Here is a 288358-nt window from a genome sequence, read left to right as displayed (position 1 = left end):
AAGGAATAAAGACACAGACCTACTAGAGAATGGACTTCAGCATATGGGGAGGGGGAAGGGTAAGCTGTTAGAAAGTGAGAGAGTGGCATGGAAATATATACACTACCAAACGTAAAATAGATAGTTAATGGGAAGCAGCCACATAGCACAGGGAGATGAGCTCAGTGCTTTGTGACCACCTAGAGGTGTGGGATAGGGAGGGTGGGAGGGAGGGAGACTCAAGAGGGAAGAGATATGGGAACATATGTATATGTATAACTGATTCACTTTGTTACAGAGCAGAAACTAACACACCATTGTAAAGCAATTATACTCCAATAAAGATGTAAAAAAATTTTTTTAAAAAAATAAATAAAAATAAATAAAAGACAAAAAATATTTTTTTTTCTAAAATCCAAAAAAAAAAAAAAAAACCTATTGAGAGTTGTCCTCTCATGGTAGTACACATGAAAGATTTAGTGTTGGGTTAAATCAACTCCTGGGGTTCTAAGGGAGCTAATCCGTTGCAAAGAATGATAGCCCAAGCCAAGGGCACCAGAGGAGTCACCTATACTGATACGGAAGAGAAACAGAATTAGAAAGGGAAGAATATTGAGCTTTAACTTTGTTGAACTTAAGTTTACCAACTGAAGGAGACTTTAACTTTGGATTTTAATTTCTTTCTGGAAATTTAATAATGGAAGCAGTACTTTCATTTTCAAAATTGGAGCTGAGGATATTCTAGTTCATAATGAATTTCTGGTATTTGAAGACTAGTAGTTGAGCATATTTTGACCTAGGAAATAGAAAAGAAAATGAATTTTTTGCTTAGGATATACTATGCTTGTAGAGTTAAATAATTAATATTTCATTCTGACCAATTTCAGAGATCACTGGGGCCCATTGCTGAATTCCCCAGTTCACTGGTCCAGGGAGACACAAAGGAAAGTCTTTGGAGAAGTTTTATCCTCTCTTATCCCATCGGGCAAAAGCTTTTTTCCTCCACTTGAGGGAGAGTTGAAAATAAGGAACACTTACAGACCTTCTTTCCAACCCATTTCTTATTCCTCCCTGTGTTAGTTTGTTAATGCTGCCATACAAAGTACCACACACTGAGTGGCTTACAACAAAAGGAAGTTATTCTCTCTCAGTTCTGGAGGCTAGAATTCTGAAATCAAGGAGTTGGTAGGGTCATGCTCCCTTCTGAAGTCTGTAGAGAAGCATCCTTTCATTCTTCTTCCTAGCTTCTGGTGGCTGCTGGCAAACCTTGCTCTCTTGACTTGCAGCTGCACAGCTCTAGTCTCGACCTCCGCCTCCATCTTCACATGACCTTCTCTCTATGTATGTGTGTGTGTGTGTGTGTGTGTGTGTGTGTGTGTGTGTCTGTTACCAAATTTCGCTCTTCTTATAAGGACACTAGTCATTGGATTAGGGCATACCCTAAACCAGTATGACTTCATCTTAAATTGATCACATCTGCAAAACCCCTATTTCCAAATAAGATCACATTCACAGGAACTGGGGAGTGGTGGGAGGGTTAAGAATTGAATGTATCTTTTTCTTGCGGGGGAGGCACAATTCAACCCACAACACTTCCAAAGCAAGGAGATGGTAATTGTGCTTCCTTAGATCTTGCCATTCGTTGATGAACATTTAATAGTGGACAGGTTCTTTTTGCCTTAAGGTTGGGGCTTAAAAATATACCATGCTCATTTATTTTCTGCATCCAGGTGTATATGGCTTTGTTTGGCTGAGAGGTATTTATACCTAATAGGCCTACCCACACAAGAGGGGGAATCTCTCTTCTCTGACTCAGTTACAACCTTTCCTGCAACTGGGTAGGTTATTCAGGTGGGGCCTACACTGTAGAATCAGCTGCTTTCGATTCCGAGCGAAGAGAATAGGAAGCATCACTTTAGCTTCAGATCTAAACTGCATTGTCCAACACAGATTACCAGAAACACCAAATTTAGAGGGATTAAAGCATGCATATCCAGTTTAATCAAGTTATACTTCATTCCCCGTTTAGGTTGTGATCCTGTGTATATTCTAGTACTCAATATGTAGTTGGTTTCTGCCTTATTTCTCTGGCATCTCTTCTCTAGAAACTCTAAGATAACAGGATGACCACCTGAAAATCTATTTCATGTGTACTTGATCAGCCCTACATACACAGGGATTAAGACTTCTAGAGAGGAAAGACAAGAGTTATGTTTGGAGAGTGTCTCATGTGGGTAGAGAGCTCACTTGAGTAAAGAGAACAAAATGAAACACACATATGTAAAATTAGATATAATATATATAATACACAGGTCTATTGTTTGTTATATACACAATACATATATATTACAAATACATTTATGTATACACATGACTAGGTAACACCAGGTAGTGATAAATGCTATGAAGAACAATAAATCAGAGAAAGACTATAGAGAATGCTTAAGGAGTACCATTCAGAAAAAGTGAACAAGGAATGATTCATGGAGAAAGCGACATTTGAGCAGAGAGCTGAATACAATGAATTAACAGCCATGGTAAGATATTGAGGAAGACCATTCCAAACAGAGGAAATAACAAGCAAAAATGGCTGCAAGTGAGAACATACATAGATGCCTTATATGAAGGTCAGAGCAACCTGGGAGACATGAACAACGGGAAGAAGGGTTAGAAATGAGACCAGAGAGGGAATCAGGGTCTGGAGCATTTGGCCTTGTACAATCTGACGAGGACTTTCTACTCCATTCTAAATGTGATGATTCCTGACATAGTTTGAAGAAAGAGGTGATATTCCATGTTTGAGGTTTTGAAGGCTTACCCTGGCACGATGTGGAGAAGAAAATGTAGGGAGGCAAGGGCAGAAGCAGGAAACCAAGTAGGTGACTGCTGCAATAGTCCAGATGGAGAGATGATCCTGAGAAGTCAGATTTAGAAGATATTTAAACATGCTTGCTGATGATCACATGTGGGATGAGAGACAGAGACAAGTCTCAGTTGACTCCAAGTACTGGATTTACCATTAAGTAAAAATCCTTGTGCATTATACTGGGTTGAATAGTGTCCCCCAACAATTCATGCCATCTGGAACTTCAGAAGATGCCCTTATTTGGAAATAGGGTCTTTGTAGACGCAACCAAGTTATGATGAGGTCACACTGGATTAGGATGGGCCCTAATCCAATGACATGTCCTTATAGAAGAGGGAATTTGGACACAGAGACATATACACAGAGAGGAGAAGGCAATGTGGAGATGAAGGCAGAGATTAGAGTGATGCAGCTGCAAGTCAAGAATTGCTGGCTACCATCAGAAGCTAGGAAGAAGCAAGGCAGGAGACTTCAGAGAGAGCATGACTCTGTTGACACCTTAATTTCATATTTCTAGCCTCCAGAACTGAGAGACAATAACTTTCTGTTGTTTTAAACTATTCAGTTTATGGTAACTTGTTAAGGCAGTCCTAGAAAACTAGTATACTAATTAAGGTGAATACTGGTATTTTGTTTTAATTTGCATTCTTTGAGTGCTAAGAACATATTCCCATAAGACTGCTGAGCAGTAGTTCCTCTGTTTAGTTTTCTTTTCATATCCTTAGCCTTCTTACTGTTGGGTGTCTTTGTGTTTTCTTATCGATTTGTCTTAGATCTTTTAGAAGAGTTTTAACTCATTTACGTTTTCTACTAATAAGGTAGAGTAGGTATGGTAATCTTTTGCAATCTTTTCAGACATTCTCTTCTTTATTTAAGCACAGATTTACAAAAAAAAAAAAAGTGTGGCTATTTTGAAAAGGAATTTTAAAGAAATTTTAAATTTTTAAAAGAATTTTAAAGAAATTTTTTCCAAAACCAGAATTGCTCATTTTACCTGCATGTTATTACAGTATTGGAATGTATATTTGCAAAGGTATTGCTTTCAGTAGAATAAACAAAAAATAAAAGATCACTATGAAATATGTATTCTTTAATACACTATACTTGCATATGAATTTTACCTCTTCATAGAAAAGCCAGGCTTTTCTGGTGCTTTTGTTCTATAGGAGGAAGAGGCAGAAAAGAAGAGGGAATGTAAAAATTACTGGCTTAGTATAATTACTGAATTTAAATTGAGAAAAATTTTTGAATAAACTCTGAATTTAATAAAATAAATATGAAGTTTTTAATGTGTAGTACATGGTATGCATTTTGAAGCTATCTCTTTTAAAAGTTGGTGTTTAGGGCTTCCCTGGTGGCACAGTGGTTGAGAGTCTGCCTGCCGATATAGGGGACACGGGTTCGTGCCCCGGTCCGGGAAGATCCCACATGCTGCAGAGCGGCTAGGCCCGTGAGCCATAGGCCCACGTACCGCAAAAAAAAAAAAAAAAGTTGGTGTTTAATGTTTTAAGTGTAAAGATCATATTTCTTGTTTTTTTTCTGATTCCCTACATTAAACTAGAACTGATTCCAACTACTTATTCATTCATCAAGTTTAACTTTTAAATATATCTTTGTAAATATCCTTTGGTTTTTTTCTGCATGTGTATACTGTTTTTTCCAAATTAAGTATAATTTATACATGGATTGTTATAAAAGGCTACTTAAAAATGCATAATGTTGAGAAAGATTATCCAAAACTTAAAAATAAGGCATAAGTGTGCTTTCACCGTCATACCAAAGTATGGTCTAATCAGCCTGCTTAAGGGCATTTTAGAGATTGCAATTGTTTGTCTTACTTTTTACTGTTAATTGGACCCAGACTTTGCAAATTTAGATGCTATTTTGTCAAAGACTGTTAAGTTGCAATTTATTTTTGTCTGGCAGTGAATCAAATGATGTCTTTCTAGTAGAAAAGATAACCTTAAATGTTATGGTTTTATTATCCTGAGGAGTATTAATCAGTTTCTTAGTCCTTTGGGGCTGCTATAACAAAATACCACATCTGGGTACCTTATAAAGCAACAGAATTAATTTCTCGCAGTTCTGGAGGCTGAAATTCTGAGATCATGGTTGGGTGAGGATTCTCTTCTAGGTCATATGGCAGAAGGAGCTAGGGATCCGTCAGAAGTCCCTTTTTATAAAGCACTAATCCTACACATGAGGGTTCCACCTTCATGATCTAAGCACAGCCCAAAGCCACATACCATCACCTTTGGGAGTTGAGATTTCAACGTACAAATTTTGGGGGGGACACAAACATTCAGATGATAGCATTTAGTATTTAAAAATCTAACCTCACAATCTTTTTTTTTTCCAGTATTCTTTCTTCCATTGACCATATCTACTAGTCACTCCTTCCTTCTTTGGAACCAGATTTACCATTCTACTTGTTCCCTGATTAAGTAGTTAAATATCTTTAACATATGCTCACTCTTTATTTTTATGAGAGTTTTGTTTTTAACTCTTTGAGATTAATACTTTGACAAAAATGAGAACCCATAATAGTATATACCGTGGTTAAGCCCCAACTGCCCCCTCCATATAAATTTAGTACATACATGATGTATCTGGTATAATATATAATTAAATTTTAGAAAATTAGACTGTTGTAATGGCAGTAATTTGAAAATATTGTTAAAGAATTTTTATCTTAATTGACTCTTTGAAGACAGGTAGGGTAATTAGAGAATGAGAATAAAGTAGGTAGCAAGGGGGAGGCATTTAGACTTATCTATTCTTATAGGACATTTTACATGTTCTCAATACTTGTAGGGGAGAAAAACTTGCCACCCCAAAATGACGCTTTGGCATGCAGATTATTTTGAGCTGAAAACAATCAAGGCTCAAAGGACTCATAAAAAACTTTGATCTTCTCCCTAATGGCCTAAAAGAATGTCAACAGAGGACATATTCCAGGAAGGGAGCTATCACCGTAGATAACTATAGTATGAACTAAGTGTGTAGACAGGAAGAAACCTAACAAAGTTTGCTTGTTAAAACTCTTTTCTGTGCCCAATTGTCTCTTTGTAACCCAACAAACATTTGTTTAACAAACATTTGCTTACCAAACATTTGCTTTTCCATTTTCATGTGAATTTCCCTCCTCCCCTTTGAAGTCCAAATCACTACCCCCAACATCCTCTTTTGTCTTTAGCTGAAGATGGTATTTAAGGTGAAGGTTTCAGTCATTTTGGTGAGTTACACAGTTTTCCCGGGTCTCTCCTATGTATACATGTTATGAAAATTTTGTTTGATTTTCTCCTATTAATCTGTCTCATGTCAATTTAATTATTAGACCAGCTAGAAGAACCAGAAGGGTAGAGGAAAATTTCTCCTTCCCCAACAGTTGGCAATGAGGATGGGCTACAACTTTACTGACTGAATACTACTCTTGCCAAGACTGCTGCAGTTAAGAGCTTAGGGGAGTTTGTCATAAGGGTAAGAGGGTCGTAAAAAATATTTAAAAAGGGACTTCCCTGGCAGTCCGGTCCAGTGGTTGGGACTCCGCTGTAGGGAGCCTGGGTTCAATCCCTGGTCAGGGAACTAAGATCCCACATGCCACAGTGTGGCCAAAAAAAAAAAAGGTAAGTGATCTTGGTCCATAAGGGGTCTTTGTTTTCCCAAATGCTATTGTTTTACTAGTGATGTAACAAAAAGTTTTTACCCTCTTTGACAATTTTGGGGAGTAAACTTTCTGGATCTTGTGAAGGCTGTACCCTTTGCACTCTCCTGTGGGGACACCTTTTTTTTCTTACTGGTTTCAGTCACTGTTAAGACTCTATTCATCAATGGCCAGACAATGGATCCTTCAAATTGGAAAATCTTCTTAATTGGTAAATTTTCTAGAGAGCTCTCATCATAAACAGCTGTTTTATTGGTACGTACAGAAGGATCAAATTATAAGGTGGATACAAAGAAATATAACCTGTGGTGCTCCAAGGACAAAGGTGCTGCAAGGACAAAGAACGATGCTGCCTGAAAAAGTTTCAGCGTTACACCCCCTACCAGACCCTTAATCGCCCTCCCCACCATGTTGCAATGGTTACGAAATTCCTGAGCCCACCTGGACGACGCCCACCTGGGTGACGGGATCTGTCCCAAATACGGAAAGGCATATGCCCTGTCCCACTCCCACCCTATAGAAGGAAGGTATATGTGCCTCAACAAATCAGTAAACGAAATTTTCACCTCGGACCATTCCTTTGTTTTCTGGCTATAAAAACTGATCAATAGCACATGTTCGGGCTCGACTCTCCCAGACTACTAGGAAGTCGGCCAGCTGTTCGGGCAGCGACACTTCCCTCTAATAAATTCTATCTTCTTTACATTCTGCCTTGTGTCTGGAAATTCTTTTCCAACCTGCGTTCGGACCACAGCATAACCCTTAACCTTAAACCCTTAGTTAAAAAAAAAAATGGTTTGGGAAGCTTTATTAAATTTGTGACCTCAGCTTCCCCTTATGCTAATAAAAAGAGATGCTAATAGAAAACATTGTGTTAATTAACAAAAGAATGGAAAGAAGCCAAGGGAAAACTCAAGGGACTGTTCCAAACAAGGTAAAACTTTTAAAAGTGTTAATAAGAAATAAGGTAAATAAAACAAATATTGAAAGTGTTGCAGGAAGGGGAACCCCTTCCAGGGCCCAAGAATGGACTCCTGTCTAATCTCAGAAATGAATTGTGCAAGGTGATACATATGCTGAAAAAGCAAGAGACTTTATTGGGAAGGGGTGCTGGGGTGGAGAGCAGTAGGGTAAGGGAACCCAGGAGAACTGCAATGCCACATGGCTTGCAGTCTCAGATTCTATGGTAATGAGGTTAGTTTCTGGGTTGTCTCTGGCCAGCCATTCTGACTCAGGGTCCTTCCTGGTGGTGCACGCATCGCTCAGCCAAGATAGATTCCGGCAAGAAGGAGTCAGGGAGGTTGGTAGGATGTATGCACTGGCGTCTCCTCTCTCCTTTTGACCTTTCCCGAATTCTTCTGTTTGGTAGTAAGCTTGTCAGTTCTGAGTTCCTTACCGGGACCTTCTGTTGTAAGATAACTCATGCAAGTGGTTTCTATCATGCCTGGTTGGCACAGGCGGTTTCAGTCAGTGGTTCCCCTAACAAAAATGGTGAAGTAAAGAGAAATCAGATAGGGAAGAATCATGGGACTCAACCCAGTAGGATGGAATCATCTTTAGATGGTTATTAAGAAATGGGATAAATAAAATAGAAAGTGATGTGATTAAAACAAAGATTTTAATTCAGCACCACCTAAGGTTGGATGGGCCAAAGGGACCCGTTATTGGTCCCCCCCAGTATTAAAGGGCTCCAAATAAGTCTGTTTTATTTATCCCAGTTTGGAGAAATTTAAAAGACTGGAAGAAAAAAAATCACACTGAGAAACCTGACTAGCAATTTCTTGGGCCAACAGTTAGGCTAATTAATCAAGTTAAAGGTTAATGAAAGGGTCTGGGTTCCCTGGCTTATCCCCTCAGTTGGGACCCAAAGACTTTTATATAGAAATGGATTAAATGGCTGGGAAGTAGAAAGAAAAAGTTTCTGGGACTCTCTGTAAGAGTGAGACTTATGGGTCTTAATGGACGCTATGGTTAAAGGTATAAGAGTTAATAAAATTGAGATGAAAATTTATAAGAAAATTGTTGTACTTGAATGGGTTATAGATAAGATGGTTGCATGTCCTTTTGCCTGATTGTAATGTGGGGATGGACATTGTGTCTCACTGGGGAATGCTTCTCCCGCCTGGTATTGTAAGACAGTAGTATAAATCCATCCTTCAGGCAATGTTAATTGAACATGCTTATAGGAAACCAATAGGATTGCCTGAGACCACACCGTGTGAGATGAACACTGGGCACTGATGTTCTGGGTCTAATAGAAGCAATAATAGAGGATTTTTGCCCCTAGAGTGAATTGGTATGGGTTGAATTGTGTACTCTGAAAGAGTACACAATTTATTAAATACCGCGTACAGACTTTTTTTTTTAAACATCTTTATTGGAGTATAATTGCTTTACAATGGTGTGTTAGTTTCTGCTTTATAACAAAGTGAATCAGCTATACATATACATATATCCCTATATCTCTTCCCTCTTGCATCTCCCTCCCACCCTCCCTATCCCACTCCTCTAGGTGGTCAGAAAGCACCAAGCACCGAGCTGCTCTCCCTGTGCTATACGGTTGCTTCCCACTAGCTATCTATTTTACATTTGGTAGTATATATAAGTCCATGCCACTCTCTCAGACTTTTTAAAGCTGATTCATTGAACCCTGAAGTTCTAGAACATAGAAATTTTTTGATTTCCATTTTAGTTAGAAATCTTCTCCCTAAGAAGGCACATTAAAAAATATATATAGTTTGGATGGGCAGATCAGCCTTTTGATATCATTTAGGTGGCAGCCCAGTTCTCTGGGAAATTGAAAGCAACTGTCTTTGTCTTGCAAATCTCTACAAAATCAGTACTGTAAATACAGCCCACAATGGCCTGAGAGTAAGCCTGGTTTACTCAACAGGGCAAAACCTGAAATCAAAAGAAAGAAAAAGAGAGAAAGAGGTCTTTTAAAAGTACAAACTGCTGGAAAGGCTCCCTTGCCCAAAATCTAATTCACAGCCTTCTTAAGGATTTATCAAGGAAAAATACAAATCTTAAAAATCTTTTTCACAAATAGTAAAAATGGCTTAGCCATCTGAGCAAATAAACTTTGCTTACTCCAATAGTTATTTACAAACTAGTGAGTTTTGTATTATACCTGGTTCATGACTAAAGTTTTAAAATGAAAGCTGTGAGATCTCTGGCTGTGTCTATCTCTATGTCTATGTGTGTACATTATAGATATGGTATTTTTCTACCTCCAAATAATATTATCAAAATTAATTTGTAAAGGAGCTCTATTTAATTGGCTTAATAGAACGTACTTATGAATTAAATATTGGTAAATGTAGTAGAAACTAACCCAAATGTTTTTCAAGTTCATATGATCTAGAATTAACCTTTAGTAAATAAAAGTAAAATTAAGTTATTGGTTTAATTAAAATAGGCATGTCTTTAGAGTTATCATCATTAAATGTAAAACTTATATTCTACCCAGTTTGACCACAAGTCAAATAAGTTCATGTTATCTCTGCTACAAAACTTGTCAGCCAAAAAAAAAAACTTGTTATGATGAAATTTCCGTAAGTAATTATATAAATGTAAATGGGAAAAGGGATTTTAGGTTAACTCTCTAAGAATAATTATGCTTTATGGTATGTCACCTTAAAAATAGTTTCCCCAAATCTTTTTGGTAACTTGAAATTTAGAGTTTTGCTAGGTTAATTTAAATGATGAGAATTTATTAAATGTCTAGATTATTTCCAAATAAGATAAAATACTGAAACATTAATTGCTAAACAATTCTAAGTTCACCTATTTTTGTCTTATTACAGAAAAACTAAAGATATGTAGGTTTATTAGTAAATGTGTCTTGTACCACATTGAAAAAACATAGTTATGCTATGAGAAAATGTACACGTCTAGAAATTATGAAATGTATTCATGTTTGCCAGTCATAAAAAATACTGGTATAACAAACAGTTAACAATTGCAAAGTTTTAGATTTCACTAAAAACTAAGGTTTCTAAAGGTTAAAAATTCTAATTAATACAAGTCATTGAAACTACTAAAACTAACAAGGAAATGTCTTTGTATGCAAGGAATTTTTTTTAAACTGTATAAGGAATCAAAATGCATTTTGTTAAGGAAAAGAAAGTTTGTTCTAAAGAGAGAGAGAGAAAGGGAAAGCATAGGATAAATCTGAATGTAAAAAGGAAGTCATAGAAGGTTTGTGGAAAATAAACCCTGAGAAAAAGAGTTTTGTGCATGGTCAGGACTGGCTAAGATTAGAATAAATTTAATTGAGTAAATGAATTTTAATGTTAAAAGTATACTGGTGCAAAACTAGAATTTTATTTTCTCTATCTGTCAAGAGGACAAAGTTTTCTTGGAATATTGATTTGCTTTTGATAACAGATTGTAAAACTTTCTTTACCTTTTAAGTAACCTGCTGTATAATAACTTTCTGCATTTGCCTTTGAAATCTTCTATTGTCACTTTGGTTAAGTGAATGAGTATTGTCACAGTGAACTGTGGTTCTATTTGACAAAGTATTTTAAAACCTTCTGATATCATTGACAAACCCCCAAATCAAATTCTAAATGAAGTGTTTTTTAGCTCTTGCTAACTTTGGGATGTTCAGAGGGCCCCTTAAACATCTCAAACATCTTAAACATCTCAAAGCCTAAACTAATTAGGCTTACTTGGTATGTAAAATTACACGGGAAACATTGTCAAATGAGAGATGATAAAACTTCTTAGGTTTTATTGGGTGTGTAAATATTATTTATATCAATGTTCTAGAAATTATATGAAATTCCTAAAATCTGGATATGTTCCTGGTATAATTTTATCAGTCATAAATCTAGTTATTATCTTAAAGTGTTGTGTGTCACAGAATTAACCAAATTTCTTTGTCAATTTAATTGTAATCAGACCTTTAACCATGCCATTTTAAGTCTTTTGTCATTTTAGACAGTTATTCTTTGACCCTTTGGAAAAAATGCTTCTTCTTGAAGAAGATTCATAGAAAGGATTTTATGACATCAAGCTTTCTGATAACATTTAGTTTATACTACTGAACTGGGTTAGAAATTAGAACTCAAATGGAAAACCTGATGGTTTCATAAAACTCCTAACAGAAGATCAAGCTCAACAACAATTAATTACATGGAACTGAATGAACTGATAAATATGATTATATTTTTTACGACTTTTTGTCTGAAATGTTACCAGCTTTTTATTTTATTTTCCAGATATAAGGAAACTTTTCCTCTTATGCCAACTGTGACTTCAGTCATTTGGTAAATTTTATCTTTGTAAGAAGAATTGAAATATTTATCTTTTTCTCCCTACCTGATTCCTCCAGGATTTCGAAACTTGGTGAGTATTCTTATTTTCATGGCAATATCATTATTTACATAAGTTCACTAAGCATCTGTTCTCCTTATAACAGGACATACTTGGAAATATTGATTATATTACCATGGCTTTGACTGGAATGCCATATTTGAGAATATGCATAGAATCAGATATGACCGGACAACTTTAAGAAACTAATATTGACTCTACGGAGCCCTAAAGCCCTTTGAGAAAGCGGCCTGGTGGTGCCTTGCTTACAGATTACTCAGAAACCTTACCAGGTGAATAAGGGAGGTAACTTCCTGGCAAATGCAGGGACTTCAGCATATTTTGGGGACCCCAAGAAGAGGAATTCACCCAAATCTATAGGTATTACAAATGAGTCTGATGGCAAGTTATTGGTGTGGCTTCCTGGCCTCAAGAGGCATTTAAAAGTTCAATTTGAGATTATTTATGAAAAGTACCCACAAAGCAGATTTAAGAAAATATATGGTCAATTGCTATTCTTGCTGGACTAATGGAAATAGACCACATTTAATGAAACTAAACTTATTTTGGAAATAAATTAGTCTTAATTTGGCTATCTTTGATAACATTGATAGTCAAATTGAAGGTAATTTTTAAAAAGAAAGAATATTTTTTTGCATCAGCAGAAACTATAGTACACAGTTGTGGATACTAGGTTCTTATTCTGTTAATCATCTTTGAAGTTTTGTTTTTCCACCTGTAAATTGGACTGGATACTGAATTCTTCTAGTTTCCTCAAATATTTGGCTACAGCTCTCCAAACTAATGTTTCCAATTTTCTCTCACTTTTCACTTGGAATTACTGAGGATCAAAGCTGCTGTTTTCCTGAAGATCTGCAAAATTAAGCTAAACACCTTCATATAAACTTAAGAGAGATCACCAAAATAGCCCATGTTTAGACAATTCTCATGCCTGTTGCTGTGTAAGTCACTCAGAAAGTTTGACTGAATAGTCAATGACATCATCAGAGACATTTTGTTGCCGAGATATCGGCTTTCCTGTGCACCCATGCCAAACAAATATGGAGACAGAGGTTTTGGAGGAAGAGAGAGATGGCTCTATTTTTCTGCCAGGCAGAAGGGAAGACACAGCAGGCTAGCGCCTCAAGAACTGTGTCCCCCACCTCCTTCGGTAATCGGAGAAGATTTTATATGTGGGGTTCACAGTCCGGGGTATATGATAAGAATCAAAGTAGTGAAGGTCTTGCATTCTTCTTCTTCCTGCATTATTTCAAAATAGTCACAGCTGGCGTCAGACAGCCCAGCAATTGGGTCCTTTTGTCTCTGGGTATCGGCCTGGGACCTTTTTTCTGAAATGCAAATGTTTCGGGGGGTGATTTGCTACAGGGAGTGCAGGATGTAATTCACATAGTTTTAAAGAGTAATAGGTTAGCTTTGTGAAGTACAAATCTAGTTACAGACACTACAGATTAGTAACAGTTAAAAAAAGAAACTAGGAGTGATTAACTCTTTCAGGCCAGGTTATGTTTCTTCTCTAGCCTGTTTGTTCACTGTTCCTTTTATTTTCCTTGTTCTCAGGAGAGGGAAGACTTTATTTCTATTTTTGCTGCAACAATTCCAAAGTGCAAAAGATGCTTTGACCTTGACATCTAGAAATCTTCTTGACTGACTGGCCCCTAGGCTCAGAAACTGGTTTGTAATTTGCTCCAATCACTAACCTTTCTTTTTCTTTTGTATCCATTAGAAATGTCTCTTACAAAATACATAACTGCTTGCACCTTATAGGCCTAACTTTGAGAGCCCACCTGCATCACCACCTACTGAAATAAGTAACTGAACTGATCTATTGTTAGTACTAAGAGACTGGTTTAATGAGATGGAACAGTCTATCAACTCATCTTCTGGACTGTGAAACTTCTTAAAAGAAGTTTCAAAGGCAAGACTGTAGGGGAACAAACCTTGACATCCCAAAATGTCTCTTTGGCATGCAGATTATTTTGAGCCAAAACCAATCAAAGCCCCAAACCTCAGGAAGATACTTTGACCTTCCCTGTAACTGCCTAAAAGAATATAAATAGAGGACCTTTTCCAGGAAGGAAGCTATTACCATAATAGTTAATATGAACTAGGTATGTATGTGGAAGAACCTAGCAAAGTCTGTCAATATTCCACTGTGACCCACTGTCTCTGCATAACAAAGCAAACAGCTGTTTATCAAACATTTGCTTTTCCATTTCCATGTGAATTGCCCTCCTGCAATTTGAGGTCCAAATCATTAACCCCAACATCCCTTTTTTGTCCTTAGCTGAAGATGATATTGAGGGTGAAGGTTTCTGTCATTTTGGTAAGTTACTTAGATTTCCTGGGTCACTCCTAAGTATACATGTTATTAGATTTTTGTTTGATTTTCTCCTGTTAGTCTATCTCATGTCATTTAATTCTTAGACCATCCAGGCAAACCTAGAAGGGTAGAGAGAAATTTCTTCCTCCCTGACTATACTTTCAGAGATTTGATCCCACTAGCTCTTTTCTCTACATAGTTATCTCAGAGCTTCTGGTGTTTGTTTCCTTGATGTGAATGTATTCCAAGCATAACTCTTACCTTTTTCGCTCATAGACACTATCGATGGTTACAAATATTAACTCCAAATTATGAGGTAAGTACTCTTTTTAACATACTTGTTTTACAAATAGATATGAAAAGTTAAGTAACTCACTGCAGCCATCAAACTAGTAATTGAGAAGCAGAGATTTGAACGCAGGCTGGTTGAGACCAGAATTTCACCTACTCAATCTCACTCAAGCCTAGCTGACTCTCCATTGTGGCTTTGGAAATAGCACTTACTCACTTGGCTGCCAGGAGGGACAATTGAGGTCCAGGAGTTTCAAGCATTTTGCCCAAAGGTAACTAGCCAACTAGTAGTAATTGGGATTATTTTGTTACTTCACAATAAAAAAAAAAAGTCAAGGAAAAAAGAAAAGTCAAGGAAAAAAGAAAAGCTAGGATATACAAAGGGAGTAAGGTATTGTGAAAATTGAGCAAAAACAGGAAGAGAGGAAATTAGAGGGAAAATGTTAACAAAGGTGAGTTTGCATATTGAAACTTGCCTGAGGTAGAATTGACTGAATTGTGCATAAATAAAGGTAGAGGAAAAGACTAAATACAGAGATAAGGCTGAGGGGAAAAAGCAAAATTGTGTAAGCACCTTTCTCTTAGTTCTCTGGGGTGGATGGATATTGTGTGACAAACTTAACCCAGCACAGCTGAGTTATTGTCTACAGAAGCTGCAGAGCAAAGACTAGAGAAAAGTCAGCAGTGAGTGTCAGTGATAAAATGTTGCCTGCTATATCAGTAGACAGAAGATGTTGCAGCCATCAAGCCATTACATTGTAGTGCTGCCCACCACCCACATGGTGAGCCCTGAGGAAACTCAGGATGGGAACAGGATGACTGCCATCAAGTAGTCAGGCACTGCAGCCACCCCCAAAGATGCACCCTGAGGAGACTTAGGATGGGAAAACACAGGATACTGACCCCAGATAACTGAGGTGTATATCAAAGGAATGATTTCAGTGAGCCCAGACTCTTGCATCTTCCCATATACATAAAAGTGCTTGATTCCTTAACTTGAGATGTCTGGTTTTCTTTAATTAACAGTAATCTTTTGATGTTCTGACTACCTGGTCTTCATTACAAAAACTCCTAAATACCCTGGCTCCCACCTTACCTCTTCAGAACAGTCTCTCAGAGGTAAGAGAGAGCTTAAAAAACCGCCTTTCTTTTTACCTCTCCCTTAGCTGCCTGAAGAATTTAGATAAAGGTCCTGTTCCCAGAATAGAGATAGCACCAGAGGTAACTGCAATTAATATGGGCTAAGTGTGGTGGGAGGGAAACTTCACAGGGTCTAGAGCTTTATCACAGTGCACTCTGAATCCTATTATCTCTGGATGATCCAGTAAACATTTGTTTACCAAACATTTGCTTTTCTATCTTCTTGTAAATTGCCTTCCTCCCCTTTGAGGTCCAAACCACTATCCCCAACACCCTCTTTTTTCTTTAGCTGAAGATGGTATTCAAGGTGAGGATTTCGGCCATTTTCGCAAGTTTCTCAGTTTTCCTGGGTCTCTCCAATGTATACATGTTATTAAACTTCTGTTTGATATTCTCCTGTTAACCTGTCTCAAGTCAATTTAATTCTTAGACCAGTCAGAAGAACCTAGAAGGATAGAGGAAAATTTCTTCCCCTGCAACAGTTGAAACTAGGTAAAGGGTATGCAGGCATTCAATGTATTATTCTTCAACTTTTCTGTAAGCTTGACTTTTTTTAATACAAATAGAAAAATAAAAAACAGTATATTGAGTAGGAAATACTACTTTAAGTTCTGCATTATGCTCTATATCCAGAATTATAGTCTTGAATGTTATTGTTTTTAGATCAGTGATTATTCCATAATATTATCTTATTTATAAACAGTTCCTCATGTTGAAATATTCTTTATAATTTTGATAATAGCTATTTTTAATGTAACATATATATTATATGTTAGGAATTTTACATTTATTATCATTATCCCCATAACAATCCTGAAAGGTAAATGTTATTTTTTCAATTTTTCAGATAAGGAAAGAAAGGCTCAAACATGTTATTATTGCCATTGGTCACATACAACTATAAATGTTGGTGCTGTGATTTATGCCCAAGTGTGTCAGAATTCAAACTCTATGCTCTTTCATTCTATCACCTGCTTCCAGTGCTAAGAGATTTGTTCGTTGATGGGTGGGCAGTGGTCCTTTGGGGGAGAGCCATTTATGCCAATTAAAACTTATTAAAATGATACTCATGCAAAATGAGGAAACTAAATGAATTCTGTTGCTTTATCAGTTTCTCAAAGTTGTCAAAGTATGCATCCCTCTCCAAAAATCTTCAAAATGCGGGTTCATTGTCTTATTCAGGTGGTTTATCATAAGCAAGAGTTAATCGGGACTTCCCTGGTGGTCCAGTGGTAAAGAATCCACCTTACAAAGTAGGGGACTCAGGCTTGATCCCTGGTCAGGGAACTAAGATCCCACATGCCGTGGGGCAACTAAGCCCATGTACCACAACTACTGAACTCTGCACCTCAATGAGATAGGCTGAGTGTCACAAATTACAGATACCACATGCCCTGGAGCCTGCACGGCACAACTAGAGAGACAAAACTTACACACCACAACTAGAGAGAAGCCTGTGCACCACGACAAAGATACCATGTGCCACAACTAAGACCCGATGCAGCCAAAAATAAATAATAAACCTTAAAAAATAAAAAAAAATTAAAAAGCCAGTGCTTTCTAAAAAAAAAAAGGAGTTAATGTATCAACTGCATGTTTGACAGCACTATTTTAAAACGTACTGGCATTTGGCTGTTACTTCAAGTTCCCAAATTTTTCCATTTTAAAGTATTCATATTCTTATCAATAAGTGGCACTTTCTTCCTGTAAGGCAAAGCATCAGTCATTCATGCAACAAATATTTATTGAGTACTTCATGAGTGCTTAGCATACCATGTATGCATTTTACTGGAAACCCTATTGCAAACTTAACCACATTTTGCTTCTGTTGAACATAGTAACATTACATGATTTTTTTCCCACATGATTTTAAAGTTTTTTGACATTAGCAAAACTATTATAGAATATTTAGTGGACTATATTTTTCTTTTTTAAAATTGAAGTATAGTTGATTTACAATATTATATTAGCTTCAGGTATAAAACATAGTGATTCAATATTTTTATACAATATATTCCATTTAAAGTTATTATAAAATTTTGGTTATATTCCCTGTTCTGTGCATTACACCTTTGTATTTTATTTATTTTGTATCTAATAGTTTGTACCTCTTAATCCTCTTCCCTTATCTTGCCCCTCCCCCCAAGCCTTCCTTCTACTGGTAACCAATAGTTTGTTCTCTGTATCTGTGAGTTTGTTTCTGTTTTGTTATACTCATTTGTTTTATTTTTTAGATTCTAAAAATTAGTGAAAATATACAGTATTTGTCTTTCTCTGTCTGACTTACTTCATTAAGCACAATACCCTCAAGTCCATCCATGTTGTTATAAATGGCAAAATTTCACTCTTTTTTTATGGCTGAGCAATACACACAGATATATATATACCACCTCTTCTTTATCCATTCATCTGTTGATGGACACTTAGGTTGGTTTCACATTTTGGCTATTGTAAGTAATGCTGCTGTGAACATTAGGGTGTATATATCTTTAGGAATTAGTGAGTTTTTGTTGTTGTTGTTGTTTTTCAGACATATACCCAGTAGTAGAATTGCTGAATCATATGGTAGTTCTATTTTTAAGTTTTGAGGAACCTTTATAATGTTTTCCATAGTGGCCATACCAATTTACATTCCCACCAAGAGTGAACTAGGGTTCCCTTTTCTCCAAATCCTAGTCAACATTTGTTATTGTGGTCTTTTCTATGATAGCCATTCTGACAGATATGAAGTAATATGTAATTGTAGTTTTGATTTGAAGTTCCCTGATGATTAGCGACACGGAGCATCTTCTCCTGTGCCTGTTTGCCATCTGTATGTCTCTTTGGAAAAATGTCTATTCCCATCTTGTGCCCATTTTATAATCAGGTTGCTTGTTTTCCATATTGAGACATAATAAATCCTTTATCAGACATATCATTTGCAAATATCTTCTTTCATTCAGTAAGTTGTCTTTTTGTTTTGTTAATAGTTTCCTTTACTGTGCAAAAGCTTTTAATTTAATTAGGTCACATTTGTTTATTTTGGCTTTTGTTTCTCTTGCCTGAGGAGACACATTCCCCCAAAACTATTGCCAGGAATTATGCCAACGAGTGTATTGCCTAGGTTTTCTTCTAGGAGTTTTATGGTTTCCAGCCTTACATTTAGGTCTTTAATTCATTTTTAGTTTTTTTATTTTAATATGGTATGAAAAAACGTTTTACCTTTTTACATGTAGTTGTCCAGTTTTCCCAATGCCACTTACTGAAGAGACTGTCTTGCCCTCTTTATATATTTTTGCCTCCTTTTTCATAGATTAATTGACCATATGTGTTTATTTCTTGTCTCTCTATTTTGTGCCACTGATTTATGTGTCTGTTTTGTGCCAGTACCATACTGTTTTAATTACTGTAGCTTTGTATTACAGTCTGAAGTCAGGGAGCATGATATCTCTAGCTTTCCTCTTTGTTCTCAAGATTAATTTGGCTATTTGGGGACTTTTGAAATTCCATACAAATTTTAGGATGATTTGTTCTAGTTCTGTGAAAAATATCATGGGTATTTTGATAGCGATTGCATTACATCTGTAGATTGTGTTGGATTGTATGCATTTTTAAACAATATTAATTCTTCCAATTCAGGAACATGGGATAACTTTCCATTTATTTGTATCATCTTCAATTTCCTTCATCAGTGTCTTATAGTTTTAATATAGGTCTTTCACCTCCTTGGTTAAGTTTATTCTTATGTATCTTATTCTTTTTGATAAAATTGCATATGGGATTGTTTTCTTAATTTCCCTTTCTGATGGTTCATTGTTACTATATGAAAACACAACAGATTTCTGTATATTAATTTTGTATCCTGCAACTTCACTGAATTCACTTATTAGTTCTAATCATTTTTTTGTGGAGACTTTAGTGTTTTCTATATATAGTATTATGGCACCTGCAAATAGTGACAGTTTTATTTCTTCCCTTCCAATTTGGATGACTTTTGTTTCTTTTTCTTGTCTGACTGCTGTGGATAGGACTTCCAATACTGTGTTAAATAGAAATGGTGAGAGCAGGCATCCTTGACTTGTTTCTGATTTTAGAGGAAAAGCTTTTAGTTTTTCACCATTGAGTATAATATTAGCTGTGGGTTTGTCATAAATGACCTTTATTATGTTGAGATATGTTCCCTCTATACCGACTTTGTTGAGAGTTTTTACCATGAATGAGTGTCGAATTTTGCCAAATGCTTTTTCTACCTCTACTGAGGTGATCATGTGATTTTTATCCCTCAATTTTTTTTTTTTTTTTTTTTTTTTGGTTCACGGGCCTCTCACTGCTGTGGGCTCTCCTATTGTGGAGCACAGGCTCCAGACATGCAGGGTCAGCGGCCATGGCTCACGGGCGCAGCCGCTCCATGGCATGTGGGATCCTCCCGGACCGGAACATGAACCCGTGTCCCCTGCATCGGCAGGCGGACTATCAACCACTGCGCCACCAGGGAAGCCCTTATCCCTCATTTTGTTAGTGTGGTGTAACACATCAATTTGTGGATATTGAACCATCCTTTCATCCTTGGAATAAACCAAGTTTGATTATGGTGTATGATCCTTTTAATATACTGTTGGATTCCGTCTGCTAATATTTGTTTGAGGATTTTTCTGCATCTATATTCGTGACAGATATTAGCCTGTAATTATCTTTCTTTGTAGTGTCTTTGCCTGATTTTGATATCAGGATAATGGTGGTCATGTAGAATGAATTTGGGGATGCACCTTCCTCTTCAATTTTTGGGAATAGTTTAAGAAAGACAGATAGTAACTCTTCTTTATATGTTTGGAAGAATTCCCCTGTAAAGTCATCCAGTCCTAGGCTTTTGTTGCTGGGAGTTTTTTTTTTTTTAAGTTCAATTTCAGTACTACTGATCATTCTGTTCAGATTGTTTGTTTCTGCCTTGTTCACTCTTGGAAGGTATATGTTTCTAGATATTTGTCTGTTTCTTCTATATTGTCCAATTTGCTGACACATAACTGCCCGTAGTATACTCTTATGATATTTTGTATCTCTGTGAATCAGTTGTTTTTTTTCTCCTCTTTCATTTCTTATTTTTTTTTTTATTTGGGCTCTCTCTCTTTTCTTGATGAGCTTGGCTAAAGGTTTATCAATTTTGTGTCATCTTTTTAAAAAAACAGCTCTTTGTTTTATTCATTTTTTATAGTGTTTTTAGAATCTATTTTATTTATTTTCTCTCTGATCGTTATCATGTTCTCTTTCTGCTGACATTGGGCTTTGCTTTTTCTTCTTTTGATAATTCATTTAGATGGTATGTTAGGTTGTTTGAGATTTTCTTGTTTTTTGAGGTATGCCTTTATCTCTATAAACTGCCCACTTAGAACTGTTTTTGCTGGGTCCTAAATATTTTGGAAAGTTTTAAAAATTTTTCTGAAATTTTTTTTTCATTTTAACATCTTTATTGGAGTATAATTGCTTTACAATGGTATGTTAGCTTCAGCTTCACAACAAAATGAATCAGTTATATATATACATATGTTCCCATATCTCTTCCCGCTTGCGTCTCCCTCCCTCCCACCCTCCCTATCTCACCCCTCCAGGCAGTCACAAAGCACCGAGCTGATCTCTCTGTGCTATGCGGCTGCTTCCCACTAGCTATCTACCTTATGTTTGGTAGTGTATATATGTCCATGCCTCTCTCTCGCTTTGTCACAGTTTACCCTTCCCCCTCCCCTTAGCCTCAAGTCCATTCTCTAGTAAGTCTGTGTCTTTATTCCTGTTTCACCCCTAGGTTTTTCATGACATTTTTTTCTCTTAAATTCCATATATATGTGTTAGCATACGGTATTTGTATCTCTCTTTCTGACTTACTTCACTCTGTATGACAGACTCTAGTTCTATCCACCTCATTACAAATAGCTCAATTTCGTTTCTTTTTATGCCTGAGTAATATTCCATTGTATATATGTGCCGCATCTTCTTTATCCATTCATCCGATGACAGACACTTAGGTTGTTTCCATCTCTGGGCTATTGTAAATAGAGCTGCAATGAACATTTTGGTACATGACTCTTTTTGAATTATGGTTTTCTTAGGGTATATGCCCAGTAGTGGGATTGCGGGGTCATATGGTAGTTCTATTTGTACTTTCTTAAGGAACCTCCATACTGTTCTCCACAGTGGCTGTATCAATTTACATTCCCACCAACAGTGTAAGAGGGTTCCCTTTTCTCCACACCCTCTCCAGCATTTATTGTTTCTAGATTTTTTGATGATGGCCATTCTGACTGGTGTGAGATGATATCTCATTGTAGTTTTGATTTGCATTTCTCTAATGATTAGTGATGTTGAGCATTCTCTCATGTGTTTGTTTGCAGTCTGTATATCTTCTTTGGAGAAATGTCTATTTAGGTCTTCTGCCCATTTTTGGATTGGGTTGTTTGTTTTTTTGTTATTGAGATGCATGAGCTGCTTAAAACGTTTGGAGATTAATCCTTTGTCAGTTGCTTCATTTGCAAATATTTTCTCCCATTCTGAGGGTTGTCTTTTGGTATTGTTTATGGTTTCCTTTGCTGCACAAAAGCTTTTAAGATTCATTAGGTCCCATTTGTTTATTTTTGTTTTTATTTCCATTTCTCTAGGAGGTTGGTGAAAAAGGACCTTGCTGTGATTTATGTCATAGAGTGTCCTGCCTATGTTTTCCTCTAAGAGTTTGATACTTTCTGGCCTTACATTAAGGTCTTTAATGCATTTTGAGCTTTTTTTTGTGTATGTTGTTAGGGAGTGATCTGATCTCATACTTTTACATGTAGCTGTCCAGTTTTCCCAGCACCATTTATTGAAGAGGCTGTCCTTTCTCCACTGTATATTCCTGCCTCCTTTATCAAAGATAAGGTGACCGTATGTACGTGGGTTTATCTCTGGGCTTTCTATCCTGTTAAATTGATCTATACTTCTGTTTTTGTGCCAGTACCATACTGTCTTGATTACTATAGCTTTGTAGTATAATCTGAAGTCAGGAAGCCGTTTCTCGTTCTCAAGATTGCTTTGGCTATTCAGGGTCTTTTGTGTTTACATACAAATTGTGAAATTTTTTGTTCTAGTTCTGTGAAAAATGCCAGTGGTAGTTTGATAGGGATTGCATTGAATCTATAGATTGCTTTGGGTAGTAGAGTCATTTTCACAATGTTGATTCTTCCAATCCAAGAACATGGTATACCTCTCCATCTATTTGTATCATCTTTAATTTCTTTCATCAGTGTCTTATAATTTTCTGCATACAGGTCTTTTGTCTCCTTAGGTAGGTTTATTCCTAGATATTTTATTCTTTTTGTTGCAATGGTAAATGGGAGTGTTTTCTTGATTTCACTTTCAGATATTTCATCCTTAGTGTATAGGAATGCCAGAGATTTCTGTGCATTAATTTTGTATCCTGCTACGTTACCAAATTCATTGATTAGCTCTAGTAGTTTTCTGGTAGCATCTTTAGGATTCTCTATGTATAGTATCATGTCATCTGCAAACAGTGACAGCTTTACTTCTTTTCCGATTTGGATTCCTTTTATTTCCTTTTCTTCTCTGAATGCTGTGGCTAAAACTTCCAAAACTATGTTGAATAAGAGTGGTGAGAGTGGGCAACCTTGTCTTGTTCCTGATCTTAGTGGAAATGCTTTCAGTTTTTCACCATTGAGGACAATGTTGGCTGTGGGTTTGTCATATATGGCCTTTATTATCTTGAGGAAAGTTCCCTCTATGCTTACTTTCTGCAGGGTTTTTATCATAAATGGGTGTTGAATTTTGTCAAAAGCTTTCTCTGCCTCTATTGAGATGATCATATGGTTTTTCTCCTTCAATTTGTTAATATGGTGTATCACATTGATTGATTTGCGTATATTGAAGAATCCTTGTATTCCTGGAATAAACACCACCTGATCATCGTGTATGATCCGTTTAATGTGCTGTTGGATTCTGTTTGCTAGTATTTTGTTGAGGATTTTTGCATCTATGTTCATCAGTGATATTGGCCTGTAGTTTTCTTTCTTTGTGACATCCTTGTCTGGTTTTGGTATCAGGTGATGGTGGCCTCGTAGAATGAGTTGGGGAGTGTTCCTCCCTCTGCTATATTTTGGAAGAGTATGAGAAGGATAGGTGATAGCTCTTCTCTAAATGTTTGATAGAATTCGCCTGTGAAGCCATCTGGTCCGGGGCTTTTGCTTGTTGGAAGATTTTTAATCACAGCTTCAATTTCAGTGCTTATGATTGGTCTGTTCATATTTTCTATTTTTTCCTGATTCAGTCTTGGCAGGTTGTGCATTTCTAAGAATTTGTCCATTTCTTCCAGGTTTCCATTTTATTGGCATAGAGTTGCTTGTAGTAATCTCTCATGATCTTTTGTATTTCTGCAGTGTCAGTTGTTACTTCTCCTTTTTCATTTCTAATTCTATTGATTTGAGTCTTCTCCCTTTTTTTCTTGATGAGTCTGGCTAATGGTTTATCAATTTTGTTTACCTTCTCAAAGAAACAGCTTTTAGTTTTATTGATCTTTGCTATCATTTCCTTCATTTCTTTTTCATTTATTTCTTATCTGATTTTTATGATTTCTTTCCTTCTGCTAACTTTGGGGTTTTTTTGTTCTTTCTCTAATTGCTTTAGGTGCAAGGTTAGGTTGTTTATTCGAGATGTTTCCTGTTTCTTAAGGTAGGATTGTATTGCTATAAACTTCCCTCTTAGAACTGCTTTTGCTGCATCCCATAGATTTTGAGTCGTCGTGTCTCCATTGTCATTTGTTTCTAGATATTTTTTTATTTCCTCTTTGATTTCTTCAGTGTTCACTTCATTATTAAGTAGTGTATTGTTTAGCCTCCATGTGTTGGTATTTTTTACAGATCTTTTCCTGTAATTGATATCTACTCTCATAGCGTTGTGGTCGGAAAAGATACTTGATACAATTTCAATTTTCTTAAATTTACCAAGGCTTGATTTGTAACCCAAGTTATGATGTATCCTGGAGAATGTTCCATGAGCACTTGAGAAAAATGTGTATTCTGTTGTTTTTGGATGGAATGTCCTATAAATATCAATTAAGTCCATCTTGTTTAATGTATCATTTAAAGCTTGTGTTTCCTTATTTATTTTCATTTTGGGTGATCTGTCCATTGGTGAAAGTGGGGTGTAAAAGTCCTGTACTATGAATGTGTTACTGTTGATTTCCCCTCTTATGGCTGTTAGTATTTGCCTTATGTATTGAGGTGCTCCTATGTTGGGTGCATAAATATTTACAATTGTTATATCTTCTTGGATTGATCCCTTGATCATTATGTAGTGTCCTTCTTTGTCTCTTCTAATAGTCTTTATTTTAAAGTCTATTTTGTCTGATATGAGAATTGCTATTCCAGCTTTCTTTTGGTTTCCATTTGCATGAAACACCTTTTTCCAGCCCCTTACTTTCAGTCTGTATGTGTCTCTAGGTCTGAAGTGGGTCTCTTGTACACAGCATATATATGGGTCTTGTTTTTGTATCCATTCAGCCAACCTGTGTCTTTTGGTGGGAGCATTTAGTCCATTTACATTTAAGGTAATTATCGATATGTATGTTCTCATTCCCATTTTCTTAATTGTTTTGGGTTCGTTATTGTAGGTCTTTCCCTTCTTTTGTGTTTCTTGCCTAGAGAAGTTCCTTTAGCTGTTGTTGTAGAGTTGGTTTGGTGGTGCTGAACTCTCTCAGCTTTTGCTTGTCTGTAAAGGTTTTAATTTCTCCATCAAATCTGAATGAGATCCTTGCTGGGTACAGTAATCTTGGTTGCAGGTGTTTCTCCTTCAACACTTTCAATATGTCCTGCCACTCCCTTCTGGCTTGCAGAGTTTCTGCTGGAAGATTAGCTGTTAACCTTATGGGGATTCCCTTGTGTGTTATTTGTTGGTTTTCCCTTGCTGCTTTTAATATTCTTTCTTTGTATTTAATTTTTGACAGTTTGATTAATATGTGTCTTGGCGTATTTCTCCTTGGATTTATCCTATATGGGACTCTCTGTGCTTCCTGGACTTGATTAACTATTTCCTTTCCCATATTAGGGAAGTTTTCAACTATAATCTCTTCAAATATTTTCTCAGTCCCTTTCTTTTTCTCTTCTTTTTCTGGAACCCCTATAATTCGAATGTTGGTGTGTTTAATGTTGTCCCAGAGGTCTCTGAGACTGTCCTCAGTTCTTTTCATTCTTTTTTCTTTATTCTGCTCTGCATTAGTTATTTCCACTATTTTATCTTCCATGTCACTTATCCGTTCTTCTGCCTCAGTTATTCGGCTATTGATCCCATCTAGAGTATTTTTCATTTAATTTATTGTGTTGTTCATCATTGTTTGTTTCATCTTTAGTTCTTCTAGGTCCTTGTTAACTGTTTCTTGCATTTTGTCTATTCTATTTCCAAGATTTTGGATCATGTTTACTATCATTATTCTGAATTCTTTTTCAGGTAGACTGCCTATTTCCTGTTCATTTGTTAGGTCTGGTGGGTTTTTATCTTGCTCCTTCATCTGCTGTGTGTTTTTCTGTCTTTTCATTTTGCTTATCTTACTGTGTTTGGGGTCTCCTTTTTGCAGGCTGAAGGTTCGTAGTTCCCGTTGTTTTTGGTGATTGTCCCCAGCGGCTAAGGTTGGTTCAGTGGGATGTGTAGGCTTCCTTGTGGAGGGGAGTAGTGCCTGTGTTCTGTTGGATGAGGCTGGATCTTGTCTTTCTGGTGGGCAGGTCCACGTCTGGTGGTGTGTTTTGGGGTGTCTGTAGACTTATTATGATTTTGGGCAGCCTCTCTGCTAATGCGTGGGGTTGTGCTCCTGTCTTGCTAGTTGTTTGGCATAGGATGTCCAGCACTGTAGCTTGCTGGTCGTTGCGTGAAGCTGGGTGCTGGCGTTGAGATGGAGATCTCTGGGAGATTTTTGCCGTTTGATATTATATGCAGCTGGGAGGCCTCTTGTGGACCAGTGTCCTGAAGTTGGCTCTCCCACCTCAGAGACACAGTACTAACTCCTGGCTGCAGCACCAAGAGCCTTTCATCCACACGGCTCCTTAATTTGGGATGATTCGTTGTCTATTCATGTATTCCACAGATGCAGGGTACATGAAGTTGATTGTGGAGCTTTAATCCACTGCTTCTGAGGCTGCTGGGAGAGATTTTCCTTTCTCTTCTTTGTTCTCACAGCTCCCAGGGGCTCAGCTTTGGATTTGGCCCTGCCTGTGCGTGTAGGTTGCCGGAGGGCGTCTCTTCTTTGCTCAGACAGGACAGGGTTAAAGGATCCGCTGATTCGGAGGCTCTGGCTCACTCAGTCCGGGGGGTAGGGAGGGTCACAGAGTGCGGGGGCGGGCCTGTGGCGGCAGAGGCCGGTGTGACATTTCCAGCCTGATGCACGCCGTGCATTCTCCCGGGGAGTTGTCCCTGGATCCCGGGACCCTGGCAGTGGCGGGCTGCACAGGCTCCCTGGAAGGGGGGTGTGGATAGTGACCTGTGTTCGCACACAGGCTTCTTGGTGGCGGCAGCAGTGGCCTTAGTGTCTCGTGTCTGTCTCTGGGGTCTGCACTTTTTGCCACGGCTCGTGACCGTCTCTGGAACTCCTTTAAGCAGCGTTCTTAATCCCCTCTCCTCGTGCACCAGGAAATAAAGAGGTAAGAAAAAGTCTCTTGCCTCTTCGGCAGGTCCAGACTTTTCCCCGGACTTCCTCCCGGCTAGCCGTGGCGCACTAACGCCCTGCAGGCTGTGTTCACGCCGCCAACCCCAGTCCTCTCCTGGCGCTCCGACTGAAGCCGGAGCCTAAGCTCCCAGCCCCGCCCACTCCGGCGGTTGAGCAGACAAGCCTCTTGGCTGGTGAGTGCAGGTTGGCCCTGATCCTCTGCACAGGAATCTCTCCGCTTTGCCCTCTGCACCCCTGTTGCTGTGCTCTCCTCCGCGGCTCCGAAGCTCCCCCTCTCCGCCACCCACAGTCTCCGCCTGCGAAGGGGCTTCCTCCTTCACAGCTCCCTCCCGCTGGAGCAGGACCTGTCCCTATCCTTTTGTCTCTGTTTATTTTTTTCTTTTGCCCTAACCAGGTACGTGGGGCGTTTCTTGTCTTTTGGGAGGTCTGAGGTCTTCTGCCAGCGTTCAGTAGGTGCTCTGTAGGAGTTGTTCCACGTGTAGATGTATTTCTGGTGTATTCTTGGGGAGGAAGGTGATCTCCGCGTCTTACTCTTCTGCCATCTTCCCAGAAGTCCACTGAAATTTTTGTCTGTAAGTATTTTCTGATTTTCTCTTTGATTTGTTGTTGTTGTTGTTTTTGACCCATTGATTTTTAGTAACATGGTGTTTAGTACTCAGGTGTTTGTGTTTTCCCCACTTTTCTTCCTGTAATTGATTTCTCATTTCATACTGTTGTGGTGAAAAAGATACTTTGAATAATTTCAATTCCCTCAAATCTTTTGAGAAGTGTTTCATGGCCCAGAACATGGTCTATCTTGGAGAATGTCCCATGTGCACTTGAAAAGAATGTGTATTCTGCTGTTTTTGGATTCAATGTCCTGTACATACCTATTAAGTCTAACTATTCTAATGTGTCCGTTAAGGTCATTGTTTCTTTATTGATTTTCTCTCTGGGTGATCTGTCCATTCATGGGTTAAAGTCCCCTACAATTATTGTATTATTGTCAGTTTCTCCCTTTATGTCGGTTTATGTTTGCTTTATATATTTAGGTGCTCCTAATTAGGTGTACGTATGTTTACAAATGTTATATCCTCTTCTTGTATTGATCCCTTTATCATTAACTAATGCCCTTCTTTTTCTTTCTTTATGGGCTTTGTTTTAAAGTCTAGTTTTTCTGACATGAGTATTGTTACCCTCACTTCCTTGTCATTTCCATTTGCATGAAATATCTTTTTCCATCCCCTCAATTTCAGCCTGTGTGTGTCTTGAGCACTGAAGTGAGTCCCTTTTAGGCAGCATATTGCAGATTCTTGGTTTTTTTGTTTTTGTTTTAATCCAATTAGCCACTCTTTGTCTTTGATTGGAGCATTTTGTCCTTTAACATTTAAAGAGCTTTTTGGACCTGAACCAAGATGGTGGAGTAGAAGGATGTGCTCTCACTCCCTCTGGCGAGGACACCAGAATCACAACTAGCTGCTGGACAGTAATTGATAGGAGGACACTGGAACTCACCAAAAAAGATACCCCACATCCAAAGTCAAAGGAGAAACCACAATGAGATGGTAGGAGGGGCGCAATCACAGTAAAATCAAATCCCATAACTGCTGGGTTGATTACTCACAGACTGGAGAACACATATACCACAGAATTCCATCCACTAGAGTAAAGGTTCTGAGCCCCACATGAGGCTTCCCAAACTGGGGTTCCAGCAATGGGAGGAGGAATTCCTAGAGAATCAGACTTTGAAGGCTAGTGGGATTTGATTGCAGGATGTCAACAGGACTGGGAGAAACAGAGACTCCACTCGTGGAGGGCACACAGAAACTAGTGTGCACATCGGGACCCAGGGGAAGGAGCAGTGATGCCAGGGGAGACTGAACCAGACCTACATGCTAGTTTTGGAGGGTCTCCTGCAGAGGTGGGGGGTGACTGTGGCTCACTGTGGGGACAAGGACACTGGCAGCAGAAGTTCTGGGAAGTACTCCTTGGCATGAGCCCTCCCAGGGTCCACCATTAGCCCCAACAAAGATCCCAGGTAGGCTCCAGTGTTGGGTTGCCTCAGGCCAAACAACCACCAGGGAGGGAACCCAGCCCCACCTATGAGCAGTCAAGTGGATTAAAGTTTTACTGAGCTCTTCCCACCAGAGCAACAGTCAACCCTACCCACCACCAGTCCCTTCCATCAGGAAACTTACACAAGCCTCTTAGATAGCCACATCCACCAGAGGGCAGAGAGCAGAAGCAAGAAGAACTACAATCCTGCAGCCTGTGGAACAAAAACCACGTTCATAGAAAGATAGACAAAATGAAAAGGCAGAGGGCTATGTACCAGATAAAGGAACAAGATAAAACCCCAGAAAAACAACTAACAGAAGTGGAGATAGGCAACCTTCCAGAAAAAGAATTCAGAATAATGATAGTGAAGATGATCCAGGACCTCGGAAAAACAATGGAGGCAAAGATGGAGAAGATGCAAGAAATGTTTAACAGAGACCTAGAAGAATTAAAGAACAAACAAACAGAGATGAATAATACAATAACTGTAATGAAAACCACACTAGAAGGGATCAATAGCAGAATAACTGAGGCAGAAGAACGGATAAGTGACCTGGAAGACAGAATGGTGGAATTCACTTCTGCAGAACAGAATAAAGAAAAAAGAATGAAAAGAAATGAATAAAGCCTAAGAGACCTCTGGGAAAACGTTAAATGCAACAACATTTGCATTATAGGGGTCCCAGAAGGAGAAGAGAGAGAGAAAGGACCAGAGAAAATATTGAAGAGATTATAGTCGAAAATTTCCCTAACATGGGAAAGGAAATAGCCATCCAAGTCCAGGAAGCACAGAGAGTCCTATACAGGATAAACCCAAGGAGAAACACACTGAGACACATAGTAATCAAATTGGCAAAAATTAAAGACAAAGAAAAATTATTGAAAGCAGCAAGGGAAAAAGGACAAATAACATACAAGGGAACTACCATAAGGTTAACAGCTGATTTCTCAGCAGAAACTCTACAAGCGAGAAGGGAGTGGCATGATATACTTAAAGTGATGAAAGGGAAGAATCTACAACCAAGATTACCCTGCAAGGATCTCATTCAGATTCAATGGAGAAATAAAAGTTTTCCAGACAAGCAAAAGCTAAGAGAATTCAGCACCACCAAACCAGCTCACAACAAACGCTAAAGGAACTTCTCTAAGTGTGAAACACAAGAGAAGAAAAGGGCCTACAAAAACAAACCCAAAACAATCAAGAAAATGGTCATAGGAACATACATATCGATAATTACTTAAACGCACATGGATTAAATGTTCCAACCAAAAGACACAGCCTTGTTGAATGGAGACAAAAACAAGACCCATATATATGCTGTCTACAAGAGACCCACTTCAGACCTCGGGACACATACAGACTGAAAGTGAGGGGATGGAAGAAGATATTCCATGCAAATGGAAATCAAAAGAAAGCTGGAGTAGCAATACTCATATCAGATAAAATAGACTTTAAAATAAAGAATGTTACAAGAGACAAGGAAGGACACTACATAATGATAAAGGGATCAATCCAAGAAGAAGATACAACAATTATAAATATATATGCACCCAACATAGGAGCACCTCGATACATAAGGCAACTGCTAACAGCTATAAAAGAGCAAATTGACAGTAACACAATAATAGTGGGGGACTTTAACACCTCACTTACACCAATGGACAGATCATCCAAAATGAAAATAAATAAGGAAACAGAAGCTTTAAATGACACAATAGACCAGATAGATTTAATTGATATTTATAGGACATTCCATCCAAAAACAGCAGATTTCCCTTTCTTCTCAAGTGAGCATGGAACATTCTCCAGGATACATCACATACTGGGTCACAAATCAAGCCTCAGTAAATTTAAGAAAATTGAAATCATATCAAGCGTCTTTTCTACCACAATGCTATGAGATTAGAAATGAATTACAGGGGAAAAAATGTAAAAATCACAAACACATGGAGGCTAAACAATGCGTTACTAAATAACCAAGAGATCACTGAAGAAATAAAAAAGGAAATTAAAAAAATACCTAGAGACAAATGACAATGAAAACACGACAATCCAAAACCTATGGGACACAGCAAAAGCAGTTCTAAGAAGGAAGTTTACAGCTATACAAGCATGCAACAAGAAACAAGAAAAATCTCAAATAAACAATTTAACCTTACACCTGAAGGAACTAGAGAAAGAAGAGCAAACAAAACCCAAAGTTAGCAGAAGGAAAGAAATCATAAAGATCAGAGCAGAAATAAATGAAATAGAAACAAAGAAAACAATAGCAAAGATCAATAAAACTAAAAGCTTGTTCTTTGAGGAGATAAACAAAATTGATAAACCATTAGCCAGACTCATCAAGAAAAAGAGGGAGGGCTTCCCTCATGGTGCAGTGGTTGAGAGTCTGCCTGCTGATGCAGGGGACACGGGTTCGTGCCCCGGTCTGGGAAGATCCCACATGCCACGGAGTGGCTAGGCCCGTGAGCCATGGCCGCTGAGCCTGTGCGTCCGGAGCCTGTGCTCTGCAATGGGAGAGGCCACAACAGTGAGAGGCCCATGTACCGCAAAAAAAAAAAAAAAAAAAAAAAGAGGGAGAGGACTCAAATCAATAATATTAGAAATGAAAAAGGAGAAGTTACAACAGACACTGAAGAAATACAAAGCATCCTAAGAGACTACTACAAGCAACTCTATGCCAATAAAATGGACAACCTAGAAGAAATGGACAAATTCTTAGAAAGGTATAACCTTCCAAGACTGAACCAGGAAGAAATAGAAAATATGAACAGACCAATCACAAGTAATGAAATTGAAACTGTGATTAAAAATCTTCCAACAAACAAAAGCCCAGGATCAGATGCCTTCACAGGTGAATTTTATCAAACATTTAGAGAAGAGGTAACACCCACCTGTCTCAAACTCTTCCAAAAAACTGCAGAGGAAGGAACACTCCCACACTCATTTTATGAGGCCATAGTCACTGTGATACCAAAACCAGACAAAGATACTACAAAAAAAGAAAATTACAGACCAATATCACTGATGAATATAGATGCAAAAATCCTCAACAAAATACTTGCAAACAGAATCCAACAACACATTAGAAGAATCATACACCATGACCAAGTGGAATTTATCCCAGGAATGCAAGGAATCTTCAATATATGCAAATAAATCAATGTGATACACCATATTAACAAATTGAAGAAGAAAAACCATATGATCATCTCAATAGATGCAGAAAAAGCTTTGGACAAAATTCAACGCCCATTTATGATAAAAACTCTCCAGAGAGTGGGTATAGAGGGAACCTACCTCAACATAATAAAGGCCATATATGATAAACCCACAGCAAACATCATTCTCAATGGTGAAAAACTGAAAGCATTTCCTCTAAGATCAGGAACAAGACAAGGATTCCACTCTCACCACTATTCAACATAGTTTTGGAAGTCCTCGCCATGGCAATCAGAGAAGAAAAAGAAATAAAAGTAATACAAATCGGAAAAGAAGAAGTAACACTGTCACTGTTTGCAGATGACATGATAGTATACATAGAGAATCCTAAAGATGTCACCAGAAAACTACTAGAGCTAATCAGTGAATTTGGTAAAATTGCAGGTTATAAAATTAGTGCACAGAAATCTCTTGCATTCCTATACATTAATAATGAAAAATCTGAAAGCGAAATTAAGGAAACACTGCCATTTACCATTGCAATAACAACAAAAAATACCTAAGAATAAACCTACCTAGGGTGACAAAAGACCTGTATGCAGGTAAGTATAAGACACTGATGAAATAAATTAAAGATGATACCACCAGGTGGAGAGATATACCATGTTCTTGGATTGGAAGAATCAGTATTGTGACAATGGCTATACTACCCAAAGCAATCTACAGATTCAATACCATCCCTATCAAATTACCAATGACATTTTTTTATGGAACTAGAAGAAAAAAATCTTAAAATTTGTATGGAAACACAAAAGACCCCGAATAGCCAAAACAGTCTTGAGGGAAAAAAATGGAGCTGGAGGATTCAGACTCCCTGACTTCAGACTATACTACAAAGCTACGGTAATCAAGACAATATGGTACTGGCACAAAAACAGAAACACAGGTCAATGTTACAAGATCGAAAGCCCAGAGATAAACCCACGCACCTATGGTCAGCTAATCTATGACAAAGTAGGCAAGGATATACAATGGAGAAAAGACAGTCTCTTCAATAAGTGATGCTGGGAAAACTGGACAGCTACATGTAAAAGAATGAAATTAGAACACTCCCTAACACCATACACAAAAATAAACCGAAAATGAATTAGAGACCTAAATGTAAGTCCAGACACTATAAAACTCTTAGAGGAAAACATAGAACACTCTATGACATAAATCACAGCAAGATCCTTTTTGACCCACCTCCTAGAGAAATGGAAATAAAAACAAAAATAAACAAATGGCACCTAATGAAACTTCAAAGCTTTTGCACAGCAAAGGAAACCATAAACATGACGAAAAGACAACCCTCAGAATGGGAGAAAATATTTGCAAACGAATCAACGGACAACGGATTAATCTTTAAAATATATAAACAGCTCATGCAGCTCAATATTAAAGAAACAAACAACCCAATCCAAAAATGGGCAAAAGACCTAAATAGACATTTCTTCAAAGAAGACATACAGATGGTCAAGAAACAAATGAAAAGCTGCTCAACATCACTAATTGTTAGAGAAATGCAAATCAAAAGTACAGTGAAGTATCACCTCACGCCTGTTACAATGGGTGTCATCAGAAAATCTACAAACAACAAATGCTGGAGAGGGTGTGGAGAAAAGGGAACCCTCTTGCACTGTTGGTGGGAATGTAAATTGATACAGCCACTATGGAGAACAGTATGCAGGTTCCTTAAAAAGCTAAAAATAAAATTATCATAGGATGCAGCAATCCCACTACTCAGCATACATGCAGAGAAAACCATAATTCAAAAAGACACATGCACCCCAATGTTCATTGCAGCACTATTTACAATAACAAGGTCATGGAAGCAACCTAAATGCCCATCGACAGATGAATGGATAAAGAAGTAGTGGTACATATATACAATGGAATATTACTCAGCCATAAATAGGAACGAAATTGGGCCATTTGTTGAGACATGGATGGATCTAGAGACTGTCATACAAAGTGAAGTAAGTCAGAAAGAGAAAAACAAATATTGTATATTAACACATATATGTGGAACCTAGAAAAATGGTACAGATGAACCGGTTTGCAGGGCAGAAACAGGCACCGATATAGAGAACAAACATATGGATACCAAGGGGGGAATGCGGCAGGGGGGTGGGGGTGGGGGTGTGATGAATTTGGCGATTGGGATTGACATATATACACTGATGTGTGTAAAATTGATGACTAGTAAGAACCTGCTGTATAAAAAAATAAATTAAATAAAATTTAAAAATTAAAAAAACATTTAAAGTGGTTAATAGGTATGTATTTTTTACCATTTTGTTTCTTGTTTTCTGGTTGTTTTTGTAGTTCTCTTTTCTTCTTCTATTAGTTTCTTGTCTTGTGGTTTGATGATTTTCTTTAGTGGTATGCTTGTGTTCCTTTCTTTAGTGGTATGCTTGTGTATCTATTGGAAGTTTTGGACTTGTGATTAACATGGAATTCATATATGTTGACTTACAACTATATCTACTTGTTTTAAACTGGTAGGCACTTAACTTCATTTAAACACATTCTAAATGAGCTACATTTTTTACTCCTCTCCTCCATGTTTTGTGTTTTCAATGTCATATTTTACATCTTTATGTTTATCCCCTTGTATTTATAGGTGATTTTATAATTTTTGTCTTTTAATCTTTTAATTAGCTTACTTAAGTGGTAGGTGCACTGCCTTTACTATATATTTGCCTTTACTAGTGGAATTTTTCCTTTCATATAAATTCTTACTTCTTGTCATAGCCTTTTCTTTTCTACTTAAAAAAGATCTTTAGCACTTCTTGTAAGGTAAGTTTAGTACTAATGCACACTTTCAGTTTTTCCTTGTCTGAGAAGTTCTTTATTTTTTCTTCAATTTTGAATGATTACCTTGCTGTGTAGAGTATCCTAGATAGCAGTTTTTTTTTTTTTTCCTTTCAACACTTTAAATATATCATGCTACTCCCTTATGGCCTACAGAGCTGTTGCTGAAAAATTAACTGATAGACTTATAGGGGTTCCTTGGTATGTGACTCTTTGTTTTTCTCTTGCTGACTTTAGAATTCTCTCTTTATATTTAACTCTTGCCATTTTAATCATGTTATGTATTGGTGTGGGACTCATTGGATTCCTCTTGTTTGGGAATCTTTGTGCTTCCTATACCTGGATATATATTTCCTTCTCCAGGTTCGGGAAGTTTTCAGCCATAATTTCACCAAATACATTTTCTACCTCTTTCTCTTTCTCTTCTCCTTCTGGAATCCCTGTTTGCAAATGTTAAGATGCTTGATGTTGTCTCTGAGGTTCCTTAAGCTATTCCCATTTTTAAAAATTTATTTTTCTTTTTGCTGTTTTGAATGGGTGATTTCCATTGTTCTATCTTCCAGATCACTTATGTGTTCTTTTGTATCACCTGGTCTGTTGTTAATTCCCTCTAGAGTAGTTTTCATTTCAGTGATTCACTTCAGCTCTGACTGGTTCTTTTTTATATTTTCTAGTTCTTTGTTAAAATTCTCACTGTGTTCATCTATTCTTTTCCTGAGTTCAGTTAGCTTTCTTATTATTATTGTTTCAAATTCTTTATCAGATAAATTATTTCCCTCTGTTTCATTAGGGGTTTTTTTCCAGAGTTTTTTCCTTTGTCTTTAATTTGAATCATATTTTTCCATCTTCTCATTTTGTTTAACTTTCTCTGTCTCTGTAAAATTAGGAGAAATGACTACCTATCCTGGTATTGAAGGTGTGTCCTTGTGCGGGAGCGTCCTTATGCATTCTTCATGTACCCAACATTCTTCACCCTGCACTTAGCCTTGTTCCTTTCTGAGTGTGTGCAGGGGCAGGTGCTCTGGTGCTGGCAGTCTCTATCCTGGAGCTAGCCTCATTCCTTTCCGAGGGTGAAAATTAATGGCCACTCTGGTGTTGGTGGTCTCTTCCCTGGACCTAGTCTTGTTCCCTCCTGAGTGTGTACATCAATGTGCATGCTGGTAATGGCTTCCTCTATGCTGATCAGAGGCAGGGCTGGGGTCAGAACTGGTTCTGTTCCCTCCACATGTGCGCACTCTCATTGACAATGGCAGCCTCTGCCTTCGTGGGAAGTAGTGCAGAAGCAAGAGGGTCTGGAGTAGGATCCTGGAATGAGCTAATGTTGGGGGGCACACTGGTGTAATCCTGGCAAGGGTCAGAGTCTCGTGCAGTTTTCAATCTGCTGCCTACACTTTGTGACTGGGAATAAGCAAGTCTGTGTGTTTGCTCATTAAGAGCAGAGTCTTGGTTTCTACACCTCTCCAGTAGGCCCCACTGGTTTTTAAACTAGCTATGGGGCTCATATTCCTAGTGTTAGACCTCAGAGCTGGGGTGCCTAATAAGCGACTTGAATTCCTTGATTCCCAGGGAAGATCCCCAAGCCTGTAATTTCCCCCTCCTTTTCTGTGTCCTCCACTAGGGGTGCAGGACTTGAACAGATGCTTCTTTCTCCTTCTTAGCAGACTCTATGTGGATCTGTCTTTACAGCCTTGGTTATAGAAAATCTCTTCTGCTAGTCCCCAGGTTGATTTCAGTGAGAGCTGGTCTATATATAGTTGTAGTTTCTATGTGTTTGTGAGGAGAGATGAGCCCAGCATCCTCCTACTCTGTCATCTTGATCTTCTTTGGTGAACTATTTTTAACATAACCATTTACTTATAAGCTCCAAACTAAACAAGTAAGAATGTTTATGTGTAAAGTTTAAGAAAATTCACAAAGTTCTTGATAAAGCCACTAGAATATTTTAAAATGTGGAATCTTCTTGACTTTGGGAAGATTTCAATATGAGAAGACAGATGAGATGAGCCCTTGGGATCACCTCTAACATGTGCACTGAGATGAATAATTGTGAGTGTAGATATTGTCAGGGAGGAAGAAGCTTTCCTTTACCCTTCTAGGTTCTTCTGGCTGGTCTAAGAATTAAATTGATGTGGGACAGATTAACAGTAGAAAATCAAACAAACTTTCAATAACATGTATACCCAGGAAGCACCCAGGGAAACTGAGTAACTCACTAAAGTGGCTGAAACCCTCACCTTAAACACAGTTTTCAGCTAAAGATAAAAAGGGGTGTTGGGGTAATGATTTGGACCTCAAGAGGAAGAAGGCAGTTTACATAACCATGGAAAAACAAGTTTGGTAAACAGATGTTTGCTTGCTTATTCAGAGACAATGAGACACAGAGTGAAATTTTAACAAACAGACATTGCTTTCTTCCTTCCTGTCTATGCACCTAGTTCATACTATAGTTATCCATGGTAATAGTTCCCATCTTGGACAAGGTCCTCTACCTACACATTCTTTTAGGCATTAAGGGGGAAGGTCCAAGTTTCTTCCTGAGTCTTTTTGGGCCTTGATTGATTTCAACTTGAAATAATTCACATGCCAAAGAGACATGTTGGGGTGGCAAATTTTGCTCCCCTACAGGGTCATTGTTTAATTTTTAGGTTATTAGAGCAAAAGGGTATTTGCTTGAAATTTTACTAATAATGCTTGGGTACATGACTAGTTAAGTAAGACACTTGTTTGTAATGGTTAATTTCCTCAAGCTCTGTTTGATGAGATGACATGCTCCCAAGATTCTCTTTAACAACAGTCCCATGGCACGAGCACAAAAACAGAAATATAGATCAATGGAACAGGATAGAAAGCCCAGAGATAAACACATGCACATATGGTCACCTTAGTTTTGATAAAGGAGGCAAGAATATACAATGGAGAAAAGACAGCCTCTTCAATAAGTGGTGCTGGGAAAACTGGACAGCTACATGTAAAAGAATGAAATTAGAACACTCCCTAACACCATACACAAAAATAAACTCAAAATGGATTAAAGACCTAAATGTAAGGCCAGACACTATAAAACTCTTAGAGGAAAACATAGGCAGAACACTCTATGACATAAATCACTACAAGATCCTTTTTGACCCACCTCCTAGAGAAATGGAAATAAAAACAAAAATAAACAAATGGCACCTACTGAAACTTCAAAGCTTTTGCACAGCAAAGGAAACCATAAACATGATGAAAAGACAACCCTCAGAATGGGAGAAAATATTTGCAAATGAAACAACTGACCAAGGATTAGTCTCCAAAATATACAAGCAGCTCATGCAGCTCAATATCAAAAAAACAAACAACCCAATCCAAAAATGGGCAGAAGACCTAAATAGGCATTTCTCCAAAGAAGACATAGAGATTGCCAACAAACACATGAAAGAATGCTTAACATCACTAATCATTAGAGAAATGCAAAATCAAAACGACAATTAGGTATCACCTCACACCAGTCAGAATGGCCATCATCAAAAAATCTACAAAAATGGGTTCCCTGGTGGTGCAGTGATTGAGAGTCTGCCTGCCGATGCCGGGGATGTGGGTTCATGCCCCGGTCTGGGAAGATCCCACATGCTGCAGAGCAGCTGGGCCCATGAGCCATGGCCGCTGGGCCTGCACATCCGGAGCCTGTGCTCCGCAACGGGAGAGGCCACAACAGTGAGAGGCCTGTGTACTGCAAAAAAAAAAAAAAAATCTACAAACAATAAAAGTGCTGGAGAGTGTGTGGAGAAAAGGGAACTCTCTTGCATTGTTGGTGGGAATGTAAATTGATACAGCCACTATGGAGAACAGTATGGAAGTTCCTTAAAAAACTAAAAATTAAACTACCATACAACCCAGCAATCCCACTACTGGGCATATACCCAGAGAAAACCATAATTCAAGAAGGGTCATGTACCACAATGTTCATTGCAGCTCTATTTACAATAGCCAGGACATGGAAGCAACCTAAGTGTCCATTGACAGATAAATGGATAAAGAAGAAGAGGCACATATATACAATGGAATATTACTCAGCCATAAAAAGAAATGAAATTGAGTTACTTGTAGTGAGGTGGATGGACCTAGAGTCTGTCATACAGAGTGAAGTAAGTCAGAAAGAGAAAAACAAATACTGTATGCTAACACATATATATGGAATCTAAAAAAAAAAAAGGTTCTGGAGAACCTAGGGGCAGAACAGGAATAAAGACCCAGTTGTAGAGAATGGACTTGAGGACATGGGGAGGGGGAAGGGTAAGCTGGGACGAAGAAAGAGAGTGGCATGGACTAATATACGCTACCAAATGTAAAATAGATAGCTAGTGGGAAGGAGCCACATAGCCCAGGGAGATCAGCTCGGTGCTTTGTGACCACCTAGAGGGGTGGGATAGGGAGGGTGGGAGGGAGATGCAAGAGGGAAGAGATATGGGGATATATGTATATGTATAGCTGATTCACTTTATTATAAAGCAGAAACTAACACACCATTGTGGAGCAATTATACTCCAATAAAGATGTTTAAAAAAACAAAAATTTATATTCTCAAAAAAACCAAAAACAAAAACAAAGAAACAATAGGCCCAGGGGTTGAGCTCATTTTGCTACAGATACTTATTCCTTTAAACATACAGTTAGTCTCAATGACTGAATATGACAATATGACTCAACCTGTCTTTGCAGTAACTTATCTTTTCCCCTTTGGGACATGAATTGCTAACTCTACTTTTTTTTTTTTTTTTTTTTGCAGTACGCGGGCCTCTCACTGTTGTGGCCTCTCCCGTTGCAGAGCACAGGCTCTGGACATGCAAGCTCAGTGGCCATGGCTCATGGGCCCAGTGGCTCCACGGCATGTGGGATCTTCCCGGACCGGGGCACGAATCCATGTCCCCTGCATCGGCAGGCGGACTCTCAACCACTGTGCCACCAGGGAAGCCCTTAACTCTACTTTTAAAGTGATGAGAGTCTTGCTTCTTCTTTCCCTCTATTCTGTACACCCCAGGAGCATTTCAGAGAGTAACATTCTCAGAGGGTAAACTTGTGAAGGGAAATTTAAAGGCAAACATTCACTCTAGGAAAAGGCAGAGCAATGACAGCTTTTGCTTCCAAGGTTACAATGGCTTTGTCAAGAGTAAGAAGTGTCACAGAGACCCAGTAAAAGTTAGGAAATATTTGTTTCTCTTGAGGCATGTCCTTGCCTACCTTTCCATGCCCTTCCTTCATGCTGTAGGAAAAAAGCTTCCAGATGAGCTTTAAAGTCTGACATAGATTCATCTTTCTTTTCCTTGCAGGTTTGAATAATAGACCAATCAGTGTGGGTAAGGAACTCTAGCAATAGCTTTTAAAATATTGTCTGCTATTTCATCATTTTTTCTGGTTCATAAGGGGACCATGTTGGAGACTGATATCAATATCACTCTTGAAGTTATGCCATTCTGCTTCCTGCACCTCTTTTTGGGCTTCACCAGGTCCTACCAGCATGTGCAGAAGGTGGTAAGGATTTGCCAGTCTGGGGTCTTAGGCCCTGATAAAGATTAAATTCTTTAGAAAAGTTTTGGGGATGCTTTCTGGGTTTAGGAAATTTTTTAACTGTGGCCCTTGGTTTGGTCTTTGTCCCAAAGGTGAAAGATACCTGAAGGTGGTTACCCAAGATGTAGCTTTATTTTAAAAGATAACTGTTTTGGGACTTCCCTGGTGGCGCAGCGGTTAAGAATCCACCTGCCAATTCAGGGGACATAGGTTCAAGCCCTAGTCCAAGAAGATCCCACATGCCTTGGAGCAACTAAGCCCGTGCACCACAACTACTGAGTCTGTGCGCTAGAGAAACAACTACTGAAGCCTGGACACCCGTGCTCTGCAACAAGAGAGGCCACTGCATTGAGAAGTCTGCGCACCGCAACGAAGAGTAGCCCCCACTCACCACAACTAGAGAAAGACTGTGTGCAGCAACGAAGAACCAATGCAGCCAAAAATTAAAAAAAAGAAAGAAATGAAAAAGATAACTGTTTAATATTCTCTGTAGAGTAGAAAGGCAACTCAGATAGAGGATTAGTAGATGTGAGTGCTCAGGTAAAGGAAGGTAGAGGCGAGTAGTAGGAGTCATATTAGTCTTATAGCCTTTTTGGGGGATATCTCATGTGTCTTAAATTTTTTAATAGCCTTGTGCAATGAATACTTCATTGAAGCTATTTTGGAATCTTGAAGACTTTTGGGGCTTTCTGCAGGCCAATTAAAATTGGTATACCATTCTCTTTGTTGATTTGGGAACCGTGGCTTTCCAGTGTACACCTTTAGTAAGATTTTGCCATTATTATTGATATCTACAGCTTCCAGGACCATATTTCTTAAAAATAAGGTGTGCTGGAAGGTGGAGCACTGAATTATTTGGATCTTGAAGATCCTAGTTCTCTAGATAAGCCTTGGGTGTCTCAGAATTAAATTAACCTAAGAGGGGTGTGCCCCTGGGTTGAGAGTTTTATGGTGTTTTACAGGGTACCAAATTATCCTAGCATGAGAGTCTTAGATTTAGGTGGTGAGTGCTCTAACAGCTTCTACATGCTTGATCTATACCCACCAGTTTTGCAACTTTGGCTTCTGAGACTCCCATTAACAATAGATCTCGGGACTTCCCTGGTGGTCCAGTGGTTAAGACTTTGCTTTCCAATGCAGTGGGTGAGGGTTCAATCCCTGGTCGGCAAGCTAAGATCCCACATGCCTTGTGGCCAAAAACCAAAACATGAAAAAACAGAAGCAATATTGTAACAAATTCAATAAAAGACTTTAAAAATTGTCCACATCGTGCTTCCCCCTTGGTGGCGCAGTGGTTGAGAGTCCGCCTGACGATGCAGGGGACACGGGTTCATGCCCCTGTCCAGGAGGATCCCACATACCACGGAGCAGCTGGGCCCGTGAGCCATGGCCGCTGAGCCTGCGCGTCTGGAGACTGTGCTCCGCAATGGGAGAGGCCACAGCAGTGAGAGGCCTGTGTACAGCAAAAAAAAAAAAAAAAAAAAAAAAACCACATCAAAAAAACCTTTAAAAATAATAGATCTATTGTTTCTTTACCTCCTGTGCACATTAACAGTAACCAACAGTAACTGAAGAAGCAGAACTATGGACACCAGCAGTAACCAAAGAAACAGTACTGTGGATTGGCCAAGGGCTAGGGACTGGAGTTCCAGGTGGACTGGTTTGCCAGCTCAAGCTGACCTGCTAAGCCCTGGACAGCAATTGTGGACTAACAAAGCTCTAAGGACTGGTACTCTGATAGAGCCTCCTGTCAGTCTGGGCTGACCTGTTAAGCTTGGACTAGAAAGTCAGTAATAGTGAAAGCATGGATGAAGATCCTAGAGGAACTTACCTATGGCTCTTAGAAACAGCGAGGAAGACAGAATCCAAAGGATTCAGTGGCTACCAACACCTGCATTTCTAGTTGTCTCTGAAACTTCGGATTCCATCGTCACCAAGAAAACTGTGAAAAAAATTCAGCTGAGTAAATTTTGAAGATTCAGGGATTCACTAATTGGGCAGCATCCAATCTAGCAGATAGAAAGGAGTCTGAAGAGCTATAAAAGGCAAGAGATTTTATAGGCAGAAGGGAGCAGGAACAAGGAAGCTTTACTAGGCTAAAAAGCAGAGTGGTTATCCAAAGTTTACTTTTCTGATAGGGGATGGCAGGGGTCTATCTGGCAGATTACCTAACCAATACTGACCAGACGGTTTCTGATTGACTGGTTTAAGATTCTGTTCCTGAGAGAACCAAAACTGTAATTATGTTAAGTCTCATTTTGGTGACACAGGCCTTCCCATAAATGACTCCATTTTGAGCCTGCAGTCTTGTTTTTAATAGGACTTAGTAAGTATCTAGGTTGTATAATTTTAGAAGGTCCAGGAGAGTGGCCCTGGCTCTCATTATCTCCCACATCAAAGAGTAATGATGTAAAACTCCTAGAAGAGAACACAGGCAAAACATTCTCTGACATAAATCGTACCAATGTTTTCTTAGGTCAGTCTACCAAGGCAATAGAAATAAAAGCAAAAAAACCCAAATGGGGCCTAATCAAACTTATAAACCTTTGCGCAGCAAAGGAAACCATAAACAAAACAAAAAGACAAGCTACACAATGGGAGAAAATATTTGAAAATAATGTGACTGAAAAGGGATTAATTTCCAAAATATACAAATAGCTTATACAACTCAATAACAAAAAAAAATCCAATAAAATAATGGGCAGAAGACCTAAATAGACATTTCTCCAAAGAAGACATACAGATGGTCAATAGACACATGAAAAGATGCTCAACATCACTAATTATTAGAGAAATGCAAATCAAAACTACAACGAGGTATCACCTCACACTGGTCAGAATGGCTGTCATTAAAATATCTACAAATGACAAATTAGCAAACAATAAATGTTGGAGAGGGTGTGGAGAAAAGGGAACCCTTCTACAGTGTTGGTGGAAATGTAAACTGGTACAGCCACTATGGAGAGCAGTATGGAGATTCCTCAAAAAACTAAAAATAGAGTTGCCATGTGATCCAGCAATCCCATTGTGGGCATATATCCAGACAAAACTATAATTCCAAAAGATACATGCACCCCTATATTCACTGCAGCACTATTTATAATAGCCAAGACGTGGAAGCAACCTAAATGTCCATCAACAAATGAATGGATAAAGAAGATGTGGTGTGTAATATTACTCAGCCATAAAAAAGAATAAAATAATGCCATTTGCAGCAGCATGGATGAACCCAGAGATTATCATATTAAGTGAAGTAAGCCAGAGAAAGACAAATATCATATGATATCGCTTATATGTGGAATCCTAAAAAAAAAAAAAAATGATATGTATGAGCTTATCTACAAAACAGAAATAGACCCAAAGACATAGAAAACAAACTTATGGTTTACCAAAGAGGAAAGTGTTGGGGGAGGGATAAATTAGGATATTGGGATTAACCTATTCACACTACCATAGATAAAATGGATAATCAACAAGGACCTACTGTATAGCACAGGGAACTATACTCAATATTTTGTAATAACCTATAAGAGTCTGATAAAGAATATATATATATATACGTGTATATATATATATATATATATACACGTATATATATATATAAACTGAATCACTTTGCTGTACACCTGAAACAAACACAACGTCGTAAATCAGCTGTGCTTCAATTAAAATATATTTATAAAATTAAAAAAGTAAATAAATCCATGGAGGAGGTAAGGCATACAGTTATTGTTCTTTTCACCTTAGAATAAATTACTTCATCTGTTTTCTAACTCAGGACTGCAAAGCAAGAATGAGTTGAACAGGCCTGAAAGGGGTTCCATTGTAGGCATCACTTACCAGTCAGGGAGCAGTATGAGAACTCTAAATGGAGTCAAAGAGAGGTGGTTGGATAGAGAAATAAGGCCTAGTGCTAGCTCTGTTATTACCAGCAGGATGTCACTTCACCTCTCAAGGTCTCAATTCCCTGATTTTTAATAAGGGGATTGGATTAGAATGACTTCTAAATTCCTATATAGTCCTGAAGTTCTATCAAGTCTGTCCCCTCCATTCTAAAACCAGTGATTGATGAAGGAGCCTCCATGTGTCCTGTATAAACCTATTATCATACTATGAACTTTGATTTCATCTTATTTCATCTTTTCAGACTAAACGGTCTTAGATATTTTCACATACAGAAGCTACTTTACCTCCTATATTACTCTAGTTATGTGTTCTCTCACTTCTCCAGATTTGTTAAGTCATCTTCAAAGTTTCTTGACCCATAACTTTTCACTGTCTTAGAGGTAAGATGCATATTAAAGTAACTAAACAAGGCAAACTTCCTGTTTCATAATTTGCTTCCTTCCTAAAAGTAACTGGTGTTTTACTTTGACCAAAGAGCACCCTAAACTGATATTTTCAAGACCTAATGAGACTCCTATCTTTGCTAAGGGATGAGTCACAGTCACATAGTCATTGTCATGTTAGTAGAGTATGGATTATTTTTATCTCAATAGGTTATGTTACTTTTGTCCCTACTGAACATTATCTTTGTTTTGTTTTGTTTTGTTTTGGTCGGTCACGACTCGTGGCTTATGGGATGGGATCTCAGCTCCCCAATCAGGGACTGAAACTGGGCCAGTTGTGAAAGCCTGGAATCCTAACCACTTGGCCACCAGGGAACTCTCTGAACCTTATCTAATACTTTAATGCCTAGCTGCATTGCACAGCTCATGGATACTCTTCTTGCTATCTTTTAGGCACTGTCATATTTTCAAGTAGAAAACAAGAGGAACAGAGCTCCTTCCTCAAATTAAATAGTGTCTTTTCATCTTTCTTCTTACTTCATGCTCAAGAATATAAATCTCAGCAGAATCTATAAGAGGGTCTGGACAACAAACAGGATTATATCTCCCAATGTGAGCTCTAGTGCTTGAACATTGATATGTACAAATGTAGTGAATGGTGTTGGTGGTTCTGGAACTGGACAAGGGACTTTATATGAGTAGCTTTGACCCTGCTACATCAAATTCATGAATCACATGTGATCCCTGCTCCTGTCCTAACGCTCTACTTCTGCAGAGGGAAAACTATCCGTACTAGAGAGTGGGAGGGACATCTATAACTTTCACCTCTGTAAGGACATTCTTGATGCCACCCTGATATGTTTTCTGTTCCAAAGCATTCTCATCATACTCTTTGTCACTGTTTACCCCTCTTTAAACATTTTTTTGTAAGGTCAGTAGAAAAATAAGATTTAGATCTGTAATCTGCATTGTATCCTTAAATATTTTTTTAAAATAAGTGGGACATGCATCTAGAGATGGGTGTGAAAGAAATACTCAAATCAATTGGCCCATTTTTATTAAAAACAATTTAGCAGGGCACCTACATTGGTCATGAGACCTTCCTTAATTCAGTAAATATTTAGTGAGTCCTTAATATATTACAAACACTTTTCTTTTTTTTTTTTCTTTTGCGGTATGCGGGCCTCTCACTGTTGTGGCCTCTCCCGTTGTGGAGCACAGGCTCCGGATGCGCAGGCTCAGCGGCCATGACTCACGGGCCCAGCTGCTCCACGGCATGTGGGATCTTCCCAGACCGGGGCACGAACCCGTGTCCCCTGCATCAGCAGGCGGACTCTCAACCACTACGCCACCAGGGAAGCCCGATATATTATTTTTAATGATAATAATGTACAAGGTGCTTTGTATGTGTTATCTCATTTGATCTCTCAAGGACTGCATGAGGTAAAATGAAAATTAGAAGAGTTAAATAACTTGCTGGGATTTAAATTCAGGTCTGTATGATTCCAAAGCCTGTCCTGTCTCCAAGCTGTTCTCAGGTTGTTGGTGGTTTTGATAGAATGTGGGGCATGGAAGGCAGAGCACTCTGATGATACTGTTGTTAATGGGAATTAAGAGAAGGTAGGCAGTGAGGACACCGAAGCTTAACTGTGACAAAAAATGAGAGAGATGGAACCAGAAAGGGGAAATAGAGTTCAGCTTATGCTTCATTTTGTTTATAAGATGCAGTTTTGTGTAGTGGTTAAGGTCACATGCTCTTCATCCAGACTGGGCTGATTGGAATCCCAGGCTGCTCATCAGCTGAGTATTGCTCAATCTCACAGGGCCTCTGCGTGCTCACCTCACAGGGCATTTGTGAGAATAAAAGGGGAGCTGATATGTGGAAAGTACTTAGGAAGTGTTATTATTTTAAAAGTTTATATGCTGAGAGAAAGGAGGAAGTGAAGAGGAAAACTCTGGTAACAATTCTGTGATTCTATGATTAGATACCTAAATAGATCTTACCTAGGAGAAAAGGCTAGATGTAGTCTAAAGATATAATTGATAAAGAAGCAGGGCTTCCCTGGTGGCGCACTGGTTGAGAGTCCGCCTGCCGATGCAGGTGACACAGGCTCGTGCCTCGGTCCGGGAAGATCCCACATGCCGCGAAGCGGCTGGGCCCATGAGCCATGGCCGCTGAGCCTGTGCGTCCGGAGCCTGTGCTCTGCAACAGGAGAGGCCACAACAGAGAGGCCCGCGTATGGCAAAAAAAAAAGAAGCAGCAATCACTCCTGTTAGCCAGTGTCTTAGTTCAGTCCGCTCTAACAGAATACCATTATTCTGAGTGGCTTAAACAACAGAAATTTACTTCTTACAGTTCTTACAGTTCTGGAGGCTGGAAGTCCAAGTGTCTGGTGAAAGCCTGTTTCCTGGTTCTCAGACAGCATCTTCTTGCTTGTCTTCACATGGCAGAGGGAGCAAAGGAGCTCTCTGGGGTCTCTTCTGTGAGGGCACTAATCCCATTCAAGAGGGCTCCACCTTCATGACCTAATCACTTTCCAAAGGCCACACCTTCTAATACCATCACATTGGGAATTAGGTTTCAACATATGAGTTCAAACAGTGTATAGCAGCTGGGACAGGGAATGTTTCATCATTTTTGTGAATTGGACAAATTTCACGTTTGGTATGTATTCAAACATGATTGCATAGTGTTCTAGTTTTTGTCTTGATCTATCACAGTCACAGAGTGGCCTTGTCTGATGTTAATGTTCTATGAAATTTTAGGCTGCATAGAACAGCAAGGCCTAGTTGTGAGAACAGGTCAGCTCTCGGCGTCACCAAGGCCTAGCTGGGTGTTATTTTTGGATTTGGCCTCTTCCCATTACGGGGTCCAAATTCTAAGTGGTTCTTGATACTCACTAATAACTTAAAGGTTGACATATTGCAGAATGTTTTAGAGGATTTAAACCTTAAAACTTTAAGACATAATTGATAGATTACTGTTTAAAAATATAAAATTTTAATCTACTAGTTAAGGTGTGCCCTCTAAAAAATTAATTTAAAAAAAAAAAAAAAATTAATTTTTAACCTCTCAATGTCGGATTTCTATTTTACCTTAAGAAAATTTCCCAGAAATTTTCATCTCTTTTACCCAGAGTAGTTACAATCAGAAAACCTTTTAGAGAAAATGTTCATCTAAAATTGAAATAGTTTGCACCAGGAACAAAATCTAGTAAGACAGGCCATGATGGATATTATAATTCAAATATGAAGTCATAATCTCTTTTACTTTAATGCTGAGTTAATATGAACTCATATAATAATGGGTAAGATGTTCAAGTTCTTTTTATATATATAAAAATTTTGCCAGAGTTAGAAATAACTACTTGATACAGTGGCTTGAGCCTTCTTTGCATATTTTTCCATAATACATCTTTAATATTGCTAAATTGCAAAGGTCACATATTTTGGATAAGTTTTTTCAGTTATATTCTACATATATATATATATTTTGAGCACTAACCATAGGAAAAACAGTATGCTAGATGCTGATGCCCAATTTCATATTTCTTATTTTAAACTGATTCAAAGTGCCCTCAGTTTTGGACTCCTTGCTTCTGTTATAGAGAAAAAAATGTGTATTCTGTTTGAAAAAATGTGTATTGAAAAACATGTGTATTTTGTTGAATACACATTGAATACTTGAAAAAAATGTGTATTCTGTTGTTTTTGGATGGAATGTCCTATAAATATCAATTAAGTCCATCTTCCTTGCTTATTTTTCTATAGATATAAACCCCTAACTTCCATTTATTTTGCCTAGAGGTTCTAAAGCTTACAACTTTGTTGGAATGAAAAATTTTTTGCCCATTGCTTATTAATGTAAGAGGTCACACAGATACATTTTCCTCAAACTCTGGCTTTAAATGTATCTCACATTAAAAGAGTCACAGGGCTTCCCTGGTGGCGCGGTGGTTGAGAGTCCACCTGCTGATGCAGGGGACACGGGTTCGTGTCCCGGTCCGGGAAGATCCCACATGCCACGGAGCGGCTGGGCCCGTGAGCCATGGCCGCTGAGCCTGCGCGTCCGGAGCCTGTGCTCCACAATGGGAGAGGCCACAACAGTGAGAGGCCCACGTACCGCAAAAAAAAAAAAAAAAAAAGAGTCACAGTAAAGTCCCGAGTAATTGTGGATTAAAGCTCTGCTTCTCCCATGTCACACAGCAATGCTGCATCATTAAAGGTTTATCTTGTCTCTTATCCTAGAAGATGACCAGAGTGTGTGATGGCTCCCACCTCACTGGTACAATTGAAATCAAAGAGTTGGTAAGTTATGTCAGTGACTCCAAGCAAACTGCAAACTTACTGGCTTTCATAGCCTAGGGACTGAAACTCTTAAGGTATCTACGGCCATGCTGGCCCTTCACACAGTCTGCCTAGTTTACTCACAGAAGACCAGATTATGTGGCAGTAGGTATTAGACACCATTGTGTAATATCAGCCTATGTCATGAGGACCTGGTGGACAGCACTACCAGATATTACAGAGCAGGGAAAATATGGCATTTTACATAAACTCTGTAGCAGCCCTTATCATGGGTCCCAAATAGAGTTCACCCAAGCTATTAAAGTTCAACTATAACAAAGTAGTAGACAAATTATCATGCTAAGTGAGCTCAAAATCATATCACCTTATAAACTAATTTTACTCTTTAGTTGGCTATGAGATTATTGTGTAGGTTGACTCTTTTCCAATTTGCTTTCCACTCAGGAGTACAATAAACAGTTTGAGATATTTTTTTGGATCCATTGTCTGCTCTCAAATGTTTGTAACTTTCATTAAATTTTAAGCTACAACTCCATTACACATAAACTCAGCTGAATAACAATGGTTTGTTCATCCAACTGCCTTGAACAGGTAGAGCATCCACTAGAATCTTTCCAGGCTTTGGAAAATAAAAAATTTAGCTATCTTTAAGGCAACACTCCTTGCATTTGAACCAGTAACTACAAAGTTAATGTTTAAGGTGTTTTAAATTTTCCAAATGCTGATGACATAGTTGAAAGAAGATTTTTAAAAATATAATCATATCAAATTTTCACTTTAGGAGGGCTCAGATAACCCTACCCTTGAGCAAACCACCCATCAGTGTCTAGCTCCACATTGCCTGGGCCTGTGTAGTTCTGGGTGAGTTGTAAGACTTCTGTCTAATCTGGTAAATCAGTTAATCTGGTTAGTTTTTGAAGGTAGGCTCATTTTCAGAACTGAAATATTAAACCTAAAATGAAAATGGAACCAAATTTCCCCTTCCTTATTTTAAACAGAAGTGGACCTGAGCTGCCACAATCGTGGGGGTGTTTGATATTGCAACAAAGGAAGTGAAACAGAGATAAAAGGGTCCTGTGCAAGGAGGGGCCATCTTCAGGTAATAGCCAGATTGGAAATGGCCTTTTTCTGGTTACAAACATTTGCAACTCAGAACTTCTCTTATTGCCTATTGCATGGCACAGCTCTTAACACAAATGGAAATACTAACAACAAATTTACACATCAGAGATGCTATTCCTGCTGAACCAGTAGTTGTAGCCAGTGTATATGCAAAGGCAATGTGAGAAAGAAAACTTTAGAGACCTGATGAAGATTTGTAGATATGAAAAGCTGGAGCAATCAATTAAACACCCAAGTCCTTTAACACTGTTTTCAGTTACTTGGACCTTGGTGGCCTCTATGGACTCATTCATTCTCGCCACTCCCCACCTTAAACTCCATGTTTATTTCACTTTCATCAGTACTCAGTGTACTCTCTCCTCTCCAGGTCTGTTGCTGGAGGAACATTCTCTTGTCTGACTCCCTAAGTCTGAGTTAAGTGGTCTCCTATATCTCTCCTATTTATCTTACCTTATCATTATTCTTAGCATACTGTATTTAATTCCACTTACTAGTTTACCCTGCTGCTAGACTGCAAACATTGGCTTATCTGTCCTGTTCACCATTTTATCCCAAATCCCTGGCACTTAGAAGTCCTTCAATAAGTGTTTGTTGAATGAATGAGTTCATTTCTTTGGTGCAGAAGCACCAAAGAAATTTTACATTTAAAATTAAAAAAGTTTTAATAGTAGGATCAAATCTCAGATGGCACACACAATTGTGCAAATATTATCATTATTTTCATTTTCTTTAAATTAGCTGAATTCTAACCCCAAGCTGCTGTTCGTCTGGATGGTAGGACATTTGATGTCTGTCATTTAGGGTCTGGATCCTTCCTTGAAGTTGCACAGAATCAGAGAGTTTTATATGTGATCCAGGAAATGGCTGAATGGGCTCCAGGGTTCTTTTGGTCCTGCTCCTAGTGCAAGACTGCAGAAGTCTCACCCATATCTGCTTTTGGTCTACACAGGGGTTCGTGGATCTGAGCTGCTTCTGGGAAGCCCCTGACCAGAGCCCAGCCTTCTGAGTACCTGGAAGGAATTTGCTTTAAAGCCTGATCACTATCCTGTCTCCCCAGCTCGCCCACCCCTCAATTTGGACATTTATTTTGGATCTTAGGGAAATCTTACCTCCCCTGCTCCTTTTCCTTTTATCCTCCAAATAACACCTTCTCACTTTTCATTGGCACTTAATCTCTTAAAAAAGAGTAGGCCTTAGGATAATAAAAAGGAGGGAAGGAATCTTCTCTCTGAGTCCCACAAATCTCGGACAAGAAACACAAAAGGCATGAATAACCAGTTAGAAATTGGAAGTGGAAGGAAAGATACTGAGAGTAAAAATCCAAAATAATTTCAAACAATGATGATAATAACAAAAGTCTGCTACCTCTTGACTCACGTAGGTGATGGTTTGCGCTATATGGTCCACGATATAAATAATGTTAGATACAGAATTAGAGATAATGCAGGTGGACAAAGAAGATCAGAACCATTTCCCTCAGGTGCAAGCTAAGGTGGGCAACAATTTCTAGAAAGCAACATGTGGAAATTAAAACCAAACACACTGTGTTTTATTTAAAGTTATTTCCTTTCTTTCCCTTTCATATATTATGATAAGTTTATATATGTGTTTATGTGTACACATGCATACATAATAAATTTTATATAACTATAATAATATATATTTATATGATATAATAATTATATAATATAAACATATATCAATATAATATGTACATTGTATGGCATATAATATGTACTATATATGATATATGTACACAATTATATATTATAATTATATATTATATAATAAACATGCAATTTGTACTATATATGTTATATGCTATATACATATGTGTATATATGCATACATATGCATCTATTTATATGATAAGCTTATATATAATAGACAAATATATAATAAGCTTAGGGATGAGTATTCTAAGAGGACAATGGAACTAGGGAGACAGGGTTATTTCAAAAACAATGGAATAAAATTCCCCATTGGGTGAGGTATTTCTGAGAACAGCACAGTACTTGTTATGTAGATTGTCCTCTAGTCTGAGGCATAGAATGAGAGGACTACAGAAATCAGGTAAATAAAATCACTATCATTAATAACATTTGTGGGGCATTCATTGCATATGGAGGGCATCAGCAGCTTTGGTTTCAGTAGAATCTGGCTACAATAGAAGGACATGGCTGCTATTTTCAGGGGACTGGAGATAGTCTCCCAGGCTCAGGCAGCAGAGGTCCATGCGCCCTCAGCATGTGGTTAGCAGTAGTCATCTTGCTTTTGCTGAGGTAGAAACAGGGGCAATCCCCCATTCACTCAATATTTATCAACTATATCCCTGAATTAAAAAAAAATGGCTAAGGGTTTTATAGTATCTAGTCTTACATTTAGGTCTTTAATCCATTTTGAGTTTATTTTTGTGTATGGTATTAAAGAATGTTCTAATTTTATTGTTTTACATGTAGCTGTCCAGTTTTCTCAGCACCATTTATTGAAGAGACTGTCTTTCCTTCATTTTATAGTCTTTTCTCCTTTGTTGTAGATTAATTGGCCATAGGTGTGTGGGTTTATTTCTGAGCTTTCTATCCTGTTCCATGGATCTATATTTCTGTTTTTGTGCCAGTACCATACTGGTTTGATGTCTTGTAGCTTTGTAATATAGTCTGAAGTCAGAGAGCCTGATTCCTCCAGCTCCATTCTTCTTTCTCAAGATTGCTTTGGAAAACATAGGCAGAACACTCTCTGACACGAATCACAGCAATATCTTTTTCAATCCATCTCCCAGAGTAATGGAAATAAAAACAAAAATAAACAAATGGGACCTAATTAAACTTAAAATGTTTTGCACAGCAAAGGAAATCATAAACAAAATGAAAAGACAACCCACAGAATGGGAGAAAATATTTGCAAATGATGAGACCAACAAGGGATTAGTCTCCAAAATTTACAAACAGCTCCTGCAGCTCAATATCAGAAAAACAAACAACCCAATTAAAAAATGGGCAGAAGACGTAAAGAGACATTTCTCCAAAGAAGATATACAGATGGCCAAGAGACACATGAAAAGATGCTCAACATTACTAATTATTAGAGAAATGCAAATCAAAACTACAGTGAGATATCACCTCACACCAGCCAGAATGGCCATCATCAAAAAATTTGCAAACAATAAATGTTGGAGAGGGTGTGGAGAAAAGGAAGCCCTCCTACAATGTTGGTGGGAATGTAAATTGGTATAGCCACTATGGAGAACAGTATGGAAGTTCCTTAAAAAACTAAAAATAGAGCTACCATATGATCCAGCAATCCCACTTTTGGGCATATATCTGGAGAAAAACTTGATTCAAAAGTATACATGCACCTCAATGTTCATTGAAGCACTGTTTACAGTAGCCAAGACATGGAAGTAACCTAAATATCCATTGAGAGATGAATGGATAAAGAAGCTGTGGTACATATGTACAGTGGAATATAGCTCAGCCATTAAAAGGGCTAGATTGGGAGTTTGGGATTAACATGTACACACTGCTAAATTCAAAATAAAATGCCTTTCCATGAAAAAAAAATTCCTTTATTGGAAAAAAAAATGGCTAAACTCTGGGGCCACAGGAGTGAGAAAAACTCATGGAGTTTATAATCTAATCGAGGAAGAGAAGAAAAAAATTAAGTTAGTTCCTACTTGGTAGTCAAAAGAATACTTTGGGGGCACATGTGATATACATCCTGGGGACTCCAGGCTTATTTGGAAGATCATGAAGGACCTGATGTTGGCACAGAGCAGGGGATGACAGCTCCAGAGAACTGCTGTTTGTCTGCTGTGACTCTCTGTGGATCCCTGGTCTCGTTTGGCCAATAAAATATAGGTTACATTTTATGATGTGTAAATTAAGTGTGTAGGAACCCAAATTTAGTTCTCAATTTTTGAAAAAGTCTTTCTCATTTTGTGGACTCTAAATCGTGAGTCAAAGTCAAAGAGACTTATCTGAGGTTTTAATATGCTTTCAGCCAAAGCAAACCGTACCAACCATTGCAATGATGATCTGGGCCGTGGGGGGTTTCTCCTTTTCTGTCTCTACATAGTGATGACTTTTCACAGCCCATTTCTTCCTGGTGAGAATCATCTCCATTTACATAGTTATGTGTTTGAATCCCAGCTCCATGTCTTACTTAGGCAATTTATAACTTCTCTAAAACTATTTCTTGAAAAATAGGAGTAATAGCTGCGTCTTAGGATTGCTGAGCTTAAACACATGACATATGCAAAATGTCCTGAATAAAGTAGGATTTATAGGTGCTCAGGAAATTTTGTGTCCCTTTATTTCCAGTGACCCATCCACCCTTTTATTTCATATGTAGTCATCTGGGATAAGAAATTTTTTCTGCCCTACATAAGCATTACTCAACGCCAAGGAAAATGGCTTTAAACTTTGCCCAGGATGTTTTCATAATATTTTTGAGCCATAAGTATGAAGAAATACCCCACACGGGAGGAGCACAGTCACTCTCTCATGGCTAGTTCTACATCTACTAGCTGTAGTTTCTCTTTCTCTTTCTTCTCTCTGCTGTTGCAAGTGCTCTGGGCATTAAGATCTTAGCTTTCTAAAGATTTTTTACTCCTCTTTGGGATCGTTTACAGACAGACTGTGTATGCGTGTGTATGTGTGAATGCATAACAATAAAAAACCTGCTTTAGGGGTTCCCTGGTGGTGCAGTGGTTGAGAGTCCGCCTGCGGATGCGGGGGGTGCCGGTTCGTGCCCCGGTCTGGGAGGATCCCACATGCCGCGGAGCCGCTGGGTCCGTGAGCCATGGCAGCTGAGCCTGCGCGTCCGGAGCCTGTGCTCCGCAACGGGAGAGGCCACAACGATGAGAGGCCCCCGTACCGCAAAAAAACAAACAAAAAAAACAAACCTGATTTAGCTTTTGCAGCCAGTAGAACTTCTGTTACCACTTTCATCTTCTCTATTTCTCTTTTTAAATTTTTTTAATTGAAGTATAGTTGATTTACAATGTTGGTTAATTTCAGGTGTACAGCAAATTGATTCAGTTTTTCCCTTATAGCTTATTACAAAATATTGAGTGTAGTTCCCTGTGCTTTACAGTAGGTCCTTGTTGGTTATCTATTTTATATATAGTAGTGTGTATATGTCAATCTCAAACTCCTAATTTATCCTCCCATCCCTGCCCCCCACCTTTCCCCTTTGGTAACTCTAAGTTTGTTTTCTATGTCTGTGGGTCTATTTCTGTTTTGTACATACGTTCATCTGTATCATTTTTTTTTAAAGATTCCACATATAGGCAATGTCATATATTTGTCTTTCTCTGTCTTACTTCACTTAGTGTGATAAACTCTAGCTCCATCCATGTTGCTGCAAGTGGCATTATTTCATTCTTTTTTATGGCTGGGTAATATTCCAACTTCTCTATGTCTCTTACCCTTGCCAGGTCACTATTACAGAATATGATGAAATGTGTATTCTATATTGTATGGATCCCCTGTGATTTGCTTTTTTAGTATTCTAAAAACCTTGTGTCTAAAGACCTTGCTCTATTCCTAAAGGACATAATACCTTTTGATGATAAAATCCTACTCTGGATGTTTATATTAACTTATTATTTTTTATCATTGAGACATCTTTCAGTTGCAATATTTGTACTAGTTGAATAGAAATGTCCTCTATCATTCTCTTCTGTTTATTCTTCAAATCAGAAAAGTAAAGGTGATAATTCCTTGATGTCTTCTCTGATTTTCTTTTCAGGCAACAGTATTTACATTTTAAAAGATTTTTTTAGTACCTTAATACTATTTTCTATGGTAAATATAGCACAAGAGTTTTTGGTTAAGCTTTGTCAATTGTTCAACAATTGGATTGAGTTGTAGAAGAAATTTGTCACAAGAGACTAACATAGCTACGTATACTTTCTATTCTGTTCTATTCTATTATTCCCTCTGCAAACTCTTCATCTTGGCAGCATTTGGCAGTAGACACTGTAGGGAAAGGAGCTAATCTCACTTGTTCATAACCATCTTCCTAGTAGGTAGTGGGTGATCAATATTTATATACTGAATGAGTAAATGAAGGAATGAATTGATGTGCCTTTAGAGAAGAAGATGACTGTCAATACATCAGAAGTTTTATTCTACTTTTTGTCAAAATTTTCCCTTTCTGATTCTTTTGGAATTGCCTTAAACTGTTTTCTGTATCTTGTTGTGATACTTCCAACTCTATTTTTCCTAGTTTAGCTCTGGCTTTGGATGTGTCCCATAATTAATACTGGAAAGTTTTAAAAGAATATATGAAATTCAAGACAGGAAAACAGGAACAGTCTGGTTGGCTGTCCTCCAAGAGGCCTTTTCCCAGAGCGCATGGCAAACCTGGCATGGTCCCCTGTGCCCCTGGACTTGATGGCCCAGATACCTGGCCTATATAGACAATACATTCACAATGAACTTGTTCAAGGGCATTCACACAAACCAAACTTACCCTTCCAAGTAGTATAAAGCAAAAATGTCAATGTACTGATTACAATAAGAAATATAACTGTCATGAGGATCAGAATACACATATCATCCTGCATAGTACATTTCTTCCCTGTAATCATAACAACAACCATAGTAATGACTCAAAATTTTTGAGAAAACTACAGGGAAGTCAACTTATAAACACTAGTTGTTTGCTGAGCATGAAATCAGAAAAGTGACTAGATGATTTAAATGTTTAGAAGCAACAGGCTACCTAGTTAAGGTATTCTTCCGTCCAATATAAATTGAAAACTTTCTTTCTTCTAATCCCCAACTCCAACATGTTCCCATCCTTCACCCTCACAGATGACCTCACACACAGCCCACCATTACAATGGGAACTCTTCTTATTTCCTGTTATTCCACCTACAAACTTACCTGTCTCCACAGTGCCCCTTCCTCCTTCCTTTAGGTTACTCTAAAACCTCCCTGAGGTTAATTCCAACCCTGTTATTTATACTCCAGGTTTTATGTGCACAGGGCTTCCACTTGGAGTTCATTCTATAAATTATCTCCTCCTGGCCTTTCCTTTTATGTTTCTATATCATAAGACAATACAGAATGCTCCACTCTTGATGCCACCCCAACACCACCTCCAGGATATATGGTTTCTTTGCTAGACTCCTGCCCCCTGTGGTCTGGCTTCCACCCACACTACTCTCCTGGTATGGCTCTTGGCAAGGGAACCCCCAGTCTCTCTGCCGGGAATGTTGAGACATGGTGGCACCCTTGCCCCTTGAGCTCATTGTCTCCTTGATTACTTACTGATCATTCTCAATGGGTTTTCCTCCTACATCTTTGGCTGTTCTTTCTTAATCACCTTTTTTGGACTCCTCCTTTCCAGTCCCAAGTGTTTTTTTTATCCTATAGGAGATTTCATTTTTCCTTCTGGATGATTTATTATTTTTAAGTTGGAGGCAAACCTAAAAAATGTGGAGGCCCACATTTTCCTCTTACCTTTTGACCTATAGATATGACCCCTTACCAATTGAATGTACCACAGACGTAATATTTATGTTTCCAAAACTGAGCTTGCCACTGGGCCCTGCTCCATCTCTGTTGGTTCTTGGCTTGATGAATGGTACTGCCATCACTTAATAGTTAAGTTTCATACTTCTTTCTTTGCACCTTCACATCAAACCAATAACCAAGTTCAGTTCATTCTGTGACTGAAATTTCTTTCAAATCCATTTCTGTTTTCCATCTTTACTGCTATGGCCTCGCCATTCAGGTCACCACCATCTCTCTCTTGGATTCCTTCAAGAGCACCCAAACACAATCTTACTTTCCTCCAATTTTGTCCTTTCAATTTCTTTTCCCACTCTAAAGAATACCCCTTCCATAGTGATCACTTGGAAGCACAAATCTTCACATGTCACTATTTTAAGCAAAACTCTGCAGTGGCCACCCTGTTTTCCTTATGTAAAAGCCAAAGCCCCTAACATGACTTACAATGCCCTTCATGACGTGATTTTGGCTTACCATCCCTGCTTTATCTCTCACCTGTCTTGCAGTCATGCTGTAATGCAGCTACCAGATCTGCCTTGAGGACTGAAGCTTTATTCTGCTAGCTCCTGGGACTACTGTTGGCAGACAGCCCTCAGCTGCCATCCCTTTTCAGAACTGCCTTAGCTAAAGAGAATTCTCTCACACAAGGTCATGCCACTCCCCATTCCCAGAAATACCTCTATCCATTGACTGGTCCACATGGAGGAATAAAGACCTGGTCCCATTATCTCAACTTGGAATCACTCTGAGGGCCATCTCAGCTCCAGAGTCCCTGGTAGGTTTGGCTGAGCCCTGTGCTGACACTATATCACAGCCCAACTTCTCTCTCTGCTCAACCTTATTTCCTTCCCTCCTTTCCATACTCCATAGTAAAGAGTGCTCTCTAATAATCCCCCCCACCCCCAACCCTAAGCTCTGTCTCAGAATCTGCTTCCTGAAAAATCCAACCTGCATCAACTCTGTTTTGCACCCCGGCTCTATTCATACTGAATATTGTTGAATTTCTAGAATGCTTGTCTTGTTCTCTGTCACCTCCAGGCCTGTGCTTTCCAGATTAGAAGAAAGTCTTCTCTCATTTTATTTTCCTATTCCAAAAATTCCTTTTTCAATGTACTCTCGTTGTAACCTACACGTACCTCATTATAGCACTTATCACTCAACACTAGTAACACCCCTGGATTGTAAACTCTGTGTTTACTTTCATATCCCCACATAACATATCCCCTCTGGCACATAACAGAGGCTCAATAAACAATTAAGTTAATTCATTCATTCATTCATAATAGGGTAGCTTCATCAGAAGGTCCAAAATCCAATGGTCAAGACGCACTCTCCAACAGTGCAGTCTACTTTTTTTTTTTTTTTTTGATGTGGACCATTTTTTAAAGTCTTTATTGAATTTGTTGCAACTTTACTTCTGTTTTATGTCTTGGTTTTTTTGGCCACGAGGCAAGTGGGATCTGAGCTCCCCCACCAGGGATTGTACCCACACCCCCTGCGTTGGAAAGCAAAGTTTTGACCACTGGACCACCAGGGAAGTCCCATTGTGCAGTCTGCTTTTGCTCCACTTCACTACTAAAGGTTGTCTTAATAAGAACCTCTCCTGGTTGGGCATTACTCAAGTTTGCCTATTATGTTCTTTATCTGTGTTTTCATGGTGGACCACCAATCCCCTTCACATAAATTTGTTTGTTCTTTAGATATGTTAACATATTTAACCAGTTAAGTATAGTGTTGCCAGCCTGGGTGCAGTTGTGTCTCTTTGGAGTGATTTTAATATATTATTTTTGGCCTCATCTGCTTTTGTTGATTTTAGGCTTCATTTTTTCCCCAAGTTCTTGTGGAGGTTGCTAACTCTCCCCCATAGTTCCCATGTTCTGGCGGCCAATAACAGCAAGGCCATTTATTAACATTTTTCTCTCTTGGATTTTTCTGGTTTGCAATAAAACAAATATGTTTTCCAACTGTTGGTAGCAACTTATGTTTTTTAGCAGGATTCTTGCTTGTCCATGGGAAGAAACACTAATTTTGGGGAAAAGGTGACACTAATGGAGAGATAATAATAGGCAAGAAGTAGATTCAGAGTGCTCTTTCAGATACTTGAAATATGAAAAGTAACACCTCATTAATATATGAAAAATACCTGTAGACTAACTGCACATGTAAAGCACTCATTCCCCTTAGAATTCCTGTTCAGTGAGCGCGGCACTCGGGCTTCAGGGCTTGTCCTGCACAGAACACTTGTCAGTAGGGTCTCTCAGTTACCCACACCAGAGTGTACTTCTCAGTCCTTCCTGCTCTTACCTCAATGGTAAACACTTCCCCTTTTACACACTTGCCTCCATTCTTCCCTTTCCTCCTCTCACCCCTCCTGGTAACTGCTGGGCCTCTTCTTTCACTTTCACTGTGTTGTTTTGCTTCATAATTTTTTGAATATCTGTCTCACTAGACTATGAACTACTTCAGGGTAGAGATTGTGTCTTCTGGGTCCCTAACACACAAGCAGAGCTCAGACACAGTAGATGCACAATAGTTATTGACTTAATAACTGAATATCCTAGAATATGTTTATTTTTATAGTCCAAATTTGCCTTCTTATTAATCTCAAAAAATCACTCTAAACTAATTAAACAATCAAATTTTTAAATAGTCTAGAAAGATATATGCTTCTTATGATAGATTTAAGTAAAATCATTCACTTATAATAGTCATCTAAATTTTTTGGAAACTCTAGTACTAGTGGTGAAAGATATGATTGATATATATCTCTTCATTTGGAACTTAAGCTTGCATGTGCTTTTATTTTATAACTACCCTTGGCAGGGATATGAAACTATGTTCTAAAGATACCATTTAATTATTGAGTTGTAAAAATAATGTTTCTCCTAAAAAGAAATTTCGTTATTTTTTTCCTATGAAGATATGTGATAAAAAAGATGCATCATTTAATTTTCTTGTTCTTAATATTATTTTATCAGTAGAGATTAAGTACTATGAATAATAATTTATATTTTTCAATTCAAGAAATATTTTTGACCACCTATAATATGCCCAGCAACATAAATGCAATGATCTATTTTTGGTGAAATAGACATTGAATTGGTTTTCTATGGCACTGCTTTTATTTTTCTATAATACTCTTAATATATATACATACTTCTAAAAATTTTAAACTAGAATATAATATTAGCATAAATTTGGAGACTGATTTCCTGAGCAAACCAAGCATGAAGACTGTGGATACTCTGCTGTTCTAATCTCAGAGTAACTTGGATTTGATTTAATGAGAGATTATTTCAGCTGATAGGGGAAGAATATCACATCACAAGCACAGCTGTAATTTTTATCTCTAGTTCAGAAACCAGAAACGAAAAGTTGCTTTCTGTATATATAAGGCATAGATGATAAAAGGTAAGTGCAGTTTCAGTGATTAGGCAGCCTTGCTCTGGTTTAATGAAACTCACATGGAACAACAAAATGATGGAAAAAGTTTGGACTGAGAGTCTGAGACTGTCATATAGTTCAGTTCTGCCTTTTAGTGATGACTTGGGAAGATTATTTTACTCCTCTGGTCTTCCATTTACATTCATTCAGTTATTCATCCAAGTGACAGATATTCATGGAATGGCTACGCTGTGCCAGAAACTGTTTTGTAGTGTGGGTATAGAACAATACTCAAGATGCTCTCATGGAATTTGTAGCCATCAATGTAGTATTTCTGAGAACAGGCTTACATTACTTGGATTATTGTTTTTGGGCTATGTAGACTTTTGAATTATAGCATATATCCAGGGAGTCTGCTACAATTCAGTTTGAATTTTCCTGTTTGGCTTGTGCCATGTAAAATATTTTATATTTATTAGTGTGGTAAGTTATATTCTCCAAATAAGTTTTCTACTTATAAACTTTGTATTTTATAAATTTCTTTGCCTTATTTCTTATTATAATACATTATTTGCTGTGAAAAATTTGAAAAATACATGAAGCATAAAAATCACTTATAATTCTATGACCTCACAAGAACGCCTGTTACACATGTGTTTATCTTATCTACTTTCAGTAGTTTATTAGGCATGTACTTTTTTGGTTATTTTGCAAAACTTGAATCAAAATTCTGTAATTTTATGTCCAACTTTTATATATTATTAATAATTTATTATTTCCTCATATACTAACTTCCAAACAAATTTCAAGGAGTTCTTTGCCAATTTGATGAATAAAAGGAATTCATCTATTTTTTATTTATTACTTTGAGCACCAGTGAAGTAGAAAATACATTTATTTTTATTATGAAATAAGTTAGGAATACAGAGCATAGATAATAATGTAACGAACATCCATGTATCCAATAATAAGTTTAAGAAAAATATTACAGATACAATTCTAGCCTTCAGTGTATTCTTCCTGGATGCATTTCTACTTTCCTCTCCCCAGAGGTTAACCACTAACTAGAATTTATTAGTCCCATGCATAATTTTTATACTTTTACTATGGAACTTTGTATGTTTAGTATTAGAGTATTGATATCCCAGTAGGATATATATACTACTGGAACTGTTAAAAAGGTATTATATTTTTTTGCTGTTTAGTCATGTTGATACATGAAGCTCTAGTTCAATAATTTTCACAGATTTATATGTCTATTATATGAATATATGAAATGTAAGTGTTGATGGATATTCAAGTGGTTTTCATTTTCATTACAAGCAAAAAATGCCGAACTGAACATTTTAATATGAATTTTCTATGTATATGTGAGACTGTCTCTAAGGAATATCCTTGGAGAGAAAGTGCTGGGTCACAGAATACTTACATCTTCAACTCTACTAGATACTTCCATATTGCTTTCCAAAGTGATTTTTCTGATTTATACTCTCACCAGTAGTGTATAAGTGTTCTAGTTCCTCCATTTCCCAGCCAATCACTGGCATTATCAAACTTTACATTCTTGGTTAATCTGAGGGGTGTGAAATCATATCTCATTATGGCTTTAATTTGCACTTTTATTTTTAGTGGGGTTGGGCATCAGGTTTAAATGACATTTTCTCTTCTGTAATTGCCTTTTATATAATTTGTTATATAAAAACTAGCCTATCTTTTATGATTTATGATAGCTCTTTTTACCTTTTCTTATTAATATTTTCTTGGTTATATGCATTGCAAAAATTTTTCAGCCTGTGGTCATCTTTTAACTTTGTTGATGGAGTCTTTGTATGAAGTTTTAAATTTTAATGTACTTTAATTTAACAATCTTTTCCTTTATAGACTGTGATGATTATATCTTGTCTTTCTGTACCTTAAGGTCTTCAAAAGGTCATTTCCCCCTCAAAACATTCAAAACATTTAGTTACATTTTTCATATAAAATTGTTCAGACCAATATGGAATTTATTTTTTAGTATGGCATGAGGTAAGGGTATGATTTGCGGTTTTTTCTACAACCAATTGTTTCAGATTCATTTATCAAATAATCTATTCTTTTCCCACTGGTACTCAATGCAACATCTCTCATATAATTTCCATATATATAAGGGTATATTTCTGGGTTCTAACTCTTTCATTGATTTTTTTTGCACAGTACCAGAAACATGCCTGTTATTATAGCATCATAATAAGACTGAACACACTGCTTCATATGTTGCAGAGGTTACGCCCTGCATTAGGACACCAGGCTGAAAGGATGGGTGGAGTCTGAAATCCAAATCTTGCTCTGTGCACCCTGGCACAGGGCTGTGTCTGCCTGGAAGGAGGTGCACATTTTTCTAATTCACAGGAAGACATTGTTAGGCACTTTTTCCTCCTCTGGAAAATTGATAAAGGCTATCAGAAGCCCTGAATCAATGTCTGATTGGGCAATTCTCCTGCTTTGTCCTTCTTCGAAGGTGTCTTGGCTCTTCTAGGCCCTTCATTCTTGCTGAAAAAAAAAAAGGTTTTTTTGCTTAGATTTTCATTAGCCTTGCACGGTTTCTTTATTACTTTGTGGGGACATTGGCATCTTTTTGATATTTAATCTTTTCATTAATTGATATGGCCTATTCACTCATTTATACGTTGTTAATAATGCCTTTTAATACAGTTTAATAATTTCTTCATAAAGGTTTTAAAAATACTTCGTTAGATCTACTCCCAAGTTCTCTCTCTCTTTCTCATTGTTATTATGCACTGATACACACAGAAAATTGAATTTTAAAACTATGTTATTGATATTTAGGAACACAATTTTTGTATAGTTATGAATATACTTTCCTTATAGTTATTGTCCATTCACAGTGAATTTCCAGTTCAAAACTTTAATCCATTTTTCTTCTGGGGTACCTGTGGCTTGTCATTTCCCATCCAGTGATTTGTAAGAACTTTTAAAAGATTAAGGCTAATTGTTTTTGTCATATGTATTGCAACTTTTCTTTTTACAGTATGCCATTTGCCTTTTAGTTTTATTTATGTTGTTTTCCTTGACTGCAGAAAATTAGAATTTTTATGGAGTTACATACATCAATCTTCTGCAGTTTTTATGTTTCCTCATACCAAGGTTAAATAACTGTTAATTTATATTTTCTTTTTGTTATTTTCATTTAACTTTTTAACTCATCTGGAATTTGTTTTGGTAATTTACTGTAATTAGCAATGTCTGTTTTTTTTTTTTTTTTTTTTTTTTAGGTACGCGGGCCTCTCACTGTTGTGGCCTCTCCCGTTGCGGAGCACAGCCTCCGGATGCGCGGGCTCAGCGGCCATGGCTCACAGGCCCAGTCGCTCCGCAGCATGTGGGATCTTCCCAGACCGGGGCACGAACCCGTGTCCCCTGCATCGGCAGGCGGACTCTCAACCACTGCGCCACCAGGGAAGCCCAAGCCTACTTCATTTTGATTAAAGTGGTAGAGTGTAAACAACCTTCAATTTAGGGTTAGGAGATCTACCTGCATTTAAGTCCTGACTCTCAAGTTCTCATCTGTGTGACACCAACAATGCTCTTCTCTTATCGACTCTAAATTCCATTTCCTCATCAGTAAAAGAAGGATAAGTAGCTGTCTTATCCATTTCAGAAGTGTCGTCAGAATTGGGTAATAGAAGTGAAATAAAACGATCTAACTTCCAGTCCAATCTTCTCCGTTGTGAATGATCCCCCCCTCCCGCCCCCATCCCAGAAGAGATCTTCTGAAGGCAATAGATTATCTTTGTCCAGCCTTGTCTTTAATTTTTCTTGCTCGGGTTTCTCTTCCTGAAAAACACATTACTGCGGTACTTTTTTTTAATCACTTTAGTAATTTTGAATACCAAGAGAACAATGTTTAGGTTTGTATCTCTCACCTCTTCATTTCATTTATCCTGTGTTTTTCTGTAGTTTTTTTTTTTAAAAAAATTAATTAATTTATTTTTGGCTACATTGGGTCCTCCTTGCTGCGAGGGCTTTCTCCAGTTGCGGTGAGTGGGGGCCCCTGTACGCCGCGGTGCGAGGGCTTCTCATTGCTGTGGCTTCTCGTTGCAGAGCACGGGCTGTCTAGGGCAGGGGGCTTCAGTAGTTGTGGCTCATGGTTTCTAGAGCTCAGGCTCAGTAGTTGTGGCCGCTCGGGCTTAGTTGCTCTGCAGCATGTGGGATCTTCCTGGACCAGGGCTCCAACCCGTGTCCTTTGCCTTGGCAGGCGGATTCCTAACCACTGCACCACCAGGGAAGCCCTCTCTTTAGTTTTAATTGCACTGAACTGAAACTCAAATTTTCAAAAGCTAATTTTAGTGGCCTTTTGGCCAGCAGAGCTTCAAGATAACTAACAGGAAAAATGTTTTTGTTTCCTTCCCTACAGCCACAGCAACCATAGAAAAGCATTTAACTGGGTACATTTTGGTTGCTTAAATCTTCGTCCATCCTTGGGGGGAAATTACTCATCTCCCTATAGTGGTAACTATAAAGAGAATGTTTTCCTAAAAGGGGCCAACTGGGCGGCTCCCTCTTTTCCCAACGCCCCGATTTCTATTCTTAGATCTGGAGATCCGCGGCAGCTTTTATTTTTCTTCTTCCTAGTTCCCAGACCTTCCGCGGGGCTGCAGGAGTCAAGGCTGGTGGGTCGGGTCGCGTGGGCCGCGGTGCCCACCGCGCGCCTCGCCGGCCGCTGCAGCGCCCGGGGACTGGGCACTTGGCGAAGTCCGCTGAGTCGGTTTCTTCCTGCGCGACTCCCGGCCGCGCCGCTGCGGAGAGTGGGATCCGGTCTCGGGAGGCTGCGCCGGCCCGGGGTCCCGTCTCGGCCGGCCCGGGGGCCACGGCCACTGTCACCAGGGCCGGGCGGGCTCTTGCTGCGTCCTGCCTGCCTGCCACGGTTCTGCGGGCAGAGCACCTCAGCTGAACCTCTCGCAGGCCCCAGAGCTGTGTTTTGGCCCTGGGTGGGGGAAGGGGAAGCAGAGGAGGAAAGGGAGCGGGCGGGGGAGGGCGGCGCCGGACGCGGAGCCGCCGCCTTCGCATAAATGGGCGGGCGTGGGTGCAGATGGGGTCAGCCGGGAGCGCTGGCTGCGGGCGGTGAGCTGGGCTCGTCTTCCGACCGGAGCGGCCGGCCTTGGTGCGGGAGGGGCGGCCGGTTTGAAGCAGGGTCGGTCATGGCCAGTGGCAGCTGCCAGGACTGCGAGGAGGAGGATGAGGAAACTCTGAAGAAGTTGATAGTCAGGCTGAACAATGTCCAGGAAGGAAAACAGATAGAGACGCTGGTCCAAATCCTGGAGGATATGCTCGTGTTCACTTACGCCGACCACGGTAATCGTTTGCCAGGGAACTGTCCCTTTACCGCCCCCCGCCCCGGCCCTCCTTCCCCCCCGGCCTTTTTTTTACAAACTTTCTCCCCCCGAACTTTGTGGCCGCACAAACCTGGATTCTTGAGGAGCCGCAAACCCTCTACTCCTTAGGGCAGAAAAGAGCTGATAATTCTAGGAAGGTCTTGAGCTCACTTCTTTTGTTTTCTCCCTCCTTTTCAGACTTAAAAGGGGTGCCATGAATCGTGACTTTGCTACTTTTCCCTAACCCCCTTCTTTTCCAGCCTCCAAGTTATTTCAAGACAAAAATGTCCACGTGCCTCTGTTGATCGTCTTGGACTCGTATATGAGAGTCGCTAGTGTGCAGCAGGTAAAGGAGTTGTTTTCATTTCTCCCATTTCCCCTTCTCATTGGAAATAGGTGTTTTTCTATTAATATTCTATACCCAGAGTTCTGGGTTATTTCTGAGATTTGTCCTGACAAACCGCTGACTGTGGTTTTAAGATGGAAGCGTTTTCAAATCATTATCAAATGTTAACGGTGTAAGAGGGCCAACTGTGTGCTCCCTAATTGTATTTAAGAAGTAACTTTATACAGTCGGCTGGCAGAATATGGTTGGTGGTGGGAGGGGAATAATAATGGATTGAGGTTTCGTTCTGACATTGGCTAGATGGCTAGATCATCAGTGCTTAAATAAAATTATTCTAAGAATCTTCCCAATGTACAGCATGTCCTGCAGATGACACAATTGTGAATAGTTTGGGAAAGAGGAATAATGAACAGTAATAGAACTAATAATAATTAACTTAATAAAATGAAGTTACTGGCAAACTCTCATAGGTTTAAGGTTTTCTTTTTTTTTTAAACCTGAAGACAGATTTCTAACCTTCTTTAGTTGTAGTACACAATGTATTATCTAAAGAGTGATGTTTTAGGATTCCCCTGTAAGTTTAAATCTATACTTCTCAACCGTTTTCATATAAAATGAATGTAAAAGTGAATCTTAGAAACTGCACTGTAGGAAACCCAGAAATTTGTTACATATCTTAGATATATTTAAAAAGGAGCCTTAAGATGATAATTAAGGATGATTTACAGTCAAAACAAAATTACTGCCTAAGGTTAACTTCCTTTGTAGATATTGAGATTTGGGGAACTGAAATTACTTTTTTCATTTGCATGTTAGATCCTGAAGGGAAAGAGAATTGAACTTTGAACTCTATCGAGGTGCAATGTTTCTTAATACCTACTTGAGAGGCTAGACAGATGTAAGAATTATCTGGATCTCTTAAGTCTGTATCTGTCTATCTTATGCTAATCTCTGTGTCTAGCTATGTCTAGTTTGGGTGAAACATATCTAGCTTCTTTTATATGAAGATGTTTATATCTCAGATAAATGGTTACTTTTATTTTTCTTCAACTGAAATATTTCCCATCTGACTATTGATTTTCAGGTTGTTAGCAAATAAGATCATGAAAAAATGGAGACATGATAAAGACACTGTTCTTTTTAACACCCAATGTCTGAATTTTGCCCATGAAACATGAGTTTCATGGCAAACTGGCCTATTGTGCTTGCTACTCTCCACCCACATCATCCTTCTTACTTGCCTCTGCTTTGGTGTTCCAAAGTGCCTTGTCTGGCAGCCTCCATTCCTTGGATTCTGTTCTTGGTAGTCTCCTCTGCCAGGTACAACTCAGAACAATTGGGCCCTGGGTGGCCTTTGGTCTGCAGGGTCCAGAGGAGGCAGTGCTAGACTTGAGAATCCAGGGAAGCCTGCAACATTCCCACCACCTAATTCTTCTTCATTTTAGAAACTGCCTGAGCCTGGACATGTTTGTTTGGAGTAGTTATGAATGTCACTCAATATCCTTGCCCAGTAGGTACCAGAGATAAATGAAAATAAGGAATTGTCTTTTGATTTGGTAATTTAATGGAATAGAATTATTAGTTTCAGCACAATATATTACTCTACAAAGGGCATTATGTATATTATATCATTTGATTCTTGCTGGACTCTCACTATCCTCTCAGAAATCACACTGAATGTTTTTTCCTCAGAATAAGTAGCTCATTTAGGATCGCAGAGCTAGTGACAGGGTCAGGACTCAAGCTTCACACACTTTCAGAATCTTTTTCCATCATATAGTAGGTGCTGATGTCATAAGATTTTTACGCAAGTAAAAAGTACAATGGTATGATACAAATGCTGTGGCCATGCTACGCACAATGACATTATCGATTTAAATTATCATTGATCTTATCAAAGGGATGTGGAGTGGGGTAGCTCTACTGATATTTTAATACTCCACTTAAAAGAAAAAAAAATTTTTTCCTTCAGCTTTCTTCATATTACTGGTGAAATTAGTCTAGATATTCTTTAAAGCTTTATATCTTGAATCAGCTGGAGGTGCTGAATTAAAATCACTTGATGAATTTAAGGAGTTAAGGTAAAGTACCCTTCAAAAGTAAATAGTAAGGTTTGTTTTCAGAATTCATTTAACATGACATTCCAGACTCTGAATTTTTATTTTCAATGTCTTTTCATATTTTATTAGTTCTCCTTAATAAATGACAATCTTTAGAGAATTGGTAGTTAGGCTGCTGTCTTATAAATTTCTTTTCCTGCCAGTCATCTGATCATTTCTCTGTTCTTCAGTTTACATTACGTCTCTTTATCCACAGTTTCCACCTTTGATGTAAGTGAGTGAAATATATGAAAGTGACTAAAATTTTCTGTAACCCCTAGACTCTTTCCCATTGTGCACTACTTAGATGCTTGAGTTTACAGAATAATTATAATAAAGTGAAACTACCAATTTAATTGTATTATAACTGTGCAGGATGGGAGCCTTCTCTTTTTGAAAGATAAGCTTTTAATTGAATACATTAATGGATCAATTGTTACCTCTGCTTTGCTGCTAGCAATTCTATTTAATCTTGGAAGCTCAGTTGCCTCAGTCTTTTTGCAAAGCAATTGCTGATGCTGCTGTTTCATCAAGCAAAACAAAACAGGTTTTCTCCTTGAGTTAGCCATGCAGGTGCAGAGATGAGTATAGTATCCTGTGTGATTTATGATTTTATATTTCCCACCAGAAACTGTTCCAAATGTTAATTTTTGAAATACTTGGGGAAAAAAGTCTTGATGATTTTATGAAAGCACAAAAATAGCCAGTTTCTATGACATCCGGATTGTCAATGTCTGTTCGGCTTACGTGGAGGAGGTTGTCTACTTAAATATAGGTAAAAATAGCTGTCAGAAATTGCTTCCTTTTCAAGGAATTTGAAATCGTGTAAGAGGAAGTGATAACAGAGTATTGCAATTCATACTTAATCCAGAAAAGATCTGGAAATAATATTGTAATGAGATCTTATGTAATCACTTTTATCTTATTAAATACCCCTTGTTTATTCCTGTAAACAAGTAGGAAACGTGGCATTATTCCTTTTTGGTTGCATAGAGATTTCTCCCCTTGTCACTCAACCGTCTGTACCACTCAGCTCCAACTCACGTATCCAGTCTCATTTAGCAATGGGCCCCTCTTTGGCAGCCTCCTCACCATTTAGCATCTTACTTTCCTTCCTCACAACTCATCAGTATTAGAAGTTTCCATTTTCCTATTTTGAGTGACCAAATTTATAATTCTTTTGAAATCTGACTCAAATTCTACCTTTTCTGTATTATATTCTTCCCTGAGTAATTCTAGCGAATCCTGCTTTCAGGATTCATATTATATTGGTATTTATCATACATCGTGCTTAGGCACTTTTTCATTAATCTCTAGATCTGCATGTATATGCATTTTCTATTTTCTTTTTCTGACCATATCAAGTTTAGTTCTGTAATATAGTAGAAAGAATTGAAGAGTCCTTAAATTTGGGGAGGAAACTATAACAGGAAAAGTGAGTTAAATTTAATCTCCAGTTTGGAGTTAAAATATCGTATGTAAAAAAATGTATTTTTTTCAGAAGTAAAGAGCAGCTTATTCAAGTTGGCATCATGTATAAATGAGCTGAACGAAGGTATATTTAAAATGCATCAGTAAGATCATACTTAATTTGGGAATGTGAGAGAGTTTAGGGACACTTGTGATGTCTAAATCTCATCAGCTCATAGTTAGGTGTACGGAAGAAATCTAGAGGGGTCCACTGAGAAATTCTACCTCCTCTCTATCTCATAATGCCTGTCTCTTTTACCTATGAAAGACATTACATTGTCATCAGACGATACTACTTCTTTTGCTATTTTTTTCTAGCTCCATTATCTGGGGAGCAGTCTTTCCAGATAACTTACACTTTGCCATCAAAATCTCCAACTTCCCCTAATCCTCCATTCCAAACTACTTCATTTCTTCTTATAATTAAAGTACTAAATATTTAGAAGAAAATCTGTCAGGTAGATATGCCTTAAAATGTACGAAGGACTGAGAATAGCCTTTCCTGTACTTCATAATTTTGGTGTGTCCTCTAAAACTCTTTTTTTTGTGTGTTTTATTTCCTTTTATGTAGACAATAGGCAGTCTATTGCCTTCATCATTCAGAAATGTTATCATATTTTTGTATGCCTTTTCAGTAGATTTTTGAAGAAAGATGTATTCTAAGTATATGAGTTGCTTTTCTCAGTAAGCATTTTTAGAGTATCATTTTGTTTTAAAATAATTATTTTAAAATAATGTAGCCACCTATTCTATTAAGAATGAAGAGATTCTTTGACTGAATATATTCTATTTGTGTGGTTTTTTAAAAAATGTGAATATTTGTCTTTCTTGTTTTTAGGTGGGTTGGTCACTTTTATGCAAATTAATAGAAATCTGTCCAAATACAATGCAAAGCTTAATGGGTCCCCAGGATATTGGACATGATTGGGAAGTCCTAGGGGTTCACCAGTAAGTATGTAAAAACAAACTGCATTGAGTATTTATCTGTACATATGACAACCCTTCCCTTGATACATTATATTTGCAATCCAAGCCAATCTAGTAAAAATCCTTTAAAATACATATAGTTTTCCCTGAATCAATGGTTTACATTTATAGAGAGCTTTTGACTCAGAAGTCTATAATCTATTTGAATTAGAAAACTAACATTTGAGGTAAGAAGTCAGGTGTTGTTATTATTTTAGTAATATAATAATAGTTATACAATTGATTAAGTTGTAGATTGTTGATGACTGTTTATGAATTCAAACCAAGGAAAGATTTTTTCTTTTCTTTTTTTTTTTTTTTTGCGGTATGCGGGCCTCTCACTGTTGTGGCCTCTCCCGTTGCGGAGCACAGGCTCTGGATGCGCAGGCTCGGCAGCCATGGCTCACGGGCCCAGCCGCTCTGCGGCATGTGGGATCTTCCCGGACCGGGACATAAACCCATGTCCCCTGCATCAGCAGGCGGACCCTCAACCACTGCGCCACCAGGGAAGCCCCTCTTTTTTTACTTTTTAATAGTAGAACTGACACAAACCACTACTTCTTCAAAACAAAAATATGGGAACTAAAATGTTAGTTCTATAAATAGTAATTTAGAAATTTATGCTTTACTGTCTTTGAAAAGTACATTTATGTATATTCATACATATATATTTAATGAGCTTAAACTACAGCTTTCAAAATGAAGAAAAAAGAGGAAATTATCTTTCAGCACATCTGCAGCCAAATCCTGATAGCTATTTACCAGCTATATTATTGCAGTTTGCAACATAATGACTTCTTAAATGAGACTACTTCTTTAGCCATAATTAGTTAAGAAAAACTTTTCTGAAAAAAAAATGTGTTTCCAGGAAAATCCTTTTTGGAAAACTTTGTTTCTTGACATTTAACAAAATATCTTCTGTCATCAACTTTAGGTGTTCTTTATACCTAATGTGACTCTTCTTTACCACAGAGAAGTGAATACTAATTGCTTCCAAAGGCATATTGCTTGTGGAAAACGTAATTAATGCAAAACTAAATTTTACATCTTTGCATTAGTTATTAGTATTAACTGTGGCTGCAGATTTTGACAAATCAGAGCTGTTTGTTCATAGGCGAGCATGTCCGTGCTTATACATTTTTCCATCTTTGATAAACTTGTGTTGCTGTTCTTCGGTTTCTAGCATCTAAAGACTGTGCTCTGAAAAGAGACTAATTACAGTTAATAGGTGTTCTCTGAAATCTCTGAAATTCTATGAGTCAGTAGTAAAGAATACTGCATTTAATGAGGAATTAGACAAAATATGCCTGCAATTAGTAGTTGTAATGTTATGTGTCCCTTGGTTTGGATGAGAATTTCCAAGATCCCCAAAGATTAGCCATCTATAACTTTAGGGAGCAATGGAAAACTCATCTAGTCATATTCTGGTATAAACCAAATGTTCAAATTAACTTACATAAACGTTTCTACAGGAAGTTTCATTCACTCATTTATTTGGTCACTCACTCATCATTCATTCATCTTCTGTTCATCAGGTATTACACTCCTTTAGGCCAGAAGTAGTGTGAACAGTGTAGACACATTCTCTCTACAGTGGAGCATATTAGATCATTACCAGCAAATATTTATTGTAAAACATATCTCCTTATATTCAAGGACTTTTATCCCCCCAAAGGCTTACAGTACTAAAGGAGAAATCTCTTGTGTGGTGTTGAAGTCAGGAATAGTGGGAGTGGTGCAGGGAGAGGTAGGGGCAGCATAGGTAGGAGGAGAATTGACAGAGTCGAAGGACAGGGTCTCTCAGTTCCTCACCTCACCACCTGGAGACCATGTGCCAAGTTTCTTGGATCTAGGTGAAGCCATGGAGGCTCTCTCTTCTTCTAACAATAGAAAGCCAAACAGCACTGGGGTAGGAATAGACTAAAGATTGCATATTTTAGAATTGATAACTCAGGGGCTCAAATTTAATGCATTTGAACTAATTGAATACTATTGATAGACTAGGTTCACTTACTGTTATAAAATATCAATTTCTCTTTCAAAAATAGTAAAAATCAATAATTTAAATATTCAAATGGTTCTTAATTTTTATATACAAGCTAACATTTTAATTACATCTCTCTATAATAATATCAATGTGTATAACATAATTTACAAGTTTGTATCACATATAAAATGATTGATCCCTTGGTGCATATAACTCAATATTATTTTGGATATAGAATTGGGTGAAATAGTTAATAGTTGAATTTGAATATTTAGAGGAAAAAGTTATAACTTTTCTATGGAGACTCATAATAATTCCCTGTTAGTCATCATAAACCTGGCTCAGGTTTACAGGGAGAAAAAATACACTAGCTTCAATATAGGGAATGAAATACAATGAGATGAATAAAAATGTAGGTGAGTAAAAAACAATATCTAAAAGAGCAAACATCTAGGTATGATCTTGATTTTTGTTTTTAATTACAGACTGATTCTTAAAATGCTAACAGTTCATAATGCCAGTGTCAACCTGTCAACAGTTGGATTGAAGGCCTTAGATCTTCTCCTAACTTCAGGTAGTATATACACACATTTTTAATGTTGACTGAAAAAAACATTTTAAACCATTTGCTAAATGTGTTTTGATGTTATTTTTTTAAAGTATAATCACATAATATAACCTCAATATTGATGATTTCCAAAATTCTGTTTCCATTTTCCATTTTTTAAAAATAAATTTATTTATTTATTTTTGGCTGCATTGGGTCTTGGTTGCTGCGTGCAGGCTTTCTCTAGTTGCGGGGAGCAGGGGCTACTTTTCATTGTATGTGTGGGCTTTTCACTGGGTGGCTTCTCTTTATTGTGGAGCATGGGCTCTAGGCACGTGGGCTTCAGTAGTTGTGGCATGTGGGCTCAGTAGTTGTGGCTCGCGGGCTCTAGAGCACAGGCTCAGTAGTTGCGGCGCACGAGCTTTGTTGCTCTGTGACATGTGGGATCTTCCTGGACCACGGCCCAAACCCGTGTCCCCTGCATTGGCAGGCAGATTCTTAACCATTGTGCCACCAGGGAAGCCCCTCCATTTTCTTTCCTTATCTCTTTTCTCTACACTTTTTCTCTCAAAAATACCACCCAACATCTTGGCCTTAAACATCACCTTATATATTACTCCCAAATCTAATGTCTGTCCCCAGCTTTGCTCCTCAGATCTGGTCCCACATCTCACATTCTCATTAGTTTGTTAGCCATACATGTCCTTGTCTTGACTGTATTGTACTTCATTATATCTCTAATATGTTTTCTATAATATATGCTCTAGAGTATGACATAATAGTAATACGTCATAATAAAAATATATAGCATTTCTTCTTGAGTGCTTGCTAAATGCTAGGCTTAACATGTAAAATACTTAATATGCTTTTAAAAGCATAATCCTCAAAACATCCCTTGAGTTTATTATTTTATCTCAGTTTTCTAGAGAACACTGAAGCATAGAGAGATTGCCTCAGCCAAAAAGTAATAGAACCAGGGTCTGATTTCACATGTCAGGTTCTTTCCCTGAGTAAACTTATACTTGGAGGATAATGGACCTGAAAATAAAGAATGTTGCTGTGGTGCAATAGTTGTGATCATTGCTGTGACAGACACTTGCTATGATGTAAGGTTCTGAGAAGAAAGGCTCCTTTCAGGGAAGCTAAGCATGAAGGATAGGGTGGATTTCCTTCAAAGCGTGAAGGGTGCTTTAGGTCAAGAAAACAGCATGTGCAGCGTTGCAGAGGCCTGGGAGGGGCTGGATGTGTGGGTGGTAAGATTTTTAAAGGCCCTCATTGGCCATGCTAAGTGATGAAGGTCCAATAGGAGAAAGAGAAAGGAAGAAAGAGGGTGAAGATCAGAGAATGAACTGAAGAGGGATAGGAAAGGCCAGAAGGTACTCACCACTTCACCAGAGCCTTTTATTAAAATATATAATGGGATGTACTAACTAGTCTTAACCATAATTTATTTAAACTCGTCCTTGGGATCTTGTTTTTTGGTGGGGGTGGGGAGGTAAAGATTTATTCTCCATTTGGCAATGGACAGGAGGTTTATGAATTTGAGAAATCTCCCAACATGAATATATCAAGGTTAGCAGCATGTAGACAAATAGTAAATTTGACATGTGTTTTAAAAAGACTAGTTAATTTCTTCCACGTAACATAAGAATTTTGAGCTTTTAGGAAAATTTGTAATGTGTTTTAGAGTTCATTTCAGGTACTTATTAGAGGCTAATTTATGAATCATTTTTTTGTTTGGCTTATTTGTTAACTGAGGTAAATAGTTATTGGCACTTACTGCTGTGCTGGCTGCTAGAGAAGTCTCAGACAGGTGAGGCAAAGTTCCTACAATGTAGAAGTTCATAGTCCAGCACCACTGTCCAATATAACTTTTTGCAATGAAGGAAATGTTGTATATGTTCAAAATCATGGCGAGTATCCACGTGTGGTGGTTGAACATTGGAAATGTGAGAAACTGAATTTTAATTTTATTTAATTTTAATTGATTTAAATTTGAGTTTAAGTAGCCTCATGTGATTGGTGGCTACGGAATTGGATAGCACTGACAAAGAGATAAAAAGCATTTAAAGAAATGATTTCAATGTAATGAGGAAAGTACTCTAACAGAGATATGAAGAAAACCACGATAGGAACAAAGAGAAGACAGCAGCTAAGCTCATTTGTAGGAGTTAAGAGCATGGTCATGACCTGCTTTAATTTTAATCCAGCTCTGCCTCTTATTTGTTCTACTTTGGGCAAAGTCACTGCATCACTTCTGTGCCTCAGTTTCCTTATCTCTATCTAACATGAGGATTGCACCTACCTCACGGGGTTGTGGTGGTTTACACGTGTTAGAGTGAACTATCAATACTTCAACCTATGTCTGACATGTTATGTGCTATAGAAGTGTTTGCTACGACTACCACTCCTACAGTTTTTATTGACAGAATAGGTACTGTTTGTGTTATTTCTTGATTTAAGGTAGGATCATATTTGGTGCAGAAAATGGCAAGGGCATTCCACGCAGCTAGTGCAAGTACAAAAAGATATCAAAAGAAATGTGTTCATGATGAGCAAGGGGTTTAGCATGTTTGGAGTCAGTGGTGCAGGGAGGGACGTGAGGCTGATGAGATACATGTAGTCTGTGAAAAGTCTTGTTTGTCAGACTGAGGAGTGCGAGAAGGCCTTAGAAGACTTCAGCAAGGGATTTACAGATCACGTTTGTGTTTTAGAAATATAATGCAGCAGGTAAACTAGTTAGGTAGGGATTTGGACCTACCAGAGCAATTATGCAATTGTGTTTGCATTCTAGGTGAGACGTGTTGGGGTCCTGAACAAGACAGAGATGGAGGGGCCTAGTTCAAAAGGAGTTTTTGAGATATTTAGAAGTTAGACTTGAAGGACTTGGTAATGAGTTGATTCTTTGGCTAGTCAGAGAATGAGAAGAGAGAGGGAGGATGAAAGAAGGAAGATGACTGTAGTTTCTCTGGTAACTATTGGATGGTGGTTATTGATGAAGAGATGGAACTGGAGTAGGCTAGGTTTGGGTGGCCATGGAGTATTCAGGTGGTGTTGTCTAAGAGGCAGGTAGAAATGTTTCAGGAATTCGGGGCAAAAGGTCTTGGCTATGGGTATTGATTGGGAATCACAGAGTTATAGGAAAGTGTACTGGGAGTTTATCTCATTTAGAAAGACCGTAAAGCTTGATAGGTCTAACAGCTGGGGCAATTACGTGGTTCATCAGAAAGAGAAGTCCACAAACCATTCATAACCCTCATGTAAAAATGAAGACATTAAATGTTAAAGCAGCTATTTACTTGGAGCATATTCTCTTTGAAATAGGTAAAATCACTTTGCTGATACTGGATGAAGAAAATGATATTTTCTTGTTAATTTTTGATGCCATGCGCACATTTTCAGCCAATGACGAAGTCCAGAAACTTGGATGCAAAGCTTTACATGTGCTGTTTGAGAGAGGTATTTAAAATGTCAAATTCTTTATTTTGATATTTATGTAAGAAGAAATGGTTTATAGTGGGATAAGTAGAATATAATTATGATAATAAGAAAATATCTGAAATTGTACTATTTATTAAAAGTTGGATTGTCAGTCAAGGATAAGTAATGGGGTTAATTCAGAAATATTGCTTGTTTTTGCAGAATGAATTTCATTCATGGATTATCAGTTATGCAATTGTAGTAAACTTTCTTCCATTGCTTAGCAAGGCATAGGTTCACTTTGCAAACTGTATGTGTAGGAGTTAAGGAAGAAAAAGCAATACTGTGAAGCCAAGCATAGGTTAAGTTTGGGTTTATAAGTCATCACCAGAGGTTTTAGAAATTGCTAAAGGCTCTGGATAAAGAGCTAAGAGGTTTACAAAGTGTCCTTTAGGAAAAAGACTAATATGTATTTTATCACATGGCACTGAGAATGATGACAGAGATAGCCATGTAATTTTATAGTTGGTTGGAACCTTTAGTCCTTCCACTGGCTTGGTGAGGAAATGGATCAGAGAAGTGAAATGAGCAACCTGCCTGAGAGTACACAGCTAGTTATCTCCATTACAATTCAATTTACCACAGTTTTTGAGAGCACCTTTTGTGTCATTATGAAAGCCAACAGTGCTAGGAGTTTAGGATAAGAATAACGTATGTGGGCCCTGTGTTCATATCAGTTTACCTACTCTAGTTTCTGGAAGCTCCAGGAATGGAAATTCTACTGTTTAATTCCCTGTCTTATTCCAGAAGGGCTTCAAATAGCTTATAGATATTTATAATACATTAGAGGAAAAGAAAAATGAATGAGGAAATGGGTGAAGGGAAAATGATATGAAGCTAGGTTAAATTTACTGCTTACTTCAGATCCTGTATCTTTGCAAAGGGATGGACCAGAAATTTGGTTCTTTGCTTCCTATCAGGCAAAGAGGTAAACATCATTGGTTACAAAGTTACTTGAGATAAAAGTAAACTCATTAATCAGAAGAAGCAATCAGTCTCATGGGAGACTTGAGAAAATACTCCCTTGGGTTTCCCTGGATAAGTTGATAAAATACATACAGTTTGCAAGGAACACAAAGTGTATTTCAGTGAAAGAGATTCTATCAAGAGTCAGAACAGCATGGACATGGGGCTCAGCTCTCTGATGGTGGAAGAGAGGAATGGAGGAACTGCATGTCTTTCAGGCTGTCTTCTCTAAATGTCATATCTTGAAACTAAGCTTTTCATAAGAATTGGGCAGAATAGAGTTTGAGGAATTACTGTCTTGAGGGCTTATAATCTTCTGTGCTGCAGTTTAAGGGGCACATTCTTATTCATGAAAGAAGGGTTAGCATCACTCACCAGCATTGTGGGATCCATCTAGGACATATGGAGAAGCGCCAGGGAATGTTAAAAAGACGATCTTATTTGATAGATCAGCGCTGACAGTGTTGTGATTGTATATGTAAAGTAGAAACATTTCTGAAGTTTTCAAGAATATGAAGTTCCCCATTACTTAGTGGCACATGTAAAGTTAATTTTCAAAATTTGAAACTATGCTCTGGAAACTGTTTCATAAAATGAGAAGGTTTGGTGATACTTCTCATTTATTAGAAGAACCAAGTCAATTTCACATTATATTATATGGACTATTGGTGTAAAGTTGAACAGCAAAAAGTAATGTTGATTATGAAGAGTGACACTAACATTTATGTCAGTGTCCTTCTCAGGCTAGATAAACCAGATTTTTATACATGTTTTTGAGGTTCCCACCCAATAAAATGACTCCAAATGAAACTCATTGGCTTGATCCCAAGACTTTAATTATGAAAATTAATGATGACAATTTTTGATCTCTGATGAAGTCAGACCATTAAGATAAAGTATTTCAAAGTCTAATTACTTGTTATTTGCTAAAGTTCATTCCTCTTGAACTCATCCACTTAGCTGAGCTGCCCTTCAACAATGTACCATTAACCACTCCTTTTTTTTTTTTTTTTTTTTTTTTTTGCGATACGTGGGCCTCTCACTGCTGTGGCCTCTCCCGTTGCTGGAGCACAGGCTCCAGACGCGCAGGCTCAGTGGCCATGGCTCACGGGCCCGGCCACTTCGCGACATGTGGGATCTTCCCGGACCGGGGCACGAACCCGTGTCCCCTGCATCCGCAGGCGGACTCTCAACCACTGCGCCACCAGGGAAGCCCAACCACTCCATTTTAAGTATTGTGATATGTTCATTTCAGTAGGCCATCTTTATTATTCATTGATTAGTTTTCTCTAGAATCTTTCAAATGAAATTGTAAATAATTTTATTTTTCTGAGAAGTTTGGTCACTACATGGTCACTACATTTCAAAACATGGAATAACTAATATGGGTCAAAACAATTATTTTAACCTCAATAGCTATTTTCCCCGTTATAAAATTCCTAGGAAGTGCTCTTTGCTAAAATATAATTTTTAATTTGTTTGTTGTATCTACTGTCTTATCTAATCATCATGAATATTATATTTTTGAGTAATTAAACTTTTATATCATGTTTGAGCTCTTTCAGTATTTTGTCTTTCATTTTTTAGTTTCAGAGGAGCAACTGACTGAATTTGTTGAGAATAAAGATTATATGATATTGCTAAGTACATTAAAACATTTTAAAGATGAAGAGGAAATTGTGTTTCATGTACTGCACTGTTTATATTCCCTAGCAATTCCTTGTAAGTAGCCTGCATACATGGTTTCATTTTTGAATCTGAAAAATTACAATATATCTTCTTTCTGAGTGTGTTTCAAAAATATTTTTATTATTTAGAAACTTGTAGATGCTAAACTCATTCATTTATTCATTTAATAAATTTTTATTTATTGATGCTGTACTGCTACCGGCTCTGGGCTTGGTGCTGGAGAAACAGTAGCAGAAAATATAAACATATTTCTTTCCTTTTCTGACCCCATAGTACCCCACAAGATACAGATAAGCATGGAAGTGATTACGAAGTATTATAGGGCAAGTGTTGGCAGAAGTACCTAGGGTTTTGAGAACAAACAGGGAGTGAGGCAAGATCTCTCAGCGGAGTCTTGAATGATGAGGAGAGCTTTGTGTGCGGAGAGGTGTGAGGTGAAGTAGAAGTGCAGGCAGTATCCCAGGCAGTGGGCATCCTAAGCGTAAAGATCCTGGAGCAAAAGATAGCATAGAGGAATCAAGAGGATAAAAGTAGCTCAGTAAACTGTATTTATAAGTGTGTGCACGCATGCGTGTGTGTAATACACATGTAGAGCCCTGAGCATCTGCTCCTGTGCCATTTCATGGAGGTAGGGGAAGGGCTCGATGAGAGTCAGTGGATGAGGCTGGAGACATAACCAGATCCCAGGGCCTGAAAAGCCACAGGAAGGAGTTGGAACTTTATTGTGATTCTTGTTTAGCATTTGGGTGATGCTATGAAATCTAGCCACTTTTATAACAAAAAAAGTACAAATAAGAAGAAATTAATTTGCTGTGTATGCTACCAGTGAATACTAATGGACAAAAATAATACATCAGATTTCTATTACTTTTGTAAGTGCACATGAGCATTTTGTATTTCATGTATTACCTGTTTGGGCTTGTACAGGATTTACACATGCATTTATCTGGTAATAATTTCATCTTCACACATGTGAAGTTGTGAGGATTAAATCAGTTAAATAATGTGAAAAATGTAGAATAGTACCTGGTAATGTAATGTAGTAAGTGTGGTTAAAACACTGACAGTATTACTACATGCTTTATATTTCATACATATGTAGCTTATTATATATAATATGCGTATATGGTTTCAGACATAGAAATCTCACAGATGTGAGACTAATCGCCTTGTGAAAGAATGCCCGTTCTTAATAATGGTTATAAAATCCATCATTTTCTTATCCATGGAAAGTTAAACTCTTAGAAGTAGATGGGGCAGAACAATAATAGGAAATGGAATTTAAACTTCTCTGAGTCATCTACTGCCAACAAACTGAATATATTCTTCATTTTACCTTTCCTTGGCTATACATTTATTTATTTATTTTGTGCTGGTTGTTTTGAAATTCATTCTTTTCCACCCACATCACCATAACTCCAGTGTAAATGTGCTCATTCATAAAGAAAGGTCAAAGAAAGCAGCAACTAAAACTTAAAAAAAAGCAAGTGTCTTAAACTTTACCTTGAATCTAGAGCAAGTTGTATCTTTGATTCTGAATAAAAGGAGGTAATTGCGTTGAGGCCATTTCCTTTCATTTCATTTCCTTCTTTTTCCATATTTAGTGTTTTTTTAAATACAAATTAAACATTAAAAATGTAGTTTTTGGAAAACAGTTGGTTAGTTTGATTGTGCCAGAAAAGAAAGAAAAATGTTTTGCAAACACCTTTTTTCTGTCTGTTTTAAGAATAGTCAACATTTCATTCAGACATATAAATTAGTTTTCTCCACATAGGTTCACATACTCTATTGATTAATTGCCTTTCTCAGTGGATTCTTTCCTTCCTTTGTGGTTCACCTATGTTTATCCCTTAGTTATACATTTTAATATTATGTCCCTCCTCTCCCCTTCATCCATTCTTTTCCCTGTCTATCTCAGAGCCTTCAGGAAGCTCGGTTTTGCTGCCTTTTACAATGGCTGCTCTTCTGCTGCCCTTCTGGAATGGACAGGAAATAGATGATAGCTGATTCTGCCTCTTCTATTTGATATAATCTTGATTTTCTTTCTGTTGGTTTGAGGAAAGGAGCAATTAAAATCCGTTATCCAATGGAATAGTGCCTCATTCGGAAACAGGCCCCAAATCCATTTATTTGAAAACTTACAGCCAAAACTTTACATATTTTGACTTATATAAAAAGCACTCTCAGTTTTCCCTTTATTTTAAGTTTTTAAACCAAAAATACAGGAATAAAGCAACTTTCCCTTAATGCTAGAGATGAGTCCTAAATTGTATTATATTAACATCGAGCAACAGTATTTTTATAGCTATTTGACAGAACAGTATATTTAAATTTGGAAATGTAGCCATTATACTGCCATATATTTAAAATCTCTGTAAGGTGTCTTTGTATGCATATTTAAAAGGGGAAATTATTACCTTATTGAAAATTATGATTTCTTTAAATTTAGGCAGTAATGTTGAAGTCCTCATGAGTGGCAATGTCAGGTGTTATAATATTGTGGTAGAAGCCATGATAGCATTCCCTATCAGTGAAAAAATCCAAGAAGTGAGTTGCTGCTTGCTCCATAGGCTTACATTAGGTAAGTTATAATTCTTGGTTAATTTATCGCAGTCTATATGATGTAAGTATATATAGCATACATATGCTTATGTTTAAGTAAATATTGACATACACTGGATGGAAATATTGTAAATTAGCAAACTGTTCTGCCATTCTTAGGTGGAATTTTAATAGGAGTGGCAAAAATAAAAGTGTGCAATATGAGAAGTCTTATCACTGTTATGCTATATTTAAAGTATTATTGTGTAAATAGTTGATACATACAAAAAAATAAGCATAACATATAGAAAATGTGAAGCACAGTGCAAAAGAACTCCTCACCCAACTTAAGTATTAGTACATTACCAGTGCTGGTAAAGCTACTCTGGGCTCTGCCCTTCTTCCACTTTCTCTACAGAGGTTAACACTCTCCAGAGTTTTGTGTTAATAAACCTTTTGCTTTCTAAATTAAATTTTACTACATTCATTTATCTCTGTAAACAAAATTGTTAACGTTTGCTTGTTTTTGCTTGATAAAAATGGCATCATGCTGAATGTTGTCTTCTGCAAGTTTTTAAAGACTATTTTGTTTATAAGACTCATGAATATTTTTGCATATAGTTGTATGTAGTATTCTATGATGTGAGTATACCACAATTTATTTATCCATTTTCCTATCCACGGACATTGGTTTATGTCTTGTTTTATGCTACTACCATCTTTCTTGCTATGAAAGTGTAAAGGAAGGTGAATATCTTTTCAAATATTTCTTTGCTATTGGTGCTTCCTCTTTTTGTGGAGTACCTGGTTTGCCTTTTTCTTTTTTTTCATGGTATAGTCTATCTTCTTAAAAATTGATTCTTAGTTCTGGCTAATAATGTTTTGGTGGTCAGTTATATGTATCGAAAATATTTTGTCTTGATTGGTGAGCTGTCTTTTTATCTTCTTTATGTGGTTTTTGTGGTATAGTTTAATTTCATGATTAGTTGCTTTGTGATTTAACCTTTTTAATGTATTTTAAGAAATCCTTCCTTTGCCTAACATAATAAATGTATTCCACATTTTATCCAAAATTTTTCTAATTTAAGCATTAAAGTGTTAAAATCTGTTTGGAATTATTTTATACAGTAGGAATTCAATTAACCCCCCTATTTATAATATGGAGAGCACAATTTATTATATGGTTCAGCCATTTCCCAGTAGTTGAATATATGTATATAATATGTATGTATTATTTATAGGTTTATAACATGTAATATATGTATTTCTGTTTTTGCTGTTCTGTTGTGTTTGTTGATTTGATTTGCCTGCCTCCATATCAAACTGTTTAAATTATTATAGCTCTATAAGTCCTGATATCTCAAAAGCTAATAGGTAAAGTCATTATATATTCTTCTTCTTTGGTTACAGCTTGGCTTTTTTCATGGGCCTTTACAATGCCATATACATTTTAGAATTAACTTGTCCAGTTCCTTGGAAAACTCTATTTGGATTTTGATTAAAATTATACAGAATATATGGATCAATTTAAGAACGGACAACTTTACATTATAATTTTTTCCATACAAGTCTTGCACATCTTATTAGTTATTTCTAGGTACCCTATTTTTGTTATTATAAATGGTATCTTTTTTAAAATTGTATTTTTGAACTGTGTATGTGTAAAGAAATGCAAATGATTTTTTGCATATTAATCTTACCTAAACTCTTATTAATTCTAAAAAGTTATTTATAAATGCTCTTAAGTTTTCTGTGTAGCAGTTATTTAATTTGATTTCCTTGTCTTCTTGCATGGCCCACAATTACTAGTACAGTGTTGACTAGAAGCTGTGATAGTAGGCATCCTTGTCGTTTTCTTGATTTTAAAGGGAATGCTTTATATTCTTCTATCCAGAATAATGCTTATTTTATGGGGTTTTGTTGTTGTTATTGTTGTTGTTAATCTTGTTTTTTTTTTTATTATTATTATTTTTTTGCGGTACATGGGCCTCTCACTGTTGTGGCCTCTTCCGTTGCGGAGCACAGGCTCCGGACGTGCAGGCTCAACGGCCATGGCTCACGGGCCCAGCCGCTTTGCGGCACATGAGATCTTCCCGGACCGGGGCACGAACCCATGTCCCCTGCATCGGCAGGCGGACTCTCAACCACTGTGCCACCAGGGAAGCCCCAATCTTGTTTGTTTTGTGACAAGTAGCTTTTATCAAGTTAAGAAGTTTCCTTCTGTTTCTTATTTGCTTTTATTTTAATATGTGGGCTTTTAAAAAAGAATTATGAATATTGAATTTTATCAAATATTTAAAAAAAATTTAAGATCATTTGTTTTCCTCTTATCTTGATAATATGGAGAATTAGAATTGCCTGTACAGGTTTTCTAACAGTAAGCCACTTTGTACTCCTATGATAAATTCAACTTGGTCATTTTATTAGATTTTTTATATATTTATAAAAAAATCTAAAATATAAAAAATTTATATATTTATTTTCAGATCTGCCAGGTAACTTTTGACTGACTCTTATTCACTCTTCTCTTCCCCTTTCTCTTTTCTTTTATTCTAATTTTATTTATTTAATCATTAATACATAGCTATCTTGTGTTCTGTATCTGATAATTCCAATATATGAAGTTCTTGAGAGTTTAAACCTACTGCTCCTGTGCTGACTGCCTGTCTGTCATGGAGTCTTGTTTTCCTGTATGTTTGTGAGTTTTTCTTTGATTGAGTTTAATCTCTGAGAATCCTGAGGACCTAAACATCTCATCCAGAGATGTTTGCCAGAAACTAGGGCACAGGACTGACCTGGGACCACTTTAGAATCTTTTTAAGATTCAAACTTGAAGTGGGAGACTCTGATTGAGCTACCCTCCTTTGGAGAGAGTACAAGGCTAGTCTGATCAAGGCTAGTTGATCACAGTGACTCATACTTTCCCACATGGCTACTCTGGCTTGACCATTTGCTTTCAGCTCACAGTTCTTGTTTCAGCTCCTTGTTGAGCCTTCCCCAACTCCCTCAATACACACCTTGGAGATTTCCTTGATGTTTTTGTGAGGAGAACAATGCATTAAAAAGTAAATGGTTGGTGAATAGTAAGGCAGGATCCCTAACTGTTGGAAATTGGTTCCGACAACCTTTTCTAAAAAGGATCACCAGAAATGTTTTGTGCAAAATCAGGATTATTATAACAGACATTTGACTTTTCATCACTATAACTCTGGGAAAAAACATCATTCATTTGAAAAAACTCATTTTTATGTTTTTATTGTAGCAACTTATATTTTTACTTACATAAATATGGCTATATCCCCTGTATTCAGAATTTGTATAATTCTGCAATTGATTTTAGCCTTAGGAATATTCCTAAGTAGTTTCAGTTAAAATGGAATTTTTATAAATTGAATTCTAATTTGCATGCACAACTTCGGTTTGTTTCTTTCCTTGATAAGCATTTATTGAATGCTTATCATTTGACCAAAACTGTGGAGATATGAAAATAATGTCTTATTTGCACATTTCTTTCATATTTTCTAAAGTAGTTTCATATACAATATATAATTTTTTGATCCTTGAAACAATCCTGGGAGATGTGATATTTTTATTATCTCCATATTTACAGATGAGGACCTATTTTAGCAAGTCTGTGTGTTTTATTCAAGATCATGTAGTCAGTAAGTGGTAAAATACAGAATTTCTGCATTCATAAGCAAAACAAAGCATTTCTTCTAAAATGTTGTAGCCATTTACTAGTTTATTTCTTTTATCAGGTGAGAATTTTACTCATATTTTCATGAAGAAGCACACAGTTGTACAAGCTAGCTGATATCTGGTAAAGTTGTAAAGTAATTCAAAAGTTGATTTCTTAAATCTAGGTAATATAGTAGCACACTAATATAGAATTCTCTATTTCATGTTCTACGATTTACCACTCAAGTTAAAACTTGCGTGACATACTAAGAATGTGAGTTTACCGTAATCCTTTAAATGAGCCAGACGAGGAAGTGGTTTTATTGTCATGTTGAGGAAATGGTACTTGAATTTCAAATAGGTCTACAATAGCACTTTAAGGGTGGTTGACATTATACTGTTGAAATTAAATAAACCATATAAACTATTATAAGTTTCATATTGTTCTGTGACATTTTTTGAAAGTAAAAAGTCATCAAATTGATCTTTTTTTGGCCGCACCTCAAGGCTTGTGGGATCTTAGTTCCTTGACCAGGGATTAAACCCAGGCCCTTGGCAGTGACAGTGCAGAGTCTTAACCACTGGACCACCAGCGAATTTCCTCAAATTGATCTTTAGTTAAAGGTACTTTCTTAGTGACTAGAGAATTTATTGTCCCTGTTACTGTTTCAAAGAAGCTGAATAAAACTTACTTCTTCCTCATAATTAAAATAAAAACCCAAAGTCAGTAAATAAATACTAAGCATTTTGTCAAATTATGAAATTCAATTATGGGGTTAATGCATTTAAAGGCCTTATATAATTTACTATATATTTTCACATAAATTAAATATAAATGAAAATAGGGTAAGGCCAGTCTCACTGATGTTTGCTCAGAGTCACACAGTTTTCAGTGGTAGAGCAGCTGTTGGCAGTGGCATGGGAATAATACTAGGGAAAAGGAGGTGAGACAGCCCAAGTTTAGATAAGCTGGTAAAAGTGGAAAAGAACACTTTTTGAAATGACCCTCCAAGACGAGAGACCACTAAGGGCTGGGGAGTATGTCAGCTTAATGGGTGAATACGGAAGAGACATGAACATAAAAAGATGTTGATAAAGAAGAGCTACCCCTAGTTAATCTGCCTTTTGATTTTGAAGCCTTGATTGATATTTAGTGTGGGCTTTAGGCTTTTCATGGTATAGAATCTTTTCCAATTCTGGCTGTGTGTCTCAGGGATCATCTAATTACACATATAGCTAACTAGGAGTTTCATTCTTACTCCTAGAAGGAAACTTGGTGACTGTTAATGAGTTACAGATAAGCTAAGTGGAAGGAGGCACATATTTTTGGACTGTCATTTACAAGTGTTTTCCTTATAAGGATTTAGATTTCTATATGACTATGAGAAGAATGAGTATAAAAACGTAAGGGATGTCTTCCTGGGTTGAGTTAGAGGTAGTAAAATATTCTCATATTTTTCTTCTAAGATTATCATAGACAAGATCAGGTAATGATAAGTGTGCCAATGGGTTTTCTGAGCACTATTCTTTAAGTGAAAGAAGGCTGTTTCAGCAAAAGCATTTAATGACAAGGAAGGTTTTTTTCCCCCCCGTCTTTTAGAAGGCAGGAAAATTAAGCTGTTTTGTACACTCAATATTGTAGTGTCATGAATAACAGATACCTCATTGTTTTAATATGATGATGACATGAGAGGGAGTCAATGAACACAAGTTAATATAACTCAAACATTTAATTTTTTTTTTGCCCAGTCAGTTCCGTTTTCTAAGCAAGATAATTGAATGAGTGCGTAAAATAAATTTTCAATACTTTATGCAATCCTCTTAAGCTATTTTAATTAAAGTAAATATATGTTTTAATGTCATTAAGAATAGTCATCACTACTCAAATTTGTTGATTTAAATCCTGTTATGTGATTAAAGGTAATTTAAGTTCCATGGATGAGAATTTCCACTAATATCTCACTTAAATTTCAGGTAATTTTTTTAATATTCTGGTATTAAACGAGGTGCATGTGTTTGTGGTGAAAGCTGTGCAGCAGTATTCAGAGAATGCAGCATTACAGATTGCAGCACTCAGCTGTTTAGCTCTCCTCAGTAAGTAACTTAACTAACAAGGAAATTCTTACAGGTGCATTTTATCTTGAATATTAACATTATAACAAGAAAGTCATATGTGGAGAAGGAGCCCTTAAATGCCTTTTCTGTCTTAATGTAACTCATTGTCCAATAGATGATACTTTCAAGGGAACTAACAGTTGTGGTAAGTACATCCTTCCCAGTTCAGATATCAGTAAATACATCCTTGATTTAGCTTTATTATTAGCAGTTAACTGCCTTAATTAATCTTCCTCTAGCCTATTAGTTTTGTTTGGTACTCTCTTGCTCATTTGGTAATTTATCTAGATGGGATAGCAGTATGATGAAGTGTGTAATATATTAAAAAGGTCTTTTAAATAACCAGGGCCACTACTAAAGAATACCTCACTCTGTTGATAATGTTTCAATATACGGACTTAGTTGGTCATTCAAACTGTAAGTAAGTTACATGTTTACATTTTTTCCAAGCTGAGACCATTTTCTTAAATCAAGACTTAGAGGAAAAGAATGAGAATCAGGAGAATGATGATGAAGAAGATAAATTGTTTTGGCTGGAAGCCTGCTACAAAGCATTAACGTGGCATAGAAAGAACAAGCATGTGCAGGTTAGACTCTTTCATAAATTTGATAGTCTTTCAAAATTGTTTGTTCAATAATTTATTTTTTGACAGTTTTCTTTTTTTCCTTCCCTAATCCAGGAGGCTGCATGTTGGGCCCTGAATAATCTCCTTATGTACCAAAACAGTTTACATGAGAAGATTGGAGATGAAGATGGCCAGTCAGTAGTTTTGATTCTATATGATAGAAAATTTCAGTCATATTTTTAATCAATCCACATGAAATACCATAACTGAAATTTTTATTGTTTGAAATATTTTTGATGTAGGCATTTATGTTTTAAGTGTTGCCACAAAATACTTGTGGGTGTATATTTTGATCCCATTGCCTTGGATAGTTAGTAAAAGGTGATTTGTTTGAGAGTTATTACTGAGAGATTTAGAATCAAGAGTCATTCGGTAAATTATGAATCATCAAGAAAGAAACTTTCAATTTTCTGGCTAATCATTTAAAATGCCATATTAATTAATCTCAAGTGATAGGAATCAGAGAGCAATCTGTGACCTTTTCTGTTGTGGTTACTAGCCAGCAGGTTGTCAATATCAGGAATTAGATGTGCTTAGAAGCCTCCTATAGTGATTCCCCACTTGGTGTAGCAGTGTTGAACTCTCTTCTTTTGAGAGGGTTATTTGTAGCTGTCAGCTCTTGAGGATGCTTTCTGTGGGAGCACCATTTAAACCTTGTAAGACCAGTCATCTCTCCCACAGATACACGAGTTCTGAGTACATCAGATTTGTTTCATGTCCATGAGCAACTGCTTAGATTTTTACTGTTGGCTCTGCATATCCTCTGGATTTTAAATTTTGAATGACTTACTTACCTTGGAAATTTAAATAGTAATATTCTGCATCTCAAATCCTGACAGCCTGTCAGCAGAGTGATCTACTGCCAATCAGAAGGGAATTAATGACACAGATGCTATTTATTTAAACATCTATTTTGAATGGAAACAGTAAATTTTGAAAAATATATGTTAAACCAGCCTTCTAATCTGCTTTGAGCAATCTTTTAAAGAAATTAGGATAAGGTTGGTTCATGTTGCAGTTTATAAATTTCAGTTCATAGACACTAATTCCTCAAAATCCATAGGAGATCATTAAAATAAATACATCATTAAAACATATTTATGCTCTACATTAAAAATTTCACTTTGCTTCATTATGACTTTTAATTTTTCATTTCTTGCTTACATCATCTTTTTCTCACTTAATCTTTTTACCCTTAGCACCTCTTTATATATCTGCTGAGTCTTTTATTTTCTCCGTCTACTGCTTATCTACTTTGAAGAAACAGAAATACTACTTTATTACTAGTTCATGGATTTGAATATAACTTTTAAATACAAAACTGTTTAACTGTAATTCACTCCTGTGAGTAGAGGTGGCATAAAATATTGTTTATCTGCCCTTATTTGTTGTTAGAGAGATTAGATAACAGTAAGTGAATGTTTGAGCTAATTATTAAAGAGATTACTATTCATATTGTGGTTGAATTTGTGAAAGGTTCCCAGCTCACAGGGAAGTGATGCTCTCGATGCTGATGCATTCTTCATCAAAAGAAGTCTTCCAGGCATCTGCAAATGCATTGTCGACTCTGTTAGAACAAAATGGTAAGAGATACACCATATTTTTTAATAAAAAGAAACACGTTTTGTGGTATTTTTTAAATTATAAAAACAATATATTGTAAAAACTTCAAATATGTAAATTATACATCTAATATATAGATATATTGATATATAGGTAAAAGGATAAAGAAGAAAATAACATTTTGATGTTCTTCTGGACTTCTATGTATGTACTTACACATGGCATATACAATATGCTTTATATTTTTTGGAGAAATGGGATCATATAATTTTTTATAAACAAATTTTACATTTCTTTTTTTGTGTTGATAAATGTAAATTCTCACATTATTGTTTTTAATGGTTGTGTAGTTTCCCAATGTATGCCTATTTCCTACTTTATAGTCCAGTTTCTTGTTGATGGACTTTTAACTTGTGTCCAGTGGTATTTTTTTTGGATACCTATAATAATCGCCAAATGGTCACTTTTTTCCCCCAGTTTCCTTTATACACTCTTCTTGTTATTTTATTAGGAATGCAATGGGTGGAGAGATATTCACCATTATAAAATCTGCTAAAATTGTCCATTATAAAAATTAAAAAAAATAGTCCTTTACATGTAAATCTTATAGCTTTGCATTATTAAGGAGAGAAAAATGGCTGTTATACCTTTGGAAGAACACTTGAGGTTTAAAACTGAGTCTCAGGCTGCTCTGATTCCTGCCCTTATAAACAGGAAATACTGCCAGAAAATCTTGGGAGAAAATTCATCATAAAGGCATTGGGACTTGGCAGCTCTTGAAGGATATTTTTGGAGGGAGAAAAATAGAGAAAAACACTGAAAGCTTGAAAATAAGACCAGTGTTAGCATCAGCTTTTAGTAGAGAACCTGGTTAGAGTGAAAAGAATAAAGAAACCTCCTCATGCATGTTTCCTTACACTATTATTTAAGTCAAATCAAGAGAAAAATCCCTTCTTTGTTTTCCTCCTTTCTCGCTCTACCTCTCTGATGGCACTGAAAAGGCCATCATAAGAGGCTTGGGCTGGCAAGAGCCCTGAGGGATAGCCAGGGGTTGCCTTCAAGGGATAATGAGTCAGAGCAGGAGTGGCAGAAAAGGAAACTGCTCTTCTTGAGTCACCCATCCTCTACTGTGCAGAGATCTGGATGGGGATCTCACTCTTGAAAATGAGCACTGGCCTTGGCTGTTTTTTGTGTGAGGCCCCTTAGAGAGGAGACAAACCCTTACCATGTACAAACCACATTGTGTTGGTGTTGTAGTTCTTAACTCCCTGGATATCTTTGATATGTCAACAAAACAACCATGATTTTGTGAGATTTAAACTGATTCTTTTTTGTTGTTGTTGTTTTTTTAAGAAAAGGATTACTTTATACATATTGACACATACATGTAAGAATCCTGGAGACATTAGCTAAAGCTACTATAGTAGTACTCATTTCTGTAATTGGTCACTAGGTCGTAGTTGGTGTGTGTGTATGTGTATATGTATATATATTTAGTTAGTATCTATAGTTTCTGTTTTCATCTCCTCATTCCATATTTCCCATGTCCTCCGCCAGAACTTCAGTTGCTCCTGGTTCTGGAGTGATCCAAACCTTCATCCATGAAAGGTCAAAGTCCTCAGTCATACTGCTTTTTTTGGTTGCTGTAGTTTTCTTTCTTTCTTTTTTTTAAATTTTTTAAAAATTTTTTTATTTTTATTGAAGTATAGTTGATTTACAATGTTGTGTTAGTTTCAGGTGTACAGCACAGTGATTCAGTTATACATACATATATTCTTTTTCAGATTATTTTCCCTTATAGGTGATTACAAAATATTGAGTATAGTTCCCTGTGCTATACAGTAGGTACTTGTTGGTTACTTATTTTATATATTATAGTAGTGTGTTGGTTGCTGTAGTTTTCAATTCACTTTTACTGTTGGGGATGCAGGTATCAAGAGGCTGCTAGAGATTACCTTGGATCTCAGATAGTCTTCCTCACCACCATTGTGTAGCAGTAACCTGTCTCCCCTTGGTAATTGGATCAGTAACATCAGCCAGGAGAGTAGCTCCTTTTTTAAACTGGTGGTTCAGTTCATAAGTAGTTTAAAGTGGCCAGGTAGATGTCACATGCTCTGATTAGGTGGAACCATTGTTGTTTCCCCTGATGAAAGCTTATCCTGCTCCATGCAAGACAGTAGTATTTAGGTTGGAAGATGTATCATTTTTACTTTTTAAAATACTTTTTCTTGTGCTTTTTTCTTCATTTTTATTGAGATATAATTGACATAAAGCATTGTATAAGTTTAAGGTGTACAGCATTATGAAATTATTAGTACAATAAGTTCAGTGAACATCCATCATCTCATATGGATACAAAATAAAAGAAGAAAGAAATGTTTTCCTTGGGATGAGAACTCTTAGGATTAACTCTCTTAACAACTTTCATATATAACACACAGCAGTGTTACTTATATTAATCATGTTGTACATTATAGCCCTAGTATTTATTTATCTTATAAATGGGAGTTTGTACCTTTTCACCACTTTCATCCAATCCGCCCTTCCACCCCTCCTCCAGCTTTTGGTAACCACAAATTCCTCTTTTTCTATGATTCTGTTTTTGAAATATAATTGACCTGCAACACTCTGTTAGTTCCAGGTGCACAACATAGTGATTTTATATTTCTATACACTACAAAATGAGCAGCATGGTAAGCCTAGTTATCATCTGTCATTATACAAAGATATTACGTTATTATAGACTATATTTCCCATGCTATACATTCCATCCCTATGACTCCTTTATTGTGTAACAGGAAGTTTGTACCGCTTAAGTTCCCTCCCCCTCTTTCACTTATCCCCCACTGTTCTCTGCTCTGGCAGCCACCATTTTGTTTGCTGTATCTATGAGTCTGTTTGTTTCATTGTTCGTTCACTTCTTTTCCTTTTTACATTCCACATATAAGTGAAATCATAGGATATTTGTCTTTCTCCTACTTATTTCACTTAGTCTAACCCCCTAGGTCCATCATGTTGCTGCAAGTGGCAAGATTTTACTTTTTTTCATGGCTCAGTAATATTCACATCTTCCATTAATGTATCTATGGGCACTTAGGTTGCTTCCATATTTTGGCTATTGTGAATAATGCTACAATGAACATAGGGGTGCATATATATATTTTCTTTTTAAAAAAATTTATTGGAATATAGTTGATTTACAATGTTGTGTTAGCTTCAGGTGTACAGCAAAGTGATTCACTTTGTAATATGTAAATATTTGTAAATATTTGTATTCTTTTTTTACATTCTCTTCTGTTATAGGTTATTAGAAGATACTGAGTATAGTTCCCTGTGCTATATAGTAGGTCCTTGTTGGTTATCTATTCTATATATAGTAGTGTGTATATTTTAATCTCAAACTCCCAATTTATCCCTTCCCCCCATTTGGTAACTATAAGTTTGTTTTCTGTGTCTGTGAATCTATTTCTTTTTTGTAAATAAGTTCATTTGTATACTTTTTTTAGATTCCTCATATATAAGTGATATCATATGATATTTGTCTTTCTTCATCTGGATCATTTTTTTAGATTCCTCATAGAAGTGATATCATATGATATTTATCTTTCTCTGTCTGGCTTACTTCACTTAGTATGAGCATATATCTTTTCGAATTAACGTTTTTGTTTTCTTTGGATAAATAGCCAGGAGTGGAATTGCTGGATCATATGGTAGTTCTACTTTTAATTTTTTGAGGTATCTCCATACTGTTTTCCATAGTGCCTGCACCAGTTTGCATTCTACCAACAGTTCATGAGGGTTCGCTTCTCTGCACATCCTCGCCAACATTTGTTATTTGTGGTCTTTTTGATGATAGCCATTCTGATAGTTGTGAGGTGATAAATCATTATGGTTTTGATTTGCATTTCCCTGATGATTAGTAATGTTGAGCATCTTTTCATGTGTGTGTTGGCCATCCCTAAGTCTTCTTTGAAAAATGTTTATTAGGGTCATCTGCCCATATTTTAGTCTTGTTATTTGTTTTTCTGATGTTGGCTTGTATAAGTTCTTTGTATATTTTGAATATGAACCCCTTATTAGATATATCATTTGCAAATATCTTCTCCCATTCAGTAGGTGGCCATTTCATTTTGTTGATAGTTTTCTTTACTGGGCAAAAGCTTTTTAGTTCGATGCAGTCCCATTTGTTCATTTTTACTTTTGATTCCCTTGCCTGAGGAGAGAGATCGAAAAACATATTGCTAAGATCATTGTCAAAGAGCATACTGCTTATGTTTTCTTTTAGGAGTTTTATGGTTTCAGGTCTTCCATTTAATTCTTTAATCTATTTTGAGTTTATTTTTGTATATCCTGTGAAAAGGAAGTCCAGCTTGATTCTTTTGTATGTAGCTGTCCAGTTTTCCTAACACCATTTATGGAAGAGGCTGTGTTTACCCCATTGTATATTCCTGCATCCTTTGTTGGAGAGTAAATGAACATATAAGTGTGGGTACATTTCTGGACTCTCTAGTCTGTTCCATTGAGCTATGTGTTTGTTTGTTTGTTTGTTTTGCCAGTATCATACTGTTTTGTTTACTATTAGTTTGAAATCAGGGAGCGTGATGCCTCCAGTTTTGTTCTTCTTTTTAAGATTGTTTTGGATATTTGGTGTATTTTGTGTTTCCATAAAAATCTTAGAATGGTTTGTTCTAGTTCTGTGAAAAATGCCATTGGTATTTTGATAGGGATTGCTTTGAACCTGTAGATTGCCTGGGGTAGTTTGGTCATTTTAACAGTATTAATTCTTCCAATCTATAAGCACAGAATAGCTTTTCATTTGTTTGTGTCATCTTCATTTTCTTTCATTAGTGTCTATAGTTTTCTGAGTATAGGTCTTTTACATCTGTAGTTAGATTTATTTCTGATGCAATTGTATATGGGATTGTTTGCTTAATTTCCCTTTCTGATAGTTTGTTCTCATTGTGTGTATAGGAACACAATGTATTTCTGTATTTTAATTTTGTACCTGCAACTTTACTAGGTTCATTTATTAGTTCTAATACTTTTTTGGTGGCATCTTTAGGATTTTCTTTATATATATCATGTCATCTGCAAACAGTGACGGTTTTACGTCTTCCTCTCCAGTTTGTATTCCCTATATTTCTTTGTGTTGTGTGGCTAGGACTTCAAATACTATATTGAATAAAATGACAAAAGTGGGCATCCTTGTCTTGTTCCTGATCTTAGAGGAAATGCTTCAGCTTTTCCCCATTGAGTATGATATTGGCTGTAGGTTTTTCATATAAGGCCATTATTATGTTGAGATATGTTCCCTCTAAACTCACTTTGTTCAGAGTTTTTATCATAAATTGATACTAAATTTTGTCAAAAGCTTTTTCTGCATCTGTTGAGGTCATCATATGCTGTTTTTTTTCTTCAGTTTGTTAATGTCTTATATCACATTGACTGATTGGTGAATACTGAGCCATCTTTGCATCCCTGGGATAAACCGTGGTGTATGATTCCTTAAATGTACTGTTGAATTCAGTTTGCTAATATTTTGTTGAGGATTTCTGCATTTATGTTCATCAGTTATATTGGCCTGTAATTTTCTTTTGTGGTATCTTTGGTTTTTGTATCAGGGTGGTGCTGGCCTTGTAGAACAGGTTCAGAAGCATTCTTTTCCCTTCAGTTTTTTAGAATAGTTTGAGAAGTAGGGGCGTTTACTCTTCTGTAAGTGTTTGGTAGAATTCATCTCTGAAGCTGTCTGGTCCTGGACTTTTGTTTGTTGGGAGTTTTTTTTGGTTTGTTTATTTGTTTTTTTTACTGATTCAATTTCATTACTGGTAATCAGTCTGTTTGTATTTTCTATTTCTTCCTGATTCAGTCTTGGGAGATTGTACATTTCTAGGAATTTGTCCTTTTCTTCTAGGTTGTCCTTTTTATAGCCATATAATTGCAGTAATCGCTTATGATTTTTTATATTTCTTTGGTTTCGATTGTAACTTCTTTTTTATTTATGATTTTATTGATTTGGGCCAGGTCCTCTCTCTCTGTCTCTTTTTTTATTCTTGATGAGTCTGGCTAACGGTTTATCAATTATGTTTATCTTTTCAGAGTACCAGCTCTAAGTTTTATTGATCTTCTCTATTGATTTTTTAGTCTCTGTTTCATTTATTTCTTCTCTGATCTTTGTGATTTCTTTCCTTCTACTAATTTTGGGTTTTGTTGGTTCTTCTTTTTGTGGTCCTTTAGATATAAGGTTAAGTTGTTTATTTGAGATTTTTCTTGTTTTGTGAGGTATGCTTGTATTGCTATATAATTCCCTTTTAGAACTACTTCTGCTTGCATCCCATAGAATTTGGGTTCTTTTCTTTGTGTTTTCATTTATTTCCAGGTATCTTTAAAATTTCTGCTTTGATTTCTTCAGTGACCCATTGGTTGTTTAGTACATATTGTTTAGCCTGCACATATTTGTGTTTTTTTGCAGTTTTTTTCTTCAAGTTTATTTCTAGTCCCATAGCATTACGGTAGGAAAAGATGCTTGATATGATTTCAGTCTTTTTAAATTTATTGAGACTTGTTTTGTGGCCTAGCCTGTGATCTGTCCTGGAAAATGTTCCATGTGCACTTGAAAGAAATATGTATTTTGCTGCTTTTGGATAGAGAGTGATATATATTCACACACACACACACACACACACACACACACACACACACACACATCTATTAAGTCCATCAGATTCATTGTGTCTTTTTTTTTGTTTTGTTTTGTTTTTTTGTGTTTTTTTTGTGGTACGTGGGCCTCTCACTGTTATGGCCTCTCCCGTTGCGGAGCACAGGCTCCAGACGCGCAGGCTCAGCGGCCATGGCTCACGGGCCCAGCCGCTCCACGGCATGTGGGATCTTCCCGGACCGGGGCACGAACCCGTGTCCCCTGCATCGGCAGGCCGACTCTCAACCACTGCGCCACCAGGGAAGCCCCATTGTGTCTTTTAAGGCCAGTGTTTTCATATTGATTTTCTGTCTGAATGAACTGTCCATTGATGTAAATTGAGTGTTAAAGTTCCCTAGTATTATTGTGTTGCTATCAATTTCTTTCTGTATGTTTGTTAATATTTGCTTTATGTATTCAGGTGTTCCTGTGTTGTGGCATATGTATTTATAATTGTTATATCTTCTTGCTGGATTGATCCCTTTATCACTATGTAATGTTCTTTCTTGTTATTTGTTACAGTCTTTGTTTAAAGTCTATTTTGTCTGATATAAGTATTGCTACCCCAGCTTTCTTTTCTTTTCCATTTGCATGGAATACCTGTTTTCATCCCCTCACTCTCAGTCTGTTTGTGTCTTTAGATCTGAAGTGAGTCTCTTGTAGGTAGCATATAGGTAGATTTCATTTTATTATCCGTTCAGATACTCTATGTCTTTTGGTTGGAACATTTAGTCCCTTTACATTTAAAGTAATTATTTATGGTGTGTGCTTATTGCTGTTTATTTATGGGTGCTTTTTTTTGTAGTTCTTTTTTGTTCCTTTTTCTTTTGTTCCTTTCTCTTATGATTTGATGACTATCCTTTAGTTTTATGTTTGGATTATTTTCTTTTTTTCAGTATGTATCTATTACAGATTTTTGGTTTGTGGTTACTGTGAGGGATGTGTGTGTGTGTGTGTATAAAATTATTTTAAGTTGATCTCTTAACTTTTTATTTCTAATTTATTGATCAAATATGGATTTATTTTGTTATTATGAGTATATATTCCTATATATATATTATAGATATATATACAGGCACACACATACACACATATAAAACATTAATCTGTTGTATTTTTCTTTTTTCCAATGTTACTTTCTTGAGAAAATGATCTCTTAACTTTGAAAGCATTTTAATATTCCTGCATTTTTACTACTCTCTCCACATTCAGTGTTTTTTACATAATATTTTGCATCTTTTTGTTTTGTAGGAATCCCTTACCTACTTACTGTGGGCATAGATGATTTTACTACTTTTTTCTTTTAACCTTCCTACTAGTTTTATAAGTGGTTGATCTACTACCTTTACTTTATTTGCCTTTACCAATGAGATTTGTCCTTTCATAAAGTTTATTTTTCTAGTTGTGGTCTTCTTTTTTCCACCAGAGACATCTCTTTAACATTTCTTGTACAGCATAGTGGTGCTGAACTCTTAGCTTTTGCTAGTCTGTAAAACTCTTATCTCTCCTTCAAATGAATGATAGCCTTGCTGGGTAGAGTATTTTTTCCTTTTATCATTTTGAATATATCCTGCTACTCCCTTCTGTTCTGCAGAATTTAAGCTGACAGTCTTATGGGAGTTCCTTTGTATATAACTAGTTGCTTCTCTTTTGCTTTAATATTCTCTCCTTATCTTCAGTTTTTTCCATTTTAATTACAATATGTCTTTTTATGGACCTCGATCTGTTGATCTTGTTTGGGACTCTCTGTGCTTTCTGGACCTGGATATCTATTCCTTTCCCAGTTTAGGGAAGTTTTCAGCTATTGTCACTTCAGATAATTTCTCTGCCATTTTCTCTATCTCTTCTCCTTCTGGGGTCTCTATATGAGAATGTTAGTATGCTTGATGTTGTCTCAGAGTTCTCTTAAATTGAACTCATATTTTACAGGTTTTCTTTTCCTTTTTTTTTTTTTTTTGTTCAGCTCATGTTATTTTTCACTACACTGTTTTCCAGTTCACTGATCTATTCCTCTGTATCATCTAATCTACTGTCGAACCCTTGTAGTGTAATTTTCATTTCAATTTTTGTATTCTTCATCTCTTTAATTCTTTATATTTTCTAACTCTTGGTTAAACTCACTGTGCTCATCCTTCTCCTGAGTTTGTTGAGCATCTTTTTTTTTTTTTTTTTTTTTTTTTTTGGGTACGCGGGCCTCTCACTGTTGTAGCCTCTCCTGTTGCGGAGCACAGGCTCCAGATGCACAGGCTCAGTGGCCATGGCTCACGGGCCCAGCCGCTCTGCGGCATGTGGGATCTTCCCGGACCGGGGTATGAACCCGTGTCCCTTGCATTGGCTGGCAGACTCTCAACCACTGTGCCACCAGGGAAGCCCTGTTGAGCATCTTTTTGATCATTACCTTGAATGCTTTATCTGGTAGATTGCATATCTCTACTTGGCTTAATTCTTCTGAGATTTTATCTTGTTCCTTCATTTGGAATATATTCCTTTGTTGTCTCATTTTGCCTAATTTTTTGTTTTTATTTGTATGTTTAGGTGGGTTGATTATGTTTCCTGATCTTGGAGAAGTGTCCTTACGTAGGAACATATTATTAGATCTAGGAGTACACTCCCCTCTGGTTAACAGAGTATATCTTCTAGGGGTGCCCCCTGTGTGGTCTGAGTGGGCTCTTCTGTTGTGGTGAGTCCAACTACTATGGGTGCTCAGGTAGGCGGGGCCAGTTTCTGGCTGGTTGGCTGCCTGAACCTCCTATGCAGAGGCTGCAGGTCCCTGGTGGCCAAGGCTGGGTCATGGCATGGCTGATTGCACAGTCTGGGGATTTCTGGGACTGGTTCTAGCCCACTGGTGGGCGGTGCTGGGTCCTGGCAGGCTGACTTCAGGCCTGGGAGGTCTTGGGGCAGTTGAGTGCAGAGCTTAGGATTTTGGAGCTGGTGCCGACCTGCTGGTTGGCAGTGCCAGGTCCCTGGGTGGCTGGCTGTGCGCCTGAGAATCCCGTGGCAGCTGACTATGGGCCTGAGGGGTTCCCAGGACTAGTGCCAACCTGCTGATAGGTGCAGCTGAATCCTAGTGCTAATTGGCTAGATGGAGAACTCCAAAATGGTACTTGTCAGCACCAATGTCCTCGTGGTAGAATATGCCACCCAAAATGGCTGTCAGCAGCATCTTTGTGCCCAGGGGGAGTCCCAGTTACCTTCTGCCTCTCTGGGAGACTCTCCAAGATGAGCAAGTGGGTCTGACCCAGGCTCTTTTCAACTTACTGTGTGCTGGGTCTCCAAGTGTGTGAAACTTCGCATGCACTCTTTAAGGGTGGAATCTCTGTTTCCTACAGCCCTCTTGCTCTCCCACTATACAAGCCCCAGTGGCTTTCAAAGCCTGATGTTCTGGGGGCTCATCTTCCCAGTGCAGTACCCCCAGGCTGGAGAGACCAATGAGGGGCTTGGACCCCTTGCTCCATGAGGAGAACGTCTGCAATTGTGATTATCCTCCTGTTTGTTGGCCCCTTATCCGGGAGTGTGGGTCTTGACTACATCACATTCTACACCCCTCCTGTCATCTCATTGTGGTTCTTCTTTTATGTCTTTAGTTGTGGAATATCTTTTCTGCTAGTCTTCAGATCATTCTCATAGATAGTTGCTCTGTAAATAGTTGTAATTTTGGTATGCCCATGGGAGGAGGGGAGCTCAGGGTCTTCCCTGGGAAGAATCTTGATCTCTGCAATTTTTTTTTTTTTTTTTTGCGATACATGTGCCTCTCACTGCCGTGGCCTTTCCCGTTGCGGAGCACAGGCTCTGGACACGCAGGCCCAGCGGCCATGGCTCACGGGCCCAGCCGCTCCGTGGCATATGGGATCTTCCCAGACCGGGGCACGAACCCATGTCCTCTGCGTCGGCAGGCGGACGCCCAACCACCGCGCCACCAGGGAAGCCCTGATCTCTGCAATTTTGATCAGTCCCTGGGCTGATTCTTATTATGGTGTCTCAGGATTAGTTACATTTGGAGTTAACCTTGGTTTCTTTGTTCAGAATCAGTTCTCTGCTCTTTCTGCTTTCTTACTTCTTTGTTCTTGGTCACTTGCCATGTTAACTTTCCTCAGATCCCTTTGTATAGTCCTTGGAGTTCTGCCTTATGAGAGTATTAAGAACTTAGGTAGCTTGTTCACCAATCTCCATGGGCAACTTGTCATTGAAACACACTTGGGAACATTGCATGTGTAGGGCTGGGTATAGTTTTCTAGAAAAAATGACTGGATTCTTGGCCAGAAAAACTGGGTTTTGTGATGGTGCTAACCAGGTGAAGGTTCAAGTATCTTGTGTAACATTTTCTTCATTTAATTAATTAATTAAATTAATATTTATTGAACCTTAGGCACTTGAGACACAGCAGATAAATAGAAATCCCAGGCTCATGAAGCTTACACTCTAGTGGGGAAGATAAATAAAAAGGCTAATTGGCATATACGATATGTGAGGTAACTAAGAAAAAATACAAAGCAAAGAAGGAGTATACATATTAGGGTTCAGAGGTGATGAAATTGTGACTTTCCTCACTTTCCTCACTGCCTAGTGAGGAAAGAAGGTGACTATTGAAGTGAAGGCCTGGAGGGAGTTTTGCATATTGTTATTGGTCTTGTAAAGCAGATAATTTATTGCTAAAATGGAGTGGAAGAAGTCATGAGTATTGTGTAGATAGCTGGTAGATGAGATAAGGTGTGTAAAGTCTTCTATAAACTCTAAAGTGACTCCGTGCTATAATTTTTTCTCCAACGTGTACTGTACGATGGAATTTCTACTCTTAATTTTCAAGTCTCAAATTGAGTTAATGTCCAAGACAGTGATCATTATAGTGTGGTCTCTGGACCAGAAACGTCATTTGGGAACTTGTTAAAAATGTAATTTCTAGGGTGCCATATAGACCCAATGAATCATAAACTCTGTAGGTGGAACCCAGCAATCTGTTTTAACAAGTCACCCAGGGGATTCTCATGTACTGTGAAGTGTGGGAACTGCTGGTCTAGAATAAGTTCTATAATTTAAAGTATTTCCTTGGTTGGAATTTAGCCATTTTAGGAAGGGCTATTAAAACTTCTGATTTGACTGAGCAAAACAACCAAATTCTTTTTTAAATTAATTAATTAAAATCATTAAAAATTTTTTATTGGGCTAAGATTGGTTTATAACATTATAAGTTTCATGTATGCAACATTATATTTCTACTTCTGTATATACTACAGTGTGCTCACCACCAAAAATGTAGTTTCCATCCATCACCATACAGTTCATCCCCTTTATACATTTCACACTCCCTGGCCCCTCTCCCCTCTGGTAACCACTAGTACTCTGTTTTTGTTTCGTTTGTTCATTTATTTACTTTTTAATATTCCACGTGTGAGTGAAATCATACAGTATTTGTCTTTCTCCATCTGACTTATTTCACTTAGCATAATACCTCCAAGGTCCATCCATGTTGGTGCAAATGACAAGATTTCATCTCTTTTATGACTGAGTAGTATTCCACCATATATGTATGTCATATCTTCTTTATGCATTCATTGGTTGATGGGCACTTAGGTTGTTTCCATATCTTGGATATTATAAATAATGCTGTGAAGAACATAGGGGTGCATGTATCTTTTCAAATCAGTGGAGTTTCACATTTTTTGGATAAATATCCAGAAGTGGGATACCTGGATCATATGATAGTTCTATTCTTAATTTTTTTGAGGAATCTCCATACTTTTTTCCATAGTGGCTCTACCATTTTACATTCCCTTTTATCCACATCCTCACCAACACTTGAATAACCAACTTCTTATTATATTTTAATGTGTGCTATTCAGGATGTCTTTAAAAGGTGTTAGTTTTCAGATTTTTGCCAGTAATTTAGAATGCATATATCACTTCCACTTATTTCTGAGTTTTGTCTGATCTTTTCTTTTTTTCCCAATTTGAGATGCATATCTTATTTTTTCAAAATAGTACTTAAAGCTTTAAAAGTTTCATTTCCTGCCACCTTCAAAGTGTTGAAATATAGTGTATAATGTTGGAATTGATATTTATATAGAGGTTTCAAGATAAGTGATATTTATATAGAAACTTTAAGACAATGTGGAAACTTTAAGACACTGGATTTGCATTTGGTGAAGAAAGTTTATTATGAAGAGGAAAATTAATTTGTAATAATTATTGCTGGGATATAATTACTTTTCCACATGTAATATGCAATCAGTTTTAAAGCAATCTATGTGTTTCTTAAGCTTTGGCATTATTCTGTGAAAGTATGTAATTATTTTTGTTCTCTATCAGTGCTTTTCATCACTTTGCATATCATGGCACACATAGAAATGATAATGTTTGTACAGTCCACTGGGGTAAATGGAGAAGGTAGCTCAAGGCTGAGGGCAACCCAGCCTGGTTTCAGCCCCACTTCCTGCATCCCCCAAGAGCCAATAGAATGCTCAGTATCTTCACACATCTATAACTTATTCCCAACTCACTAGTGAGCCTTAGCTCTATATAAGTATGGTTATTTTAGGAAGTTGTTTTAAATATTAGAATGAAATTTAACTTTCATTCTTATTTTGGAGGACATTATTTTAAAATGCATTTCTGCAAAAAATACTCTTTTCACATGGATGATGGTTACATTCCACTAGTTTACTCTGTGAATGAGACTTTAATACTAAAACCTCAACAAATGGTTAATAAATGTGTAAAAATTGGAAATGGTATATATTTTAAATTAAAAAAATTAATGATCTTTAAGTTGCCAATGAAATATAAATTAAATATGTAGTTTAAATACCTTCCTATGAATTTGGATTATTTTAATAGTATGTGTCTTTTTGCAAGATTATGAGAATGTGCTTTCGTTTATACAAGTAACATTTAAAAAATCTTGTAGTTAATTTCAGAAAGATCCTGTTATCAAAAGGAATATATCTGAATGTATTGGAGTTAATGCAGAAGCATATACATTCTCCTGAAGTGGCTGAAAGTGGCTGTAAAATGCTAAATCATCTTTTTGAAGGAAGGTAATACATATTTCTGAATTTATATAGAATATATTAATTGGACCAGGTAGAATATCAATATTTTGAGCATAATTTTAAGAATAAAAGGAAAAACAAGGCATTTGAAGAGTGAAACATTTTGCAATATAATTTCATGTCAGTGATACATAGGCTTATTTTATCTACATATTGAAAGGGGTGATAAAGTAGAAATACATTGAAGGTTTGCTTTTGTGCTTAATGCGTGGTGTTGACTATGTTTTGAAAAATGACAGTTATATAGAACATAACCTTAAACAGTTTTTCAGATTATTGTGTTATGTGAAAGGTATAAAAGATAAAATCAGGATATGGCTTCTAATTGTTATTTTTAAGTTTACCTTAAATTGTGATTTTTATGGTCCTGGCAGTGTGTGAACCTTTATATATGAGGCAAAAATGCAGTGGAATAACTGACAGTTTAAGATTTTGTACATTCTGGGCAATTAATGTTTCTGGCTGTTTTCTCATATATTAAATGTGTAAATTTCCAGTTGTGGGGATTCAAAGTTAACTATGACAATGTGCCTGCCCTTAAAAATCTCCCTGTCTAGTTGGGGAGACTAATTTATAAACAGATAATTACAATACAGTGTGATAATTCAATGGCAGGATGTGTAAAATCATAGGGTCTTGGTGAACCAAGCTAGGGCGAGCAAAGGAGAGAGGCTACAAAGAGGGGATGTGTTTAACCTGGGACTTTAAAGTGGAAAAAAGGGACTATATGTCAGTAACCACAGACCCACGCGAAGTGAGGACACAGTTATGATATGCGGAAGTTTTAGTCAGTAGGGCACTGTGTAAAGCAAGGGCTGCCTCTATTACAGTTTGTAGCACCTACTGAAATCTACATTTATTTATATGTAAAAGAAAGTATAGCTAAAATACCTTAGAGAAACCAAGACTTAATGCAAAAAATAATTAAGAATACCATATAAGAAGTCTAGTGGTGTTAATCTGGAAGAGGCAGGTAGTTATACAATAAACAGCTCTCTGGACTTGGCAGTCAGAGTTTGCATTCCAGCTCTGGCTCTGTCACATTCCAGTGATAGGACCTTGATGTCTAACCTCTGTCAGCCTAAATTCTGTACCTGGAAAATGCAAATAATAACACCTACTTTCCAGGCTTGCTGCCAGTGACCCATGTATAGATCAGAAGGAAGTTGTTAGTTCTGGGAAACTAAATCAAAGAATTCCCAGTTTACTGTAAATTTAACTTCTTGACGTCAAAGTTTAACTAAATTAGAATTTAAATTGTGTATGCTCATACTGCCGAATTCACATCAGCCTTTTCTGATAAAATAGATCTGTTTTCTCGTACTTGTTTCAAATTGGTGTTTGTATTGGAATCAGGTTGTACTCTTAATAAGCATTTCAATATTTTATCTCTAGTAACACTTCCCTGGATACAATGGCAGCAGTGGCCCGCAAAATAATAACAGTTATGAGAAGTCATGAGACGTCAGTATCAGTGCAGCTGGAGGCACTTCGAGCTATTTTACATTTTATAGTTCCAGGTAAGTTACATAATTGATTGTGGGAAGAGATGTCATTTTAAGTGGATTTTTTGACTTTTCATGAAATATCAACTTTCTAGGCAAAAATTAAAGGACCAGTTTCTGCCAACCAAATGTAATCTTTTCACTAGCCCAAAAATTAAAATAGAGGGAAAATGATGATGTGGAAGAGTCAGATAAATTTAGATTAAAATTTAATAAGAAATATCAATAATTTATTTCCAGAAAAAATAACTGCAACATAGTGTCAAGCTTTACCTCCAAGGAGAGTGTCATTTCTGCTATTTCTTTTCTATTTCTGTTGACCTTACCAAGTCCAAGTTTTTTTGTTTGTTTTTTTCCTGTCTGAATTATAATAATACCCAACTAATTTTCACACTTCCTCTTTTGCCTCTTTCCAGTCCTTCTTTTACTCTGTGGTTGAATTAATCTTTCTCAAATATAACCATGTAGCTTTTACTCATGAGCCACAATAGTGTCAATCCTCCCCACATTTACTTCCTGCTTACATCTGTTATGACCTTATTTGTCCTCCAAAGCCCATTTAAAACAACTGCTCCCCCATTCATTCAGCACGTAGTTATTAAGTGCCTCTTATGTCCTATATATTGTGATGACTGCAAAGGTCTGAAAGACAAGTAAAACAAGACATGACTGTACTATGTATAGGAGCCTAGAGGTAGACAGATAGTTAATTACCAGACAGTTGCGAGGAGCTATTATAGATATATGTATTATAAAAGGCTATGAGAGTATTGATGGAGGCACAGATAATTTATTCAAAAGAGTAGGCCAGAGATTGTGATATTTGAACCTGACGGGTGAATAAGGCTGACCTGGTAAAAAAGCCAGGAAGGACATTTGAAGCAGAAAGAGAAAGTGCTCATGGTGTGGGGTGAGTGGAGCATGGTATGTGAGGAAAGCAGTCCTGGGGATAAATGTGGAAGGACAGGCAGAGGCTGAGAGGGAAGGGCCTTGAACACAACACTGAGCAATTTGTGCTTTTTTTTAGCACAAGTCAATTCAAATTTATTTAAGGTGTTTCAAAATTGCAGTGTCATAACCAAATCTGCAATTTATAACAGTAGCACTGTGGTGTGGATAATGATTGACGGGAGGGGAAACTCCTGCAGGGAGATTAGGCTGGAGGCTGTGATAGGTGAGACATGGTGGGGGCCCAGCAAAGAAAACAGAGGAGAGGATGGATGTGGGAGATGTTTAGGAGGTACATTTGGCGTGACTTTCTGACTACTGAATATAAGGGATGTTATTATTATTTTGCTCTGTAAAAGTCCCAATTCTTTTGAAGCTCATTTTTTTTGGTCCTTTTTAAATGAAATCTTCCTAAATCTACCATTATCTGTAGTCATATTGGTATTTTATGTTTCTGAGTATAAGAGTATTCTCTGTATAAGAGTATAGATTTTTTCAAGGAGAGGGCTTTCTTTAGCCATGCCTTTTTTTTTTTTTTTAACCCCCTGGTAACTTGAACAAAAATAGCTATTCAATAAATTTTGAATTGAATCATGATGTCCCATTCATAGTTGTCACACAACTTTAGAGATATAATTTAACAGACATAGTGTTGCTTGAAAATATTATTGTGAATTTTTTTAAACTTTGTAGATTGTAAAAAACAAAACAAAATCCTTTTGATTACCCTTAAAGGTGTCAACCTTCTTCTTTTGAGAGTGGATTTGAGTTTTAAAGATAACCAAAAGACATTATGAATCATCTGTTAGTTAATAACTTTCTTTTAGTTCAAAAATAAGTTTTGAATGTAGAATTTCTTTTCTTTTATTGTTCTGAGATTGAGCCTGAAGCGACATTGATAGTCAGTAATAATTTAGATGTATGAAATGATGTATTTAAATGTTTTTTTTTATAATAATGTTTAGGTGTATTAAACAGGTGCCCTTGAAAATAATTTTATAACTTTATGGTGGTACTTTATGTATGGAAACATATTAATAGACATATTTTATAAGCATATCAACATATAAATACATTTCTCTATTAGGTAAAGGTTTAACCATCTACTTCACTTTATGCTAACCTATTATATTACCATACCATACCACATGATACCATACTCTACCATGCTGTAACTGTACCATACTATACTTTATCATTCTATATTATATCATTCTGTATGTCAGTGAGTAACTATAATATCAGTACGCCAGTAGTTTTGAGGTTTAATATGATTCTGGTTTTGACATGCTGAAGTAGGTACTTATGTTTAGATGTACATGTATTAATTTTATTAACTAGACCACATTCAGATTATTAATTGTAACAAAGATGTGCATTATAGCAAATGTGTATAATTTAATTCAGGGCCACATATTGCAGCTAGTATTATGTCTCTTAAGTTTCTTTCAATCTGGTACTGTTCACTTCCTCCTCTTTTTTATAACAATAACTTATTTAAGTGATTGAGCCTGTTGCTTTAAAAAATAATAATAAAGACCTACTTATTTTAGTAAAATATCATTTGACTTGTTCTTTCTTGATTTAGTGTCAGTTCTAGAGGAAAAAATTCTTTAGGAAAGGACATGTGCATATTAGGAAGTGTATAGAGGAAAGTGATTATGAATATAAAACCACATCCTTAAGAACAATAAGAGAAGCTGAATTTGTTTAATTTGGAGAGGAGATAATGCAGGAGGTTATGAAAGCTATTAAAATTCACTCATTTATAATTAGTAACAAATGTGTAAGGCATTATTCAAAGTACTTTATGTATATAAACTTTAAAAATTCTTGTAGCAACCCATAAGGCAGATTCTACTTTTCCACCCCATATCACAGATGATGAAACTGAGGCATAAGATATAGAGATTTTAAGGTCACAGCTTATGTAACGGAGCCAGGTTTTCACCTTGTGCAGCCTGAATCAGAGTGGGTGCTTTTTAAAGACACATTTGTGCAATAAGTGTATGTGGAACAACTGTTATACCTAAAGCACTCTGCTTGGAACTCTTGGTAACCTGGAGATGATTAGGTTATGGATCCTGCCTTCAAAAAGTTTGCAGTTCAAACAATTTAAAGGACTATTATGTGGAAAGGAAATTATATCCATTCTGGATAGTAGAACCTCAAGTGATATAACAAAGACCAGAGATGAACTTTTGGGAATATTCATTTGGTCTTAACATAAGAAAGACATTTAATAAGTCTCCTTACATATGGCATGAAGATTTTACTTCTCAACAGGACTGCTTTTAATGGTCACATCTGCTTGTGATGTAATGGGCAGCTTCAGCAATTAATGTGATCTTGGTCACTGAAAATGAGACACTGAGAGTTTAAGTAACTTATCGAAGGTCATACAGCTGTAATGAATGTCAGGACTTGTTTGAATAAATTTTAAAATGAAGACTGAAAGTTCTAGGAGGGTGAAAATCATGCCTGTCATATTCACTGTGGTATTCTCAGCATGTAGCAAAATCCCTTGCATGTAGTTGGCATTCAAATGTTTGTTAAGTAAATGAAAAGTTATATGCAGTCAACTTATAGTTTGTGTTAATACAAATTATTGAAGTGAAAGGTTAGAAGGAATTGTTTATTAATAATTATTTCTATAGTCATAGGTTTTAGAAACGTTATTTATTCATAATAATTTTACTTATATGTTCTATTGTATAACCAATATTTTTTGACTTCCTGTTTTTCCAACAGTTTTGGGTTAGTTCAGCTACAATGTAGCTGAATAAAGAATATGTTTTCTTTAAGTTACTTAATACTTTTATACAGTCTTAGAGGACTTTTAATAAAACTATATGCTCTTTACCATTATAATGCTGAAACTAAAAACTTTTTTTTTTCCACTGTTATTCCAGCTGCTCTTTTATGTCTACATTTCATATCTGACCTTTTTATGTTGTAGTCCAAGTAACTTTGATCTTTTCTCAAGTTGTCCATTGTTGCATAAAAATCTTCTAGCTTCTTGTAATGAGTACAGCTTATTCATACAAAAAAGAGATTGTTTGTTCCAGAAAATTCCTCCACCATAGTAACTTCTTGCTACTTTAAATTCAGTGAACATCCGCACACACTGTATTTATTTTACATTCAGTGATGAACTGTTTTTAGAAATTTCTTAAAGCTAAGAGTTATTTCTTTGGTAAGGAACCATGGATTAGAAAAAGGTATAGCATATATATGTATTGTTGGGTTAATTATAATCATTCCTAATAAGTGACAATCTATTCAGCCCAAATCTTTATGAGAAAAACATTTGTTTATTTGTTTATTTTTGCATTTAGGCATCCCAGAAGAATCCAGGGAAGATACTGAATATCAGCATAAGCTAAGTATGGTTAAAAAACAGTGTTTCAGGAATGATATTCACAAATTGGTCCTAGCGGCTTTGAACAGGGTACGTATAATATAGGTTTTCTGCCTGTATACTCTTAACTACAATATGAAATTGGGGAAGTAGGGGGGCTTTTATTAGCCTAAGTTTTCCATGTTCCGTTTACTATGATAGTAGGAAGTTATATGTTTAGAGACATAAGATGACAGTAGGGATGTAGGGGGTGAAGAGATGTGCCATTCCAGCTAAGAGAAGTGCACCGTCAACTACAGACTTTGACAGCCTCTTTTGATAAATCCACTCGAGTCTGTTCAATCAGAAAGAGAACTCTAGATGTGCAGCTAAGCCTCACGAGCTCTGTCAGGAGCCATGACTGCTATTTTCTCTTTCTGTCCTCCTGGCTGCTTGTCTTTATTTTCTGGTCCCAGGCTGAAAGGTTCAGTCCATGAAGACACACAGGGCACACATTAAAGTCTTTTTTGATTCCCTGTGCTTGTTTTCATTTTACTCCTTAGGGATAACCTCTGAAATGGCTCAGTGTGCATTGTTTTCTCCCAGTGTTAGGTATTTACAGATCTATGTACATTTGCAATAATATAATTAATAAATTAATAATCATACTACATCTGAAAAAGGAGAAGAGGAGCATTATGTTTATATTGTGCAGTGCAAAAGGTATTGATGGAATTAAGATGGTTTTGAAATTTAACATAAGATGAATTGGTTCTTTAGAAAAGATATCAGAGTAAAGATGTAAAAATGTGAAGATTAGGTTAATGTTTTCATGAAAGGAAGAGAGTAGTCAAAGCAATTAATGGAAATAATTCCTTGTGATTTAGTATACTTTGAAAAATGTCATGAATTAATTAGAAGAGCCTGCAGAGAGATCTTCAAAAATGCGATTTAAACTGAACTTTATAATGTAATTGTTTATGATATATTTGAGTCATTTGTACTCAGACCTTAATATGATTCTTGAGTATAGCCATGGGTTGAATTTAATTCCAGAAATATTTGGTGAAAATAAGTATATGGAAGGAACTGTGTTAGACACTGGGGAGACAGAAATGAATATGCTTTGTATCCTTCTGTAATGGATCTCATAATCTGGCTGGGCCATGCATAAAACATAAAACACATATTAGATTTTTCTGTATTAGCACTTATGAGCTGCACTAGCTTTATGAACAGTACTTTAGGAACATAGAGGAGAGAGTAGTTAATTTTGTTCATGGTGTTGGTGAGAAGCAAGAGGTACCAGAAAAGCCTTTTGGTAACTCTGATTCTGGTTATCCCATCTTTCCTAACATTACCGAATACGGGTGTGATAGAGTGGAAGGAGTGGGCGGTCAAGGGAGAAGTACTGTGCTTACTGCCATCAGTACTGTGATGCCAAGGAGATCACTCTGCTCCCAGGTCTTACTTTCTTTTGCTATATAATCCCAGGAGAAGTGGTTGAGAACCTCCCTACCCCTTCCTTTATTTTCCATGCCACACTTGAGTAATGACACACAGCATCTTACTAAACAGTGGCTGTCATTTGTGGGCAGGGAATTAAGGTCATGGGGAAACAGAAGTGACACTATTTATTTAAAAAAATCTCCCCTGTGTAATTCCCCTAATTCTTCACCATGGTTGAGAAAAAATGCTCTAAAAGATGAGTGTATCTTTTTTTTAGTTCTAAAATTCTGTGATTGCATGTCTCACTCTGAATAAATGTTACAGGAATCAGAAATTTTAGGTCCAAATACTACTGATGTAATAAAATGAATTACCATTAAAAATAGGTCTATTCTTGGAGAGCAGACTTCCAAATAAGGTAGAATTTGAGATTCAACTAAGATTTACAATGTGAAGACTATTAAAAGTATTTATTAAAGTGAATCAGTGTTTGGAGATATATATGTGTGTATGTAAATATATACACATATAATATGTATGTATAAATCCAGTAACATTCAGGCTGAAGTTAAATGTCTGAAATATTGACATTCCATTTATGCTTGATCCTTTTAGCTTTTTCTGCACATGAAACATTCAGTCACCTATTCTAGAGAGATCGATTTGCCCAGTATTGTCTGTGGAGAACACAGTAGAAAATAGGACTCTCAGCATTTTGGTCACATCTGTGCTTTGTCTGCAGTGACAATGCTGCTGTCTTCAGCCAGGGAACTTACAAAGTCAAACCAATCTTCTGATTAAATGGACGCAAGTCAAAGAGCTTGTGTGCTTCTCAAAAACCTTAAAGCAAAATGTACCCAGTTTAAATACTGAAGATATTTATTTCAACTGTAAATAATATGTAGTGAAAGAAAGAGCTTATTTGCAAAAGTAACAATAATAACAACAGCAAAAAGAAATTACATAGGAGTAAAGTAATAAAAGTGTATAAAACTACTCTAAAGAAAACTGAAACAACTGAGAGTAAATACAAAAAAAGAGTTGAACGTAGGAAAATGTATATACTCTCTGTTTTGATAAAATTACTAATTTTTTAAAAATGAAAATTGATCTGGATTTATGAACCCTTAATAAAAATAACAATAGTATTTTATGGAACTAGATAAGCTAGTATAAAATTTTGAGAAAATTAATTAAATAATATATGTGAATAACCAGTCAAATTTTGAAAAAGAGGATAATTAATATGGCCTAACTCTAGTAGATTATAAAATGTATTATAAAATTTTAGTAATTAAAATGGTGTGACATTGGCACTGGAGATGGATCAATGTCACATAATGGTGATTTAGGAAATAGACTCAAATGCAAATGTTCAATTCATATATGATATTTCCCAACCACTGGAGAGGGAAATAGATTGCTTGTGTTGGAAGAACTAATTCTCTGGCCATTTGGAGAAAGCAAAGGAAGCTGCATATTTACCTTACTCATTTAAAGATTAAATCTCATGTAGATGAGATTTAAAGGTAAAAATGAATTTGGCATATAAACATATGAAAAGGTTCTCAAGTACATACAGTCATTATTAAAGAAATGTAAATTTTAAAAAAGAAAAACCTTTTGGGGGAAATTTAGTAATATCTATCTAAATTAAAATGGACATGTTTTCTGACCAGCGGTTCCACTCTAAGAAGTTATAATATAGATATACCTGTATATGTACACAAAGTTTTTTAAAACAAGAATGTTTATTGTGGCATTATCTGTAGTAAGAAAAATGTGGTAACAAGCTAAATGTTTATGTGGTAATCATTAGTGTTGTTTGCCAAATGTTTTCAGTTCTCCACCTTCTGGTGATTCTGGGATAGTATTTATTGGCCCTTTTGTTGTTAGATTGGATCATGTGTCTGGTTTTGACCAAGCAGTTGTAAGTAGAGGTTACATCTGTCATTTCTGGACCAAACATTTAATTGCTGGTGAGGCATCTTACAGAACAGGGGTTCCCAATCCACAGGCAATGGAGCAGTACTGGTTCGTGGCCTGTTAGGAACCGGGCCACACAGCAGCAGGTGAGTGGCAGGCGAGCGAGCGAAGCTTCATCTGTATTTACAGCCCTCCCCATCGCTCACATTACTGCCTGAACTCCGTCTCCTCTCAGAAAAGTGGCGGCATTAGATTCTCATAGGAGCGCGAACCCTACTATGAACTGTGCATGCGAGGGATCTAGGTTGCACGCTCCTAATGAGAATCTAATGCCTGATGATCTGAGGTGGAGCTGAGGCAGTGATGCTAGCGCTGGGGAGTGGCTGCAAATACAGATTATCATTAGCAGAGAGGTTTGACTGCCCAGAGACCATAATAAATCAATTGCTTGCAGACTCATATCAAAACCCTATCAGTTTTTCTCTTTCTGACTAGCTGATTCACTTTGTTATAAAGCAGAAACTAACACACCATTGTAAACCAATTATACTCCAAGAAAGATGTTAAAAAATAAATAAATAAAACCCCATCAGTGAGTGGCAAGTGACAAGCTGCATCTGGTGCAGGCTTTAAGTCAGAATCTGACACTTATTTTAGTCCACACATGGCCCTCCCATTATTTTATTTACCACTTCCATCCGTGCCTCTTTCCTTCACTGCACACTTGTCTCAGTTTTGGTAAGCCCTCCACAAGCTAACCCTAGCCAAAATGAGTAAAAAACAAACATCGCTGGAGAGCTTCTTTGAAAAGGGAGAAAGACCCAATGATGAGACAGTAGAAGACTCTAAGACTGCTAACAAAAAGAAAGCTGCATATAAAAGAAAATACCGAGTCCTTAAATTAAGCGTTCATTGCAACAGGTGATTCACGTTTTCCAAGCCCACTTTGTATAATATGTGGTGACCGGCTATCCAGCGAAGCCATGAAACCTTCAAAACTGTTTTGCCACATGGAGACCAAGCACCCTGCATTAAAAGACAAGCTTTTGGAGTTTTTCAAAAGAAAAAAATGTGAACATGAAGAACAGAAGCAATTATTGAAGGCCACCACTTCATCAAATGTGTCTGCACTAAGAGCATCATTCTTAGTGGCTAACCGCATTGCTAAAGCTGAGAAGCCCTTTACTATTGGTGGAGAGTTGATCCTGCCTGCTGCTAAGGGCATTTGTCGTGAACTTTTAGGAGAGGCTACAGTTCAAAAAGTGGCATGTGTTCCTCTTTCAGCTAGCACCATAACTAGACGAATTGATGAAATAGCAGAGGATATTGAGGGACAGTTGTTAGAGAGGATTAATGAGTCACCGTGGTATGCAATGCAGGTTGATGAGTCTACCGATGTTGACAACAAGGCAGCAAAACTTGTTTCTGTGCGATATATATTTTCAGAAGGATGTGCATGAGGATATGTTATGTGCACTTTTGTTGCCAGCCAACACCACAGCTGCAGAACTATTCAAGTCTTTGAATGATTACATATCAGGAAAACTGAATTGGTCATTTTGTGACGGTATATGCACGGACAGAACGGCTGCCGTGACTGGACGGCTTTCTGGTTTTACTACTCAGGTCAAAGAGGTCACTTTTGAATGTGAGTCTACGCACTGTGTCATCCATAGAGAAATGCTGGCTAGCTGAAAAATGTCACCTGAACTTAACAGCATTTTGCAGGATGTGATTAAAATTATCAACCACATTAAAGTACATGCCCTTAACTCATGTCTGTTCTCACAGCTTTGTGAGGAGATGGACGCAGAGCACACACGTCTTCCCTCATACACAGAAGTGATATGGCTTTCTAAAGGTAGGTCACTGGCCAGCATTTCTGAGTTACGAGAGCCGCTCCAGAGATTTCTTTTAGAAAAGGTCACCACTGGCAGCACATTTCAGTGACACAGAATATGTCGAAAAACTTGCTTACTTGTGTGACATATTCAACCTGCTCAATGAACTCAATCTGTCACTTCAGGTGAGAATGACAACTGTGTTCAAGTCAGCAGATAAAGTGGCTGCATTCAAAGCCAAACTGGAATTATAGGGGTGACGAGTGAACACTGGGATTTTTGACATGTTTCAAACATTAGCAGAGGTTTTGAAAGAGACTGAGCCAGGGTCTTCTTTCTCCCAGCTGGTGCATGATCACCTATCTCAGCTTTCAAAAGAGTTTGAGCATTACTTCCCAAGCACAAAAGACCCGCAAACTGGGAAGGAATGGATGCGCGACCCATTTGTGAATAAGCCAGGTGAATTGACTTTGTCCGTGGTAGAAGAGGATCAGTTGCTTGAGATTGCAAATGGCCTTAAACATATGTTTGAGACAACTTCAAATCTCCATACGTTCTGGATTAAAGTCAAGGTGGAATATCCTGAGATTGCCACAAAAGCACTGAAAAGCCTGCTTCCAGTTCCAACGTCCTGTCTTTGTGAAGCAGGGTTTTCTGCAGTGACAGCAACCAAAGCTAGATTATGGAGTAGATTGGACATAAGAAACACACTTGGGTATCACTGTCTCCCGTCACCCCCAGATGGGACCATCTAGTTGCAGGAAAACAGGTTCAGGGCTCCCCGTGATTCTGCATGATGGTGAGTTGTATAATTATTTCATTATATATTACCATGTAATAATAATAGAAATAAAGTGCACAATAAATGTAATGTGCTTGAATCATCCCGAAACCATCCCCTCCCGCCCTGGTCCATGGAAAAATCGTCTTCCACGAAACCGGTCCCTGGTGCCAAAAAGGCTGGGGACTGCGGCTACAGAACACTGTCTCAGGCACTGTGACTTGTAATGTCTGAGATGGTGATTGCTCCATTAGCAGGGCTCCCAGAGGGATTGTGCTGGACAGAGACCCCTCCTGACCGGTAACACAAATGAAGCATGAATAAGAATTGAACCTTTTCTTTTTCCAGCCTATGAAATTTTGAGGTTGTTACTACAGCTTAATTTAGTCTGTCCTGACAATACAATTCTTATCAATAGGTCCTAATTAAATAAATTATATTATTTCCAAGTTATGTAGTTCTACATAGAGATTAAAAACAACTAGATGAGATTCCCAATGTGTTGCCATGGAATTATCTACAGTTTTCCATGAATATGAATGTATCACCCAGGTACTCATTTTTTTTTCCTTCATATATGTTAGCACATTATGCACACTTTTGATGAAATTAGCATATTTTCACATCTTTATGTCTTCCTCCCCTCTATCACTCAATTAAAGCAGATTATATGGTGTTTACTCTTATAGCTTTAACTCTACAACATATTCTAATAGTTAAGTGTGTGGGTCCTGGAATCAGGATATCTGGGTTTGAATCTGGCTTTACCACCTACAGACAAATGTATTCTGGACAAGTTATTTACAGTCTCATTATCTATAAAATGGAGACAATAAATGGCTTTTCACTTGGGGTTATTATGAAGAATTTTATGAGATAATTCATGCCATGTACTTGGTACAATGCCTGGCACATAGTATTCGGTCAATAAATGTTAGTTAATGTTATTACTATTAGATTTAAAAGTATCTTTTGACCATTGGCTATAAAAGATGAGAAAATTGAAGTATTCACACTATCTTCCACTATTTCTACCTATCTTATCACCAGCTTTTGTTAAATAAATTAATTCTACATTTGATGAGGTTTAAAATATTTACATTCAGCTCTATAACCATACTTAATAACTTTGTTTTCATCTTGTGCCTACAGTCATGTGGATTCAGTGTTCACTGCAAGTTCTTTTGTTATAGTTTTTCCATTTATCGTTTAATGGTCTGTTTTTTTTTTAAAGTTCCATTTCCTGAACATTTTGTTGTTGTTTCTATATTTGGACTCTTGAAAAAACAGTTTGGTTGGTTGCAAAGTATTGGTGTTTTATTTTCTTTCTTTGAAAACTCTGTAGGCATTTCACTGTCTTCTAGTACTGAATGTTTTAGTGGAGAAGTCTGAGACCAACTTGATTCTTTTCCCATTTTTAAAGGATTTGATATTTTTATCTGGGACCCCAAAGGATTCTTTTTCTTGAAATCTACTTTAGTGTCTATCTTAGTGTTAGTCATGTACTATGGTGTCTTCTTTCTAGCTGTACATTCAATTAATTTTTTTTCTGGAAAGTTTTTCTGAGTTGCAATTGACTTAGCTGACAGGAAAGAGAATGGTGTGGGCATTTTCCCCTTGAGCTGGCTAGCTCACTCATTAGCGAAACCATTTGTATTCTTTGAAAAAATCTGGAAAATTGTGAAGCATAGGTAATAGGATGTTTCTAATCAATGTTTGTAGCTGTCCACCATTGGTACTTTCAAAAATTTCATGTGGACAACACTTGCTAGTAAATTAATTTCAATCCCCATTTGAACAACAATGCAATAAATCATTATTTTCAAGATAGACCATTTGATAAGTGAAAGAAAGTCCATTGTAAGCTTGTAAATAACATATATATGTGTATATATATATTTTTTTTTCTAATTTATGAAACTGTCAAAAATCAGACACCACTATTTAAAATCATCAAATAGTTTATTTGAGCTCCATCACATGTAATAATGTGATACTCTGCATTCTCTTTCTGCATAGACAAATCACAGATTTCCTGTTGCTAGTCATTTGTCATCATCTAACTGCACCTGAAATAGAGATTAGGGGAGCTCAGGGTAGCAGAACCAATAGTTGAGTAGAAACTTGTTAGAGGTGATGGTATTAAGACAAGAACAGGTACTTTATAAATATCAATTTGACTTAACTTTAGCATAAAAATAAGCCTATGGATGCATTTTGAGCTTAAGAGCAGGACCAGCTACATAACTTGTGGGGCCCAGTAACAGATGAAAATGCAGGACCTCTTGTTTAAAAATTATTAAGTATTTCGGGCTTCCCTGGTGGCGCAGTGGTTGAGAGTCCGCCTGCCGATGCAGGGGTTGCGGGTTCGTGCCTCGGTCCGGGAAGATCCCACATGCCGCGGAGCGGCTGGGCCCGTGAGCCATGGCCGCTGGCCTGCGCGTCTGGAGCCTGTGCTCCGCAATGGGAGAGGCCAGCGTACCGCAAAAAAAAAAAAAAAAAAAAAAAATTATTAAGTATTTCAAGGTGGTAGCTGCAGAGCATTAAACCAGGTGTGGGGCCCTTCTGAGCACAGAGACTGTGCTACTGCACATGTGTGCACCCCGGAAGCTGGCCCTGCTTAGGAGGCAGAAATGATGGTACTATTAATTAAAACAGAAAGTTCAGAATGACAGTCTGAGTTTTCTTTTTTCTTTTTCTTTGAGAAGGTGATAAACTTTTAACTTTGAACATCTGAGTTTAAGATACTGGTGTCAAGCAAAGAGAAACATGGGCTTAGAGCTTAAGAGAGTTCAAACTTGTGCTTTGAGTTATCTGCTCAAATGTTTCTGTGTCAGGTTTTTTTTCATCAGTAACATAGGGAGAATAATTGTGTGTCTACATCATAGGGTTGTTGTGAGGATTAAATGAGTTAATATATATGAAGTGCTTAAAAGAAAGTCTGGCACATAGCAAACGCTGCTTAGGTTTTGGCATTATCCTTATGGTTGTTGCTATTGTTGTTATGGTGACTTGAAGCCATGATAGTGTATGAAATTCCATCCATGAATAGAAGAGTTTTAAGAAAAGTTCTTTGGATAAATTCTGGAGTTGAAAGAAGTGATTGTTAAGGAGATGGGTAAATGAATGGTTTTAAAGTTTGAGAATAATTGCCGGGGAGGGGGGGGGGGTCGGGTGGGGGGGTGGATTACTGTGTCATGGAAATCAAGGGAGGAAAAAGCAGCAATTCAGTTGTTAAAGGACTTGTTTCTTTGAATGGTTTTAATTTGGAGTGGTTAGGACAGAAGTCTGATTATGTGAAATTAAGAGGTGGGAAGAATGTGGGGGTCGTGGGTGTAGACTTTTCTATTAATAAGTTTAGAAATGAAGGAAAAGTGGTAGCTCGATGGAATGGAAGCCCAAGTTAGGGATACTCTCTCCCAGTGAGAAGGCTTTCACTTTTGAGAAGAGTGTTCAGCCCAAGGCCTGAACTGTGCCATCACTCAATGTTTATTGCATGGATGATGAGTTATCTCATTTCACACTCCTAACAACTGCATCATTAGGATCATTTCAGAGGTGAAGAAGTCGAGACAGACACTGAACCATCCCTCCAGCTTCACTTTGCACCACTTTGAATTTCTTTATATTTCTTGAATAATACCTTCTGAGTAAATACTACTTCTCAGGAAATGTTATTTCATTCATTTTTAATGGTCCTCAGATTCATGGAACTATTGAGTGATGAGACAATTTAAACTCAAATTTAATTGGCTCCAAAGCTGATATATTATTACTGCTCAAGGAGTTGGTAAGACGGAAATAATGATGGGAAAAAATGCCAAGGGAGGCAAGGATATGAGTGTCTTGTTGAAATGATAGATGAAGTGATGTCCAAGGTGAGCAGTTACGGGGTGGAGGAGAAGGACACAGGATGAGAAAATGATGCTTCTCCCCATAACCAATACAAAGAAAGATGCTGAGTAAGGACACTTTAGAGGTATTGAGGGACTAGATTGGGAAATGAATGAAAATCTGTTCATTGACAGTATGGAAGTGAGACAGGCTGGAAGGTAGGAGGTTTTGGTTGAAGAGACTACATCGGAATTTGAGGTCTGGCTGGAAGCTATTTCAGCCTTATAGTTGAACATGTGGTGGGGTCAGTCAGAGATTTGGAGTGAAGATAACCATGAAACTAGTGTCTATGAAAGCAGAAGTCCTCAGAAAGATAGCGTTGTAATTTTTGAAAGGAAAACTGTTAGGTAGGCATTCATATCATAGTTGAAGTTTAAAGAGCACCATGGAAAAGCAGACTGTAAGAGTTAGGTATATGTCACAGACATCAAAAGAGGGGAAGTGTGATTGTGATTGTCACATGGTTGGAAAGTGTGTTGTTGCCTGTTTTCTTCTCAGTCAATGAGAAGGATGGCCTGGGAAAAGAAGTGGACTCTATTGGAATACCTGTCAAATAACGTCAAATTCTGGAGGAATTGAGATGAAAAGTTTGGAAGAGATAGTGATTAAGATTCTGTACTTTTAAAGCAGACACACTTATATTCAAGTACTAGGCCTGACACGTGTTAGCTGTGTGACTTAAGCTCTTGTCCCAGCATCTTTTTTTTTTACATGTTTATTGGAGTATAATTGCTTTACAATGGTGTGCTAGTTTCTGCTTTATAACAAAGTGAATCAGTTATACATATACTTATGTTCCCATATCTCTTCCCTCTTGCGTCTCCCTGCCTCCCACCCTCCCTATCGCACCCCTCCAGGCGGTCACAAAGCACCGAGCTGATCTCCCTGTGCTCTGCGGCTGCTTCCCACTAGCTATCTACCTTACGTTTGGTAGCGTATATATGTCCATGCCTCTCTCTCGCTTTGTCACAGCTTACCCTTCCCCCTCCCCATATCCTCAAGTCCATTCTCTAGTAGGTCTGTGTCTTTGTTCCTGTCTTACCCCTAGGTTCTTCATGACATTTTTTTTTGTTTTCTTAAATTCCATATATATGTGTTAGCATATGGTATTTGTCTTTCTCTTTCTGACTTACTTCACTCTGTATGACAGACTCTAGGTCTATCCATCTCATTACAAACAGCTCAATTTCATTTCTTTTTATGACTGAGTAATATTCCATTGTATATATTTGCCATATCTTTATCCATTCATCCGATGATGGACACTTAGGTTGTTTCTATCTCCGGGCTATTGTAAATAGAGCTGCAATGAACATTTTGGTACATGACTCTTTTTGAATTATGGTTTTCTCAGGGTATATGCCCAGTAGTGGGATTGCGGGGTCATATGGTAGTTCTATTTGTAGTTTTTTAAGGAACCTCCATACTGTTCTCCATAGTGGCTCTACCAATTCACATTCCCACCAGCAGTGCAAGATTGTTCCCTTTTCTCCACACCCTCTCCAGCATTTATTGTTTCTAGATTTTTTGAAACTACCACTGGCATTTTTCACAGAACTAGAACAAAAAATTTCACAATTTGTATAGAAACACAAAAGACCCCGAATAGCCAAAGCAATCTTGAGAACGAAAAACGGAGCTGGAGGAATCAGGCTCCCTGACTTCAGACTGTACTACAAAGCTACAGTAATCAAGACAGTATGGTACTGGCACAAAAACAGAAAAATAGATCAATGGAACAGGATAGAAAGCCCAGAGATAAACCCACGCACATATGGCCACCTTGTCCCTGCATCTTTAAAGTCTGGTGAACCTATTGGATGAGGCTGTTGCGGGGGAACAGATGAGATATGGCATGTAAAGCACGTAAAGAGTAAATTTTCAATTAGTATTTTCTATGGTGAGAGACAGCACTGATTTTTCTGGTTAAGAATTTAGGCTGTGGGAGCAAATGTCCTTGATTTGGTATCTTCCCAGTAGTGTACAGTCTGTGAGAATTTAGGAATAGCTACTCCACCCCGCTAACCCTCTGTAAACTCATCTTTTAATGGGAATCATATTAGTATGTGTTTAATAAGAATGCCCTGCAAAGAGGAGCATGTAAAAGTATTTAGTATAGTGCCTGGCACAGAAAAGATACTTAATAAGCATTAAAATGTTAGCTCTTATTCTTTTTTTTTTTTTTTTTTTTTTTTTTGTGGTGCGCAGGCCTCTCACTGTTGTGGCCTCTCCCGTTGCGGAGCACAGGCTCCGGACGCGCAGGCTCAGTGGCCATGGCTCACGGGCCCAGCTGCTCCACGGCATATGGGATCTTCCCAGACCGGGGCACGAACCCGTGACCCCTGCATCCGCAGGCAGACTCTCAACCACTGCACCACCAGGGAAGCCCTTAGCTCTTATTCTTAATAATAAATAAAAGTAATTCATGATATAAGGCAGAATCAAGGATAGTAATTTTATTTAGACTACTTAGTTTATATTTTATCAGTGTATAGCTGGCTTTAACTAAGGTAAGTATTAGAATTCATTTTTTAACAGCAAATATTCTTAATTTTCTTATTGACTTTAGTTCATTGGAAATCCTGGGATTCAGAAATGTGGATTAAAAGTAATTTCTTCTATAGCACATTTTCCTGATGCATTAGAGGTGTTATCCCTGGAAGATGCTATTGATTCGGTGCTTCACACACTGCAGATGTATCCAGATGACCAAGGTTGGTACAATTGAACTCAGGATTTAGATTTTTATAGGCCTTTAGCTGTTGGTTGGACATGTTTGAATTTTTTCTTCAGTTTTGAGATTTAAAACAATAAATTTTGTTTCTTTTTTTCTTTTTTAGAAATTCAGTGTCTGGGTTTAAGTCTTATAGGATGTTTGATTACAAAGAAGAATTTATGCATAGGCACTGGGCATCTGCTGGCAAAAGTTCTGATTTCCAGCCTACAACGATTTAAGGATATTGGTGAAATACAGATGAAAGTATGTGCATTATCTTGAAGGGAATTGCGATCTTGCACAGATTTCTCTTTCAGAGCAGCTGGTGTAACTCCCACTTTGCGTTAATGGGTATATTCTAGTTAACTGAAAACCTTTTTTTATCATTTTGTAGTATTTTAATTATAGTAGATGAAGATAATTGGATTGAATCTCAAAATATCCTGTTTCATTACTAAATCTCTAAAATTAGTATATTTATTTGTCATTTATCTTTTCCATGAAAGAGCACAGAATGTGCTAAAGAAATTTCAGCTAGCTGAGCTTTATTTGCTTAGATTTTAGATAAGTAAAAGTTATAATTATTCTGAAGTTTGTCATTCTCTGTGTTTTATTGTTAGCTGCTTACCTAGTAATTTTGCCCCTTGATTTTTTTTCTTGCAGTGAAACAATATTTTAAACATTCTTCATCAAGCAAAATTTAAAATGGGATCTATATTAACTGTCTATAAGGAATCCAAGATACTGGTTTAAGGTTAATTTAGGGGAGATTAAGAAGTAAATTGTTTCAGAGTGTTTTTCTTTTAATGTTAGCAAAACAAATAGTTTCCTTAAGAGTTTCTGCCTTGGTTGTGGTTTTTTAGTAATGGAGTTAACAATTTTCATAAACCAAATATTTTCATAAATGGCAGCCTTCACCAGGAGTGAAAATGTCTAAGCTCTAATCTTTGCACAGACATTATTAGTAAATGTGATAATGCATGTAAGATTTTAAATTTTAAAGTGCTGAACACACAAGCAAAAATGTGTTTTAGAGCCAAAATGTCTTTTATAAATCTGCTTTTTTTTTTTTAAATCTGCTTTTTTAATGTGCCTCAACCTAGGCTGATTAAAGCCAAGGCAGAATTGATTATAAGTAATCCTAGGGAAAGGAAATTATTTTGTGCAGGTATGAAGGTGTCAGTCAGTATTTATTCATCTAAGCATAAATTTTAGGATTTTTATAGTAGAGGTTGTAAACTGTTGACCAGTGGGCTAAATTTGGCTTGTCAACATATTTTATTTGGCCAGTTCAGTGTTTATAAGTTTTTAACTTGAATTATATGCCTTCTATGCATTTGCATTACCTGCTTTGCTATTGCATTCATTTGAGTTTGCAAGGACCTCTGCTCTAGAGGTTAGTGGACCACATGCCGCTCAGACCTGCATAGATTAATACTATTTCTCCTGTCAAATGTTAGGAAGCATTTGTAGAAACTCAGCCTCTTATGAGCTCAAAATAATAATTTTAACATTTAGATGATTTCATTAATATATACTAGAAAGATAAAAATTTTAAAAGTTAAGTGGATCTTTGGTGAGTTTACCCAAGCTATATAATAGTCAAGTCAGAAGTTCACAACTCTTGGGGTGGTTCTAAAAAGTAATGATGTACTGATCAGTTCTTTATAAATGATTTGCTATAAGGATGTAAATCTCAGAGTGTCTTTAGAGCTTCTCTCAGATGCACTCAATGTGAATAAAATCTAGGAACTCGCATTTGTCTGAGGTTAAAATTTAAGAAGATAGCACAAAAATTTTGGGGGAAATGCTAAGCTATCTAGAGAACCTGATCTGCAATCTTGTAATAAACAATTCATATCACTGGTCTATTTGGATTTGTGGCACTGCTGACTCTGCTGTTCTAATCCTGATTAGTATCTGGCTTTCAACCTGTAGGTATGGCTTCAGGCAGGGAATCTTTAAAAGGCAAATTTTGGTGTATTAGGTATTTTTCCTGCTTTGCTAGATGCTAGTTTGTTAACTAGCATCTTATTCTCTGTGCACCTGCTTATTTCTTAGTAATGAGAGAGCAAGGTGTATTTGTTTCATTGTCTCAAGGTTTATAGCTTTAAAGTACAAACCTAATAAATACATCTACTTAGCTAAGTGAACATCCAAGGTTTTAAGTACCATATACAGTCTCTCTTTTACATTATTTATTTATTTATTGTCCACAATTGCTTTGTTATTATTATTTTTGATCACACTTTCAGGGATTTCAGACAATCTTGACGGTACTGGAATTGTCAGTGTCTTTTTCCAAGCTGCTGGTGCATCATTCCTTTGATTCAGTAATATTCCATCAGTTGTCCTCCAACATCATGGAGCAAAAGGATCAACAGGTACAATGTTTTTCACCTGTATTCTAACTGTTACACATTTAGCTGACTCTAATCCTCACTTCCGTTCTCTTTAGTTTCTAAATCTTTGTTGCAAGTGCTTTGCAAAATTGGCCATGGATGATGAGTTAAAAAGTGTGATGCTAGAGAGAGCATGTGATCAGAATAACAGCATCATGGTCGAATGCTTGCTTCTGTTGGGAGCGGATGCCAATCGAGCAAAAGAAGCAGCTTCTTTAATTTGTCAGGTAAATATTCAAGGACTCACTTTTGTTTTTTTCTGTTATTTGACTCTGCCATTGTATAGCTCTTATCTACATCCTATTATTCTACACTACAGAATTTATCAGTTTATTGAACAAATGCTTGTGATTTGTAGGAGTTTAGATTCACAGAATTTCAGAGGTAATAGGTCCCTTAGGTGTTATTATCTAATCATTCATTTTATTTTTCTACCTAGCTTGTTAAGTTGATAAATAACTTTTCAAATGTGTCTCCTACTATGCATCTCTGTGCAAATCGTTCTCCAGCCACACACCATACAACACATGGTTTATCTTGTTTTGATCATCTTTCAGCTATTTTCTCTGTTTTCAGTTTCTCTCTCTAGAAAATTCTCCCCTCAGGGCTACCACATGTGGCCCTGTAGGCTGTGTACTGCACACTTTGGGGTGCTGTACCCATTGACAACCCTGCTGTGGGCCACCCTGCAGTTGTGTGGCACTGGGCCTGCTTCCCTTCTCTCCCTTCCCTCATGCACTGTGCAAACACATATATCAAATTCTGCTTTGCCTTCAAAATCTAACCTAAATTCCTTCTCCTCAATAAAGCCCTCCCCACACTCCCAGACCTCCATACAAAATAAAGATTTACTTCTTGTGTAAGTCCGTGACAGTTTATGTACACTCTTTATATTTTGTGAGTTATGTGAAAGTAGAGATGTACAAGGTTCATCTATGTATCATTCAGAATATCTAACTCACTGCTTTACATACAGTATGAATTCGGTACGTATTTATCAGAGTGTATTACATGTTATTTCAAGTTTGTCTTCATTCTATAAATTTTAGCATTTATAATAGCATTCGGGAAGCACTACATATATTTTCTGGTTACTTAATATTTCCAACAAAGCAATTATGTAGTGATTTAATATACATTATTAAATAACCAGCAGAGTGCTGTGTTTTCCAATAATTTACTTTTAAAGCCTTACTTTATTTAATTTCCCAGTCACCTATGGATTCAAATCAATTTGTCAACTGTAAGATTAAGTTAGCACCTATTAGCAATCTACCTAAAAAGAAACTGAACCTGTAACTCATTTTCATGCAGAATTAATTTATGCCAAATACATAATCAAATTATTTAAATTAGTCATATTTTCATTTAAGCAAGCAACATTAAAAATAGTTGCTTCTCTGTTATTAAAGATAATTAAATTATTTTCCTCAATAATTTAATATGTTTTTATTGTGTACCTTTTGTGTGATCTTGAGATCATTGAGTTAATGTTACTTGGATTGAAAAGAAACTTCCCCTTCAGATTTTTCCTAGGGAAACAACATAGCTAAAATCACTTGAGTGCAATTACTCTACATTCACCACAGGGAGTGCTTTCTACTTTTCTCTCAATTTATCCAAATATTTCTATACAAAAGGCTTTTTACCTTATTCTTCTTCCCAAGTTCTTTTGGACTTAATGTACTTATTTATATCTTTTCTTCTTAAAGTCAGATCTTTACATCCATGGGTATATTAAATGTAAAGAATTTATCCTAGTTGTCAGAGATTATTTGTATCTAACATGATAAATGTTGATTAAATATTGTGGGTAGATTGATTGAACATACCTTATTTTGTACCACTGTAAAGTGACATAATCAAGACTATTCATGCACCAATGCTGCATAATTAAGAACTATTCAGAGCAAGGACAGATTTAATCTTGTTAGGTTTTCTGAGGTGAATATAATAATAATGTAATGTACATGACTGGTAGAGAAGAATATGGAGGATTAATATCGGGTGTGAAAATGCATGAATGGAGACCTGAAGATGACTCATCAAGTCATGGTGGGAAGAGCAAGGATAATGAATTGTGAATAAATATAATAGCAGACACTTCTGTGGTGTTCATTATCACCTGGGCCCTGCTCTGAGCCCTTTACTTAATAAACTCCTCACAACAACCTTAGGAATAAGTCCTAGTACTATCCTATTATGCAGGAGAGGAATTGAGGCACAGAAAGGTTAAGTAACTTGCCTGAGGACACTCTACAGGTAAGTAGTGGAAAATCGGCCTGCTTTAATCTTTTGTTTACATAACAGATTCATGATAGTGGTGGTGGGGGGAGGGGGTTATACATTCATTCCTGAATGCTGGTTTGAAATATTAGGATTTGATTGTGTGCTGAATTATTTATAAATTAGAATATGAGAGACAAGATGGCAAAGGATAGTAAATTACAGTTTGATTATATTTGAATTATCCTCATTATTAAAATACAAAACTGTGTATCTGAGCAGTATTTTTTTTCCTTCTCATGAAGTTGAAATTACTTTCATAATTTTATTTCTTTTGTCTGATACTGTTTCTTATATATTTATCTCTTCATGGCACCATATCCCTGAAATCAGCTGGGATAGCTTGGGTCCCCTGAGGAAAATTCTGCTATAAAATGTATTGAGCATATTCTCTGTGGAAAGCACAGTGCTAGATATTCAGTAAAGAATAGAAAAGGAGTTTCCTGTTTCAAGATGGTTTCAAAGTGTCTATTGGGAGATGGGGGAGGATAAAACATAAATCACCTTAATACAAGGTAGGCAGTAAATGCCATAATTTAGAGATAAAAGATTTCTGGGCTCCAAGAGAAGAAATGAGTTTTTTTTGCCCCTCCCTTCCTCCCTTCCTCCCTTCCTCCCTTCCTCCCTTCCTCCCTCCCTCCCTCCTTCCCTTCCTTCCATCCTTTCTTCCTTCCTTCCTTCCTTTAAAATTTCCTGTGGACCCTTAAAGGATTTTAATAATTTGCTAAATTAAATATATTCCTTAGGCATTGTGCTAGGGTACAGAGGTACAAATTGAATTGCAGTAGCATCCATGCCTTTCATTCTAGTTATAAAACAGATAAGCATGTCTAGTTCAGTGTGCTAAGTGCTATGTTAAACAAAATGGGATGGGCATCGGAGGAAGAAGGGTGTGTGTAGCCTGGAAAGCTGATAGCAAGGACTTAATGTGCAAGAGAGTTTAAAACTATTCCTTCAAGAATGAACATCTTTTTACTGGCTGAAGAACAGAATTAGATATTTGAGGCAAGAGAAATAGCATAAATGAAGGTAATAAGGTTTGAAAAATTGCATGTCGTATTTAGGGGAATGTCCTGGAGCAGAAAGGTTTTAGAAGATTTTAAAATAGGTTAATGACCTGATCATATCCAGACTAGAAAAGTACTATAGTGGCTCTGGGGAGAATGGGTTGAAGGTGGGTGATCCTGGAGACCTATGGGCACTGTTGGTGCCATCACACCACAGGACTGTCCCCTCAAACCTCTTGGACACACTTTAATTCTGAAGAATTCAGGAATTTTCCCCAACCATCTTGTTCCACTGACCTGGTACCCTGAATCTTAGGGTCTTCTTTCCTTTTATTTTTTAATCCTTAATATTGGGTCATGAAAGGAGCACAGGCTTTGGAGCCAGCAGATTTGATTTCAAATCCAAGTCTTTTATTGACTAGCTCTAAGGGTTTGGACAAATCACATATTTTTCCTAAATATTCATCTATAAAATGGGGGTAATAATTTTTACGGCATAGGTTTTTTAAAAATAAGGATTGGAGGTCATGTGTTTACAGAAGTTAGCACAGTACCTGGCATATAATATTTATATTATCTATGACTTTGTTCTTCTAGTTGATAACATCACATTCCATAGCCTTTCAGAAGCTGTTGCTGGGTTGGGCCAGTGTGCTATGCTGCAGGTTGCTAAGGCTTCTCTCTGCTTACTATGGTCACTCTAGTTTTTGTAGCAGCTAGCATGCTAACCCACCTTGAGGACCTGCTCTGAAAACGTAACATTCAGGGGAAGGTAGAAAACTGAGAGACAAGATATGTTTTTGTGGAAATTAAAATTCTTGTCCTGGAAAACCAGAAGTAAATGATGACTGTCCTTTGCATATGGCATTAGCAAATTTTATGATATTTATACTCACACTTAGTTATTCTGTGTCACGAATGAAGGCAGGGCAGTAGCATTTACTGTGTTAAGGTACTAGTTTCCCAGATGTCTTCCAGTGAGCAAACAGAAGTCCAGAAAGTATGAGAAACGTGTAAATTGTTGGAGCCTCAGGTATTCTGACTTCAAGCCTATGAGTTTTATTTCATACCATGTTGCCTTTTTCATGGTAACTGACTCTCATGTGGCAGATTTATTTGATTTATGCTGCTCTGATATTTGTGGTGCTAATCTTATTTTATTTTCCTAATCTATTTCAAGGATGAGTTTTGCCTTATTTTGTTTCATTCTGAATTTACGGATGTAGCGAAAAATCACACCAAGTTTGATTATCAGTCTCTTAAAAGGAAAAATGACAGGTTGTTAATGTGCTTACCTTCTCTTTTTCTTTAATAGGTATGTGAGAAAGCGAGCAGTCCCAAAGTGGTAGAACTGTTACTGAATAGTGGATCCCGTGAGCAGGATGTACGGAAAGCTCTAACAATCAGCATTGGGAAAGGCGACAGCCAAATCATCAGCTTACTCTTAAAGAGGCTTGCCCTGGATCTGGCCAATAATAGCATCTGCCTTGGAGGATTTTGTATGGGAAAAATTGAACCTTCTTGGCTTGGTCCTCTATTTCCAGATAAGACATCTAATTTAAGAAAAGAGACAAGTAAGTATTAACAGGAAAGTCTGTACAAGTTTTAATTTTAGTAGTATTTTTAAAAATCACTAATCTTTTAGTTAGTTTTCATTCCAGTTTGGTTCAACTTAAGCCAAAAATATTGTAAAGGCTTGGATATCTTTTTTTTTTGTCAAGAAATGCTTGAAACTGACATTATATTTAAGTTCTTTATGAGCCAGCAAATACATATTTTATAAAGATAGAGCAAAACAGTGGAATCTTTCTGTCAGGTTTCTTTTCTTTGTTACATATTTTATTTTTTATTATAAAAATAATCTATGTGCATTTACAAATAGAAAAACATAAGAATCCTAAGGAAGAAAATAACAACTTATTTTTTCACTTATAGATAATCAATGTAGATTTTTTCCCTAGACTTTTTGTATGCTTACATATGAATTAAAATGTGTGCATGGAAACATAAACACATATATACTTTGCATTTTCAAGTTAGTATACTTCGCATTTCACTTAAGGATGTAATTTCAAGTTAATATAGATCTTGTATACATTAAGTACATTGATGACAGTTACCACTAGCATCTATACTAGTGCTTTTCACATAGTAAGTGCTCATTAAATATAGTATAGGCAAATAGAAAATTCGGTAAGAAATTATGTTGTTAAGCATATGTGGAAACAGGCACTTCACACATTATAGATATGAATTAAAATCTTCCTCTTTTGAGGAAAATTTGGCAATATCCATTAATACTTTAAATGTACACCCATACTTTTTTGACCCAGGAATATGCTGATAGGGGTCCATAATACAGGCATTCTTTTTTTTTTTTAATTTTATTTATTTATTCATTTATTTATTTTTTTGGCTGTGTTGGGTCTTCATTTCTGTGCGCAGGCTTTCTCTAGTTGAGGCGAGCGGGGGCCATTCTTCATCGTGGTGCGCGGGCCTCTCACTGTCGCGGCCTCTCTTGTTGTGGAGCACAAGCTCCAGACGCGTAGGCTCAGTAGTTGCGGCTCACGGGCCTAGTTGCTCCGCGGCATGTGGGATCTTCCCGGACTGGGGCACGAACCCGTGTCCCCTGCATCGGCAGGTGGACTCTCAACCACTGCGCCACCAGGGAAGCCCTTAGAATGCATTCTTAAGGGAAAAAACAGTTAGAGAACAGTGTTTTTAGTATACTAATATTGGTGAAAAGACAATTGGGATATGGTAGTCATAAGTGTTCGAATGTGAAAAGACCATGTTGAGAAAATAATCCAGAAATGGGTGCCCTGGTTGCCTTTGGGGACCTTGGAAACTAATGAAATATGATTAGAGTCTATGTTTTATCACTTCAATTGGTCTCATGCGAACAACCTGCTTACTTTAATCTTTGATCTCTGATGGAGAGGAATTGTGGGCCTTTGGAGAGGTACAAAGGGAGATATACATTCAGGGTATTCTTTTGTTTCTGTACGAAGTTTTTTACAAGTATTGACAAGTCTTACCTAATTTAAAAAATATAATGTCATTTGAGAGATTGGAGGGCATAGCCATAATTTTTTGACAACTGGTCTGAGTAAAGAACATTTTGAATTCAAAGCTTTAAAACATTTTCCAGGTACTATTTGAGTTACGCACACATGTTGTAATGTGAGTTATGAGAGTAATATTTGAAGAAATTTTCCAGGATATATGTAGGTCAATGAGAACTCTGCCAACTTATTTCGTCAAAATAGAGCATAATATGAAATGCAGTAAAATAGCAAGAAGGATGTTAAGAAGAATTTTGAAATTTCATCAAATTTCCTAATAGAATGAATCACTCAGCAAATAGTTTATAAAAATAAGAATATCATTTATTATCTTCTGTGTCCTAAGTGTTCTGCTAAAAACTTCACATGCCTCATATTCTTTAATTTTTTCCATAATCCTGTGCTGTGTATATTGTTGTCTTCACTTCCCGAGTGAGGACACTGACACTCAGGGAGCTTGTATAACTTGCAGGTGACTTGAGCACAGGCCTGTCTGGCTTCAAGGCCCAGACCTTTTCCTGGATCAAGTTAGTTTCATAAAGGTTCAGTTTTGTCACCAACACCAAAGCTTTGTGTAAATTTAAAAAAAAATTTAAGTTCATTGCCTGCTACTTTATACAGTATCATGATTGTAAAGTGACTTTGAAGTAAGAATAAAAAATCTTAGAAGTAGGAGACTATATAAGGAACTTTGGTATGATATATGTTTATGCTTGTATAATTATTGATTTCTAAAAATAGAACTACCATACGACCCAGCAATCCCACTACTGGGCATATACCCAGAGAGCACCATAATTCAAAAAGAGTCATGTACCACAATGTTCATTGCAGCTCTATTTACAATAGCCAGGATATGGAAGCAACCTAAGTGTCCATTGACAGGTGAATGGATAAAGAAGATGTGGCACATATATACAATGGAATATTACTCAGCCATAAAAAGAAACGAAATTGAGTTATTTGTAGTGAGGTGGATGGACCTAGAGTCTGTCATACAGAGTGAAATAAGTCAGAAAGAGAAAAACAAATACAATATGCTAACACATATATATATGGAATCTAAAAAAAAAAAAGGTTCTGAAGAACCTAGGGGCAGGACAGGAATAAAGATGGAGATGTAGAGAATGGACTTGAGGACACGGGGAGGGTAAGCTGGGACGAAGTGAGAGAATGGCATGGCTTGTGGGAAGCAGCCACATAGCACAGGGAGATCAGCTCAGTGCTTTGTGACCACTTAGAAGGGTGGGATAGGGAGGGTGGGAGGGAAACGCAAGAGGGAGGAGATATGGGGATGTACGTATATGTATAGCAGATTCACTTTGTTATAAAGCAGAGACTAACACAACATTGTAGCGCAATTATACTCCAATAAAGATGTTGAAAAATAAAAAGTTGTTGCTGGTATATCGTTTTATTTTTAGATATAGGATCCACCCTAGCGAGAATGGTGCTCGGATATCAGATGAAAAGTGCTGTGGAAGAAGGAACAGCCTCAGGCAGCAGTGGGACTTTTTCTGAAGAAATACTTGATAAATTTGATGAATGGACCTTCATTCCTGAGTCTTATGTTGACAGTGTATTTGCTCAAAGTGATGACCTGGATAGTGAAGGTAATTATTACTAAACAATAGAGTCAGTTATGTTTTAAAACACTTACCCTCTGGCATTGAACAGTAGAAATTGAGACAAAAATCTGATTTACTTCATTTGGAAAATCTTGAGGAAAACTGTATTCATTAGTGGAAATAGTTAATGCTTACTATTACTTTACTACTACTTAAGGCAATGAAGAAAATGTATGTCTACACTTTTAAGTGTTATCATACTGCCCATAATCAGTGAGTGGTGGCTATTGCAGTGAAAACACTGACTCAGACTGGAATTGGATTCCATATTCCATCATCGACTAGATACTTCTGTGGTTTGTGTAAGCCCCTTATCCTTATTAAAGGCAGTGTTGCTAAACTTCCAGGATTATTTATAGGAATTTGGAAAAATGTATGTAAAGTGTCTGGGAGAGTGTTTGCAAATAGAAAGTGCTTAATAAAAAATATTTTTATCTTTATTAGAGTTAAAAATAATATTTTAATAACTCCTGAAATAACAAAAATTTAACATGGCAAGATATTAATGGCAGTGATTAAGGCTGACATTTAACATAATACAGTTTGGTAAAAATAGAGTGAGGTGCTTTTTTATTAAAATAGTATGATTGAAACCTTTGGGTGATAGAATAAAGACATTTGAGAGGGCAGAAATAAGAGTTATTCCAAAATCTCATGTCTCAAGTCCAAACATTCTTTAAAACCAACTTTATTGGGACTTCCCTGGTGGTGCAGTGGTTGAGAATCTGCCTGCCAATGCAGGGGACATGGGTTCGAGCCCTGGTCCAGGAAGATCCCACATGCTGCAGAGCAGCCAAGCCTGCGCGCCACAACTACTGAGCCTGCGCTCTAGAGCCCGCAAGCCATAACTACTGGTCCCATGTGCTACAACTACTGAAGCCCACGCACCTAGAGCCTGTGCTCTGCAATAATAGAAGCCACCACAATGAGAAGCCTGCGCACCACAACCAAGAGTAGCCCCCATTCGCTGCAACTAGAGAAAGCCCACACCCAGCAATGAAGACCCAATGCAGCCAAAAATAAATAAATAAACAAAACCCCCCACAACTTTACTGAGATATACTAATTTACCCATTTTAAGTATATGTTTTCATTTATACATCCATGTAATCATCACCACTATTAAGTTATGCAACGTTTCTATCATCCAAAAAAGTTCCTTTATATGTCTCTTTACAAAAAACGTCCCCCCCTACCTTGTCCCTTGGCAACCGCTGATTTGCTTTCTGTCACAATAGATTAAAATAGTATTTTCTCAAGTTTCATATAAATAGGATACAGTATGTCCTTTTTTATGTCTGGCTGTTTTCTGAAGTGGTTATACCATATTATACTCCCACCAGCAATGTATGAAAATTCTAGTTGCTCTGAATCCTCATTACACTATAACACTTAGTATCGTAAGTCAGTTTAATTTTAGCCATTCTAGTGAGGCTGTAGTCCTAGCTTATTTGGGTTTAATTTTCATTTCCCTGAAAACTATTGATATTGAGAATATTTTCATGTTCTTATTGGCCATTCATATATTGATATTTTCTTTGCAAAGTGTCTGTTCAAATTTTTGCTAACTTTTAATTGTCTTGTTGTCTTATGTTATTTTAAGAGTTCTTTTTATATTCTAAGTAGAAGTCATTTGACAGATATATGAATTACAAATATTTTCTTTTGTTTATAGCTTGTTTTTTCATTTATTAATGTTATTTTTCAAAGAGCAGAGGTCTTAAATTTTGAAAAGTGCAGTGTTTCAGTTTTTTCTTTTCTAGTTTGTGCTTTTTCTATCCCATTTAAGAAATCTTTTCCTATCTCAAATTTGTGAATATTTTCTCTTATGTTTTCTTATAGAAGTGTTAAATTCTTAGCTTTTACATTTAGGTCTATAATCCATTTTAATTTTGGTATATAGTGTCAGTGAAGAATTGACATTTATTTTTTTCCACATAGATATCCAGTTGTTTTAACATTACTTGTTGAATATACTATATTTCCTCATTGAATTAATGGCATGTTTGTCCAATTTAACTGACCATATAGGTGTGGTTCTATTTCTGCATTCTTTTTTTAAAAAAATAAAAAATTTTTTTTATTGGAGTATAGTTGACTTACAATGTTGTGTTAGTTTCACATGTACAGCAAGGTGAATCAGTTATACATATATCCACTCTTTTTATAGGTTCTTTTCCCATTATAGGCCATTACAGAGTATGAAGTAGACATACCTGTGCTATACAGTAGGTTCTTATTAGCTGTCTATTTTATATATAGTATTGTGTATATGTCAATCCCAGTCTCCCAATTTATCCCTCCCCTCCTTATCCCCTGGTAACCATAAGTTTGTTTTCTACATCTGTGACTCTACTTCTGTTTTGTAAATAAGTTCATTTGTACCCTTTTTTTAGATTCCACATATAAGTTATATCATCATATGATATTTGTCTTTCTGTGTCTGACTTATTTTACTCAGTACAACAATCTCTAGGTTTGTCCATGTTGCTGCAAATGGCATTATTTTGTTCTTTATTTTAAGGCTGAGTAATATTCTATTGTATATGTGTACCACATCTTCTATATCCATTCCTCTGTTGATGGGCATTTAGGTTGCTTCCATGTCCTGGCTATTGTAAATAGTGCTGCAGTGAACATTGGGGTGCATGTATCTTTTCAAATTATGGTTTTCTCCAGGTATATGCCTAGGAGTGGGATTTTATTCTGTGCCATTGATTTATATCTTTATCCTTATGCCAATGCCATACTGTCTTGATTACTTTAGCTTAATGAAATCTGATAGTATAAGTTCTCTGGTGGTGTTCTTTTTCAAAATTTTTCTTATTATACTAGATTATTTGCATTTCCATATATATTTTGAATCAACTAATTAATTTTATGCTGGGATTTTTTATTAGAATTAAATCTATGTATACATTTAATATAGAATTAATGTATAAATAATATATTATTGTTATATAATATAGAATTAACATATAAATAAAAATTTCTTTAGATTAAATCTAGAAATAAATTTGAGGGAACTGGTGTCTTAATAATGAGTCTTCTGACATATAAATGTAGTATTTATTTCCGTTTATTTGTCATTTAAATTTCTCCCACCACTGTTTTGTATTGCATGTTTTTTGATGCTATTGTAAATAGTATTGTTTTTGAATTCCAATTTCCAGTAGTTCATTCACTGCTGGTTTATAGAAATGCAGTTGATTTCTTTGTATGTTAATGTATCCTGTGGGCTTGCAAAACTCATGAGTTCTGACAGCTTTTTGTTGACTCCACAGATTTTTCTATGTTCACAATAATGCCATTTGCCAATACAGACAGATTTACTTCTTCCTTTTAACCTGTATATCTTTTTCTCTTCTTCTTCTTTTTCATGTCTTATTACACTGGCTAGGACCTCCAGTACTATGCTGAATAGAAGTGGTAAGAGTAGGCATTGTTCCCTGGCTTCCAAACTTAGGGGGAAAACATTCAGTCTCTCATCATTAAGTATGATGTTACATGTAGTTTTTTTTTTTTTTTTAATAGCTATCCTTCATCAGGTTTAGGAAACTTGTTTCTAGTAATTATTTGCTGTGACTTTTTATCATAATGGGTGTTGGAAAATGCTTTTCTGCATCTGTTGAAATGGGCATATTTTCTCCCTTTATTCTGTTATTTAGTTAATTACATTGATTGATTTCCTAATGTTAAACCAAACTTTTCTGGGGGAAATCTTACTGGGTTATGATGTATTATCCTTTTAATATATTATTTGATTTGATTTTCTAAAATTTTGTTAAGGATATTGCATCTATGACGGATATTGGTCTGTAGTTTTGTTTTGTTGTAACTGTGAGAGTATGCTAGCCTCTTGAAATGAATTGGAAAGTGCTCCTAACTCCACTGTTTTCTGAAAGAATTTGTGTAGGAGAGGTCTTAAATGTTTAATAGGATTCATGAGTAAAGCCTTGTAGCTTAGGAATACTTTTTGGTGGTGGGGGGGAGGCTTTTTAATTATAAATATAATAACTTTAATAAATTTATGGTTCTTTTGATTTTTCTGTTACTTCTTTTGTCAGTTTTTGTAATTTGAAATGTTCAAGGAATTTGTCCACTTTACATAAGTTGCCAAATTTATTTATTGTTATTTATAATCTCTTATTGTCCTGTTAATGTTTATAAGATCATTAGTGATATCTGATCTTTAATTCTTGACATTGATATTTTTTGTCTTTCCTTTTTTTCTTTCTTCAGTCTAGCTCAAGATTTATCAATTTTATTGATCTTTTCAAAGAATCAGGTTTTTGTTTCATTGACTTTCTGTATTGATTGTCCATTTTATTTTTCATTGATTTTTGCTTTTTCTTTTCTTTCTTTTTCTTTTTTTTTTACTTATTTAGATTTTATTTGACTCTTATTTTATAGATTCTTAACATGGAAGCTTAGAACACTGATTTTTAGAGCTTTCTAATTTTATAATATAAACATTTAAGACCATGCAGATCCTTCTGAGCACCATTTTAGCTGCATCCCACAACTTTTATATATTCTGTTTACATTCACTTTTGAAATTTTCTAATTTCCTTTGTGATTTTTTGACTCATGAGTTATTTAGAAGAGTGTTGTTTATTTTCCAAATACTTGGACATTTTTCCACATAGCTTTCTCTTATTGGTTTCAAATTTCATTTTGTTGTGGTTAAAGAACCTACTCTGATGATTTCTGTCCTTTTACATTTATTGAGACATGCTTTGTGGACTACTGTGTGGTCTATCTTGGTGAATGTTTCATGTGCAATTAAAAAAATGTGTATTTGGTTGTTGTTGGGTGAAATTGGGTCAACTTGTTTGATAGTGTTTTTCAGGTCCGCTATATCTTTACTGATTTTTTCTCTACTTGTTATATTTAAGAACAAAATGTTGAGATTGTAATTTGTTAATTTTCCTTTTCATTTTATCAGTTTATGCTTTGTGTATTTTGAAGCTCTGTTACTGGGTGAACATACATTAAATACTATAATTTTTTTGATGACTTAACCTCCTTATATTGATCTAAGTTTGCATCTAGTATCATTTCCTTCCTCCTGAAGAGCTCCCTTTTACATTTCTTCTAGTGCACAGCTATAGGAAATCCCTATGCAGATTACTGGAGCTCTTTTTCCATGACTCTCTCCTGGAACTCCCAGCTAAGTTAGTCTCCATGAACACTGATCTCCATTTCCTCATCTCAAGAAAGCCATTGTGCTTTGTTTAAATTCCTTCTCATTGTGCCTATGGCCCTTAAATTGCCTCCAGGCAGAAAGCCAGGGTGATCATAAGGTTCACATAGTTTGTTTCCCTTCTTTCAGGGATTACACAGTCCTGTACTCTCTGCAGCCCAATGTCTGAAACCAGTTGTTTAAAAAAATTTGTCCAATTTTCTAGTTGTTCGTTGTGGGGAGGTTAAGTTCAGTGTTTGTTACACCATCATAGATGAAAGAAGAATTCTCTTTAAATATTTTTAAATAAAGGAAAACATCAGAAATGCTAACGTAAAAATAATTGATTTTTGGATTTGTAAATTTTATAATGTTTTGACACAATTAATTCTTTATGCTTCTAAGATAAAAAGTGATAGAATTTAAAATCTCATGAGTTCTTAAAAATGGCTCTACATTATTTATCCTTAAAATATGACTAATATTGATCCTTATTTTCTTGAAAATCCATAATTTTAAAAGTAATTCTTTTCTCTCTCAAAACAATATTGCCAACTAAACTCATTGTGTTTATTTTAATGTAATTTCATAAATGAAACTATAAAATATGTAATTCAAACAGAGATGTACTCAAAATTACTGAATGTTAAATAATTTAGTGTGATTCCAATATTTAAAACAAGATTCGAAAATTTTCTAAGCAAAATTCAGAGAAACAGAAAGGAATAACATTGATCAGATTTATGTATAAACTTTCTCTGTTTCCTGAACATGCATGTATTTATTGTAGCACTTGTAACTATTTTTTTACTTGGCTCTTTCCTGCTGTACTATGAGCTCATATGAGGCCTGGATTATTTTTCCTGCTTATCTTTATCCTGCACTTACTCAGTGTCTAGTCTGTGACAGCCATTCAATAAATATTTGTGGATGAAGAATAATGTAGTTGAATTTGAAAATGACAAGCTGACATAGTTTATCATTTCTATTTTAAAGATGTTACAAAAGGAATTGGGTAATTTCCATTCATGGAAATGTGTTTAATGTTTTGTGATTGAACTACTATGCTAGCATCTTATGATTAGGTCAGCTTTTCTTACTTGCCTTTATGTTATTGTTTAAAAATAGGAAGTGAAGGCTCATTTCTTGTGAAAAAGAAATCAAATTCAATTAGCGTAGGAGAATTTTACCGAGATCCTGCCTTGCAGCGTTGCTCACCAAATTTGCAAAGACATTCCAATTCATTGGTAAGTTATACTGTAAAAATTGCAGTTAAATATTGTATATCTTTTGACATTCTTTCAATAACTGAAATTGTGTGCCAAAGCTAGGAGCTATTGGTGCAGAAATTCCCTAATGTGAGAAAACTCTCTCTCTCTCTCTATACACACGTGTGTGTGTGCGTGCACGTATGCGATTTTAAATTCACATTTGTAGACTTTTGAGCATGTTTGGGGCATATAGGTGCTCTGTACACTTTAAAATGGTTTTACTCTTTTTTCTTTTTAGAGCTTCATGTCTATGGAGCCCAGACTAGGTCTGTGTCTTATGGTATGGCTTGGTCCCATGAATATTTTAGCTAGTAATCTTATAGTGACTCCTAAAGAAACCATTTAGGAAAATGTTCTCTTTGCTCCAAAAAATGATGGTAATTTTATTATAAATATTTAATAGGGACCCATGTTTGATCATGAAGATTTACTGAAGAGAAAAAGAAAAATATTGACTTCAGATGATTCACTCAGTAAGTATTTGAAAGTAATCACAAGTAAATAGATATTTTGAGCAGAATACAGCACTTTGATAAATTTCCTCTGATTATGCAAATTTTCTTGATGCCAATTTCACATAACCTTCAAATTATATTTACCTAATGATTCCATAGACTGTAGAAAAATGAAATATAATTATAGATTTAAAAATTTAGCCTTTATGATGTTATACATCATACACTTTTTATCCTTTCTACTGTGTTCCTTAAATGTAAATAATACCCTCACCAATGCCACTTTTGATGTTCTTCTTCTTCAGGTCTGTTGTTTTTTTACACTACTTATACCACCTGATTAAATATTTATTATTTACTGTTTATCTCTGCCACTGTAATGTAAGTTCCATAGTTTGGTTTTCTGTTGAATTTCCAGTGCCTTGAAGAGAGCCTGACAGTAGTAGGTGATCCATAAACGTTTACCATATGAACTTAAATTACTTGCTTATATTTCCATTGTTTGTTTGTTTTTGACAAAAGGAGCATCAAAATTCCAATCACATATGAGGCATTCAGAGAGCATTTCTTCCCTGTCTTCTGAGAGAGAATATATTACATCTTTAGACCTTTCAGCAAATGAACTAAGAGATATTGATGCCCTGAGCCAGAAATCCTGTATAAGTGGTCATTTGGAGCATCTTGAAAAGCTGGAACTTCACCAGAATGCACTCACGAGCTTTCCACAACAACTATGTGAAGTAAGTTTAATTTATCCTTATAATTCTCAGGATATTTGAAGAGCTTTTACATTTATATCTAACTTGCATGCTTAAATCTTTAAAAGGAACGTTCTGTTTTTGTGTCATTGGATAATAATTCCCCCATTCTTCTGGTTGTCATACAAGTATCTTAGTCTGTGTGGTATTCCAGAAGCATCTTTGGGGGCAGGTAATGGAAATGGAAATGTGATTAAAAAGGAATTCGAGGTTCTGTCCTGATGCTACATGGTAAGTATTAAAGTCTAGCAAGGCTATGTGTTGATTATGCCTTCAATTATTTAATTCTAGTAGGACAACTTAAACTGTTTAAATTAGGTTAGACCTAGTTTGGTGGTCCTGGCTCTGCTCAGCTACCAACTGTGTGACAATAAGAACATATTACTCTGACTGCTGTAGACCCTAATTTTCTTATCTGCAAAATACAGAGGCTCAACTAAACTATCCATAAGGCATCAATTGAGTTTTGAAATTATATGCAGCTTAAAAATTGATTTTTATGCTCAAAGTTCCTATTTCATAAAAATTAAAGTATAAAATAGTCTGCTGATAGGGTAGTCCTCTGACTATTGACTTTGTTCATCCTTTTTTTATGTACTATAGATCAGAAGTCAAAGAAAATATACGGACAAAACGATCTTAATACAAATGTTTAAATTTTTAAACAAATTCTTGAACTGAACTGCAAAGTTTGAAAAAGAATTATACCTGTTTTTATAAACTAGTGTTGTTGCCAGTACATTTCCCTTTTTCTAATTTTTAAAATTTACCATAATTTTGACATATTTTCAGAGCAACATTGCATGATTTTTAAATATATTTAAGTGGTATCTTTCCCCTAAAGTTTGTATATCTAGGGAAAGAGAAGAAAAAAAGGTGATCCCTAACACTACCCCAGTGTCTAAAGTATATCCCCACTCTATTCTCCTCTTTACCTGCATAAATCCCCCAAGTTACAAGGGCCTCATTTTTTTTTTAAACATCTTTATTGGAGTATAATGGCTTTAAAGTGGTGTGTTAGTTTCTGCTTTATAACAAAGTGAATCAGCTATACATATACATATATCCCCATATCTCCTCCATCTTGTGTCTCCCTCCCAAGCTCCCTACCCCACCCCTCTAGGTGTTCACAAAGCTCCGAGCTGATCTCCCTCTGCTATGTGGCTGCTTCCCACTTGCTATCTGTTTTACATTTGATAGTGTATATATGTCCATGCCACTATCTCACTTCGTCCCAGCTTACCCTTCCCCCTCCCCATGTCCTCAAGTCCATTCTCTATGTCTGTGTCTTTATTCCTGTCCTGCCCCTATGTTCTTCAGAAACATGTTCTTTTCTCTTCTTTTCTTTTTAGATTCCGTATATATGTGTTAGAATACGGTATTTGTTTTTCTCTTTCTAACTTACTTCACTCTGCATGACAGACTCTAAGTCCATCCACCTCACTACAAATAACTCAATTTTGTTTCTTTTTATGGCTGAGTAATATTCCATTGTATATATGTGACACATCTACTTTATACATTTATCTTCTTTATCAGTGGACACTTAGGTTGGTTCCATGTCCTGGCTATTGTAAATAGAGCTGCAATGAACATTGTGATACATGACTCTTTTTGAATTATGGTTTTCTCAGGGTATATGCCCAGTAATGGGATTGCTGGGTCGTATGGTAGTTCTATTTTCATTTTTTTAAGGAACCTCCATAGTGGCTGTATCAATTAACATTCCCACCAACAGTGCAAGAGGGTTCCCTTCTCTCCACACCCTCTCCAGCATTTATTGTTTGTAGATTTTTAGATGATGGCCATTCTGACTGGTGTGAGGTGATACCTCATTGTAGTTTTGATTTGCATTTCTTTAATGATTAGTGATGTTGAGCATCCTTTCATGTATTTGTTGGCAATATGTATATCTTCTTTGGAGAAATGTCTGTACTTATTCAGTCCATTTTTGGATTGGGCTGTTTCTTTTTTTGATATTGAGCTACATGAGCTGCTTGTATATTTTGGAGATTAATGCCTTGTCAGTTGCTTCATTTGCAAATATTTTCTCCCATTCTGAGGGTTGTCTTTTCTTTTGGTTTATGGTTTCCTTTGCTGTGCAAAAGCTTTTAAATTTCATTATGTCCCATTTGTTTATTTTTGTTTTTATTTCCATTTCTCTAGGAGGTGGGTCAAAAAGGATCTTGTAGTGATTTATGTCATAGAGTGTTCTGCCTATGTTTTCCTCAAAGAGTTTGATAGTGTCTGGCCTTACATTTCGGTCTTTAATCCATTTTGAGCTTATTTTTGTGTATGGTGTTAGGGAGTGTTCTAATTTCATTCTTTTACATGTAGCAGTCCAGTTTTCCCAGCACCACTTATTGAAGAGGCTGTCTTTTCTCCATTGTATATTCTTGCCTTCTTTATAAAAAATAAGGTGACCATATTGCGTGGGTTTATCTCTGGTATTTCTGTCCTGTTCCATTGATCTGTATTTCTGTCTTTATGCCAGTACCATACTGTCTTGATTACTGTAGCTTTGTAGTATAGTCTGAAGTAAGGGAGCCTGACTCCTTCAGCTCGTTTTTCTTTCTCAAGATTGCTTTGGCTATTTGGGGTCTTTTGTGTTTGCATACAAATCGTGAAATTTTTTGTTTTAGTTCTGTGAAAAATGCCATTGCTAGTTTGATAGGGATTGCATTGAATCTGTAGGTTTTTTTGGGTAGTATAGTCATTTTCACTATGTTGATTCTTCCAATCCAAGAACATGGTATATCTCTCCATCTGTTTGTATCATCTTTACTTTCTTTCATCCGTGTCTTATAGTTTCTGCATACAGGTCTTTTGTCTCCTTAGGTAGGTTTATTCCTAGGTATTTTATTCTTTTTGTTTCAGTGGTAAATGGGAGTGTTTCCTTAATTTCTGTTTCAGATTTTTCATCATTACTGTATAGGAATGCAAGAGATTTCTGTGCATTAATATTGTATCCTGCTACTTTACCAAATCCACTGATTAGCTCTAGTAGTTTTCTGGTAGCATCTTTAGGATTCTCTATGTATAGTATCATGTCATCTGCAAAGAGTGACAGTGTTACTTCTTCTTTTCTGATTTGGATTCCCTTTATTTCTTTTTCTTTTCTAATTGCTGTGGCTAAAACTTCCAAAACTATGTTGAATAATAGTGGTGAGAGTAAATAACCTTGTGTTGTTCTGATCTGAGAGGAAATGGTTTCAGTTTTTCACCATTGAGAACAATGTTGGCTGTGGGTTTGTCATATATGACCTTTATTATGTTGAGGAAAGTTTCCTCTATGCCTACTTTCTGGAGGGTTTTTATCATAAATGGGTGTTGAATTTTGTCAAAAGCTTTTTCTGCATCTTTTGAGATGATCATATGGTTTTTATTCTTCAATTTGTTAATATTGTGTATCACATTGATTGATTTGCAGATATTGAAGAATCCTTGCATTCCTGGGGTAAACCTCACTTGATCGTGGTGTATGATCCTTTAAATGTGCTGTTGGGTTCTGTTTGCTAATATTTTGTTGAGGATTTTTACATCTATGTTCAACAGTGATATTGGCCTGTAGTTTTCTTTCTTTGTGACATCTTTCTCTGGTTTTGGTATCAGGGTGATGGTGACCTTGTAGAATGAGTTTGGGAGTGTTCCTCCCTCTGCTATATTTTGGAAGAGTTTGAGAAGGCTAGGTGTTAGCTGTTCTCTAAATGTTTGATAGAATTTGCCTGTGAAGCCAACTGGTCCTGGATTTTTGTTTGTTGGAAGATTTTTAATCACAGTCTCAATTTCAGAGCTTGTGGTTGGTCTGTTTATATTTTGTATTTCCTCCTGGTTCAGTCTCGGTAGGTTTTGCTTTTCTAAGAATTTGTCCATTTCTTCCAGGTTGTCCATTTTATTGGCATAGAGTTGCTTGTAGTAATCTCTCCTGATCCTTTGTATTTCTGCAGTGTCAGTTGTTACTTCTCCTTTTTCCTTTCTCATTCTATTGATTTGAGTCTTCTCCCTTTTTTTGTCAATGAGTCTGGCTAATGGTTTTTCAATTTTGTTTATCTTCTCAAAGAACCAGCTTTTAGTTTTATTGATCTTTTTTGGCTATCATTTCCTTCATTTCTTTTTCATTTCTTTGTGATCTGATCTTTATGATTTCTTTCCTTCTGCTAATTTTGTTTTTTTTTTTTGTTCTTCTTTCTCTAATTGCTTTAGGTGTAAGGTTAGGTTGTTTATTTGAGATTTTTCTTGTTTCTTGAGGTAGGATTGTGTTGCTGTAAACTTCCCTCTTAGAACTGCTTTTGCAGCATCACATAGGTTTTGGGTCGTCATGTTTTCATTGTCATTTGTTTCTAGGTATTTTTTGATTTCCTCTTTGAGTTCTTCAGTGATCTCTTGGTTATTAAGTGGTGTATTGTTTAGCCTCCATGTGTTTGCATTTTTTACAGATTTTTTCCTGTAAGTGAAATCTAGTTTCATAGTGTTGTGGTCAGAGAAGATACTTGATATGATTTCAGAGTTCTTAAATTTACCATGGCTTGATTTGTCACCCAAGATATGATCTCTCCTGGAGAATGTTCCATGAGCAGTTGAGAAGAAAGTGTATTCTGTTGTTTTTGGATGGAATGTCCTATAAATATCAATTAAGTCCATCTTGTTTAATGTATCATTTAAGTCTTGTGTTTCCTTATTTATTTTCATTTTGGATGGTCTGTCTATTGGTGAAAGTGGGGTGTTAAAGTCTCCTACTATGGTTGTGTTACTGTTGATTTCCCCTTTTATGGCTGTTAGCCTTTGCCTTATGTATTGAGGTGCTCCTATGTTGGGTACATAAATATTTACAATTGTTATATCTTCTTCTTGGATTGACCCCTTGATCATTATGTAGTGTCCTTCTTTGTCTCTTGTAATAGTCTTTATTTTAAAGTCTATTTTGTCTGATATGAGAATTGCTACTCCAGCTTTCTTTTGATTTTCATTTGCATGGACTATCTTTTTCCATGCCCTCACTTCCAGTCTGTATGTGTTCCTAGGTCTGAAGTGGGTCTCTTGTAGACAGCATATATAGGGGTCTTGTTTTTGTATCCATTCAGCCAGTCTGTGTCTTTTGGTTGAAGCATTCAGTCCATGTACATTTAAGTGTGAATATCGATATATATGTTCCTATTCCCATTTTCTTAATTGTTTTGTGTTTTTTATTGTAGGTCTTTTCCTTCTCTTGTGTTTCCTGCCTAGGGAAGTTCCTTTAGCATTTGTTGTAAAGCTGGTTTGGTAGTGCTGAATTTTTTTAGCTTTTGCTTGTCTGTAAAGGTTTTTAATTTCTCCATCAAATCTGAATGAGATCCTTGCTGGGTAGAGTAATCTTGGTTGTAGATTTTTCCCTTTCATCACTTTAAATATGTCCTGCCATTCCCTTCTGCCTTGCAGAGTTTCTGCTGAAAGATCAGCTGTTAACCTTATGAGGATTTCCTTGTATGTTATTGGTATTTTTCCCTTGCTGCTTTTAATATGTTTTCTTTGTATTTAATTTTTGATAGTTTGATTAATATGTGTCTTGGTGTGCTTCTTCTTGGATTTATCCTGTATGGGACTCTCTGTGCTTCCTGCACTTCATTGACTATTTCCTTTCCCATGTTAGGGAAGTTTTCAAAGGACCTCATTTTAAATGTCACTTCCTTACCATCTTCTTCCTTTCTTCTCTTGTCTTCCCTCCAGGCTAGGTTGGCTACCATCTGGTTTACCTTTCCCTGGCACCCACTCTTTTTCTTCCAGTGCTCATTACTATAAATTTTGATCTAAAGTATATTGTCCTCACAAAATTGTAATCTCCTTTAGAACAGGAACTGTTTTAGACTTGTTCACATGTATCCCCAGTGCCTACTAAGGTATGACATATAGTAGACGTTTGATAGATGATTACTGAACTAATTTGTGAAGGAATTAATGACTGACCCTTGGTAGACCATCAATATTTGCTAAATATTAAGTAAAAGAAAACTAGAATTTAGCCTAGTGGAAACAAAGAGAATGAAGAGAGCATGGCAAGGTGAGATACATTAGGGCATTCAAAGACTGGGCCAGCTCATAACTTTCTCCAAGGAAATTTCAAGTCAGCACCACTAGATGGGACTTTTTGTTACTGCTTTTGACTGTCTCTTTACAAGAAAATTTGGTGATTAAACCTTGGGAATAAATAATGTAAAAACCTTTCCTTCTGAATAATCTTGTAGTATCTGAAACAATGATAGAAATTTTGAAACCGATTTTTTTGGGCAGTGATCCATTAATAAGACTTTATAATCATGTTAAACTGTTTAGAATTCCATATGAGAATAAGTACATATATTGATATATAAGGAGGAGAATAAGGAAGTGATTGTTTTTTGGTAGTTTAGCCCTTTGACAATAATTCATACGAAACATTTTAAAAATTGATATGATACATAAATGGAAGTTTTGCTATTATCATAGTAAAATTAGAAATTGATTAAAAATAGAAAATAGAGATTTGAAACAAAACGTTTCATTTAAAAAAAGAGGTTAGGGCTTCCCTGGTGGCGCAGTGGTTAAGAATCTGCCTGTGAATGCAGGGGACACAGGTTTAAGCCCTGGTCTGGGAAGATCTCACATGCCGCGGAGCAACTAAGCCTGTGCACCACAACTAGTGAGCCTGTGCTCTAGAGCCCACGAGCCACAACTACTGAGCCTGCGTGCCACAACTACTGAAGCCTTTGTGCCTAGAGCCTGTGCTCCACAACAAGAGAAGCCACCGCAATGAGAAGCCCGCAAGCTGCAACAAAGAGTAGCTCCTGCTTACTGCAACTACAGAAAGTCTGTGCACAGCAACAAAGACCCAATGAAGCCAAAAATAAATAAATTAAATAAATTAAAAAATAAAAAAATAGAAAATAAAAAGGAGGTTATAAAATAAAATGTGTATTATATACATGACTAGTTTATGGTAAATCTTATTTATATTAAAATGTGTAACAATTTCTAAAAGCTAATGTTAAAAACTATATTCCCAGGATTATGTTATACTGCTTATTCATTAAATCATTAGTTCAAAAGTATTCTTCCATTTTACTCATTGCAGGAATAGTTTACGAGAAAAACTGAATTAGACTCTAAACCTTATTTCTATGAGCGTGCTTTTGACCTTCTACCTGTTATATTTTTCCTGGCTTTACCCATTTTATTAGCAGAGCAGGTAGTACCAGTCAGTATACTGAAGTTCTCTTGTAGATTGTGTTTTCAATTTTTTGGAAAATTCTTAATGGTTCTAGTTACCAGAAGTATGGAAGGCAGAAATATTAGCTAAACTTAAGTTGTTCAGGTGGTTCATTAAAAAATTTTAAAATATTGTCTTCCAGACTCTGAAGTGTTTGACACATTTGGACCTGCAAAGTAATAAATTTACATCATTTCCCCCTTACTTGTTGAAAATGAATTGTATTGCCAACCTTGACGTCTCTCGAAACGACATTGGACCCTCAGTAGTTTTGGATCGGGCTGTGAGGTGCTCAACCTTGAAACAGTTTAACCTGTCCTACAATCAGCTATCTTTTCTTCCTGAGAATCTCAGTGATGTGGTAGAGAAACTTGAACAGCTCATTTTAGAAGGGTAAGAAAGGGGTTCATTGAAGAAAAAAGGGTCACCTCACATTGAAGTTTCATAAGGTTGACATACAATGACATTGTTTCCATAGTAATGACTTTTACATGGTAATGTGATAAAAGACTGAGGAAATTCATAATACAGCTTCTTTCAATTGACTTAAATTTTTAAAACTAATTTTAAAATTAATAAATGTGCTTTAATGCTATTTTTGAAGATATTTTGACTATTTTTCTTCAAAGCATGTGAATTTATGCAATTTAATCCTCATTTTGTCTCTTACGACTAGAAATAAAATATCAGGAATATATTCCCCTTTGAGCCTGAAGGAACTGAAGATTTTAAACCTTAGTAAAAACCACATTTCATCTCTATCAGAGGACTTTCTTGAGACTTGTCCTAAAGTAGAGAGTTTAAGTGCCAGAATGAATTTTCTTGGTAAGTGTTTTATATGAGTCTTCTCCTTCCAGTCCTTTTGAGTGTTGTATGGGTCGAATGCAACAAATAAATGTAATTGCATGAGCCATATATGGACATTTTAGGTGGGGATTTAAAGGTGGCATTCCAGTTAAATATTATGCCGGAGTTTTAAATATCAAGTTAGCAGGTTGGTGATAAAAAGAAATGAGCTGTCAAGCTGTGAAATGTGGAGGGAACTTAAATGCATATTGCTAAGTGAAAGAAGCCAGTCTGACAAGGCTACACACTGTATAATTTCAGCTATATGACATTTTGGGAAAGGCAAAACTAAGGGGTTAGTAAAATAATCAGTGATTTCCAAGATTTTGGAGGGAGGGAGTGATGACTAGGTGGAGAAGAGGGGATTTTTAGGGCAGTGGAATTCGTTTGTGTGATACTGTAATGTGGATACATGTCATTATACATTTGTCAAGACCCACAGAATATAGTACAGAAAGAGTGAACTCTATTGTAAACTGTGGACTTTAGTTAATAATTTATTAATATAGGCTCATCAATTATACATACAAGTATACCAAACTATTCTAGTTGTTCATAATGGGGAAAAGATGCATGTGTCTGGGGTGGTGATGGTGAGGGGAAAAGATAGATGTGGGAGCTCTCTATATTTTCTGCTCAATTTTTCTATAAACCTAAAGCTGCTCTAAAAAAAGTCGTTTTTAATATTTTAAAATTTTAATATTAAAAATTGTATTACAGTATTTAACATGTTGTTATTGTCATAGGCTAAAATGTCAATATCTTGGACTGCAGATAGTCATTAAACTGTGGTTCCTTTTACACGATTATACTAAAAATGCTTATAAGTTGCCTGAGCTGCTTGAAGCAGAAATACTGAGTTTCCTACTGAAGTTTCTTCAGCAGATTTTTGGAGTATAAGTACTATTATTATTATTATTTTTTGCGGTACGCGGGCCTCTCACTGTTGTGGCCTCTCCTATTGCGGAGCACAGGCTCCGGATGCGCAGGCTCAGCGGCCATGGCTCACGGGCCCAGCCGCTCTGCAGCATGTGGGATCCTCCCGGACTGGGGCAGGAACCCCGTGTCCCCTACATCGGCAGGCGGACTCTCAACCACTGTGCCACCAGGGAAGCCCACTATTATTATTTTTTAGAAATAAAATTAATTATTTAAAAGTTTTTAAATTAGTTAGGTTAATGTGTATTCATTGAGCTCTTGCTCTGTGCAAAATATTATAATAATACACAATATGATCATCACTTTTGTTAAAAATCCTGGAATACTCTATGTTCTCGTAGCATGTGAGACAACAGGGAATTATGTTCATTTGTAGCCTGTCTGAAAGTTCTAATATTGAGGAACAGAATACTTCTATGGAAATAAGTGGGAACTTTCCCTGTTTTATCTTCCTTAATGGAGGCCATGCATACCTTGCCACCCACGTACCTATACCTGACTTGGTAAAATAATTTTTAATACTGTTTAATAGCAGAAAATAGTTTGACAACTTACTTTAAAATATTTTATTTTCCCAGAACTTTGAGAAACTACTAACAATAAAATCCATATTAATTTGCATAGAATTATTTTCCTTCTTTTTCCCTTCCTTCCACCCTCTTTGGATATTGACCATGTTCTTACCATGAGAGTGAAACTGGGGAATAGAGTGATTCACTCACTAGTGAGTAAAGCAACCCAGTCTCTGTCCTTAAGGAACGTGTAGTTAAGTTCAGAAGACTGACATTGAATAATGATGGAATAAATAAATGTAATTGTATATCGTACTAAGTGCTGTGAGGAGAAGTTTCAAGATGCTATGAGGGTACCTCAAGGGGATCTGATCCAGACTGTGGAGGCAGGGAAGTGTGTCTGTGTCTGTGACGTTTAATTAAGTTAAGTCTGGAAAGAAGAGCATCTGAGGGACCCTAAGGCTAGCTTATGGTCAATATGTTATCTCAGCTGAATCTCACAAAAATCCTATAGGGTAGGACAGGTATGATCTCTGCTTGACTAATTGAGGAAATTGAAGCACTGAAATTTTTGTGTGGCATGTTCAGGGGCATAGAATTAATTAATTAGTTGTGAAAGCTTGAACATACCTATGTTCAAAAAATGTTTGCGCTGCACAACTTTGTAATAATTTTAGAAGTGGTTTTATATTTGGAAAGACGCATTATGGAGGTCATACCTGAGTGGGACCACAACCATTAAAAATTCCCATGTGGGGGCTTCCCTGGTTGCGCAGTGGTTGAGAGCCCGCCTGCCGATGCAGGGGACACGGGTTCGTGCCCCGGTCCGGGAAGATCCCACATGCCGCGGAGCGGCTGGGCTCGTGAACCATGGCCGCTGGGCCTGCGCGTCCGGAGCCTGTGCTCCGCAGCGGGAGAGCCCACAACAGTGAGAGGCCCGCGTACCACACAAAAAAAATAAATTCCCATGTGTAATGAAGTTTTAGTTCTTTGATTTTATCAGTCTTCCATATAGAATCTGAACCTTAAGACTTTTAATTCCTAAGTGGAGAATCATTTCTACTAATTTATTTTGCTACAAATACTTTTTGGAAATAGGTGAAGTATAGCATGTACCTTTCTGCTTCTCAGGAAAATAGCTTCTAGTAATGTCCTGGAACATTTTGACCCTCGAAGATTTTCTGGATAAAACATAACCCATATTTTTAACCTTGAAAATGCTAAGAAATAATTTCTCAAGCCACTTTCATAGAACCACAGATTTTCAGATCTCTGAAGAATCTCAGAGTTCATCTGATTTAGCTTCACTATTTTACAGATGAGAAAACAGTCTGTATGATTTGCTCAGTTTCCAAAATTATGTTCCATAGAATTTTATTCCTTGGAGGTACCTCGTACTGTATTTCCCTTTTGGAAATTCATAAAATATACCAGAATATTGACAGCTCTGAAATATTAAATTTTATTTTGCATAATGTTTCCCTAATCCCTTTTTTTTTGTAAAGTATATATTTTTAGTCTCAAAAGATATAAAATACCTTAGGAATAACTGACAAAATTGGCATATCTGTCTTAAAGGGAAATTTGGCATTTCTAATGAAATTGTAGATGCCCTACTGTTCAGGAATTCTACTAGTGGTTATATACAATAGAGGCATCCTCTCACTGTTCACAGAAGACCCTTTTGCTTTTTGGTTTTTTTTGACAATTTGCTAAACATTGTCATAGGCACTGAGTATTCAGCAAGTAAGCATAAGCATAGGAATATTTATTATGGCATTTTTCATAGTAGCCAAACATTGGAAAGAATGTAAATGTCTATCAACAGGAGAGTGAATAAATTGGCTATATTCATACAATGGAAATGCTATGTAGCAGTTAAAATAAATGAATAAGATGTATTTATCAACATGAAGAATAAATCTAAAAAAATTGTTACATGAAAAAGCAAATTGAATATAGACATGTACGATATGATAATATTTATGTAATGCAAAACAATAATATGTATTACCTGTGGATGCATACATCATAAAAGTACAAAAGCATGTATTGAAATAACACCAAATTCAAGGTAGAAATCTCTGTGGAGAGGTCCCTAATCTCTTAAGATCATATGATCAAAGAATACTTTTATTAAGTAACATCCATAATTATTCCATAGAATACTCTTTACAAGATGGTATTATAGAAAATTTTTATTTTTATATTATATTGTGGATTAGTAAAATATTCCAAAATGTTTTGTTAGACTTAATTCAGAGTAATTTGAATTAATCTATAATGTATGTCCCATAATATCACACATAATTTGAAATGAATATTCTAATGATTTCTACTTTGTACAGATGTTGGACAGATGAATTTATACTTAGACACTTTTGTGGCTTTCAGGTTAAAAGAGTCTTATAATTATGGTGTATTGTTTTAATGTTTTGTGGTAGTATTAATTTATTTTAAAAGTAGAATTATTTTATTGTCAGTGTGAGAATGGAAATTAAATTATGTGACAGATCATTGGTAGCTGCTCTTATTGTAGAATCTAATGGAAATCTAGTTAAAGTTATTAAAATGTCCATTATCTCACTTTCATTTTCTCTTAGCTGCTATGCCTTTTTTGCCTTCTTCCATGACAAGCCTAAAATTATCTCAAAACAGATTTACATGTGTTCCAGAAGCAATTTTAAATCTTCCACAGTAAGTTTATTATTTTAACTTTAAAAACCACACGAGGTGGAACAGAACCTTCAGAAATATGGTTTTAACTTAGACATATAAATGTAATTGATTTCTAAACCTACTAAACTTAATGTTTTAAAATCTATGAATGTTTGACTTTTAATATTAGACAAAAGATGTGAATTGTTATTTGGACTTTTCAACTTTTATATTAATTTAATGTGCTGTTGTGTAGAAACAATTTAAGAGTAATTAATTGTTGCATTATTATAATCAAATGAGATTGTACTGGCTATCACTTTAACTTTTAAAATTTCACTTGCTTTGGGGATTATGTTGCTAAAACACTATTAACTTTGAAATTATACTTGTTATGTTCGAGTGACATTTTTGGTGAAGAATAGGATAATTTATGTCGTTCCAAGTATTTGGGGATATTTTTGGTTAATTTCATTAAAAATAAAAGCTTCCTATTAAAATCCAGGCATTAATTAGATTTCAAATGTGTTGTAATCTTAAATAACTATTCTAGTAGTGTTATTTATTATAAATAAAATCCATCAAGGTACATGTGCAAATATATACATATACAGGCAAATAATACTTAGTTATAATTTAGCCATGGAAGGTGTGAGACAGATGAATAATAGTTAATTTAAGTCTAGGTTTAGAATGTGTCAGACACTGTAGTTTACTGCTTAACAGTGGATCATCTTTTTAATCTTCCTAATAATCCTATGAAATACTTACTGTTATCATCTCCACTTTATAATGAGAACTCTATTTCATAAGAGAGAGAAAGTAACTTGCCCGAAGTCACAGTTCTCAAACACTGATGGTTTGATTTCAGACTCTTAATAATTCTGACATACAGGCATCTATAGAATACAGGTGGGCGGTCCTATATTTTAAACATAATTTATTCTTGAAAATGTGTTTGGAAGCCACCTATTTATAAAAGCTCATTAGAGGCCTTCCCTGGTGGCGCAGTGGTTGAGAGTCCGCCTGCCGATGCAGGGTTCGTGCCCCGGTCTGGGAAGATCCCACATGCCGCGGAGCCTGCGCGTTCGTAGCCTGTGCTCCGCAACGGGAGAGACCACAACAGTGAGAGGCCCGCGTACCGCAAAAAAAAAAAAAAAAAGCTTATTAGAAGATGCATGTCATAAGAAAGCTTTCTTCCCAGAGAACTAAAAATATTATGCAGTCCCTAATTACACTATACCTTTAGACACCATCTTCAGGTATACATTTTAGTGTTTTATATGTATTTTTTAAATTTATTCTTTTGTTTCACAAATGAGCGTGTGGTTGGCCAGCTTCAGTCTCCAAGCTTAGTCTAAAAGCTAAGAGACACTGCCTTTGAACAACCTGACGATTCTCAACTTTGTCTCAGTTGCACTGTTTGTTAGACATACATGTCTTATCTTTAATATAGTCAAATTAATTTTCTTGTTTTCAACATTTTTATAAGGTAACTAGGGCAAAATCTAGATCATTTAAAAATTAGAGCAATAATGTTGCTCTGCAGATCTGAATCTTGGTCTAGCAGGCAGTACAGCTATTTGAGCTTAGAATTAATTCATAATACTTCAAATATGCTGGATGAAAGGGATCAGTATACAGTAGTAAAAGTCCAGGCAACCTTTTACATAGTCAAATATACCACAATTGTTGACTATCTTTATTCTTCCTACACATGTACATTTACATGTGACATGTGTTTTTCTGCTATTTCCTGCAAATTTTGGGTAGCTATTCCTGCCTGAAAGCAACAAATTTACATTGAGGGCCTACTGTATACAAGACATCATGCTCAATGTTATGATATTTTTCACACTGAGGCTGGCTGCTAAAAATGATAGTAAACTTAAGGACCCAACCTCTGAAGAATCCCTCCAGGTATGAGTGAAATTGAACAGAGAAATGGAGGCTACATATTTGTAAATCTTGTATAGAAGGCAGGAATCTTAATGACTGGTTTTGCCTTTGTTAATTATGATTTCTCATGCATCATAAGTGTTTGTAAAACACTTGGTCTTTCCTTATGGTTCACATTTTTATGTTTCTCAAGTAGGGAAATTAGGCCTCAATTTTGTTTTTATTGGTCCTTTTTAAAATGTTCCTGTTGAGACATGCCTTTTTTTTCTAGCCTGTATATACCTTTACGTACACAAAAAAACATGTATGTACTCATATATAAATAATGTTAGTTTTAAAGTTATACCTTATTCTCACTCTGGTGAAAATTACTTGTGATGTTATTTCATGTATTTTGGAAACACTCATTTGATTTTTATCTGGACATTGTATTGTTTCAGCCTGCGGTCCTTAGATATGAGCAACAATGATATTCAATATCTACCAGGTCCTGTGCACTGGAGATCTTTGAACTTAAGGGAACTCTTGTTTAGTCATAATCAGATCAGTATCTTGGACCTGAGTGAAAAAGCATGTGCATGGTCTAGAGTAGAGAAACTACATCTTTCTCATAATAAACTGAAAGAGGTAAGAGGTCATCTTTATTTGTTTAGAATTATTTCCAGTTTGAAAATATGCTTTTATAATTTGCATTATCACAAATGATCATTTCAAAATCTGTTATTTGATATTGCTTACTTTTTGAATAAGATCTAATCCTACCCTGAGGTAAATGGGTATATTAACAATGCTTAATTTCCTTAAAAAATCACTTTTTCTGCTCTATTTTATTTTGAATATTTATATATATATATTTAATTATGAATGTGTGTAATGCTTTAAGTGTGACAATTTATCACAAAATCGCTAATCTGTTAACAGACTCTCAGACACGCTGTATTTGTCAAGTTGTCTCCGGGCCATATATAGCCTGTGTTTTTCAGCTGACATTCTTTTCCACATTCTTAAATTTCTGCATTCACCCAAATGGACAGGTCTCTGTTATAAATCTGAAATTGATTATCCATTCGTCCCAGAAAATTTTTTTTTTTTTTGCCAGGTTCAAGTCTGTTGCCTATAAAAGCCAAAAAAACAGTAAAGTGTCTGAAGCCATGAGGTTCAGAATAACTCTGAATATTTTGGAATACCTGACTTTTTTTGCAGCAAATTAATGTTTGCTATTATAGAAGTAATGACTATTGCTTAAAAATTTGGAACAGAAAGAAATTCCAATATTTATGCCACTTAAGGTATAAACATTTAGTTGTATTTTAAGAACAGTAAGTTGTACATAAGTCTGTGATGATTAGATGTTTAGTTTTACTGAAAAACGCAGTGTGAGGGAATAGACTGAAGCCACAGATGATTGGTTTTGGATACATAAAAAGAACTTCTTTACTTTCAGTGTTGTGAACTGATGAAATATGTTAAGGAGGCAGAATGGGTTTTTAAAGATTATAAATAAATGACATAGATTGGAGTAAGTCCTTTATATGTATGTTTTCAAACATTTATAATGAAAACTATGACAAACCTTTGGAAAGTTTTAGAACTCTGTTGAGAGGCTGTGCAAGGTGCTGATGGGATCTCTGAGCCTCTCTTGTTTCATATTAGCATCTTGTGTTTTGGCAGCACACATTTCTTTCTTCCCACCAACAGGATTTGCCCTTTTTTATTTCATTAAGATTCCTCCTGAGATTGGCTGTCTTGAAAATCTGACATCTCTTGATGTTAGTTACAACTTGGAGCTGAGATCCTTTCCCAATGAAATGGGGAAATTAAGCAAAATATGGGATCTTCCTTTGGATGAACTGCATCTTAATTTTGATTTTAAACACATAGGATGTAAAGCCAAAGACATCATAAGGTTAGATAATTTTATTTTCATTTGTTTTTATTAAATTTGTTTCAGATATCCTTTCTTTGTGACTTTGATGGATATATAGTTACAATTTAAGAAAAAAATATATAGTACCATCCAACGTTTATTTGTCATTTGCCCTTTATTTAATAAATGGGTTTGTTTGGTGCCACTGCAGAGTTTTTCATTTCCTCCTAGCCAAGTTAAGGTTGACAGAATGGCTTCTCCTTATCATGCTTTTCAGTAGAAAGGGACTCTAGAAGGAAATTATTACTATTTGGTCTCTTGTTACCAGTTATACAATCTAAAGAAATAAAGCATAGTATTATAACTTCTCAAGCTGCATTTCATATAGCAAATAGTTATCGTATGTCTATTATATCTTAAAGCATTATAGTTACTTAAATGATATAAAATTACATCAATTTTGCTTAGGAAGCTGATAACCTACTCAACTTGATCATCTTTGAAACCACCAAAACTTCCACGTATCACTGTTTCTGGTTTTATATTTTATGAACTTCAAATATCTTTAATAATGAACTTTATTCCACTCTTTGTTACTGTTTGAGCACATTAATTACTCTTTGAGCACATTAGTCTTATTGTTACTGTTTGAGCACATTACTCTTATTGTTACCTACCTGTAAAATCATTTATTTTTATTTCCACAAAACTACTGCTATCCATATTTATCTTACAGGTTTCAGCTCAGTTATCACCTCTTAATGTATCCTTGACTTGCCTATAGTATCCACTAAGTCAAGTACCATGGCTACATTTACTTACTATTTCATTCTTGGCACCAAACACGGAGTCTGGCATACAATTAATAATTGTTGCATTACGAGTGAACTGCAGTTACCTAAATCTCTTCTTTAAAGTTTCTTAATTTATATTTAGCTTTTTGTCTCTTTTTATGAACAAAGATTTGGTTTTTTTTGTTCTCCTGAGTGTGATTTAATTTGAAAAAACAAAAAAGATCTTTTCATCAACTATGTTAAATAAACGTGACTAGCCCGCACCCTACACAATTATTTCCCATGATTTTCCTGCCTGAAACTGGAAAAGATGTTCATATAAAAATTTATTCAATTCTTACTAAACATTTAGTAGAACTGGTTTTCGATGTGTTATGCTATATTATCAAGCTACTATATAACTAAATATTTTTAAACATATTTAACATTTTTAGAGAGAACATAGACCTGGAGTAATTTAGAAATTGTAGTCCTCATTTGCTTTTTTAAAGAATGACAAAGAATGAATTCTTAATAAATAGACATTTGGACCATTGATTTTCTTGTTTATTGGTGATGAAAACAGAACATAAGCTGTATGTGAGAAAATGACTGATTTCAATAACAGCAGGTACAAGATCTGATCTGCCAGATCTTGTTTTCTAGAGCATCAAATAATTCAAGAAAATAATGATGCTTTTTGCTCAGATCATCAGGAATGTTGGACAGATTCCTATTAGTTATGAGAACTAATCAGTCAATATTCCCTAAGATTCACTTATGATTTAGTTTATTTTTCTAATTTTAAACTGTGGCAACATTTTAACATAATTAAAATATATCTTTCTATATCCATTTTATTTTTGAGAACATTTAAATGTACTATTAATTTAAAGGTGGTTGCTAGCCACCTGCAGCACTTCTAGTTAGTTTCAATTATTTTTGCATTAAGACTTAGGAACAGCAACATATTATCTGCTGATAGTATAATCATTTATATGTATCAATTTATAATTTAACCAATATGTTCTCCCTTTCCATTTATATTATGTATATGCATGTATGATATATATGAATATATACATTATGTATACCATACATGAATATATGTACGCATACACATGTATAATGTACCAAATACGACCTCACTATCAAAGTTTAGTATAGCAGTATGCTTATATACTCTACCTTGATTGTTTATCCTGTGAGCTTTGTAAAATTTTATACTTTGGGCTTCCCTGGTGGCGCAGTGGTTGAGAGTCCGCCTGCCGATGCAGGGGACACGGGTTCGTGCCCCGGTCCGGGAGGGTCCCACGTGCCGCGGAGCGGCTGGGCCCGTGAGCCATGGCGGCTGAGCCTGCGCGTCTGGAGCCTGTGCTCTGCAACAGGAGAGGCCACAACAGTGAGGCCCGCATACTGAAAAAAAAAAAAAAATTATACTTTATAATTTTTAGGGTTTTATTTGTGTTATTTAAAGAAATTATGTGTGTGTATAAAATTCTAATGAGTATTACAAACATATTTTGAAATTTTGATTATTTCTGGTGATAGAATATCATTATATTTGATAATGCTGCCGATCATTATCAACTACACCAACATCACTAACAAAATATATGCATTAATAGTGCATTGAAAGACACATGCATTATTAGTTACATGAGCTATGCACTCCTTTGCATACTGTATTTTAGAACAGTTTGATATTTGAAAGAATTCAGTGCATAAGAATTCACCTATATCATAAGTACACTGCTAAGCAGTTTATTTTATTTTTGTTTTTCAAATACCAGGTTTCTTCAACAGCGGTTAAAAAAAGCTGTGCCCTATAACCGAATGAAACTTATGATTGTGGGAAATACCGGGAGTGGTAAGACCACTTTGTTGCAGCAATTAATGAAAATCAAGAAATCAGATCTTGGGATGCAAGGTGCCACAGTTGGCATAGACGTGAAAGACTGGCCCATCCAAATAAGAGGCAAAGGGAAGAAAGACCTCATTCTAAATGTGTGGGATTTTGCAGGTATTTATTTTGCTAGAATTTTTTATTCACACATCTTTTTAAAACAGGGACTTAAAAACTGAATTTTCTGTTCCAATACTGCAAAGAGACCTGGTGGATCCTATGGAATTATTCCAAAGCCACTTATTTCTCCTAATTCTACCCTTGCCACCAGAATGGAGAAGCCGTGGAAGGAAATGTTAGGAACCAGTACATGCTAGCTGAAGCTAAGTAGCTGACACATGTGAAAAGTTGTCAGTCCCTAGTAAAAAGCCAGTGTAGCCATGTAACCATCATCTTTTTATAGTTTTTCTCTTTCTTTGTGTGATAAATGGTGGATAGTATCACTTAATTTTATTTTTGAAGAAGATAAAGAATTCTTGCCTATTTTCTGGAAGGCTAAAAAATTCTCTAATCTTTATTTAGGTTGTGAGGAATTCTACAGCACTCACCCCCACTTCATGACCCAACGAGCCCTGTATCTTGCTGTCTATGACCTCAGCAAAGGGCAAGCTGAAGTTGATGCCATGAAGCCTTGGCTCTTCAATATAAAGGTGATCTGTTCTAATCATTTGAAAATGGAAAATAATTCTTGGGTTTTTTTGGTATGTAAGGTAATTTATTTTGGGCAAACAGGTGCTTCAAATAGTCTCTTCAAATAATTTTTTAAAAGAAAGAAGCACTAAAATTTTGAGTTGGGAAAGTAATTAAGTTGTGACATGAAAATAGTGTTTTCTATATTAGTGAGAGTTATAGAAACTGGAAACCCTTTTAAGCTATAAAAATTGAGAGTTTATAAGTTAAACTATTTTTGATATTATTTTGATATTATTTGATATTATTTCTGTTTTTTTTTTTTGGCTGTGCCACGTAGCTGGCAGGATCTCAGTTCCCCGACCAGGGATTGAACCTGGGCCACATCAGTGAAAGCCTGAATCCTAACCATTAGGTGACCAGGGAATTCCCTGATATTATTTCTTAAGGGTAATATGAACTTCCCTAATTTAAAATAAACCATAGTGAAAAAAAGCAATCTGTGCATCACCAACTCTGTCTTCAGAGGCAATTTAGTGTGAAGTCCTTCAGATCTTACAGTTTTAAATGGTCCCAGATTAATAGTATATTTGGAATTTTGCAATTTTTCCAATTTGTCCCTTGCTGTCATATTGTCAGCTATTACTTTATGTATATATGGTTTTAAATATATATGACTTTTTAGAATTGAGACCAAAGTAAGAGTGAATGGTCTTTGAATGATGCTCCAGTGGGCTCTTCTGTGAGGCAAGCCCTTGAAAAGATTTGTCAGGAAATTTCAGCTCCATCAAGCTTGTTTTGTCATTTTGATAATTTTTTAAACTTCCTTTTTTTGACTTTATTATAGCTAGCCAAAGTGAGAAAATACTATAGTCGCAGTAATATTTGCTTTAGTGACTTTTTTCATTGTAGACTCCACACTGAATGACTTTAATATGAATTAAGGAGATTGAATTTACAGGTAAGGAAGAGAAAATATAAAACAAATTGTATCACTCTGAAATAATTTGGGGGTTATTAAATACTATTTTATTTAGAAGACCAAAGCACACTTAGAGAATAACCCATTTTAAGGCACGGAAAAAGCAAAAGAAAAATATACTATTACTGTTACATAGGCCACCTGAAAGAAAAGTGGTAATAATTGGATAAGAAGGGGCATAAAATTGACTTTTAAAATTTCATAAGGGTGAGTTTTTTCTTAGGTTTAAGGAAGGAAAGGAAGTTGTTATTTTCTTCTTAGAAGTCTTGATTTCTCATTTCCACTCAAGTGAATTTCATAGAAAGTGAATGTCAGTGGAAATGTAAGCAGTCTTGATTTAAAAAAAAAACACAAAAGTATTTTGTATCTTTCCCCATAGGCTCGTGCTTCTTCATCCCCTGTGATTCTTGTTGGGACACATTTGGATGTTTCTGATGAGAAGCAGCGCAAAGCCTGTATCAGTAAAATCACCAAGGAGCTCTTGAACAAACGAGGGTTTCCTGCAATACGGGATTACCACTTTGTAAATGCCACTGAGGAATCCGATGCTTTGGCAAAACTTCGGAAAACCATCATAAATGAGAGCCTCAATTTCAAGGTAACATGGTTCATTGCCGACTTTAGGTAGTAGATAAATATAATTTATTAATTCTCATGTTGTGCAACTGCTAAGAAATGTCAAAAGTCTTGAGAAGAGAGCAGCTATCTTGAAACTGTGGGTGTTTTTCAGAGCTGTTAACATTATTAAAGTACTTTCAGTTTTAAAACTATTTATGCTATACTTTATTTCAAACTCATAGAAGTGGGAATAAAAATAATTTGAGGATACTGAGAGAAACTAAGAGGATATCTGAGAGGCTGAGAGAATATTCCTGAGAGAATCTGGGGACATGTTTCTGATGCCCTTTCTCTCCCAACTTCCTGTAGTGGTGATTCAATCCAAAGGATAAAGACGAATGTTGGGGTCTTGGGGTTATCTTTCTTATATTTTCCATCTGCTCCTTTCTTTTCGAGTTCTTATTTTATGCTCTCCTTGATTTTCTTTGTTGTTCCTTCATGTCTCTTGTCACTGTGATCTCCCTTCCAAATATTTTTTTCTCAATATTGGGAGAAGTTTCTTTCATCTGATAATCAGGGTCACTAATTTGGTTTTCATCAATGTCTAAGCAATTTTTAGTTCATACAAACTGCGTTTTTTCATTTTGGGAATTATGTTTTTGATTTCAAAGTTTTCTTCTGGTAAGACAAATGTAATTCATAGAGTTCATAAAACACAAATAAATTGGTTAACAGTGAGAACACTTGTTATTAATACTTGCAAGAGAAAGAAATTTTACCTGGGTTCTACAGACAGCATGGTATGAACTGTACTGAAAAACACCGTGAATAGTTCAATATAACAACACAATCGTGGATTTCACTGTTAGTCTCTGTTCGTTTAGCTCATTAGCACTAATGATCAAGGCCATGGCTTATAACAAGGGTCCTGTTTTGCCTGGACAGTCCCAGCATAATTATTAATTGTGTCCCACTGTATTCTCAGAAGCATTCCAGTTTGGATGATAAATTATATGGTCACCTTGGTTATAATGTGTTGGCTAGTTAGCTTAGTTCTTTTCCATTTCCACAGATTATGTTCCTATCCAAAACATAATGAGCCATTTATAAACTGGTCTTTGTGGTGCCCAGGGAGAGAATTTGCACATTTGTATCTTTCAGCACATTTATCCCAGTCACTAAAAGCTTTTACAAATGATGGATCAGTGACATTTTATATAAGAAGAATGAAATATCATTTATTTGTAGATTTTCTTACTTTTTTTGTGGGACATATGACTAAAGAGTAATATGACTTTTAAGAAACAAATATGCAAAATTAATATATTCAATTAAATATTCCCTTTACCCAGGGAGTTTTCTTTTGAGACTATACCTGTGCTTACAGAACTTTGTTGTTATTTATAATATTTTAATATCTTCTCTTTTTATCACTGGTATCAGAGCATTTATCATATTTTAAAAAAGACTTCTTGGAGGATGAGTTTGTTTTGAGAAAGCCTGAATTTAGTTGAAGCAAAGTCTGGATAAGGTGGTTCATCAAGCTGGACTGGTATTGCTTTAGGCTAATAACAATTTATCACTATCAATCAATGAGACCAATTTTCTTTCTGCACTTGTACATGAACTCTGAAGGCAATACCAGATAAGGAAGTAAAACAAATGCTTTGAGAAATGGCAGTATTATTTGAAGAAAGGTATCTATTGCTAATGGATACGTCATTCTGGCATATTGGTTTGAAAATCTGTTTGATTGCTTTGCAGAGTAGTGACTCAGATGACCCCAAAACAATAAACCTGCCAGAACTTGAATATTCTTTCCTCCCTGAGGTGCTTCAACCTGTATTCAAACAACAGCTTTTAATCTACTGGAAATCTTTTTTTGTTTGCCCTTTCATTTGTTTTTCATCTTTTCCTTTTATCTTGGCTCTTTTCTAATCTTTCCCTGTCTCACCCTTATTAACATGTGTCTGTGCAGACTTCAGAATAAAAGTTTTTTTGTTTTTGGCTGTTGGTGACCTGATAATAAAGCTTAAAGCAAGGAGGACAAAACAGAATTCAGTGCCAACCATATCCCTCTCAATCTTGTCCAGCCCCTTAGCAGAGTGGGATCCTTTGCTGGCCCTGTAATCCAGCCCTGTAAAGTTCATCCTTTTGTTCCTTGATTGCTTTCTGTGAGAACTCTTGTTTACTTTCATATGTAGGTTTCCCTTGGGTTAAAACATAAATTTCAGTCTGAATTTCTTTTTTATCTTAATTTATAAATGATGAAGAGAGAGAATATGAAAAGTGCAGGTTAGTGAAATTATATTTAATTTTCTGGTTCAAAGCGTACATTGAAACAATCTTGAATGTTTGGAGGTAAATATGAAAGTAATGGTTACAGTTGCTGTAAATCAAGTTCCTTAAGATTCTAGTTAAAAGTAGAAAGAGCAAGTTAAAGTGTGTGTGTGCATGTGTGTAATAAAACCCAATTTCTATTTGTAATAAGTTGAAGAATTCAAGTAGAAATTATGTTAGTTATTGTCAGGTAAAAAGAATATACAAGAATATATTCATGGGTTGAGAAATGGGGAGAGTGTGCCACCTGGTGGTTCTCAAAGGTATTTTAGTTACTATTGTTAGGGTTGCATTTCTATTTAAAATTAGATTTTTAAGAAAAAAGTTTGGAAAAGATAATTGTAGAAACTATCACTTTAAGGTCATTCTTTTAAAATTTTATTTTATGTATCTCTTGATTAGTAGACAGTTGTTAGATTCTAAGTGTAACAGACCCCAGATCATCCTCTCATATAAGAATCATTGGGGTTTAGATGATTTCTTATTTTTCCAAGTTCAAGTTTCCACGAAAAAGCATAGCTTGGGTGAGGAAATTTTATGTCTGTCTCCAGATTTCACTGTTGATATGTACATTCCACTAATACAACATTTTGCAAATAACAAGAACAAAATTTAGTTTTACCTTGGGTTGTGGATCACATTTTCATCTAATAAATAAGGTTCAAACGCTCTTACAATACTTGCTGACTTCTTATGCTAGCATATCTATTGCATGTAAGTTTAATGTCTTAGAAAACAGAAAGTCCTTTATTTACAGTCAATGATTTATCTTGGATTTTGCCATGGATTTTCTGAATAGCTAGATAAATATTTCCATGTAATATTATTTGATAGTTCTTTCCAAATTGGCTTCTGTGTTCATATTTTTTCTTATTTTAAGATCATCTTATTTATTCTTCACAATTTAATTGGTTTTACATTACATTTTTATTTTATTAAAAAATACAGTTCTGAATGATTAGCATAGAATTTACCACCCACATGACAAATCAATGAATAAAATGGATTTTTACAGCTTGTCATTTGTAATTTCATAGATCCGAGATCAGCCTGTTGTTGGGCAGCTGATTCCAGACTGCTATGTAGAACTTGAGAAAATCATTTTATCAGAGCGTAAAAATGTGCCAGTTGAATTTCCTGTAATTGACCAGAAACGATTATTACAGCTTGTGAAAGAACATCAGCTGCAGTTAGATGAAAATGAGCTTCCTCATGCAGTTCACTTCCTAAATGAATCAGGTTTGTTTATTGCATATTCTTTGAAAGCTCTGCTGTAGTAATTTGTGAAAATGCACCTGAACCTTGTATAGAACTTACATTTAAAATTTAACAAAATATTGACAAAATTCTTTAATAGGTAACTGATTTGTTTTTCTTTTTGAAAGATCATCATGAGCATTGATGTTGATTCATGTTTTATGTCATAAGAGAAAAATTTAGAAATTATCTAAGGGCAGTAGTGGAACAGGTCTCTGAGCAGGAGTTAACACATGGGTTGTAGAACTTGACTGTACTATTCAGGACCTGTGAGACCCTATGTGGAGGCTATTTGTACACTGAAAAGAAGAATTATTATTGGGATGGTTTAACTTGGCACTTGGAGGATCAATGGTTGCCTGAGATGATGCAGCTACTGAGTGGCAGATCTTGCTCTGTTGCATAACATGTTGTCAGCATGACCTCACAGATGAAAACTCTTGAACAGACTTTGGTGCTAATTGTGTACTTGATCAATATAACCTTGCTAGAAATGTGTGAGTTGATTTGTAGTGCTCGGATAAGTGGTTGGGAAGTTGCTTTTGATCCCCAGATTCTGCTGTATGAAAAATAATCTTCATGTGGATTGAATCTGATCCATTCATTTCCTCATTGTTCTTAAACCAGTAGCTTCCTTTGATATTTTGTGTTTCTTACCTGTATTCGAAAATAAGATGTGCCTTTGTAGTATGTAATTAGAAAGCCAAAAATATTTATGAATTTCTATTTATTTCTAAATACATGCTCTTCAATGTATGGCTTTGTCTTAAATATGCTTAAATATGATCATTTTATATAGTTCAAAAGATAACTTTCTAAAATAACATTTGGATTTCAGGGCTTGGGAGCTGGGTTGCCTGGGTTCGGGTCTCAGCTCTGCCACTGAAGTTTACTTATCTGTAAAATGAGGAGGTTGGACTAGATTCTCTCTAAAGCCCCTTGATATTTGCATATTCTAAATTCCATGTTTCACTCTTGATTTTTACTCCAGGGGTTCTCCTTCATTTTCAAGACCCAGCCTTGCAGTTAAGTGACTTATATTTTGTGGAACCCAAGTGGCTTTGTAAAGTCATGGCCCAGGTTGGTATATTATATTTTTGTGGCATGGGATTAATGATTGAAAAAAACTACAAGTGACACCTAGAGCATTGAGTTTTATAGAGTTTGTGTTCAGTTAAGGTAGAAACTACTGTGAATATAGAAAACTGTAGAACAATTTGTGTAGAAGACTGCATAAAGAAGAACTTCATGAAAGAAGAGAAGGCATCTTAGAATTTACTTTAATCTCTTTGTTTTCAAGTCACAGACAGGTGTTTGTACTGCTCTGTTCCGTAGTACTTTTCTAGATCCTGATGATAGCTTTGGTTTGGTTATTGATATACTCAATTGAATGAAAGCTTTGTGAAAATCTTTGGGATAAGTACATATACGAAAATTGGGTTGATGAGCCTCTGAAACCTCAGTCTAGACAACATGGAGGAAAATTTTGACTCTTCAGTGGAATGTAAGGTCTAAATGCTTACAATTTTAAAAATTTTGAATAGTGGTGGTTATGGCTGTCTTTTCTCTATTTATATTTCATATGGAAAATTATTTCTTCTCCCAATAACAGTTACCAATGAGTTTATATTAATTAGCTATCATAATCCACCTCTATAGATTTGCCACAGAAAACCATTCAAACAGAACACACTAGCTCAGGATTCCTCAGTGTCAGCACTATTGACATTTTGGGCCAGATAATTCTTTGTTGTACATTGTAGGATGATAGCAGCATCTTTGGCCTCTACCCTCTAGATGCCAGTAGTACCTTCCCAGTATGACAAGCAAAAATGTGCCCAGACATTGCCAAATATTTTAGGATGCACAAAATCACCCTGGGTGAGAACAACTGCATCTGAATGAATCATGAATTGAAGTGAGCCTGGAGAGGGCGTCTCCAGCATGTGCACTCACTGGTGGCTATTTTGTTTATGAGTATAATTTTTTGAGTCACTAAAATGATTGTAGTTTTTTATGTTAGAAATCTCTCTTCTTCTTTTTTTTTTTTTTTTTTTTTTAGGTACGCGGGCCTCCCACTGTTGTGGCCTCTCCCGTTGTGGAGCACAGGCTCTGGACACGCAGGCTCAGCGGCCATGGCTCACGGGCCCAGCCGCTCTGCGGCATGTGGGATCTTCCCGGACCGGGGCACGAACCCGTGTCCCCTGCATCGGCAGGCGGACTCTCAACCACTGTGCCACCAGGGAGGCCCCAGAAAGCTCTCTTCTAATCAACTATAATGTTAATTAAATTCCCTCAGGTAATCTTGAATAGTAGTTCCTAAATTTCACCTAAGGAAGAATAAGAAAGATATTTTAAAGAGGGAATTCATTTGTGGCTAAATCCTATACCACAGAACTTGAGAATGTATTGAAACGTTGCAATTGGCAATTAATTGTAATGGGACAGTTATTACTATTCTGGCAGTTTTTATTATTATTATTATTTTTTGCGGTACGCGGGCCTCTCACTGTTGTGGCCTATCCCATTGCGGAGCACAGGCTCCGGACGCGCAGGCTCAGCGGCTATGGCTCACGGGCCCAGCCGCTCCGCGGCATGTGGGATCCTCCCGGACTGGGGCACGAACCCGCATCCCCTGCATCGGCAGGTGGACTCTCAACCACTGCACCACCAGGGAAGCCCGTCTGGCAGATATTTTTAAAGTAGATTTTCATCCTTCTGCACATATGCCATGGAAAGTGTGATTTTACTCATCTACCTAATGAGAATGGAGCCAGGAAGGTATAGTGGTCAAGAGCACAAGCTCTAGAGTCAGCATGACCTGTGTTCAGATCTCTCCTAAATCCTTACTCACTTTGACATTTCTTAATGTTTTAAGCTTTTGTTTCTTCACTTGTAAAATAAGGATAATAACAATATTATCTTCTACATTGCCTCCCTAGTTCAGTATAAGTGAATAGTAAGTTTTAGCAAAAGTTTATATTTGACCTATTTGGTAATTAAAGACTTATGATCTCAGGAAATGAAAAAATATCTTCAAAACTGTAAAGATGTATTCATGTAGTTTTGGAAAGTGTGCCAGGTATGGAGCTAAATAAAACAATATGTGTAGTTATATGCACTCTGTGTAGAAAAGGGAGTTTTAATTATACCCTGAAGATTTGTTGTTAGGTGGCACCTGTATCAGAAAATAACTGAACTCTGTATAGTCAAGAAAAGGCTAAAGTTGCACCAAAAAGTGATGTGTTTCCATGTAAATTGGGACTATTTAAAGTTGCACACATGTGGATAATATTAGAGTGGGTACATCTTATTCAATAGAATAACAAAGTGGTTTCCATCAGAATCACTATCTTTTTTTTTTTTTTAACGGTACGCGGGCCTCTCACCATTGCGGCCTCTCCCGTTGCGGAGCACAGGCTCCGGACGCGCAGGCCCAGCGGCCATGGCTCACGGGCCCAGCCGCCCTGCGGCATGTGGGATCTTCCCGGACCGGGGCACGAACCCGTGTCCCCTGCATCGGCAGGCGGACACTCAACCACTGTGCCACCAGGGAGGCCCAGAATCACTATCTTTTAACAGAAGCAAATTTCCATCATGATGCAATAAAATCCCTGAAGATACTATGGAGTAATTAAGTTGAAACTCCATGAAAGTTCTCATTAGCATAGTTATACTATTAGTTATACTATAAACATGTTAATTTAATTGAAAATTAAGTCAAGAATTTGAACAGCTCAAGTTATTTTGAAAGATAGATCTAAAGGGTCAGTAAAATTTCTTAATGTGAAAGATAAATGCCATCATTTTTATTTATGCGATATACTGAAATATGTCATTTTTATTAAGGTTTAAAGAGAATGAAAGCCATAAGTAATCACGTGAAGACAGAATGATCTGCCTGACACCAAACCAGCAAAAATAAATAGGGTTATTCACCTCCAAGTTAGTCATCAAGACAAGGGAAGAAATAATTTCATGGTGTAGAAGCTCTAATGAGCCCAGCCACCCTCTTTGTGCCCAGAGCTGTTAGGTCACTAAACTTATTAAAGTTTCCATCAACACACAGAGAAATTTGCAAAACTCATTTAACTATATGATAAAAGAGATATGAAAGGGACTTACTGGTAGAGTATTATAAAACTTGCATGGCAATTTAATCTTGATAAAAAGTTGTGTGAGAAATTTGGAAAATTTTCTTTCCTTGCACAAGGGCATAAGTTAGCCTTAGAAGTTACCAGGCTGAAGGAATAATAAGAGGTCTTTCAAAGGTGATAAAATTAAGATAAGGTTTCAGTTTTTTATTGCTATATAACAAAATACCCCAAAACCTAGCGTACACAAGTAAACTTGGAGTAAAACATCAACAGCTTATTGTTTCTCACTGTTCTGTGGGTTGACTGGGTTCAGCCAAGTGGTTCTGCTCCACATGGCATTGACAGGGGTCGTTCGCTTGGCTTCCTCATTGAGTTGGGCTGGAGAGTCCAAGAAGGCTACACTCACATTTTTGGTGTGTTGGTGCTCCTCCATGTGGTCTCTCATATATGCCTAGATCTCTTAAAGGCCAGGCCCAGAACTGGTAAAATGTCAGGTCTGCCACATTCTAGTGAGCAGAGCAACCACAAGTCTTGTTCAGGGAAATGGATGGATTCTATATCTTGAAGGATTAAGCAGCCCACATGTAGAGAGAGAAAAAATTAATGTGTCCATCTTTGGAAACTATCTGCTACAGATAGTGGTAGCGCAGCATAGATCTACTAAAAAAATCAAGCACAAACTTATATTTTAAAATCAGTTTGTCGGAGGCCGTGCTACGCCGAGCCCTGCGCGTGAACAGCTGCGGCAGGGGCAGCATCCAGCGGCGGTGCCAGCAGTTCCAGCCCGTTGCTTTACTTTTTAGCTGCACCAACGTAGTCATTATGCCGAAGAGAAAGTCTCCAGAGAATCCAGAGGGCAAGGATGGATCCAAAGTAACTAAACAGGAGCCCACCAGATGGTCTGCCAGGTTGTCAGCGAAAGCTGCTGCCCCAGAACCTGAACCTAAACCAAGAAAAACATCTGCTAAGGCCCTTATCCTGTGCATAGATCCTCACATGAGCCCTACTGAGAAAGAACTGGCAACAAAGGTTAAAAAAGGTGCTAAAGGGAAGAAGGAGGAAAAGCAAGAAGCTGGAAAGGAAGGCACAGAAAACTGAATCTGTAAACGAAAGAGAATGATTTGTCATGAAAATTGGGGTTGATTTTATGTACCTCTTTGGACAACTTTTAAAAGCTATTTTTACCGAGTATTTTGTAAATGCTAATTTTTTAGGACTCTACTAGTTGGCATACAAAAATATATAAGGATGGACATTTTACCTTCTCATAGTCATGATTTTTTGAGATTCCCATCATCCTTGAGTAAAATAAATACCAATTTAGTATAGGAAGCTGTCTGTAAAATTGATTCACCATTCCATGCACTTGCTTTAAAAATTTAGTCCTGTGCATACTGTGGTGTTTTTACTGTGTATTTGAATTTTTTCATGCAGTTTTTTAGAGCAATAATCAGTGGTGCTTTTGTACCTAGGTTTTATGTGATTTTAATGAAACATGGATAGTTGTGGCCACCTGCTGACTATTTATGGTTTAAAATAAAAGGTTTTCCTGTCTGCAAAAAAAAAAAAAGTAAATAAAATAAAATCAGTTTGTCTAAGTAAAATAAATTAAAATAAGTATACAATAATGTCTGACATATGAGAGGTTACTTATATGCTTTTCAAAGATTATCTCATTTAATTCTCAGAACAACTCTTTTAAATGGTACTTTATTAGTGCCCATTCTTGAAGATGAAGAAATTGATGGACAGAGAGGTTAAATAATTTATCCAAAGTTACATATTCAGGGAGAATTAGAGTTACGATTTCAAACCAAGTGGTTTGACTCCATATTCAGGGAGAATTAGAGTTATGATTTCAAACCAAGTGGTTTGACTCCAGTGCCTATGAACCTAACCCTAGGATAAAATGCTCCAAACTTTATTTTCCCCCAGTTCACGAATTCAGCAGTATTTATTCAGCACCTAATGATGTTTCAGATATTGTTCTGGTGCTGGGGCGATAGCAGTAGACAAAACAAGTTTCCTGCATTCATGGAGTTGACGTTCAAATGGGAGGAAATAACCAAAACATGGATCCTTAACATGTTAGGTGGTACAGAATGCTACAAAGAAAATATAAAGTATGGCTGGGGGTAGAGAGTGAGTTTGTCAGACAGGTCTTAGCAACTTTAAAAACACTAAAACAGCAGTTTTCTTCACTACCTAAAGTGTAAGAGCAGTTTGGGCTATAAACTATACAATATGGAGGAAGTCCCAAATTATAGTTTTTATTATTTAATGACCCATTATACATTGCATTAGATATCATTATGTTCAATCAGTCATGTATTCATTGATTCAATGACGGTATACGTACAAAATAGAAACATAATGTTGAGTGAGACAAGTCCTCGGGCCTATGGATTTTACAGTCCAGTATTTTACCCAGCTACATGATAATGTAAATAATGTTTGTTCCTATTTAAGTATCCCTTAAACATTATAGATCTACTAAAGAAAATTAAGCACAAATCTCTTTTGAAAATTGATTTGGCCAAGTAAAATGAATAGGAATATGTAGATAATGGCTAACATTTGAGGGCTTGCTATTTGCTAAAAATTGTTGCATGTATTTTGCATGTTTTATGTGTATCTTATTTTGTTCTCATGGCAATCTAAGAGACAGTCACTTTTATTATGTTACAGAGAAGGAAACTGTGGGTAAAGAAATTAAATATCTTTCCTAAGGTCACACAATTGGCAGTAGAGCCTGGATTTGAACCTGAGTTCTTCTGAACTTATATTTTTAATTGTTATGATGATGATCGAAGCTCAAAGTATGATCTCCACATTAGAATCATCAGTTTCTTGTTAAAAAAGCAGATTCTCAAGCCTCATCTCAGACCTACTGATCCAGACTGAGTGGAGTCCAGTGAAATTCAGGGGTTACTTACTTTGTTTGAGAATCACTGAAATGTGCTAAGCTACCTCTCTTCTCGCTGATGGAAACCATCTCCTATTATATAAATGTAAAGTAACATTTCTATTGCAAACCTGTAGTGGTAACACAGTCTGGAAGATAATTTCCCAAGGAATATACTATTGATGAGACTGTAACAAGGATGTGGGGTACTGGATTGATGTGTTAATTGGAGTTGGGGAAGGCTTGTGGTTCATTGGTTTCAGAGGATCTCCAGAATTTCTGATCTGAATTAACTCCCTTAATTTAATAAAATTTTTTTTGTGTGTGTAGGGAGTACATGCCCCACTGGGCTTCTAGGCTACCTGGCTGCTAGCTAGAGAAATTAGGTCCTGTGTTGTACTTGACAACATTAAAATTGTTTTAATCATTTTTACTGAGCACAGGAAATGTTTTAAATTCAAAACTTTCCAGAAAATAAATTTTAGTGATTATGTATAAGTTTAAATCTTTCAGATTTTGACAGTGAAAGTGGAGGGCTGTCCAAAACATCCTAAGGGAATTATTTCACGTAGAGATGTGGAAAAATTTCTTTCAAAGAAAAAGAGATTTCCAAAGAACTACATGTCACAGTACTTTAAACTCTTAGAAAAATTCCAGATTGCCTTGCCAACAGGAGAAGAATATTTGCTGGTTCCAAGCAGGTAAGCCAAAACTTAAAATTTTATTACCCTATGGAAATTCACCATATATTATATGGTTTTAGTAGTCAAAGTAACTTTGGTCTGTGATAAATGTACTAACTTTTTTCTTCTTGTGTAAACTTCGTACTGAAGTATAACATTTTCTTTTAATGAAAACACTAAATTTGACATTTAAAGATACAGTAAATGACTGATTTTATGTATATAATTACTATTTGATTTAGCACTGCCTAATTTATTTAATAAAGATTAATAGTGGAGATAAGTCTCTGTGTGTGTGTGTGTGTGTGTGTGTCCTTACATGGTACTGGAAGAGTTATTACGCAGATTCTGGGGATATAATGAGTTTTCAACATAGTCTTAAAATAATTTATGGCTGTGAATTTTCAGAGGTATGGGCAACACAATGGAGGCCTAAGTTATAGCCCTGTACTGTAGAAATTCTTACTGCTTTATAAGCACCTGGGAAATGTTATAAAGTAATATGACATTGAAAAGTGCAAATTGCATTGGTTGATGGATGGTAACTAATTCTAAAAATAGATATAACTCTTTTCTAGGACATGAATTTTTTTCAAGTTTTACATAATCCCTTTACTCGTCTATGCATAACGAACTGTAATAATTTATTTATAGTATAAATAAGATTATTGAAAAAATTTCATGCATCTACATCTGATCATGCATTTGAATTAATTAACCATTACATTTTGAGTAGGAAGAGCATGTAGCGAAAGAACATTATAAAAAGTGCAATTGCTTAGAATATTTATCTTCAATTCATTGATTTCAAGTAGTAAAGCACTTTGGTCAACATGATTGGGTATTTTATGAAGCTGTATAATGACAGTGTCCTTTTATCTTTAGTTTGTCGGACCACAGACCTGTAATAGAGCTTCCCCATTGTGAGAACTCTGAAATTATCATTCGACTGTATGAAATGCCTTATTTTCCAATGGGCTTTTGGTCGAGATTAATCAATCGATTACTTGAAATTTCACCTTACATGCTTTCAGGAAGAGGTATGTATTTAATGAAGAATTAATATTTAGAGAAGTTAGGAGGAAAGCATATTAAAATTAATGTCATTTTCCCAGAGTTTACTTGTTTGAAAGGCAGCTGAAAATCAGAAAATAAGCTCAAAAGACCTCAGAGTGACCAATATAAAAACATACACTCAAATAAATTCATGCAATTTGTTAAGAAGAAAATTCCTCAAAGCCCATGTGTGCTTATTTTAGACACATTTACAATGCCTATGACTATCTCGCTTTGCAAGCCAAAGCAGACTAGAAGTAGCAATTTTAAAAGGTGAAATTAGTAAGCATCATTTGTTTAAACACACCCACCCAACCTACACATACACACAAACATACACACACACACACACACACACGTGCGCTCAAAGAAAAACTAGGAATGGCCACCACTGCAGTCAGGGAGTTTTATTTAACAGTGTAACAGTTCCTGACCATTCAGACCATTCTGTGTAGGGACTATAATTGCTCTATTCTGCTGCACAATCCCTGAGGGGTTTACAAAAAGAATAAAAATGGGTGTTTATAATGCTAGCTCTTCCTCCTGGAAGAAAGAGAGATCTTAGTGCTCCAAAGGGAAAATATAATTTTTTATGTGCTTAAAAATCAGCTTTATGGAGGTGGTACTGTATTCTGAAGTAAACCTTATGTTGCTTGCAGTTAATCGACATATAGAAAGTTACATCACATCAAAGTGTTGGTTTTAGCATGACCACCAACCTCTTTTTAAAAGTTATGGGAACTTATTTATGATTCTCTTTCTTCATCTATTACACATACTAAACTACTTAACACCATGAACCTGAAATCTATCTTAGGTTGTATACTGGGCATTTTATTTACTTCATTCCAAAATTGAGGATAAAATATTTAATATTATATTTAATAGATATGGATGGGGACTCATATCATTAACGATTCCAGTACTTTCCTTCAAAACAAATATATCTCTCTTACTGTCATTTGTGGTGTGTGCAGTGAATTTTTCCCCTTTAATTTATGGAGCCGCTAATAATTAATGGCTATATGTGGGTTCATTTAAACTTCTTTCAGAACGAGCACTTCGCCCAAACAGAATGTATTGGCGACAAGGCATCTACTTGAATTGGTCTCCTGAAGCTTATTGCTTGGTAGGATCTGAAGTCTTAGATAATCACCCAGAGAGTTTCTTAAAAATTACAGTTCCTTCTTGTAGAAAAGGTAAGGAAATTAATTAAAAACTTTGAATTGTACCACTAAAGAAATCTAAACTTTTTAAAAAAACTTTATAGTTTTGTGACAGAATAAGGTTCTTTCCAGTTTTGTGACAGAATAAGGTTCAGCTAGGGTGTTGATGAAGTCTTCTTTGGATTATGTAGGCTGTATTCTTTTGGGCCAAGTTGTGGACCACATTGACTCTCTCATGGAAGAGTGGTTTCCAGGGTTATTGGAGATTGATATTTGTGGTGAAGGAGAAACTCTGTTGAAGAAGTGGGCATTATATAGTTTTAATGATGGTGAAGAACATCAGAAAATCTTACTTGACAACTTGATGAAGAAAGTAGAAGAAGGTATGTGTTGATACAACTTACAAATGTTTTTAAGTGATCCTTTCAATATTTGTGAAGTGAGGTTTGAAATAAATGTAAAAATTATTCTTATCCATAAGGGATGAGTTAGAGGATACTACATTCAATTGTAGTGACAGTTCAGAAAAATATGTTTATTACCCAGTAAGATCTTAAACTCTAGATTCAGAAAAAATGTTGGTTTGAGAGTTTGAATACTGGCTATTGAGCAACATAACCTCATCTGTGAAATAAGAGTACTGACCAAAACTACCTCATAGAATTGTTATGAGGATTAAAATAGATGATACATGGAAGTAACTTAGCAATGATAACCATAGGCTAAGTGCTCCAAGAATGTTGTAAAAGTAAAGAATATATAATTTCCTAGTCATGTATCAATAGTCTAAGGCAGTTCTGAATCCTACTTTCTAGTGAGTGAACCTAGGAATGAGTATTTAAAATTCCTAGTAGATAGGTATTAATTCAACTTTTAAAACTTTCTCAGAGTTTCTAGAGAAAAATAAGATTGGTAAGAAAACCTTAAAGAGTGATTAGAAATCATAGAAAATATGTGATTATTTCTGTAAATCAAAAGGACAAACTTATGTACAACCTTAATAGTTTACCTTTAAAAAAAAATGTTTTATGTACTTCTCAGGAGACCTCCTAGTGAATCCAGACCAACCAAGGCTCACCGTTCCAATATCTCAGATTGCTCCTGACTTGATTTTGGCTGACCTGCCTAGAAATATTATGTTGAATAATGATGAATTGGAATTTGAACAAGCTCCAGAGTTTCTTTTAGGTAACTATTTTTGTTGATTTGAGAATAAAAATTAGAGTGCAGCTTTTATTTATAATCTAGAAAATATTTACATATAATTATATTGTCATAGCTTTTAGTGTCTTCATATATTTTTTGTAATGTTTTTCCTTTGGGATAATATATTTTAAAGTAATATCATGTTGGGACTTCCCTGGTGGTCCAGTGGTTAAGTTTCTGCACTTCCACTGCAGGGGGCGCGGATTTGATTCCCTGGCCAGGGAGCTAAGATCCTGCATGTGGCACGACACAGCCAAAAAAAAAACCCCAACACTTTTGTAGGCTGCGTTTGAGTTGAGGATGGGACCACCATGGAAGCACACATATTTATGAAATATGTCCTTGCATTTGCTTTAATTTTCAGTGATAGGGAAGGCATTTAGGAAGTTTTCAGTTGAGTAATGCAGCCATTTTTCAGTCACAAAAAGAATAAGTAAAGGAAGAACACCTCTAAGTAGTCATTGTAGCAATTTTGTTGCTAAGTATGACAATCATAAATTTTCATTAAAATATTCATAAAAAGCCAATTTGAGATTAAAAATTCAGAAGCATTAAATTGGTAATGTACTCAAGTTCTAAACATTGCTGAGAATACTTGGGAGCTATGGAGAGTATTGAGTTGATTTAATGTAAAGTATTTGAGGACAATTCTGACTTTACTTTGTGGAGTATTTGTTGTTGTTATGTGTGTATACATTTTATTTTAATTAAATTTCCACAGAGAGAATGACTAGACGATGTGTCAGGATATTAATATTATTAACAAACAATGTCCAAAATTTGAGATATGACATGTAGGGGTAAATAAACTCCTTTGTACCTTTATTCTTTACATTGATTGGGAAATTTTGAATGATGTTAAATGCCTTTGCATTCTGAGAGTGAATATATTAGTAATAGTAGGCTAATGCAAAATGCTGAATTGTTAACACTGAATCTTAGATCATAACCAACACCAAACTTGACTTGTGATTTGAAAGATACAGACAAGTACCAGACATACTATTTTCTTTCTCTGAAAGAGTCTCAAGCCATCAGATACAGCTCCCCCAAATATACCCTTTTAGTGCACTAAGTTGTGTTTCAGATTAATGGACATGTTTTGAGCAGTGTTATGTAGAAATGTTCAAAAAGTTCACTTTTGAAGCACCTGTGTTTTTCCACCAGTTTTACTGAGGTATAATTGACATATAGCACTGTATAAGTTCAAGGTGTACAGCATAATGACTTGACTTACATGTACGGTGAAACGATTACCACAGTAGCTTTAGTGGACATCCATAATTGCATATATATAAAAAATGAAGGAAAAAGAAAGAAGTATTTTTATTCTTGTGATGAGAACTCTCAGGATTTACTCTCTTAACCACTTTCATACATAACCTACAGCAGTGTTAACTGTAGTTATCATGTTGTACAGTACATCCCTAGTAATTATTTACCTTATAACTGGAAGTTTGTACCTTTTGACCACCTTCAAAAGCACCTGTGTTTTATATTCTTTAATTATGCAGATAGGAAAATGTTTATAAGAGTACTCCCCTTCTCTAGCCCCATTTCCCATAAACTCATATATTCCATGTTTATTTATTATACAAAAAGCAATCTAGGTCAGGGTTTCTCAACCTCTGCACTGATGCTGTTTGGGACTTGATAATTCTTTGTTATGAGGGGTGTCCTGTGCATTGCAGGGTGTTTAACAGCGTCCTTGGCCGCTACCCACTAGATGTCAGTAGTATCTCCTCACCCAGTCTCAGATTTGACAATCAAAACTGTCTCCAAACACTGTCAAAGGTGGGGGCTGGGGATAGGGAGCAACGTCACCCTAGCTGAGAGCCACTGATCTGAACAAATCAGATAAATCCTTCTAAAAACCTTTTACAATCAGAAACACCCTGGTATCTTTATGCTGGGATGATCTGGGGGAGGTCATTCATCTCCCTCCCTTCCGCATTTTCTTTGTGGGACAGGAGTGAATTTTAGGGTTCAGTTAACCCTTTCCTTCCCAGATAGCAGTTACTATTAGGCAGTGACTAATATGACACATATTAATAGATTTGTGAATATTAGTAGACTTGTTTTTGTAAATACAGTTGACCCTTGAACAACACAGATTAGAACAGTATGGGTCCACTTATCTGCAATTTTTTTTTCAATAAATACAGTACCTGTATTTTTATTTTACAGATCTTTAACTAAATGTAGGGAAAAGTTTGTGTTCAATTAGAGACTATAGTGTGTGAAATCAAAAGAACTAGGGTTTGAGTCCTGATTGTATCTAAACTGTTTTCAGCTTCCTTTCCTTGGGTGAGACATTTTTCAGTTCCTTTGTTTTTGAGGCAGAGACAGCAGTGTGCAGATTTTCCACTGCACTCGGGGCTTCTGCATTCCTAACCCCATGTTGTGTGTTGTGCAAGGGTCAACTGAATATTTTAAAATACACATATATGGGGTTTTGTTTGTCTATCTGAAGAGTTATGGGAGGGGGTACATTTCCTCTTTAAGGGACTATTTTTCCAGAGAGCCACAATAGAAGATACTTCAGTGGTATTATGTGTCAATTTTTTCACACCTTTGTGTCACAAGTACACAATAGCAGTCCTTAACTTTATTTTTCCTCTTAGTTACCTGAAGGGTACGACAGCCCATACTCCAATTTAATATGGCAGTGATTATGAAATAGGGAAGGGCTTTAAAAAATTAGAAATCTCTACTACTCCCACCTGAAAATTTTATGTTTCCCTAGAGTGTATTTCTTTTCTCTGCTCATTAATTTTTTTCTTTATTGTCAGTGTTTGTTCAGATTGAAGGGAATTAGAGCAGGATATGTCTATTATTTAAGTCTCCATCTCTTCTTGTCTCCCTTCCCCCTCCACTTGCTTTCCTTCTCTTTTCCTTCTTCTATTTGCCCAATCCTGTTTTGAATCCAATACTTAACTGTTACTATAGCCTTTGTTTCCCCCTGAAACTCCATCTTAGTTCATGGAGTAGAAGAAGGAAGAAAAAGCATTAAAGGAGACTTCATTCAGTGAAACTAGTGGGTCATATTTATCTTTGAAACAGATGTAATTACAAAAGATACAATTTATTGAGTTTTCCTGCTTGCACAGGTTAACCTAAGTGCTTTGTACTTTCTTTTCAAAAGGTGACGGCAGTTTTGGATCTGTTTATCGAGCGTCCTATGAAGGAGAAGAAGTGGCTGTGAAGATTTTTAATAAACATACATCACTTAGACTGTTAAGACAAGTAAGAAATGCAACAGTATTATTACATTAAGTCATACATTGTTAATCTCCTGGAACTCTTGTTTTGCATGCATTTGTAATTACCGTATTTTCCCTCAAAGTTTACTAGAGTTTAGTTATGAAATCCTACTTTTGTCCTTTCTTTATGGAGTGAAATAGCTTACTCCTGTTGAAAAACAAAGACAGTATTCTGAGAATTTTTGTTCCAGGCTTTACAAGCACAGAAGAAAAGAGGGTACCTTTTTTGCATTTTTGTAATTCAAAGGAACCAAAATCCATACAACAGTAGTCCATTTAAACACTTCTCTTGGCCTCAGTTAAGTCACACGTTCTTTTCTCTGCAGGCACCAATGTTCAGGGCAGTACTGTTGCTGATTGGCTTAGGCCTGTGTTATTGAACCAATCACTGTGATAATGAGCAGGGTATTATTTAAAATATCCCCACCTTTCCCTGAAGCTGAGATTGGGGTCAGTTCCCCTTAAAGTTCATGGGCTGCTTGGCTGAGGGTTGGATACCTCAGCAAAAGTCAGGGTACTGTTAGGAAGAGTGAAAGTTGATTGAATGCATAACCAAGAGTGGTCACTCCAGTACCCTCTCTTGTTTTGAATACTGGTGGGGATTTATTTCTTTTTTCTGAGTCCTAACAGTAGGGATGAGTGAGGGAGACAGGGTGACAGGAGAGATAAAATCCATGTGAATTCTGCAGTCTTACACCAGAACTCAACCATATTTTTGAATTTATTCTTTCTTATTTTTTCTTGATTTATTAAAAAAAATTGTGCCTGAATCTGAATCTAAATAACTTATATAAACAAAAAAAATACAGTTGCAATATATTAGTTACTCTGAATAATGAAAATAATTTCATGTCTGTGTAAAATATCCTGGAGTAATTTTGATTATTAGTACCAAAAATTACACTGTAGCTCTAGGAATAAGCTAATAAATATTTTGTATATAATATTTTGTAAGTCAGTGAACCAAATCTGAGCACAATCTCTTTCTATCTGTAGGCAGTTTGTTGTATTAATTGTAATTTTTCAGTCTTGATCATTAGTCTTCAATATGTTTCAAATTTTATGTAATGTGCTCAGGGAACCTTGTTGGAAATCAGAACACTAGAAAGGTTTATGGGACTGATTAGTGTATGGGCAGCTAGGTGAACCAAGGAAATAGTAGAAGAAATAGAAACAATGGAGTGTGTGTAATATGCCTCTTTCGAAAAAAAGAAAAGGAAAGGAAAACACTTGTATTCAGTGCTGCATTTTAAGGGTCATTCTACCTGTGGTCATGAATCGGGGCTGATCTGTTACACTCTTTTTGTTCCTTTCTCTTTGCAATCAGTGAGCTGTTTTTCTAGGATAGGAAATTTGGATTAGGCTCCAGTCTGTGCTTATGAAAGAAAACAAAGCTAACTTGACTTGTTCTCATCAGTTTTAGCCAACTGAGCTAATCAGACATAGAAGAAAAAAAGATTTTTATCTACTAAGGAAGTATGATTGCAGTCTGAAGTCCGTGTTCTTGAAAAATCCCCTCTCAGGGCGTTGAGCCTTTATTCTTCAGCTTGCAGAATTCTTCACACATCAGTCTCCTGATAAATGCAGTTGGCACTGATACTCATCTTTGAAGCTGGTTGTTAAGAAGCAGAGCTTCTGCAGAAATCATAATTTAAAACATGAATCAGGGATTCCCTGGTGGCTCAGTGGTTGGGAGTCCGCCTGCCGATTCGGGGGACGCGGGTTTGTGCCCCGGCCCGGGAGGATCCCACGTGCCGCGGAGCGGCTGGGCCCGTGAGCCATGGCCTCTGGGCCTGCGGGTCCGGAGCCTGTGCTCCGCGGCGGGAGGGGCCACAGCAGTGAGAGGCCCGCGTGCCGCAAAATCATAAAAAACAAAAACAAAAAAACATGAATCAGTTTAATACCACATAAGCTATAAATTTCAACTAAATACAGTTTCAGAGTAGAGTGAAATATACAGAATAACATGTATGGAATTCAAAACAACAGTATCATGAAACAGGTTGTAAAGTCTCACCAGATGTGGCCTAGGAATCAAATTGGAGACGTTTCTGTTCCAGGTAACTTCTTGGATTAGAGAGAGGTGTTGCACCTGGTGATTGCTTTCTTTAGTAAGGGTGGTCCAAGGCAGGTCACTCTGAGGAAGTAAGAGTTTTGAGCTAAGATCTGAATGGCAAGAAGACTTTAGCTGTGTGAAGGGTGAAGGGATTTCTAGGCAGAGGGATCAGCAAGGGCAAAGACTCTGTGGCTGGAAGGCAGGAGCTGGGTGTGTGCGGTGCTGGGGATTTAATGAACACCAGTGTGGCAGAAGGGTGGTGAATAAGGAAGAGAGAGAAAGGAGATGAGGTTTGAAAGATGGGCTAAGGCAGATCGGGTCAGGCCGCAATGGCTGTTTAAGTTCATGGGATCTTAATCTATTGGGTTGGCCAAAACGTTTGTTTGGGTTTTTCTGTAACACCTTGTGGAAAAACCCAGACGAACTTTTTGGCCAACCCAATAAAAGTAACAGGAAGTCATTAGAGAGTTTCAGGCAGGGGCAATGCCAGACATTTCTTTAGACTTAGACATTTCTCTCCAGAAAACTCTCTAGTCATTAAACCAGAGATAATAGGCAGGTTGTACCTCACATGCCTCAAAGTGCAGTTGATTAGTAGTGGCTGCTCAGGATGTTGGGCTGAGAAGGATTCTGTGGCTAAGGAGGATTCAGTAGGCAAGACTGACATGACCTATTAGTGTGCCACAATAGGACAGTGTCCTGTCCTAGCATTAAATGTTCCAGTAAAGCAGAGCAAACGGAAAAAGAGAACTTAAAATTTTAATTCAGAATATGGTTGCAAAACCAGTGGTTTAACTCTGAAAATGTGGAAAATGTAAAAAAGCTCAAAGAAGAAATGGAAAGTTTGCTATAATCCAGTCACTCAGGGAAAAGTGCTCCAAGTGTTGATGGGCTTAAGGAAGGAGACACTTGGGTAAAAGCTGATTGTCTATGACTCTGAAATGATTCTTGACTTTGCAGGAGCTGGTGGTGCTTTGCCACCTCCACCATCCCAGCTTAATATCTTTGCTGGCAGCTGGGGTTCGTCCTCGAATGTTGGTGATGGAGTTAGCCTCCAAGGGTTCCCTGGATCGCCTGCTTCAACAAGACAAAGCCAGTCTCACCAGAACGCTGCAGCACAGGATTGCACTACATGTGGCTGATGGTCTGAGGTAATAGATTAGGTCATGCTGTTTTCTATTCAGGGCATGATGAGTGTGAGCCCAAAATTACTCTCAGACTTTGAGAAGAGCGCTTCCCTGTAACAATGTGTCCTGGTAATATTTCACAAACTATTTGGTGTAAAACTACCATTTCCCTGATCAGATTTTATAATTTCATAAAATAAGAGTAGGAAGAGCGTGCAGATCTCATAGCTAGCAGAATTACAGTTGGAACCCAGGAGGCCTTCTCCAGAGCCCATGATCTTAACCCTGTATTGACCTACCTTCCCTAAAAAAATATAGGTAAGGCTTCAAAGTATCAAGGAAAGTGTCAGTTATCATGGGTAATTCTAATGAGGAAAGATGAGGCCATATTTCTGAAGGGGACTGGAGTGATTTGAGTTGGGTTGTCCTGTGAGACCATAGTGTGTCTCAGAGGTGCACCCAGTCCCGCAGCCAGATGGCATCCGGACAGAGCCTTGGAGGGTGGAAAGGCCATGGCCTTTGGAGACAGAGGGACTGTCCACACACTTGCTTTGATTTTATATCTCTGATTCTCTCTTTCTTGTAGTCTCTAAACTGTGCCTAATACTTAGTGAATAGTGTTTCGAGTTCTTCTGTAATAATTGAAGACATCCCAAGTCAAACTCTTGATTTCCCCCTTTTCCACTGCTCTCCATCTCTGGTCACCCAGTTGTGTCACCTTGGAATCATCCTTTAGTCCTTCCTTTCTCTCACATCCCACAGCTCATCCTTCAGCAAATGTCTTTAGCAAACATATCTCAATGCAGCTCCTTCTCCTAACTTCTCTCCCTCCCAGCAGTGTCTAAGCTGCTGTCATCTCTTCTTGCCCAGCTGGTCTCCCTGCTTTCACCTTTGCCCCCCAGATAACCTGCTTTTCACACAGTAGCCAGAGTGATCATTCTAACATGGAAGTTGGATCACATCTTTCTCCTGTTATCAACCCTCTCCCACCTCACTCTGATCACTGTGCTCAGCCACTCGCCTCCCCGAGGCTTCTGGAATATGCCAGAGACTTTATACCAGCTATTCTCTTGGCCAGAATGTCGAACCTCCAGATATCCTCTTGGCTCACTTCTCATTTCATTCAGGTTTCTCCTCAGGGAGGGTGTCCCTGACTACCTTGTGTCTCTTTGGCACCTGTAGCACTTATCACTGCCAGGTATTCTTTATGTTTTTATTTTAAAAGTTTGTTTATTGTCTGTCTTTGCCACCAGAATCTAAGTGCCACGATAGCAAGGATTTTTCCTCTTGTTCACCGTTGTACCTCAGCACCTAGAACGGTGCGTTCTCATTACACATGTTGCCACTGGGGAGAGAGGGAGGAAGGAAGGAAGACAGTGCCTGGTGCATGGTAGCCACAAAGTGGATGCAAATTTCCTTCTCTTCCTTTCCTTCTTAAATAGTGTCTATTCCTTTTGAGCAGTATCCAGAAATGTAAATGGAATGGATGGTAAGGAGAACAAACACTGATCACAAACAAATAAAACTAAACTATTGATATATACGATATAACTATTAATACTGTATAGGGGATATAATAGGAGAATAAAATGAGTAGATTTCCTTTCCTGAAAGAGTCCGGAAGCTATTGAAAAACACAGATTATTATATGAAACAGGAATGCAAAGATTTGGATCTGGGTTGCTACATCCACTTTTGAACACCAGGGGGAACTTTGTACTAAATTAATCTAGATAAAGGGCAACTATGTCTTATGTATTTCAAAAGCTGTATTGGTCATTTTCCTTGATTAAACCGACTCCAGGTCCTGGTTTTTCCCTAAATCTTCCACATAATTCCCAAAGTCCTTATTTATAAAATGAATAATTGATTTTTTAAAAAATTCATCACTGTTTGAAAGACCTCATCCCTTAAATAACTTGAAGACCTTACTTAAAATAACAAATCCAGCAGTTTCTGTTAAAGTAAGTGAAATCTCATCATATTTTCCTATCATTTGCCTGATTTGTTCTCAGCATAATGCCAAGGGAGCTTTCTGGGTCTTGTGCTACAAGAGGCTAGTAGATTTCAGTAGCAATTGATCTTCTCCTAGCACTAAGTATTTAAAAATCTCAGCCCAAATATATTTTAGCACAGAGCTATAACTATGGAGGTAGAAAGAGACAATAAAGTCGCATGCCTCTGCGGTCCCTTAAATGATGGCGCTGTTTAGAGTGACATACAGGAACTTTCTTCATGTTACATATTTTCTCTTTTGCAGTCTTGCCTTCAGCTATTAGTTTACACCTCTAACTGTCTGATGCTTTGAGTTCTTTATTATAATTCTCAACTACCTTTGAAGATATGGTCACCTATATTTCCCATAAGCTTCTGTGTTTCAGTATGTTCAAAATTGAATTTGCTTTCTCTTTTTCCTTCCACCATGAATCTGTTCTTTATCTTGTATCTCCCATTTGCCAACAAAGGTCTTCGTAGTCACATCCAGAGCAACCCCCTCTCCCACAAAAGTAAGTACTCATTTGTCCGCCAGGTCCTTGACTGTTTTACATCATCTTTTTAATTGATTAATTTATTTTTATGCCACTACTGCTGACTTGGTCCGGTACCTCTGGTGAACTATCAGAACATTTCTGATATTATATTCTTCTAAAATAAAAATCTAATTATCCTTGAAATTCCCTGGCATTCCAAGTTATCTGCAGAATACATCTAAACTCCTTGGCCATAGCGTCAAAACTCTTTATGTATCCTCTAGTCTGCCTCTCCAGCCTCCTCCCATTCCACTGCCCTCGTTCTAACCATGCTGAAGGGCTTGACTTCTCACTGACATCCATGTCTGTCTTTGCATTTGTCATTCCTGTCTTTTCAAAAAATTGTCTGCCTAGAGAACTCATTTTCCTCTAGAATTTGCTCACATACCATCTCCACAATGATGTCTGACTGCATCATGAAGAGTTGGTTTGGCTAACATATGTTTCTTGAGTCTCCATGCAGGACTTTGTGCTGGCTGCTGAAGAAGGAAAGATAGGGATTATATTGCTCTTATCAAGTTTTAAAACTTATAGTCTAGTGGGAGAGTCTGCTTTGCTATCTGTACCTTTGTGCTTTTCTTCCTCTGGCTTCCCTAGCATTTGGTACTCATCACATTTCTGCAACCTTATTTGAGCACCTGTCTCTCCTAGATTGTGGCCCCTCAAGAGCAGGGAGACAAAGATGACGTTATATCCCCAGTGACTGTCCCTCATAGATGCCCGATATATATTTGTTAAATGAATGAAGGCATTCTATTTTTAGAGTAATTCTCTTTAGGATGAGATAAAGTTTACTTTAAGTTATACGAGTTTCTTAGCAACATTGATGATAATCACAATTTAAAAATGACTAGTTGAGTTTAGACCAGTTTGTTTTAATAAAATATTTGACAATGCTCGCTGTCATGTAATACATAAATTATGGCTGAATTATTCTTAGTAAGACAAGATCTGTACCTGTTAATATTTTGAAAGCTATTCTGCTATTCTATTAAAAGCTATTAAAACTGCAATTTTAAGATTAAATTCTATAACTGAACATTTTAACTAATCCAGATAATCTTTCTCTCCCACTGACATAATTTCAAATTAAGTTTAACTAATTTTTTTTAACCTTTGGAAAGTATTCCGAGAGAGTCTGTATTCTATAAATATTCTGAAAGAGGCACGCATTATGAAGGATTTGGATGCCATTCAATTATGTATGACTTGGCTTTAACTTTTTTGTTCTTAATCTCCCAGCTTTTCTCTTCAGCAGGGCAAAGTAGCTAATGGCTTTTCAGTAAGCCCTTAGTAAATTTTTCTTTTAAGCCCATAACTTATTATTAAGGTCAACTTCATTAGTACATCTATCTTACTTTTCAACCAAAAATATGTTTACTGAAAGGAATAAGCCTAATGTCAAATGTCTTAACTACATCCTGGAAGAGAAAGAATCTTCTCCTGCATTAGTTGATGCCGTTAAATGATACATACACTCCCATCAATCAGTGGAAAGTTCAGGGTATTGCTGCCACTCTGCTCCTAATGCCCCTAGCAGTGATTGGTATTAGGTAATGGAGTAAATATTTATTGATATAATGTGAACCTAAACCAAAAGCCACAAACAATGGATTTAAATTTACCTCTATTAAGTTCTATGAAAAATTCTTTTCTCAAGGTAGGACATAATGTAGTTGTGAGATCATGTGCAGAGCTATGGCAAATTTAATGTCACAGGGCAGGGTAAACAGAGTGGGGCAAATCTGAATTTTACGAGTGTGTAAGGAAAGGTAATAGAGTTACTTTAGTAGTTGGGGCAAAGTAATGGCTCTTCGGCCATGTTTCCAGAATGGACAAGACCTGGTTGAGATGAAAACTTCTTATTTTTTATATTAACTAGTATTTATTCTTCACCTACAGTGAGTGTCCAGCTCTAGTTGCTGATGGTTGAATGGATCTGTTTCTAAAAGGAAAGACTTTAAAATCCCCCATATCACCTTTCCCAAGACAATGTTTTACTCATTCCAACTCTTGGTCTAAAATGTTCTTTGATAATTTATAACAGAATTGGGTTTTAAAGTAAATTACATCTTCAAACGGTACAGTATTGATAGCTAGAAAAGTCTTTTATTTTGATTTATTACTATTTAAAAAGTAGAAAATATTTTCCAAAAAATTAGGAAATAGTTTAGTCAGAAAAAAATAAATATCAAAGGAGAGATGGAGTAGAGAGAATTTTAAAAGCTAAGAAAAACGTCTCTGTGGTTTTAAGAAAATTAAAACTTAAATAAATGGGAGTTATAACAAAATACTATCAATTCTTATTTAACATATTTACATTTTAAACTAATTAAAATAGTCACATGGTATTGAGGGAATTCAGAATTCCTTTTAAGTTGTTTTTAAAGTATACAAAAGGTAAGTCTTCAAAAATTGGTACTTTGCTTAAAGTGATTGTGCCTTAAAGTTTAAATCACTTATCAGGATTGACATGTCTTTTTGTTTGTTTGTTTTAAAAGCATAAGCTTGCTCTGTAATATTGGACTTGTAGGTTTTGATTTCCTTCTGCAATATCTCTTAACTTTGAAGGTGAAACTTAGCACAGAATTTTTGATGCTTTGCGTAATAAACATATATTTTTAAAAATAATGACAAAATTTATTATGGTATAATCACATTTTAATAAGGTTTCCTGTGCATTTCACGGCAGATACCTTCACTCAGCCATGATTATATACCGTGACTTGAAGCCCCACAACGTGTTGCTTTTCACCCTGTATCCCAATGCCGCCATCATTGCCAAGATTGCGGACTATGGGATTGCTCAGTACTGCTGTAGAATGGGGATAAAAACGTCAGAGGGCACACCAGGTGGGTGACAAGGTTTGTGTGATAATTCCCTCTTCAGAATGGATAACCACTGACTTCAGTTGTGAGTTCAGGAGAATCAAGAGAACACTGTAGCCTATCACACTGTGAACAGCTATTTGTTGTGACCAGAATGTGAATAATTGTGACCAGTACGTTTGTGATTTTGAATATTATATCCTGTAGGGCAAAAAAATCAACTGATGTAATTTTCCAGGGTAAAAAACAAATTAAATAAATAGAGTATGTTTTATGTCAAGTTATATTTTTAAAAGTTGGACTTAAAAATGTTTAAATACTCCAGAGGTGGTGAAAAGGAACCTCAAAGTTTTAGTGAGGCAAACCAAATTCAGGTTCGCAAACCCTTTTTTGTAACTCTGAAACCCAAATAACTTTGAAAATCCAAAGTTTTTTTTTTTATAACTGATTTGGTGGCAAAATCTGACCCGATTGAATTGATCCTTGTTAGGATCTTTATTTCTCATATTCACTGTGGATGTGTGTATGTTTCACAGCAGAAATATAAACATGTTTGTTTGAATACAGGGTGTTGGCTCTGATCCCACTGAATTTTATGTAATTTGTTATATGCATTATTACTTTCTTAAATATGAAAAAGTATAAATTCCTAAATACTTCTAGCTCCAAGAGTTTCAGGTAGGGACTTTGGGACTGGAGTTCTTAGTTGCACTGTTCTTGATACAAGCATACTTTCTTATTCTTTTTAAAAATTTTTTTTAATTAAAAAAAATTTTTAATTTAATTTTATTGGAGTATAGTTGATTTACAGTGTTGTGTTTCAGGTGTACAACCAAGTGATTCAGTTTTACATATACATATATTCATTCTTTTTTAGATTGTTTTCTCACAGAGTTTATCACAGAATATTGAGTAGAGTTCCCTCTGCTATACAGTAGGTCCTTGTTGGTTACCTTTCTTATATATAGTAGTGTGTGTATGTTCATTCCAAGTTCCTGATTTATCCCTCCCCACCACTTTCGCCTTTGGTAACCATAAGTTTGTTTTTGATATCTCTAAGTTTGTTTCTGTTTTGTAAATAAGTTCATTTGTATCATTTTTTAAAAAATTAGATTCCACATATGAGTGACATCATCTGAGATTTGTCTTTCTCTGTCTGACTTACTTCACTTAGTATGATAATCTCTAGGTCCACCGTGTTGCTGCAAATGGCATTATTTCATTTTTTATGGCTGAGTAATTGTCCATTGTATATACGTACCACATCTTCTTTATCCATTCCTCTGTCGATGGACATTTAGGTTGATTCCATGTCTTGGCTATTGTAAACAGTGCTGCAGTGAACATTGGGGTGCATGTATCTTTTCAGATTATGGTTTTCTCAGGGTATATGCCCAGTAGTGAGACTTCTGGGTCATATGGTAGTTCTATTTTTAGTTTTTTAAGGAACCTCCATACTGTTCTCCATAGTGGCTGTACCAATTTACATCCCCACCAATAGTGTAGGAGGGTTCTGACTGGTACAGTAATTTAAACCTTCAAACATTGAACTTTGTTTTTCTTTCTTCATAATTTATAGGTTGTTAATGCTTCAATACTTAAAAGTACTGTAGAGTCATGTTACTATGTAAAATGAGACATACCCATTTTGCGTACTGTTATATTTATGGTCTCCAGAAATCACAGGCATCATTTTCTTACCTTAGATTTTAATATTGCTTTTAAGTGTCATGCCCAACTCTTTTTTTGTCATGCCTGCTGTAATACTCCTATTACTTTAACTGTAAACTGACTTTCTACCAGTGAAAATTCTATTTCCTTTGTTCTTGGGTTTTCATGATCTTATACTCAGACATGTTCTTTCCACGTGGAGTTCTCCCTCCCTTTCTCAGCTCTCTTTCCTCTTCTAATAATAGATTCAGCAGAATCTCAGCTTCCGATTAGTAAGAAACAGTCATAGGGCAAGTAATCTGTACAGACATCTTATCTTTCAGATTTCAGTTTGCGTGGGAATAGAAAATTGAAGGGTTGATATCTGTTTAGTGGGGGGCAGCTCTAGCTCTGGAGAAATCTTACATGGTTAGTTATTTGTAAATAAAATTACAGGTGGCTTTACATCATCTTGATGATTGAAGCTCAGTTAAAACACATTCTTAAGACAGAAGAAAGTACTTTAGAGGATATCTGACTAGGCAAAATTGTCCCCTACCCTCTTCCCCTTTCCCCATTTTTGTCCTTAGATAAGCAAATGGCCCCAGCTTCCAATGCCTGGTTTTATTTTTGCTCCAAATACATATCATCTCTTTCATTTTACATGGCTATCTGTTGGAAGTAGAGTGTGCATTCTCATAAACATTTCAAAGTATATTTTCTGGCTCAAGTGTCTCTGGGTTGTTCAATAATAATAAAATAATTATCTCTTCAGCAACTGCTGTGTCCCAGGCTCAGGGCCAGATACGTTAGACACATGGTATCCTATCCTCATGCCAGGGCTGAAAGTTAGCTTTTATCTTCTCATCTATAAAATGAGGAAGCTGAGGCTCAGTGAGATTGTGTAACTTGCACAAAGTCATGCAGTAAGTGGCCAAGATAAAGCTCAGTCTAAATGACATTTGAATCCAGAGCTATTTGGCTTTAAGTCCTATACAGGCATACCTTATTTTATTGTACTTTGCTTTATTATGCTTCGCAGATGTTGTGTTTCTTACAAATTGCAGGTTTGTGGCAACCGTGCATCAAGCCAGTCTGTCAGAGCTGTTTTCTTCAACAGCCTTTGCTAACTTTGGGTCTCTGTGTCACATTTTGATTATTCTCACAATATTTCAAACTTCTTCATTATTATTATGTTTGTAATGGGGATCTGTGATCAGTGACATTACTATTGCAAAAAGATTGTGACTTGCTAACAGCTCAGATGATCGTTAGCAGTTTTTAACAATAAAGTATTTTTAAATAAAGGATTGTGCATTATTTTTAGACATAGTGCTGTTGCACATTAATAGACTTCAGTATTGTAAACATAACTTTTATATGCACTGGGAAACCAAAAAATTTGTATGACTCACTTTATTGCGATACTTGCTTTATTGAGGTGATCTGGCACCAAACCTGCCATATCTCCAAGGTATGCCTGTAGTCGCTCTCCTGGATCACATACAACTATGACATACACTTAAAGAGGTTTACTTAACCTTAGTTATTAAAAATCCAAATAAACAAAGCAAAATTACAGGGCCAGAAACCACAAATATTGTCACGTACAGGTTTGGAAGAATAGTCTTAGAAGATGGGATTCCACAGGCCTCGTAAACCCACCTAGAAATGGGCACATGACGGCATTCTTCTCTTGGAAGATCTGCTCATTACTGTCATGTCTCATGAAGGTGGGCCAGGCCACTCATCTGGGGCCTGCAATTCGTTCCCCCTCCCCCCAGCCACGTCACTGTGTTCGTGGAGAGGAAATCCTGCTGTTGAAGCCTCAACCCCCTACTTGGCAGTGGACCTCTCTGATCCTTGTAGATTGTGCTCCCTCAGTGGGCTGGGCAAGCCAGCAGTCAGCTCATTTCAACTCTGTTCAAACTCATGGCCCTTCATTTTATGTGTCTTCCTGGTTTGGGTCAACACCTGTCTATAGTTCAATATCCAACTGATTTTTCATACCAAGCCAGATACTTGTTCCTGACCCCTTTTAATCTGCTGTATCAATGTGCAGTAACACAAGTATGGAGAAAGATCATGACAGGGAAACCCAGAGCCCGATTCTTTCTGTTCTGCCCGCTTTTCCCCCAGGCTGCTTAATACATGGTAAGCATTTTTCCTTGCTATATCTTGGACCTTCTCTTTATCTCTACTGTATTTATTATTGTTAGAGCACTTCTAATCACCTCAGCCCTAAACTCAAATTAAAAATTTTAAATAACAGTAATTGTCACCACTGCTGCCACCATCACCAAACTTTTCCTTCCCCAGAGCAATTATGTTTGAGAAGAAAATCATTCCCTCTCATATGATTTTAGTTCTCTCCTTGTCTTTTCCTTTTTAATGGATCTTCCTGTTAATGTTATACTTAGAAACTTTATGAGAAACAAAATATAAGGTTTAACTTGGAAATTTTAGAGAAACAAAACACCATGTGTTTGTTATTGTTAAACTTTTGTGAAGTTTTATACTAACTCTTACTGTGGTGCATTAACACCGTGTGTGCATGTGAGTGTGGGTTCATTGCTGTTGTCTCAGGGAATATGGTAATGGGAGCAAACCTTTCGTGGCACGAACAGAGTGCTTGTCTCATGCTTAGCCCTTTGCATAGGTTGATTATCTCAGTTAACCCTCATGACCCTCTGACATGAGTCCTATTATTATTCCTGGTTTACAGATAAGGAAACTAAATAAAGCTTAGGGACCATTAAAAATGTCTATAGGGTCACATAAGACACAAACCCAACCTTCCTGAGAACACAGCCCCTGGCCAGGTACCATCATAGCTGGAGCGCAAAGGTAGAAACAATTCGGTTATTGGCAAGTACCACAGCAGTGTGTCTGTCTACATTTTCAAAGGTAAATATGGGATGGAAACTTTCAACTTCAAATAATTTGGAGAGATTCAACTTTAACTCAGTCAAATGGGTATGTATGTATTATATCCTGTTAGTAGCAACGGTTAATTCTGGGTCTTATGACAGTTACACTGTTGACTGAGATGGATGCTGACTGATGGCTTTCACCCCGCCAACATCCACAGAAATACAACAGTCTTTGGGTAAACAAAAATGTTATTCTCTGGTTATACCTATCATCTGATAGAAATTATGAAACATGCTCTACTCAGACTTTTTGGAAAGTAAAAAAGAAAGTATATGTTTCTGTGTACTTTGTGATATATAGTCAGACCTAATTTATAAATTTCTCATGTTTTTGATCTATGGATATTTTAAATGCAGACTTCTCTGGAAAAGTATCTCTAAATATAGTTTTTAGACAAATGCATCATATTTTCCCAATTATTTTAACATTGTGACTTGTAATAATTCTCTAAGGGAAAGGTATTCTTATTTTTTATTCATTTATTCATGCATCTGGCAATAATTTATTGAATGTTTACCAAATATCAAACTGGTGTCACTACTTAATAGCTGTGTGGTGCTCAAGATTCACTTTCTGGGGTTCACTTTTCATTTGTGTAAATTGTGACGAGAAAAATAATGCCTACCTCAGCGTTGTTTAAGGGTAAAATGAGGTAACCCATGTAAGTAACATAGAGAAGAGCTGGCATGTTGCAGTTGCGCCAAGTGTGTTAGCTGTTTTCGTGGTGAACTTGGAGAATGGGCATTAATAAATGTAAATTTTCATCTCCAGAAGCACACGTTTTGCCAGGAGAAACAGGGCTGTAAACAATAATCATAAAGCATTGTATTAGTTTCAGCAGGAGATCTAGTTCAAGGTACAGTGATAGTGCAAGGCGCAAGTGGTTAACTGAGCTATGGGTCGTCAGGACTTCCTTCATAGAGGAGGTGACTCTGGAATGACATCTTAAAGGAGAAGTTTGAGGTTTGAGTAAATAAATAAGTAAGTGGGAGGAGACATTTCAGGCAAAACGTGCTAAGGTAGAAAATGACTTGTCTCATTCCGATAACTGCAAGAAGTTCCATGCGGTCTAAGTGACAGATGGAGGATGGAGGATTCTTTGGTTATGTTTTTCAATTCTGGCTGTATATTAGATAACATGTAGGGCTTAAGGGATATATCCCCTAGGGTTGTGTCCTTTACAGTTGTATTTTAGTAGGTGTGGAGCAGGGGCTCTCAATGTGGCCACATGTTTGAAGCTACTGGAGGACTTTCAAATGTACGGGTAGCAGGACCCCATGCCCAGGATTCTGATTTAAATAGTTTGGGTGGAGCCCAGACATTGAGGTTATTTAAATGATCCCCAGGTGATTCCCATCTCTTCATCATATAAATAGTGTCATTGCCTCTATAAATCAGTTATAACATGGGCAGCTCAAATTGTGGTATTGTCTCACATTGGGGAAAATGTTATTTGCAGAAAAACTTTTAACAAGATGATTAGCATTTACTCTAGATTTTGAGAGTATTAGCCTGTGATATAAGCAAAAAGTTATGAGAGTAAATATGAATAGCATTTAGACTTATGTTCAAATAAAAAGAGCAAATGTCTGTTTTAAATTAATCTTTCTCAATGGTGCACATTCTAGGCACCGCAGTGGATTCTGGAGATAGATATATATGACCTAATGATTATTGACTGTCTAGATTCTGTTAAACTTGGGCTATGAAGTCAGTGTCTTAGTTTGAATCCTTGCTCTACCACTTACTAGCCAGGGCTGGAGAAATTACCTAATTCCTTTCCTTGGTTCAACAGTAGTACCTAATAATAGTATCTGTTGTAGGGGATTGTTGTGAAAATCAGATGAGAAATTCATGTAAAGTGTTTAGCACAATGCCTGGCACATTCCTTAGGTGTCTTTTCTTTCCTGGACTCTCTGCTCTGTCTTCTTTTTTTTTTTGCGGTATGCGGGCCTCTCACTGTTGTGGCCTCTCCCGTTGCGGAGCACAGGCTCTGGACGCGCAGGCCCAGCGGCCATGGCTCACGGGCCCAGCCGCCCTGCGGCATGTGGGATCTTCCCGGACCGGGGCACGAACCCGTGTCCCCTGCATCGGCAGGCGGACTCTCAACCACTGCGCCACCAGGGAAGCCCTCTGCTCTGTCTTCTTAACACAGGGGGCCCCCTTCTTAACACAGAAGGCTCTGTTTGCCTTCCCTTTCCCTGTCCTCTGAAGGGCATTCAGAAAACTCATCTTGTTTGTTTGCTCTCTCTCAGAGATCACTGTCTTGTGTTCCTGGTGTCCAGAGTTTCATACATGTTGTCTAGTTATTTCATTGTTTTATGCAGAATGGTAAGTCTAGTCCCTGTTATTCTATCTTACCTAGAAGTAGAAGTGATACATGTTTAAATAAATGACTTATTTGAACAGCCTAATACAACGTACATTTAGGATTTTAGTTAGTACTTAACATTTGTAGTCTTTGAGGGGCATCAGTGCTAAAGAGGGTATCCGTGTAGTACAGTAGCATGGTCCATAACTGCCATAGATCATTCACAGTATTAGATCAGGTGACAACACTGTTCTTTTGTAAACAGGCAGGAAATGTTTCTATTTCTAGCCTTCCAGTGACAAGTAACATTAAAAGTGTTCATTTTCATCCCAAATTAAATTCAGTGGTGAATACATTGAGTAGCTTGAAATGTTATTCTTCCTGTTACTACTATGGTGACCAGTATACTGAAAAATAAGGCAAAAGTTTTTGAAGAAATTGCAGTTGCTTTTCCAGGGAAGTCCTCAGTGATAAGGATACATGTAGAGTAGCTTGGAGGATCTTATGGTTTAGATTGATAGTTAAATGTTATGTTGGTAGCTTAGGTCTTGATGCCCTCAGTCCCCCTCCCCTCCCCATTTTGGTTGAAATACTCCATGATGTTTTAAATTAAGATTTGATTTGCAAAACATAAGGTTGTGAGTTGAAAGCAGCAAATGCTATTGAGCAGGTCAAAAGATGTGTTTCTAATAAATTAGTGGAAATAACACTCCGGCAACAAAGAGATATATCTAGATTTAATGTGCTTGAGTGTTTTATATACATACTGTATTGTAAATTCTGCGTCTTTGTTTTCTTTTTCTACTTAATATTTCAGGGACGTCTTTCTGTGTCAAATATCAGTTTTAACAGTTACATAATATTTCAGTAATTTACTTAACCACATCTTGATGTATATTTAATTTTTTCGAACTTTTTGATATATTGAAAGGCTTTAATTAATAGACTTGTAAATTAAAAATTTCCCATTTATGAAACTAATTTTTAAACATTAAATTTCTAAAAATCATATTGCTGGGTAGGCATATTTTGAATTTTGAAATACTAATTACCTTCTAGAAAGGTTTATCAATTAAAATTCCCTCAAAACTTGAATTAGAGCACCTATTTCCCATTCTGGGTTTGTTATTGTTTTTAATCTTCATGAAGTTAATAGTCAAAAAGTGATAATTTAATGTTTTTATTTTTCAAATATTTATATATAGAACATAGTTGGTTTTCCTTAGATTGTTGACTATTACAGGTAATGTTGAAATTACTTTTTTTTCCCTGAAGTGCTTAAAAATGATTTATCTCTATTGCAAAATGAAAGGTTTTATTTTTCTTTCAGAGAATTTCAGGCATGAACTTACACCTGAGAGAGAGGGCTTTTATTCGTTTTATTCGAGGTTTTCTTTTTAGTGTTCAGTTGGGTTCAAGGAGCAGAGTCACAATTCTTGGAATGATAAGGCCATTAGCATTGCAGCCAGGTTAAAGTGACTTGGAGTGAAGTCTAGAAATCTCCCTCCTGTCTCCTCCTCTGTTTGAAACACTGCTCTGGGAATAGTTATTATTAAGAATGATGTAGACTTTTCCCCCCTCTTAGGCTTTATTTATTTAATTATGAAATATCACTTAATAATTTATTATTGAATGTTTATCCTTATTATTCTTCAAGATGGACCTTGGGGTGAAATGTCCTGGGACAGGGCTGTTAATTGACTTGATTAAGATGTCTTCTTATAGAGGTGATGTGGCCTGTTTAGAACTCATCTTCCTGTCTCTTCATCAGCACATATGCCTAAGTATATACCTCCCTGGGTGTATAAGTTCTGGGGTTGGGCATATTTATTAATATGTCTGTTTACTTTCAGGGTTTCGTGCACCTGAAGTTGCCAGAGGAAATGTTATTTATAACCAACAGGCTGATGTTTATTCATTTGGTTTGCTACTCTATGATATTTTGACAACTGGAGGTAGAATAGCAGAGGGTTTGAAGTTCCCAAATGAGTTTGATGAATTGGCAATACAAGGAAAATTACCTGGTAAGTTTTATTTTATCTACAATAAAGATTATTATTATTTTTTAATAGCAGCTTCATTTCCAAGTTATTTAATTGTAGTTGTATAGTAATTCATTTCACAGCTGAAAATTTTTTTAGTGCATGAATATTCTTAAATTCTGTGACATATTAATAAAATCATATGAGAAAGATAGAATTTATAGGGCTTCTTTTTAATATTCCAAATATTGATATATTTGGTATTATATTTAGAAGAATACTCAGAGAAGGAAATACTATTAGAACTCCAGGTTTAGTGACTTTTCTTCTTGTAAGGAGTTACTAAGTGTCCATTAGCTTGGGCTATTTTCATTTTCTTGGAGTGAAGTAATTTCTATGCAGGAATGGAAGCTTGAATTATTTACAATAATAATTTTTAGTAGTAAATATTAGTAAGAATTAGTAAATGAGTATTTAATGAAATCAAATCTCATTTTGAATGGTTGCCTCATGCTTTAAAGAAATTCTAGGGCTTTGTCATTCATTCCTTAACTCTTCAGTTCTCATTCTAAAGTATTCTTTTAAATATATTTAGTTTCTCATATTTTCTGCTTTTCTTTTCATTTAAGAAAAGTTTTGAGTGTATACTATGTTCCATCTGCAGGGAATACAGCTTTAACTATCTCCTTCTGGGGAACCTTTAAAGATTCCCAACAGAAGGAAATCTATTATTATTCGACTAAACTTTGTGCACAATCTAGGTCATCTCCCTCATTTTATCAGTTAGCTTTCCAGTGAAAGTTTTCAGGTCTGTATTCTATACCAATCAGAAAAATGGCATACCTCTTATAAAAAAAACAAATGTGCACAAAGTGACTGTGGGGGTAACTTTGGATTAAATGGATTAAATGCTTGTCTACATTGAATATTAAAATAAAAAGTATTTGCAAAGCAGTCTATTATATGAACAAAAGTGTTTTCAAAGTCTATTTGAAATGAAGGTATGAAAGGAAAATCTATTTTTATTCAATTGGTATTTGTGTCTCTTTTTATACTGTAAAAATTAAGAACTCATTCTTGATGTCTCTAGTGGAGACAGTTAACAAAATTAGCTTTAAGAGTGATAAGTAGATTCATGATATATATGGGATTATAGAGATCAGTGGTTCCTTTGCAATGTCTGGACCTCTCATACACATTGAGAAGAAATAAAATAATTGTTCTGATTTGTCCAGTGTTTAAGCGTGATATGTTTTTTAATGTTTTAGATCCAGTTAAAGAATATGGTTGTGCCCCATGGCCTATGGTTGAGAAGTTAATTAAAAAATGTTTGAAAGAAAATCCTCAGGAAAGACCTACTTCTGCCCAGGTATTTGTGTAGTCAAAATTTATCAGTATTTTGTTCAGAACATCAAAAATATATATGTAATATTCAAATATATATACTCAAACATATAAACAAACACACACAGTTTAAAACAGTTATAAAGCAAAACTCCTCTATCCCGTCACTACCCCAGGCACAAAATAAAGGGCCAACACCCCAGAAACGCACATATGCCTCTTTCTGATTGCATCACCCTCTTTTCTCTATATGTAGCCAGTCTCCTGACTTTCATGATAATCATTGTTTATTTTTCTTTTTATGATTTTACTACCCAGTTTATAATTTATTTAAAATGGAATCATAGTCACGTGCTGTTCTGAGTTTTTTCAGTTGTTCTCCCAACATTATTTTGTAAGCTTCATTCATGTTGTTGAACATAGCTGTTGATTACTTTCCCTACTATTCCATTCCATTGTTTGAATGCACAACAATGTATTTACCCATGATCATATCAGTGGGTATTGGTATTGTTTCTAGTTTTTTGCTATTATAAATAGTGCTGTTAATGAGTGCGGTCGTACATGTCACCTAGTGCAAATTGTATCAGAATTGCTTTGTGGTATCTAACCAGGAGTTGAATTGCAGAATCATGGGATATGGGAATATCTAAATCATTTCTTGAAGAAGTTGTACTAGCTTAACAGTTCCATCACCTGTATATTAAGGTAGCTGTTTTTTTTAATATATTCTCCCTAAACGTTGTACTATCTGACTTCTTAATTTTTTCCAAATAGATTCAGTCTTGTGTATTGATTTACATTTTCCTAATTACTAATAAAGATGAGCATCTCTTTATATATTCATTGGTCACATATATGTTTCCTCTTCTGGAAAATGCCTGTTCATTATTTAGCCATTTTTCTATTGAGTTGTTTTTGTAAAAATAAAATTTAAAAAGCGCTTCTTTATACATTTTATACTAAAACTTTGTTGGTTATATATGTTGCAAATTTCTTTTCCCAATTCATGGTTTGCATTTTTATTTCCTAAAGAGTGCCTTTTGATTAACAGATTTTCTTCATTTTAATAGAGATAAATTTAACAATACTTCTTTTTATGGTTATTAATTTTAGGGTCCTGTTTTAAAAGGTCCTTATCTCTCTCAGAGTCACAAAAATATTTACCTATTGTTTCTTCAAAATGTTTAAAAGTTTTGTTCTTAATAGTTAAGTTCTGAATCTATCAGGAAATGACATTTTAATCTAGATCCAATTTCCTTTTTTCCATATGGGTAACCAATTTTTCCAGCTTCATCTATGAAATTGTTTCTTCCTTTGTCTTCTACTGATCTTTTTATTTTCCATTTCCACTCTGTAATATACACTCAAAGATAAACACACACACATTCTCTTCCATTGGTCAATTTACCTGTTCTTCCTCCGGTACAATCCTGTCTTAATTCCTGAAGCTTTATAATAGTCTCTTTCCCCCCCTTATTTTTATCCTTTAGGAATGCTTTAGCTGTTCTTCAGTCTAGTTTTTCCATATAAAATTTTAAATCACTTTGTCAACTTTTATGAAAAATTCTATTGTGCTTTGGATTAGACTTGCATTGAATCTGTAGACAATATCCTTATGATATATTGTCTCTCTATTCTTGAATATGGGTTATCTTTGTATTTAGGTCTTCTTAAGTGTCTTTCAATAAAGTTTTATAATTTTGCATCTAGGTCTTGCACATCTTTTTCTGGATTATCTTGCTATAAATTGCTTTATACTCAATTTCTGGCTTGAGATGTTTTTGAATCACCCAGGTGATGAGAATCTGGTCTACAAATCTTGAGAACAAGCTTATTAATTAATAAACAGTTTCTCAGGGTTCTTTTGCTCTCTCCCACTGTGTCTGTAAAGTCCCAAGGCAACTTTTCTTATAAACCAGTGAGAGTGGGAGTGTGGAGTGGCTTTATATCTGGTTCTCATTTATTCTAAATATGCAGTCGTTTTGGGATCCCAGTTTTATGGGAACAAGACTACATTCTCCACTTTGGGCAGGTCATAGGTTTAACTCTTTCCCACTGGCCTCACAAGGCACTAAAAACCACACATCAATTTTGCTTCAATAGACAAATGCCTAAAGGGAAAATTGGGCTTCAGGGTTCATCTGACCTCTCTGGATTCTGTCTTTCATTAATATTTTGGCCTGAAAATTCTATATGGTGTTGTCAGATCTTTAATGTTTTTAAGAGATTAAAAAATAATTTCTTCAGCATTTTAAGTTGTATTCAGCTGGAAGTTTTGTCCAAATAACCTCTTCCACCATATTATTGGAAACAGAACTCTTACTATGTTTTAAATGAAACAGATTTTAATAGATCAAAATAAGAGCTGTTTTTATGTTGTGGACTCTCAATTTTGTATAATAATTCATTGAAAATTTTTTGTTCAATTTTAAATTTCCTACTCAGAAATAGCTGAGGACATGTATACACTGCCTTTATCAAACATCATATAATCATCTTGACTAGTTGCCTTACTGACTTTTTAATTTTGGTTGCTACCAGTGTTAATTACACAGACTTTAAAAAAAAATTATCAAAGCAAAATTTTCCAGAGCTTAATTATTATTTTACTTTTTCTTCTTTTAATTTTCACTTATATTTCACCTGTATTTTACAGATTACATAACAATCTTGAGGGTTTTTTTTAGCACATGACAGTTTTCAGAAACTTTCACATACCCGTTTAGTCTTTAGAATACAGTGTGTACTAGGCAAGGTGCGTAAACTCATCACCTTTGTCAGATGAGTCACTGGGAGAAATGGAGCTGTCTTGGAGCCTCATGAGTGGCAGGTAAGTGGCTGTGACGCAGGGCTCTAATTCCATTTTCCTGACCCCTGGTTCTGTTTCCTTACACTGGCTCTCTGCCATCTCTTTAGTTCGTTAGTGCTTGAAGGAAAAATATAAAAACAGAATCTAGAGGTGATTTGTGAGTTTTGTTACCAAAATCAAAATGTCTTTTCCCTTCAACTGGTAGAAGGTGTATTCTATCGTGGGCCCTTCAACATGATGCGTCTCTGCGGTATGAAACTGAATGAAGAATAGTTCCTGACTCTGCTAAATTCTGTTCATTTGGCACTTTTGAGATTTTCTTTTCAAGTTACAAAACATACCATATGTACAAAAGTGCGTATATCATGCATAGCTTAAAAATAAGTATTATCTTAATATCTATAGTTTGATTGTTAATCTTGTTGCTCCGAATGGGTCACAGTTTAAATAAGATTTAGGTTTAGTGCTGTAACATTTAATACTACATTATGCATAATGATATGATCTTTCAAGAGGGCATGTGTTAACCTGATGTGTGTTATTTTGTTAATTTTTAAACTTTCTCAGGTCTTTGACATTTTGAATTCAGCTGAGTTAATCTGTCTGATGAGGCATATATCAATACCTAAAAACTTTACTGTTGAATGCATGGTTGCTATGAATCATAACAGCAAGAATGCAAGCATTTGGCTGGGCTGTGGGCACACTGACAAAGGACAGCTCTCCTTTCTTGACTTAAATACAGAAAGATACACTTCTGCGGTAAGTCCAAATACCATTTAAATTAGTGAAACTCCAGAAAACTCACTTTGCAAATTATTTTAAAGCATAAACCAATTGAAAATTACTTAGGGGTACTCAGTGTGCAGGTGCGAAGTGTCCAGGACTTGAAGAACCGGCATTTGGTTTTGGACACAGCTATTTGGGTTCAACCGCTGGGCAGAACCTTTTGTCAGGGGCCCAGCCAAGAACCAGGCCCGTGAGATTCCCGAGGGTGTCCATGACTTTCAAGTGGACTGCAGTGACTGGTTCTTTAAAAAAAAAAAAAAAGTTACTTGCGATAATATATATATATATATATGTGTATATATATATATAATATATATATATAATATAATATAGGAGTGTTATTAAATTAGCTTCCTGTTAAAACAAGTGTATTCACATGAAATGAAGTAGTGTGTGTTTTATTTTAAAATCACAGTATATGTGTGTCTTAGGTCAGGAATGCTAGAAACACAGCCTGAAACAGAGAATCTTATATGAGTGATTCAAGGAGAGAGAAACTTTTAAGGAGGTATGGGAAGCCACATAGATCAGGGGAAGAAGCTTAGCAAAAATGTAGTGTCTGAGGAAGTCTAGCCTCAGTCTTTACCCACAAGAAACTCTGGAATGTGAATAACGGCACAGATTTATCCCTTCACCAGGCAAGGGGTCCAGTATTTCATTCCCACTTATCAGTCAGTCATCAGCTGCAATTTGCCCAAGGGTAGGGGTGGCATAACCTCCCAACCATTTCTTAACAAGCCAGCTCCCATGAGCTGAAGGTAGTGAAGGGTGCAGCTCTGAGCTCTTAGTAGCCAACACTCAGAGCAGCCAGAGGTGGGTGATAGAGGAGATCTGGGCATGGCTTCTGCAAGATGGATCAATAAATTATATTGGGAAATATAAGGTAAATTTCTAGACTTAAAAAACCTTATATTTTGACTGTTGCCTTGAAAGAAATGTTGTACCTAAACATTATTCTTAAGGTTGAACAATCCTCTTATATTATTTTGATGGAGTGGGAAATGATACTGAGAAGTAATTTTCAATTTTTAGTTTCAGGTGCATTCTAGGCAGGCTTTTTTTTTTTTTTTTTTTTTTTTTTTTGCCAGTTAACTCATTTATTGTTGAAAGTTAAATAAAATTGGCATTGTTTTAAAAATGAAAACCAAGAAAGTAAAAAGAGTTAAGTATGTGGATTACATAATATTTTCATTCTATGTAAGTTCTAGTCACTTAAGCTAGAACCAAGTCCTTTAGAGCGTGTTTTCTTTTCTTAACAGGAAGTTACTGATAGTAGAATATTGTGCCTAGCCTTGGTGCATCTTCCTGTTGAAAAGGAAAGCTGGATTGTATCTGGAACACAGTCTGGCATGCTCCTCGTCATCAATACTGAAGATGAGAGAAAGAGGCACACTCTTGAAAAGATGACTGATTCTGTTACTTGCTTGTATTGCAATTCCTTTTCCAAGCAAAGGTAAGGTAGTGATTTTGACCATTGGGGGAAAATTACATATCTTTTAGATGACTTAATTGTGTGCAAAATTGTTACAGTATCAAGAAAGGTTGCTCATTTTTAACATTTTTCCATTGGTTGCATATATTAAAGGGAACTATAGGAGGCCACGAAGATATTTGCATTTTTCTGTATACAGATCAAGCTGAGACAGTTAAAAAATAGGTCAGTCATTTCTTCAGGCTTCCAGCCTTGCTCCTGGTTTTATCTCAACTATGGCTCTAACTCTTCACCACTCAGCACATCAGTTGATTTTTGTAGAGCCTCTTCAAAAATGAGTTCTCATTCATTCTTACTTTGAATACATGTATATCAATAAACTGTTAATGCCAGTCTAAAGCATATCACTTAACTAACTACCAAACTGGAAAAAAAACTTCAGTAGATGAGTTCAGAAGTTGTCAATAGTGAAATGGCTTAACCATTATCAGTCGAAAAGATTTTATCTCAGGAATTTATTGAAATGGCAGAATTTCAGGTGTAACAGGTTGGTTGCTGTAATATTTGGGGCAGTATGATTTCCAGGAGCCATTTAGATTATGCACCATATACTTCTCTGGTTTAAGTCAGTACTGGAAAATAAAAAGTATTAGAAAAATGTGAAGTCCAAGTTTTTGGTGGCTAAAATATAAACTCCACTGGCAATTTTGGAGTTGAAATTATTTGGATACTGTCAAATAAAAATTTCATCAGATGAGGTCAAATAGGCAAGGAAGACTTTATATTTAAGATTATTGCAATAGGGGAGAGGGATTGGACTCAGCTCTGCTGAAATAAAAGGTGGGAGATTTTTTAAACCCTGTAATGAGCTAGTGGAAAAGTACTGGAGGACATTGGGGGAGGGGGAGGGGGAGGGTCAGTGTGATTAGGTTATCTGTGTTTGCTGATTGTTGCTTATTGAAGTAGGCTCCTACCCTCCCACAAAGAATGAGAGAAGGGGTGCCATCCTTCCTGATGACATTTCAGAGAGGGCACCCAGATCCTTGAGAAAAGACATTCTTGAGTTGTAAAACTTGAAGAAGCTCTACATCTTAAATGGGCAGAGAAAGAAGTTGCAATGTAAGTTTTCTCAAGTAAATGCTCTAAGGAAAAGGAGGTAGAGGCCAATAATCAGGAAGAAACCTATCTAAAGTTTAGTTAAGGTAGGTGGGATGTTAAGACCATCTTGGTCAATATAAGCATTATTTTTGTAACAATTCTGACATTTTTTCTTTTAGCAAGCAGAAAAATTTCCTTTTAGTGGGAACTGCTGATGGCAACTTAGCAATTTTTGAAGATAAAACGGTTAAGGTAAATGTTGAATGCATTCTGCATGAGAATTTAAGTTCTTTGTTTTATGTTTACTCATCACCACCTTCCTTCTAACTGATATAAACTCCCTGAGATTCTGGATCATATATTCTGCTTTTTACCTTTCTATTGCTTCAGGAAGTGTTGAACACAGTACATTCTCTATAAGTACTTACTGATTAACTGTATATTTTATAGGAATGAACCAAGGATGAATTGATAAATGAGATCTGCTTTATAAGGTTAGGGATGGAAATAATTCCATTTTTATATAAGTGAAGTAGATAATTTCTTATAAATACATTGTGGAAAAAACAGGGGAAACACGTTTTAAGTCTGGCTTGCTACCAACCTGTTCTTTCTTTTTTTTTCTTTTTTTTAACATATTTATTGGAGTATAATTGCTTTACAATGGTGTGTTAGTTTCTGCTGTATAACAAAGTGAATCAGCTATATGTATACATACATCCCCATATCTCCTCCCTCTTGCATCTCCCTCCCTCCCACCCTCCCTATCCCACCCCTCTAGGTGGACACAAAGCACTGAGCTGATCTCCCTGTGCTATGCAGCTGCTTCCCACTAGCTATCTATTTTACATTTGTTAGTGTATATATGTCAGTGCCACTCTCTCACTTCGTCCCAGCTTACCCTTCTCCCTCCCTGTGTCCTCAAGTCCATTCTCTATGTCTGTGTCTTTATTCCTGTCCTGCCCCTAGGTTCTTCAGAACCATTTTTTCTTTTTAGACTCCATATATATGTGTTAGCATACGGTATTTATTTTTTTCTTTCTGACTTAATTCACTCTGTATGACTGTCTCTAGGTCCATCTACCTTGCTAAAAATAACTCAATTTCATTTCTTTTTATGGCTGAGTAATATTCCATTGTATATATGTGCCACATCTTCTTTATCCATTCATCTGTTGATGGACACCTAGGTTGCTTCCATGTCCTGGCTATTGTAAATAGTGCTGCAGTGAACATTGTGGTACATGACTCTTTTTGAATTATGGTTTTCTCAGGGTATATGCCCAGTAGTGGGATTGCTGGGTCGTATGGTAGTTCTATTTTTAGTTTTTTAAGGAACCTCCATACTGTTCTCCATAGTGGCTGTATCAATTTACATTCCCACCAACAGTGCAGAAGGGTTCCCTTTTCTCCACACCCTCTCCAGAATTTATTGTTTGTAGATTTTTTTGACAATGGCTATTCTGACCAGTGTGAGGTGATACCTTATTGTAGTTTTGATTTGCATTTCTCTAATGATTAGTGATGTTGAGCGTCCTTTCATGTGTTTGTTGGCAATCTGTGTATCTTCTTTGGAGAAATGTCCATTTAGGTCTTCTGCCCATTTTTGGATTGGGTTGTTTGTTTTTTTGATATTGAGCTGCATGAGCTGCTTGTATATTTTGAAGATTAATCCTTTGTCAGTTGCTTCATTTGCAGATATTTTCTCCCATTCTGAGGGTTGTCTTTTCATTCTTGTTTATGGTTTCCTTTGCTGTGCAAAAGCCTTTAAGTTTCATTAGGTCCCATTTGTTTACTTTTGTTTTTATTTCCATTTCTCTAGGTGGTTAACCTGTTCTTTAACCTTGAAGAAATCATGTGACTTTCTGTTATTAAGGTTCACATTTATCATTAAAGAATTAATTTCTCCATCCATCATTCATCTGTGGTTCTATCTAGTCATTCAACATCCTACCCATTCATACTCTTTGTTATCAAAAAAGCTTATTATCTAATGAGAGACAAAGACGTAATTATAGTATAATCCCTAAGTTACTTCCGGTACAAGTTTTGCATGGAGAAGTGAAGAGATTGGTTATAAGGATAACACATTGAATACCATTTGAATTAAATCCTGTTTTTATAAGTCCTTTGAAAAATGTATCCTGAATTTTTATTTTAATACCTCTAACCATTTAAGATGGGAAAGTAGTTTTTAGAAAGCTGAAATTTTACACTGTTTCATTCTGTGGCTACTCAATTTACTGAATGTGTTTTCTCTTTTTGGCAAAGTGTAAAGGAGCTGCTCCTTTGAAGACACTCAATATAGGAAATGTCAGCACTCCACTGATGTGTTTGAGTGAATCCATGAATTCAACCGAGAAAAACATTATGTGGGGAGGATGTGGTACAAAAGTTTTCTCATTTTCTGATGATTTCACCATTCAGAAACGGATTGAGACCAGGACAAATCAGCTGTAAGTTATTCTTATCTATGCAACTCATTTACCATATTTTTCATTTTTATTCTTTACAATCAAGCCAGTAATGCTATTGATAATCCCAAACAAAGATCTTTCAAAATGCGTACTTTATTTTTCTATTGTAAATTTAAATATTCATTATAGAACTTAGAAAGCAGAGGAACATTAAAAAATCACCCAGTCTAATCACATTTGGGATAAAATATGAAAACTCATAGTAATTTTAGTAGTATCTATCAATCTAATTTTTTATTATTTTCATTATCTCTGTATCAAATTAAACATGGAATTTGAGAGGCAGCAACTCATTATTTTACTAAAGATACGGATTTAACACATGTATTTTGTATAATTTTCTTTGTTCTTTCTTTTTTTATTGAGGTATAGTTGATTTACAATATTATATAAGTTCCAGGGGTACAACATAGTGATTCACAATTTTTAAAGTTTATATTCCATTTATAGTTATAAACTATTGGCTATATTCCCTGTGTTGTACTATATATTGTTATAGCTTATTTATTTTATACATAGTAGTTTGTACCTCTTAATCCCCTAACATTATCTTGGCCCTCCCCACCTTCCCTATCCCAACTGGTAAACACTAGTCTGTTCTCTGTATCTGTGAGTCTGTTTCTATTTTGTTATATTCACTAGTTTGTTTTATTTTTTAGATTCTATGTAGAAGTGATATCAAACAGTATTTGTTTTTCTTTTACTTATTTCACTTATCATAATAACCTCTAAGTCCATCCATGTTGTTGCAAATGGCAAAATTTCATTCTTTTTTATAGCTGGGTATTATTCTATTTTATATGTATATATACCACATCTTCTTTATCCATTCATCTGTTGATGGACACTTAGGTTGCTTCCATATCTTGGCTATTGTAAATAATGCTACTATGAATATTAAGGTGTGTGTATCTTTTCAAATTAGTGTTTTCATTTTTTTGGATAAATACCCAGGAGTGGAATTGCTGGGGCATATGGTAGTTCTATTTTTAGTTTTTTGAGAAACCTCCATACTGTTTCCCACAGTGGCTGCACCAATTTACATTCTCACCAACAGTGTATGAGGTTTCCCTTCTCTCCACATTCTTGCCAATATTTATTATTTGTGGTTTTTTTGATGAGAGCCATTCTGACAGGTGTAAGGTGATATCTCACTGTGGTTTTAATTTGTATTTCTCTGATGATTAATGATGTTGAGCATCTTTTCATGTGCCTGCAGACCATCTGTATGTCTTCTTTGGAAAAACGTCTGTTCAGGTCTTCTGCCCATTTTTTAATTGGGTTTTTTGTTTTTTCTGATGTTGAGTTATAGGAGCTGTCTATATATTATGGATATTAACCCCTTATCAATCGTATCATTTGCAAATATCTTCTTCCATTCAGTAGGTTGTCTTTTCATTTTGTTGATGGTTTCCTTTGCTGTGCAAAAGCTTTTAAGTTTACTTAGGTCCCATTGTTTATTTTTGCTGTTATTTTCTTTGCTTTAGGAGACAGATCCCCCCAAAAAATTTTGTTACAATTTAAACCAAAGAGTGCTCAGCCTATGTTTTTTTCTAAGAGTTTTATGGTACTTAATCTTACATTTAAGTCTTTAATCCACTTTGAGTTTATTTTTGTATATGCTGTTAGAGAATCTTCTATATTTCATTCTTTTCCATGTAGCTGTTTTTCCTGTTTTTCTAGCACCACTTATTGAAGACACTGTCTTTTCTCCATTGTGCATTCTTGCCTTCTTTGTTGTAGATTAATTGAACATAAGTGGGTGGGTTTATTTCTGGTCTCTTATATTCCATTGATGTATGTGTTTGTTTTTGTGCCAGTACCATACTGTTTTGATTACTGTAGCTTGTAATATAGTCCGGAGTCAGGGAGTGTGATTCCTTAAGTTATGTTCTTTCTCAAGATTGTTTTGGCTATTCAGGTCTTTTGTATTTCCATACAAATTTTTAAAATTATTTGTTCTTGTTCTGTGAAAAATGCCATTGGTATTTTAATAGGGATTGCATTGAATATGTAGATTGCCTTGGGTAGTATGGTCGTTTTAACAATATTAATTCTTCCAATCCATGAACATGGTGTAGCTTTCCATCAGTTTGTGTCATCTTCAGTTTCTTTCATCAGAGTCTTACAGTTTTCTGAGTACAGCTCTTTTATCTGCTGTAGTAGGTTTATTGCTTGTTATTTTATTCTTTTTGATGCAGTTGTTAATGGGATTGTTTCCTTAATTTCTCTTTCTGATTGTTCGTTGTTAGTGTATAGAAATGCAACAGATTTCTGTATCCTGCAAATTTAGTGAATTCATTGATGAGCTCTAGTAGTTTTCTGGTAGCAACTTTAGGATTTTCTATGTATAGTATCATGTCATCTGCAAACAGTGACAGTTTCACTTCTTCCTTTCCAGTTTGGATTCCTTTTATTTCTTTTTCTTGTCTGATAGCTGTGTCTACTTCCAGTATTATGTTGAATAAAAGTAGCGAGAGTGGGCATCCTTGTCTTGGTCCTGATCTTAGAGGGAACGCTTTCAGGTTTTCGCCATTGAGAATGATGTTAGCTATGTGCTTGTCATATATGGCCTGTATTATGTTGAGATATGTTCCCTCTATGACTACTTTCTGTTGAGTTTTTATCATAAATGGATGTTGAATTTTGTCAAAAGCCTTTTCTGCCTCTATTGAGATGATCGTATGATTTTTATTCTTCAGTTTGTTAATGTGGTGTGATTGATTTGTGGATATTGTGGATATTTGTGGATATTGAAAAATCCTTGCATTGCTGGGTTAAATCCTACTTGATAATGGTATATGATCATTTTAATGTATTGTTGGATTTGGTTTGCTAATATTTTGTTGAGGATTTTTGCATCTATGTTTATCAGTGATACTGGCCTGTAATTTTCTTTTTTATGTGTTTTCTTTGTCTGGTTTTTAGTATTGAGGTGATGCTGGCCTCATAGAATGAATTCAGGAGCATTCCTTCCTCTAATATTCTGAAATATTTTGAGAAGGATAGATGTTAAAACTCTTCTCTAAATGATTGGTAGAATTCATTTGTGGAGCTCTCTGGTCCTGGACTTTTGTTCGCAAAGTATTCTATTCAGAATGGTTAGGGGATAATATGAAATAATTGCCAAATACTCTAGCCTGTTTCTTTTTCAAAATAGTGTTAATCCTTTATATGCATTAAGAGCTAACATAATAAGGTTGCATTATATTTTGAAATACTAGAAAAATGAAATGACATTCTTTTCTTTCCCCCTAGGTTTTCTTATGCATCTTTCAGTGATTCCAACATCATAGCAGTGGTGGTAGACACGGCTCTTTATGTTGCTAAGAAAAATAGCCCATTTGTGGAAGTATGGGACAAGAAGACTGAAAAACTCTGTGAACTGATAGACTGTGTGCACTTTTTAAAGTAAATTATTATTTTTTTAATTTTATTGTGAAAAGAATACTACATGAGACCTACCCAATTAACAAAATTTTAAGTGTACAATATGTTGTTGACTGTAGGTACAGTGTCATTGGTTCTTTATTTTATGCCTGTAAGAGCTGTCCTTACACTTCATATTTCACAGAGAGAGGAAGTATGGCTTATTTTTCTTCCTTTCTACTTCTAAATGGAAAAATGTTAAAAAAAAAACAAACAACCCTCAGAAACAAAATTGTTAATGCTTTTCAGCACCATCTGTTGGTATCCAACAAATTTCATTTTTGAAAAAAAAATAGGCACATAATAGATATGGTTTCCTCAAGGTATTACAAAGAAAAAGTCACAAAACAATATAAAATATGGGTGAAAAAATGTACTGGATTGACCAGTGCACTAAGGAGGGAAGATCAAGATGCCAGACTGAGGCCGCAGTGCTCAGTCTGATACAGTGTGTCGGAGACTTCCCATCAAGCACATCCCTTGTTTGCTGCTGCTGGCACACAGGACCATTGCCAGCCTTATTTGCTAGATACTTCATAGTTTTGTTCTGGTTTTACAGTATAGATTTTTTTATCTGCTGGAGAACATTTAGATTATATACTGTATCCATAAAATTAGATTTCAGAGTTTACTTTCCTAACACCTTCTTAGTTTTTCTCTGGATGGTGAGGAAATTTATGTTCAGAAGAGCTGACAGTTCTGCCTGGTAAAGGGTCCCTTACTTCATGAAATTCTTTTACTTCTGGATACCTCATTTTTGTCATGAATTACTCATTAGCTCAGTGAAAAATTCAGTCGTTTGTATTCATATCTTTTACATGTAGATGATTATAATTTTATTTTCCTCTATAACTTTTAGACTTCATAAAAACCTTTTGAAACTAACTTTTTTTTTCCTTTATATTGGACAAATTGGTTCTTTTTTTTTTTGCTGGATTACATAGGCTTATTAATAAAAATTGTATCTATCTTATTTATTTCAGAATTTCTTGAAGTTAGGAGACAATTATGTTATCTTTGGTCATTTATGCTTTATGTAGTAAAACGTGACTCTTTGACATACTATATTTAGCAAAATTAGTTCTGTACAATTTTAATAGTATGTAATGTATGCTGTCATGTATTCATAATTTAAAATGTTATATATGTGTGTGTGTGTCTGTATATACAGAGAGAGACACACATTTTTTTTATCTCTTTATTTCTGAAAAACGTATTAATGCATACTTTCCTTACGGTTTTTAGGGAGGAGCTGGTCAAAGCAAACAAGGAAGCGAAACACCAAATGTCTTATTCTGGGAGAGTGAAAACTCTCTGCCTCCAGAAGAACACTGCCCTCTGGATAGGGACTGGGGGGGGCCATATCTTACTCCTTGATCTTTCAGCTCGTCGAATCATCTGTATAATTCACAGCTTTTGTGATTCTGTTAGGGCCATGATGACTGCACAGTTAGGCAAGTTTCTTTCCTTTAGATCTTGTTTTTCATATTCTCTAAGACTATAAAAATATGTTTTTATTTTAAATTTAAGTTTTCTCTTCACTTTCCAGCGTCATGTGAAGTGTCTCAGAAGTTCACAGTGAAATTTTGCAGGATGTATTTTGAATAGGGCCCTTAAAAACACGGAGGGAATTGATGTTTTTAGTCCCATAAGAGAAGCATATTATTCTAACTGACACTAAATTTGGGTCTTACTTTCTCTTTGTTCTTTATAATTAAGAGAAAAACATATAATGTTGAGTATTTTTAAGTTTTTGACCAAAGAAATTAAAACAGGTGTTTATTTTGATCATAGTTTAAGCTTCCTACTAGTTTTTCATTCTATAAATAAATTTATATTCTTGTAGCAATATATGCCGAACTTCACAATTTACAAATATTGACAAATCATAATGTTTTACTCAAGCTTTTATGTTTTATCTTGTTACTCCTTTTCTACTTAAGTATGAAAAAATCATGATAGCACATGATACTCACACTTAACTATCTTCTTTTGACTATTTGCTTTAGGGAATAGACTTAGTATATATAGAGTTGATCACAAAAATGGGGTTAAGTTCTGCAAAACTAGAGTTAATGTAGCTTTAGCAAATGAGAAATAAAATGTTTAACAGGGTAAAGAGAATAGTAAATTCCTTTTACAGGAATATATTAAGGGCTGAGATAAATGTTTCTCCTCAACCTCACCCATTGTCCATGAATGGGTGTCAGAGTTGCACAGGAGTTAGAATGAGGTGCTCCTAGTGACTGGTGACTACCAGGACACACGTCCACACCAGCAAAGTAGTAGGTGTGCAGGGGGTCGTCCCTCTAGTCTTACTCACCAAGGTTGTTTTATCCTTTAATTTAATTTGTATGTATTGAGTTGGCCAAAAAGTTCATTCGAGTTTTTCCATACGAACTTTTTGGCCAGCCCAATACTTTGGCATCCAAATGGTTGTTCATTACTGACATTATAGTGAGATTTCAATGGGTTTTATTGATTTTTTAAATAATTTAAACTTATTGTACAATGTATGGCATGATCTGGCTTCACTGTAGTTCTCTAGCCCTTATCATTTGCCATATTCCTCTCTGCTCTTTCTGGTCTAGAAGAACATTCAGTCCCTCTTAAATACTATGCTTCACCCTACCTCAAGGTTTTATGTGTGTGGTTTCATCTTCTGCCTAGTTAACTTAGTTACTGAGTAGTAACTAATCTCCTCACTAGACCGTAAACTCCATGTGGGTTGGCTCTGCTTGTGTTTGTTCCCTTTTATTCCCATGGCCTAGCCTAGGGCCTAGTACATAGAGGCTTTTGATAAATATTTGTTGAATAAATTATTGAATGACTTGAGAATAAAGTATGGTTATGTGACAGGGTATCAGTATATTATCTGTCCATGCAACTCTCTATCCAGATGCTTCACATTTGATCAGTGCCTTATAGTATCCAAAGCACTTTCGCACACACTATCTCTTCGACATATAACTTTGGCTGGAGGGGTACTGTATAAATATTGAACCCATTTTGCAGAAAGGTTAAGCTATTTTCTCAGATTCACACAATTAATAAGAATGATAAAAAGGAGTAGATCACAAATTTTCTAACTTTAAAAAATTTCTGGTCATCTTGGAGAGTTTTTTTATTCAGTATAGTTGAGGGATCTCATAAATAATGGAATTGTAAGTTAAGTTCCAAGGTTTTTGTGTCTTAAATATGAACAGTTGTACTCTTTGAAGTCCAACTTATTATATTGCTTTAACAGAAAACTTTTATTTTTTTATAAAGGAAGCCTTAAAAATGTCATGCTGGTTTTGGGGTATAACCGGAAGAGTATTGAAGGTATGCAACATCAAAAAGGTAATGTTTAATAGGATATACTGGATTCCAAGCAGAGTGCAATGATGTGAATGATTATAACATATTATGTGTTTATACATTTACAGTAAATATTACATATGCTATAAAACTTTAGGCATTTTTAATTGGTAGCTTCTTTATAGTGCAAATAATTTATTTTTTATTTTATTTTATTTTTTTAACATCTTTATTGGGGTATAATTGCTTTACAATGGTGTGTTAGTTTCTGCTTTATAACAAAGTGAATCAGTCATACATAAACATATATTCCCATATGTCTTCCCTCCTGCATCTCCCTCCCTCCCACCCTCCCTATCCCACCCCTCCAGGCTGTCACAGGGCACCGAGCCAATATCCCTGTGCCATGTGGCTGCTTCCCACTAGCTATCTACCTTACTACGTTTGTTAGTGTGTATATGTCCATGACTCTCTCTCGCCCTGTCACAACTCACCCTTCCCCCTCCCCATAACCTCAAGTCTGTTCTCTAGGAGGTCTGCGTCTTTATTCCTGCCTTACCCCTAGGTTCTTCATGACATTTTTTTTTCTTAAATTCCATATATATGTGTTAGCATACGGTATTTGTCTTTTTCTTTCTGATTTACTTCACTCTGTATGACAGACTCTAGGTCTATCCACCTCATTACAAATAGCTCAATTTCGTTTCTTTTTATGGCTGAGTAATATTCCATTGTATATATGTGCCACATCTTCTTTATCCATTCATCCGATGATGGGCACTTAGGTTGTTTCCATCTCCGGGCTATTGTAAATAGAGCTGCAATGAACATTGTGGTACATGACTCTTTTTGAATTTTGGTTTTCTCAGGGTATATGCCCAGTAGTGGGATTGCTGGGTCATATGGTAGTTCTATTTGTAGTTTTTTAAGGAACCTCCATACTGTTCTCCATAGTGGCTGAACCAATTCACATTCCCACCAGCAGTGCAAGAGTGTTCCCTTTTCTCCACACCCTCTCCAGCCTTTATTGTTTCTAGATTTTTTGATGATGGCCATTCTGACTGGTGTGAGATGATATCTCATTGTAGTTTTGATTTGCATTTCTCTAATGATTAATGATGTTGAGCATTCTTTCATGTCTTTGTTGCCAGTCTGTATATCTTCTTTGGAGAAATGTCTATTTAGGTCTTCTGCCCATTTTTGGATTGGGTTGTTTGTTTTTTTGTTATTGAGCTGCATGAGCTGCTTGTAAATTTTGGAGATTAATCCTCTGTCGGTTGCTTCATTTGCAAATATTTTCACCCATTCTGAGGGTTGTCTTTTGGTCTTGTTCATGGTTTCCTTTGCTGTGCAAAAGCTTTGAAGATTCATTAGGTCCCATTTGTTTATTTTTGTTTTTATTTCCATTACTCTAGGAGGTGGGTCAGAAAGGATCTTGCTGTGATTTATGTCATAGAGTGTTCTGCCTATGTTTTCCTCTAAGAGTTTGATAGTTTCTGGCCTTACATTTAGGTCTTTAATCCATTTTGAGCTTATTTTTGTGTATGGTGTTAGGGAGTGATCTAATCTCATACTTTTACATGTAGCTGTCCAGTTTTCCCAGCACCACTTATTGAAGAGGCTGTCCTTTCTCCACTGTACATTCCTGCCACCTTTATCAAAGATAAGGTGACCATATGTGTGTGGGTTTATCTCTGGGCTTTCTATCCTGTTCCATTGATCTATCTTTCTGTTTTTGTGCCAGTACCATACCGTCTTGATAACTGTAGCTTTGTAGTATAGTCTGAAGTCTGGGAGCCTGATTCCTCCAGTTCCTTCTTTCGTTCTCAAGATTGCTGTGGCTATTCGGGGTCTTTTGTGTTTCCATACAAATTGCAAAATTTTTTGTTCTAGTTGCGTGAAAAATGCCAATGGTAGTTTGATAGGGATTGCATTGAATCTATAGATTGCTTTGGGTAGTAGAGTCATTTTCACAATGTTGATTCTTCCAATCCAAGAACATGGTATATCTCTCCATCTATTTGTATCATCTTTAATTTCTTTCATCAGTGTCTTATAATTTTCTGCATACAGGTCTTTTGTCTCCTTAGGTAGGTTTATTCCTAGATATTTTATTCTTTTTGTTGCAGTGGTAAATGGGAGTGTTTTCTTGATTTCACTTTCAGATTTTTCATCATTAGTATATAGGAATGCCAGAGATTTCTGTGCATTAATTTTGTATCCTGCCACTTTACCAAATTCATTGATTAGCTCTAGTAGTTTTCTGGTAGCATCTTTAGGATTCTCTATGTATAGGATCATGTCATCTGCAAACAGTGACAGCTTTACTTCTTCTTTTCCGATTTGGATTCCTTTTATTTCCTTTTCTTCTCTGATTGCTGTGGCTAAAACTTCCAAAACTATGTTGAATAACAATGGTGAGAGTGGGCAACCTTGTCTTGTTCCTGATCTTAGTGGAAATGCTTTCAGTTTTTCACCATTGAGGATGATGTTGGCTGTGGGCTTGTCATATATGGCCTTTATTATGTTGAGGAAAGTTCCCTCTATGCCTACTTTCTGCAGGGTTTTTATCATAAATGGGTGTTGAATTTTGTCAAAAGCTTTCTCTGCATCTATTGAGATGATCATATGTTTTTTCTCCTTCAATTTGTTAATATGGTTTATCACATTGATAGATTTGCGTATATTGAAGAATCCTTGCGTTCCTGGAATAAACCCCACTTGATCATGGTGTATGATCCTTTTAATGTGCTGTTGGATTCTGTTTGCTAGTATTTTGTTGAGGATTTTTGCATCTATGTTCATCAGTGATATTGGCCTGTAGTTTTCTTTCTTTGTGACATCCTTGTCTGGTTTTGGTATCAAGGTGATGGTGGCCTTGTAGAAGGAGTTTGGGAGTGTTCCTCCCTCTGCTATATTTTGGAAGAGTTTGAGAAGGATAGGTGTTAGCTCTTTAAATGTTTGATAGAATTCGTCTGTGAAGCCATCTGGTCCTGGGCTTTTCTTTGTTGGAAGATTTTTAATCACAGTTTCAATTTCAGTGCTTTTGATTGGTCTGTTCATATTTTCTATTTCTTCCTGATTCAGTCTTGGCAGGTTGTGCATTTCTAAGAATTTGTCCATTTCTTCCAGATTGTCCATTTTATTGGCATAGAGTTGCTTGTAGTAATCTCTCATGATCTCTTTTATTTCTGCAGTGTCAGTTGTTACCTCTCCTTTTTCATTTCTAATTCTATTGATTTGAGTCTTCTCCCTTTTTTTCTTGATGAGTCTGGCTAGTGGTTTATCTGTTTTGTTTATCTTCTCAAAGAACCAGCTTTTAGTTTTATTGATCTTTGCTATTGTTTCCTTCATTTCTTTTTCATTTATTTCTGATCTGATTTTTATGATTTCTTTCCTTCTGTTAGCTTGGGGGTTTTTTTGTTCTTCTTTCTCTAATTGCTTGAGGTGCAAGGTTAGGTTGTTTATTCGAGATGTTTCCTGCTTCTTGAGGTGGGCTTGTATTGCTATAAACTTCCCCCTTAGAACTGCTTTTGCTGCATCCCACAGGTTTTGGGTCGTTGTGTCTCCATTGTCATTTGTTTCTAGGTATTTTTTGATTTCCTCTTTGATTTCTTCAGTGATCACTTCATTATTAAGTAGTGTGTTGTTTAGCCTCCATGTGTTTGTATTTTTTACAGATCTTTTCCTGTAATTGATATCTAGTCTCATGGCATTGTGGTCAGAAAAGATACTTGATACAGTTTCAATTTTCTTAAATTTACCAAGGCTTGATTTGTGACCCAAGATATGATCTATCCTGGAGAATGTTCCATGAGCACTTGAGAAAAATGTGTATTCTGTTGTTTTTGGATGGAATGTCCTATAAATATCAATTAAGTCCATCTTGTTTAATGTATCATTTAAAGCTTGTGTTTCCTTATTTATTTTCATTTTGGATGATCTGTCCATGGGTGAAAGTGGGGTGTTAAAGTCCCCTACTATGAATGTGTTACTGTCGATTTCCCCTTTTATGGCTGTTAGTATTTGCCTTATGTTATAGTGCAAATAATTTAGATATAAATCTTTAAAATAAATTTTAGTTATTTAGCAGTGTTAAGTATTTATTTTTCAGGTGAAATAGAGATTTCAACCACTATAAAATGAGAACTAGCTCAAACCTAAACTAAATGTGGATATTTTTCCTTACATATTACCTCTATCCATATTATGTCTGATTTTGAACAGTGTTTGAAAAATCTTTATTTCTTTCAGAAAATGAAGTGTTATAGGTTATTAAAGGTCCACACTTATTAAAGTTTAATAGTTATAGAACAAAATACATTATAGAACGTATTTTAAACATTTTCCAAATGTAATTTCTTATAAATGGCAATAATTTAGTACATTATTTACATACACACACACACACACACACACATACACATTTGTCCAAGGCAACTAAATATAAATTAACAAAAAGTAAAATAAAAATGTCTCATGGCAGATCTTTGAAACATGATTTGTTTTTTAATTTTCTAGAGATACAGTCCTGCTTGTCTGTTTGGGACATCAATCTTCCACATGAAGTGAAAAATTTAGAAAAACATATTGGAGTGAGAAAAGAATTAGCTGAAAAAATGAGAAGAATATCTGTTGAATAAGAGAGATCTTGGAAATCTTTGTCTTTGGATGGGAAAATTATTATCTTGTAAATATTCTTTTAAAAATGTTTATATATAAAAAGGGTATTTCAGGGCTTCCCTGGTGGTGCAGTGGTTGAGAGTCCGCCTGCCGATGCAGGGGACGCGGGTTCATGACCCGGTCTGGGAGGATCCCACATGCCGCGGAGCGGCTGGACCCGCGAGCCATGGCCGCTGAGCCTGCGCGTCCTGAGCCTGTGCTTCCCAACGGGAGAGGCCACAACAGTGAGAGGCCCGTGTACCGCCAAAAAAAAAAAAAAAAAAAGGGTATTTCCACTACTTGCTGTTTGCTACTGTGTATATGAAGGACTGTTTATAGGTTTTATTTTGTAAAAATGTATAAAATTAATGTTTCTTATATATCCTAATTAATCTTGTGGATTAAGTAATGAAAGGAAATCGAAAAAGTACTTAATTGCAGTACTCGTAGTGAAATTTACAAAGTGGATAATTTTTTGTTTTGTTACTCATAATGAAGGTAAACTTTATTTTACATTCTGTGATTGACAGGTCTATTGCTGGACTACTTTCTAGATATTCTATAAAATAGAATAAAAATGTTAGAACAGTTTTACATGTAATACATTCCTTCTTAGATTGCTTTTAAATGAAGTTATCATATATGCTTGTAAATAGTCAGTGAATTTGCACTAATAAAGCCCTTTGTTGGGATGTGAGTTCTTTTTGTTCCTGATGCAAGCAGTGCATCTCATACAACTTCACTTTATCTAAAAGAAAATGCCATGAAACGTGCTGATAAGAAACCAACATATTGTCAAAATCCTCCTCTCCAAGAAAGACATAGCCACTCTCTTTTCCTATATTACAACTCTGCCTTTGAATATGGAACCCTGAAGTTTTATAATTGGTGTAAATAAAATGTTCAGTCCTTCAAGTGATATTTTTATGTTTTAATTTTGATTCTAAGTGCTAAGCCAGACCACTGGCTACTTGTTCCTAATTTTCTTCACTCCAAATGTTTCTACTCTTCTTCCTAAATTTGTGACCCTGCAAATTCTACATCATTCAGGTAGAAACTATTTTCAGAATTATAGAATTCTACAACTCCCACTAAGACCATTGGGACAAGAATGTAACATACCAGTTTGCTGAAGAAGAAAGGAGCTTTAGCTATAATTGTACCTGTTAACCTAGTCTTCTAAATTATACTTAAATTGTTTAAAAAAAATTCCCATGGTAGGAGTATCGGGGCTGAGTACCTAGGTAACCATTTAAATGTCATTTCTGCTTTAAGAAAATACATTTTTGGTAAATCTGTTGACCCTGGCCAATATTTATAATTTCAAACAATTCCCTATGATAGGATAACTAGCCCATTTAATAATCTCAAAACTGAGAATTTTATTATATGAAGACTAAATTTCTTTATATTAAGGGTAATTACTAAATTCTTAACCCTGAAAGGTTCTCCATTTTTCAGAGGACCTATATTTTAATTTGTTGTGTAGTTCAAAAAAAAGTCAGAAATGATGGAGCTATTTGTTCCTGTGATATTTCTCATTGTTACTTTGTATTCATATGCCAAAGACAATTATGGAGAAATAGGTAAATGAACATTGTATTTAAATGAAGCAATAAACATTTTTTAAAGCATGTTTGTGAATTTTAAAACTTTGTGATAATGTTTTATTTTTCACATATAAGTCTGTAATCCATCTAAACTTTGTATTCATCTGTGTATGTGACATTCCGCTATAGGAGTTGCTAACTGAAGTATTCTCCTGGAGCTTTATTCAATTTTCTATAGTACAACTAGTTGTCAGGATCTCGGGATAAAACCCAATGGGCATAATGCATTCTATTTTCAAATTCTCATAAAAATTTTCTTAAGAAGAATGGTTCACTCTTGAGTACTGTTAAAAAAATGACTTTAGAACAACCGATTTATTAAAAAAATAGTCATTTAATTTTTTTTTCTGATTTGAACCCTAGTGTAAACTGCTAATCATTATCAAAACGTAAGCATTTATATTAACAGAAAATATACTTTGAGGGAAGTTTAGATATAAAGAAAAGGGAGCTTCTCTGAATCTAATTCTGGCAGGCATTATTGATTATGTGTGAACTATTTATTTTTCATCTGGACGGTAAGATATATTGATGAAACAGAACAGAAGTAGCAAAAAAGATTGCCTTCTTGTCAGTTCTATTGCTGCTTACTGATTTACTTTTCTATCCTACATTGGTCTAAATTCCATGTCAGCCTATTACAGCAAGGGGATTTCCTCGTGTCAAAATGAAAGTGGTACTTGCAAAGAGTTAACAGGATTTTTTTCTGTATTTACTGAAATAAGCATATTAAGTGCAACTCTGTCAATGGTATTAACTATGGACATACTTAATTTTTTAATATGAAGATCAGTGTACTTGATAGGGTTTATGATTTTCTCTCCTCCAATGAATTGCCTGTGGCTGCTGATTTCCAGATGGTACATCCCTATTCTGAGCTGGGTAATGTTTTGTGTACAGAGTGGAGTGAGATTACTCTGATTTTTTGTTGTTGGGGGGTGGGGTAGGAGTGGGAGTAGAGAGAGCGGTGTGGTGGAAGATCATCCAATGAAAACTCTTCTGCCTTAGCACAGAATTATTTTTTCTATGTAACTTCCATGTATTACACTCAACATCTCTTTGCTCCCTTCCCCTCCTACAATATGGGTTTTTAAAAAAATTATCTGTTTCATATCCACTATGTTTGAGCTACATTACTGGCTAGCACAATGCTCCTGGCACATAATTATATATGGGAAATTTAATTTGGCATTCAAAACATTCTATGAATTTCTGATAATTTCTGGACAGTTCTTTCTTCTTGCAGTAGGAGATTATAAAATAAATGAGATCATTTCAGTTTTATGTGACTAGAATTCTTGAATAAAGGTGGGAGTATCTTTGTTTAGCGAGAGAGATTTTATTTCAAAGATGAACATAAATTCAGCCACATACAATAGAATGTCTTCACTGATATGTATTTATTTCAAAAGTAAACACAAGTAGTAACAATATGTAGCAATACCCTTAGTGAAATGTTAGTCTTTTAAGTCAACTCAATCCCATTTTCATAAAATGCCCTCAATTATTTTGTACATTTTGGTGTTCCATAAAGATAATTAGTATGTGTCAATTACAGATAAATAAGTTGTCCTTCATCCATAACTATTGACATTTTACTCTTTACCTCCACTTTTTGGTTTATTGACTTTATATTAAAGAATATGGTTCTCCAGGTGTTGACTTACTTTCTAAATGTCATGATATAAATTGGTCTATAAATTATTTAATTGTTCCTTCAAGTAATTTTTACATTTTCAAGGTAATGTAAATAGGAAGAGAGAAAACTGACATAACTTGAAACAGTGACTGAAGGAGATTTTTATAGCAGAATTGCACATAATGGAAAAAGTAAAGAAATAGTCAACCTGTCTTCAATCCCTAGTTGAAGGCCTACCTGTCAAAAACATGTAGAAAAATCTCCCTTGAAAGTTTACACACACAGCAGAATTAATCTTTTAAAATTTCTTTTTTTGTTCTATGTGTCAGATTCAAAAAATTTGTAGAAGTTAGGAGATATGCTCTGGGCTCCTGGGCCTGACCCCATCTCCTTGTGCCAGCCATGTTGCTTAATCTGTCTTCATGTTAATGTCCTCAGATGTCAAAAGGGACAAAAATACTATGACATACAGTTGTTGTGAGAAGCATATTCTTATCACTTTTATCCCCAAACCTAAAAGAACTGTTAGCTGCTTTATATTTGTTGATGAGAGAAAGGTGAATTTTGACGTCTGAAGCTGGTAGACGGAGCCAATATTCTGCTGATTATTCATTCTGCTGTGTTACTTGAGTGACAGACTAAGGCCTCTGGATTATATATCATGGGTATCAGAGATCGAGAAAGCTAGTAACTTGGCATCCTGTCAAACTAATGCTTTGAATATTTGCTTAGCATTTATTTAGTGGAAGCTGGGAGAAACTGACTTTGTGTTAATAAAAGTAGTATGAAAACAAATTGGCTTTGGTTTTGTTTCCAGTTGGCAATGATTTGGAGAAGTCCATCTGCTGAAAACTAAAAAGCCTAGGTAAACAGAAGGAAAAGATCTGGTAAGATGGCGTAGAAGTATCAAGCTGAAATTAAAGTGAAGGTGAAGACAAAGACTTAAGCAGAACACCAAAGCTGTTTTTCCTGTGAGAATTTGCTGATCCTAGTGAACATAGTGACAGTTTTCTCAGCTTCAAAAGGATTGAAGGACAAAGGACAAATCCCAACATACTCCAAGGTCAGGAATCAAATATAGACAGGTATTCCCACTGGGCTGGAACATGAAGGGATACGTCTCCATAAGCGAGAAGCGGAACTGTCCCATCCTCTCCCTACTGGGGACAGCAAGCTTCTGGGAAGGCCCATAAGTCATCCTTCCTGGAGTTACAACCCAAATTCGCATCATCTATATTATTTTTAAAAAATCACCCAAGCTATTAATTAAATGAAAAGTGTTTTAAAGTCCTGGAATTAGCTAGGGAGAAAGCAAAGTCTTTAGATTTTGTTAGATATATATGTATATATTGACAATGTATATAGTGTCAATTCTTGAGTACCCACTAAAAGAATAAGTACAGAGTATATAATTCCCAAATTAGTTGAGGGGGAAAAAATAAATTACAAAATATTTTTCAATCCAAATGAAAGTAAGAAATGACTAAATAGAAACAAAAAAAGGGGACTGATAAAAAATAGTTCATAGGTATAAAACCTAATGTATCAGTGCTTAAATAAAATGTAAATGAATTAAATGATCCACTTGATAAGATTTTGAGACTTAATAAAAATCCATGTGTGCATTATATGATACGTCTAAAATTTAAGTATATTTAAGTGTTGAAATACATATATACAATTAATAACCAAAATGAAGCCAAGGCAGCAATATTAATGTCAGACAAAAAAACTTAAAGGCAAACATCATACCAGAAATAAAGAGGATTATTTCATAATGGCAAAATGTTTAATCCACCGTAAAGACATAAATTTTAAATTTATATGCACAATATGCATTAAAATTTATATAATCACATATTCTCAAATATTGGGTTGGCAAAAAGTTCATTTGGGTTTTTCCGTAAGATGGTATGCATAAATTAGCAAAACTACAAGGAATAGTTAGACAACAGAGTGAAAGATTTTAACATACCTCTCTCAATAATGGAGCAACTAGACAGAAGAAGAACAAATGAGTGAGGGCAGAGGTTTGAACAGCACAGTGAATAACTGACATGATGGACATATGAAGAACATGGCAACCAATATCTTTACCGTATGTGTTTTTTTCACTCTAGATATTTTATTTAATATCTTGAATTAACAAACTTATACATAAGCTCTCAAAGTTACAAGTTTATTTTGTAATAAACTTTGATTTAAAATGTCTTAGTTTCAGGTGTATAGCAAAGTGATTCAGCTATATATATATATGTGTATATACACACACACACACACACATATATATTCTTTTTTAGATTCTTTTCCATTATAAGTTATTAAAAGATATTGAGTATAGTTCCCTGTGCTATAAAGTAGGTCTTTGTTGGTTACCTATTTCATATATAGTAGTGTGTATATGTTAATCCCAAACCCCTAATTTATCCCTCCCCCCTTTTTTTTCAAATGCAAAGAACATTTACAAAACTGACCATAAAAGGGCCCATACATCATTAAGGTCATCATTTAATTTTAAAGGGCTGAAATCATACAAGTTTATTCTCTCACAAGAATTGAATTAACATAAAATCAGTTGCAAAAAGATGTCGCAAGCGAGATTCCCTGGCAAGCAGACTCTGAGATAGAAATTATTGTGCAGGAAGTTCATCAGTTTGTGCTCCCTGAATCCACACGTGGTTGGGAGGAGCAGGGGGGAAGCAAGCACAACGGGTAAAAGGAGAAATTGAGTGTTGTCACAAACATAACAGGGCCTCAGTTAACTTCATGGAGACCTGTGAAGCTTCTACATTAGGGTTGTCCTAGGTTGGGGTGAGGGCCCCAGGCCAGTTATTAGATGTGGGATACCTGAAGAAGGCAGAGTAACCTTGGGCATTTCAACACTTTCAGCAGAGGCATCTCTAGGAACAGGCTGTCAGATAAGTTTACAACCTTCCCAGCAACTGGGGGAGTGGATCCTGGGTGGCAATGAACAACATCTATGGTTGATAACTAAAATTCTGATATATTTTGAAAGTAATAAATACATGTGTAAACAACCAATTGCTTGAGTGAATTTGTTAATTCTGGTGAAATTGGGGTGAGGTTTTGAAGGATTTATAGGGACAGAAGACATAAATGAAGTCCTACCCAACATGGGGAGTCTACTTGTAGATTCACTCCTCAAATAAAGCTGTAACCCCAAAGAAGTATACTCTTCGAATAAAGGTAAACCAGACTTCACTCATCCCACAATTTGCAGCCTCTCCCTCCAGGTAAAATTGTGTTGGTGCTGAGCATAGCAAGGTGGTTATAAAAGAATCTGAGATATTGTAACTCTGAATTCGTAATAGATTTACAGACCAAATTTACATGACATGTGTTTCCAAAAAACATCAAGAGACTATTGAAAGCTGTTCCACTGGTATTGATTAGGTGCCTGGAAAAAGAAAACTTACATATTCTCTGGAGGAATAGATATTTATCCTTTCTCTTAAATAACATAAATAAGTTTTTCAAGATAATAAGCAGTGTACAGTTTAATAAACAAAGCCTACAAGAAAAGAAGACAACATGAGAGAGAAGCTTCAGGATCAACTCAGAGGCTGTCTAAGAGTCCAAATATTATTGTAGAATTGTGAAACAGAATCTGAAACAAAGATAAACTTGACAATTTCTTCAGGGGTCAGGAAACCATAATTATGACTAAGGAGATTTGTAAAAGAATCAAGTGGAACTTCTAAAAAGGAAAAATATAATAATTATAGTTAAAAGTGTCATAGATGAGTTTAATAGCATTTTAGACAGGTGAACAAAAAGTTAATAAACTTGAAGATAAATCCAAAGAGATTTTCTGTAATGCAGCAGGGATAGCAAAATAGATCAAACATATATACTGAGTAGTCAAGAATCTTGTAGGATGGAGTAAGAATTTCTCACATTTGTCTGATTGGACTATCAGAAGAGGAATAGGGGAGAGGTGTGTTTGAGGAGATAATGGCAAAGAACTGGCTAGAACTGATGAAAGATACCAATCTTTTATACAAGAAACCTTGAGAATCTAAATTTAGATAAATTAAAAGATATCTCCACATAGACAGAATGTCAAATAAAAAGACCTGGGTGATTCTCACAAACATTACACTGAGTGAGAGAAGCAAAACACAAAGAATATACACAGTAAGCTTCCATTCATACAAAAATGAAAAGAAAAACTGAACTCTTGTTTAAGGATGCATAGATAGATGGCAAAACTATAAGCAAGTAAAGAAATGGTGATTACAAATGTCAAGAGAGTGATCGTCTCTATAAAGGAGGAAAGGAATTATGATTGAGAAGCAGGCAGGTGGGGGATTCTAGGATGCTGGAAAATGTTCTATCTCTAGACTTAGTTGTTGATTAGATGGGGTTTTGTTGTATAACAATTTCTTAGATTACACATTTATATTTTATTTACTTACTCATGCATGTTATCTCTCAATTTAAAAAGAGGTCACACTAATTACTTGCACTTAATGAGGTAACATTGCCCTGAAAACATATGCTAAAAATTTTCATAAATTTCTGGAGTTCTTATCTCTTTGGGTTTAATTTTTTTTTCCCCAGTCTGTCAAGTGTCAGTAGGGCATATGGTTTGATAAGGAATAAATGATTCATAGGTAATGAAATGTATCACTCATTTCTAGTTAACATCACCACATACTGCCTTACTCAGTTTTAACATTACAATTAAGACTATACATGTAAAATAATTCTGAACTTTTAAGCTTAGAGTGTTGAGTATTAAGACATACTGGAAAGTAGAAAAGCGTAACAGCTATGGGGCAGATGATTATTTCATTTTTGACATTTATTTCAGCTTCTTGTAAAACATACAGATGGGAATGTTCAGTAGGCAGTTGTGAATGCTGATCCAAGACTCAGAAGAAATTATGGGTCAAAGGCAGATCTGGAAGTGATCTGTTGAGAGGTCATCTGTATTGGTTTGCTAGGGCTGCTATAACAAAGTACCAAAGAGTGGGTGGTTAAACAACAGAGATCTATTTTCCCACAGTTCTGGAGGCTAGAAGTCTAAGATCAAGGTGTTGACAGGGTTGTTTCCTTCTGAGGGCTGTGGGGAAAGGGACTGCTCTAGTCCTCTCTCCTTGGCTTATAGATGGCTATCTTCTTCCTGTGTCTTCAGATTGTCTTACACGTCTGTTCAAATTTTCTCTTCTTATAAGAACATGAGTTGTATTGGATTGAGGCCCACATTAATGACATTTTAATTTAATTACCTTTTTAAAGAGCCTATCTCCAAATATGGTTATGTTCTGAGGTACTAAGGATTAGGACTTCAACATATGAATTTTTGAGGGATCACAATTCATTCTATAGCACCATGATTTAAAAATGTGGGGTTAAGACTCTGCACTTTCAGGGTTAAGACTCTGCACTTTCACTGCCGTGGCCAGGATTCAATCTCTAGTTGGGGAACTAAGATCCCACAAGGCACGCAGCATGACCAAAAAAAATAAAATAAAAATCTAGGACTTCCGGGAAGATGGCGGAAGAGTAAGACGTGGAGATCACCTTCCTCTCCACAGATACATCAGAAATACATCTACGCGTGGAACAACTCCTACGGAGCACCTACTGAACGCTGGCAGAAGACCTCAGACCTCCCAAAAGGCAAGGAACCCCCCACGTACCTGGTTAGGGCAAAAGAAAAAACTAAACAGAGACAAAAGGATAGGGACGGGTCCTGCACCAGCGGAAGAGAGCTGTGAAGGAGGAAAAGTGTCCACACACTAGGAAGCCCCTTCGCGGGTGGAGACTTCGGGAGGCGGAGTGGGGGAGCTTGGGAGCCGCGGAGGAGAGCACAGCAACAGGGGTGCGGAGGGCAAAGCGGACAGATTCCAGCGCAGAGGATCGGGCTGACCGGCACTCACCAGCCGAGAGGCTTGTCTGCTCGCCCGCCGGGGCGGGCGGGGCTGGGAGCTGAGGCTCCGGCTTTTGTCGGAGCGCCTGGAGTGGACTGGGGTTGGCGGCGTGAACACAGCCTGCAGGGCGTTGGTGCGCCGCGGCTGGCCGGGAGAGAGTCCGGGGAGGGGTCTGGACCTGCCGAAGAGGCAAGAGACTTTTACGTCCCTCTTTGTTTCCTGGTGCACGAGGAGAGGGGATTAAGAACGCTGCTTGAGAGAGCTCCAGGGACGGGCGCGAGCCGCGGCTAAGAGTGCGGAGCCCAGAGACGGACATGGGACGCTAAGGCCGCTGCTGCCGCCGTCAAGAGGCCTGTGTGCGAACACAGGTCACTAGCCACACGCCCTTCTGGGGAGCCTGTGCAGCCCGCCACTGCCACGGTCCCGGGATCCAGGGACGGCTCCCCCGGGAGAGCGCACGGCGCGCCTCAGGCTGCAGCATCACGCCGGCCTCTGCCGCTGCAGGGCCGCCCCGCACTCCGTGACCCTCCCTACCCCCCGGCCTGGGTGAGCCAGAGCCTCCGAATCAGCGGCTCCTTTAACCCCGTCCTGTCTGAGCAAAGAACAGACGCCCTCCGGCGACCTACACGCACAGGCGGGGCCAAATCCAAAGCTGAGCCCCTGGGAACTGTGAGAACAAAGAAGAGAAAGGGAAATCTCTCCCAGCAGCCTCAGAAGCAGCGGATTAAAGCTCTACAATCAACTTGATATACCCTGCATCTGTGGAATACCTGAATAGACAACGAATCATCCCAAATTAAGGAGCCCTGTGGATGAAAGGCTCTTGGTGCTGCAGCCAGGACTCAGTGCTGTGCCTCTGAGGTGGGAGAGCCAACTTCAGGACACTGGTCCACAAGAGGCCTCCCAGCTGCACATAATATCAAACAGCAAAAATCTCCGAGAGATCTCCATCTCAACGCCAGCACCCAGCTTCACTCAACGACCAGCAAGCTACAGTGCTGGACATCCTATGCCAAACAACTAGCAAGACAGGAACACAACCCCACCCATTAGCAGAGAGGCTGCCCAAAATCATAATAAGTCTACAGACACCCCAAAACACACCACCAGACGTGGACCTGCCCACCAGAAAGACAAGATCCAGCCTCATACACCAGAACACAGGCACTAGTCCCCTCAACCAGGAAGCCTACACATCCCACTGAACCAACCTTAGCCACTGGGGACAGACACAAAAAACAACAGGAACTACAAACCTTCAGCCTGCAAAAAAAAAAAAAAAGGAGACCCCAAACACAGTAAGATAAGCAAAATGAAAAGACAGAAAAACACACAGCAGATGAAGGAGCAAGATAAAAACCCACCAGACCTAACAAATGAAGAGGAAATAGGCAGTCTACCTGAAAAAGAATTCAGAATAATGATAGTAAGGTTGATCCGAAATCTTGGAGATAGAATGGACAATAGAATGGACAAATTGCAAGAATCAGTTAACAAGGACCTAGAAGAACTAAAGATGAAACAAGCAACGATGAACAACACAATAAATGAAATTAAAAGTACTCTAGATGGGATCAATAGCAGAATAACTGAGGCAGAAGAATGGATAAGTGACCTGGAAGATAAAATAGTGGAAATAACTACTGCAGAGCAGAATAAAGAAAAAAGAATGAAAAGAATTGAGGACAGTCTCAGAGACCTCTGGGACAACATTAAACGCACCAACATTCGAATTATAGGGGTTCCAGAAGAAGAAGAGAAAAAGAAAGGGACTGAGAAAATATTTGAAGAGATTATAGTTGAAAACTTCCCTAATATGGGAAAGGAAATAGTTAATCAAGTCCAGGAAGCACAGAGAGTCCCATACAGGATAAATCCAAGGAGAAATACGCCAAGACACATATTAATCAAACTGTCAAAAATTAAATACAAAGAAAACATATTAAAAGCAGCAAGGGAAAAACCACAAATAACACACAAGGGAATCCCCATAAGGTTAACAGCTGATCTTTCAGCAGAAACTCTGCAAGCCAGAAGGGAGTGGCAGGACATATTGAAAGTGTTGAAGGAGAAAAACCTGCAACCAAGATTACTCTACCCAGCAAAGATCTCATTCAGATTTGATGGAGAAATTAAAACCTTTACAGACAAGCAAAAGCTGAGAGAGTTCAGCACCACCAAACCAGCTCTAGAACAACTGCTAAAGGAACTTCTCTAGGCAAGAAACACAAAAGAAGGAAAGGACCTACAATGACGAACCCAAAACAATTAAGAAAATGGGAATAGGAACACACATATCGATAATTACCTTAAATGTAAATGGACTAAATGCTCCCACCAAAAGACACAGATTGGCTGAATGGATACAAAAACAAGACCCATATATTTGCTGTCTACAAGAGACCCACTTCAGACCTAGAGACACATACAGACTGAAAGTAAGGGGATGGAAAAAGATATTTCATGCAAATGGAAACCAAAAGAAAGCTGGAGTAGCAATTCTCATATCAGACAAAATAGACTTTAAAACAAAGACTATTAGAAGAGACAAAGAAGGACACTACATAATGATCAAGGGATCGATCCAAGAGGAAGATATAACAATTGTAAATATTTATGCACCCAACATAGGTGCACCTCAATACATAAGGCAAATACTGACAACCATAAAAGGGGAAATCGACAGTAACACATTCATAGTAGGGGACTTTAACACCCCACTTTCACCAATGGACAGATCATCCAAAATGAAAATAAATAAGGAAACACAAGCTTTAAATGATACATTAAACAAGATGGACTTAATTGATATTTATAGGACATTCCATCCAAAACCAACAGAATACACATTTTTCTCAAGTGCTCATGGAACATTCTCCAGGATAGATCATATCTTGGGTCACAAATCAAGCCTTGGTAAATTTAAGAAAATTGAAATTGTATCAAGTATCTTTTCTGACCACAACGCCATGAGACTAGATATCAATTACAGTAAAAGATCTGTAAAAAATACAAACACATGGAGGCTAAACAATACACTACTTAATAATGAAGTGATCACTGAAGAAATCAAAGAGGAAATCAAAAAATACCTAGAGACAAATGACAATGGAGACACAACGACCCAAAACCTGTGGGATGCAGCAAAAGCAGTTCTAAGGGGGAAGTTTATAGCAATACAAGCCCACCTTAAGAAGCAGGAAACATCTCGAATAAACAACCTAACCTTGCACCTCAAGCAATTAGAGAAAGAAGAACAAAAAAACCCCCAAGCTAACAGAAGGAAAGAAATCATAAAAATCAGATCAGAAATAAATGAAAAAGAAATGAAGGAAACAATAGCAAAGATCAATAAAACTAAAAGCTGGTTCTTTGAGAAGATAAACAAAATAGATAAACCACTAGCCAGACTCATCAAGAAAAAAAGGGAGAAGACTCAAATCAATAGAATTAGAAATGAAAAAGGAGAGGTAACAACTGACACTGCAGAAATAAAAGAGATCATGAGAGATTACTACAAGCAACTCTATGCCAATAAAATGGACAATCTGGAAGAAATGGACAAATTCTTAGAAATGCACAACCTGCCAAGACTGAATCAGGAAGAAATAGAAAATATGAACAGACCAATCACAAGCACTGAAATTGAAACTGTGATTAAAAATCTTCCAACAAAGAAAAGCCCAGGACCAGATGGCTTCACAGGCGAATTCTATCAAACATTTAGAGAAGAGCTAACACCTATCCTTCTCAAACTCTTCCAATATATAGCAGAGGGAGGACCACTCCCTAACTCCTTCTACGAGGCCACCATCACCTTGATACCAAAACCAGACAAGGATGTCACAAAGAAAGAAAACTACAGGCCAATATCACTGATGAACATAGATGCAAAAATCCTCAACAAAATACTAGCAAACAGAATCCAACAGCACATTAAAAGGATCATACACCATGATCAAGTGGGGTTTATTCCAGGAATGCAAGGATTCTTCAATATACGCAAATCTATCAATGTGATAAACCATATTAACAAACTGAAGGAGAAAAACCATATGATCATCTCAATAGATGCAGAGAAAGCTTTTGACAAAATTCAACACCCATTTATGATAAAAACCCTGCAGAAAGTAGGCATAGAGGGAACTTTCCTCAACATAATAAAGGCCATATATGACAAGCCCACAGCCAACATCATCCTCAATGGTGAAAAACTGAAAGCATTTCCACTAAGATCAGGAACAAGACAAGGTTGCCCACTCTCACCATTGTTATTCAACATAGTTTTGGAAGTTTTAGCCACAGCAATCAGAGAAGAAAAGGAAATAAAAGGAATCCAAATCGGAAAAGAAGAAGTAAAGCTGTCACTGTTTGCAGATGACATGATCCTATACATAGAGAACCCTAAAGATGCTACCAGAAAACTACTAGAGCTAATCAATGAATTTGGTAAAGTGGCAGGATACAAAATTAATGCACAGAAATCTCTGACATTCCTATACACTAAGGATGAAATATCTGAAAGTGAAATCAAGAAAACACTCCCATTTACCATTGCAACAAAAAGAATAAAATATCTAGGAATAAACCTACCTAAGGAGACAAAAGACCTGTATGCAGAAAATTATAAGACAGTGATGAAAGAAATTAAAGATGATACAAATAGATGGAGAGATATACCATGTTCTTGGATTGGAAGAATCAACATTGTGAAAATGACTCTACTACCCAAAGCAATCTATAGATTCAATGCAATCCCTATCAAACTACCACTGGCATTTTTCACAGAACTAGAACAAAAAATTTTGCAATTTGTATGGAAACACAAAAGACCCCGAATAGCCAAAGCAACCTTGAGAACGAAAGAAGGAACTGGAGGAATCAGGCTCCCAGACTTCAGACTATACTACAAAGCTACAGTTATCAAGACGGTATGGTACTGGCACAAAAACAGAAAGATAGATCAATGGAACAGGATAGAAAGCCCAGAGATAAACCCACGCACATATGGTCACCTTATCTTTGACAAAGGAGGCAGAAATGTACAGTGGAGAAAGGACAGCCTATTCAATAAGTGGTGCTGGGAAAACTGGACAGCTACATGTAAAAGTATGAAATTAGATCACTCCCTAACACCATACATAAAAATAAGCTCAAAATGGATTAAAGACCTAAATGTAAGACCAGAAACTATCAAACTCTTAGAGGAAAACATAGGCAGAACACTCTATGACATAAATCACAGCAAGGTCCTTTTTGACCCACCTCCTAGAGAAATGGAAATAAAAACAAGAGTAAACAAGTGGGACCTAATGAAACTTAAAAGCTTTTGCGCAGCAAAGGAAACCATAAAGAAGACCAAAAGACAACCCTCAGAATGGGAGAAAATATTTGCAAATGAAGCAACTGACAAAGGATTGATCTCCAAAATTTATAAGCAGCTCATGCAGCTTAATAACAAAAAAACAAACAACCCAATCCAAAAATGGGCAGAAGACCTACATAGACATTTCTCCAAAGAAGATATACAGAGTGCCAACAAACACATGAAAGAATGCTCAACATCACTAATCATGAGAGAAATGCAAATCAAAACTACAATGAGATATCATCTCACACCAGTCAGAATGGCCATCATCAAGAAATCTAGAAACAATAAATGCTGGAGAGGGTGTGGAGAAAAGGGAACCCTCTTACACTGTTGGTGGGAATGTAAATTGATACAGCCACTGTGGAGAACAGTATGGAGGTTCCTTAAAAAGCTACAAATAGAACTACCATATGACCCAGCAATCCCACTACTGGGCATATACCCTGAGAAAACCATAATTCAAAAAGAGTCATGTACCAAAATGTTCATTGCAGCTCTATTTACAATAGCCCAGAGATGGAAACAACCTAAGTGTCCATCATCGGATGAATGGATAAAGAAGATGTGGCACATATATACAATGGAATATTACTCAGCCATAAAAAGAGACGAAATTGAGCTATTTGTAATGAGGTGGATAGACCTAGAGTCTGTCATACAGAGTGAAGTAAGTCAGAAAGAGAGAGACAAATACCGTATGCTAACACATATATATGGAATCTAAGAAAAAAAAAATGTCATGAAAAACCTAGGGGTGAAACAGGAATAAAGACACAGACTTACTAGAGAATGGACTTGAGGCTATGGGGAGGGGGAAGGGTAAACGGTGACAAAGCGATAAAGAGGCATGGACATATATACACTACCAAACGTAAGGTAGATAGCTAGTGGGAAGCAGCCGCATATCAGCTCGGTGCTTTGGGACCGCCTGGAGGGGTGGGATAGGGAGGGTGGGAGGGAGGGAGATGCAAGCGGGAAGAGATATGGGAACATATGTAGATGTATAACTGATTCATTTTGTTGTGAAGCTGAAACTAACATAAAAAAAAATAAAAAAATAAAAATGTGAAAGTGTGAGATGGCCAATGAAGAGGGTCACATTGGAGAAAGAAGGCTCTGGAACACATCTGTATTCAGAACAGACAGAAGGGGACAGCCCAAGGAGGAGACAGTTTAAAGGAGGAGATGATCAGTGGAATCAAAAGAGACAGAACATTCAATAAGGATCTATCAGGACTGAATACAGCAAATAAATGTGGTGTTGAAGCCGTCCATGGTGACCATTTAGAGGACAGGGTTTATAGGATGGAAAGCTGATGGAAGTGGGTTGAGAAGTATGCCTAACTAAGAAGTGCAACAAGAATGAAAAGACAGCAGTGCATGTTAAGAAGTAGAAGAAAGCTAGAAAGAGGGAATTGATACAATAAGTGGGGTGAGGGATAATTTTAAAGGACAAATGGTAGAGGGATCTTTGAAAATATGCTTTAGATTGAGCACAAGAAACCATTTCAATGATACAAATGCAGAGAGAAGACATAAAGCTATAGTCAGGGTTATGGTTTACTATAAACCTCTTTATCAAGAAAAGGTCGGTGTTCAAATTCCTTGTAAAATTTTATTCAAAGAAGTTGACATAATAGCTGTAAGTATCAAGGTCACTATAATAGCCTGCTCAGAACGCTGCAAAATTTCTCATTTACTCTAAATCACTATCTGAAAGTCTGTTCCAACATTACCAGTTTCTTCTGCTTACTAAGTATTACTCTAAGAAAATTTGGGGAAGTTAAATTGGAGGTGGCAATTTACTGTAGAAAATTATTTATTGTCTATATCTAATGTTAAATATTAGTTTAATTATTTATATAACTGAATAATATTCATTTAAAAATTCAATTGTATTATTTTTTTGGTATGAGTCTTCCCATATAGTAAAAATTTTCTAATTTTCAGACACTCAACTTTTGAATATAATTTCAGGTAATAACATATGAAAGTAGGGAACTTGTTCCACAATCCAAAGAGACACTGTTTAACATTTTCTGTGTTTGCTTCTGGAATAAACGTTATTGATAAAACAAACTATCTTGCCCACCCTGATGCTATTGTTCTTTCAACTGTTGACTTTTCCTCTGGCAGTATATCATTATGTGTACAGACATTTAAGCCACATCCTTTAAAATCAAGAAGGAAACATTTGACTATTGTTCTTTTTGTTGGATGTGCTTTCAAGCTATGTACCGTAGTTATGCAATGTATGTTTTAGCATTATTACATGGTTTTATCCAAACAATATACTATTACAAAAGAGTTAAAGTGCTTAATTTCCTTGTAAAAAGGAGCTACATAATGAGATGCTCCAGAACAAAAATGGGTCTACCTCCTAGAAAAATTATTTTAAGAACACTATTTAACATTTGCTAAGTGGATAGTTTCAATTCCTTTAAAAATACTTTTCCTCTTATAATATCAATAACGGATACTTTGAAACTTTAGAAGGTAAAAAAGAATAACCTGAAGTGAAATCCTAAAAGGAGTGGTCTGAGGAGGAGAGAGGCACTAGGGTCAAACAAATGTGGTTTGTAGCTTACATGCTTTCATGCATAAGCATTGAATTATCTGGTTCTCAATGAAAATTGAAAAAAAAACTCATACCAAGACCACATATATAAATATAGTTTACTGGCATTTTATTGTCTTCTTGACTTTTAGCGCCACTGTAAACCAAATTTTATCTATAGTTATTAACCTTATAGTGAAAAAATTCTAGGACACATCTTAAAACTTTGTAACAATTTTTCAGTACTAGGCAAATCTGAGTTGGTGAAATCAAACAAAACTATAATACTGTTAGTATAGCATTTTCCCTGTGTCATTAACTGAGAATAAATCTGGACTAGAAGGTTCAAATGGTGGGAACTTTTTCTTAACCATCAAGATTTTCTTTGTTTCAGTACAATGTGTCTAACTGAATGCCTGCTATATTATGTTGAAGTGAATCTCAATATAAATAGCTTCAGTACCAACACCTAATTATGATTATTATTATTGACATCATTATTTAATGTAATGTTTATTTTTGAGCCCCCCCCAAAATTATTCATTAAATCATTCATTCAGTATTTATTGAGCACCAAGTATGTGCCAGGTTCTTTTCTAGGCACTGGGACTCAGCAGTGAACAAACGACATGAAGATACCTGTCTTAATTGAATTTACATTCTAGAACTAACAACAGACAATAGTTAAATGTATTAAACAGATTAAATCAAAATGGATACATTAGATGGTGGTGAAAACTATGGAGAAAAAATCAAGCGGAAAGAGGGGAGAGGGAAGAAGTGCCATGGGATGAGGTTTGTAATTTAAAGTATTCAGGGAAGGTGTCCATGAGAAGATAGTATTTGAGCAAAGATTTATGAGGTGAGGGGGTGGTATTTAGGGGAAGAGTTAGCAATTGCTTAAAAGTAAAAATAACTTAGAAGAAATTTAAAAGTGCTTTTAATTTACTTTGAAATTAGAATATTAATTTTAATTAATATTAAATTTAATAGTGTAAAAATAGTAATAGTGACAAATAATTATGTTATCTAACCATCTTTCTGGACATCTGTTTAAAATATATGCAAATTATCCATAACTTAAATGTTTTACATATAGAGAGGCTTTAATTCTTAAGGCTAAAGTTTAATTATAACCCTGAAAAGAGTTATTCTGGAGGAAAATAATTATAACATATAGAAGTGGACGCTAGCTATTTGCAAAGTATGTCATTAAAACTCCAGTTTTAATAAGGTGAGCGAGCACAGTCTGTGGATAGCCGAAGAGAGAGTATTCCAGGGAGAGAAACAGCAAATGCAATGGCTCTGACATGGGATTCTGTCTGGTGAGCTTCACCAAAGACAGCAGAGAGGCCTCTGAGGCTGGAGGAAAGAGGGTAAGAGCGAGTTGTTTGGAGGTGAGATCAGAGTTTGGGCTGATGGAGTGGGCCTTGTAAATCCATAGAACTTGGGTACAGTCACCAAGGAAGTAAAGTGGCTAGAAAAAAAGAAGAGATTCAAATTTGAGCCTCCAGATCCTCGTGTTAAGAGGTCTTGTAGATGAGAAGGAATCGGCAGAAGAGGGAGTAACAAAGGAAGCAGGAAAAAACTGGGAATCACAGAAGTCAGGTGTACTGGGAAGGAAGAATTGATCAACTGTGTTAAATGAGGTTGAGAGGTCAATAAAATAAGGACTGAAAACTGACCATTGGATTCACAAAAGAATCCAGTGTTCTTGACAAGAGCACATTGTGTGCAGTGCTGAAGCAAAAACAATGGGAGTTAGTCCATTCCAAGAGAATGTCAGAAGCCAGAGTCAATTGGCACAGGTAGCTCCTTTGTGAAGTTTAACCATTAAGGGCGGTGGAGGAGTGGGAATAGAACTGGAGGGAAGTGAGTTCAATAGCTAAAAATGCAGGTTTATTGAGATATAATTCAGATACCATAAAATTGTTTGTTTTATTATATTTATTCATTTTTTTAAGTAAAGACAAATAACAGCATATATTTATATGGTTGGGAGTAAGCCAAAAGAGGAGGGAAACCTTGATGATACGGATAGAAATGAGCAAATTCCTGGCATGATTCTCCTGGATGGAATCCAGGACAGAAATGGGAGGTCAAGCTCAGGTGGCAGCACATAGTGTTCATCTGTATTAATAAGAAGGTAGGCAGAGTTCAGGGTACAAATACCAGTAGGTGTGCTTGTATGGGGATGTAGAGTTTCTCTTTTGATGGCTTTTATTTTCTTAGGAAATTTAGAAGTAAGGTCATTGACAAGAGGGAGGATGGGAAGGAGATATTGGCTATTGGGGAAGAGAAAAAATATGAAGCAGAAGAGCATAGAAGCAAAGGGACTACAAAGTATAACTGACTGTCTTAAAGATCCAGTTGGGGTAATGAATTTAAGTGAGACAAGATAGCATGACGATGTGTTTTTACCCTATCATGTTCATCTGCCTGGTATAGGTAGAGAAAAGGAAAGAGTCTAATTTAAGCCATGGTTGTGATTTTGCCAAGCAAGTATAGAGAGGGTCAAGGGAACTGAGGGTTCATGCAAGGGAATGATAATGATTGACCACAGACTTTAAACCAAGGAAGAAGGTACTTGAATTGTTGAGGGAAGTGAGGGTGAATGAAAGGTAAATAGGCTCAATGCATTATCGTTCTGAGTGGGAACCAGTAGTTTGTTATAATCACACTACTAGAAGAAGTGATCTGGAAAGAGAGAGGACATTGAAATATTTGAAATTGCATTTGACCTTACTCATAATGCATTTTCCACTTGGAATCCTTCCCTGATTCTGCAAGTCCAAGCCTTGGTCTAGCCCTTAGACTATGAAACCATGAAATTTTCCCTGATTCTCCCAAGCTAAAAGAAATCCTGCCTTTCTTGGTACGTCTATAGGATTGCCTACTAAACCCGACTTATAGAAAATTTCTATCTTCTGTGTATTCTTAGTTCCCCCAAAAGTCTCTAGGTAACTTAATGTTTCATTCTGGTCTCCTTCATACCTAAGCTCACAGTCAAGCACATAAAAGAATAATTATGTCATAACGATCACCTGATAAATGGGTGCTCCGGGACCAAATCTCCTTCACAATGAAGTCATGTATGATAAAGAAAAGTATGTCTTAAATGGCAGCAGTAACGGTGGCAATGTTCCCTCTTAGCTATACTTTTAATTTCTGTGTTGGAGAAAAGTCCTCAATGTACAGTCTTTATTTGTGAATTATTGAGACAATCAGAGCTGGGTTTTGGAAAAATTATGGTCTGTGAAGTCAGTCCTTTGTTACCTCCCTCTCTGTTCGTGGCATGAACAGCCCTCTCCTCAGTGCTCCTGTGTCTCCTGTTTGTCCACTCTCCAGGTCTCTGCCCCACAGGGAAAAATCTGATACTTTCACTGATGTCAGATTAAAAAATGCCTGGCCTTCAGTAAATGTGTTACCTTAAATAGGAAAATGAATTTTAAATATTTAAATCTGTGGAATTCTTCCCACTTTCAAAATGATTTAAGAATTCAGTAAGTAGACTAAGGAGATTCTCTGGAGCAGGGAGCATGGAGTACAAGCATTCAGTATTTACTGAGGAGGCCCTCGAAGAAGGCAGGCATCGCTTTTTCCTTTAGATTAGCAGAGGCGTGAGTGAATAAAGAAGAAAGAAAGGGATGTTTGGCTACTTTTCCCTTTTCTTGGGATTATTCTGCTTTTCTGGAGGGAATAAAGATTGTTTTCCCTCTGGCTACTGAAGTCTTTGCTTGGTAGTGACTGGGAGCAGATGAGAAGCAGATGGCATCATCAAAACCATGGAGTCGGCCCTTCTAGTTTTCAGGTCCAGCTGATCAGTATCAGGGATTCCTCTAATTGTCAATCCCCTCTACCTTTCTCAGCACAGACTAGATCTTCTCTTCTTAAATCCTAATTTGAACTTGCTCCCTCTATCCCAGAACATCTACATATATAATTTATGGATGGCATTTTCTATTCAATTTAATTTTTGTCCTAAAACATTTTTTCAGATGTTCTCATTTTCATACATCTTCTACTTACATATCTGATTATAAAGTTCATGGTAAAATGTATATTACTGGAGAATTATGTATCCTTGTGAGTAATAAAGCAATTACTGTAAACATATTGCACTTAAATATGTCTTAGTATGTCTATACCTATGCATATACCCTATGTGATAGCTACATATTTCTCTAAGGAAATACCTAATAATATATCGATAAGTAAAGAGTTCTTTGTTTCAAGGTAGGTTAATGTTTAAAATTCATTTTCTTGTTAAGGGAGAGACAATTACAATATTTAATCACAGTATTTGAGTTTCTTGAGGTGTTAAGACTTTTGCAATGATCAATAGAGTACAGATAAATATATATCACTGGCATATTGGTTTTTAATCCTGGGGCTTTTAGTTCCTGTCTCTGCTGTTTGCTTAGGGTGGCAAGAAGGCATTGTCTGTGTTTGGTGTGAGCTGGACTTGATTCAAGATAGAAGATATCACAGAAATAAGACACTAAACTAACTTGAGATGGATTTCATCTGGGGCATGCTATGATATTTACTTTTGCCCTGTCGTCACTAACTTTACCATACGTAGTCCATGATGAAAGACGGTGCTATGTGTGGGCATAAAAACTCCAGTTACAGGAGCCCTTGCAGATCTGATTCTCCATCATGACTGTTCTTCATTTCTAGGTCCCAAATCACCACCATGAAGTTGATATTTTTGTATTTGGTTGTGGTACTTTGCATCTTCTGCAAAGGTAAGGGACTAATTTAAAGAATCCTTCCATATCTTGATAGATCCATGCATATATTTGTTTAAATGTTTAGTGTTCTGTATTTCAAATATTTTTCCTCCTGGGAAATCTTTCCTACACCAAGAGTAGGATAATAAGTAAGAAAATTGGATTTGCATTTTATTAGGTATTATTTCAGGTTTTACAAGCCTGTCTTAAGGCAATATGTATATCTGTATCTATATGCTTAGAAATATTAGTGAACAGGTTTTTGATGACTCTGTCTTGATCTTGCATCTACCTTAAGACTAAAGACTCACACTGGTAATTTCAGTTTTCACAAATCATAAAGTTTCATCAATTAAAAGACTGGTTCATCATCAAAAGAAAATTTTGTAGGAAGACTATTTCTTAAACAACTTTCATGGACATTTTAGAAAGTCAATTAATTAATTTCTAGAATTAATTGAAAGATAAGATCATTAATGAATTTTAATTAAAAATTGAGCAAAATGAAAAAAAAAATCTTTAGAAACAAATGTATTTCTTGCCCTTTAGGTTTGTTTCTGAAAAGGATAGGAAAACAATAATATACAAACATAAGGAGAAAGGTGTGCAAAAGAGGAAATTCATACTATATCTAAACTTAAAATCTATTTTCTAAATTTGGGAGTAGGAAACATTTTGCTTCTCTGTGAGAAACCAGAATAAAGAGGACTACAATTGTTTGTTTTGATTAAGAGAAAACATTCTTATCCTTAATCCAGCTACCTGAGAAATTGATAGGCCCTTAGAAAATGATTATTTCAAGTAATGGTGACTTTTGTAATCTTATACAGCACGTTGCTGTAATCTTTGCTTCTATTTTATATAAATATAAATATTCTTTGCCTATACTTTGCATAAATGTATTTCTTATGTCTTAAGTAACAGTTCACAAAACTCATTTCAAAGCATTTATTAAATGATATATCACAACAAAATGTGTTTGTATTTGCTAAAGTATGCTAAATTCACCAGAGAACTGGAGAATATTTCTAAAGTAAATTCCTAGATATCCCTGATAATTCTGGTAAATTATTATAAATATTTCAATAGGATTTCCATAGGCTGGTTATTTACTAACAAAATTCAGGTATTTTATGTATTTATTTATAAGTTCATAGTCAGAAGTAAAGAATATACCTGAAAAACTGCTCTTTGCAGAAATTCCAAGTGCCTTAGTTGAAATGAATTTTTATTGCTCTTAGTCAATAAGATTTATGATCCAAACAGATTCCCTTCATTTTCAGTAGGTTACAGGATGATAAAGATTTGATGACTGGAAGTTACAGAAGACAGATATTTAAAGGGCATACATAGAATCAGTCAGAAGAAATATTTGTATTGTTTCATCAACCGTAAATGTATAGAAAGAAAGAAACCTAATAAATAGTTCCCTGGCTAAGTGGAAAAAATCTTCAGTGATACAAGAGGTAGATTTGGCACAAAATGGATATGCAAAATCAGTTCTTATTTTATTCCCAGGCTATTTTATCCTCTCAGTAGAGTAAAATCTATACAATTGTCTTTTTTCCCTTTTTTGCCTAATTCCTTGCTTATGAACACATTAGCCAGAAAATGTTTAGGGAAAATAAAGTAAAATATAGATCAGAAAATAAACTTCACATTGGCAGCTGTAAAAGGTTTGAAAAAGGTATAAGTATAAATAGTATGAAAAAGGTATGAAGTATTGGTTGATATTAATTTGTGAGTCTAATTTATTTGGCTACATATATTCCCAAGAGTACATTGATGTTAAAAACTTTAAGTATGTTGATAGGTAAATGTATTACTTATATATATATAAATGAGATTTATTAAATAAGAAAGCTCCAAAATAATAAATTAACATTGAAATAACATAATGATTAGATACAAAAAGTAGATTGCTTATAATGAATTTAAAAGAAGAATGGAAACAACAGAATTAATCTCATTCTCTTAAAAAATATGCTATAGAGAAGTATAAAATGATCTAATTGTTTTCACTTTTTTTTCATTTTTGTAGATGGGGAAGCCCTATTTTATAGGCTAAACTCAGGTCAGTATCTTTCAGAAATTAATCTTCACTTTGATATAGCAAGGTGTATTCTGAGCCCACTTTTAGAACACAGAAATTTTTTCCACCTATATTGAGATATAATTGACATAAGTTTAAAATATACAATGTGATGGATGATTCAGTATGTGTATATATTTAAAATGACTACCACAGTAAAGTTAGTTGACACCTCAATCACCTCACACAGTTATTTTGTGTGTGTGTCTGTGTGTGTGTGGTGAGAACAATGTAAGATCTACTCTCACAGCAACGTTTACATACCTGATACAAAATGGTTAACTGTAGTCACCATGCTGTACATTAGATCCCCCGAACTTATTCATCTTATAATTGGAAGTTTGTACTTTTGATCAAGCTCTTCCCATTTCTCCCATCTTCAATCTCCTGGACACCACCATTCTACTCTCTGTTTCTATGAGTTAGATGTTTTTAGATTCCACATAAAAGGGAAATTGTATAGTATTTGTCTTTTTCTGACTTACTTCACTTAGCATAATTGTTACCAAGTCCAAGCTCGTACTGCTCGCTGCACAACAGGCCAGAAATTGAGAGACGAGTTGTTGGGGTAAGGAATAGAGACTTTATTCAGAAAGCCAGAAGACCAAGATGGTGGACTCATGCCCCAGAATACCATCTTGTCTGAGTTAGAATTCAGGCTTCTTTTATACTAAAAGGGGAAGGAGTAAAGTCAAACATTTCCTGGTTCCCATCAGCCTCCGGAGGGGATGTGTTAATTTCTTCCTCCCTGAAGTCATTCACAGGTGGGCCTGTTCAGGATGTTTCTGGCGAGCTAAACAAGGGAAACAAGGGTATTTTAACTTAGTGCTCATTACCTGTGAGGCAGGGTCCCCAGAGACAAGCCATTATGTATAATTTAAATTTATAGGCAACATCCCTTTAGTGATTAATTTGTAATAGAATACAAAATGTTCTTCCCTATTACATAACGCCCTTAAGATCCATCCATGTTGCCACAAATAGTAGGATTTTCTTTTTATGGCTGAATAGTATTCCACTGTGCATGAGATATAGATATATACATATATCTATATCTCACACTTTCTTTAGCCATTCATCTGTTGATGGCCACTTAGGCGGTTTCCATGTCTTGGCTATTGTGAATAGTGCTGCAATGAATATGGGAGTGAAGATATCTCTTTGAGATAGTGATTTTATTTCCTTTGGGTCTATACTCGAGTGGAATTGGTAGGTCATATGGTAGTTCTATTTTTAATCTTTTGAGGAACCTCCATACTGTTTTTCAAAATAGCTGTACCGATTTACATTCCCACCAACATGGAATAGAGAAAATTGATGTATTCTGCTTTTATACATACTTGATTTTGTGAATGAACTACCAGGACTCCTCACTCATTTATCTCACATGATTGTAAACTACTCAAGGGTAGGATTCTTGATCTATGGCCGCAATGACACTCAGTATATGTTTGTTTTGAATTAATAAAATAATTCAGGATCATTGATAAATAATTTGTTCTAAATACAAAAATTTTCTATATGAAGGTAACCAAACCCTCTGCAAGGTAAACTTTCTAAAATGAACCACAGAAGGCCTATCTTCAGACCCAGGGAGACATGGGACTTCTGAACACAGTTTAACCTTATTTTGAGGGCATAAAAATAAATGCCAATTATATTATATACCATTCAATGATGCTCTTGGCATTTGCTGATATGCATGTGACAGTTGGACCCTACTCTAGAGATAGTTTCTGAGTTTCTATGTTTCTTCTTAATTTGCCTTTCTTTCTCCTCACTTATGTTGAATATCTAGCTTTATATCTTTATAGGGTCATTATGTCTGCTTTTAGCACTCAGTTCCAATTCTTACTGTCTTCAGTCTAGTGTGATGAGAACACCTTTGATCCCAGCTCATTAACCTCGTATATGTTGTAAGGGTAGGCACTCTCTGTGAGACACCAAGGAATTTTTCCTGGAGGGAAAAGTTCATGCATGGGTTTTGTGACACCTCTATTTATTGCAAGGGGGTTTGGGGATGACTCCTGATTGCAACCTACATTTCAGATAGCTAGAATTTTCCAGGTATTTAACCTATATGGGGAATGTTATTGTATAATTTTTCTTTAGAGACAATATTAAGTGTCCCCAAACCCTGTCTGTAAATCATTTCCTCTTATCTTTTGGCTAAATGTGTATGTGTGTGTGTGTGTGTGTGTGTGTGTGTGTGTGTATAACTATGCACAATTTAGTTTTGGCAATGATTTATCAGAACACATAGGAAGACCTTTGTCTTTTAACCAGCTCTATTTACTGTTTGTTTTAATTTGCACCTATATCTCTCAGATAGATTTGCTGACCATAAGTCTTGGATTTCCCAGAAGAGCTCCAATTTCTAAAATTTTATCTTAGTATCAGACCATATGCTTTAACTTTTTATTTGAATGATATAGTCAGTTTGTATTTAGGAAATTTGTGAATTTTAGAGCATAGAGAAGCACTAAAAAAGAAAAGAAACCTGCAATCCACTAAGTCCCAAAATAAAAATGTTACCCCAAATGGTTTTTTTGAGGTTTCTTGAATATATAATTGACTGGTAACCTTATGCAAAATTCTATTGCCATTGTTAAGTATTTTATTTCACATAGTTATTGAGAAAATTCTTTTGGAGACCAATGCTTTGATGTATTTGATAAAAATATTTTGATGTCTCTAAGTCTTTCTTAATATGTGTGCCTGCATGTAAATCATGCCATTTGTTGCAAAGTACTCATTCTTATTGTGTGTTTTTGACTCTGCTATACTTACTATAGCTTGACAATCTTGCAAATTTACATGCTATTTATTTAAATATGAAGAAAATTCACCTTGATTCATAATAATAACAATCCCGGAATCATCTGTAAGTTGTGTGTACATGAATTTTGGTATCCACCTGTAAAATAGAAATTGTAGCCATTTAATTCACATTAATTAATTTTAGTTTATATAGTACTTTTGTCACATGAAAAACTCTTTTAACTAACTCTTCTACATTTCACCAACAGATTTCACCAACAGAATAATAATTTATGCTTTGAGGCACCTTTTCAAGTCATCTAAGAATTATATTTTGCTGTGTTCTAATTCATGCATCTAGACTGACTCTATAAATTGGCTGGAGCATTAGTGCAGCCATTCTCCTTTACGGGTCTGGTCTGGAGGGGTATTAAGATACCATGGTCAATGGATAATTACTATATTCATGCCTGAGTATTGACTCAGTTAGCAGATGTATATGGGAACACCTCTCAGGACAAGAACTGTCTGCAATCAAGATTCACTTTCTATTGGCAAATCTATTTAAAAATCTATCACTGACAGCAGTTCTCCCTTTTTTTATTCAGATGATAAAATAGCTCAAAGCAAATCAGGTAAATTACCTTGTTTTCTTTTCTTATGCTATTTATGCTAAATAACGATAGAGTGGCAGTGCTTTTCTTTGGAGACAGGACATTTCTTCCATGGAAAATCATTAAAACACCTAAAATGAAATATTCCTTATTAATACAAAGGAACATACCATAGTGTGTTTTAACATAATCTGGGCCAGCCATTTAATATTTAATCAGTATTTATGAAGGTGGTGACCTTTGAAATAGGAAACTACTCTGGTTATGTGCTTTTTAAAAATTTCTTAAACCTATGAGAAAAATGTGAATGTAGATTTAAAATTTTACTTTCCTATATTTTTATTGACAGAACATGCTTTTATTTTGTATTCTGCGATTAATTCCTTACTGATTTATTTTAATTAAAATCGATCTTAGTTCCAATAGTTTTACTACAGATTTCTTTGAGCAACTGAATAGTTATGATTATTACTCATCATTTTGGTACAGTTGGAAACTAGGCCGCTATTACCCATTATTTGTTTTCCCCCTCCACCAAATGAAAAATAAGCCACAGAAAATGAACACTACTTTTATGGAATTTTTCGTAAACCTAATGATAGGATTTTTGTCAATATCAATATAGATTCAATTGGATTCTGGTGTAATGTACACAGCAATCAAATAGCCTAAGATTACTTTTATATATTTTTTCGATCTCTCTTTCTACAACCTTAATACAATAAAATGTAATTGGCACATATTTCCTTTGAGGTAAAACACATACTGAAAATAAGCAGCAGGTCTACTGTCTCATGAAGAAGTCACCTCATCATAACTACAAACAGGACTCATTAGGTTCTGTCACAATGGCATAGCAAGAGCTTCTCTACTTCCTCATTCAGGGAGTTAGAATGAGGCAAGGGAACACTTGGAATTCCATAGCTCTCTGAAAATCCTCTGAAATTATGAGCAATTGGATTTATTCCTTTGTCGCTCAGGGAACCTTCCAGGTCTCATTGAGGAGGGACATGAGGGTCTCTAAAACTAGAGCTGCATTGGATGAATAAAAATGCCAAGCAAGGAAGCCCCAACCAACCACTCAAACAGCCAGCGTAAAATTGGACAAACTCGGGCTTCCCTGGTGGCGCAGTGGTTGAGAGTCTGCCTGCTGATGCAGTAGACACGGGTTCGTGCCCCGGTCAGGGAGGGTCCTGCATGCCGCGGAGCGGCTGGGCCCGTGAGCCATGGCCGCTGAGCCTGCGCGTCCGGAGCCTGTGCTCCGCAACGGGAGAGGCCACAGCAGTGAGAGGCCCGCGTACCGCAAAAAAAAAAAAAAAAAAAAAAAAATTGGACAAGCTCCAGAGCTATGTTAATCCCACAAGCTTCATTCCTAAAAGGGACAAAGTCTCACATATCTGAGAAAAGGATCCATAGGCCGCTGTAGTACTTTATACTTTTGATATTCATTAATTTTAGACAACATAACTCGTTTATCACCATTACTTTTTTTTTTTTTTTTTTTCCGGTACGCTGGCCTCTCACTGTTGTGGCCTCTCCCGTTGTGGAGCACAGGCTCCGGACGCGCAGGCTCAGCGGCCATGGCTCACAGGCCCATCCGCTCCGTGGCATGTGGGATCTTCCCGGACCGGGGCGCGAACCCGTGCTCCCTGCATCAGCAGGCGGACTCTTAATCACTGCGCCACCAAGGAAGCCCTAGCACCATTAATTTTAAAATCCCCTCTTCCACACAGCTCACTCATATTCTCCTCTCTGATCTGGCAATTTTTTTCCATAGGGTGGGGGTGGAGGAGCAGAATTATGTCTATTTCTTTATTCTATTCCATTCTAAGATCCAAAGTATAAGATAACTCTTCCAAAAATTTATGCAAAATGTATGCAAAATATAGTATGACTTTACTCTGAAATAAGTAAATGTATTTTACCTACCTTTGAGCTATGAAGTATATGAACATATTTTATTTATCTCTAAGAATTGTATAAGCAATCTGTCTTTAAGCTAGGTGAAAGCAGTGTACCTCTTGCTTAAGAGAAAAGGGTTTCTTAGCAGATTTTACCACCTGATCTTGGGCAAGTTATTCAACCTTTTTAAAGTATCAGTTTTCTCATTTACAAGTGAGGATTAATAATAGTACCTACCTAATAGGAGAACCGTTAAAGGGATAAGGCAAGAGTTAAAGAGTAAGAGTAAGAGAGTTAAAAGAGATAAGGCAAGTAAGATACTTTTACACATCTAAGATGTGGTACATACAACTGGCCATTACTACTGGTAACCCCAATGGCAATATTTATATATTGAATAAGTTTTATATAGTAAAATATGAGAAGGATAAAATAGTTAGTAGAAACGAATATGGCACACTGGTTAAGATACCAGGCTATTCATTTCAACAACAGAATGAGGAAATAAATTCAGAAGAAATGTTGGTCCAACAAAATGAAGGATCTAATATATCTGTGAGGTTAAACTCAGGAGAGGTATGATGGATATAGTGAATACTTATCATGAATTAAACAAGTGAAATAAAATGAATCTGCATGAGTTTGATGTGACAAGTTTGGTGAAGAAAATGAAATATATTAAAAGATATGTGGCTTTTGACTGTTGACTATTTATGTGCCAGACACTGTGAGAGGTGCTTTCATCTCATTTAATTCTTTTACTTAATTAATAAATATATTATGAAGTAGATATTGTTTTATCCTCATTTATTATGTACTCTCAGTTTAATAGATAAGGAAACTTTGTTTCAGAAGTATTAAATAATTTATCCAAGGACAGGTCAAGGGCACAGCCAGGGGCAAGAATAAAAATGAATGTCTACATAGCATATGCATAAATAAAAAGAAAAACATCTAATTAAAATGTGTTTTTTCTTCCACCTTGACAAAAATATATTTGTGACAACCTGGAAGGCCTGATACCAATGCAGAATTTTCAGATCACTGGAATTCAACCCAAGAATGGGATGGGCAGTACCCTTGCCAATGTTCCTGTCCCATTGCCCTTTCCATTCCTTGCTTTGTCACACACATAGAGGGATACCCTAACCTGCATGTCTCAGTTCCATCTACTTTTCCTATAAACAGCCACCTCCTGGCCATCCCCCCAGGCCTAGGGGTTCTCATTCCTGTGATGTGGTCTAACCTTGGAAAGACAGTCTTGAGAAAGACGGTAACATGCTTGAGACTACAGGGCCCTAGGGCTTTAGTATGATCTACAGTGGAGGAGGGAAGATGGTCCTGGCTCTGGGTTAGCATATCCACCTGACCCTACGTCTGTATTCTTTGCCCTCTAAGGAGGACCATGACTCAAGGAAGGCCAGAGTGAAACTTGTGTGGCTTAAAGTAGGAACCCCTCTTGTCTGAGTTTAAGGGAGGTCCTATCAAAGGCCATTCTGATTGCAAGTTTGGAAGTCCAGATGAGTTTGACTCAAAAGCTCATATATTTCCCACTACTGAATATGGCTTTATTTCTTTCTGCTTTTCCATCAGACTGAGATATTTCGATTTCAAGATACAGTTATAAAAGTACATGGCAGTGAAGAAAGACAGTGAGAGAGAGAGGATAAAAGAGGAAAGGAGAAGAGTGTGTAGTGAAGTAAGGCAGGTAGAGGGCAAGCTCAGAAAAAGAAAAAAGCTCTGTATGGAGAAGAGTTGTAAATGTAATAGTGGTTTGAGGATTACTTAATAACATAATAATACAAATTAGCTGTAATTTAAGCAGCACTTGAATTCCTCCTAAACCAAACACTAATAAGTAAATATTATAATTTCATGATGTTTTAAATGTTGGGGGCCTCTTCATCCAACTACATAGTAGACTAACTCATTACTATTCTCAAAATCATTAATATTTTATTCCTGTATATTGTTTGCTATAGAAAAATAATTTTGCTGTGAACATGGAAAATGGCTAAGAAGTGCAAGAGTTGTTGAGGAAAGATAATTTAAAACAAAATCTCCTGTCACCCCAGAAAACCTCTCCACAAAAGTAGAAGAGAAGGAAAACAGTTTTATTACTGAATAAGCATTAAACCAGAATGTGATACACGTCACAGGCAATCTGATGGAGAGATTGCAAGGACAGAAAGAAATCTCACCCTTTTATACAGCCAGGCAGATACAATTCACTACATACCTGTCCTCAAGATGAACAATAACTAGTCCTCAAGTAAGAGCACTTGACATCACCAATTGTCACACATGGTTTGTCCTAAATTTGCTTGGTAGTTGGGGTAGCCACCTGTGTTTGCTAATTGCCTTTATAAGAAAAAAAGTACTTTCTTGTATCTTTAAAAATCATAAAAGAGGTAGGTTTGTGCTTGGAGCCAGACACCAGCTGAAGTTATGTTCATATCACCTAGGACATAGGGGAGCTCTCTCCCTTGATGACAGCATTTCAAAAAGATGGTCACCAATCCCTCGAAGAAACATTCTTGGGTTGCTTATATAACCTTTAAAAAGATTTACAAACATTTTAAAGATGTAGACAAAGAACTCACAATTTTCTAAAGTAAATGATCTAAAAATGAGGAGAGTCTCTCTTCCCTTATTGTCAACAGAGAGAATTGTCTCTTATTTTTATTTGTATTTGCTCTTACATAGTCTTCAAGTTTTGCTTACAAATCACATATTTTATTTTATTGTCTAGTTAGTGACCAAAATGCATGTCTTCCACAAATTTACAAGAATATCATACTTATTAAGGCCTAATTCTAAAGTACTTTAATTTTATCATAGAGATTTAAAAAAACATAAATGGTATGACAGAAAGCACAAAATAACTCATGTAATTCAGTGTATATTACCTTAACAAAAGGTCTTTGTTGATGAATGCATTTATTAAATAAATATTAATTGAGTGTCCTTTATGGTTCAGGCACATTTCAAGACATCTGGAATACCCCAGTGAATAAAACAGGCAAAAATCTTGAGTTTATAGAGCTTAAAATCTGGAAGGAGGAGACAGTTCATAAACAATAAACATTATAAGTAGTAAACATGATATACTACAGGGTGACAATTTCTATGGAATAAATTAGAGTAATATAATGATAATTGGGAGGATTAAAATGGGGGTTGCAAATTTACACTGTCAGAGTATGCCTCACTGAGATGACATTTAAGCTAAGACTTGGAGGTGAGTAAATGTTAATTTATGAGTAAATGCTTTCATCTTTTTTTCTTTATAGAAATATGGAAAAGAGAATCAGTTATGTTATTTTAAATTTATCAGCTGTTACTAAGCCAAGGACAGTGTGGATCCAACATGGTAGAATATTTTGATGAGAGGGGGTTGAACAATGGAACTTGGAGCTTAGCGGTAGACAATGAAGCAGATGGGGAGGTTTCTGCCCTGTCCATGAGAGGAAGAATTTCTACTACACATCAATTAAATCTTCACAACTCTATTCATCTCTTTCTTGAAGTCTTAGAACTATGACAAAAAGATATGGGCATAGTGATTAAGTCAATAAGGGGTGTATTGTCAATAAGGGTTGTCAATAAGGGGTGTATTGTCAATAAGGGTTGTTCCAAGTGCCACCAGAGTAAAGGCACTTACACAAAATAAAATACGGCTTTTTATAGTGTCACAATCCAATAACCCTTTATAGTGCTAGCAATACTGTTTTCAAATACAATCTTCTGTTATTCGCATTAGGTCCTTTTTTGCTCAGTAGCTTATCCTTTTGTGACTCAAACAGGAGAAAGAAATCTCTTGTTGGTTCACTCTTTAACAGTGGATTTAGTGCTCAAGGAGAAGCTGAAGACAGGTCGAGAGAACCTCAGGATGCCAACAGTTTAGAGTTAAAAGACACCCCAGCAGTTACTGTTGGAGAAAAATACTGACCTAGAAGTGCTTTTTTCATTTGGGATAATCTGATCATCTTTGTTTTATTAGCAGCACATGGCCTTAATAGTAACAGTGAAAAGCTAAAGGCACTAATTCCAGTGCCAATGAGAGCGATGAATTCTGTTTTAAGAGAATTTTGGCAAAGCAGTTTACATTAAATTAAATTCTTCCTGATAATTTTTATTTTCTTATGCTATCTTTCTTACTATTATTGTGAAGATCAATCATTTTTATGATTATAAACTAATAATTTAAAATGCTTCCTGGACCCAGTTTTAGTGCAGAATCTCATGTTTCTGTCGGCAACCACAATCCATTTTCTATACCAAGATTCTCTCTTGAAATTGCATACTCAGTTTGCCAAGCAATATTATAAAGTAGGGTTTTTAGACAGTTTGTTTGTGGCCTTTAATTTTGTTTTGTTTGGAAAATAATTTTAATTTTCATTCGGTGAGGCGTGTCCTCTCTGATTCAATATGCTTCTACCTATTGGCTGATACAAACTTTTCCATTACTTGCCTGGTCCCTGAAGTTTCTGTATTTTGTACCTCTGCAAAAGTCGGAAAGAAGGAGATACAGTGAAGAAGATAATTTCAATATTTTATATTAAAATTTAATATTTGAGTCCAGGTGGTGATAACTGAAAAGGGAGAAGCAGTTTTAGGTGTAGGGATACGGTTGAAATCTCTTCAGGAAAGACACAAAGGTTTCCTATCTGTTCAGTCATCTGTTTTGGGATTAACAAGCTCAGTATGACTAATAAGTTAACACAGATATTTGCTCTTGTTTACAACACTGAGGTGTGAATGGTTTGCTCATATTCTATAGGATATATTGAAACTTTACCTTAAATGAACCTCGTGCTTCACTTTTCTTATGGAATTCTCTCAAACTTCATGGTAAATTTGTTGCCATGCACACCCCTAGTTACACTGTGTGGAATCATATATGGAAAGATATGGGGAAGGGAGGGGATGATACATTCAAAACTATAATGAAGGCCTAGTTCAAGCAATGTGTTAATTTCTTGTATAATATGAATGAATGCAACTGTTCTCTGATAATGCTTATTTTTTGTATGGTAGAGAAAACCAATTTAGCAAGTGGTCTTGCCAACAGTGTCTCTGGTGGTACAGAATTTGCAGCACTGCTTCAAATAAAAATAAAATTGGTTGGGGTCTCTCTGGCCAAATGGATTTGGTGTGAATTCAGTAAATGGATTAGCCAGCTCTAATTCTGCTGCCAGTGAAACAAGTATTCTAAGTTGTTTCTTAGTTTCTGCTTTTGACAGAAAAAGCAATCAATTAGCAAAGGAGGAACTGATGGTTATTTTTTGACCAATACAGATTTAGTGTTGGAGGGACTCATGGGAAAGATTTTTAAACTATGTTTGATTCTTAAAGGATCTGTGTTATCTTCAACAGAAACCAATTTAAACATTTTAGTGAAGAGGCAAGTAGATTGAATGCTTTTAGAAGGGACAATAGATTGAATGCTTTTATGAAGGGACTTGGACCTGGAATGAAGAGATCCGGTTTCTATCCAGTCTTTTCTACTAACCTTCTGTGGACTTTGGTAAAGCCACTTAAACTCTCTTGTTCCCAAGTTTTGTCATAAGAAACAGAAACTTTTTGGTCTCATGTTTCTGTATGAATTTGACTTTTTAAGTTCTATTACTCATATTTGAACTAATTGTCTTGAAAAGGAATGCAAGAATGTTTGAAACTGTCAAATGTGTATATCTACGGTCAAGAATTAGGAGGTGATAAGTAAAACAAAAGTGTTAAAATTTGTTATAGTGATTTTTATTTCAAAATGGTTTTCAATATTGTTTTATATTATATTTTCAATAAACAAAATGGTGTGGATAAATAGCTTTTTATATTTGGAAATTAAAGTCAGTGACAGAAGTGAGGGTCAATAAAGTACAGTAAGTATAGGTATTTTTTGTGTCAGAGCAACTTATCTTAAAAGACGTGGAAATTGGTGGAAACAGGAAGAAGAGCAAGGAGTTTGTTCTCGCTGGGCTTTGGCTTTGGCTCTCAGTTCAGAGGCTCAGGAATTCTGATCTAGACTCTATTAAGAAAAAACACAAATGATTTACATCCTTTGTTTATTGCTCCTGATTACAGTTTAAGTTTCCATTTGTCTTTTGATTTTGGACTTGATGGTAAAAAGGCAGGTTAATTTGGATTTGGTCTTGGTAATTCTGGCTCACGCAGAGTTGGTGTCAGTGATCTTGAAAATAAAAAGCTTTGGTAAAAATAAAACAGGGAGCTTTGGAAAATCAAGTTCCAGTGATCTAAGTACTACTCTTTAGGTTTTGTGCATAAAAAGTATTGACTCATAAGTTGTACCTAAATATTCCCTGGTGACAATCTTTTTTAATTTCAGCAGACAGCTGAACATAGGCACCAACATAGGCAGAGGGGCTGGATTTAGTAGCAGTGCCTCTGGAAATTTAGCATTTGGTTTGGGGACATCTGGTCAAAAGGGATTGGAAGTCAGTAGAGTTGATTGGAGTGAAATTAGCAGTAGAGGATCTGCTGGGGGTGAATCCATAGGTTTTAGATGCCTGTAGCTTAGGTATTCCAACTAAGACTCATTCCAGAAAAAAATTAAATTAATTAAATTAACTAATTAGTTAAAATACTTCTCTTTACATTTAACAACAAATTAATTAGAAAAGATTAATTTTTAATAACATCTTGATTTTTTCATCAGTTGGAACAGGGTGTTTTGGCTGGGAACTTGGAGCTAGAAGGGGCAATGCTGCATTTGGTTTTAGAGCTTCTGGTTTGAGTTCATTTGGTGACAGCAGCTTTAGTACCAGAACAGTTGAAGGAAATTGAATGATTAGATCTGAAGGATCCATTTCCAATGATCTAGGTATTGATATCTCATTTTTGTGTATACAAACTTCTGAATCATAGAATGTTTTCAGTAGGCTCTGTGATGATCATTTTATATTCTTCAGGTGACACCAGTCTGAGAATTGGGAATACCTTTGTTGGTGATAGCTCTGGAAATTTGGAATCCAGTTTAGGGGCTTTTGGTCAACAGGGATTTGGAATCAATGAACTTGGAGGGGATAGAATGAGTGGCAGTGCATCTGTTGGGGCTGGATTTAAAGGCCTTGGATCTGATGTCAGTAGCTCAGGTATTCCAATAAAGACTCATTCTGGCAAATTTTAAGTTAATTAAATTAACTAAGTAGTGGAAACACTTTTCTCTAAATAACATTTCACAACAAACTAACTAATTATTAAAGATTGAATTTTGATAACATCTTGATTTTTTTTCATCCGTTGGAATGGGGTCTTTAGTTAGGAACTTGGAGCAGGGAAGGGCAATGCTGTATTTGGTTTTGGAGCTTCTGGTTTGAGTTCATTTGGTGATGGTGACTTTAGTAGCAAAACAGTTGAAGGAAATTGAGTGATTAGATCTGAAGGATCCATTTCCAATGATCTAGGTATTGATATCTCATATTTGTGCATACAAATTTCTGAATCATAAAATATTTTCAATATACTCTGTGACAGTCATTTTATATTCTGCAGGTGACACCAATTTGAGAAATGGTAATACCTTTTTTGGTGATAGCTCTGGAAACTTAGAATCCAAATTAGGGGCTTTTGGTCAACAGGGATTTGGAATCAATGAACTTGGAGGGGATAGAATGAGTGGCAGTACATGTTAGGGGTAGACATAAAGACTTTGGCTCTGATGCCAGTAGTTCAGATATCCTCTCAGTCTCTGTTCCTAAGAGACAGAGACATTAATGTCTCTTGATATCAGACATCTTGAGATTGAACATCTCAGTTCATCTAGATTAATAGTTTTAATACTTCCAGTTTCTGTGAATGCAGAATCCTTTATTCAGTTGACATCTTGAAATGGTACCTAGGTTTCCCAAGTGTAAAACAATTCAAAGTGGGAGTAAGTTTGGTTGAAACTGAAATATCAGACTTGGAGTCCTGTCTACACAACCCTTTTCTCTTTCCCTGAACAAGTTTTAAGGCAATTTATCTGGAATAAAGTAATTTGGTGTCAGTTCATTTAGTAGTGAGACTTATAATTTTGTTACTCCAGCAGGTTGTTGAGTTGATAATATTTTTTTCTTATATAGCTTCATGTGGTTTTAAGTCTGCTAACATACCATTGCTGAACTTGGATCTATGGTTTATACATCAGATCTAAAAATATTTTTTTCATATTTTACCAGATAAAATTATACACATAAACAGCCTAATCATTTTGTATTAAATAGGTGTCACAAGCTCATCTGACTACAGTACTTCTGGACTACTCAGCACTCCAGGTAGTTTGATTTTTAATGTTCAGTGTTTATAATGTATATGTAAGATGTTCTGTTGATTATTGATTTGCTAGGCCTTGATATTATTATGTGTTTCTCATGTAGCATTGAACATCTAAGTGCTTCTCCTCTTCCAGTACTAAAATTTAGATGACCAATTGGATACTTGAAACAATTTTTTGAATAAGAAAGATTAAATTATATCTTAATAGAACCTAAATAAAACAATACAACTTCCCCTTTATCATTTTAGATATAGTATTTAAAGAATGATTTTATAAATAAATTAAGAATTTAATCTATTATCACTCAACCTGGGCAAAGAGAAGTGGCCTCAAGATATACATAAATGGCATTGTGAAAAATATTTTAAAATTCTATCAAAATGTTCACTTTTTAAAATTGTTGTTACTATTCTATTCTGCTTGCTTTTAAACCTTGCTCTAAGACTTCATGTGTTTACTTGGTTGCATAAAAGGGTCCATGCATTGGAAATAAATGATAATGGGAAACAAATCTTCAAGGTTATGAATTTTTCCCTTTGATCAGGAGAACTGATTATTTTTGTATATAGATGATTGAGTTATTAGTATTATACAGTAGGCTGATTTAATAAAATCTATCTTGGGCCTGTTTGGGTAGCATTTTCCAATAAAAATAGACTACAATTATTCTATTTTTGAAGTTGAAAATATAGTTCTGTAAGGAATACAGCATATGTTATTAATTGTACATGACCCAAAATGAATAAACTGTCAATGATTTCTGAACATATTGTGGCTGATTGCTACAAGAAAAAATATGGGCTTCAAAGATAATCATACATATGACTTTGACAAATCATAGCTGTCACAAAATCAAATTATATATTTAGGATTAAAAAAAACCCACTGATGGCCTTCAATACCAACTTTTAAATTCCCATGTAGAAGAGCAAATATCCTGTATATTTAAAGTCAATATATATTTGTAATTTAAGTAATCTATGTATTGTGTTGAATAGGAAAAGGAACCCATATTCCAGAAGCAACCCCCAAATACTCAGAAACAAACACAACTATTGGTAAGTAAAAATGACTCTGATTTATATCTATATTTATATGACCAAGACAACCAGTACCTAATGAGGTTTCAAAGTATCGAAAATTTGAAACTGGTTTAAAAAATTTTTCCATCATCTATCTGTTTTATACACACACACAGACACAGACACCCACCACACATACACATAACGTATATACACACACATAACATATGTACATACACATATATGTATAGAGAGAAATAATATAATTCTTTATACTTATTTAATATTAATGATAACCCACTCAGACAACATTAGAAAAGCTAGCTCTACAAAAAGCAAAACAAACGAGCAAACAGACCACAGCTTCCCTCCATATATCCCTTCCCATAGTAGAGACAATTTCCCTTTTCCACTGGGAAACAAGATGTTTTACTTTTTTTGTTTTAGCCAACTTTGGGTATTTGCAAGTACTCAGATATTACTTTTAGCACATTTTGCAGTATATAAGAAAGAAAAATACAGACTTAAGGTGGATGTGAGAATAGTACCTTTCAGTGATTTTTTTTCTTGGTACATAAACACTTAAAAAACCGAAACTAGAAGCTACATTAATTGTTCTAAATAGTAATGAATATTCTACCCTAAATATTTTGTAGGTGAAGTTTCTACTTGGGGCAAAGGAGCATATAAAGCTTTCAACGGCCGTGTCTTTTCCTTTGAGTCTTCATGCACGTATAGTTTCTGCCGTCACTGTGTTGAATCTGGAGGAGAATTCAATATTGAGATCAAACGAAACAATGATAGTGAGATTGAAAAAATAACAGTTATAGTAGACAGTAATGTCATCTCTATTGTTGGCAATATCATTTTAGTTAATGGAGAAAGGTAAATGTCACAGTGTTTTGAATAAAGGCTATAGAATCACTTGAAGTAACCTGAGCAAAAAGAAAATAAAAGGTTTATTAGGGGAGAGATAGTACTCTTTTCCTATTTTGGTGCTCATATTGATATTTATAATAAGTTCTTGTAAAATGTATAAGACTTTGCTATATGTGGGATTATAAGATATTACATTTATTCCTATCACAAGCTGGGAAAAAAAGAGTAGTTCTGTTGTTTGACTATTTTGAATATCTAGATTTGGGGCAACATGCATATTCAACAAAACTGTTAATAGAATATTTCAATTTTCATTTGCATGCTTAATGCTAAATAAAAATTTGAGCTTTTACAATACATTAAAACTTAGGCCATTGTTTTTAGAAGTAGCAATTTATATTTGGAAGGGATGACATATTTGAATATTTTTCAGGATAAGAAAGTGAGGCATGATATTCTGCTTGTGAACATTTCAAATTATTTAATCATTTTATTCTTATAATGGACCAGTTTCTTCTTGTTCATTTCTCCAAAGCCTCAAAGATTTATTCATTGTTCCTTACAAGTCTTTCCAAAATCAGATGAAAGCCATTGTGTCTCTTCTTCTGAAATGATCAGAAAAAAAAACTTTACTATTTATTAGCAGTATTATATTTATGATACTAAATATAGAAACATGAATTACCAGAAAAAAAACATGATGTAATAATACTGTTCTTACACCTTTTATATGTACTTGTATTTTATACTTTTCAGTGTACAGATACCATATGACAATAAGATGATTCACATTAAGAAATATGGAGAACATAATGTTCTGAATAGCCGTAGAGGAATCCTGTCTTTAATGTGGGATGAAAATAATAAACTCTCGGTAAGTCCATCTATGATCTTCTTATAGTTTGTGCTTTTTGTTCTTTACTTTCAGTTATAAAATAATACAATATAAGGAAAATAAGAACTAAGATTTATTGAGAAATCTCTATGTATCAGGCACTGTACTAAGGATTATCTAATATTTAAAATATGGTTATTAATCTTATTTTACAGATGATGGAACTCAGGAAATTCAGGCTAATAAAAGTTAAATAATCCACCCAAAGACACAGTTAGTAAAAGTGAAGTCAGGATCTTGCCAAATTCTAAATCTAAATCCTTTAGAAAAGGCCCTGTAATACATTCCTAAGTAACCAGCTTAGGTAAAATTGAACATGAAGAGGGCCTGTCTTTTGGTTTGGTTAAACTTTGTCTTGAGATATTTTCAATATTTTATAAACATACATGTAACCTTTTTTTAAAGCTCACTCTTCACAAGCAGTATCCAACTTGTGGTCTTTGTGGTGACTTCAACAGCATTCCAGGTAAGATTTCAATGCATTTTGTCTAAGAAAATTGCCTCCCAAAAGGAAATTATAAAGTAATTTTTCATATTTGGATAAATCTAACAATTAACAATTTGCATTTGTCTATAGAATGAGAAATTGTTAAAATAAAAAAATATATTTATATTGTCAAGTCCATATTTATCTTGAAAATAATGTGTATATATATATATATATATATATATATATATATATATATAAAATGAATATCTTGAAGTTAACATTGCTTTCTTTTCAAGGAGAAGATATTAATGAGCACATTGACAATAGTAAAATTCCTGGTAATTGTCCCAAAGCTGTTACCAAAAGCTATCAAGTTTGTGAAGATGGAGTGCATGTAAGAAATATATATTTCATTTAATAGCAGATTTCAACAATATTCCCTTTGGTTTCAATTTGAATAGCCAACATCCTTTTCTAACACTCAGACCTTATTAGAATTTTGCCATTGCTTCCTCTCCAATGTCCCTGTGGTCTGTTTCTCTGCTTTAGTTTAGCTGTAGATGCTAAAATAAGTGTTTTTTTAAAATGATATTTACTATATATGAGTGTAACAATTCTAATTTCCTTTGAACAGTGTTTTAGTTGGTCTGTAAACTGACATGCTTCACCTCTCCATGATTATTTCTTAATAAGGACTGACTTGACTCTTACAGTTTAGAAATCCCTGTAGTGCATTCCTAAGAACTCCTTTCTGCTCTCACTCCCTTACTTTCACCCCAGATAGCCAGTCTGAATTGTCATCTCCAGTGTACTTTACCTTCTTTCTGAAAAAGTTACAGATAATATTTTTGACCACACCACTTGAAAATAGTCATCATTTATTCTGAATTTTCTGCACTTGCAGAAACTCTTAATGTTGAATTTGGTAGATTGCACTCATTTGATGACTGAAGGAATTTTCACATATTCTTATTTCAATCTAGAACAAAATTCTCAAGACCAAGATATGTATGAATAGTATAGGTAGAAGAGACTTATGTTTTAATTGACAATGGGTATTGTATTTATAACCACCTTGTCATCTTTTAGCAAAGCAAACTAAGGTCATCTGCTATCTTCCTTGTGAAATGCTCCTTGAGTTTTGCAGTTAGAATTGCTTTCTCTTTCCTCTGTTACCCTATGTCACTCATTGGTACTTATGATCTATAAAAATTCCTCATGTTTTTCTCACGTTTCCTAAGAGATTATGAGCTCTGTGATAACAGAGATTAGGTTTTACTGTTGTGGTAGTTGCACAGTGTGTGAGCCTGGTTGCTCAAAAATGTTAGTTGAATGAGTATACAAATTTATATTAAAGCCAATGTGTATTTAGTAAGAACTTACTATGTACAAGACATTGTGTTAAGCCTAGAGATTATAAAGTTCTATTTCTTGCTCCAAAGAAACCTGTAATCTAGTGAGAAATATACACAAAGAATAGTACATTAAAAACAAACAATCTTTGAAGATTTCATTTCACTTAATTTTATACCTCACTTGGAGAATGTTATCAGTTGTCCTGGGGCTTAATTGGTGCAAACTGTGTTATTTGCTTGCTAGTAGCTTTTATATTTCTCTGAAAACAAACATAGTTAAGATAGCAAAAAGCTATGTGGTAATTAAAATATTTTGAAATTTGAACTTTTTGTGCTTGACAATATGTCTTTACTTCCTTAAACAACATGAGAACAGATATGTTGTTTCCAGAGCAGACTCACATGGCCCCCACCAAGAAAGCACAGAATCAGTCCATTTTATTTTTTTGCTCATCAGATATAAGCAGACTGACAGTTAAAGGGTCAATATCCCTCTGTGTATTGTGGTATCAATCATTCACCATCCCAATCTCTGACATTGACAAACTTTCCTTTTCTCACCCCTTTCATTTTCTCAAGTTCTAAACTTCATGTCACTTTTAGAGAAATTTTGGATGAGTTTCGGTACAACAAATTTTGAAGTCCTTATATAGCAATCAAAAGTATCAGAGGTGAAGTTTTCTTTTAGGAGTCACTGTACCAAATGTAATGATTCAAAACTCCCCATTTCAACCAGTGTTCAAGAATTTTCCTGTCAAAGCTACAGGGTATTATGCAGAATAAATTTCTGAATTTATCTTTCCCAAAATACTCATTTGATTCTTCATTTTTCCTTTGTTTTCTTAAAACTTCATGCTTTATTTCCTAGCACTGTAACAAAATTATTGGAACCTACTTTGAGAAATGTGGAAAGGTTGGCACCTTATCCAACAACTACAAAATGATCTGCATTGATGAGTACTGCCAAAGTAGAGACAAAAAATCCACCTGTGACACTTATGCAGAATTGTCCCGCCTCTGTTCATCAGATGGTCCCGGCACCTATGTATCCTGGAGAGACGATCCCGATGTGGTTTGTGGTAGGTTTCAAATATATTGTAGATTCCAAATCAGGAAGCTTCTATAGCACTTAAAGTTGGGATGTGTTTCAAAGTAGTCTTCTCAAATGCTTAAGCCCTGGAAGAAACCTCAGAGACCATAATCTTGTCTCTGACACGTACCTGTGAGGAAACTGAGGTCCATTTTGTGGGGTTACTTGCTACAAGTGCTTTGTGTTAAGATCTTAATTTGGAACTTTATAATCAGTAAAAGTCACTGGGAAAAATGAATAATTCTGTGAAATTCTGTAAAAACTCTGTAAAAAATAACTGAAAAAGTTATCGAAAGTATGTTGATGAGTAATTATTTTTTTCAGAAAATCAGAAAACCTAAATGAGTTTCATACAAATATGAATATACTTTTCATTTATACTTAGTTCAGTCTTTATAAGTTAAAATACAAATAGAATATCAATTTCAAAGTAAGGTAAAATGATACTATATAATATACATTTCCTCCAAATTAAATATTGTATCATAAAATAATGCATAGGAAATTGGCATAATTTAGTACTGAATATCTTTAAAAACTGACATATCTTGAAAAGTAGACTCAAAGAATCCCATTTGAAAAGATCCACATTAGAATATTATGTATTTATCGCATTTATTTTCCATGTATACATATTTCTATATTTCTCCAGAAAAACCTAGATGCCCAGCAAAACATATCTACAAAGAATGTGGTCCCTCAAATCCTGCAACTTGTTCTAATGTGGCTCCTTTTCAAGGCATTGAATGTGTGAGTGGCTGCACCTGCCCAGAAGGTAATACTATTTACACTAAAACAATTGAAAATGAAGTGACTCAGTTATAGTGTGATCTTGTTTCTAACAAGATATTTAATGAACAAATTATTACCTATTTATAATCCATCCTTCTAGCATACTGCAGGGGAGGGGTAGAGAGACTTTTAAAGTTAATGTGCATTTCTGTCTCTACAACACCTGAGGGCCATGGTACTACACAGATGATTCGCTAGCTCTGTATTAGGCTCAAAAGGACTGCTCTGTGGCTCCGAAAATTGTCTATACTCTTGCCAGTTCTCAAATTTCTTAAATAGAAATTATCATTTTAAGTGCATGTTTACACTTGAAAGAACAACCTCAAAAGTGATTTTGCAACACACTGCTTGAGAATTTACTGATGTTTATATAGTTTCAAGATTAACTTTATATAATGTACTCTAGGTTATCTATTGGATGATATTGGAGAGAAAGGGAGATGCGTGTTGAAAGCTGACTGTCCCTGTGAATCTAATGGAAAAGTGTATCAGTCAGGAGAAATCCGTGAAGGTTCTTGTGGTTCTCAGTGGTATGTGTGTGTGCTTTTGGTCTACATTTTATTGATAGTGACATAATACTAATATTTTAATGTAATTTGAAGTAATTCCCTAAATCCACATGTAAAATAAACTTTTCAGAAAAAAAAACAACCTTCTGGCATTTTCTGTGTTTATATTCTGTCTTTCAATTTTTGAGGAAAGCTTTGTGTTTTATGTAAAATATATGAGCTTTCTTTGTATCTTTAAAAGACAATGTTTTTTTACTAACTAAAATAGTGTTTTGAATAGTAAACCGACTGGTGGTTGCAAAACAGAGCAAAGCATAATACAAAAGTATGGTTACAATAATGAAACAATATGCTAATTTCCAAGAATATTTAAAAATATACAATTAGAAACAACCCAACACTTTTCAAATAATTTTTATATGAGGCTACATTGGTGAAGATACATTTAATCCAGATAGGATTTTTTTTTTTAGATTCTATACTTTTGACATTTTATTGGTACTTTGGCCACAAGAAGTATTGGTGTAAAGCTTATCCACATTACTACATTACATAAGGAAAATAAAGTTGCTTTGCAAATTTTGGGTAAGGCTGGAAAGGAATGGGGTGAGGGGGAGAAAGGGAAGAAGAGGCAACAGCAATAACAAAAATATAAACTTTGCTAATTGTATTCCATTAAACCAGTGCTCTCCAAACCTCCAGATAGGATTTTAATGTGCCAAACGTTAGTGTAGATTATTTCTCTTTTAGTTGAATAGCTTGATTCTTCCTTTTGCGTTCAGGAACAATATTCTGACCAGACAGATTTCCCTGTTCCTCATTATGCCTTTTCTCTGAAACTCCACATATCTGCTGGACTTCAGAGGACTTTCTAGAATGTACTGTGTCCTTGTGAGGAAATAAACTGACTAAATGAAAACTAATATATTATTAATACTGTAATATTTTCTCAATAAATAGGCAATGTTCTATTAGTCTGGTAATAATATATTAATAATAATTATGAATAACAAGAGCTATGATTTATTGAATGTGTAGAACTGTGCTGTCCAAGAGAAATATAATGTGAGCCACAAATACGACCTACATATATAATTTAACACTTTTAGTTGATCCATTTTAAAAAGCAAAAAGAAACAAGTGGAACTAATTATAATCATGTACTTTACATATCCAAAATATTATCATTTCGACATGAAATTAGTATAAAATGTTGAGAGATTTTACAATCTTTTTTCATATTAAGTCTTAGAAGTCTGTGTGTATTTTACATTTACAGCAGATTTCAATCTGGACTGACAAGCCGCATTTCACATAATCAGTAGCTATGTCTCTATACCATATTGGACAGTGCAGGTCTATAATGTGGCATGTAACAGGTGTTTTAATACTAATAGTGAAATGTGTTCCATTTAAACAAACTCCTGAAATCCAGTTTACAAGTTTTTATATGTTTAATGCAGGCAGAAGTTATTATTTTGGTCAATGGAATTAGAGTCTTTTAAAATACCAGGATACCATGGTCAATGAGACATTTTATCAAAGCTGAGATGTTGGGTGGGGAATGAAAATGGTGTAAGAAAACTTAACTAGATGTCGTAGTTTAAGTTATGATTTTTTAATGTTGTGTTATTTATTTTCACAATAGAGAAAACATAATTGATGACCTTTAACATAACCATTGCATTTTAACAGCACATGCCAAGAAGCAAAGTGGTCTTGCACTAAAATGCTATGTCCTGGAAGATGTAAGGTGGAAGGAAGTTTGATTACCACCTTTGATGGTGTTAAATACAATCATCATGGAAACTGTCACTTTTTGGCCATCCATGTACGTAACAGTGTACAACACTTGAGAAAACTGATACATCAAACTATTTCTCAGCCATTTTAAAGCACAATCTTCATCTTTATTTACTATTAAAAATAACAAACATCCCTTCAATCATTGGTTATGTATTTCAGTATCTGCTTTCGGTCACATATTGACATTGACAATGATTATTACCTGTGCTCCTTAGAAATTCTTGATAAACAAAAACAATCAAAATCTCCTTCATTACTAATAATTTTCTAAATACACCGGGAAAAGTTTTCCTTTTTCTACTTTTCTTTGCATGTGTTCATTAGTGCCTCAAATGAAACTATCTTTTACATTCCATAAAGGATCTTCCTCTTTCATCATTATTCTTTTACATTTATTTTTAGTTTTTATAATATAACAGTATGATAGAGGTTATCCTTACATTTAAACTCTTTTCAATATTAAAATTTTAAGTAATCCGAAGTTCAATAAAAGGGGATTCTATTTCGTAGCTTGTACCTTTAGCTAGCATAAGAACAGGAAATTTTACTGAATCTTCCTGGTCAGAAACAAAGATGAGCAGAATTTGTGACTCCTGAAGTGAGAGATGTGGGTCAATGACCAGTAATCTGAAAAATGTAGTTGCTGCTATCAAAAGCCAGTTTTCCAAATCTTCTTTCCTTTTTTGTAATACTCCTCACATAATCCATGAGAATAGGGGATGGGCAAAGTGAGAGGGAAATATGTCAAAATATATAGAATATTTGCTTCTTATAGATTAGAGATTCCTAGATCTTGAAATGAAAACTGGAAGTCAATGTTTGGCATGACTTTTATTATGGGTTGACAAATTAAATACCTCTCTCATTGGATTTAAGTTGACATCATGGATTTTTCCAGAGAATAAACAAGCTATGTTCCCTCTAAGTCCTATTAGTCTCAATAATGCAGCACAATTCCTTTGGAGAAGACGAAAAGTAAAGCTAAAAGAAAAAAAAATAATGTTATGAAAATCCACCAGTTATAGACTACTTAAATAGTCTTAGATGCAAGAAACTTGAACCATCTGTAAAGCTTTTGGCCAATCCTAGACTGTGCCATTGACTGAACTAGGTTTCTAGTTTCAGAGCAGAATGATAAGATGTAAGCCTTTTGCATATTTGAAATGCAAACATGCATTGTGAATGAATCACATAGTAATAGCATATATTCAATGACATTTTAATAAACATTTACATGAAATGCATTTTTTAACAGGATAAAGATTGGTCTATTAGTGTTGAGCTTCGTCCATGTCCAAGTGGTCAGTCAGGAACGTGCTTAAATAGTGTTACACTCCTCTTGAATTCGGTAAGTAATCAGATTCCTAAAGCAAAATCGAATCAGTTACTCCACAAATTCAGAATTTTCAGGTTGTAAAAGAGAGGTTTTACTGTGTAAATTAAAAGCATAAGTAAGATTGGTAAAGTCTCTGGAAGAGCTGGATAGTTCCAAGGATCCTTAAGTATATCAAAATTAACGTAGATACATAACTAATGTGCTAATTACAGGTCAGCCTTATGTGCATATTCGATTATTAAAATCTATGGCCCATTTAAGAAGACATTTATATTTGTTTAGAATTTCATGTATTTGGAATTATCATTTTAAGTGGAGATGACCTATATGGGGGGGAGGTCACCTAGCTTGATCTTTGGTACTTACAAGTGGTTCGACCTTTGGAAATCCAAGTTACCTTCTTGGGTCTTGGTTTCCTCATCTACAAATCAGGGCTGAAAAGTCCTTTATAATCCTCCTCAAAGAATTGATATAAGAAATGCTTTAGGGCTTCCCTGGTGGCGCAGTGGTTGAGAGTCCGCTTGCTGATGCAGGGGACATAGGTTCGTGCCCCGGTCCGGGAGGATCCCACGTGCCGTGGAGCGGGCTCGCTGAGCTTGTGCGTCCGGAGCCTGTGCTCTGCAATGGGAGAGGCCACAGCAGTGAGAGGCCTGCATACTGCAAAAAAAAAAAAAAAAAAAAGAAATGCTTTAAAAATGATCTATATTTTAGATATTTATAAATTAATCCATTACAATTAAACTTTTATGGAAAAAAATTTCAGGTTCACATATAACACTAAAATGAATTAATATTGTAAATTAATATGAACTAACAATGTGTTTTAAATATTAGTTTGTTCCAGTTGAAAAATACATATTCAATAGAGATGGAACAGTCACAAATGACAAGATTAGAAATCAAGGTTATTATTATTCAGGTAAGTTTAATAATAACATTTTAAAATAAATATAAAATGCATTAATTTATTCAATCTTTAAGGATATTAAATGTTTCTGCTTTTTAAAATCTATTAAAGTATAAAAGCATTTTAAGAAATCAAAAACTGTTTAATATGTCAATTGTTGCTATTAATATAAATTATTACTTTAACAGAAAAAATACAGATCTCCAATGCATCTTCCTCATACCTTCAAGCAGAAACATACTTTCATGGAAAACTGCAAATACAAATTGTTCCTGTGATGCAATTATATGTTTCCATGCCACCCAACCAATTCACAGACACTGTAGGTAAGTCGTCTAGATATGTTTTTATTTCCAAGGTGCTCTTGTAACCATCTAGTGTAATTTTCAGTTGTCTCAATTAATGACATTAGACCATAAGGCATTTTTACTTAATCTTTCCTTCCATATTGCGGTAAAATAATTCTAACATACAGTGAGGACAGCTTTATTTATTACAAAATCTATTTCCTAATGGTTTTCAACAATTTAAAATTTTTAAGGTTTTTAAATTAAGGATTTATTAAGTGAGATTTGATAATTTTTGTTATTTCATTTTGCTAATATATGTTACTAAAGCTTTGACTTGTAGAAGAATAAATGAAAATATTATACATATAAATCTTATGAAAATCAAATTTCAAATACAAGCTATTGCAACTTGTCTTTCTGCTCGTAGATTACATTTCTTTTACTGAGTTTTTCTGTTATAGAAATCAGCTCTTACATACTGTTCAAATATCAAACAAAACAAAGAAACGATGGCAAATCCTACAGTTACTCATTTAAAACCGTCTAAATTTTTGCAATATACTTTTGCTTAAGAAGGTGACATTTATACACAGAAAAAAAATGTAACTCATGGATCAGAAGGGTCCAGATAAGAAAGACAATACTCTCAGGTGGCTTATACATGTTTTGATTTGAGCAAAGAACTGAATATGAATCCAAAAAGAAGATGAGAAAATGCTAAAATTTGTTTTGTGCTCTGTACAGGACTCTGTGGTTCCTACAACAACAGAGCAGAGGATGATTTCATGTCAAGTCAGAATATATTAGAGAAGACATCTCAGGCATTTGCTAATTCTTGGGAAATGATGCCTTGTCCTAAAGGAAACACTGCTTCATGCGTCAGTATAGAAAAAGGTAATGTTAATTGAACATCAAACTCCGTAATTAGATATTTGGTACTGGAATTATAAACTTATTCTGGTAATAATATGAGACTACCAGATAATCCTGGTTTCAGCTAGCATTTGTTGTACTGTCCCAGTTTTAGAGGGAACAGTGGAGAAACAATCCGGCTGGTTGATGACACTCTTAGAAAACATGTCTCATTGGGAAATGGAGGGAGGAAAAGACACAGCTGCCTTTTTCTGTACTAACTCTTTTCTTCCTTATACAGTTTTCTCCACGGTTATAGAATAATAGGGTTAGAGGAGACTTTACCTATCACTTAGTTTATTAGTATTCCTATTTTATTTAGTTGTAGAAGTCATCATTTCTTTGAATAGCGAGACTCACCGTAACTACTGAGACACTTAATGATGCAGCTATAGTTAGATCCAGGTCTCCTAACCATTGCCATCATGTATACCAAACCCCAAATATAGATCTTAATGGGAAAACTGTACACTTGTATGATTCAGCTCATGTTTTAGCTTACCAAATACTTTCATACCTATTAGTTCAATTTATTTCCACAAATATTCATGAAGGACATAGATGAGGTTATTATCTCCATTAATGTAGATGGTGATAATGGAGTTTAGATAGAGTGTTCTTAATAAGGTGTAATCCAAGTGTTTTGAGTCCAAGTCTTTCTCTGATTGTTCCCCTAGTATTGCTGATTTTAATACGTACTTCACTTTATGTTGCTTCTTTCATAAGTAATGGAATGCAACGGAAGGTAAGTTAAGATGTATTATGATGATATGTTAATTAGTTATTTCTAAATTAATCTGCATATTTGAAACAAATGTTTGATCAGTTTTTAATAATATTTAAAAATTACTAAAGTGATTCCTTTTGAAAGTTTCATCTATTTGTTTTGATTTAAAAGATGAGCTGGTAAATGCATTAACATCAACATGGTAATACATATTTCACGGTTTTAATTGTTGTTATTTTGTTTTGTGGTGTTGCAATGAAAAAAATGAGCATAGGTAAAAAACATATATATCTCATAGAAACCAAGCCAATTTAGGTTAAGCAGACTATATGTTAACAATTTTGAGAGATATGTAAATGACTCAATTTTCAGTGTTTTATATATAACTTAATAAAATAAAATACAGAAAATTAAACTATACTTTAATAAGATGTTAATAATGTTTACAAAAAAACAGTGAAACCTGGTTGCAAGTTTGGCCTCATAATTGGCCTCAATGTCCTTTAAATAGGTTCAGTCATCTTCCTTTATTGCTTCCTGGTGACAGTAACTTTTAAAGGCCAATCAACAAATAGTTAAAAAAAATTTTAGTAATGTTTGTCCTAGTCATGGTCATCATCCTTAAGAATCTGCAGATCACTGAGCAAAACATTTCCTACTCAGATGCTATTTTTGTGAATTTTCTCTTCTGTTAATTTAATCTGAGACTAGTTATTTATAAACCAACCAAATATCAATTAAGCAGTTAAAAATAAAATTAGCATATCTGAATTATTTATATTGGTTGTCCTAATGTATGACCTTCAGAAACACTGATCTGACCTACTTGGGTGACAGTACTAACATTTCATAATTTGACATAAATATGTATTTTAAATTAAAAGATACGTAAATAAATACTCTGGTTCCCTTATTCATATTTTTATATAGAAACTGCCCTTCAGAAAAATGTTAACTGATTTAATATAAAAGTCCAAAGCTAATAAAGATTTGCCTCTAAGTTTAAATAGTTTCTGATTATATCATGCTATTTTTGTATATAGTGATAACAAATTATAGCAAAACACTTTAAAAACACAATTGTTTTAATAAAGACAAAAGTTAAAAATTTACACTTTCTCTTTTAATCAAAAAATTATGACAGTTTTGATCTAATATGTGGTTCATTAATTTTCTTCCAGAAAGGTTTGCTGAAAGGCACTGTGGAATTCTTCTTGATTTGAGTGGGCCTTTTGCTTCTTGCCATTCAGTTGTGGACCCTAAACCATATCAAGAGGTATGTGAGGGTCTGATATTAACAGCTTTTTTTGAGAAATATTTTGATAATATTAAAAGAAGCATGAGATATTAAAAATGTTCAAATAGCAGCCATTGTCAGTAGATTAAGATATATGTTTAAATTTAACATTGGATTATACTAATTTATTCAATTGTTAGATATACCAACTCAAAACAAAAAGAGGTACAGGAAAATAACCCAAAATGAGAAAAGTCTTGAATAAGTTTCTTTTTCTGTCTTTTCTAAGTTCTTGGAAAACTCATTTAATAATTGATTTGCTATTTTGTATATTTTTGAAAAGACGTAATTCCAAAAGTTTCAAGGACATACGTTTTTCAGGGAAGAGGAGTGGTTATGAACTGATTTGTTATACACAGTTTTCCTGTTCTGAATATTTTCATAATGTAATATAAATTTGTTTCTTATTTTAAAGGAATGCAAAAAATATACTTGTACTTGTGAAAATAGTCAAGACTGCCTGTGCACGATTTTAGGCAACTATGTGAAAGCATGTGCTGAGAAGGAAACTTACATGATAGGATGGAGGGCTGGGCTTTGTGGTAAGCAGAGGCTTTAGATAACTCTACTTTCTTCTCAATTTTACAAAAGTTGTGTGTGAGTGTGTGTGTCTAGGTGTACTTTAAGCATGTGTATTTACAAGTCTGTACTTTGTTCTTTCAAAGATGATTTTATGTTTGTTCAAAAAATGTTTTTTGCAATCCTTGCATATTTACTTCTTGGTTTATTTCTTCTATCTTGATTAAATACATTCATATTTTAACAAGAACAGAATATATATGCATTTATATATAAATGTATGTTTCTGTTCAACTTTTATATGCTGAAATATAAATAATGTTCTGACATGCATTTTTAACTCATAGTCAAATATTAATAACTTATTTTGAAAAAATAAATTAGTAAGCTAAGGACTCAACTACTATGTTTACAAAATCTTACTTTGGGGACTTCCCTGGCAGTCCAGTGGTTAAGACTCTGCACTTCCATTGCAGGAGGCACAGGCTGGATCCTTGGTCAGGGAACAAAGATCCCTCTTGCCACGTGGCCAGAAAAAAAATCTTATTTTGTTTTAAAATATTTATTACACTAAAGTCAGAAAGAGAAGGAAAAATACTGTATGTTATCACTTTTTTTTTTTTTTTGGCGGTACGCGGGCCTCTCACTGTTGTGGCCTATCCCGTTGCGGAGCACAGGCTCTGGACGCGCAGGCTCAGTGGCTATGGCCCACGGGCCCAGCTGCTCCGTGGCATGTGGGATCTTCCCAGACCAGGGCACGAACCCGTGTCCCCTGCATCGGCAGGCGGACTCTCAACCACTGCGCCACCAGGGAAGCCCTGTATGTTATCACTTTTATGTGGAATCTGAAAAATAAAACAAACTAGTGAATATAACAAAAAAGAAATAGACTCACAGATATAGAGAACAAACTAGTGGTTACCAGTGGAGAAAGGGGAGGGAAAATATAGGGGTAGAGGATTAAGAGGTACAAATTTACTGTGTATAAAATAAATAAGCTACAGGTATATATTGTATAGCACAGGAAATGCATCAAATATTTTGTGATAAATATAGAGTATAATCTATAAAAATTTTGAAGCACTGTGTTGTACACTGAAACTAATACAATATTGTAAATCAACTGTACTCAGTAAAGAAAAAGTGAAAAAAATTCTTATTAGAAAGCTGATAAATCCTTCATTTAATGGAAAAAAATGTTTATTGCACTATTCAAATACGACTTCAGAGAAGTACTTTGTTTACCAAAAAGAAAAACTTTTGTAGAAACACATCTCTATAGATAAGTCTTAATACTGCATAGCCAATATCCAGTTAATCAGTAAGGTCTGCCAAGTTCACCTCCAAAATTTCTTTCAAATATATTCATATCTTTCCATCTCTTTTGCCACCAACCTAGTTCAAAAGCTGTCACTTTTACTTCTGGGTGATTGCAATAACCTCCTTTAATATCCAGTCTTGGTTCCCTCTAATCCAATTTCTGCAGAGAAATCAGTATAATCTTTAAAGTAAAACCAAATAAAACTAACCTGATCATGTGACATTCCAGTCTAAAACAAGTCAATGGCAATTCATTGCTTTTAGGCTAAAGACCAAACTGCTTACAAGGGTCGTGCAAGTTCTAAAGGCTACTTGTCTCTGGGCCTATAGTTTCTATTCTTCTACTTGCTTTTTGAAAGAATTTCCCTCTCTTGTAATTTAGACATAGAATTACCAGACATAGAATTACCTTTCTCCAGGCTGTCTTCATGCTGTCTATCTACCCCCTCCTTTTCACTAAGTGCAGGTTCCCAGGTGTACACACTTAGAGCTTCCTATCTTGCTTTTTTAGCATGCAGCACAATTGTCCTTTCCCCAGGAATATAAGCTACAGGAGAGCAGTGTACTGCCTATCTTGTTTATGGGCTTTATTCTCAGCAGAATGTGTAAACATTATAGTAGTGTCTCAATAATGACAGAAAAAAAGAATGAAAAAAGGACAGGTACCTTTTCCTCTATTATTCATAATCTCAATTATGATTAATTCACTATACTACCTATAAACATCAACTTGAGGTAAGATTATTAATTTTCCTGGTTATTTACATGTTGATTATTTTTCCCTATACCAACAGATCAATCTTGTCCAAGTGGCCTAGTTTTCAGGTACAATGTTAAAACCTGCAATAGTTCCTGCCGATCATTGTCAGAGAGAGATAGGAGCTGCGATATGGAAGATGTTCTAGTTGATGGATGCACTTGCCCTGATGGAATGTACCAGACTAATGAAGGAAATTGTGTTCCAAAATCTCAGTGTGACTGCTACATAAATGACGAGGTCATACAACCAGGCAAACTCATTCATATTGATGACAATAAATGGTATGGAAATTACAAATATACTTGTTATGACTTTGAAATCAAGGGACTGTGTTTTTCAGAGAAATAGTCTTTTGCTAGTATGAAGTCTTCTTTAGACCTATCATATTTAAAATTTTGTATTTCTTATTAAAGTTTGATATTACCTCTTTTACCTGGAATGTTCACTACACTGTAATGGCCATCGCTGATTTATCCCACTCTTGTTTGGTTTTAAATGACAGTAGAAAAAATATTCTAGAAGCTACTACATACAGACAATGCAAAATGATTTTATATTCAATGTTTCCTAGTTGTCTCTCAGCATTTGTCATTCAACAAAGAGTTATTCAATAAATATCTACTGTGTGCCATGCTTTGTGCTGAGCCCTGGAGTTACAAAGATGAGTGAGCATTGTCTTGGACTCAGATATTGCAAGGAGGTTTGTATACTATCATATGGTACCAAAAAGGGCCAGTTGCTACTGCAGGAGATAAAAAACTTCTCAGAGGAGACCAGCATGTCAGTTTTCCTAAGGGATGAATCTTTCCGACAAAATTGGGTTGTGAAGAGTGACTTCTAGTGGAGTAAACAGAATGAACTGATGTAGGAAATGTTTGAAAAAGTATTGCACATGCAGGTTGTTGCTGCACAGGATTACGCTGGAAAAGGCATACTTTTCCAGGGCATACTCAAGAGTTTGAACTTTGTTCCTGGGAGGTAGGAGGTGCTGAAGAATTGTAACTTTTTGTAATGGATAAGAAGGTTGTGATTTCTGCAGTCTGGGCGAAGTAGTCTATCCACATTTCTAATTCGATACAAATAAATAGCAATTCTTAAAAACATAACTGCAAAATTGAAGCAGTTGTTCCAAAAAAACTTTGGATGCACCTTCTCTCTTTTCTTTAGTTCCATAAAGATATCACTTAGCAATGAATAATTTCTCTTGGTCATTTTAAAGGAAAGGATGTGTATCAACTCTTTTCCATCAAACATGTAAAACATTTGGTTGGGGTTTGGTAATGATACATTCCCTACAGATGCTGGGGAATCCGTACATTACCTTTTTAATAAAACTTAGGCCAGCACCTCCAAATTATGGTTGCCTTCATCATTATCCTGTTTCAGACCTCTAAGACCTCTTATTGGCACTACTGTGAGAGCTAACTTGGCTATTCTTTGCCCTGTCTCTCTCTGTCTCTGTCTCAAGTTTCTTGTACTACCAATAGAATATCAAATCTATAGCACTATTCTGACTGTGTCACTTAGCTGCTCAAACACTTTTGTTATGGTGACAGTTGCTTAAAGAATAGAAACAGGGCTTCCCTGGTGGTGCAGTGGTTGAGAGTCCACCTGCCGATGCAGGGGACACGGGTTCGTGCCCCGGTCCGGGAAGATCCCACATGCCGCGGAGTGGCTGGGCCCGTGAGCCATGGCCGCTGAGCCTGCGTGTCCGGAGCCTGTGCTCCGCAACGGGAGAGGCCACAACAGTGAGAGGCCCGCGTACCGCGAAAAAAAAAAAAAAGAATAGAAACAAACTTGCATGTGAGACTAACTGAAATCTGGCCGTAACTTACTTCCAGTACTTCTCCCTGTAATGTATCCTGCCTTCTATCAAACAAGTCATTGGAACGTACCTTGTTCTTTCCTTTGTCACATTTTACATCTTATCAGCAATATCTGTTGAATCTTACTCATTCATCAAGATCAAGCCATCTTTTCCATGAAGTTTTCTGTATGTCCATAAGAACCTTGCTTGTACATTTCTATAATACATACAGGATTATATCTTATAATTTGGTACATTTTATGCATCTTCTGGGGGACTGTGTCTCATTGGTCTTATTATTTGTGATAAAACAGGTGGTTTATGAATGAGAGGTTAAAGTTGCTGTAACAGTGTATTAAGAAGCTGTCATTGGAATTTTATTTAAATGCATCATTTCCAGGACTTCCTTGGCGGTCCAGTGGTTAAGACTCTGTTCTCTCAATGCAGGGGGCACAGGTTCGATCCCTGGTTGGGGAAATAAGATTCCTCATGCTGCACGGCACAGCCTAAAAAAAAAAAGTATCATTTTCTTTTATTTCCAGCATATGTCGAGATGGAATTCTTCTTTGCCAGACTCCCATTGATTTAACACTACGTAAGTTTTGAAATCATGATGCTTAAGATATCTACTTTGGTTAAAATAAGCAGATCAAGGGGCCCTTTATTAACAGCTTCCCTTGTTCCACAGAGAATTGTTCTAGAGGGGCTGAATATGTTGACTGTAGGAATCCTAAGGCACAGAGAAGAGTTGACAGTACCTGTAGCACTCGGAACATACCTAATTTTGAAGTAAGTAACATGGCAGTAGAGTTTAGTTTTTTAAAACTTTTGTTTCAGTGAAGAAGGAAATTAAAACATCAATGAAAAGTAATTAGAAGGTCATATTATTTTCTGTGTGTCATTTTGATTTGTCAAATGTTGACTCTAAATGTATATTTGGTATATTTCTGCATTGTCAATTAAAACTGATAATGTGATGTATTTAGACTAGTGCCCCATGGTGTATATTTTATATTTATTTCTGTAGGAGAACTTGCCTTGCAAGCGTGGATGCTACTGTCCTGTAGGAATGGTTCGAAATTCTAAAGGGAACTGTGTCTTCCCTGATGACTGCCCATGTTCTTTTGGTGGACAAGAGTATGACCAAGGAAGTGTCACCTCGGTTGGCTGCAACAAATGGTGCATAATAAAAGATTACTACTTTATTTGTTTTGGATATTTGAAAGTGGACAATCTGCTCTGATTTTTATGGGAAAGAAGTCATACTCTGGGATATTTGGAAAATAATGGTCAAATGTAGTTAGAAAAAAAGCTATCTTTAAAATAGAAATTTTACATAGCATTATGTACGATGAACATCAGATAATGAAGAAACTGCAAAATTTAAACCAATATGAAACATTGTTTTGTGCTTCTTTACAAAAACAATATGAGTATATGAATCTTGATGTAATATAATTACCACACTGTATCATTGCTCTCTTTTAGTACTTGCATAAAAGGATCTTGGAACTGTACACAAAATGAATGTCAAACCACCTGCCATATCTATGGGGAAGGTCATGTTAGATCTTTTGATGGAAAAAGTTACAGCTTTGATGGTCTCTGCCAGTATTCATTTATTGAGGTAATTGCAAGTGTATTTTATCACAATTTTTCTTTACTTATTATTTATTTGTAGATGAACTCTGGAGTATTTTATTCTCAAAATGTGAAATTAAAAAAAAATGGCCCCTTATATGTTTCTCAAAGGCAGTAAAATGTAACATAATGTAAAAATGAGTCTGGAGGCAGTAGACCTAGATTTCACTCCTGGCTCTGCCATTTCTCAGATGTATGACTTACTTTGGGCACATTCCTTAATCTCTCTGTGTCTCAGTTTCCTCAGCTATAAAATGGGGATGAAAATAGCCCCTACTTGAAACCAAAGTAGAGAAAATATTGGCGCACATACTAAATGCTCAATAAATGTTAGGTGTCATTATTTTAACAACAGCACTATTAGCAATAACAGTTACATTTTCTTGAGTGCTCTTTGCAAAACGAATTTATATATTTTATTACATTCAATCATTTAAAATATAAAAGGCTTATATTATTATTCCTATGATGGAGATGAAGAAATTGAGGGTTAGAGAGGTTAAGCAACATGAATTACTAAGCAGAAAATGCTATATTCAACCTAGATCTGTCTGATTCTGGAGTTCATGCTTGTTCCATACACCTAAACTGCTTCCTAAGTAACATGTAATGGGTGAAGTTTGGATTGTTTTGCATTAGTTTTGATTGAATATCAAATTTCATATAAATCACTGAGGAAAAAGCCCCCACATCTTATCTAGCTATTTGCAGAGCCTAGAAATAAATCTAAGACTTACACAATTTAAATATATATACATCTATGGTATAATTCTAAACTTGTATAGAGGTAATGGGAAAAGGACTCAGTCAAAACAAGTTAACTAGTTTGGACTCAGCAAAGGCTACAGACCCATAACACAGTTACACCACTGTCTTTTGGAAATTCCATAACAAAACATATGGTAATTTGTTGATTATAAGGGGTCACTGTCTAAGAAATGTTTGTCTGATACAAACATTGTAATTGAGTTCCATGTCCCTGATATAAATAAACTATTATTAACATTTAATTTTTAAAGGATTATTGTGGTCGTGAAAATGGCACATTCCGTATTTTAACTGAAAGCGTCCCGTGTTGTGAAGATGGGCTTACATGCTCAAGAAAAATTATAGTTTCTCTTCAGGTACAGTACTGTTTCTCTTTACTTTCTTTTTCTCTCAGATTATGCACCGCCAAATAAAACTAATGTTTTTGTAAGTCTATCTTTTCATTTATAGGATCAGAATATTGTCTTGCAAGATGGTAAAATCACAGCAGTCAAAACTACGGAAAGTAAGGAATGTGAACTCAGTGGAAAATCATACTCTGTTCATACTGTTGGCCTGTACTTGATTTTGAAAATTTTAAGTGGAATAACCATAATTTGGGACAAAAATACAAGAATTTCTGTGTTATTGGATCCACGCTGGAATGTATGTATATCACATTCATATATATAATAATATAACAGAAGCAAATAACAATAGAAGCAAAATCATTTTTGCTGCTGAAGATTAGAGACATATTCAAATGTGGAAAGTGGGAGAATGGTAGTCTTTGTTATAGAACAAGGTTCCACATCTATTCAACCTTACGTGAAGTATTAAATGTAATCAAAGATGATAGAATTTGGTGAAAAATAAATGCAATAAACCTGAAGCATTCTAGTTTAGCCATATGTGGTTGCTTGGTGTATAGATAGAATTAATGTAATCCTTGGAACAAATATTCTAAGAACCTAAGAGTATACTCCTGTATGATTTGAAGCTACTGAATATAATTATTTTTAAATTCTTAAGGCATTTATCTTGGTCAATACTGAAATATAGGATATCTTGGATTAAATGGGAGCAGAATCTTATCCACAGATTCTGGTTTCCATTCAAAATTTGGAATTTAAAATAGATTTATAATATACACAATCTTAATATCTCTATCATATGTCTATCTATCCATACCTATCTATCTCTCTATATATCTCTAGCATAACTCACTTTTAAAGTTCCCTTTCTGATCTATATAGGGCAAAGTGTGTGGTCTTTGCGGAAATAACAATGGCGATCTTAAGGATGATTTCACAACGAGATACTCATCAGTAGCTGCTGGAGCACTGGAATTTGGAAATAGTTGGAAAACAAGTCAAGAATGTTCAGACACAGTAGCTCAAACCTTCCCATGTGACTCAAACCCATACTGTAAAGCTTGGGCTGTGCGGAAATGTGAGATCATCCGGGACAGCACCTTCAGAGACTGCCACAATAAGGTAGTGGGGCTCTGAGAGCAATGACAGGCACGGGTTTTGCTCTCAGGTACTCAGGTGCTGTGCTTGATGCCAAAAATCTTGGCTTTCTGTGCACCGATGGTGAAAAGAAATACAGAGACAAGAGTTTTGGAGCAATGAGAAAAATGGCTTTAATCTTTGCCTGGCAAAGGGGAAAACACAGCAGGCTAGTGCCTCAAGAACTGTGCTCCCCTTCCCTGGGGAACAGGGAAAGATTATATAGCCTGGGGCTCATGGTCTGGGGTAGGTGATAAGGCTCAAAGTAATTAAGGTCTTGCATGTCTTTTTTTCTGCAAATTCATGGCCAAAGCTGGTGTCAGGTGGCTCAGCAACCCGGTCTGGTGTCCCTGAAGTTATTGCCTGTGACCTTCTTTCTGAAATGAATAGTGCTACAAGGGAGTGCAGGGGAGAAGAAATGCCAGGTGCAAAGGGTAGTTCATATGGAGTCAGAGAGTAACTAGCCTTGTGAAGGACAAGGCTACAAGTGTTTGTTAGTAGTAACAGCTAAAGAATAACCAAGATTGCTTAACTCTTTCAGGTGTGGTTATATTGTTTCCCCAGTCTGTTCATTGTTTTCTTATTTTCCTTGTTTATCAGAAAAGAAAATCTCATTTCTATTTTTACTTTAACATGGTCTTCCTAGGTGGACCCCAGTACGTACTATGATGCATGTGTTGAAGAAGCTTGTGCATGTGACATGGAGGGGAAGTACCTGGGATTCTGCACAGCTGTGGCGATGTATGCAGAAGCATGCAGTGTGGTTGGAGTATGTGTTACATGGAGGAAACCAGATTTCTGTCGTAAGTCCATATGTTGTTGTTCTTTAAAACGTAATCAGACAGAATTGTTTTGTTAGACAACCATTCTTCTCCTCATATTTTCTATAAAATACATATTCTTGGGCATAGACAGGTTTAAACACATGTTAATGTTTGTTTATGATTGAAAAAAAATACCTATTTAAAAAAGTATAGCACCTGGCACAGTACATCAAATTCAACTTTTTTAGTTTCAAAAGTTCTTCTGTTCACAGGGAAAAATTGAATATTGATGGAAAATATTTCTTATTCATACTTAAATGAACAATGAACTGTTTACCTATCTTGGTATAGTTATATATTCTTAAATATTTACCTCATATATCACTTTTGGGTGAAGTCCTCACACATCATCTTGAAAAGTTCTACAGAGTTCTAGTCAAGATAAACTGTTAAATGAATATAAACTGAATTTTGTTATGTGTGGAATGTGGTAACTTTAGTAGAAATTAGTCAACACATTTCCTTCCAAAGGAAGGTATGATAAGAGATAATGTGTCAAATGAGAAATGTTGAAATTGAATCCTCATTTTATTTAGTTTATTATGTACAGCTTTATATATTATATTGAAATCTTTAGTTGCCTCATTTGGGAACTGTTATTTACGTATTAAAGAAGCTTAATTTCCCTGGAGATTTATTTTTCTCATTTAAGCTTAGACATTAAAACCATGAATATAGACTATGACCTAAAATAGCTAAAAAATGGGAAAATTAATATTTACTCTTCCACCTCAAACCAATCTTATTGTGAGATGTCAAAGAAAAGTGCTATTTTGATTCTATATGCTTTCCCTCCTTTTTTTGTAAGCTGTTTTTGCTCATATGGCAATTTAGATAAAGCCAAAGGGACTTGATAAGACAGAATGATATACTTTAGTTCTGTTTATTGTTAGTTTCATTCAAAAACTCTTATAAAAATGCTTTGGAAAATGAAAGGTGAAAATTGTCATGTAATGAATGCAAGTAATTTGATATAATTCAATCATAGCTGTCTACTGTGATTATTATAATGCACCTGGGGAATGCAGCTGGCATTATAAACCTTGTGGTACACTGACTGCAAAAACATGCAAAGATAGAGTAATTGGCCAGAAGTTTTCTGCAGTTTTAGAAGGTAAGACATATTTTAATAATTTCCATGAAGAAGCGCAAATTATACTGATACCTTAAAACGAAAATATTTTAGGATACTGACAATTCAGTATCTTACATTTTGTAATTTAATGAATAGTTGTTTATCTTAATATGATATTAATATTTCTACATTAGAAATATTTTGTCTAGACATAAATTATCTATTTAACAGGAGAGAGAGAGAGAGAGAGAGAGAGAGAGAGAGATAGGGAGAACATAGCGATCTGATCACATTGGCAATCTTTATACATTTCATTAGACAAGGTAGTTTGTTGAGAATGTAGTTTCAGAATGCAACATATAATATAGTCTCACTTGAATGGAGGCCAATTAACTATATCTCACAGTTAAAAATTACCTTATTCTTAGCATTACATGTCTTAGAGAAAAAGAATGAAGTGACAAGAAAACAAGATGATACAGAAACTTTCCAAAAGTCACATCTGTGTTAAATCCCAGGCTTTGGGATATTTTCAGCCCATTTTATTATGATTTCTGTTATCTTCGTCTACCCTTGTGAAAGTAGATATTTGGAATTGGCATTCACATTTCAAGACCCATATTTATCCAAGTCTTGCATTATGTTCAACAGTGTGCTGTCATTAAAGTAGTAAATCATTTAAAATATTTTAGGAAACATACTAGAAAAAAATTAAATCAGCCAAAATTTCTAATTTCTCAGGTTTATATTCATTGCAAGAGGGTCTGAATCCTGTTCAATTTATTTTTCTTAACAAAACGTCTTTATTTATTTATTTAACATCTTTATTGGAGTATAATTGCTTTACAATGGTGTGTTAGTTTCTGCTGTATAACAAAGTGAATCAGCTCTACATATACATATACCCCCATATCTCCTCCCTCTTGTGTCTCCCTCCCATCCTTCCTATCCCACCACTCTAGGTGGTCACATAGCACCTCACTTATCTCCCTGTGCTATGCAGCTGCTTCCCGCTAGCTATCTATGTTACAACTGGTACTGTATATATGTCCATGCCACTCTCTCACTTTGTCCCAGCTTACACTTCACCCTCCACGTGTCCTCAAGTCCATTCTCTCCATCTGCGTCTTTGTTCCTGTCCTACCCCTAGGTTCTTCAGAACCTTTTTTTTTTTTTTTTAGATTCCATATATATGTGTTAGCTTATGGTATTTGTTTTTCTCTTTCTGACTTACTTCACTGTATGACACACTCTATGTCCATCCACCTCACTAAAAATAACTCAATTTCATTTCTTTATATGGCTGAGTAATATTCCATTATATATATGTGCCACTCTTCTTTATCCATTCATCAGTCAATGGATACTTAGGTTGCTTCCATGTCCTGGCTATTGTAAATAGAGCTGCAATGAACTTTGTGGTACATGACTCTTTTTGAATTATTGTTTTCTCAGGGTATATGCCCAGTAGTGGGATTGCTGGGTCGTATGGTAGTTCTATTCTTAGTTTTTTAAGGAACTTCCATACTGTTCTCCATAGTGGCTGTTTCAATTTTATATATTTTTCACTAAGAGTATGCTGTTGTTTTGCTATTATCTACTTCAGTTCATGGAACCATTGAAGTAAGTTTACAAAGGTACAATGTAGTTTCAGCAAATAGAGATGAACTGCGGGTCATTTTTACACACAGGCTGTTATGCTAAGTGCCCAGACAGTGCTCCCTTCCTGGATGAGAACACCATGAAATGCGTCAGTTTGTCTGAGTGCAGCTGCTTCTATAATGACATCATACCTGCTGGTGGAGTGATCCAAGATAACTGTGGGAGAATATGGTAAATTCTCTAACTGTCCAGTATTTCTGGTTCCTCCATTTTTATTTAGAAAACAATTAAGAAAAAAATCAGTGAATATATTTTTTAACTGTTATTTCTAAATGAGAAGGTCAGCTTTAGGTTCAGTTTTATATCACTTATGTTGGTTATTTTGTGTTTTCAGTAAATCCACATATCAACAAATGGTTTGTTAAATCTTATACTTAGTGCATAAGACAGAACAGAAAATGTCACTATGTACTTTTGGGTAAAAAGAAAGTTTTCATTCCATAAATGTAAGATCATGTTTATAGGCTTTCAGACAGTGACATGGAAGTAAAGAAGGGAGGTCTGTACTAGAGCGGCATGGCCATCAAAAAAAAGTCATGTTTGAAACTTAAAATCTAAGAACTAACTTTACAGCTTGACTCCAAACATTCCTTTAGGTCCCAAGAACTCCTCAGTGAAAAGATTAGGAAACAGTACATGAAAAATACAAAAAAAAAGTTTGAATCCACAGCGTGCTCTTGGGGAAACAGTTATTTACTGTTCTCTTATTTGGTTCTGTTTTGATTTTCACGGTTAGACAATTTGTTATTTTAAATTTGGGAGATGTATGTAATTAGGAGCTAAAAATTTCAACCTAATTCTTGTTTTTTATTTTGATTGTTTATTTTTTGTTTATAATTTAACTTTCAGCTATTGCATCGCAGGAGAGTTGGAGTGCAGTGGTGAGACACTATGTTTTACTCTAATCAATTTAGGAAAGATGAGGTAAAGGGTTTGGAATCTTTTCATATCATCAACAGCAGAGGAGTAAGTACTTAATGCTTTAGACTGCTTCTCAGTGGATTGAGACTATTCCGTTTCAGGGTATTTGTTCATATTGAGTCAGTTCAAAACCAATGCTGTCAAGGCACTTCGAACCACTGGTAGATGGGGCAATTCTCCTGCCACACTCCTGCCTGTCTGTAGGTTCTGGGAATTAAGGGAGTGAGACATCAACTAAAATAATTTAATAAAGGGATGGAGTGGAAGGTGAGGATTATATAGATAGAATTCAATACTTGAAGGATTACTCATGTGCAACATATATCTTAAAAGAAATTTCAATAAGCTTCCAAAGAATATATAAACGACTCCTGTTTTGCATTTGAAATTGCAAGAAGTGAAATAAAAAAGGCCAGATAACTCATAGGCAACTTGAGTTTTAGATTTTCTTTTCACAATTTTTCATTCCTGTCAATAATAGTAATTTATGATTATTTCAGAAACTGCTCCTACAAATTCAACATTTACAGGTAAAATCATCATTATGGTTTAAATGTGTATTTCTGATGTCTTTTTATGGATAATCATTTATAGTTTCACATGAATCTGTGCCAGCAAAAGATATGCTGGTAAATATGCTGATATAAAATTTCAAATTAAAATTAACAGTTATTGGGCTTCCCTGGTGGTGTAGTGGTTGAGAGTCTGCCTGCTGATGCAGGGGACACGGGTTCGTGCTCCAGTCCGGGAAGATCCCACATGCTGCAGAGCGGCTGGGCCCGTGAGCCATGGCTGCTGAGCCTGCGCGTTCGGAGCCTGTGCTCCGCAACGGGAGAGGCCACAACAGTGAGAGGCCCGCGTACCTCAAAGAAAACAAACAAACAAATAAAATTAACAGTTGCTAGAAAATATGTCAAAATATTATTTCATTATACTCCTGTGATTTAAGTTAGAAATATGATTAGAACGTACAATAGGTATTGTATGCTTATTAGTTAAATATAATCATCCAAAGCTTGATATTTTTAGATGATAATTGGAACAAGTGGAATGAAAAAGAAGTAAATGTGATCTCCTGTGAAGTAAATATTTTGAAATCATGATTATACTGGGAGATGACTTGAAAACATAGAAATAAAAGTTAATTTATTTTTCTTAACTCATGTATTTGTTGCAAGCTATAATTTGTTGCAAGTATTTCAGTTATGTCCATTCAAGAGCGTATTGGGCAAAATGCAGTTTAACTTTGGGTTTGGAACTTGTAATACTTTGGTGATATAAGTGTACTTAGAGTTGCTACAGTACACTTACACATTCCTGTCTTGTATGATTCAGGGATAGAATTTATTTCCTGTTGATCATTATTTGGAGGTGGTGTCAATTAAGAGATAGTATAGTAAATTGGAAACCTTAGGTTTTGGTAACGTATTTAGTATGTGGTCATCAGTGAAGTGTTATTTTAGTTATCATTGGTTACTTTCCTAAAGCTAAGGTATCACATGTCAGGGTTTGTCTTGGCCCTGTCTTATAAAGTTCCTGTGAGATTTTGGTTAAGTGGTAATAACAGAAAATAGTTATTTTTCTCGGGCATACAGTAAGTATACAGTGGTATTCATATTGATTTAATGAAAGATTGTTTTGTTAATTAACCTCTGCATACAACTTCAGAAACTTTTATTAAGTTTATGGCAACTGGTTTCTTGAACTAAATTTTCCAGCAAAATTATTTAAGTAATTTATTTTCATAAATATTTTCTTCCCTAAACAGTTTCTACTACAACAGCTACCTCCATACTAAGCGCTGAAGCAGGTAAAAAAAAAGGCTTATTTGTTTTTTAGCTTCTAAATAAGCATCAAAGTGAATTTGCAACTCAGGCATTTGGCCCTTTTCTCAATTTTGTCATTCTCTATTTATTTATTTTCTAAATGCCAAATAGCAGGGTCTACATCCCAACTGTGATATTGGTGAAGAACCTCTTCCCTATTCAGAGATCATGTGTCCTAAAAATAACATTCTACATATTACTAATTTGGAAGAAAGTGGCTACAGAAGAAAATTCTATGCTAAATTCTTTGAAAATAATTTATATTTTCTTTTCAACAGACACCAAGGAATTTTAACTTTAATTGAATCATTTGTAATTAAAGCAGTGATCAGAGAAGTACAGGAGTACTTCTGGTAAATGAATTTAACTGACATTTCATTATTTATTTGAATTATAGAGATATCTAACCCGTGTCTAAATAAATACTTTGTAATCTTGCCTTTCAACACCACTTTAACATACATTTCTGAAAATTTGTCTCCTCCTTTGTACAGCAATTACACTGGTGACCAGTAGCTCAGGCACAGGCAAGCCATAATCATCAACCACAACTTAATCAAGAGGGTATTAAAAAAAAATTCCAAAACTTCCTTCTTCAGTATTATACCTTTGCAGTTACACTTTTCAGGGAAGATTTTTGTTTTTTTTTTTAACGTCTTTATTGGAGTATTATTGCCTTACAATGGTGTGTTAGTTTCTGCTTCATAACAAAGTGAATCAGTTATACACATACATATATACCCATATCTATTCCCTCTTGTGTCTCCCTCCCTCCCACCCTCCCTATTCCACCCCTCTAGGTGATCACAAAGCGCAGAGCTGATCTCCCTATGTTATGCGGCTGCTTCCCACTAGCTATAAGTTTTACATTTGGTAGTGTATATATGTCCATGCCACTCTCTCACTTTGTCCCAGCTTACCCTTCCCCCTCCCCGTATCCTCAATTCCATTCTCTAGTAGGTCTGCGTCTTTATTCCCGTCTTACCCCTAGGTTCTTCATGACCTTTTTTTTTTTTTTTATTCCATATATATGTGTTAGCATACGGTATTTGTTTTTCCTTTCTGAGTTATTTCACTCTGTATGACAGACACAAGGTCCATCCACCTCACTACAAATAACTCAATTTCATTTCTTTTTATGGCTGAGTAATATTCCATCGTATATATGTGCCACATTTTCTTTATCCCTTCATCTGTTGATGGACACTTCGGTTGCTTCCATGTCTTGGCTATTGTAAATAGAGCTGCAATGAACATTGTGGTACATTACCCTTTTTGAATTATGGTTTTCTCAGGATATATGCCCAGTAATGGGATTGCTGGGTCATAAGGTAGTTCTATTTTTAGTGTTTTGAGGAACCTCCATACTGTTCTCCATAGTGGCTATATCAATTTACATTCCCACCAACAGTGCAAGAGGGTTCTCTTTTCTTCACACCCTCTCCAGCATTTATTGTTTGTAGATTTTTTGATGATGGCCATTCTGACCGGTGTGAGGTGATACCTCATTGTAGTTTTGATTTGCATTTCTCTAATGATTAGTGATTTTGAGCATCCTTTCATGTGTTTGTTGGCAGTCTGTATATCTTCTTTGGAGAAATGTCTATTTAGGTCTTCTGCCCATTTTTGAATTGGGTTGTTTGTTTTTTGATATTGAGCTTCATGAGCTGCTTGTATATTTTGGAGATTAATCCTTTGTCAGTTGCTTCATTTGCAAATATTTTCTCCCATTCTGAGAGTTGTCTTTTGGTCTTGTTTATGGTTTCCTTTGCTGTGCAAAACTTTTAAGTTTCATTAGGTCCCATTTGTTTATTTTTGTTTTTATTTCCATTTCTCTAAGATGTGGGTCAAAAAGGATCTTGCTGTGATTTATGTCATAGAGTGTTTTGCCTATGTTTTCCTCTAAGAGTTTGATAGTGTCTGGCCTTACATTTAGGTCTTTAATCCATTTTGAGCATTTTTCACAGAACTGGAACAAAAAATTTCACAATTTATATGGAAACACAAAAGACTCTCAATAGTCAAAGCAATCTTGAATAAGAAAAACAAAGCTGGATGAATCAGGCTCCTGGACTTCAGACTATACTACAAAGCTACAGTAATCAAGACAGTATGGTACTGACACAAAAACAGAAATATAGATCAATGGAACAGGATAGAAAGTCCATAGATAAACCCATGCACATATGGTCACCTTATCTTTGATAAAGGAGGCAAGAATATACAATGGAGAAAAGACAGTCTCTTCAATAAGTGGTGCTGGGAAAACTGAATAGCTACATGTAAAAGAATGAAATTAAAACACTCCCTAATACCATACACAAAAATAAACTCGGAAGATTTTGTTTTCTGTTTTTGTTTTGTTTATTTTTAACATTTTAGAAGAAAACTTTGGAAAAAAATGTTATACAAACTGATAAGAGTCTTTGACTTTTATTTGTGGTCTATAGATTTTAAACTTTAATTTTACATTTTGACATCTATGTACTATTTAATCAAATTTCTCTGAAACATTAATTTCAAGTTAATCCATCTTATATATTGCCATAGATGTTATCAGTAACACAATTTTCCTTCCACATGAAACATTTTTTTCCATTATGTTCTCCAATTCAGCAGCTTCCATTCCAGAGATTACTACATCAAGCAGTGAAATAATCCGTAGGTGAATCAACAAGCCTATAAACTGACAAATATAGGCTTTTACATATATTAAAATTGTTTTTTACATATTAGAATCAACAGACCCACTCTCCTATACTTAATACCTTTTTATTCCCCTCAATTAACATTATTTTTCTTTCTCCTCTTATTTATTACTTTCTCCCATCTGTCTGTCTCTGTATATACATATATATTTTAAAACATAATATTTTATTGAGGTATAATTAGCATGTTAACATTTTATTAGTTTCAGGTGTTCAACATAATGATTTGATATTTATATATATTGCAAAATGATCAGCACAAGAAGTCTAGGTAACATCCTTGAAGTCACAAATAATGGTTTGCCATCCTTGTATTCCCAATTGCACTTAGTCCCAAGCTATATAATAGTTAGTATTCAATAAATATTTGTAGAATGAATGGATGATTCTTCTTTTCCCTGTCCCAAATTTTAATTCAGGTTTTTTCTTTTGGCACAGAATTTCTAGTGAAGATTATACTATTGATTAGATATTATTTATACTGATGAATCTTATAGTTCATACATTTCATTCATTGGAGCTAATATTTCTTCTCTAGAATACAAAGAGATAGTGTAAAATCAAGACTACTTTTTGATTATGACTTTATATCATGATATAGAATTATGACTAATTTGCGGTACTTTTATAATTTTTAGTGTTGTCTGATTTATTTGGTACTTAATACATGTTGCTT

General features: G+C 35.9%; 1 protein-coding gene and 1 pseudogene across 7 annotated transcripts; both read left to right on the top strand.

Moving 5' to 3' along the window:
• Positions 1–66571: 66571 nt before the first annotated feature.
• On the top strand, positions 66572–220289 carry LRRK2 (leucine rich repeat kinase 2). 7 transcript variants are annotated; one of them, XM_033866912.2, is made up of 51 exons: positions 66583–66840; positions 67121–67206; positions 71614–71723; positions 74214–74302; positions 77600–77734; positions 80309–80443; positions 82860–82991; positions 88604–88723; positions 89195–89331; positions 89425–89504; positions 90847–90953; positions 104529–104658; positions 106069–106193; positions 110465–110577; positions 122927–123071; positions 123198–123337; positions 125329–125457; positions 125532–125702; positions 130084–130342; positions 133258–133446; positions 139775–139893; positions 140321–140390; positions 140895–141112; positions 148492–148742; positions 149026–149174; positions 153250–153343; positions 155644–155830; positions 156928–157109; positions 159637–159866; positions 160272–160399; positions 161741–161959; positions 165297–165498; positions 166508–166596; positions 173032–173219; positions 174087–174241; positions 175310–175456; positions 175615–175806; positions 176465–176611; positions 179775–179875; positions 182909–183099; positions 188299–188459; positions 197184–197354; positions 198581–198681; positions 202036–202230; positions 203517–203710; positions 204967–205039; positions 207059–207243; positions 210523–210675; positions 211939–212147; positions 213964–214017; positions 218515–220289. In XM_033866912.2, exons 1-51 carry the CDS (start codon positions 66687–66689, stop codon positions 218634–218636), a joined length of 7563 nt encoding a protein of 2520 aa, XP_033722803.1. In that variant the 5' UTR covers positions 66583–66686; the 3' UTR covers positions 218637–220289. The 7 variants fall into 7 exon arrangements, 6 of the variants coding, with proteins under 6 accessions (XP_033722807.1, XP_033722803.1, XP_073644930.1 ...); XM_073788829.1 differs by having other exon boundaries at positions 66584–66840; positions 165426–165498; positions 213964–214035; XM_033866911.2 differs by having other exon boundaries at positions 66584–66840; positions 213964–214035.
• On the top strand, positions 165478–171199 carry LOC117314267 (high mobility group nucleosome-binding domain-containing protein 3 pseudogene; annotated as a pseudogene).
• Positions 220290–288358: the final 68069 nt, after the last annotated feature.

This window comes from Tursiops truncatus, chromosome 11, assembly GCF_011762595.2.
Source record: "Tursiops truncatus isolate mTurTru1 chromosome 11, mTurTru1.mat.Y, whole genome shotgun sequence".
Lineage (NCBI taxonomy): Eukaryota > Metazoa > Chordata > Mammalia > Artiodactyla > Delphinidae > Tursiops > Tursiops truncatus.
Note: the sequence above shows the minus strand (reverse complement) of the source record. Positions and strands in the feature narration are given on the sequence as shown.

Bases quoted from the DNA above. Each gene is read 5' to 3' on its own strand.
- LRRK2 (XM_033866911.2), top strand. From the start codon at position 66,687: ATGGCCAGTGGCAGCTGCCAGGACTGCGAGGAGGAGGATGAGGAAACT. The intron at 148,743-149,025 runs GTAAGAAAGGGG...TCTTACGACTAG, and splicing joins GAACAGCTCATTTTAGAAGG to AAATAAAATATCAGGAATAT. The intron at 176,612-179,774 runs GTAACTATTTTT...TCTTTTCAAAAG, and splicing joins AGCTCCAGAGTTTCTTTTAG to GTGACGGCAGTTTTGGATCT.